The sequence below is a fragment of the Felis catus genome, chromosome C1, assembly GCF_018350175.1.
Source record: "Felis catus isolate Fca126 chromosome C1, F.catus_Fca126_mat1.0, whole genome shotgun sequence".
NCBI classification, from domain to species: Eukaryota; Metazoa; Chordata; class Mammalia; order Carnivora; family Felidae; genus Felis; species Felis catus.
In genome coordinates, this window is record NC_058375.1 from 186,029,956 (window position 1) to 186,269,430 (window position 239,475).

General features: G+C 40.0%; 1 protein-coding gene and 1 non-coding gene across 7 annotated transcripts; both read left to right on the forward strand.

Moving 5' to 3' along the window:
* Positions 1 to 52,297: 52,297 nt before the first annotated feature.
* On the forward strand, positions 52,298 to 52,403 carry LOC111562061. The gene has a single exon (XR_002745120.1). It is a non-coding gene; the product is annotated as a U6 spliceosomal RNA (small nuclear RNA).
* Positions 52,404 to 63,908: 11,505 nt separating this feature from the next.
* On the forward strand, positions 63,909 to 230,700 carry SPATS2L (spermatogenesis associated serine rich 2 like). Of its 6 annotated transcripts, none has more exons than XM_045034254.1 (13): positions 63,909 to 63,927; positions 86,671 to 86,720; positions 146,937 to 146,997; positions 170,250 to 170,358; positions 173,779 to 173,828; positions 176,450 to 176,696; positions 192,986 to 193,192; positions 194,540 to 194,675; positions 214,828 to 214,886; positions 221,355 to 221,464; positions 224,033 to 224,135; positions 226,993 to 227,213; positions 229,799 to 230,700. In XM_045034254.1, exons 3-13 carry the CDS (start codon positions 146,959 to 146,961, stop codon positions 230,192 to 230,194), a joined length of 1,677 nt encoding a protein of 558 aa, XP_044890189.1. In that variant the 5' UTR covers positions 63,909 to 63,927; positions 86,671 to 86,720; positions 146,937 to 146,958; the 3' UTR covers positions 230,195 to 230,700. The 6 variants fall into 6 exon arrangements, with proteins under 6 accessions (XP_044890189.1, XP_023115356.1, XP_023115357.1 ...); XM_023259588.2 differs by lacking the exon at positions 63,909 to 63,927 and adding an exon at positions 64,074 to 64,139; XM_023259589.2 differs by lacking the exon at positions 63,909 to 63,927 and adding an exon at positions 64,340 to 64,466.
* Positions 230,701 to 239,475: the final 8,775 nt, after the last annotated feature.

The following is a 239,475-nucleotide window of genomic DNA, read 5'->3' on the forward strand; positions in this document are numbered from 1 at the left end:
AGCTTCCCTCCCCACCATTCCCCACAAGGATTCTTCTTTACCATTATTGGAAGAGTAGTACTATTTATGTATGGCTCTTCTCATGCATTTACTTTTCCTAGATTACTCTCATTTTCAGTTAGCCAAATGAAACTCATCCACCACTTGTCAGCACACATATCACCTCCTTTGAGGAGTCTTCCCTGAATGCCACATCAGATTTTGGTGACTCCTCTCCATAGCACTTAGCATCATATAATATAGGTGTGAATTTAATTATCTTTCTCCCCGCTATAAAATCCTGAAGGACAGAGACCATAGTGTATTCATCTTAATATTCTCAACATCTAGAACAGCTCCTGGCACAAATGGAGCACTCAGGGTGCAATGGGTGAATAACTGATTGAAAGAAGTGACAAGTTGAATCTGGAGAAAGAATCTGGCTTCTAGACCTCGAAGAACAGAATTTTATTCTAAAGCAGAATGTTGTGGTTGAGAGAAAGCATTCATTTTTTTAAGTAAGCATATTTCATAGTTATGGCTATTTAGTACACTGGAACTGTAATACCATTTGTGGAACTACTGTCTGACTCCTATAAAACAGACTGAAATGGGAGAGTAAAAGCCTTCCATGTAGACTTTCCTTGATTTGCAGGGCTTCTAGAGATTAATGCTGGTTGTATTTCTCTTTATACTCTAGTTTCCTACGGTTTTCCATTTTATAGAGAAAATGAGGTCTGGCATAGGGCATAAAATTTGTTCATTAATCTGACAGCAGCTTCAAAATGATGCTTAAATAATGGCTTTATTCTTCTGAAAAAAATATTGGTCAAATTGTTGAAACAAAATTAAACTCTGGAAGAGTTTCACAAGAGAAACACTTTATTTTTCCCCCTAAGGATTCATCCCAGATACTAGCATTCACAGCATCTTCTCTCAACTAGAAACGAACTGAAGTCTATCTTGCATCTAAAACCAAGAAGATGGGGGCGCCTGGGTGCTCAGTCGGTTAAGCATCAGACTTCGGCTCAGGCCATGATCTCGCGGTCTGTGAGTTCGAGCCCCGTGTCGGGCTCTGTGCTGACAGCTCAGAGCCTGGAGCCTGTTTCAGATTCTGTGTCTCCCTCTCTCTGACCCTCCTCTGTTCATGCTCTGTCTCTCCCTGTCTCAAAAATAAATAAAACGTTAAAAAAAATTAAAAAAAAAAAACAAGAAGATGAAATAGAGATGACACATTAAACAAACCCTTGACAGAGTTTACATCAGGTGACATCTTATGGAATAACAAATTGGGTGTTGCTATTCTTTCTTAATAGTAACAAAAAGAATTACTTTTTTTTTTTTGAGGGCTATACGGAAAGGCACATTCAGAGCTAAAATTGGCCTCAAACCCAGTTTTATTGGGCTGAAGTCAGTATCCTTCTGTACTTTTGCTTCTTCTGTTATCTTAAGGAAAGCATGGCTTCAGCTCAGTGTGGTTTTGTGGGGTTTGGATTTGGATAGGCATTCTGGAGGGACAATAAACTATTAAAGCACATAAAAGTCTCAGCAAACTGGGAGGGAGGAGAATTGCTAAGAATTCAAGGGTTTTTCTCAGAGTCCTTTTCCAAACACCCAAAATATAAATGCACGTGTTGCTCTTGTGCAACACTCTGCACCCAGAGATTCGACATTTAGTGATGGTGATGATTTAGAATACACACAGTCTCTCTTCCTTTTAAAAAATTTTTTTAATGTTTATTTATTTTTGAAAGAGAGAGACAGAGTGTGAGCGAGGGAGGGACAGAGAGAGAGGGAGACACAGAATCCAGAGCAGGCTCTAGGTCTGAGCTGTCGGCACGGAGCCTGACAGGGTGCTCAAACTCACAAGCTGTGAGATCATGACCTGAGACAAAGTCGGACGCCCAACCAACTGAGCCACCCAGGCGCCCCTAATACACACAGTTTCTGACATACAAGACTGGAAGTGTTACAGAGCAATCTTTCTTGTTCCACAAGAGTACGAGAAGGAGAAAAGGTGACAACAGGACGAGTGGGGAAAATTAAGTATTTGAAAACTAGTTTTCAAAGGAGAGTACAAAAGACACAGAAGAACATCTTTATGCTTTTGAAGTAGGCAAAATGTCTTAGGCAAGACACAAATAAAGCACTGAGCATAAAAGAAAGATGGATAAATTAGATTATCTTAAAATATATACCTTCTGTTTATAAAGAGATGCCATTAATGAAAAGAGAATATACCCCCAGAAGTGAAGAAAATATTATTAACATAAAGAATTTGATTCTAGAATATTTAAAAAGAAAAAAAAAACTTCCTGCAAATCACTAAGAAAGGAAAAGAAAACTCAGTAGAAAAGCTGGTTATTGATTTGACAGTACTTCACAAACAAAAATATCCAATTGGCCAATAAACATATGAAATGGTGTTCAACCTCATTAGTTACCAGGGATTAAATTTGTTGATAATCCCCAAAGGTAAATGGCTGTTTCTGTCTTTGCTCATATGTATAGCCAAGTATTTGAAGATGTGGTAGGACATCTTTTTACTCTTTCTGTTTACTTTGTCCTGAATTGCGTAGAGGGAAAAAGAAAAAAGGGGGGGGGGTGTTCCAAGATGCTAAGCCTCTGTCCTGAATAACAACAAGTGAATTTTGAGAACAGATCTCGGATATTCATTAACAGACCTGGCCCTCACTGAGGAAGTAGACCTTCATGTCTGGCCTCCCTTTTACATGTATTAGTTTTAAAAATCACAACTCAATCACATCAAATATCTAGATGACCATAACTGTCTCAAACCATTCTCTTTAAAATGAAAAGCAAAAAAATAAACAAATAAAAGCAAATCTTTAAAGTCTCAAATGGCAAATAATTTACCCAAATTCCAATAACAAATAAGAAATTTTAGATTTTAATTATTCACGTATTATTTGATCCTTCCTTCAAATAAACAGTCATTTCTTAAGTATCTACTAACTGTCAGACACTGAGCCAGGGTTCCAGGGATGGGGGGATATACACACTTGTGACAGGTCTCATATTTCCAAATAACTAGCTTGGAAAAGCACACATGCAATTTATTTTTTGCTAACTGGAATCAGCTTCTGTCTGTTGGCATATCCCTTAATTTAGTCATTTCCAAATAAAACCAGTTGTTTGGGGGCAACTTGGTGGCTCAGTCTGTTAAGCATCCAACTTCAGCTAAGGTCACAATCTCACCACTCAGTTCATGAGTTTGAGCTCTACATCGGGCTCTCTGCTGTCAGCGCAGAGCATGCTTCAGGTCTTCTGTTCACCCCACCCCCCACCCTCTGCCCTTCCCCTGCTCTTTCTCTCTCTCTTAAAAATAAACAAACATTTTAAAAAATCCATTGTTTCAAAGTCTACTCCCAGATTTTTCCTTTCCAACCTTGCCCTCTCCAGGTCATGGGGTTCTGAGTTCCCATAGGCTAATGTAGCAGGAGGAAGAGGAGGAGGGATCAATCCGCTTGTCAGTTCTGTGCTGGCATATGCCAAGGTGACTAATCAATCATTTGGGTTCTCAGGCATAGCCACACCTCTATCTGGCATTAATCAAGTCATGTCTCCAGTCCACTGTTTCTGTGTCTTTCTCATCCAGATATTACAAGTCTACCCTCAGCCATTTGCATAACCCTCTTGGAGCAGAATTGTCAGAGACTCTCTTAGGCTGTTGGGGACGGTGTCAAGCCTCCCAGTGAGCACATGCCATGATGAACATTTGTACTTTATTGAAACCACACTGTTGTAATGGGATTATTGTTGCTCTTTACCACCTTTTGGATGTGGTAGGCCCATGTCTGGTAGCTTAAAGTTTGGTTGGATTAGATTTCAAGAGAAGAAATTCAGCCGAGTCCAAGGTGGGGTGGAAATACTTTTATTAGTAAATCAACATGACATCCCAATGGATGCTTTCCAAGAACTTACAGCCTCCTAGGCGAGATAGACTTTTCACCAGTAAATATAAAGAAAACTCTCAGATCTGTGTTAAATACATGTATGCAAGGAATTTATTGCAATCCAAAGGAGAATAGTAAGTTCCGTCTGGAAAGAGGCATGAAGAAAAAGTTTCCTGGAGAAGACGATTCCAAAATAAAATTTAAAAGGTGAACACAATTCCCACTGGTGACAAATTAGGATAAAGCCATTTTGGCAGAAGAAGAAATATGAGTAGTCTGAAGGCTTTCTTAGGTATAACCAATTTTGAAAGAGACATATTGACATCTCCTATTATCATTTTTATTAAATTCTCCTTGACTTCCCAATGGATTTTGCTTTATTTTCTAGGTTGTTTGGTACATATGGATTTGTAAGTATTATAGTTTCTTCATATATTATGCCTTTTACCATTGTCTAATTTGCTTCTTTGTGCTATTTAACACTTTTAATCTTAAATTCTAACATGTTCAATATTAATATTATTTTCCTGCTTTCTTGATTTCTTTTTTACCTTTTTATGGTTTTCTGTTTTTGTCTGTTTTGTTTTGGTGTCTCTTACTTTACTTTTATCCTTCATTTCAAGTGATTCTTCTTTAATCAGTGTGTAATTGAGTTTTGTTTTGATCCTAATGTAATAGTCTCTGCCTTTTATGGAAGAATTATGTCAGATCCTGTGTACTACCATCACTGATATAATTCATTTTATTTCATTTATTTCATATTTAGGTTTTATATATTTTTTCAATATATATATTTATATTTATATTTCAAATAGTCCATATTTATTTTACATTTTCATTTCTCCCTTTTTCTCTTATTTTTCCTGATATGATCAAATTGCTTTTCATTCCATTTTTCCCTAGACTTTCTTTCTTTTTTAAGTTTATTTATTTATTTTTGAGGCAGGGGAGGGGCAGAGAGAGAGAATGAGTCCCAAGCAGGCTCTGTGCTGACAGCGGCATCCATATGCAGGCTCTGTGCTGACAGGCCCAATGTGGGGCTTGATCTCACAAACTGCAAGATCATGACCTGAGCTGAAATCAAGAGTCAGACACTTAATCAACTGAGTCACCCAGGCACCCCCACAGTATTTTTCTAATCTATTAAGTTGCTACCTCTTTTATACTCTTCTCATCATTATTCACCAACTTCTCTTTTATTATTTGAAAACAAAATACTATTTTCACCAACACGATATACTGTTTTCCCATTGATAGGCCCTTTTCCTTCTGTTTGTCTTCTGCCTCAGTAGAAGATGACCTTTAGAATAATATGTTTACTTCCCTCTTATGCCCTCCCACCCCTAGTTCCTAAGGTTTTATCAGACAACTTAGCACCTTAAATCTCAGACTGCTTTAGAATTCCCCCTGAAGTATGTCACTGAAGAGTTTTAAACATGGGATTGAAATGGTTGAATTTGTATTTTTAAGAAAGCACTGTGCTTCAGTGGAGAAGCTTGATAGGAGACAGATATACTTTATAGCTCACATTTTCAGATCATCCATATGCAGAGTAAACATTCAATAATAAATGATGCAAGCATGAATGAGTTATGTGCAAAAATATGTATATTGTTTCCTGTGACAGACATGTTTTTATATTTTGTACTTTACAAACATTCCTTCAAAAACCTCGTAAAGAACAGGTAGATAAGCAAGAAGCAACTGATGGAAATTCAGATGGTGATGGGATCACAAACTGAGGAACTTAATTTTCTGATCCCCATCCTCAAGTAGAATGCCCGAAGCTTAGCTTTATGGCAAAGAGAAATTAGGGAATAAAAGCACTGGTCTAGAAGTCTCAGAATGCCAGAGACTGAAATGAAATGTCTAATTCTACTTCTTTTTCCAGTGGTTTGTGCTTTGTTTTCATTAGATATATGCTATGTATCCTATTTTACGTTTACAGGAATCATGGAATATACTTTCTTCATCAAAAGGTGGTGTTCCTCTAACATTGTACCTCTTTACAGTAGAACTTTAACAGTAGAACTCCTAAGTCTGATGCCACAACATCTCAGGATAACTCTATCTCAAAAGCATAGCAGTGACAGCAATAATATCTAATGTGTATTGAGTGATTATAATATGCCCAATGTTGTTCTAAGTGCTTTATATGGATATTGAACAATTGTAACAGAATTCTCAAAACACAAGAATTTCAATTCAGGCTAAAAATGCACTGTGCCTAATCTTCTGTGTTGGATTCAAGCCTAATGAAATGATTCAGAATATGGAAAATACCATTTACATGATTATGAATATTGCTCAGAATAGGAAACATTGGGGAAATAGTTAAGTAAAACATGGCCTATCCACCTGATGAAATATTAGCTACAGACGTTAGATGATCACACAACTCATCATACTTTTGTGATTATCTCTTTAATGCCTAACTGCCCTTTGAGAATGCCCTTTAATCTATATGCCTATTTTCTTCCCTACTATATTCTTGGTGGCTGCATAGTCTCAATTAATAATGTTATATTATTATTAATAATAATTTGCATTCCATTAATAATGTTAAATTATTGGATAAGCCATATAGAAATAGGAAAAGTGCTCATAACCAAATAGTTGAGCAACCAAAGGAAAAAAAAGTCATTAATATTGAATTTACGACTACATAAAATATGCCTACAAAAAGGACTGGAGTAGAATCCTGAAGCTGAAAATTTCCCTGCGGGGGTGAGATTATGGAATTTACTTTCTACTATTTTCACAGTACCAAGGTTGTAACAAGAGTCTAAACCGGACTTTTCTAGTTTATGAATTGAGACAGAACAATACCTGTTAGTGCTCACACATTCTTGTAACATTTCCAAACCCTGTGTGCATCACTTCTAGGCTCTTCTGCCTTCAGTGTCTCTCTATAAGAAAAGGTCAGCATGAAGAGAAGGTTAGCAGAGAAGGTATCTGGGGAAGAGATTTGCTGGAGTGCTCTGCTTTTCTCAGCCACTTTCAAAGAAGGGACTGGCTCAAGAATACCCCTCAGAGGGCTTGATGTGGGCCCATGAGGTTTGAAGGACATAGACCTATACCCTCCTTTCGCTTAGATAAGTCCAAAGTGAGGGCTGTAGGCAGAGAGAGCTGCAGTGGAAATAGTCAACACTTCCAGCAGCTGTCGAAGTGAAGATTCCTGGTGCTTCACATGGAAAAGTGGACATCACAACAGGCAGCCGAGTGTGATCTGTTTTGAGATGACCTCATCCCCGATTCTGTGAGAAGGGTACCATTAGAAGTAGTAATGAGCCGCTGCACTGCCCAACTCCATGTGAGATAGGGTGGTACTGAAGGGTAAGCCTATGTGTCTAGAAAGGGTACAGTGAAAGAATCTTAAGAGCAGAAGGCCGCTAAAGAACGGCCAAATGTCCCGCATTAGAGAAAACCATTGCTTGCACCTCTCCTACTCTGAGTCAGGTAACAAGGAACCAGAAGAGAAAAGAGGGCCCTCTGTCTCCTCCTTTCCTCTCTGCAAGTGTCCAAGCATGGGTCAGGGGGGAGCACTGAGAAGGAGCAAAGCTTTAGAATGCATGAGAGATGGGAGATTATGACCTAAATGAAGCTGGATTTTTTTAATACCTGAGGCTAGCATTGTTTGTTAGGATATAGAAGTGACTGGAGAAAATGATGGGGCCTGCCTTAGATGTCTTTGAGTGGCAGACAAAGGAGGGCAGATAGAGCAGTTCTGAAACACTCTGGTGTGAGAAAATAAGGCTGCCTCACAATACCACTCCACAGACTCTAGCTCATTTATTAAACTGGTTCTATGCAGCAAAAGAGAAAAATATGCTTTGTGCCTTTTTATTGTGTACATATATATGTGTATATATGTAGTGAGGAATTGTGTTTCTTGCAGAAAAACACAAAAGTAAGTAATAGGCATCTTGATTATAAAGAACAGAAGGAGGAAAGAAGGCAATGGTAAATCTTGATATAAAAGTGACAGAATAAAGCAAAAACTTCAGTCACCAAGTATTTCTTGATTTCCCTCTTGGTTTGCTTCTCCAGATCTGCTGTCTACTGTCTCTTTCCCACCCTGAGTAGGAGGCTGACTTCCGTGGACTGCTTCACCTAGTCCCTTGTCTTTGGTTGTAGAGACATCAGTAGTAGATCAATCAGTAGGCTGGAGTATTTATTTCCTGTCACCCTACCTCTCCCCATCACAACCCTGTGCCACCCCAAGGATTTGGGCAGCGGCCACATTCCTCTGGATTCTTCCAGGCTTCTTGATGTCCTCAGCTTTTCTCTAAAGCTTCCTCTCTTAAGGACTCAGTTTGTACTGGATTCCAGTAATATCACTCCCCTTCCTCTTCAGGCTTAGGGGTGGTTGTGGCTTCCTGCTAACTCCTGGGTGCCTCACGATCCCCTGCTGGTTCTTCTTATCCTACCCACACCTCTATAAAAAGAACTTTTCTTAAATTCTATCCATTAAACCTCTTGATTTAACCATCTGATTCTTTCTGAGAGTATAAATAAAACAGTACCTCTCCTCAATATCTCTATTATTCAAGGGGAAGAGACAAGATAACTCCCTTTAAAGAATTTACTTGCAATCAATCAATGATGAACAAGATTACTGATGTGCCAGGCATATTAGGCACTGTGAAGGGGACAACAGAGGTACAAGATCAGTGTTAGTATGATAGTGAGCATGGAATCAGAAGAGCTGGAATCAGAAGAGCTGGAGCTCAGCTCCAACACTTACTATTTGCACTTTCTTGTAATGACTAAAGAAGAATAACCTTAACCCTAATTGTTTCACAGGAGTGTTTAAGAAAAAAAGAAAAGGCTGTATATGAGAGTGCTTTGCATATCAGGCATGGACATCTTTTCAGAGTTTTACAAGGATATGACACAGTGCATTAGCTTCTACTGTCCCCTAGCAGAGAGGGACACAGAGCACTCAGGATATGGGTGAAACAGTGGCCATAGGAAAATGTTCCTATCACAAACTTCTGTCTGCGAAGGATCAAGAAGGGGTAAAAAGGACAGGGAGGAGAAATATGATCCATTGAGCCCCCAGCCTTTAATCAGGCACCCTGAGCCTCACTCTGTATGAATCATCACCCTTGTTTTTAAAACCAACAAGACTCCACAGTAACTTTGCCTTTACCATCTTTCTTCTAGCATTCCAACATTTCTCACACTTTTCCAGATTGCCCACTATTTCCAGACCCCATAGAAGCCACATGATACAAAATTATCTGATGGAGACATCACACGTGTATGCATTTTGTGCATTGTAGGGAAGCACTTAGGCAGATGAGCTCAGACAGAGAGAACTTTACAAGGCACACAGCTTCTTGAGGCTGTGCCATCGCCATTCAGATGTTCAGAACACATAATCACATCACTTCCTCTGATGATCAGGAATGGCAGAGACAAGATTAGGTGACTATCTCTGATCATCTGTTTGCTGGCACTACATATTTATTAATGAGACTTTTTAAGCACCTACTTTTAAACCACCCAGAAAATTTTAAATACTTGTGCTTTAGAGGCTAGTTGGGCATATTAATTTTCCACTGGGACAAACTCAATTGGTTCTATTATATGCCTCAATATTTGCAGATCTTGAAGATCAATACATGCCAGTAAAGAGTTTGCTAACTTTTAATTTGCCCTTTAATTTTTAAGCTGTGTGGTTCTTAAGAAAGAAATTTCATATATTGATTTGAAATTTCATTCAATGAAAAATTAGTTCTCTCTGGGCTGCAGCCTTAAATTAATCATCAGTGAATTTATTGAGTCACTACAAAGGACCTAAATTTCTGTTACAAGGGTGGTGGCATGCCATTAAGCAGCCTCCTTCTGCAAAGTGGGAAAAAGATGCTCACGCATGGGGAATGAGTGAAATGCTTCTAGAATGGAATGAACTTTTCTGAACGTTTGCATTCAGCATGCATACTTAAATAATGAGGAAGATAAATAAGAAAGCAATTTTGAAGAAGAAGAATGACTTGAAGACAGGTAAAACTTCTGGCCCTAACCTCATTACCCTTTTCTTTTTACTTGGTACTTCTTTCCCTTCTAAAATCTCTCCAAGACTCCCAATTTTTAAGCCATAAACAAGAACCAATTTAACTTTAGTAAACTTGCCTAAATTATATGCTATATCTTTAAAAGAAATCCATTCATTTGTTCAACAAACATGCATCTATCACCTTCAGTGTCATATTCGATGAGGGAACACATACAAAGTAGACATAGGAATTTAACTGTGTGATTATGTCAGTTACACGATGAGGATAGTCATCACCATGATGATGATTTACCAAGCATTGTGCTAACTGCAAGACGTATTTTTGTGAACAAGAAAAATATGGTCTCTGGCCTTGAGTACCTTCCTTGCTCATTGGGCAAGACATAAGATACATAAAAATAAGCAAGATAGTAACAGTGTGATAACCACTTTGAAGGAAACAATGGAGTGTTTGATAGAAAAACCGGGAAAGTCATTTTTGTAAAGTCTTGTGTAAAGCGTTGAACCAAGGGGTTTAGGGTTACTTCCTTCTGTTAAAATACCCTATTTTTTTTTTAAATTATCATGTGAAACTAAATCTCTTAATTTAAGACATTTTGTTACAACTGTTAAGAATAGCAGATAATCATCCCTCTCTTCTTTCACTCGGGCTGTATATGGTTGGATCCAATGTTTACTAACTTTATCAGGAGCAGAATATAATTCATAGAACTGTCTTCTGAGAGGGAGATACACAAAATGAATCACCCTCCCACCATGAGGAAACTGAGATATCAGAAATAACCAATTCTAAGTCAAATCTGTCATTCTAATTCCTGCCTAAAATTAGTCGTTGGATTCATTCCCCCCCCCCTTTTTTTTTCTTGAGTGTAATCCAATTACTAAATGGTTTAGAAGAAATCCTAACGAAGCAAGAGTACTGGTTAAAGGGGAAAGAAAATTAGACTTTGAAGTACAACCCCAAGGACTGATTTTTTTCCTCTGTTTCTTTGCAAGCATGATGTTTTTGCGTAATTTAATTGGCTCATTTCTCATTTTTTGTCATCTCTTTCTTGTTTCCTAGCCCAGGGCCAGACCACTGTATTTTATACCATTGTTTTAACCTCTATCAAAGGCCTTATTATGCATACCCCATCATAAGTAATATCAAAATCCATAATCCTTACCTTCAACAGAGTTAAATGTAATTGGACTTAAAACAACCAATTATGTCCTCAATTCAGCTGGTGTATAAGGTGAAGAATGCAATTTCCCTGGAGGAAATGGGAACACCCTGATTCTGTAAAATAGTTCTAAAGGAATTTTATAATTGTTACTGTTCCCTGCCAGGCCTATCTCCCCACACCTCCTGAAACACAGATTCCATTTGTGTATGCTACCTACTTTCCCCCCAAACACCCCATCTCCTTCCCGGCAGTGCTTTTGTTCTTTCCTCCTCTGTAGAGAATGCCTCTCTCCCCTCCCTGCAATTCCCCTGCTGAAATCCTACTCATCCCTCCAAGCCCAGCTTAGATGTTCCCTCCTTCTCAAAACCTCCCTCATCCCCAGAATTATTCCTCCCCCTTGTTTGCTCCTGTAACATCTAGCATCTCTCCTCACATTGTGCCTGATTTTATAGATATTTTGTCATCTTTGCTGTTTCACTTTCTAATTTGTAAATCTTTAAGAACAGGCATTTAGAAATGTATGTTTAGATCCCTTTATCTTCTCACACGTTGCCGTTGGCCTACAATGCATTCCATAATTGTGTTTAGTGAATGAATAATCAACCAGTCTACATACTACATCCATCATGGTTCTCTTATGTTCCAAATCCTTGTGGAGTACAATATGTTTTTTCTCCCCAAAAAAGAATTATGCACTAATAGGACTTTTTTTTTTCCTGCTCACGTTTATAGGAAATATAAAGCCTGGTACAGAGGGAAAGGCTAATGTTGGCTTTTTTTTTCCCCCCGCAGCAATTGCATGTCTAGAAAACCGTTTTTCTCTAATCATTGCAATGAACATGTAATGTACTCTGGTAAACACTGCTGTCTGATGTGAACCTTTCCTTATGCAGTCAGCTCCCCAGCCAGGGTTTTCATTAAACAGTGCACCATGCTGGGAGCTGGGAGCTGTATTATGCATATTCTATGACAAGATGTCTGACTCTTTTATCGGCATGTATCTGATGGTTTCAGAGTAGTAGTATTTTCCACCTCTTAATTATTGAATGCGAAGGTAATTAACATATGTTTATTGGATTGGTAATTTCTTTTCATTAATTCCAGATTTGAGAAGGAGTCTCCTAGAGGATGCCCAGTCCATGTGGACTCAGAGTCTCCAAAACGGAGTGGTCAGACATTCGAGTCATTAAATCAAAGAATGCTCCTCTCCCTCGCTAATGTTTAGAAGGAACTTTTAGCACACATGCATACACACACTCACACACAGTAATTGGTTTTTAGAATACTTCATCAGCTTAGCTAATCTAAAAACAGAGCAGAACATTTGGTTTTTACATGTGTTGGGCTGATCACCAAACTAGATTACCTCTGCAACAAAAGGCTTTATGAATGAGTTTAAGAGCGATGTCCCAGTTATGAAAACATTTGCATGAGGCTCCAGGCTTTCGGCCACCCTTTCCAGACCCCTCAGACTTGCCCTGTGGTCATGGACTGCGTTACCTCCAACTCTAGCAATTAAATTTTCAGACAAGCTCCAGACCATGCTCTGGAGAATGGACACAGTGACTATTTTGGTTCATGCCTCACAAGATGTGCATCAAGATGAGGCCAGGCTGTGCCGGCTGCATACCGCCCTCCCACCCCCACCCCAGAAGACCATCTCTATCTAGTTGTGCGATGGTTGCCCTATGACACAGCAGAACACTGCAGACGTTTTCCTGCAAGTTTGAGACTTCACTGTGTCCAAAAATAACTAGACAGGCCGGGTTTGGATCTAGGAAACTTTTTAGCTCATAGACATATTTAATAATGGAAACACTGGTCCAAAATTTCCTACAGAGACCTCTGCTTTGGAAATGGTTTTATTTATACACAGCTAAAAAAATATCATTTCTGAAATAGTTATGTGGGGCCCAGTATTTAATCTTTTCATGACTTCTGGAAAAGTTCTTTCAACTGGCAAAGTCCAAAGCTCTTCTGTTTTTCCTCAACAGCCACCTCTGTAAGTGTAACCAAGACTACAAAAAGCAAGTAAAACAGGGCCCATCCACCTACTTATGATAAGGATTTTTTTCCCAGAAAATCTAGGTGCATTTTGTTCTGTTTCATACCATCCTATATTTAAACTTGCAAAAAATGGTAGTGGATATTTTTTATTTCATTTAATGTTTAAAAATGCTATGCATATTGTCATTATGCAGCTTAAAATAAATGTTATAATTTCAAGGGAGTTTTGAATTCCCTGGAAAACCCTGCAAAATGTTTAAATCTCATTAAGTCCAAAAACTACTCTTTTTAATCGCCAGAGTCTGTGCCACTCTGTTTTTCACTTTTTAACACTATCTTAATTAATTCAGACTTCAGGTCTGTGGTCACTGCTCCATTGCTGGATATAAAAGAAAAAGCATCTTCCCGCAGCAAAGATGACAGACCTTTATAATGTCCCAGGCTGGTGCTGGAAATACAGCAGCAAACAAGACCAAGCCTTTTATCATCTCAGAGAAGAAAAGGACTTGGGCTCTAAAACTGTGGCATTGAAGTGCTGGCTTTGCTACTCTTGGCACAAACGTAACTTCATTTTACAAAGCCTTTATTTTCTCATCTGTAAAATGGGGCAATTCATTCTTGCTTTCCTACCAGCAAGACTGTCGGCAGAATCAAGTGATATATCATATATGTACAAGTACTTTGCAGGCTCCACAGGATCAGAGAAACACACGTGTTACTTTAAAAAAAGAGAGGGGCATTAAGCATCTGCCTCTTGATTTCGGCTCAGGTCACAAAGTCACCATTCGTGAGATCAAGCCCCCAGTTGGGCGCGCTCTCTCTCTCTCTCAAAATAAATAAACATTTGTAAATAAGTAAATAAATAGAAATGAAAGAAGTTATTTTAAAACTAAACCTACTCTGGCTTTCTTTAGATGCTGAAATATGCTGTCTTTTACTTTCTTAATTGCTATGAAGAGGCTATCACAGCACAAGAGAGTTTTTCTTTCTGTTCTCTTGCTTTTTGACAGGCAGAAGAAACTAATATGCATTCAGAAAGTTTTGGTCAAAAAGGTGAGCAAAAGGCAAAACTACTAAACACATGTTCTATGAGTTCTTAAACATGCAGGACAAAAACACAGAACCTAAAACAGTAATTCAGTACCTCCAGCTGCTGGATGTCTCTGGATTAGTGAGGGTAACACTGACTCTCAGGACAAACAGCCCCTCACCATTTTATAATAGTCCAAATACAACAGAAGTGTATTTCTTGCTCATGTGAAGACCAACCAAGATGTCCCTGAAATATAAGGGATGTTCTCCAATCAGCATTTGAAATACAGGCTCCTTGTATTATTTTGAATCTTATATTAACCGCTAAATGTGTATATACACACACACACACACACACATTTAGAGTTGTGTATATATTTATATATTTAAATGAGAAGATGACCACTTATAGAAATATTACCTGTAGTTTATAAATATTTAAGTATTTTGAATCGAGTAAGTTTAAAAATAAGGATTAGATTTTGTTTTCCCTTTTACACATCTGTTTTAATCCTGAACTCAAATTTCTCTCAGAAAATATTTAAATTCTAAAAACGTCTTGCCTCACAACGCTAAATATACTTGTTAAATCTCCACTCTTAAAAAAGAATTCTAAGCACACAGGTATGCAAAATTCTAAAATGATATGTGGGCTTCCCTCTTTTTTCACAACGTGATTTTCAAATTACAGGGTCGCTTGGAGAGTAGAACTAAAAGGTAGCTTTTGGAGGAGGAAGAGCACCATCCTTGGTGGAAACACCGCCATCTTGGTCTTCAAGGAACACCAATTGTTAAGAAGCAAAAACATCTCTGAAACGAACACGCCCTCTTTAAATTCAGTTGCGTTTTTATTTTTCTTACATTCTATGCAAGGCTTATGATGTTCTTATGATCTCTTGCCAACGCTTTTGATTAACAAGATTGTGTGGGGAAAAAAATGCTTTTTTGAGCACACCTCATACATTTTCCTAGAAGAATTGCACTGCAGAGGGTAATTAGTGTTATAAATAGTGAGTGTTTATTTGTATGAGCAAACGCCTAACTAGGTGCAGGTTCCAGCTGGCTAGGTGAGTGTTTCCTCAACTGAGAAATGCACACTGCAAGCACAATAGCATCATTACCAGATACTGGTGCGATGTGGGAGAGGAGCTCAAGGATACTATCCTAGGGAGGAGAGATGTCCACCATTTCCTCCAAGTTAACAGGAATTGGCTTCTGATCCTGGAATTGGACTTCATTTTCTGGCAGCATCAGTGTGGCATCAGGTAGTAGACATGTAGAAGGAAGCTGAGAGCATGAGCTTTGGGCTCAAGCAGACCTGGTTCTAAGTTCTGACTCTTCTTCCTACTACCTAGTTGGCTTTGGGCAATTTTCTCAACTTCTCCAAATCCTCCTCAATTAATTTTGTAACACAGGACTACCTACATTACAGGACTATATGAGGATTGAATGAGATAATGCTTGTAAAGTACTTGGAAAACCTCTGGTATATGGAAAATGAACAATAAATGCTATTATTAAATTAAATTTTAGGACCCAAAAAAGGAACTTCACAAGGACCTATGAGGCTTAATTTAAAAAAAAAAAAAATTTTTTTTTTAACGTTTATTTATTTTTGAGACAGAGAGAGACAGAGCATGAATGGGGGAGGGTCAGAGAGAGAGGGAGACACAGAATCCGAAACAGGCTCCAGGCTCCGAGCGGTCAGCACAGAGCCTGATGCGGGGCTCGAACTCACGGACAGCGAGATCATGACCTGAGCCGAAGTCGGACGCTTAACCGACTGAGCCACCCAGGCGCCCCAAGGCTTAATTTTTTAAATTACTCATGAGCAGATCCCTTTGGGTTAGAGAGGCACTATTATTGTTATAAAACTCCAGATTTATTTTCAAGGGCTTCTATAGACTGAATTTGGTCTTCTCTAAAATTTAATAAAAAGGCCCTTTACTGGCATCATGTGGCAAAATAATACAGCTGATTAATTTATATTTAGGGAGAAAAAGATGTATCATCAGTCTGATGTAGTGACATACATATCACATTCCAGAGTGTAATTCCCTCTTGCACTCCCCTGATCATTTGCCTGCCCAGAATCCTGGATGAGAAACACTCTGGGACTTTCCTGGGTTTCAACACCACACGCCTCAACAGATATACAATCCTGGTTTGCTGATTTGAGCAGTGCAAGGAAAATCTCTTTACATTACTAAAAGATCTGGAGAACTAAACAATACTAAGACTTGTGTTATCTAGCATATCACTCAGGTCATCTTTAAAGGTAGAGAATTGAGACAATTATCTAGATAATCGACAAGTCACGCTATGTCTCAGGGAAGGAAATCGAGGCTTTTCTCAACGTGATTTCCTTGTCGTTGTCTGGCTGATGAAATCCAGGTTCTTTTCCTGGCTCTTACGCCATTTAAATCTTAAAGACTTAGGAATTTATGAACTTCAAAAATTATTTTCTATTTAAATGCATTACTTACTTTGAGAGAAGATTTCATCTATTAAACACCAGTATCAAAGCATGATATTTTCTGCCTTTTGGGGAACTTTCTTTTTCACTCTAGGGACAAAAATAATAGCAATTCTATATTTGTTGGTAACTTTCAATTTCTGCATCATATCACATTAGATTGACCCCATAAAATACTTTATTTCAAAGGCAATTTCACAGGAAATGCTAGCTTACCTCTTTGGCAATTACTACACAACAGCTTTAATGGTTTTGTTAACTGCTGCATCCCAGTACCTAGCACTCTGCTGGGCACATACTTGGCACACGGGAAGTATTAGTTGAATATAATAATAATCCATTAGATCAACCTTAGACATATCATCATATTATAAACCATAGTTTTAAAATAAAGTTTGCTGCAAGATAATTATGGAATCAAAATAGAAATCATGATTATTATTCATTAAAATGAGACTAATAAAACATCGTTATTGATTGTCACGCATTTTTCAAGAGTCAGTAGTAAATAATTGAACAGAATTGTCACCCATATTCCCTTCTACAAATAAATCTTTGATTCTTAAAGTTTAAAGTTAAAACCATCAGGCACTATGAACTCTTTCGATCAACTGCAACTATTCCTTTGCTCCAGGAACTGCTCCAATGAACAGAATTTTCTTGTTTGCAATTTTTAGCTGGCAGATGAGAAACGCATGAAGCTTTATCCAAATGGAAAATTCAGTCATTCTTGGTAAAGGAGAAGGAAAAAAAAACCTGTCAGTTCTAAGAATTTGTCACTGGGAAGAATATTAAGGTGATGCACCTTATTTGCACTTTATTTGAAATGCAGCAGACAGACTGGCAACTCCTAATTTTCACACTAAACTGGACTCTCATCACAATTATCCCTACTCTTCATTCTCTAATTGTACTGTAACATATAGCCACACACTCACTCACTTATTCACTCACTCACTTACGAGTGGTTTCTAGGAATTTCTTGGTGGGACTGAAAGGGTAGCAGACAGGAGAGAGATTCTCTCCCACCTACAGTTGCATCCAGTCCCACTCGGCCTAGGACTCAAGGAGGAGAGGTGAGGCAAAGGTAGCTCTTGTGATACTCCTGGGTCAGCTCTGCCCTCACCCCCGCCTGCAAGTTGCATGGGAAAGTGCATATTGCTGATGATTGCAGAGGCCCTCCTGGGAGGAAAAGCAGTGTTTACACAATTATTACTGAGCTGGATTCCAAACTCTTTATTGTTTTAGCTGTCTGTTTTAAATCAGAGAGAATGGTTAGGAAGTATTTTGGAAACCAACTGAAAAAGAGAAGTGATGTGGACTAATGCAGAGGTTCCCAAACTTTTGAGTTTCATGGACCAGGAACATGTCAAATAAGTTTGAGAACCAAGAGACAGTTGCCTCCTTGTATTTTGCCAAGTAAGACATTAAAACAATACCAAGTCATGATCACCAGATCCTTCATAAAAGGAACAATACTCTAATACCAAAACAGCAGGAAGAACATAATCTCAGAATAAAGGACCATTGTTCCCAAGACAGGATGGTTGGTAACCTTAAACAGTGGGGATGGAGGGAAGCACTTTTAGGGGATCCCATGGTTATCCTAGATCTCCTCTGATCTCTCTTACTGGTTTTTGTGCTCACCCCCTAGCTTCTCTGCTGTGCTTCTGGTTGTTTTCACCAGCAACTTTCTTTAGAGGAGTGCCCTCAGGCTTCTAGAGTTGCCTTGGGTTCATGTCCAAGAAAGCCAGAAGTAGTTGGGTGTGCCTGAGTGTGCAAACCTTGCTCCCTTCCTTAGAGGTGGACAACCACTGGGGAGTAAATTCTTCATGTTCAAGCTGAGACTGGGATTGTCCCTGAAGTCATACCCCTATTTGGCTTCCCTCCCATCCTGTCCTGCTTCCCCCACTCCTTTACTGCTTTCTCCCGGGAGATATTCCCTAATATTTCCCGTACACATAAATCTTTGTCTCAGTGTAGCTTCTGGGGAACCTGACCAAAGACAATTGGGTAAACATTTCTTCCCAGATCAGTGTCAGTGTGCTTATGGCCTTTGAAGGAACATCCAGAGAAGAGACTTGAATGAGAGGGTTTGGGTTCAGGTCCAAGCCTCACCATCAACCAGCTGTCTGATCTTGGTCAAGTCCCAAACCTTTGTCTTTTTCTGTTCCTTATGCATGCAATATGGTGGCTGTGTGGGGGATATGAATGAGGGTGAAGTTGGGAGGCAATTTCACAAACAAAGGTAATGGGAAAAATGTAGTCTCTCTACTTCCTAGAGCTGATCTCATTTTTCTTATAAGACTCTGGAATATGCAGTTCCAGCCTAATCAATGTAGTTCATCCAATAATTTAAATAAACTCTATATATAAGTAAGTCTTTATCAGGCAAATGCTATTCTTTCAGATGTCCTACTCCGCTCTGAGGTGTCTGGGAGAACAGAAGGAAGATGTGTTACCTCCGAATTGCAGGAGAAAGGAAGACCTCGGAGCTGTGGGTCAAGGACTCAGACCTGACTTCCTGATGCCTGGTCTCTTTGACCTTGTCCACCGAGCTCTCGGGCACCCTGCTGGTATTGGGGACTGAATCTATGGCTCGGCAACAGCCAGCAGTTCCCTTGGCTGGATCAGAGCATAACCCACTCCTCTGCTGTCTAGACTTCCCTAAGAATCTCTCTGACATTAGGACCTCCTGAAGTTTAGCTGTGACTTCCATTTGATAGCCACCTGGATGGCACTCTGTACATCTTGTCACAGGTCATTATGTCCCTGCTGTGGTGACCCCTCTGGCAGGTTCCCCAGCCACACTCTCAGTCTGCATATGTTCCTACAGATGATGAAGGACATTTAGGTCTCTGTAATGCCACAGAAAAGCAGAGCAAGCCTAGCCCCATCTTCCTCTCTGCCCAGTCACACTGTGTCATCACTTTATAGTAAATACAAGCTACATGCAGCAAAAGGGTATCTTCCTGGAGTCTCAAATAGAAATAGGAGTAAATGTATTCTTCTTTGAGCTTTCCCCTAATACTTATCCCAGATGCTTTACCCTCTGGGATTTCTCTCTGAAGAAGGAAGATCAGGGCTCATAGTTGATCTTTCTCTTATCGCTGTCTTTCTCCTCCCCACAACCCCCTGAGGCCCCGCAGGATGAGCTGTATTTAGCCAGGTTCAGCCCAATGGTACATCAGGGGCCACCACTTACACTTGTACAGATTTGCCTGCACAAGAATGCCCAAATGAGACAATGAGCAGGATTTGAAATCCTGCTCTCTGCTTACCCAGCCAGGTGTTCTGGCATTGGGCTTTTTCTCCTCAGAGCTAGGAGGTCCTTTTTCTAGTTGGCATGAAAGCATTGTAGGGATGAGTGGCAGCTCTGGATATATCCATTCTCTTCTGAGGGCATTACCCCCCTTCTCTGGAGCTTTAATGCTGTCAGAGGACACAATTTATGAGGGAGAAGAACGACATACACATTGCTGAGTATTTTCTAAATGTAATCCACATTGCAGAAGATGAAGGCCTGAGACCAAAGGGGTTTGAGTGATTGGTTAATGAACAAGTAGCTGTTGTGCTTTTCCATGAAGCAGTGCTTTTCAAAGACTGGGGTGATGCAGGAGACGGAGGGGGGACGTACAGCATGAGCCCTAAAGAAGCAAAACTGAAGTGAGCTTTGGGGAAGAGAGTAAAACACCACGCCATTGGTGCAGCGTGGGCTTCCATTCTGTGGGGCTTCAGCATAGATGCAGGCCCGTGAGGTCAGGATTGTCCAGGCAAGGCTGATGTCCATGACTGGGATACAGGCAGGGGTGGCCTGGCTGACCTCTTAAACATGGCACAGTCAGACTTCTCTTTTCAGAATTTTTCATCAGTCTTGGGCTTTTCTCTATCTATCTATCTCTATTCAATCCCTTAAAAAACAATAAAAGACCAGCTCCTAGAGGTGGCTGATTTTTACACATGTTCCTAGAACAGGGAGGTTCCTGGACCGCCCTCATGAGGAAAACAGATACTTCTACTGATTTCAATTTATTTTTCCTGGTTAGAAAAAAACTCAAATATGATTGTTAAAGAAAAACTTTAAGCGGAAAACACAATGCTGAGCAACTGTGGATTTAATCCCACCTCCTTAACAGGACACAGACCTGCCATTTAGTTTGTGCCCCACCCCTACCTCGTAAGACATGGTCGGGGGGTGGGTGGGGGTTGTGCCGAAACGTTATTTGGCCAGTGTCCATAATATGACATATGGACATCTGAGCTTCGGTGGTCAGGTCTCTTTACTTCAGATATATCCCTCAGGCTGTCAAGGATCATGCCTTTGAGGGCCTCCCTCATACCCTTGTTGGTTGCCCAAAGAGGTAATTTGTGTCCATCAAAGCAATCGGCTCACTCAGAGGTGGTCAGCATAATGGTCCTCCAATACCTCACAGACTAAGTAAGGGTCAGCATCCATCTAAAGAGGGTGCACATTTCAGAGATTCATAGAAACCAATGAATGACTTATTTTTAGTGAACTAGGGTCCATATCTACTTTATTTCTATAAACAAATAGATTTATGAATCCATGTAATATCTATAAATATTACAGATTGTTTCTAACGAAGAGGGGGGAGAAAAAAGAGAGGAAGAAGAGAGAATAAAGTCCTTCCCAGAAAATTTTTTTGAGTGCCTTTTCTTTTCTTGTATTTATCAGAATAGATGCACTATGGAAAAATAATGCACTACGTAAATTCTACTTATATTAGCATAAAAATGAAAAGTAATCACAGGAAATGATTACAGTGTAAGTATGCTTATAAATTCAATATTTTTCTTTGTAAAAGATGCAATGCATGATTTTTAGTAGGAAAAAAATGCTTATTTCATATCTGAAAGTGGACTTTTTTTCAGTTTGAGGAAAGAAAAAATACCAGGATGCTTAATGTGAGTTAATAGAATTACAATTAGTGTGAACAACTCTCCGTACTGTCTGAATCACTCACCAACATTTCACAGAAATGCCAAGTCTGATGGGCTATCACATGAGAATGGTAATATTCGTAGTGGTCCCTGCCCATCCCACAGGGATGTTCTGGAAAATAAAATGAGCCAGTAGTATGCACAACAGGGGTCCAATTCTGTACCAGCACAGGGGTTTTTCTGTCCATTCTGTCACAGCCCTCTGATCATCAAGGCCCAACACTATCTCTATATAAGACGCAGGGTACACATGTCTTGGGTCATTGAAAAGAATGTGCATGTATCAAGGGAGTTTGGGTAGAACCTGGCAAAGTCTCAGAGATGGGCCATTTTCCTCCCAATAGGCAATCCAGGGCCACTGTGCAGGCAACTGTGGATGACAGAAACATACCTCAGGGCCTTCAGGGAACAGCTAACATGGCTCCTACCCCTGGTTGACATGCAGGGCTACCTCTAAGTATGACAATGAAAGAAAGAAAAGAAAAGAAAAAAAAAAAAGAAAAGAAAAGAAAAGAAAAGAATCAGCATTTTAAGATTTCTCCTTTTCTTAAGTGCTTATTTATTGTGTGTGTGTGTGAGAGAGAGAGGGCCTGCACAAGTGGGTGAGGGGCAGAGAGAGAGGGAGAAAGAGTATCCCAAGCAGGTTCCACAAAGCACAGAGCCTGATGGGGAGCTTGACCTCATGAACGGTGAAATCATAACCTTAACTGAAATAAATCAATCAGAGGCTCAACCAACTGAGCCACCGAGGTGCCTCAGATTTTATCTTGAAACAACTTACATTTGTGTCCTCTCAACTTCCCTCTCTCCCCTACCTTAGAAATAGCCTTCTTTCCTTGCCAGCCCTGTTTCCAGGTTCTGTGAGGCAGAATCAGGTAAATGGACATGTGAAAAACAGGACTCTTGTATAAGCCTTGGTAAGAGACCTGACCAGAAGGTAAGGGGTGAGAGTTAAAAGGATGAGAAGCAAGGTGCCTGGCTGGCTCAGTCAGTTGAGCATCTGACTCTTGATTTTGGCTCAGGTTATATTCCAGGGTTATGGGATCCAGCCACGTGTTGGGCTCTGTGCTGATCATAGAGCCTGCTTAAGATTCTCTATCTCTCCTGCTCTCTCTCTCTCAAAAAAAAAAAAAAAAAAATGAGGAACTTCTGTTCACTGTGTCTGAGAAAATGAGAGGAAGAGAGACCCTCAGAAAGGTTTCTAAAGATTGCAGAGTGGCCCATAAAGTAAAACCATACACTAGCCAGAAGATAAAAGTTCCTTCAGAAGCACAAGTAAGGAGGCACCTAGGTGGTTCAGTCAGTAGAGCATCCGACTTTGGCTCAGGTCATGATCTCATGGTTTGTGGGTTCCAGCCCTGTGTCAGGCTCTGTGCTGACAGCTTAAGAACCTAGATCCTGCTTCTGATTCTGTGTCTCCCTTTCTCTCTGCCCCTCCCCTGCTTGTGCTCTCTCTCAAAAAAAAAATAAATAAATAAACATTAAAAAAAATTTTAAAGTAAGACTTGAATGGCTCTTTTTTTATTAATTAATTTACTTTTTGAGAGATATCACAAGCAGGGGAGGGGCAAAGAGAGAGAGGGAGAGAGAGACAGAGGGAGAGAATGCCAAGCAGACCCTGGGCTGTCAGCACAGAGCTGGATGTGGGGCTTAATCCCATGGAGCATGAGATCATGACCTGATCCTAAATCAAGAGTCAGATGCTTAACCAAATGAGCCACCCAGGTGCCCCAGGCTTGAATGGCTCTTTAATTACCTTTGGATGCTAGACTATGGTTTTTTTGGATGATACACTAACATAAGGCTGCATGAAGCTGGGGTGTTAATTTAGGTGTTTATCTAGGCACCCTAGCCACAGTATCTTTTAATGGCATATATATTGTCTGAATGATATCACTGACAAAACTCATCTGATAAATCTAGTGAGAGTTTAGTAATGAGACCTTCCTCATGTGCCTCAAAAATTCTTGAAACAACTAGAAAATCTTTCAGATCTTCACAATGGTGTGGAAAGCAAAAGATTCTGTTTTCCACATGAAAGTGAGTATTTCTAAGGATGCAATATGCTCTAGTAGGAATTAATATGTGAGTCGTGAGTCTTGTCATCTATTTCCAGTTACAACCACAGATATTTTTTCACTTTGGCTAAGTCATCCTTTCTGACTCTTTATAACTCTCCCGAGAATGTAGTAAGAGAATAAATCTGAGTATCATTTGTATCAGTATCATTTGTGCCATATTGAACATTTCAACAAAATGAGCCATGTTATCACAAGGCTCGTGCATTAGTCAGCGTTCTGGGCACCCTGTGGCCCAGTTAAGTTGACACGTAAAGTTACCCATCACAGCTGGATTTAAAAATTTATAAATAAAACCATGTTTTCATCTGACAGAATGTAATATATGATGTAACTTTCTTCCTGAGAACTAGCCAAGAATTCATCTTTTTGGGTAAGGCCATGCCGATGTTGAGGGAGGCCCCTCATAGATGTTTTCCTATTTGGCGTTGCTCCTGAAGAACAAGCCCACTCATGAGTTGAAGTGAAGGGAGGTCAAATGCAGGGTCAGCAGCAGGCTGAGAGCAGGATGGGCAAGGTCTGGTAAGAGCCAGAGAGGGCTCATGGGAGCCCAGAAGCTCATAGCTGGATGTGTCCCTAGAGCACATGCATGGAAACCACTTCCTCCCACACGAAACCCCCAAGACCTCATGCCTCCACACTAGAGATTTAAGAGTTGGACAACCTTTGAGATCTACAGCTAAGGGCATGATGAAGTTGCTCAAAGAGGAAACAAAGGAAGCTCAGACCAGTTGTTGAGCTCATACGTCAGCCCCAGAGAGCCAATTTCTCTTCTTTGCTTTGTCTCTCAGAGTTCATTTTGTTTTGCAACCAGAAATAAATTTCATTTTAAAACTGTATCTAAGTCACACCCCCACTCTTCTATATTAGGGGCACCAACTCTTCCCAAGGTGTGCCTTGCATCCAGATGAGAAATTCTTAGTGAATATCACTCTGGAGTAATAGCTTCTTTATAATAATGACTTACAAGTAACTCATTACCTTCTCACCAGCCAAAAATATGCACTTCTCCAGGGCATATCTACATGACAGTAAGTAAATATAGAAGGAAAGAATTAACTGCTTTACATGGAAATATGCGTTAATTTCTTTTCATGAAAATTGACTTGACAGACTGATAGTTCTGCCCTGATTCTTCAATAGGTAACTGTTCTTAGTTGATTAATTCTCATAATAAACAAGACTCTAGTATACTAACTTGTTGTCCAGTCTTCAAACTAATTTTCCTCTCTCTGTCTCTCTGTCTCTGTTTCTCTGTCTCTGTCTTCTCTCTGTCTCATTTATCTGAACATCTCCTCTGGATCATCAGTCTTATAGTATAATTACTTAGGTATACATTTTACCTTTCTACCACACTGTAAGCTCCTTTACCTTTGTGTGATTCACCTATCACACTTTTGTCTGATAGCACTTAGAACAGTACTTTGCTAACAGAATGTGAATGTGTATTTGCATGCAAAAGCTAGTTAATACTTACTGAATAGCCACTAAGTAACCAACATTATGTTATCCCAATGGAAGGACATGATCTCCAACAAATATTTAAAATCATGTTAGTGAAAGGAGAGTTACTTATCCAAGAAACCACCAGACATTTTATACACAGGCTGTTAGGGATCTACCTTCTCCTTCAGTTAGTATCTACTTCAGCTTAGTGCAAAGACAAATATAAGAAATTGTTCAAATAAGTGATACCGTATTATATATTACATGGTTTTCAAAAATATTACTGCAGTGTATTGAGAAACACCAATGTATGTGTAGGCAAGAAAAATAGTAAATATAACTTAACTGGCAAGATATTTCTGTTTTATGGGTGAGTAATATTCCATTGTGTATATATACATATACATTATATATATATACATGTATATATATCTTCTTTATCCATTTATCATAAAAAGAATGCAATCTTGCCATTTGTAATGAGATGGATGGAGCTAGAGAGTATAAGGCTAAGTGTATTAAGTCAGTCAGAAAAGGAAAAATGTCATATGATTTCACTCACATGTGTAATTTAAGAAACAAAACTAATGAGCAAATGGAAAGAGAGAGAGAGAGAGAGAGAGAAGCAAACCAAAAAACAGACTGTAGAGAACAAACTGATGGTTACCAGAAGGGAGATGGATGGTATAGGTGATGGGGATTAAGGAGTACACTTGTTGTGAGGAGCACTGGGTGTCGTATGGAAGTACTGAATCACTGAATTGTACACCTGAAACTAATATTACACTGTATGTTAACTGGAATTTAAATAAAAGTTTTAAGATTTTTAAAAAGAGAAAAAAGATATTTCTGTTTTAGTAAAAACCATATCTATTAAGAATGAGGACCTTAAGTTCATTTTAAAGTTCATTTGCAAGAAAAATAAGCAAGAGTGGCAGGAAAAACCCTTTTTAAAAATTTGTACAAAAAATAACCACACACAACTAAGCAATAACAGCAAGGAAAACTAAAAAAGGATCAATTGTGAAGAGGTATTTTGAAATATATTATCAAGCCTCTATAATTAAAATTGTGTGGTATTGGCACATAAAGAGAGGGAAAGACCAATGGAAAGGAATAGAAAACACAGAAACAAACTCAGGTGCACGTGAGAATATAATGTGTGATAAACTTGAAATCTCAAATCAGTGGGGGGAAATGTACGTTTTAGTAAATGGTAAGTGATAATTGAAGAATAAAAGGAATAATGTAAAATTGGATCCATTCCTCACACCACACACCAGGATAAATTTCAAATGGATAGGAGACTTAAATGCAAAGAAGTAAAACCATATAATAACTAGAAGAAAATGACATGAGTGGATTTGTAATCTGGGAATGGGAAAGACTTTTGTAAATTTTTTTAATGTTTTTATTTATTTCTGAGACAGAGAGAGAGCATGAGCGGGGGAAGGGCAGAGAGACAGGGAGACACAGAATCCGAAGCAGGCTCCAGGCTCCGAGCTGTTAGCACAGAGCCCAATGCGGGGCTCAAACTCACAAACCATGAGATCATGACCTAAGCCAAAGTCAGATGCTTAACCAACTAAGCCACCCAGGTGCCCCATGGGAAAGACTTTTGTATCTAGAACTCAAGTATCCAGAAGTAATAAGGGGAAAGATGGATGAATTTGACTATATATAATTAGAAAAAAAAATCTTTGAATGGTAAAAATATACTATAAGCAAAGTATAAAGATGAATGACAAATATGGAAAAAATATTTGATAAAGGGTTAATGTTCCTAGTATACTTGATGATATGAAAGAATCATTGCCAAATTCTTAGGTGTGATCCTGCTCTTGTGGTTATGTTTTGGAAAAATAGTCTATTGTTTAGAGATACTTATTCAAATATTTATGGATAAAATTGTATGCTGTCTTGGATTTGCTTGAAAATAATCAAAAGGAGGGAGGAAAGGATAGATGAAATTAGAGTGACCATGAATTGAAAATTGTTGACGTTGGGTGATGGGTACATAGGGGGTCATTCTACTATGCTCTCTCCTTCTGTATATATTTGAAATTCTCTTTTACAAAACGATCAAATCTTTTTTGGGGGAAAAACTATATAAAGCACACAATTAGCTTCAGAAACTGTCATTAGAGTCATGCTCAATACATATGTGTGAACACAAATGAAATGCAAATAGTCTCACTCATTTGGCCTAATAAATCCTTATCCTTCGTATTTTTAAAATAAAGGTCACCACCTTCATCATTATGGATCACCAGATGCTCTGAGGGACTCTCCTTCTGCAAAACAATGAAATCTATTGAAGACAAACTCTGAGACCTGACTGATTTCACAAAAGATGGGGGATGTGTTCAGAGGTCCTTCCCTCCCCTACCTCTCCACACCCCCCAAATCATTGGAAACCAGAAGTACCACAGTCTGGTGCAACTGGAAGGGAGAGGGTTACCTGAGGCTGCTTGGGCAGTAGTGGGCCGGTTGGCCCACTGGGGTAAGTGTAAAAGGAACCTCAGACTCTCTGTGCTAACCAAGACACTTAGGAGGCTGACCTGATCCCTGATACAGAGCTCCCTGGCCACCAACAGAAGCAAATCAAATCTGGGGAAACACAGCCATGCTCATGTGTTTACATATTACCCATAGCTGCTTTTTGCTACAAGAGCAAAGTTGAATAGTTGCAACAGAGACTGTAAAGCCCACAAAACCTAAAATATTTACCATCTGGACCTTTACAGAGAAAGGACCTTTACACCTTACAGCCTTAAGGATGATGTCAATTCCACTATCACCTCCCTCCTCCCAAATGGATTCTGTTCTTGATTTACTATCATGGCTGGGCAGAGGAGCAGTTTCACAGGCCTCAACTTCACTGCCCTCCACCCCCACAGACAAAAGATCTAATATGGGGGTTATTCCAATTGCCATGTATAGGAATTCTAACTGTAGATTCTGAAATCAAAGAACTGACTGTGGACCACTGAGTCAATAAACCCAGGGAATACACTATAAGCTGACTTTGGCCAGGACTTTATTTGTTACCTGGCCCTTGTGTGCTCCATGTTAATGGGCCATGATGTCACCTTCTAGCCAATAGTCCTGGAAATATTCAGGCATTACCTTTTCCCAAGTGTATAGTTACCTAAGTAACTGGTCATAAGTCTTTGTGGGGAAGCTCCGGGGTAATCATTATCATGTGCCCTTGTCATTGTATACCAAATTCTTCCTCCCCAGGACCTGGCCTTCTATTCAGTCTCTGGGTCCTAGGTTTACAAACTGTTGCAGGTTCAGAAATTAAACAAAGGATTGTGACTCTTTATTGGGGCTACTGTCCTTAGTCTCCCGGTTATTTACCTTTTATTTTTTTCTGACTGCACAAGCTAAGTACCCTTGTCAGCTGCCCATCTATTTTGCATCTAAAAATGTCATGTTCAAAAACAATAAATAAGTAAAAATAAAAATGCCATGTCCTATTAACCATCTCTGTAAGTCTCTAGAGGGCAGGCTCCCTTGCCTGACACTCCAATTTAGCCACTTACTACTATAATTGTGTCTATCTGGCCTTTATCATATCAGGTCTTATCATCTCCTGTGTCATCCTGCTTGCAAATGTAGACCTCTTCTAATCCAGCTCTGGACTACAGAGGAGAGCCACCACTGAACCTTCTGGTGACATTGACGCCCCTCTCACCAGCAATTCCTATGGCTGTTACCAGTATATCCTTTGGATACTCCCATGGAACATAATTTTCCAATGAGCCTTCATGCTCACTTCACTAAACTTTTCAGTTGCTTCCTCTGCTGTTTCCCATAGCAATTTGGGCATTTCAACTTCATGTGAACCATCATATTTTCCACATTTCTAGAAGCAGCTCTAATAGCAAGGTTGAAGTATCTCCTGAGGTCCCTGTCATAGTATTAAATCCTAGATCTCAGGACAGTTATCTCAAATCAGTATATTTCTTCCCATCCAACCTTAGGTTCTTATCCCCTCAATCAAGGTCCCTTAGACCTCATCCCACGCACATGCTCCTTGCTTGTACTGGTATGTGCTGATTAGATGCTGTAGCTCCTTTAGCGTATAGTCCCTTTCTTCTCTTATCAATCAGCTTACACCTCTAAGCTGGGGGACTTAGACTTAATTATAGGTCAAGAGGTCCAGAGGAGGGCTAGGGGCAGATCCTGAGAGGGCACATGTTGTCATGGGCAGTAGAAACTGCTCTATTGTCTCAAGGAAGTGGAGTGTGCTCATTCTTAATAGGGACAAGTGGAACACTTCAGAAAGCTCAGAGGTGCAGGAAATATGTGCACTCAAATTGCAAGGGGTGATTAACCAAGATGTCTACATCCCAAAAGTGGGGCTCCACTTTTCCCCAAACTGGGCCTGACCTGGCATAGCAGACCCATTTTGGTTGGATCCTTAACCTTCTCTGGGGCTTGGTCATTTGATTAAGTCCTGGGCCTTGGTCTTATATTCAACTTTCTCCACCCTTCTGTTGCAGGAGATGACAGCTCCTTTGTAAGTTGTCAGAGAAGTCGTCTGTTTTTCATGACTGCTTTTCAATTGCTTGTTCAGCATTTATAGTGTTTCATCATCGGTTTCTAAGGCATCAACGGTGCTTAGCAATAGTCATGCAATCTCATTGCCCTTAGAGTTGCTATTTCCCACATATTTCTCAACTGCCTGATATGTCATACCAGCTAGTGTATTACACTCCCACACACCATGCCAATTCATCTTTGGTGAGAGCGTTAACCAGCAGATTGCCATCTTGGGCCAGGTGCTACATGTACTCATCCTACCACAGTGATGGGGGCCTTACTTTCAATGTGGTCCAGGTCCAAAGTCTCATCTTATCATCCAGTTTCTCTGACTACTCCTAGTACCCCAACTGTCTCAGATCAAGCTACTTCTGCAGGAGAAATGGGAGCTATAGGGCAGAGCAAATAGATTTATGGAAATTATAGCTAATGTTCTTGTTCTTGGGTTGAGTGGTTGAGATTCGCTGTTGTTTATTTTATTATCTGGTAATTTAGATATATTTACATATAATCTTTTGGGTCTTTCGAACAATATTTTTTAAAGATAAGTAGTCAAAAAATAAATTGCTTATTAATTGTTTATAGTGCATAGCATCTTATGCTACCATAATTAGAAAATTATGAAAAAGCATTACTGTAGTAAAAACATGTTAAACCAGTATACATATTCTTTTGTTGTTGTTAAAAGTATATATGGTCTGTTGGAATTAACTAAGAATAGTGGTAGTTCATTATCTTTGTCACTTTTTATTGTAATCTTGGTAATTGATTTTGAATAGAAAAATGGCTTAATTAACTTTTAATAATATATTCTATTTTAGCTTTTAACCAATCAATGTTTTAAGTCTCCATTTTGAGGTGCAGATAGAGATTGATATATCTGCGTAAGAAGTCATGATCTGAACAGGACTCTTGAGGTAGCATTCTCAATGTGATAAAGGATAGTTTCCCAGGTCAAGTTTTAACAAATTGCTTATGCTGATCTTGCTTCATTGAGTTTTGTCTTTCCATAAACTTTGTTGCAATATTAATGTATTGATTCTCAGTTCTTTGCATGATGGAATCCTTAAATATTGATAAGATTTTACATGGGCCAGAGTCATCAACAAAAATCTTGGACGACTATTTTCAGTTTTTTAAACAAGAGAGTAAATGACTATTTATGTTTTCTAAAAAATGTATCCTGCTGTTTCTGTGGATAATGAATGGAAGACAAGGGTGCAGGGAAGAAGAGAAAGAAGGCACTGAGGAACTCTTACCAAAGTCCAAGTGAAAAACAGTAAGTGTTGGAGTCAGATGGTGACAGTGATGATGGAGAGAAGGAACCAAACCAAGAAACCTCCTGGGTAATATCCTGGAGAAGGACTTGGTGCTCAATTTGATAGAGAGATAAAGGTAAACTATTCAAAGGTAACTCAAGTTTCTGGTCAGGTGGACTGGGTGGAAACGGTGTCATCCACAATTTGGTAATCAACGATGAATTGACAAGTTAAGTAAGGAAAAAACTAACTCAAGTTTTAGCCATATTGATTGTGAGAAGCCTGTAGGGCATAGAGGTAGAGCCGTTAGGGATTATCAAGCAAGATATTTGCCAAAGAAATACTTTGTTAAGATTTTTTAAATTAAAAAAAAAAACAAAAAACTTCTTCTCTGCTATTACCTCAGTCATGCCTATCCTATTTCCTGAGAGGAAACCAAACAGATCTCGAGGACGTGTGGGAAGGAAGACAAAATAGCCATAGAGACTGCCCGAACTTGAAACAGCCCTAGGCCAAGGCTAGTGCCATGTGCAGGTCCATGGAAGTCTAATATGGAAATGAATTTTTCTCCATATTATTTTATATTTTATTCTTTTTAAAATCATAGTACAAAATGTTGTCAAAACTATGAAAACTCCAATTCTTTGTAAGTTTGTAACATATGGCTTATACTAAAAATGAATGACTATACACTGATGACCACACAATCCATAATTCCCATTTGGGATAACATAGAAATAATCAATACATAACAACAGGCCCACCAAATATCAATATACAGCAATAAGCCAACCACTCCTTTAATAGATGGGATGTATAAAGCATTAGCAGCAGGCCCACTTTGGGCTTTTATTTTTAGTTGAGCTTAGCTGACCTTTAAATAGATTTGCATTCAGAGAAATGTAAAACTTCCTCAAATATAGTACTACTTAATTCAACACAAGCCATGGCAGGGGAAGGGGTGTCTCTGGAGAAACTTTTTATCTTCCAGTAACTATAGAAGAAAGGTTTAATAGTAAGCTGTTTCCCTGAAACGTTCACATTCTAGTGAAGTTTATAAATGTGTCTTTGGGATTAATAAAAATGCCATGGAATTGTGTGCCCCCTCAAAGCTGTGCTTACCTCTGGGATTAGTTTTTTGGCATCTACTCTCAGGGTGATTGTTTCACTTTGAAAGCTGTCCTTGCAATTTTGTTGTGACGCCACCAGGTGGTGATAAAGAAAAAATATGATCAGGGGCACCTGGGTGGCTCGGTCAGTTAAGGGTATAATTCTTGATATTGGCTCAGGTCATGATCTCACAGTTTGTAAGATGAAGCCCCACATCGCCTCTGCGTTGACAGCATGGAGTCTGATTGGGATTCTCTCTCTGCCCCTCCCCTGCTTGTTCTCTCTCTGTCTCAAAATAAATAAATAAACATAAACACACACACACACACACACACACACACCCCACATTGTGATCAAACTATAGAGGCTGTACTCCAGGGATGCAAGATGGGCAGGCAATTAATTGATTAGTGGACACATCTTTCCCACTAATGATTTTAGCTTTTGTTATCACAACAGCGCAAATACATTGTTGTGGGCAAATCTTAAATAAATGAATTGTCTCTTGGACCCTCAACTTTTCCATCTGACCCCTTATGACTGCAGTTACTTCTTCCATTCTCTTGCCAGGTTTTTCAAGTATTATTTCAGTAATTCCTCATATCAATCTGTGAGGTAGGTGTTGTAATTACTCTTTCACTGAGGAGAATAATACCAAGGGAAACTGAGAAGCCAAGAGGTTGAATAATTTGCCCAAGTTAACCCAAATTATTGGTAATTTCATTAAACATTGGAATTTTTTTATTGAGATATAAATGACATATTGGTTTCATGTGTACAAAGTAATGATTCAATATTTGTATATATTGCAAAATGATCACCACAATATGTCTAGTTAGCACCCATCACCACACAGATACAAAAACTTTTTTCCTGTGATGAGAACTTTTAAGATCTACTCTCCTAGCAACTTTCAAATGTGTAATACAGAATCACTAACTATAGTCACCATATTGTACATTATATTCCCATGACTTATTTATTTTATAACTGGAAATTTGTGCCTTTTTGACCTCTTCACCTTTTTCTTCCATCCCCACTCCTCACCTCTGGCAACCATCAGTCTGTTCTCTATGAGCTTGGGCTTTTGAAGCCTCTGGGTTTTTTTTGTTTTGTTTTGTTTTGGTTTTTGGTTTTTGTTTGTTTTTTTTTTTAGATTCTACATATATGTGAGGTCATACAATATTTGTCTTTCTTTGTCTGATTTATTCATTTAGCATAACGCCCTTGGGGTCCATCCATGTTGTCATAAATGGCAAGATTTCATTCTTTTTATGGCTAAATAATATCCCATTGTGTATATATACCATATTTCCTTTATACATTGATTCATTAGTGGACATTTAGGTTGTTTCCATGTCTCAGCTATTGTAAATAATCCTACAGTGAACATGGGGGTACATATATCCTTTCAAATTTTTTCCGGATAAATACCCACAAATGAAATTTCTGGATCATGTGGTAGTTTTATATTTTATTTTTTTGAGGAACCCCATACTGTTTTCCAGAACATTGGACATTTTTAAACCAAGCCTAACTTTAAAACCTCAGCCATTATTACACTATGCTGATCTCATATGTTACCTGCCTGGGCTCCTCTAAGGTCTTTAGCTAAAGAGAATCCTTTTGAGGGAAAAAAAGGTAAAATTTTCAGTATGGAAGAGTTGAGGGAAGCTAGAAATTCTCAGAGGATGTAGATTCTTTAGCTACCCACCAAACCCCCAAATGACATGTTAGGTTGGCCTACTTGATTAAATTTAGCAAGCAATGATTTAAGGCCTCCAGGTGCTAGGCACTGTGCTCAGTGTTATAGCAGAAATAGAGATAAATGAAACCAAGTTCTACATTCTAAGAAGCGCATATTTCTTCCCATCCTTTTTTTTCAAATGTTTTTTATTTTTGAGAGATAGAGAAAGACAGAGCACAAGTGAGGGAGGGAGTGGGCAGAAAGAGAGGGAGACACAGAATCAGAAGCAGGCTACAGGCTCCAAGCTGTCAGCACAGAGCCCCAAGTGGGGCTCAAACCCATCAGCCGTGAGATCATGACCCAAACCCAAGTCAGATGCTTAATGGACTGAGCCACCCAGGTGCCCCTGTCTCCATTCTTGGATATCAAACATCACTGAATGGCATGCTATCCTAATGGAAGAAATTACCTTAATGAAGGCAGCAATAACCTAAGGTTTATTAGGTGTAGATTAGTACATAATACAGGACTTTCTTGGACCTATGCCAAATCCATACATTCCATATAGTATCAAAGACCACCCTGAATGGCAGAGGAAGAGCATGAGTGGAAAGGAGGAGCAGCTGGTAAACTCTTATTTATTTTTAAGCCTATTAGAGTTGTATGGACCACTCATATGTCGTAGTGGGCTTTCTTTTTATGTGTCACCATCCCTTCCTTGGAGAATCTATTCCTTTCATTCATGGTGAGATCCCCATGGAGCTATTAATCACACAGCCTTGCCTCCACTGGCCATTGGAGTGGGCACATGACTTCTCAGATTATACAGTCATGTCCCTCAAGGCATGGTGATTGGTCCAGAGGTGTACATGTGTCCCAAATAGAGCCAATAAGAATCCACTTTTGAAATTGATATATGGACACCAGTAGAAGAAACTATTTTTCCACTGTGATTTCTAACCATGGACTATGTAAAATTTGCCCACTATGTGGAGCAAAATAAAGTGTGCAGGTGAAATAAAGCCAACCAAAGGCAAAGCAGTGCCAAGACATGGAAGGAGTCACAGGACTCTGATGACATCATTTGAGCTCTTGGTTATATTACTTAGACTCTCAGTTTTATGAAACAAACCCATACACCCATAAGCAAAACATCTTGTATGCATCCATTTTTTCAGAGTCTGTTTGTTGTCAGTTGATCCAGCTGAAGAAGCCAAATGAGAAGTTAGATTGAAAGTATAAGAAGTTAGGTTGAGTACCTGTTGCTTGGAACCAAGAGTCCTGACTTAAAAAAGAAAAAAAGTCTGTAATACCCTTAAACCTAGCAGTTAATGGAGCCACATCCTTAAATCTCTGAGGTTATGAGGCACAAATTAGAGGGCCATGTGCAGATGCCCCATTCTTCATTTGCTGTGCCCATAAAAACAGCTGTCTTGGGTATGAGTTCACTGTGTTTCCCAGGTATCTTCCGGAAGAATTTAGAGCAATTTCTGCTATTGTCTGTCAGTACCAAGGATGTCACTGAAAGCAGCATCTTGGAATCCTAAGTATCAAAGCCAGCCTTCACCTCCCTATTAGAAATTTGAACAGTTTGCCATCAGGTATTGGGACTTGACCCTTCTTCTTTGCTCTGACTCTCTGCAGATGCTGAGTAATGAATTGAGATCGCTGATCTAAGGTTTCTATCTCCACAAAGAGAAATATTTTAGCTCATTCTTCTTAGTGCTGAATAAATAGACTTCTGACTATGAATAATCTGAAAATAAGCATTTTGCGGGCCCTCACTGACCATTGTTAAATTGCTAAGTCATTAATCAATTTCAATGACCTGGCATGATGGGAAGGTGAGGTCTGGAAACTAACCTCATGGCTGATATGTGGTCTATGGTGTACTGGTCTGGAATTCAGCTACTGAAACAGGCAAAAAGTAGCTGAGGTTTCAGCCTCACAAGCTCTGATAATTTACCACTAAAAATAAACATGTGCTCAAGAGACAACTACTATGTAAACACCCTCAGAAAGATTTTTCAACATCTGCATACAGAAACTGCCATCCAATACCCAGCGAAGCTGAGGGCACAGCACACAAAGAACGCTTTATCTTTGGGGGAGCCAGCATCTGCTGAGCATGAAGGAAAGGCAGGACAAAGAGTTGCTTCTCTTGTTCAGGCAGGGAAGTGAAACGTGATTCATTGTTCGGTTTTAAGCAGTCACACGTTTACTATTCCAGAACTATGCTAAATACTGGAGTTTGCCTTTCATTAGAATAGAATGCCTATCCCTAGCATTGGTGTTGGGCTTACAAGATACTTCCAGGAAAGCAGAGGCATCTTCCCTGAGTCCTCTGTGCCATGTCCAGAATATTACCTGGCACTGAGTAGGTGCTCAGTCGTTTGTATTTCTTGCCCATCTTTCCACTAATACCATCTTCTTTAGGCAAATACAATTTGTAAAAAAACAAAACCATAAGGCAGCTAAATTAGGACACAAATATGCAAAATCAAAGGACTCTTTCCTTTGCCTCAGGTTAATTTTAAACTGAAAGTTTTCTTACTTGAGGTGCATTTAAAATGCACAATTTACATACAACTTTTCAGCAACACTTTTAGTATGTAAGAAACAGGGCAAACGTTTGTGCGTGCTGTTTCACCTCCATCAGGATTTGCAAAAGAAGGCTAGAGGAAGAATTGATGGAACGAACAGCTGTTTCATGAGGCAAGAAGTTAAAAACTTAAAAGCTTTTAACTTAAAATTAGGTTTGGGGATTATCTGAGGTCTTCAAATATTCATACAAATTGTATTCTCCGTTATCACAGGTCATAGGAGAGACTGCAATGCATGAGAATGTACTGTCCAGCATTGTGACAGGAAAACCTCCAGAATCATCAATTCATGGATTTATGGGTTTTGAATATGAATTTTTGCCATGGATCACATACTTATCATGATGAGGAGTTGCTTTGGCCGAGCTGTGTGGGACACAGAAGCCCCTGCCAAGATGAGGAAGGGTGGGGAACCATATGAGAGTGGGAAAGAACTACAGGAGCGCCTGGGTGACTCAGTCGGTTAAGAGCCTGACTTTGGCTCGGGTCCTGATCTCGCGGTTCATGAGTTCGAGCCCGCATCAGGCTCTGTGCTCTCAGCACAGATCCTCTGTCTCCCTCTCTCTCTGTCCCTCCCCCGCTGTGCTCTCTCTCTCTCTCAAAAATGAATAAACGTTAAAAAAAAAAAAAAGAAGAAGAAAGAACTGTATGCTACTTGATTTCCTGCTTTCTTGGCTTGTTTGGAAGTCTGAAAGCCTAAGTCTGCCCCTCAGCAGAGATCAAACTTCCCTGAATAGAATAGCCTCCCAGTTGAGCTTAGCTCCTCACCAGCCCCAACCTACCCTAGGCTGTGGTTATTTACATCTGTACTAGACGTAATGAAATTCTCTGCCCAGATCTCCCAGATCTAAACTTGAACATCTCTACAGGTGTCTTTCTAAATTTAGGCAGATGGTTTCATTTCTTTTCTCTTATTTTGAGTTTGTTTATGAATTTGTGATTTTACATAGTTACACATAACATTTAAGAAGGATTTTGGTTTCTCATGTTCCTAACTAGCTGGGGTCTGATTCTTTCTTTAAGCATCTGCTGAATAACTGACATTTCTGACCACCAGCTAGCTCCTTTCCATTCTTACTCCCCACATCAGAATTTATGAAAAACTATCATCTAATTCTAGTGCTCAGTAAGTCTCTCATGAGGCGTAAATGTCAGAGACCAGAATTTTAGAAAACATCTTGTGACTAACTCCATAGGCTTGAGTAATTCCCAGACTCTAGGACCCTGGTGATGGTTAATCTTATGTGTCCGCTTGGCTGAGGCACAGTGCCAAGCTATGTGGGCAAATGCTATTCTGGATGTTTCTGTGAGGGTGTTTTGGATCACTGAACTTAGTATAAAGCAGATTGCCTTCATAGTGTAGGTGGGCCCCATCTAATCAGTTGAAGGCCAGAATAGAACAAAATTACTGACCTCCTCCAAGCAAGAGAGAATTCTGCAGCAGACAGCTGGCTTTCAGATTAACTGCAACATTGACTCATCCCTGGGTCTCCAGTCTGCTAAGACTTGCCAGTCTTCCAGTCTCCATAATTATGTGAGCCAATTCCTTAAAGTTAATCTGTTTCTCAGTGAGTGTGTGTGTGTGTGTGTGTGTGTGTGTGTGTGTCTAATTGGTTCTATTTTTCTGGAGAACACTGCATAATACAACACGTTTTCTTCCATTTTAAATTATGGAGTAAACTGAATCCATTCTACAGACATCATGACTGGTATGATGAGCTAAAGAAATAATATGGGCAAAAGAGATTTGAAATAAAGAGCTGAACAAATATAAGGAACTTAAGATTAATAGTGAAAATCAGCAATTTACTTAAAGATGAGCACAAGAAATTTCTTTTTCTGAAGAGAAGCCCTTGCATGAATTTCTCTTCTTTGGTCAGGCCCCCACCAGTGGGCTCTAACAAGTTTGACCCAAGTATGGCCCCAAGGGCCTCAGATGAAGTGGCACTATTTCTAAATGAAAATCAAGGTTGCTCTCTCTGAGTTGCTTACCCAGCTCTTGGGAAGAGAGGGGTCCTAATCAGTCTCTAATAGGTCTGGGTTTTCCAGATGACCTCTGATATTCATATACATTCATATACATTTTGTTCACCAAGACCGGACTGATGACAGAGATCTCTTTGTTCATTCATATTTTTAAGCATTCAACAAGGCTTTATAGAAAAATCCATTGGTGTGCCAAAGGTCCAAAGATGATAAAGACACCATCCCTGCCCAAAAATATACCCTACAGATTCTTAAAATTGCCAAGGGGATGACCTGAAACACCCTCAAGTCCCTAAAATTGAGAATATGGAAATGCTTTATAGCATCCTGGCTTTTCTCCTGAATCATATTTTTTGCTTGGAGTCACATACAATCTATGAATATTTTCACACCACACGTAAACCACCTTTTCAACTTTACTCAAGCTTAATCTCTTTTACAAGGCAGTCATTTTTTCCTTATGCACAGAAACAATTGTTTGTTATGTGTTTGCTCCTTTTACCAGAGATACAATCAGTGATGAGCAGAGGGTCAATAGAATCAATGGGTCAGGAGGTTTATCCATTTACCTGATAGCCAGCCTTGGACCAGAAAACTATCTGTCTGGGCCTGATGTCCAGTCTCATAATTGAGCTGATGCCCAAGTGTACATATTGACATTTTTCTCTTTGGTAGTTGACAAGGTGTGTATTAAATACTTAAATGCCAAGAGTAGACCACAAAATAATCTTTGTTCTCATGCCCAACTTGGTTCTCTAGGTGCTGATGCCATTCTGTCCTCTGGGACTTCACACCTTGCCTAGTCATTCTTTATGGTAATGTTTGTTCCCCACCCACCACCACTGGCCTCCGTTCATAGGTCCCTCTCCCCACTCTACCTACCCCTCCCCCCACCACCAACTGAAAGGCTTGATCAGATTTGCCAGATTCTACCAGATTCATGCCAGTCTGCATGGACTGCCCTAGTCCACACTGGTCCATTTCAGCCCAATTCTAAGCCCTGACAAGAGACTGGGCCAATTGTTTCATTTTTTATTATATTTGAAGTAATTACTTGATTTTTGCCTCAAACTCTTTGCTATTTTCTACTACATTAAACTCTTCAATATTATTTTTCTTTCATTTCATCTTTTGATGTTAACATTACCTAATAGAGAAAAATACTACCACTATCTTGACTTGTCTGTTGTTAAACTTTATGTAAATAGGAGCAAATAGTATCGTAGCAACCACAGATATGTGCCATTCAGATCTCCCTTGAGGAAAGAATTTGCGATGAGGACTGCAGTGAGCTGACTGCCTCTACCTATTGCACCATCAAGATCCATTGCAGAGTTTATACCAAGACCGTGTTCTCCCTAGGCTGTACCCAGCCAATGATTGAGCATAGTGGGGGTACCATAATCAAGCTATTTCTGCTCAGTGCTGGACCCACTAATAGGCAATCTTTGCTCTAGGTTATCCCCATCAGCCTAGCTGCCCTATTTTCCGAGTGTCTTCTTACCTATCCTCCTTCCTTCCCCTTTTTCTTTCACAGGTCTCAGACTACACTGTGGTATGACAGCTCTCCCTGTCTATTTCCACTCTCTCTCCTTTATTTAGCATATTACATCTCTTGGAACTTCAATTCCATGTGGAATCTGCTCCTAGAGGACCTGAACTGATACACTTTTTTGGGGTCTGGTTTCTTTTGCTTAACATTATATATGTGACTTCAAATGCTCAGTAGTCACATGCAGCTAGAAGCTACTGTACTAGACAACAGATACAGAACATATCTGTTACTATAGAAAACTTTATTGGCAGTACTGTTCTAGTGGTTATATAGTGTTTTACAGAAGAGAATACCCTATAGTAAAATAGACTGAATAATGACACCTAAAGATAATCAGTTCTTAATTTCAAACCTGTAATTGTTACCTTATTTGGAAAAGGGTCTTTGCAGATGTGATTATGTTAAAAATCTTTTTTTATTTTTTATTAAAAAATTTTTTTTGCATTTATTTATTTTTGAGAGACAGAAAGAGACAGAGCACAAGTGGGGGAGGGGCAGAGAGAGAGGGAGACACAGAATCCGAAGCAGGCTCCAGGCTCTGAGCTGTCAGCACTGAGCCTGATGTGGGGGCTAGAACTCACAAACCATGAGATCATGACCTGAGCTGAAGTCAGACACTCAACCAGCTGAGCCACCCAGGCTCCCCTATGTTAAAAATCTGGAGACAGAAAGATTATCTTGGATAATCTCTGTGAGCCCTAAATCTAATCACAAGTGCCTTTATAATAGGGAGGCAGAAGGAGATTCCATGGTCAAAGGAAGAGGCCATGTGAAAAAAAGCAGAAAGAGGTTTGATTTTGGCCTTGAAGATTATGAAGTGGTACAACTTTAGGCTAGGGAAAGCTGGGAGCCACCAGAAGCTGGAAGACTCGAGGAACAGACACAGTCCCACCTTGCCCCTCCCCCGCCAACCAAGAGTGTGCACTTGATTTGACTCTGTGAAACTGATTTCTGATTTCTGGCCTCGAAAATTGTGAGAGAATAAATTTCTGTTGTTTAAAGCCACCAAACAAACAAACAAACAAACATTATACATGTGAGATTGATCCATGAGCAATCCTTTTACTAAAAAGTCTAATTATAGGGCCACCTGGGTGGCTCAGTCGGTTAAGCCTCCGACTTCAGCTCAGGTCATGATCTCGTGGTTCCTGGTTTGAGTCCAGCATCAGGCTCTGTGCCAGCTCAGAACCTGGAGACTGCTTCGGATTCTATGTCTCCTTCTTTTTCTGCCCCCTACCTCCCTGCTCCCTCTCTCTCTCTGTCTCTCAAAAATAAACAAACATTTAAAAAATAAATTTAAAAAGTCTAATTATATATCAATAAGGCTATTAAAAAATCTATGGATACATATGTTAAAATTTTACAACTCACTGTAGTCTCTCATCTTTGTGATTAGATCTATTCTCCCAACTGCCTGCCTCCTTGAGCCTCAAATTCTCACTGAAAGTCTAATATAATTTGAAGTGCATCTCTGATAAGAACATGTCTCAGAAACCACTCACAAACTATCAACAGCTTATTCATTCATATAACACATAGACATTAATACCTACACTGCCAAACACCAGGAGGAACGCCCATTGGCAGGTCAAATAAATTCCAAATTCAGTAAGTATCTTAGCAGTTGAGAGCCCCACAATGTAGCTCCAGCCTGCTTTTCCAGGTGCATCATCATGTAACCCATACTTACCCATGAAGATGTATGTTCCTTCATTCCAAGGATTCCTTAGAACTTCCTATTTGTACCAGTTTGACCCTCAAGACAGATCTGGGCAGGACTGCATTCCCTCCCTATTTGCACCCCCAAAGGCAGAGACCAGTTTTGCCTTCAGCATTCAGGGAATGCCTGTGATGCTGGTAATAATAGAGATAGGCCTTAGGAAATAAGGGGGAAAACACTGGGCTGTGAATTGAGAGAACGGAATTCAAGATTCTGTTCTTCCACTTACTGCCTTTGTGATTTGACCTAGTCACTTAATCTTTCTGAGCCTCATTTGTTCAATAAAAAGATCAAACTGGATTGATCTAAAGTCCCGTATGGCCCTACTGAAGACGCCAACCTCTGATCAAACACAGAAGAGACACTACTGGTGCATTTGGCTGCATGATGAGCCACAGCATGTACTGAATGGTTTGGTTACTTTCATTTTGTCATTTACTTGGATATAATCTTCTGTACTGCCTTGCCCAAATACTGGGTAACCCTGGTCTCCATCTGGTACCTATTCTGTGGGCATTTCAGGGACTTTCATTTCCTGTATTCAAGTCTGGAATCTTTGAGAGCCCTAATTTCAATTTGGAATGGGATAAAATCGGCCCTGCATTTCCAAACTTAGAATAAGTTCAACATTCTATGGTCCATCTGTGTCATTAACATGTTCACACACAAACACACCCAAAAATCCAATGACATTAATATGTAACATCTGTTGTGCATATTAATAACTTTGATTTTTAACTTGATTTTATACAATTGAGTCTTTTGTATGGGTCTAAAAATTTTAATTGTAAGAAGCAAAGTGTTCATAATTCATAATTAGTCATTTCAATAATATTCTTTTGGTTGAGAGTTCCTGCCAATGACCTAAAAATAGTTAAAGAAGTTCTTTTACTTTGATTTTAAATATAAATTCCTTTAGACTTGATCATCTGTCATGTGAGGTTCCTAGCTTCCCTATGAATAGGATTCCATGTGTGAATTTGTAATGCCTGAAAATAGTAGTTAAAAACACAAGCATAAACAACATACACACAACTACACTCAAGTTAAAATGTTTACTATTAATGAGTGTGATTATATAATATTTTAAGCACTTACTCACACTTAGAAATCTTCCTATAGCTCTAATTTTCCCCAGAGTTTTAATTTCATTTTCTAAGTATATTTACTTTCTGTGTTAAAAATGGCCAGAGAAAGCCTAGATAAATGTCTGACCAGAAATTTAGTTAAGTCTCTTTAGGTTTATGCTATGACAGGGAAAGAGAGGACACTAACATTGATTATGTGTATATATGCTAACTCATATGCCAGGTACTTTCATATGTATATACTCTCATTTAATTATAGACAAAAATATTATAGTAAAACCAAAAAAAAGTATAAATGAACTTCTAGGATTTAGCAGAAGTCTGATGACTTTACTGAATTTATGAAGATTTTTTCAATGCCTACTTAAGTTCAAGTTGAATAATGAGTATTTATTTGAGTTCTCTAAAAACATCCTCTCTGATGTATAATTAAAGTAAAATCTTCCAGGATAACCTTGATTATTTAAAAACAGGTTCAGCATTTTGACCCTTCTATTTCTCCTATTCTGTCATGTTCATGTAATATTAAAATTACATTTTTATTTAGTCCCCTTGGCTCAGTTTATTTTCTAGGAAGTCTGAGAACAGATTTTCATTAGGTATGATATGTTCTTCATTGAGTGTTGCAAAAATGGGTATCATTTGTATCTAATAGACTTCATTGACATAAAGTAAGACATTTTTAGGTTACTTCTAATTCAAGTTTTGAATTGTTAATGAGTCTGCAGCAAAAAATAGCAATTAAAAAAAATAATAGCACTTAAATAGACCCATTCGTACCTCTAAAGTGTACTGAAATTGTCCAAGCATGTTATCATAAAATAGAAATTATTGGAAGGGCAAAGCTCTTTTATCCTGATTGGCAATGAATAGTCACCAAGAGAAAAGGTTACAAAAATTCCATCCTTGTAGAGAAAGAACAAAACAAAAGCCTGCCTCTTCTAAGAGCAACTTGTAGAAAGTATAGTGTAAGAACGCATTCTTTAACTATGTATAAATAGAAAAACATGGCTAAGAGACTAATAAATATTTTCAAATATTAAAATCTACAGTAGCAATGACAGTGGCATTTTTACTGATTTAAAGTTAGCATTTGGGGGGAATGGCCACATGCTATTGCAGTTCACTAAAGTGGAAATTTAATAAATTGGACTCCAGTGACTTAAAAGAGTCATGTTATTAGAAACAGTTATTGACATTTGGGAGCAAGGAACCATCACATTTACCTTCTGGTTTGATTTGCACAACAGCTCAGGAAGTTCTCCAACATTATTACCATTCTCTTATTATAGATGATATTGATGTTAAAAGCAGGCCAAGATAAGAATGGTCCCTAACTGATTTTGAACTCCCTGTTTGGCTCCACTTTCCAAGAGGTTTAATTAGGGGCATCAGACATATACACTTATTTACCTTTGTTCTTTCTCACCTATGTTCAACTCCTGTTAGCTTAGCCAGTCAAGAGATTCTATAAATTATAGGCCAGTGCTTCCCAAACTTTAACCCGCATAAGAATTACCTAGAGAACTTGTTAAAACACAGAATCTCAGACCCAAACCCTGTAGATTCTGATTCGGTACATCTGGGTGGGACTTGAGAATTTTAACAAATTCTCAGGTGATACTCCTAATGCCAGTCCTATTGATTATGCTTCTCTGGAGAATCGTGACTAATACCAGTATACCATGGGAACCTCACCCAAATCATCTTGGCATCTTGGCACTGCCTATTGCCATGCATGCTACTCAGTGGCTTCTAACTGAAACACTTGCAACTCTGTCTAATGGATTTTTCAGGGCAATAGAATCTACTTGACCGGTACACAGAGCAGCTGAAAGTGCCAGACAGAGAGTGGATCCTGAAAGCACCCTCAACCACTGACTGACAGGAGTTGGTTGTCCCTTACTTCTCAGGGATAATCCAAGGCACATTCTACACTACCTCTCAGACTTCATCCATAGGACCGCAAGACACTGCAGCTGTCCACAGTGGCAATATGCTTGAAACACGCTCTTTATGAGGCTTTCTTCCCTTCCCTCTCTCATTTCCCCGTAGTCCTACTTGCACTTCTAAGGACTACCTCCTAAGCAAACTGTTTTATTCAAGTCCTTGATTCAGGGTTGGCTCTGGGTGCACCCAAGCTACAACAGTAGTACATACAGTGTGAGAGCATCAATAAATAACAGTCTGTAACAGTCTAAGCATATTATTTAGAAACATTGAGAACAATGCCAGAAGAAACAGATAAAACAGCTGAAAGTATTGCCTCTGGGGAGGAGATCTTGTAGAGGAGCTAGGGAAACAGGTAGGCAAGGAACAGCTGGTGTTTGTTAAAACTTTGCAATATTATTTGATTATTTGATATATGTACATGTATTTCTTTTACGAAAATAAAAGATATTAAATATGCTTTTGACTTACTTCCAGAATAGGAGCAGCAGGGGAGAACAAAAATAAAGAAATACTGGTTGATTAAGCTGGAAGAAGAAAGAGATTTTCTTGGAAGAAATGGGACCTTAGTAATCAGGCCAGAAAGATATAAAGGGAAAAAAATCTACACGGATTTCATCTACACAGTATAGAAGGAAAGATGTGCCTGAGTCTGAGTCTAACCACTTATAAATATGGGAGGATAAAACAGTGTAGTTTGCTTTAGTCATTGCTAGTCCTTGAAAGGCAAATAATGCTCAAAAGAAATGTAAAAGAGAAAAGACCCAAGATTTCAGGGAGCAAAGTAGAATAGCATCCTTTGAGAGAATTCAGATGTAAGAAGTAATGAATAGCATTCTCTTAAAGCCATAAATAGGATGCCCATAACAATACAAACTGGGAAGTACCCCTTGGAGAATGAAAATATCTCTACTCAATGATAACAGAAAACTTGAACAGCTTTTGAGAGAAAACAACTAAGAAGATCAAGATAGAATATGCAAAACATTATTAGGTGGGTGAATTTCACAGTGGCCCATTTATTGTAGCATGAACCCAGAAACTGCCAGTCCTAGGAAAGAACACACTCCAAGCATTCACAGAATTAAGTGGTTCAGCTTCTAGAAATAGCTGAACAAACTCCTCTCAGACTGCAGATGATAACTACGAAGTCCAGGAATAATACAATAAGAGAATAATCTCAAGTCTAAGAGAGTGAAAGAAAGAAGGTAGATTTTGGAAAGAAGTAGAGGTTTGGAAGAAGAGGATGAACTAAGGTGAATTTCCCGTTTTTGTGACTTTTAGCTCAGGGATAAGCTGCAGTTGGCATCATGCAGAGGAGCTAGAACTCTGAAAGGAAACCAGTTATTCCGTCTTGGAGAACCGGAAGACGTCGTGTGAGGAAATACAGCTGTAAGAAACGGAGAGAATTCTCCCAGAAAGTACTTAGAGCTCCAAATAACTCTTCACAAATCTCTGCTGGACCCCTCAAGTCTAGATAATGATAAGAGAACTGAACTGAGATTTGAGTGCCCACCTAAGAAACAGGGTTTGAAGTATGAACCTAAGCAAGTCAATTGCCTGAGAAAGCAACCAAAATTGAGATAAATTGGAGAATCCTGACTAATACCAGTACACCATGGGAACCGCACCCAAATCATCTTGGCATCTTGGCACTGCCTACTGCCATGCATGCTACTCAATGGCTTCTAACTGAAACACTTGCAACTCTTTGTCTAATGGATTTTTCAGGGCAATAGAATCTATCTATATTTATCAACTGAGATAAAACAAAAAATTTCTTCAGAGAAATTTAATACAATCCAGGCTCCACATAATAATAATAATCACATTGCCTGAGATATAGTTTGAAATACCCAACCAATAAAAACCAGGAAATTGTGACCCAGACTCAAGAGAAACAACATTCAATGCATATCAAACCCCAAATTATTCAGATATTAAAATTAGGAGACAAGAGCATTTTTTAGAGAGAAGGAGAGAGTGCACATGAGCAGGGGGAAGAGCAGGGGGAGGGGCAGAGGGAGACGGAGAAAGAGAGAATTTTAAGCAGTCTCCACACCCCGCTCAGAGCCCAATGCCAGACTTGATCTCATGACCCTGAGATCATGAACTGAGCTGAAATCAGGAGTCAGATGCTTAACCCACTGAGCCACCCAGGCGCCCTGAGACAAGAGTATTAAAGCAGCTATTAAAGGATGGTCAATGAGGTAGAAGAAATTGCTCAAAATACATGCAAGATAAAAAAAATCTCAGGAAAAATTAAAAATTAAAATTTTTCTCAGGAGAAAAATAAAAAAGTATAAAAAAAGTCAAACAATAGAAATTCTAAAACTGAAAAGTAAAATACTTGAAATAAAGCATTCACTGGATGGAGCAGAATGGAAATGACAGAGGAAAGAATCAGTGAACTCAATAGAATTACGCACTCTAAAGAATAGACAAGGAAGGAAGGAAGGAAGGAAGGAAGGAAGGAAGGAAGGAAGGAAGGAAGGAGGAAAGGAAAGGAAAGGAAAGGAAAGGAAAGGAAAGGAAAGGAAAAATTAATGGACAGAAACTCAGAGACCTGAAAGACAATATCAAAACATATCAAAACATCTAACAAATTTATAATTACAGTACCAGGAGAATGGTAGAGAATGAAGCAGAAAAGAACACTGAAAGAAATCATGGTCAAATTTTTTCCAAATTTGGTAAAATTCATAAATTGACAGATTGAAGCAGCTCAGGAAACCCCTAGCAAAATCAATATGAAAAAGCCCTTACCTAGCACATGATAATCAAACTGCTAAAAAACAAAAATAAAGAACAAGTCTTGAAAGCAGTCTGAGAAAAATGCATTTCCTCTTGGTTATCGTTAACTTCATATCTGAAACAACAAAGGCTAGAATACAGTGCAGTGACATATTTAAGGTGGTGCTGAAAGAAAAAAAAATTACATCCAGTGAAAATATCCTTGAAGAATGAAGATGAAATAGAAACATTTTCAGATTTAAGAAAAAGAAACTAAAAGGATTCATCATCAGAAGTCCAGTACTACAAGAATTACAAAGAACATTCTTCAGGCTGTACAAAATGATACTAGATGGAAATATGAATCTTCAGGAAGGAATAAAGAACACTGGAAATGGTAAACAGGTGGGTAATTTTATATAAAATAGTAAAGAATAATTCTAAAAGGCCATAGAACATTAAGGATAGATATTATAATTCCTGTAGGAATTAGTTGAAACATATAATGGTAACAGGTATAGCTAAACAGCCAATAGATAGATTAAATAGAAATTCTAAAATATATTCAGTTGATCCAGAAGAAGGCATAAAAGGATAAACAGAGGAACAAATCAACAGCAGTAACAAACAGAAAATGAATAACAAAATGATAGACATAAGTCCAACCCTATGAATGAAAATAATTCAATGGTGATAGGAGTCTTTCAACAAATGGCATTGAAATAAGTGGATTATCCATATGGAAAAAAAATTGAACCCTAGCTCACACTGTGCACAACTATTAATTTGCCATGGATCTGCCAAATCCATAATAAAAATCAAAATCATAGTGCTTTTAGAAGAGAACCTAGGAAAACAGTTTCATGACTTGGAGATAGGCAACATATTTTTTAGGCAGGATACAAAAGCGATCATGGATTATGAAAAATGATAAATTCTACTTCACCAAGAACAAAACTTCTGCTAGCAAAAGTCACTGTTAGGAAAAAAGAATAGACAAGCTACAAAGTAGGTAAAAACTGAGATTTATTTAGAAGGGGACTATTTATAAGGATGTGATCAGGACATAGGGAAACCAAAAGAGATAGTGCCAGACCAGAGCTGGTAACAGCAGAGGGCAAGAAGAGGTTACTGGAACATAGAAGGAGAGAATCACGTGGAAAAAGTCACCTTTTATAAAAGCTGAGCCCACTTATAACTTCAGGTGTAAAGCATTGATATGTTAGCTTTATGAATGCCCCTGGCTCTTGAGATTTGTTCACGGATGGGAATGTGACATGAGTTGACTCAATGAGAGTGAATTGAGGAGTTGTGATCTCCAGAATGCAGATCAGTGACCTTCAGTCAAGAAACATAGCCAGCTTGGGGCAATCCCATAGCATAAGAGCCAGGGAAAAAAACAGCCTACCATGACTCTCTTCCATCTCTCGTATCTTTCACTAGGGCTCCCTTTTAACTGAATCCAGCCAGAAGCCAAGGGCAGGGAAGCTGGTTGATACAGTCGTAGGAGACACTGTAGGGGGCCCACCCTCATCACCTTGGCGTTTACATTCCCATATGATTTTTGTCAAAATCACATTTTAACATTTTTATTATATGATTACACAGGACTTGCCAACAGGACCATTCCAGAAGTCCCCATAGACACATGATCAGATCTCTGCCAACTCTCAGCTTCCCAGCTCCTTCAGCTCTCACACTACCCATCATAAGTTTAGGGATTCCAGAAAGCATAGTCTTGGACAGCACATTCATGGTGCCTAACAGACTCCTTTCTGAGAAAGCTCAGCATAACTTCCATACCCACAGCTTACTGTGGAAGATTCCCTTACCCCCTCGTTGCCATGCTTTTTAACACTCCGTCTTGGGTTGATTAAGCCAGGTATCTATACATTTGCCAGTGATGTTTGACAGAGATTTTGAAATTGTAACTGACTGACTGAACTAAAATTTGAATGTGAGACAGAGTCAGGTAACTGGTAGTATTTGTAGCAGAAAGCAGCTAAATCACTAGTATAATAGAGCACTTGAATAGAGTTAGATTCTAACTTCTGAGAGGATTTTTTAAAAAACCAGATTTGCTAAATCTCAACTGTTTCTTGAACCAATTTTCAATTTTTTGAGAGGCCTGCTAGGGTTTTGTGCTATATCCCAATAAACCTGAAGAAACCCTAACAGATCTCAGTTCCTTGCAAACTTAATATACCCAATTGTATGTTACCTTTCATTCAGTGACAGGCATAAAAGAAAAAGGAAACTTACTGCCTTCACAGTTGAGCAGTCTTGAAGTAGTCAAGTGAAGTTTGATCTAGCCACCCAATTATATCACCAAGGACTTTTCTCATTGTCTATTCCTTCTGCCATCTACAGTGTTGGCTTCATTTCTAGGTTTCAGACAGAACCTATCCTCTCAGCTCTTACCATTCTATTATCAAGTGCTTAGAGGGGTAGAGAAAAAACTTCTGATAGTTTCTGTACAAGTCTTGAGATTCACTCTCATTGAGTCAACTCATGTCACATTCCCATCCATGAACAAATCTCAAGGGCCAGGGGCATTCATAAAGCTAACATATCAATGCTTTACACCTGAAGTTAGAAGTGGGATTGGTTTCTATAAAACGATCTGACTTACTAAAGATATGGGGGCTATGAAGAATGAGGTAAGTGGAGAATGGATGCTGAAAGCAACACACCTATCCACATATGTCCACCACCTAGCCTAAATGGCGACCCAAAGATATACATACCTCTTCCAGTGACTTATTGAGCCCTGGCATTTGGCTTTAGGACTTCAAAGACCATTTCAAATATTTCAGATATATTTTATTAAGCTCTCGTAAGCCACACCAAAGGGGAAAGATGGGTCTACTGAACTGAAGTAACATCTATAATCAGCCATCTTCTTCCTGCCTCCTACTAAAACACACGGACATACACACACTGTTAAAGTATTCAATTCTTGCATGGGTCAAAATCCACACAGAAAAGATGCTTCATGCAATAACTCTGGAGTTTCTCTAATATGGAAGTTAAGGGTTTTTAGCATTTTAATGAGGTACCAATTAGATATATTCATCCCCATTTCATACCGACCCTATTTCCTATTATTTCTCTCCTACCTGCAAGGCCCATGAGCTATCTAAATCAAAGCAGACTTATAGAACTCACACTTGGTAATAAGCCAATGGAACACAAGATACAAACAATGTTGATTTATTCCTTTACTATACAAATAAAAAAGTTAATAAGACACCTTGAAAAGACAATAAAGAATATGTTTTTAAAAATTAGGCATACAGTTAGTTTGAGCTGTTAGCATATTGTCCTTGATTACAGAATTTTAAAGTAAAAATGTCCACTGATTCACAAAAGGCTCTCTTATAATTTGTTTAAATTTATATGTGTTTCAACAAATTAAATACCCTCTTGCATCACAATGAACTTGAATCCATACCTTCCATTATATATGAAAATTAACTCAAAATGGATCATAGACCTAAAAGCTAAAATTATACAATTTCTGGAAGAAAATAGAGGAGAAAATATTTGTGACCTTTGGTTAGGCAAAGATTTCTTGGAAATTATATCAAAAGCACAATCTATAAAAGAATAATTTGAACCTCACTAAAATTAAAAACTTCTGTTCTTCAAAAGACAGTTAAAAGTGTTAACAGACAAGCCATAGACTGGGAAATAATATTTGCAACTCATATATATCTGGTAAAAAAAAATGTATTCAGAATATACAGTTGATCCTTGGACAACATGAATTTGAACTACCGTGGCCTACTTTATATATGGACTTTTTTTTATAAATACAATATCATACTATAATGTATTTCCCTTCCTTAAGATTTTCTTAATAATATTTTCTTTTCTCTAGCTTACATTATACTTATACAAAATATGTGTTAAATTGACTGATTATGTTATTGGTAAGGCTTCCAGTTAACAGTAGGCTATTAGTAGTTAAGTTTTGGGGGAGTCAAAAGTTCTAAGCAGATTTTCAGCTATGTGGGGGAGTTATTGCCCTTAACCCCAATGTTGCTCAAGGGTCAACTATAAAAATAGCTCTCAAAATAACACATTTTAAGAATGGGCAAAGAAAATTAATAGACACTTCACCAAAGAAGATATAGGAATGGTAGGGAAGCACATGAAAAGATGTTCAACAGTATTAGTCAATAGGAAAATGCAAATTAAAACCACAGTGAGACACCACTTTGCATCCGTTAGAATGGCTAAAATTAAAACTATTGACCACATCAAATGTTGTTGAGGATGTAGAGGAATTAGAACAGACCCCTAATGGGAATGCAAAATAGTACAAAACTTTGGGGAAAGTTTGGCAATTTCTTATAAAGTTAAATATATACCTACCATATAATCTAGTCATTCTGTTCTTATTCATTTATTTGAGAGGAAAGCATATGTCCACACAAAGACTTTTCCACAAATGTTCATAGCAACTTTATTTGTAATTGCTAAAAACTGGAAACAACACAAAGAAAGGTCCATCAATAGATGAATGAATAAACAAATTGTGGTATAGGGATATAATAAAATACCATTCAGCAATAAAAATGAATGTACTATTGATACATGAAGTAATATGAGTAATTAAAATAATTATGATGAATAAAAGGAGCCAGTCTCCAAAAGAGAGTGCATAATATATGAGTTCATTTATATAAAATTATAGAAAATGGGAACTAGGCTATAGTGACAGAAATTGGATCAGTGGTTGCCTGGAAGTGGGGGGTGGGAGGCAGGGAGGACATGAGGGATGGATCACAAAGGGGCACAAAGAGGGAATTTCTGGGGTTATGACTATGCTCCCTGTCTTGGTTGCAGTGAACATTCAACAAGTGTACATACAGCAAAACATCAAATTGTACAATTTAAATGTGTGCAATTTTTTGTATGTCAATTACATTTCAGTAAAATGTTAAATAAATAAATATTTACTGCTTGCTTCACAGCATATATACTAAAGTTGGAAAGATACAAAGAAGACCAATATGGCCCCTGCACAAGGATGTGAAGCAAATTCGTGAAGCATTCCATATTTATAAATACATACATACATACATACATACATTAATGACATTTAAATGTGTTTGTTGAAAATATCCAGCCATGTTGTCATTTGACAACATTTACTGAATACTTCCATGTACTGAAGCTATAAGAAAATGCATGAGACTTAGCCCTGTACTCCAAAGGCTTTCAAAGTTGTTGGCGAGTTCTCATTTTGAACTCGTGGGGTTGGAACTATTTGTAGGACATATAATATAGATTTAGGATCTAGAAGTCTACAGCCAAGGAACAAGGTATGAGCTGAAAATATAGATACTGGAGTTGGGATACAGAGAGCTAACAAAAACCTTGCATGAGAGAGGAGTCTAGAAATAGATTATAAACTGAAAAGTGAAAAGACTGAGCCTAGAACACTGGGGACACCAACCATCAGAGGCAGGAGAGGGAAGATGTGCCCAGTGTGAGATGGATAGGAGGTGATCCGAGAGCTTGGATGAGAACTCTGAATGATGGCACAAAGGAGCTGAGCCTTCTCCAAAAGAAGGCGGTATCAGAGGAGGCCATAGATAAGGAATGAACAACATCAACTGAATTTGGTAAATAGGAAGTCTCTTGGTGACAGCATTTTGGATGTCATTGTAGAGAGGAAGCCAGACACCAGTGCACTAATATTCTTGCATTGTGCTTTGGTTGTCGTAAAGGAGGCAGAAAAGAATCAGTTTTAGACATTTGGATCATCCCTTGTCAGATAAGATTCTATAGCACACCAGAGCACTGAAAAGATAACGTGTGAGTCTAAACTTCTGGTTTTTACTGCTCTTCTCTTTCATTTCTCCAGATAAACACAATCATACTCTCCTAATTTTCACCAGAATTAATGGCAGGCACCACTTCATTATTCTCTTTCTCCTGCACTCAAGCCCTTCATTTAAATCCCTTATTTGTCTCTAGCTCCATCTCTGTCCTGCAAACTGAATTTCCACTTTCTCCTCTCCTCCCCATCTTCAGGCATCTTGACATCTGGGTCTGACATGCTGCTGGGTGGGGATTGTAGTGTCAGATCAGGGATAGCCTAGAGAGTTTGATCACCAGACTGTGAGAAGCCAAATGTAGTTGATCTTCTAGATGGGAACTACAGTTTCTCATGAAACCTTTGCATGCCTTGAAATCTTCTATATGTCTCTGAAATCTTCACTACCAATGCAGTTCACTCTTTAGAATAATGACCTACTTGGCCCCCTTCCCTGAGGTGGCCCCTCTCTGTTCACAGCCACCAGGCACTTGACTGCTCTCTCTAGACCATCTGCTACCCTGCTTTTGACTTATTGGCAAAAGGCAATGCTGGGTGGGTGACTTTAGAATTTGGGTTTAAGTAGCTCTTTCAGAGAAGTAGGCTTCAAGTAGTATTGCTAGTTTGGCTCTTATCTTATGTCCTTGTCCTAGTAACTATGCTTCTTCCTTCTTTTCTACCTTGTACTAGAATTCTTGAAATAAAATCCCCATCTCTGCTTCCTTCCTTTTCCTTGGTACCTGGCTTATTGGCTGGCTATATCAGATAAGAATTTAATTTGGTACTAAAGTAGTGAACAACAGTGGCTTAAACAAGATAAAAGTTTATTTTTCTCTAATATAAAAGACACCCAGAAGTAGATAGTCCAGGAATGTTATGATGGTGCTTCAGTGGTCAGGGACCAAGATTCTGTCTTTCCTTCTAGAATAACATTGTTAGTACTGTTTCTATTTTCAAGGTTACTTCATGGCCCAAATTGTCTGGTGAAGCACTAGCCATCATTGCTGTCTTTCAAGGAAAAAGCACAAGAAAGAGGTAATGGGATAGAGGAGGCACATAGCTCTTTGTTCTCTTCTTACAGAACTTTCTAGAAAGTACTACCTAGTACCTTATTGTGCAAACCAAATAAAACAAAGGTTCTAGGTAAGAAGGAAAGAATGGATTTTTGGATAGATAATCAGAAGTCTCTGACATAATTGCTCAGCTTAGAAACTTTTGCCATTCATATTATATCCACCTCTTTCCCTGGACCAGTGTCCTAACCTATCTCTCTGAGCCTAATATCTGCTGATGGACTTCTACAAATCTGACTGTCTGCTGTTTACCCATCTGGGTCTCCAAATTTTGTCTGTTTCTAGAGTTTCTATTGCTGCCAAGTGTCAATATACTTGTTTAAATTACTTGATTAGTCCTAATTGGGCTTCGATGATGTTGACACCAGGTTTGGACTTCTTGTCTATGAATTCCTGGTGAACAATACTTTCCAGTATTGCCAAAGATGCTTGAAGTTCCCTCAGGGACAGGAAGATAGATGAGCATACTACACAAGAGGCAAATGTGGAGAAGGGTGATGACAATCATTATGTCGGACAGAAACACATCTGTTCTGAAGTAAGCAGATCCTTGCCCTGCTTGAACTACAGCATCTTTTTCTCCTCCTTGTCTAATCAGTTGTCATGTCTGGGCTATGCCCCTGCATCCAAGGCCTTCATTTTCTGTTTGCTAACCAGATTGCTACCTTACAAAATTTCTCCCCATTGTGGCCTCCTTGGCTCAGAATCATTTCTGGCTGTAATTCTTCAGTCTTAGACTTTATCTTAGAAATTATGTTTTCTTCACTTTCTCCTTCACCTGAGCTGTCAGATGCCCATTCTCAATAATAGCATCTCCAGGCTCTACCCCTGAGAATGGTGATAAACAAATTTGTGAGAACAGGCTCATACTGGCTTGAGAGAGCCAATTGTTAAATTTAAAATATATTAAAAATACAAATAAATATATAAAGTTGTTGAACTGTTGATAGCTTGAAACTGGCTGTGATAGGAGTATTTAAAACATGGAAATTGGCAAATGCTACCAATTAGGGCCTTTTATTCCCCTAAAAAGTGGTTTAGTAGCACACCATTGCTTGTTTCTCTCCATAATCGTCCTTTGTGCATACGCATGTGTGCATACATGCACACACACACACACACACACACACACACAGAGCAGACAGTCTAACTCCAGATCATCCTCATCTCTTCAGTCTATCTCTTAGCTTTCAATGGCAGATAATCTTTTAATACTTAGCTATATCCAACAATTCAATATTTTGGCTCCTACCTTAAAACAAACACTTGTAACAGTTGATAATTGAATATATATTTTAGAAATACATTCTGGACCCTAAATAGACTTATCCAAAACTCCTGACCACACCGTTTGAAAACTGCTAATGTAGCATATCTGTCCGTCTGCAGAACACATATAACCATACGCAGAAATCATTTGTCGGGGGGAAAACCTAGATACTTAAAATGGTGTTTCAGTAGAGGGAATTCACGTATCAGCATCAGAGATGCCTCATCACAGAATATTAGCTTCTTTAAACTTAATATTTGAAGGAAGAGAGTCAATTTGTTATTATAGGTATTTCGGAAAGCCTTGTGTAAACTGTGCAATGAAAAAGCTTCATAAGCCAACCAAAATTGTCAAGTTGCTTTGCCTTTGACAAGAATTATCAATTCAGATAATTCTGTTGCCTCACAATGATCAGGAGCTTTGTGACATATATCTTTGATGAATAACAATAAAAAATGAATTAGTGCTTATCATTATAGTATTTTAGTAAATAAAACCATCCAAAACATGGAAGGGAAAATAATAGAAGGATGATGGAAAGCTAGGGACCACTAGACTACGAATTTTTTAACAGTGTGTCAATTTCTTACTTTAAAAGTCCAATGTTTATAAACATGTTTATAAACATTAGAGTTTCCACATATAGTGACTAGAAGCACAGGCTCTGGAGACAGACTTCCTGGGTTCGTATTAGAGTTTCGTCACTTACTAGTTCTATGATTTGGGTCAAATTACTTCATCTCTCTGTGCTTCAGTTTTCTCACCTATGAAACAGAAATAAAAGCACCTACCTTACATGATTACCATGAAACCAAAATGAAATGCCTCATAAAGTGCTTAGAATGATGTCTGGTATGTACCAAACAGCTAATAAATATTTGCTATCATTTTTATTATTAATGCTATTTTTGGAATGCTTATAATGTGTCAGCAACCGTGCTACACGCTTTAGATTCAATCTCCTGTAACAGTGTGAGGTACAAATTAGGCCCATTTTATAAGAAAATAGACCCTCAATGAAATGATATAACTTTTCCAAGTTCTCCTGGATGGTAAGTGAAAGAGCCTGGCTCAATGTGGTCTAGGAGTTCCCACTTAAATGATAGAAAGGTGTAAAACCAATCCATTCCATCCTGATATTTAGTATTCTATTGGGAAATTCTTCCTTCGTAGTCAACCGAACCCCTGCATGCTGTAGCATAAACTATTCTTGTTCTGTCTTCAGCAAATACAGAAAAACCCAATAACATCCTGTGTTTCCACTCAAAGACATTAAGTTTCCCTTCTGACTTGTTTTCTCCAGGTTTTGAAAACACACAAATCCCACAGGCCTTCTTCATGAACTGTATTTATTAACCATAGAATAATCTCTGCAGAAGCATTTCCACATTCTCTAACCATAATTTTAAAATTAGACTTTAAATCTGAAGTTCATTATTAATGTAAGTAGGGTGCAGTATCCTTTGGCTGAACTTGCTTTGTTTATGAAGCAGCTGGATATAAGGGTCCTTATCCCGTTTTAGACTTTCTTATCCCACCTTCTTATCTAGAAGCGGCTGTCCACAAAGTGTCCGACATAATAAGAATTCAAAAGCTTTTCAAGTTTGCACATCATTTTATTTCATGGGGGTGAGTACAGATTCATTTACATTTAGTTGTGAAACCAAGAAGACATTTAAATAGTTATGTGGACTGGTGTTCCTTAAAAGATGAATATTATGTCATTGTTAATCATTCATTCATTCATTCTCCTTGTCTGAGTCAGGCACTGTGCTAGATACGGGGAACAAAAGACACAGTCCCTTCTCACAGGGAATGTGCAGGTCTCATCAGGGAGATAAATGCACAGTTACCTAATTACAGTAGAGCAATGCAGAGAAAGCAACAGGAACGTGGGGAAAAGGGGCAGGGAAGGGACCCTGGAATGTGGAGAGGGTCTGATAAAAAGTCCTGGGTGACCAATCAGAGACCCAGGCTCTAAACCCAGGCTTACTATTTACTTTGTTATTTATTATGCCATCTGTTACGGTTGAATCATATTCCCTCCCATAAAAAGAAAAGATATCCTACCTCAGAATGTGATCTTACTTGAAGATAGGGTTATTAAAATGAGGTCATTAGTGTAGACTCTAATCCAAAAGAGAGGAATTTGGACACAAGGACAGAAGCACATGACGGGAAGACAATGTGAAGAGACATAGGGAGAAGTCAGCCATCTATAAGCCAAGGAACGCATCTTCTCTCACAGCCCTCAGAAGGAGTCAATCCTGCTGACACCTTGATCTTGGACTTCTACCCTCTAGAGCTGTGAGGCAATAGATTCCTGTTACTTACACCACCCACCCAGTCTGTGGCATTTTGTTATGGTGGCCCTAGCTGACTAACAGACCATTGCACTGTGACAAGTATACCCCACATCTCAGGCTCCATTCTAGGCAACGCACTTAGAACACAACCAATCAGAAAACTGCCTGAATCTGCCTTTGGCTCATTAGTATGCTGTGACTCAGAGGAATCTTGAGGTTTCTTTAAATAGTGACTTTGAGTCTGCAACAAGTTTCTTTTACCCTCTCTAGTATGGATACCACCCATCGGCCTTTGTTTATAAGGTAAGTAATAATACAAGAATATGGGGAATATTAGAGTACAAGCAATACCCAATGGATAAAACTTTCTGGTAAGTAACAGATCAATATGGCACTACTTACAAAATGGTTAATAAACATACAAAAAGAAGTTCCATCTCACATGTGATCTGATTTTTGACAAAAGTACTCTTGGTAAATGAAAGATGCTAATACACATCAGAGAACCAACAAATGCACGCATCCAGAGTGAACTACAGCCTATTCACCTATAACACACACACAGACTGGTGCCATTTGTCTTCCTGTTAGCACAAGGTTGAATGAACCCGAAATTATCTTCCTAGGATTTACAGTGACATGTAACCTCTAAAACCCAAAACCAAAACTCCCAATATCCACCTTCCACTAGGTGTATATTCATTTCAAGCAACAGATTTTGAGAAGAGGTTTTTAACCTGAACAAATGTGAAGCAGTGAAAAGATAACCTAGTAGTTAGCTCCTGGATAGACGAAGCAAGTTCAGCTAAAGGACATTACTTGTTTTGTTTTGTTTTGTTTTGTTTTGTTTTGTTTTGTTTTGTTTTGTTTTGTTTGTTTCCAGCATGCTTTGCCCTCAGGCCGGCAGGGTTACCCTTTCTTTTCTCACCCCAAGTCTTCCTCTTTTCTGGAAAATTTCCAAGCAGAACCCTGGTTCCAGGTCATAACAGCTCCATCTGCTGCCATTGGAACTTGGAGGGAGTGACTCACGCCTGTGCATTTGCCTCAGCAAGCCTTCCACAAGCCTTTGTTCCTCTGCCCAGCCATCCCTCAGCCCCTTGGCCTTGGCCCGTGTCCACAATGGGCTTTTCTTTCAGTCTTTCTTGACTTACGTCCTTTTACTTAAAAAAAATTATAATTATAAAAATGATATACAAAGGGAAAAAAGAAGTGTATAAAGTTAAAAATGGAATAAGTCCTTCATTCCAAGGGTTATCAGTGTCAACAATGTGCATATCCCTCAAGATACATAGATTTCTACCTCCTTTCCTCCCCGCCCCCTTTTTACAGGACATTCTGTACAGATTGTTCTGACTTGCTCTTATCACTCAAAAATAAGTCAGCAGATATATGTCTCTCTCATTTTTAACAGTTATTATTCTACAATGTACATGTATTAAATTTATTTAACCATTCCTCTACTCATAAATGTTGAGGTGTGGTCCAGTTTTTTTGGCCCTTATGAGTGGTACTATAATAGACATACACATAAATATATTTTTGCACACTTAGTGTTTCTGTAGGATAAATTACTTGTGATGGAAATGTTTGATCAAAGTACATATGTATTTTTAATATTTATACATACTGAAACTTGCTTTCCAGAATTTTTATCAATTCACAGTCAGTTGAGTATGCAAGTTGTTACTTATACAAATTCACAAACACTTGATATTGAAAATTTTTTTTTGCCAAACTGATAAGTAAAACTTACTATCTTGTTTTTACTTACACTCTGATTATTGGTGAGATTGAGTATGTTTTCACATGCTTATTAGCACATATTCCTCCTTTTGAGAATTCCTTCTTCATATCCCATGTCTATTTTCTTACTTTGCTGCTTCTTTTTCTTATTGATTTCAAGAAGCTACTCGTTGTTTTGCATATCAACCTCTTCCTGTTGTGTACATATGTTGCATATATTTTCTCCCATTAGGTAACATTGTTTATAGTATCTTTCACTGCACAGAAATGGGGGTTTTTGTACCCAAATCTGTTTAATCTTTTCTGTTATAGTTTCTAGAGTTTTTATCATGATTTTTCTAACTAGTATTATAAACAATATTGTGAGTCTGCCATGCTTTCTTTAAGTCATTTTTATTTTTCTTTGTTTAGATTATTAATTCACCTGGAATTTTTTTCTGAAATATGGAATAAGATAGTGGAATAAGATAGTAGTTACACTTAACTCAACAGGTTTTTTTACTCAGATAACAATTCCCCATGGGTAGTCAGCAAGTAGATACCATAGAGTGACTCAGAGACTCAAGTTCCTTTCACTCTTACTCTCCTCTAGGTAACTAGTCAGTAAATGACTACTCAGGACACAGTGACCTACTGCCTGGTTTTGTAAACAGAGTTTTATGAGAACACAACCATTTCCATTTGTATACGGAGAGTCTGTGACCGCTTTCCCATAAAACAACAGAGTTGAGTAGTTGCAATAAAGACCTTATGACCCACAAAGCCTAAAAACGTTTACTATATGACCCTTTACAGGAAATGTTTGCTGACTCTTGCTCTAGAGTCCCAGATTCCTTAGTTTTCACTTGGCAGATTAAAAACAGAGATCATGTAGTAGGTCTTCCATGGGTGGGGCCTGGAAGTGGGGTATAAAACGTTGGTCAGAATTCAGTCACATGGCCTCACCTAACCACACAGGAGAATAGGAAATGTGAATTAGCTGTGTGCCCAGGGTGAAAGAGAAACAGATTTGTGGAATTATTAGCCAATCTCTGCCACAGGTACGTTGCAATGATTTGTTTCTTTCTTCCTCTCTATTTTTAATCAGAATAGGCTAGTTTATACTGCAGACATTACAACCCCTAAATCTCAGTAGCTTTAACAAGGTTTATTTTCTTGCTTGAACTACATATCCAGTAAGGATGAGCAGGGGTGGCATTGCTCATTGTGACTGCACGCTCCAATCCAATGGAGAAGCCACCACCAGGCACTTTGCTGGTTGCAGGACTAAAGGGAAAAGGGAGTGTAGTGTGGTGATGGATGAAGGAAGCTCTTAACTTCTGCCCAGAACTGATACTCATCACTTCTAAGCAAGTTGCAGTGCTACACTGCCCTTCGGTAGGGTGGAGAAGTGCAATCCTACCATGAGCTTCAAAGGAAGTAGGGCTGGAATATTTGTGGACAGCCCTAATAAATGTCACACTCACATACAAAGAACACATTCATCTCCTCCCTGCGGGAAATCATCCAGACTCCATCCAGTCACTCCACCTAGTCAAAGTCAAGGATTTCTAAATAATGGCTCTCCAGCAGGTCTGAACAGTGGTCTGGAGCCTGGTGGCCTAGTAGTCTTACGCTAAAGCCTAGCAACTAAAATCACTCTCTGTCCCCACCACTTATTCAGATGCCAAAATTCTAATAGAGACAACAACTGATTATGGCCTAAAACAGTCTTCTGGGATCTGAGCTGCTTGTGTGAGAGTGAACCCTACTCTGAATGCCCAGAGAATCAGGAGCTCAGCACAATCTAAAGGGGTGGAATATGGGATTTTGCCGAAATCCATACTGCAGAGAAAGAGTCAGCCTCATTGAGAGATAGATCAGTGTTGCTCCACAATTACAATTAAGCACATTGGACAAAGGGTGTGGGTGACAATATGGAAGAAAGCATATTGAAAATGCCTTTATAGAAATATTAGAATATATAACATACTTTGTCCATCTCTCAGAGAACATTTACTCTTATGATTCTTGTTTGTTGGCATAAGAAAAGACCTTCACTTTTTATTTAGTTTAGAAAATGGTAAAATGAGATTCATGGATTATAATTATGGAGAATCATTTTGAACAACAGCATCATACTGGCATTAGATAAGCCCCAGATAAAAATTTCAAATAATACAATTTTTCAAATAAATTTTCAGTATCTGGTACAAACACTGATTCATATTTTTCCATATTCTATTTTTCAACTTTTATATCTCTATGCAGTTATAGAAATGTAATTCGTATGTTTTTTTATCATTTATGCTTAACTCATCAAAATATTGCTTTGTGAGTTATTCGATGTGCAAAAAGTTTTTACACACTTCTCAATAAGCATTTTAAACCCTCTCTCCCAGAAACAGAAGTTTTCATTTTTTCCAGAGTCAATAATTATTTTCTCTAGTTACTTTATAATTGTCTTTCCATGGGCTAGGCAATTTCCAGGGGAAGATTAATTTTAGTCTAGTTTGTGGTACAGGGGCCACTACTACACTCCTATTCTCCATTTGGTTTTTTTTCATCAACTCAGTGCTTTAACATTTTGCTCTCAATACACATGCCAGTTATTGTTGTAGCTACTATCTACTTGCTGGGAAATAGCCCTCAAATGCAAAAGGCCAAGTATGGGCTTCTGAAAACTCTTTTTTCTCGCTGGTCATATTCAGTTCTTGAAAGCATTTTTCTTTCAAATTTTACTAAACAAGTCAGATTTGGCATCCTGGGAAGAGTATGAAATAGTAGAGGAAAGGAATGAAGTCTGAGTTCAATGTTATTTCCCAAGCCTTCCCAGGAAAACATTAATTTATTATTCATTTTGGAATTCTAATTATGGAGATAACCCCCTCCATTAAATAAATTATTTTGCCACAGAACCTAAAAGGTACATCAAATTTAAGTCTAATTGCTACAAGTTACCTTTATACCTAAATTTAATAAGCAATGGGATGTTTATCCCTCATATTTATATGTGATATGGCTTTTATTTTTTTACATTTACTTATTTATTTTGAGAGAGAGAGAAAGTGCAAGTTGGGGAGAGGCAGAGAGAGAGAACTCCAAGCAGGCTCTGCACTGTCAGCGCAGAGCCCCATGAGGGGCTCAGTCTCACAAGCATGAGATCATTACCTGAGCCAAAGCTGGATGCTTAACAGCTGGAGCCATGCAGTCCCCCCATATGTAATATGGCTTCTAGAAGCAAGTTTTCCTATTTGCAGCATAGGTGGGGCCAGACCGTACAAGTTCAAATCCTCACTCCACCATTTGCTACCAGATAACTTAGGCAAGTTATTTAACTTCTCCATGCTTGTTTCTTTATCTAAACAAACAAACAAAACAAAACAAAATGGACAAAAATAGTACCTACCTGATAGGATTGTTTGAAGATTAAATGAGTTAATACTTATAAAGCATTTGCAAACATTTCAATAAATTATGTGATCAATACATAAATCCAGTGTAACAAGTATTGCCACCACAAGTCGCATAAGAAAATGAGTTCCTGTACTTTTAACTCCTCTATTTATTATGGCTGTGCTTTGTCAACAGAGGCACATAATGTTAGTAGACTTGAACTTTACCGGAAAGGTGTTAGATTTTATATCAAATTATGAATTCCTAAAGAGCGGATGATGTACCATTCTGCTATACACTCAGGGACCCCTTAGGAGTTGAGAGTGTGAGATACATAACTACCCCTGGTCTGAAATTTGTTAAGGGGCTTTGACATCCAAAGAACCGTTGAGAAAGTTACTAGTATTGAGAATACGGGAGGCTAAGAAGTCACCATTTTTAAAAAATAAACTAAATTGGAGCGCTGCCTGCATTTCACTCTACTGCCTCTGGAAGAGGTGTGTTATCTAAAGTGCTTCCATCATGAATAATGATTGAGAAACTGCCTTTACTCTCCCGACTACTGTACTCCCAGGTACAAATCCGTGGACGGATGCCCAGGTGTCTATCTGGAACCTGGTTATTACACACGTTAGAGTAACCCATCCTCCAGGAGCCCATTGTGAACAAGAAGGAAAGGAAGGGGCGGGAACACTCCGGGTTAGCAGGGTTTCTAAGGACAGACCAGAGCCCCGGTACTTTTTGAGCGCCTAGTTAGTTCTTCAGGTCATTTCGAAATCTGCTATCTTTGTTTACATTTTGAGCTTGGCCCAGCACCAGAAAGCATTACTACCTTCTAAAAGGAGAAGCATCCTGCATTTGTAGATAGTGCTGGGGGGAGCAAAGTTCATTTTCCCTCGTGTAGGAGGACGACTCTCCTGCAACACGTGCGGGTTGTGACAAAATCTTTGAATAGCAGGGGCAGTTTAAGTGAGGTGGAGGATTGGGGAGAGGCGAGGAGGTAGGTGTGGGGCAAGCAAGCAAAGTGCGGAAGCTGTACGGGGATTCTTCTAGAAAGTGGGGTGGGAAAAGGAGCTAGGGAGGGCGTGTGGAGGGAAGGCATCTGTGTCAGAACGTGCGTGTGAGCGGATACAAAACCCGAGAGAGGCGTGAGCAGCGCGCTGTGTGTGCGAGCGGGAGCGAGGGGCGCCGGCTCGGGGTGTGTGCGCCTGGGTGAGTGACACTGAGGGGCGGGCTGGCCGGTCGGCCGGCGGGCGGGAGCAGCCTGCGAGGGGCGGGAGTGTCCCTGCGTGGAGCGGGCCGATCCGGAGTTGTGTCAGTGAAGGAATCCAGTCCGGGGGCCGAGCTGGCTGCGCCCTCCGCCGCGAGCGCCGGCAGCGCGGGGCGAGCTCCGGACGGCGCGCGGCCCAGGCAGCGGCTCCCGCTCGGCCCGCCCTCCGCGCCGCAGGGGCCGCTACTGCCGCTGCGCCTCCCCCGGCGACCGCGCCCCCGGCCGCCGTCTCCCGGCCCGGGACAGAGCGACCAACGCTCGGCACAGAGGTAAGCCCGGGACTCGCGGCCGCCGCCGCCCGGGACTCCCCCTCCCCGCGCGCCGGGCCCGGACCGGGATGCGGGGCTCAGGCGGACGCGGCGGGGCCTGGGCGGCCGGGACGGAGGCTCGGCCCGGGCCGAGCGTTCCGCAGCCTGGGCCGCCCAGCCCCCGCCGCCTCTCGGGGCGCTGGGTGTGGCCCCCGCTCGGCGCCGACGCGAGCTGGCGGCACAGACCGGACGCGGAGGTCGCCGTCCTTCCTTTCTCAGGCCGGCGCGAGCGAACGAGCCGGCGGGCGGGAGGAGGTGCCGGGTCCGGCGCACATTTGCGCGCCCAGGGCGAGCGTGTGGCCGCCGCGCTCCGACGTGGACCCGCCCGCCCCGGATCTGAATCGGCCGCGGTCCCTCGCCGGCCCTCCCCGGCGCGAGCGCCCCCTTCCACTCACGGGGCGGAGTGAGACCCACGGCCACCCGCCGCCCTCCTCCCTCGCTCGGAGCCGCGGAGCTGCCCGCCTCAGCCGGGACCGGCCCACCCTCGACCGCGTCCCGGCGCCCGGCGGGAGCGGGATGCGGTGGCCGCGAAGTCGCCGCGATGGCAGGCGGGGTGACGCGGGCAGACGCCGGGCGACCCGGCCGCGGGACAGAGCGGTCGCGCCGCCGCGTCCGGGCTTGTGGACCCGGAGTCCGCAGGCGGCGGCCGGGGCTCGGATCCCGCGGCGGCGGCGGACTGAAGCCCAAGGCGTCAGTTGTTTCAGAAACGCGGAGAGCGTTCTTCGCGCCCTCAGCACGCTAGACTTTGCGTGTCTCAGAAGATCGGCCCTGCTCGCTCGCACCGTGTTGGGTTGTTTATACTTACTGCAGACGTAGGAGGTGAAGGGCTGAGACTTCACCGGGACCGAGATGCTACCGAGGCTTCACATCTTCGCAAGTGGAGGCTTCCCGTTCTTGGGGGGTTGGGGTGTGTGTGTTTGTGAACTTCGTGAGCTTTCAGTTCCCAGCAGTCCTGGTTTCAGCGGATGTCAAGGTTTTGGAGACCTGACGCTGTAAAGATTCTTTCGGTACAGCATTTTCTTTTCAGTGTATTACAGAATCTGTAGCTTGAGAACTAGTGAAAAACCTTGAACTTCAAACACAGCCTCTTTCTTTACGTGAAATGTTGTATATAATATTTTTCACTTATTTAAAAAAAATTAAATGTTATGTTAACTTTACTAGTACTCTCAAAAGTAAAAAAAAAAAAAAAAAAAAAAAAAAAAAAAAGACTCACATTTTAGAACCTATGCAGAGGAAAAGGCTTATTCCAGTATTTGAAAGAGTATGGTTGTGTGACCTTTATGACATGGTTTTAGTTGGTCTTAGAGGAACAATTCATTGCCATTCTGATTGATTTTATTTTCTGGAGATTAAGCAGATGTGCAATATGGCAGGGAAAAAAGAGGACAGGAAGTCAGAAATTGCTTCATTCTGAAAAAGAAAATATTCAAGCAGCAAATCCAATTACTGTGAAAGATTCTCTGAAAATTAAAGACTAAGGTTGCCTTCTGGATAAAGTATTTCATTGGCTTTATAAAACTGTATCATTAAACCAGAAAGCAGTGTGTTGCATGCATGGGGGCAGTTTTAACAAGTAACTGTACTGTTAAATAATATCTGTGTATGTTAATATTTATTGGATCTTTTACTTGGGCAAAATCAACTTTGGGAATGATTTTCTATTTAAACAAAGTAAACATTGCTGCAATCTCTAATTAGTGTTTTGGATTAAACTCAAGCTTTGTTAAAACCTATTTTATGGAGAATAGAATGTAAAATATATCAAATTCTGTATCTGTGTGGCTTTACACACACACACACACACACACACACACACACACACACACACACACACAACTAGCCCCAAAGATAATTTGCATAAAAATACAAATGACTTGAATGCAAAGAATATTTAAGAGCATAGTAAAAACTCAACATCTGGGAAAGGAGTAATATACTCCTTTTTTCTTTCTTTAATCCCTGCCTCTGAAAATATTAAATTATTTCCTAGGGATCAATTAGTTTAACGTACTAATTTAGACAGTCGAGACTCCTTTTGTATTTACGTTGTTTTAGGGAGATCCCTAGTGAAAGTCTTAAATTGATTTGCTTCTGTGTTCCCACTGGTTTTCAAGTGGCCATTGTGGGGATGGGTATCTATGGGCTTGTGAAGCTGTTCCACCACCTCATGATGATCAGGGAAGGAAAATGCTTAGGCCACACCATTGCAGTCTTTGAAGTGCTGCCAGTCGGAAGCATCTCCTAGATCAATTTTGCTGTGCAGATAGAAATATTCACTGTAAGAAGTTAAGCTTTAGAGATGTCTCATTTTTGGTTCTAAGTTTTATCAGTTTCTCAGTCTGTGATCATAGAATGGTCCTGTCATTAACAATGAATTTTCACTTATGGCATATGTGTGAAAGGCGCCTTGGTGGTCTTTATTCTATTTTCTTTACATAATTTGAATCAGCATCTCATGATGTGAGCTAGGACAAGAACTTTTGGTTACAGTTTTGATAAAATGGAAGAAGTTGAGGTTGCTGGTAGTAAGATCCAGGCTGCCACCACCTGTCTGGCCACATTGATAAAAGTGGAGCGGGTTTTGTATGCAATAGAAAGATATTGCCTGCTCACTGCCCTGTCCTGTTCTGTAGACGCTTTCCTGACTGTGATAATTATATCATATGTCTGTTACAATTTTTGTGCACAGAATAGCCCCTTTTATAAGCGTGGCACAGAACATGAGGGAAGATACATAATATGGAAAGACTTAAGTGATGGAGGCTGTTTATTGATTTTTGAATGATTGTGCATAATTCAGCTAATCAATTCATTCCATCACTGTTATGCCTTAGAATGTAATCACACAATTAAAATATGATTTTCATGACACAAACAGTTAAAGACCAAGTACACATAATTATAGAGGAAAAACAAACCTTTCTTTTTTCTTTCCTTTTTTGAAGTAGTCTGCTATGAAGGTGTTATTTCCTTGACACATCAAAATGGCTAATTTGGAGTTGTGATGCTTGTTATGTAAATAGGCCATATGCCATATTTCTCCAGTTTATTCGTTCAGTGTTGTAATGGATAGGATCCCCTAAGTACCATAGCTAAGAATAATAGTCTGTGAAGATGTGTTTCTCTCTACTATTTATGTCATTTCCATTATTTTTGTTTAACAGCTAGTATTTTTATTTTCTAATAAAAAATTCTTAAACATGGGGTGCCTGGCTGGTTCAGTCAGAGGAGCATGTGACTTTTGATCTCAGGGTTGTGAGTTTGAGCCCCACGTTGGGTTTAGAGATTACTTAAATAAATAAAAACTTCAAAATGTTTTTCTTAAATATGATGGTGTTACCTATTTGTATAGCATGCAAATTTTTGTCTCTAGTATAGACAAACTCTGTTCCCATTTATGCACCTGTTTAATAGACTTTTCATGGCGGATGTCCTGCTGTCAGACTAAAGGTTGCATGCCTGACACAAAGTTTTTGTATTCTTTGCTAAACCTATTCCTTTCACAATGAGAAGATGTTCCTTGATACTCGGCATTCTCTTTGTCACCTGGACTTGAGACCCAGGGACCATCCTCTGGCTCCTCCTTCTTTCATACTGTGCATCAAGTTCTGTTAACTCTTCCTTTTTAATAGTGTTTCTGAACCGGTCCCCATATCTCCTCTGCATTCCTCACTCTCCTGGATAGCCCAGGTCCATGGCCATCTCTGTTCTAGGATGATTAGAGTGAGCTGTACCTTGGTCTCTCACCAATTGAGTTCTCCCCACTCTGTGTGCTCCTACCACATCAGCCTTCCTAAACTCTTCTCCTTAGAACTCCTCTCCAAGGATTGTCTCGCTGGAAGGCTGTGTTGACCTCAGGTTTATATGATTCTAAAGCCAGTACTCTTTCCACTAGTTCATATACTTTCCATGCCCTTGCCTTTAGTTCCACCTCTCAACCTGGTTTGAATGTACTTTACAGTCTTGCCCAAATTTGGTTTACCAAGTTTATTTTCTAGTCCTTTCCAACATGAGCCTTCTATTCCTGGTAATCGGATCTCACTGCCCTTCTAAGATGACTTTGTACCCTTTTGTTCATGCTCTGCTTTTTAGAACATTTTTTTTTCCTTTTTCCTCTAACCTAACAACCATCTCCCAGTTAAAGTCAGCCTGATCATGTTACTCACTGGTTTCTTCTTCTTCTGCCCTTTTGTCCGTACCATCCCTTTAGACCATCAGGTACTCTCCGGTACTCTTGTATGCTTAATTCTTGCTTTTCCAACTAGACTGAAAGTTCCTTGAGGGCACTGTTCTAACTTGCATGCTATCCTTTAACTGTCTATGGGCCTTGGCATAGGAAGCTCTTGATAAGTATACCAGTGGAGTCAATAAGCCATAAGGGTGAATTTTTTCTAAATAATGGGCTTTGATATTGCCTGTGTACTGCTCACCATTGTGTCCCCAGAGCCTAGCTTGCAGCTTGACACCTAGTCATGACCTCAATAAATATTTGTTAACATAGAAATTAATGTTGACATTGGATAAAAGGGAGAGGCATTTGAAGGAGGCATCTGTCAAGGAGTTTTTCCCATTTTTCTTCTGTGGTTCTAATCAGCCTCTCCATTCATCAGCTGTGAGATTCTGAGGCCTCGGCATTTTCCAGTCTTGAGATAATGATGGAGGCTGGCAGTTGTGAGTTGGAATTAAGGAGGCTGTCGTTATTTTAAGGTGGAGTGATGGGTCCCAGTAGTGAGCAAAAAATAAAAGTATTCAGGCTTTATGCCAGTATTTTATACATAAAACAATTAGGCTAGAGTTCTCAGTTAAATAAAAGTTCAGCTAATCGGCCATAAAATCCCAGACTGTATCACAGGACTGCCCAACCTTTTTCATTTTAAAACTTCCTTGTAAATTAAAAAAAATCATCTGGGGATTCAAGCAGGGATGAAAGGTAAGGTAGGGAAGAGTTGGCACCCATCATACTGTGTTCAGGACAAAATTAAATTCTTCAAACTTCCAATAAGACTCACCTTGTACAAGACACTGTTTTTTGCCAGGAAGGAGTTTATAGTCTAACAGGAGAAATGACAAATGTATCCCAGAAACAAAGGTCTAAGAGAGCTCAGAAGGGAAAATTTCCTTTCCTGGGATATGGTGGGGATCTTGAGTTGTTTATTGCAAGAGTTCAGTAGCTATCATTGGGAGTACAGGGGTAAGGGAATGGTGGCTGGGTGTGGGGGTAGGGAAGGGCAGGCCTGTTCTAGAGTTCTGAGTCCAGTATCAGTATTCTTTTACCCTGCCACTGCTCCTAAGCTGAAATCCCACCAGAGCTCTCCTGGGCATTGGTGGGCTGCAGCGTTCAATAATGAAACTTAAAGCATCTACAGATCCCTGCAATAATTACTTTTGGTGCCAAGTGCTGAACTGACCATGACATAAAGCACAAAATAAATCTTGTAAGCAGTATAACCAGTGCATTCCTGGGTAGCATCCAACTTGCTCAGAATGCTCAAAAAGGTCTCCTGCATTATGGAGACACAGCTGAAAGTTGAAACTTTGATAGTGCTCTACATAGGGAGAGGTCTGCCCTGATTGTGATCTCAAGTAGCCAGCCATCTGTGAGACACTGCCCAGTGCATCCAGCAGAGCTCAATGAATGAGTAAACATACTATTATACAGAACCCTAGTTCTGATTCTGTAGAAGTATTCCCATGAGCTGTAAAACTTGGACCAATGGGTTTACGTTTCAGGGAAGACAGATTTGGGGTCAGTGTAAGAAAGGTGGTCCTATTAAAAGATTGTGCTATTTCATGAGGTGGCTAAGCCCCACATGACTAAATGTATTCAAGTCCATGCTATAATACGTAGTGTCTCATTTAAATACATGCCTTATCTCCTTTTTTCCTCAAAACAGTGCTCTGAAGTACATACTTTTATTACCCCTGCCTTACTGAAGAGCAATATTGAAGCCTAGAAAGGTTGAGTAGTGAGTTAGGTGTAGAGCAGATGTCACCCCTGCGTTTGAGGGCTGAGACTGAATATGTATCGTGATGAAGAAAGGACACAAACATCAGATGGCCATTAGGATTTTTTTTTAAGTTTATTTATTTTGAGAGAGAGAGAGAGAAAACATGTGCACAAGCAAGCTGGGGAGGGACAGAGAGAGAGGGAGAGAAAATCTCAAGCAGGCTCCATACTGTCAGCATAGAGCCCGATGCAGGGCTCAATCCCACGAACCGGGAGATCATGACTTGAGCCAAAATCAAGAGTTGGACGCTCAACTGATTGACCCACCCAGGCGTCCCCAGATGGCCATTAGGATTTTTAAGGACCTTTCCTAACAGTACGATTGGTGGTTTAATTCTCCTTAGGGATCAAGATGTTGATTGTTGCAAAGCATAGATTCAGCAGCAGCAGAGCCCAATGCTAGAAATTCAGAGCAAAGTGAATATAATTATCACCATCATGATAGGTATCACTTATTGATTATCTCATTTAAACCTCAGGGTTATCTTGCAAGGTATAGATTATGTACCTTTTAAAAGAGGGAGATACCAAAGTCAGGAAAGTTACAGAATTTGATTGAATCTGCATCGTTGATAAGTTGGAGGAGAGTCTGTTTGGTGTCTCACCCCCACAAGTCCGGGCTTTCTTATACCACACTTTCTTACACTGCTTTTTTTCTTACACCGCTCTGCCAAGTAATGTGTGGTGATACTGAAATGTTTACCTATCAGTTCAGCACAGACACTGACCAACCAGAGAGGCCACAAACTATAAACAACCGCTCTGGCTCTCCTGAGTAACCTGAGGTGATTTAGTTAGAGCCCAAAGGTATGCAAAAGGCTTGGTAGTATACCAAGACCACAAATCTGGGCTCCAGGAAACTAGTGACTTCTATGCTCAGTATTTATCTGATTTTCTACATGATATGTAGGACTATTTTTAAAAAGCCTTCCTGTGTAACTTGGGGTGCATTGGTGGCTCAGTTGGTTAAATGTCAGACTTCGGCTCAGGTCATGATCTCTTGGCTCTTGACTTCAAGTCCCGCATTGGGCTCTATGCTGACAGGTCAGATCCTGGAACCTGCTTCGGATTCTGTGTCTCCCTCTGTCTCTCTGCCCCTCTCCCACTCACACCTGTCTCTCTCAAAAATAAATACATATTTTTAAAATTGTATTTCATTTCTATTTCTAAATAAAGAAAAATAGTTTTGCAACGGTAATGTTATATCTTCCTTATAAATGGCAGGTTCTTCCTCGTCACACCTTTTCTTCCCTTTATTATCTGTAGTCGGAGACTAATCTCTCTGGACAACATCCCTTCCTGCTTCCTCAGGGACCTTGTTCCATTATCTCTCTTTTCTTCAGGGTCTCAACCAACCTTTTCTTTCAGCGCATTAACACACGCAAGTCTTCTCATCTTTTATAAAAACAGAAGACAAGACGAGCAAAATCCCCTTGGCCCCTTCCCTCTTGGTCTGGTTGTGTTCCATCCCATTGCTGTTGTCAGAAGGACCTGTTCTTACACAGTAACTGCACATCCCTTTTTCCCCTTTCTCTCCAAACCCCCACAGTCCTGTCCTCTCACGATGACCACCTCTGACCTTGAAACTGGCAGATCCTTTGTCTAGGATTCTCTTCTGATTTTTGACCTGTGTGCCTTTGTGATTACTCTCTGCTCTTTGAAACTTTGTCCACTTGTTTTCTGAGGCATTCCTCTCTCCTGCTTTCCATTTACAGCATATTCCTAATGTATTTTCTCTCTCAGTCAATGAAACCCACTTCACCAGTTTTTAAATCTGGGAGTCGTTCTAGATTCCTCCCTCTTCCTCAACCCCTACATTTCATTGATCACCAAGGCCTGTAGAAGCCATATCTCTCAATCTCATTGGAATCTGCCCTGACCTGTCAAGACCACCACCACCATTACTGCTTTGGTCTAGGCCCTCATCACTTCCCTTGAAGATTACTTCAGGGGCCTCATAACTGGCCTCTGCCTTCTGCTTGGCCTGCCTCCAATCCATTCCCCACACTGCTCCCTTTCTAAAAGGCAGATTTGGTCACGACTCTCTGCTGCTTAAAATCCTTCAGCAGAGTCAGAGAAGCAGTCTCCAGGATAAAATCTAAGCTTCCTAGCATGGCACAAAAGCTCCTTTGTGATCTGGGCTCTCCCTTCGTGTGTGTATCAAAGTCTTCTCTAACGATCCTGGTCCCTGCCCCTGCCCATGGCATCCTTACTAGAGGAAACGAGTTGTTACAGGAAAGAAATGAGAGGAAAGATGGGAACAGAGAAGAGATTATAGAACTATGCTAGCCAGTACTGTAGCCACTAGCTGCATGTGGCTGTGGAGCACTTGAAATAATGTGAGATGTTTTGTGAGAGTAAAATACACCACAGTTCAAAGACTGTATATGAGAAAAAGATGTAAAGTATCTCATTAAAAGATTTAAATATTGGTTACTTAATGAAACAGTAATATTTTGGATATAGTAGTTTAAATAAAATATATTATTAAAATTAACTTCACATATTTATCTTTACCTTTTTTTTAAAATGGCTACTAGAAACGTTTAAATTGCCTGTGTGGCTCTTATTATAGTTCTGTTGGACAGCATTGTTACAGAACATCTCCTCATTCCCAGGAGATGCATCCTGTATGAGCCAAGCCCGTGAGCTTGTTGAATGATTAAGTCAACCCTACAGATATAGAGAAGCAGCAATTGCTCAGTTTCTTAAATCCAGAGATACAAAGTGCTTTAGATAAGATTCGGAATCAAAGAAACAGATTGTGAAAGCTACAGCCAGGAGTCATGCATACAATGTGCACAGTGCTGAAATCATGATTAAAGCACATCTGTCTCCCTAGCCTACCCAGTCGCTGTCAGGAGTGAGAAGCAGGGATACTTGTGTAGTAGAGGGAAGATTTGAGATAAACTGTAGGAGCTTGGGAAGGGCAGGTCGAGTCACATTCCTGAGAAGCCTTCAACTTGTGTGGCACCAGGTGGAGCACTGGGAGCCTTGCCCAGGTCTCTGAGATGCCCCATCCTGCCATTGATCCCTTCTGGTGGGCCAAGGCCCAGCTTCCCCACTGTCTAGCTCTGGAATTCTGAACAAACTAATGAACCAGTAGGTCTTGAGCCTTAACAATATGTGTGCTATAGAGTCATTGTGCATCAAACAAAGTGATGTGCCCAACAACTGTTGGTAAAGCACTTAAGATACTAAGAGCAGCAGTCTGTGGATCAGTTGGCCCAAAAGGCTAAGGGCATGAGGGTGGTCAGAAAGACCCAGAAGATAATATATGGTGTCCTAGGAGATACACAAAGCTTTATGTTTTCACAGTGGAAAAGCCAACCAGTGATAGAAACCAGAGCTTATCGAGTTGGGGCAAGAGGGAGATACCTGGAGGTGAGGGGAAGAAACCATAACTATCATGATAAAGGTTCAGCAGGATCGGATTCCAGCGAAGTCTGATAGGCAGAGTGACTCAGTGCCTTCTCTCCTGGTCTTTTGCAGATTGTTCTGTTAAGCCCTTCATTTCAGGGCAGAATCCCTTTGAGCAGTTGTTTTTATTTGTGTCTACTTATTAGGCATTAGTCTACAAACGGAGAAAGTTTCATGTGCTAAAAAGAAAAGTTTGAAAGTCATATATGTACAGAAAAGGGCCTGAGAAAAATGGCGACCAAGTCGATGTGGTTATTGTTCCCCCCATCTGCAGGGTGTGGGACCAGTGTAGGTTCTTTGCAGGAGGGCTGCCACTCCCTTGCATATGTACCTTAGGGACTCTCCATGGGATCGGCCCTGCAGTTTGCCTAGGAAGCCAGAGCTCAGCCTCATTCTTGGGTACCACATTTTCACTTTGTGCCCCAGATTTCACTTTGTCTCCTTCATTCCCAAGTCCCTGCTTTTCGTTTTCATGTAAGAATCCCAAGTTGCCTTAGGTAAGGGTCCCATCATGTACTTCCACGCTTTCTTAGGACAGTAGTCTCGCAGCTGAGCTACAAGCCTTAAAGGTAAGTCCCCTGCTGCTCACTTCCAGGCTTCTTCAATACCGACACCTGCCAGCAATGGGCAGGAAACTCAGTTTGATAGATGTTTGAATAGCTTGCCTGGATACTGGCTGTTACCTGGTTCCAGACCCATGACACTGAGCACTGCTTATTAATGAGCTGCCCCACTGGCCTCTGGGTCCCATTTGTACCATATGTGCAACTTGGGAAGAGAAGAGGAAAGCAAAAATAGGGCTGTTTTTCCTAAATTATGATACGTCCACTTCTTTGTCTCCTGTGGGAAGGATGGTCTTGTGTGTAGATGAGAAAGGTAGCCTTCGTGGTGTGATTTCAGACTCTGTACTACTGGAAAGGGCAGTTCAGATATCAACAGCTTCTCTTTTCCTGCTCTCTAATACGTGAAAACCTACATTATACAAACTCTACTCCCTTTCCTAAGATCAATATGGTTTATCGGAAAAAAGAGGGCAAATTTGTCACTTGAAAGACTTGGTTTTGACTTATGTAATTGACTGTCTATATTATTTAAATTATTTAATCTTCCTGAATCTCCATTTTCTTATATATGAAGTGAAATTAATAATACCCGCTTGTTTTGTTATGACTAAATAACACAAGATATAAAGTGCCCAGCAGCAGGGCCTAAAATGCAAACGCTAGGGAAGTGGTAACATAAACTTGTTAGATGTATGTTCTTTAGGTTGAATCATTTTATAGACCCTTACCCAAAACTGATAAGGAAGAGAAAAAGCAATCTGGGTCAAGGGGCCCAGATTTCACCCATGCAAGGGTGACAAAGGACCATAAGGAAGTTGCCTTCATGGTTTGCTTAAGGCCAGTCCTACCTAATGGTTTGCATTTGTGAAAATATTCATCTGGGATTATGAGTACAGCATGAAGGCATGGAAAAAAGGCTTGTTTACATCGTCTGCCAGGATAGCATAAGAATAAACAAAGCAAGTTTTTGAATCTCTGAATAGCCAGGTGCACTACCATCAAAATAAACTTTTATTTCTATTCTTTGCTGATACATTACAAATAAAGGAAGTCACTAAAATACCCTGAAAAGGAAGATTCATATACAAATTAGACACTGGGGACAGATTTCACACTCATTTTGTTGGAGCCATTCTTTCCTTAACTGTGGATGTTTGGAAAGTTCTTTTGTTGTAGTCTTTGTTGCTTACAAGAAGGGAGGAAAAGCTTTAGTATACTAAGGAAAGAGTGGTTTTGATCGGAGGCAATATTGTTCTCAGTGTGGGCTGGTTGTAGTGATTTCTAATACATAGCTGAGAAAACGCATTTATTGAAGAGCCGTAAACAGCAGTGAAATACTCTGATCTGACATACTGCCACTTCTGATCGATGAATGTTATTATAGGAATGTGGGCAGTCCTGTAATTTTTAAGGGAACAGTAGATGTTATGCTGGCTATTGTGGCTGCTAACATCCTGATCTAGAAGGTCTTTGTCCCTTCTATTTACTTCCCCTGTGAGGTCTGAATAGTGGACTGAATTCAGTGCACGCATGGGTCTCCCAGTGACTTCCTCAGCTCTTGATGCAATTGACCCCCCCCCCCCCGCACTGTAATACGATAGCCTCAGTATAGTGTCATGTGAAAACTGTAAACTCTCAAGGAGAAAATGCAAATCAATTGCCCCCAAAATTAAAAATAAAAGCATTAAAAATATCATTTAGTGCTGGTTTGTAGCATTGAATATATAAACTTGCTTATTGTTTTGATAGTCCCAGAGCAAGAACTGTTTCAGCTGCGATGGATGATATCAACTAAGGTTGCCATGACAACATTAATTTATAATTTCCAAACTTTGGTAGAATTTCACCTTCTGGACTCTTCCAGATTGCATTTAAATTTATAGTTATTTCTCATTTATTAAGGCAGGCATTTTTAGATATTGCATCCATAAAGCCCTAGGACTATCTTCATGAAAGTTACTAATGTGAAATTAGAAGTGTAGAATGCGCGTTGGAAGGGGATAGAGGGTGCTATGGTTTAATGTCCCCCCACAAATGCAGGATTCCTTTCTGTGGTATCCCAGTCAGCCAGCTGCCATTTGAACTCTGCCAAGAGCGAGAACTTCACAATTTTGCTATGCTGAGGAATTTTGACAGTCATCACAATGCTTCTAGATCTTAAGCGCCTTTAGATTTGGACCTAGTCTCATGTGTGGTTGGACCAGTACTCATTATGAAGCACAGGCAGACAAAAATGTTGAAATCTGCTTCCCTGCAGCTTCCCCGTTTGTCTTTTGTCACCCTTTGGAGTGCCACAGAATAGACACCTTCTGTGTGGTAGCTCTTCAAATATTTGACCGTAGCTATTGGACCTGCTACTCAGAGTCTTCTCTTTTCAGGCATACGTGGTCCCAGCTCTCTGAACTGAAATCTCCCATCCTGTTAACACTCCTCTGGTCGCCCACTGCTCTGCCCATGCTGTTTTAAAAGTGAGGATCTTCAACTCCACTCCCTCCTCCTGAGTTCTCTGAGCAGTAGGAAACTCCCTTGTTCAGGGCACCCTTCTTTTATTAATCTAGTCAAATATTGCATTGGCCTCCGTTTTAAACCTGGGCCAGCACATTGTTGGTTTGTCACTAAAGTCAAATAAAATTTCCAAGTCTTTTCTTAACTACTACAAAGCCAAGTCTCCCTCACTCTGTGCTTATGCAGTTAATCGTGTGAACCTGTGTAGATGATTTTACATTTATCCTTGTTACATATTGTCTCTTTTGGTCAAATCATTTTTCTTCTCTAGCAAGACATTTTTGACTTCTAATTTTTAAATTCAATTTATTAGTGATACTTCTTTCACTTATTATTAATTACACATTTGAGAATTGTACTTTCTCATTGATAAAATGTTGACCAGGACAGGCCAAAGATAGAGACCTGTGACTCTCTACAGGAGACTTGGCATCAGTATGTGAATTTTGTTAGTCTTGTCTTTTTTTTTTTCTTTTTTCTTTTCTTACTAGTTTGATAATCTTTCACTTGTGTTTCCTTTCTTCTCCCCAGGCTGTCTAAGAGGATAGAGTCAGGAAATATTTAGTCAAATGCCTAAGTAATGCTATCATTGTTGATCTTCTTATTGCCAATCTTAGAACCTCCATTTTGAAGTGAAACAAGATTAGTTTGGGGTTACTTTTAGATGGCATTTTTCTTTTGAAAAATTTACTAAAATCATATCTAAATGACCTTATTTTAAATTTAATTTAAAAAGAACAATTTGGTAGAATAAATTCTTGTCTCATCTGTACATTCAATTCATATGAACTTGTTTGGTTCAAAGGAATTGCTTTTTTGTACATCATTCGGTTCTCTTTATAGAATCATTGCTCTGAAAATGTACCAGTGGTGTGACAGGAAATCACTCCTTAGGTGTCACTTCAACACATCATTATATTCACACCTTCTGGGGTAGACAGTAATCAGGCTGAGGCATGTCCAAACAGTGTGCTGGTGTCTACATAAATGGCTCCGTGACAGTATCACTTAACATGACCATGACAGGGAATGCACTAATGGCATCATGTCACTAATGGATGTGTTTTCACTAAGTGGAAAATTCTGTATTACTTGAAAAGATTTTTCCCCCTCACACAAGCTCTTTCAGTTTTTGTATTAATATCGAATGTCTGTCTAATACACATACGGTGTTTCCCATACTACATTTGGTTGTATTCATATTCAAAAATAGTTTTTCTTTTTAAGAGAGAGGGAGTGTGTGCATGCTCTCATGCATGCAGTGGGGGGAGGGGCAAAGAGAGAGGGAGAGAGAGAACCCTCAGCAGGGTCCACGCCTAATGCAGAGCCGGACCTGGGACTCGATCACGCAACTGTGAGATTATGACCCAAGCCAAAGTCAAGAGTCGGATGCTTGACCAGCTAAGCCACCCAGGCGCCCCTCAAAATAGTTTTTTACATGCTCTTTACCTTGGACTCAGTGGAAAGAAAAAAAATTTGAAGGAATACTAGCACTGAATCTATAAGTCAAATCTAGAAGTCTATGGCTTCATAAAAATACTTGTATTTGTGTAATACTTCACATTTTACAAAGTACACTCACACATTTTCTTCTTTGAAATTTTTTTTCTGATTATAAAAACAATTCATACTCCTTGATTTTGGAAAAGATACTAAAATGGATAAAAATAATTAAAAGTCAGCTAAAATTTCACCACTCAGAGATTGTCATTGCTAGCATCTGGTGTGTTTTCCTTCCAGATATGCATGTGTGTGTGGATCTGAGTATGCATGCATGCATACATTTGTGTGTGTGTGTGTGTGTGTGTGTGTGTGTGTGTGTGTGTGTGTTTAAACTAGTCTCCTGGTGGAGCTAGGAAGTTTGTATTGAAGAATCAGTGTGACATAGTAGTTAAAAATGCTTTGGAATCAGACAGTTTGAGATTCCAGTACTGGCCATGCTACTTTATATAGTGACTATAAGTTGCCCAAACTATCAAAATTGTAGTCTCTCTTTCTATAAAATGGGGATAATAATAGTATGCATCTAGTTGGTTTATTGTAAGAATTAATAAGGTAATACATGTAAAGTACATAGCATGGTACGTGGCTCGTAGTCAATGCTCAGTAAATGTGAGCTGTTATCATTATACAGACCTTCTTGTCTGTTTTCCTCACTTAAATTCTAGGAGAGCAGTTTCCCTTGTCATAAAATATTATTGGAAAAATATTTAGAATAACTGCATACATTTCAATATATGAATATACCTTAATGTGGTCATTTCCCTATGCTTAGACCATTTCAGTTCTTTGCTATCATAGGAGCACCAGCATTAATATCCTTTACATTATTTTTTTGTGCATAGACAACAGATTCAAAATGAATCACTAATCACATTTTACAGGGAGGTAGGAAAAAAATGAACAGTTCCTTCGTATATGCTAAAATACCAGGTTCTATGCTAGGTTTTTTATAGCAAAATTCTTGTTTGCCTCTTCCACAGCCCCTTTGAGGCAAATCTGTTATCCCCATTTTTCAGATGAGAAAGCTGTGAGGGGAGATAAGTAGTTTGCCCAAGGTCACAAAGACAGTGGTAGTAGAGATGGTATTTGAAGCCAGCTGTCTGATTTCAAAGCTTAAGCTTTTCCATTCTGGCATGCAGTTCATGCCTATCCTTTTAAGGCTGGCGGAATGAATAGTTACCATTGTGCTTTTTACAAACTGTCGCTTTGTACCACGTAAAAGATAGGACACTTGGCTGGAACTCTTGGCTTACTCAATATAGTACCTCTTGTGTGCGTATGTTCTTATATGTTTTGGAATCAAACCTCATTAAAATAAGGTGTTAACTAAAGGAAATAAGACATTGATATGATTGATGAAAGCAAACCTCAGGGAAGAAGACATTTATTTGGTCAATAATACAAAAGTCGTCCGTGTTTTAGTTGTATGGACTAGGCCAGAATTACTTCTCTCCCCAGGAAGCAGGGTATTTCACACAAATCCATATAGGAATTAACTGATAATAATGGCCAAAGTAAATTGATGGTGTCAACAGGAATTGTAAGTTTCATTACTTGTATATTAAGGGTTGAAAGGAAAAATCTTTAGCTTTAGCTATAAGATGATACATCAGGAAAGAGCTATAATATTTGCTAAAGGTATAAGTATAGGTACAGGGGAGACATAGAATATACTGGGATAAACCTCCACAGAATTATTTGGTGAACTGACAAGTTGTCTTTAAAAAGTCAACCATTCGGAACATTTATCTTGGCAGCTCTCAAATCTGACTTACAGCATGTAGTGTGGCAGTCAATTTTGTAGGAAAAATGCATAATTAATATGAAGATCAAGGTGTAGATATTGCCAGTCAGTACCTAACACAGTTTCTTAGAACAAAGGAACAATTGAAGTTGTCTTTTAATAGGGTAATCCTGGTTTGTCATTTTGTAGGTTTCAGTTCTTAGTAAAAATGAACAAAAAAAAAAATCCTAGTAGTAAAATTTCACATTGAAGAGGTACTTTGTTGCAGAGTTTATAACCAACTATTGTCTAGTCAAGGAAGCTATCTTTGGTTTTGAGCTCTTGAATTTTTATAGCCTTTGAGCTTACACATTCTTACCTTAGAATTGTCCCAGTTTCCCTTAAGTCATTTTAGTTCTTGCAAGGGATAAACAATGTTGCCCATAGCCCAATAACTAAAAAAAGTTTGAATCTTGACAGAACATGACTACCAATTTGACCTGATGACAGTATATCCCCCATGGTGATATCTTAGCTGGGGAGGCCCAACAAGTTAAATCTGGGCTCTGTGTACAGCTAGTGAGGTTTTAACTGTGAACAGAGAATTGGATATGAATCTGCAGATTGGAGTCAAGAGGTGGCTTCATTGCATAGTAGCTGTCTAATCCTGGGCAAAGTGCTTTACTGTCTCTGATGCTTGACTCCTTGGGCTCTAAAACAGAGATGATGACTGTTGCACAGGCAAAGGGCATATGGAGGATTAGATGTATTGAGCAAACCATTTGGTTAACTCAAAAATGCTTTTATGATGAGTTTCCAAGTTATTAATTAATGGCCACAGGTCATCCCTCTCAAAGAGAAGCTGATTTACCTTTTAAAATGTTTTCCAGGGGCGCCTGGGTGGCTCAGTCGGTTAAGCGTCCAACTTCGGCTCAGGTCATGATCTCACGGTCCGTGAATTTGAACCCCGCGTCGGGCTCTGTGCTGCCAGCTCAGAGCCTGGAGCCCGTTTCAGATTCTGTGTCTCCCTCTCTCTCTGCCCCTCCCCTGTTCATGCTCTGTCTCTGTCTCAAAAATAAATAAACGTTAAAAAAAAAAATTAAAATGTTTTCAAATGGGTGCGCCTGGGTGGCTCAGTCGGTTAAGCATCTGACTTCGGCTCAGGTCATGATCTCACGGTTTGTGGGTTTGAGCCCCACTGTCAGGCTCTGTGCTGACAGCTCAGAGCCTGGAGACTGCTTCATATTCTGTGTCTCCCTCTTTCTCTGCCCCTCCCCTGCTCATCCTCTGTCTCTCTCTCTCAAAAATAAGTAAACATTTAAAAAATAATAAAAAATAAAACAGTAAGACTTTGGGGCACCTGGGTGGCTTAGTCGGTTAAGTGTCCGACTTTGGCTCAGGTCATGATCTATGGTTCATGGGTTCAAGCCCTGCATCAGGCTCTGTGCTGACAGCCAACTGAGCCACCCAGGTGCCCCACAAAACTTTTATATTTGATGCATTATTGTAGCTTTTAATAAAAAAGACTCAAAGGAAAAAACTATCAGGTGGTAAAACATATTCCAAATAGATTGCTTTATAAAAAATTATAGGAAACTCTTTGATTATTAAAGTAATCATTGTTGCTGGAGGCGAAAAGAAAAAAGAACAAGAAATTAAGAATTTAGACACTGGATAGTGTCTATGCAAGCTTTTCAGTAGTCCCTCTTGGTTTTTCCCCCAGCCTTGGTTATGTCCTCGTTAAAGGCACAGAAACTGCTTCTGAGTCTGGCTGTAAGAAAGTAACTCCCAATTCTGGAGCTGTGCTAACTCCCTTTCCCTGGGCTGCTGTGGGCCAACCTCTCTGCCTTTATTGCCTCCCAGTCATGGTGGTCCTTTCTCAGTCCTTTAGAAGGACAGAATTTGATCAGTAGCTGCCCTAGAGCTGAACGTCTGTAGGACTTTTATGAAGGTGTTTCAGGTAATTAATGATTGAAATGTCTCTGTGGCATTCCCAGCGATGGGAGTGTGTGAGCTGGGTGCTGGACATTTTAGACAAGTCTCATGACCATTTAGCAATAGGGAGCCAACCGAAGGTCCACAGATGCCTGGACACCTTGAACACGCTAGCTGGCAATGGCTCAGCCTGCTTGCTGTACTCATTTTGAAGCAATTTCTAAAATCTATTTCTCAGGGCTCCTGGGTGGCCCAGTCAGTTCAGTGTCCGACTTCAGCTCAGGTCATGATCTCACAGTTCGTGTGTTCTAGCCCCACATGGGGGTCTGTGCTGACAGAGCCTGGAGCCTGCTTCGGATTCTCCCTCTCTCTCTGTCCCTCTCTCTCTCTGCCCCTCCCCCAGTCTTGCTCTCTTTCTCTCTCTCTCTCTCTCTCAAAAATAAACATTAAAGAAATTTAAATTTATTTCTCTTACACTGGGGATTATTTCGAATTTTCCTCATTTGCTTTGGTACCACATTTTATTCAGCTCATTTCTTCATCAGCTTTTTTTTGAGTATCTACTCAGTACTAGGCACTGTGAGAGGGAGTAAGAAGTAATCAGATAGTGAAAAGGAGAGAATATTATATAGCTTTGGTGGAAAGCAAGATATGCCTCCAGAGTTGGGAAAAGGGAGAAGTTAAATACATAATGATTTTCTTTTCTTTTCTTTTCTTTTTTTTTTTTTTGCTGTACTTTCTACAATAAATTATACTACATAAAAATCAATACCAATATTCATTTATGTAGCAAACCCCATTGTAATGAAAATTCATGTTATCTGTGACTGGGGCAAGCATCATTAGAACACAGTTCCGATACAGTGGAAGACTTTGGACAGTCCCTTGGAGGGAGGTGAAATGGGACTTGACCTATATATCAAGCTGTTCATGGATTTGATATTTTTCATTTCCACGTGTCAACAAATACCTGACTTGATATTAAAGCCAGTTAAATCAATATTTCTTCCTGTAGTCAAGGTACAGCAACATATATCCAAAGGCAACATATCCCCAACAGCCATATTTTGTTGAGTACATATATTTTGTCATAAACCTAACTGATTGAACTACCTTCAGCTGAATAGGATGAAAATATCAACATAGCTAGCATTAAAAAAAAAGCCATAAAAAATATCTTGTCCCTCACCCCTCATTTAAACAGTCCCATACTTTATTTTGCTCACTTTACTCATAAAGAATGACAAAATGGAAAAGATCTTGATTGTGATAGCTGTGGTTTCTCTGTGCTCCATTGGGTCCGCCTTAACCCTTCTCTCAACTCCCATCCCAACCAGAGGATTTCTGAACATAGCATAGTGGCGTGTGCAAGTGAACCCAAGAGTTTTAGATTGTAAGACCCTAATAATTGTGATAGGAAGGAGGGTAGGATATAAACCCGTTCCTACTTTTCTTCTGAACGTTTAACTATCAGAAGATTTCTGAAAATTACCTGTTAAAAACTCTCAATGTTTCTATAAACAAATGGCTGAAATACAATTTATAAACACCAACAATTTATTTACTGTTATCAGGAAGGCCTTTCTTCCTTGTGTGCTGTGGATGGAAGAGTGATTATCATTCACTGGGCTCCTACTCTGTGCTAAGCAATTACAATATATCTCACCTTTAGTAGGCAACATGGTACTTCAAGGCATGTGTTATTATTTCCATTTTATGTACAAACTTGGTCTGCTGAGTAGCTCATCTGAGGGCACCAAACTAAAAAGGGATTTGAACCCAAGTTTGTGTGATCCCAAAGCCTTTTCACTTTTCATATCAGGCAATTTTCCATAACATATCATGAACTTGAAAAAACTTATTTTTTTCAAAATGTTCAAGTAACACACGCTCATTATAGGAAGTTTGGAAAGTAGAGGGATTATAAAGAAAAAGGAAAAAGAAACACCATAATTCTTCACTCAGGAATAATCACTACTAAATTTCTAATTTTTTTCTTTCCAAGCTTAAGAAAGCTATAATTTATATATCCAAGAGAGTATTGTTCCTCAGAGTTGTCATCTTTGACATTTATGCATGTACTCCAACAATGTCGTCATTGCTTAAAACATTTTTGGAATCTCTTTCAAGGCCAATTTAGGAACCAAATTCTCTGTAGAATGCCATGGACAGGTTACTTTACCTGAAAACCTATCAAAATGATACATTTTTTATATGTTATCTCATTTTTTTGCCACCTAAAATTATATGCTGAAAATATTTAACCATCCTGCAAAGCATACCATCATAGTTTTTTTTTTTTTTTAAGAACCACAAACGTCTTGGGGCTCCTGGGTGGCCCAGTCATTTGAGTGTCCGACTCTTAATTTCAGCTCAGGTCATGATCTCACGGTCATGGGATCAAGCCCTGCATCGGGCTCCACACTGAGCATGGAAACTGTTTAAGATTCTTTTGCTGTCTCCCTCTGCCCCTCTCCCCTGCTCATGCATGTGCATACTCTCTCTCTCTAAATAATAATAATAATAATAATAATAATAATAATAATAATAATAATGGAACCGTAAACATCTTGTGTTGACTTCTGTTGTGGTGGGAGGTAGAATTTACCAAAATGCTACTTAAAGGTTGATGGACATTTTGAAGTATGTTTAAAAGTCTTTGCTAAAATTATATCTGTAAATATTTAATAGCTCATTTGACAACTCATATTATTCATTAAATTGTCTCCACAGCAGTGTTTACCTTTTTTAGTTCATAAATAAAGTCAGAAATTGTTTTTGTCAAAAGTTTGAAAAGCACATTTTAAAATCTGTTTCTTTTCAATGGAAGTTTTATACTCATGGAATTATTCCCCTCCGAGGAGTTTCTGTGAAAGCGAACATAGTTAAGTGTGATGAACTTATCTTTAAATAAAGTCAGTAGCACCTTGTGTCAAAATAAATGCTTCTCGAAGAAGCAGTCACATGTGCAAACATACATGGTATGCACACACATACATAAAAAAAAAGATTGCTATCAAAGTGGCCATTAGTATACATTAATAAAGTCAAGTAAAGTATCAACAGTTTTCATCTCTTTGGTTTATTGCATACAGCACTTACTTTTAGAAAACAAACCTAACCCTCAGTCCCATTTCACTGGTCTAGTTTCTGCCTTATTTTTCATAGAGATTCTTATCTTCCCCATCATACTTAGCATGGCACCCTCTAGCCCAGTGTGGGACCCTGGATTTTGGATTGGTGCAAAATTCATTGGAGCCACTCCCAAGGTTCACATTGGGAAGAATGGGCATGTGCTTCTGTCCTCAGGGCTGCAATCTTCCCTGAGATTTCCATGATAGGACTGGATCATGCTCACAGAGCTAATTACAAAATGTTAAGCCAAGCCTTGTGTTAATATCCTGAGCACTGTTCACAGTGCCTGGCATTGTGTTCAGTCAATGTTTGTTGGATGAATGAAGGGTTATAATGTATTCTCTCAAAAATGGACTGTTGGGAGAAAATAAGTCAAATTGAAGGAGAGAATAGAATTGTAAATTAGAATCTCTGAGCTTAAGAACCTCTGGGCTAAGAACTTTGGGCTAAGAATCTCTGGGCTAAGAGCTCATTTAAAGATGAAACCCAGTGAGGTCAGCTGACTTGGGGAAGGCCACCAAGAAAGCTAGTGCCAGAGCCAGACACGGCATCCAGTGTCCTGACACCACCCTCTCCTGTCCTTTCTGTGCTTCCTTCTTGTTGTCATTCCCCATTTGCTTCGTGAAGGTTGATCTGACTGCAGGGTCAATGACCAGAGCCCTTGAAGTCCCACATGGTACTTAACAGAGCATCAGGTACACAGGGATTTTCAGGGAACACTTGAAGAGATTGTTGACTTAGTGAGTGATTGGTTGGTTGACTTATGACCCTGGCACCTATCTCTGTGCCTAAGTGGTTACTAGCTAAATGGTGAGCTCCCTGGGGTCGGAGAGGAGAATATTATAACAGCAATAATAACAATAGATAACATTTACTTGTAATAAATTAGGCAGGATATCACTATCCAGCTTCAGAGGCCAGATGGTCCTATGTCCCCACCCTACCACTTGCCAGGGATACTTTTACAAAACATGATTTGACCTTTCAGTGCCTCACTTTCTACATCTGCAGAATGCCAGTGATAAATGTTGAAGAGTTAGCTTATTTGAATCCCTAGAGAAGTGGTAGGCACTGTCTAAACAAGCCTTAAATGTTAGCTCTTGTACTTGTTAAAATAGCACTGTTGTGTTTTGAATTCATGGTACGAATTACGGCAACTCTCTGAGGAGGGTACTGTTATTATCTCATCTTACAGTTGAGTAAACTGAGACACAGAGAGGTTGCTCTCCCTAGTAGCTCTTAAGTCACAGGTAAGGACCAGTTCCATGTCTGCTTGACTCCACATCCTGTGCTTGGATGTGGATGTGATGGAAATGGGTGGTGTGGCTGCTAAATGTGAGATCTGACCTCCCAAATTTACTTTTTTCCTAGAGCATTCCGAAACGCAGGCTGCTTTCAGGAATATCTCTGTGGATAGTTGGGTAAGTAGAGATGTTCCTTCCCCTCTCCGTGTGCTCCTCCACTGCCCACCACCAGAGAGGCTTCTGCAGACTCCCAGAAGCCTCCTCACAGCCTTATCAGTCTCTCAGGATCTCAACACCGGTTCTTGTTTATAGATGCGTGGACTAAAGTCACTCATGATGGGGTGCGGGGGAGGGGCAGTGGACCCAAGGCACTCCTACCTCACCTGCATCCCCCTTCACCACCTCCATTGGCATTTCTGTGGATCTCTTCAGAGTAGTTTCATGCATGTAAAATATTTCAATGCACCAAAGGATATTTTATAGATGCCCTTGTGATGTAGAAAGGAACTATGGTTAAGAGTGGCGGGCTCTGGAGCCAGACTGCCTAGCTAGCCCTCCTTGCAGTGATCGCTATTTTTGCTGCTGCTGTTGTTGTTGTTGTTGTTATTGAAGAACTTGCTCCAGTGACTCTAGAAGTCTGACTTGCAATCTTCAGTGCTGACTCAGTGTTGAGTTGGGGTGAAAGGACACAGGCTTCTGAGCCAGACCATGTGGCTTTGCATACTGCTTCGGCTGCCTGGTGATGGTTATGTCTTTGTGTGTTACCTGCTTCTCTGAGTCTCAGTTTCCTCCTTTCTGAGATGGGGATAATTATATACATCTTGCAGAGTTGTTGGGATAGTTCTAGCTCATGTATGTAATGTGAGCTATATAAGATTGACACTTAATTAAATGGTAATTATTATGGTCATCAGTCACTGGTATTTTAATGGGTTCATGAAAAGTGTTTGCTGTACAGGAAGCATGTTGTTATTTTTGATTCATCATACTTTACCTGAATTTTTATTTTCCCCCCAGCAGTCTTGCTCGTTTAAGTTAATTTGCTTAGCAAGCTGTTGTGAAAAGATCATCACTGGTCCAGACAACTGTCAAATGATTGTAGATTCTAAACTGAGGTAGTCCAAATGAATGAGGTCTTATTGCACCTGAATATTTCCATGAATGTTAATCTGAACTTGATTCTTTTTCTATAACCCTGAAATTTCAGTATTAAGGTGACTGTAACTTTTTGAAAAGAGCCATTAACATTGGTGGGAGTTGGTGGCTTTCCATGAGTGGTATAGAGTACTTTTACTTCCTCATATCTGAAATATGAATCACCATGGAAAACACTTTGTTTATAGTTGTTCAAAGAGAATTATTATGGAAACTATTGGTTCTCTCTCTCTCTCACTCTGTTGCGCACACACACGCACGCACACATGCTCACACATACACACACTGCTTAGTTTTTCTTTGGGTTAGGCAACTGAAGAGTTACTATGTAAATTCTGGCAGCCTTCTCCCTATCAGACAAGCAAGGGCACAATCAATTACTGTTTTCTTGGAACATACCAAATAATCAGAAACTCTGATTATTTTGCTGGAAGGCAACAAACAGCTTGATGGAAAGATATACCAATTGAAAACAATTCTGATCATATTTTTGTCAGGAGAATGAGATGCCTCCAGCTGTCTGTCACTAATCATATTAGAGGTAGAAAGCAGGAATGTTTCGGCCTGCAAAAGATTACTCTAATCGCATGTTGGGACACTACTTTTACTGGCTGCTTATCCCAGAACAGTGACATTGGACATCCATTCTGTAACTCGCCTCGCCAGTTGGTCATAGTCTCAAACATATGTCACATGAGCACACTTAAGGAATTTTCTAATTACAGTTCACAGGCTTTTCTTTTATCTTTTTATGCTTGCTCTGCAGACATCAATGATTGAAATGATTTCTCCCTCAGTATAATCCTATTGCCAGCAGTTACAAAAGAGTAGGAAGATGGCAAATGAAGCCCACAATAACTGAAGAGGTGTCCGAATTCAATTAGGAAGAGGCTCTCCCATGTGGACACATAAGCCATATAAATCCATTTTAATTGTGAGCTCGTGGTACTTATCTGGTCGTGTTTATTTTGGATGCAAGTGCCAAAGCTGGATATAGACCAGAACTCCAGATCTTTGAGCTCTGATGACTAATTTGGGTATCCATTGAATCCCTTAATTCATTTCTTAATTACTTCTCCCAGAGTTAGAGTTGCTTGGTTACAGTCATTTTCACAAAATTTTCATAAATCAAAACAAGTGTACATAGATTTCCCCGCCCTCCTATTGGTTCACACATTTTGCTCTTGTCTTAGAGAACTATTCTTGGTGTTATCAAAATAATCACAAGGCCAACAGTGACAACAACAAAATGAATAAATGTGTTGCCAAGCAGCGTAGTAGGGTCTGGACTGAGACACCGGGAGGCTTGGTTTGGATGACTAACTCAACTACTTACAGCCATGGACATTGGTCAGGTTACTTTCCTCTCTGTGTCTCAGCTTCCTTTTGTAATTGGGACCTATTACATAGGGTTATGTACCTATCTCATAGAGTTGTTTTGAGTATTAAAATAGCATTGTATATGAACTAATATGCAGAAAGTACCTGGCGCTACAGCAAATGTTACTGTGTTTATGATCAATAAGACAATGGGAGACTGATGAGCAGGACGATTTTGCTAGTGCCGCAATATTGTCATCTAAGCATGCCCCGTTTATGCACTCAGTTTGGAGATCATTCATGATAGTTATGAAACATTGGAGATTCTAAAGTTGGAATTCATCTCTTACTTGTATTTGTATTCCTCAGTTTGACTATAGAATTAATATTTTTGGCTTTTCATGTTTGATCAATATGAGTGTTAACTTGAACCCTTTTGGTGCAAAATTGCTTTAAAATTTGAATGAACTTTTTGTAGATATAATGTTTGCCCTCATTAAAGTGAAAAATGTGATTATAATATATAAAAATATATATATATGAGGGGGGTGGGTATTGAGGGAATTGGCGTCAATAAATTCATTGGAAAATTTCAAACTATTTTTTAACAGAGTTAAATGTATTTAATATTGTGGTTCAAACCTAACGAATGTGCAGGAGTGAAAATCCAGGGAAAGATAAATCTAGTAACTTAATGAGCTTTCATCATGGCTACGGAAGAATTAGTTGATATTAAAATTGATTGCCAAGAGATGCACTAGAATTACCTTCCCTTAGGTGTATTTTGTTTTTGGGTTTTGTTTATAAGCTGTAGTAATCTCTATTTTCTTTTCTTTTTTTTTTAAGTAGAAGTTTCAAAAAAATAAAATATAAGTTTCAGGTGTACAGTTTATAATTTGACATCTGTGTACACCACAAAGTGACCAACACAACAGGACTAGTTTACAGGTCATCACCATACAGTTGACCCTCATCATCATTTCACCCACCGCAGTTTCCTTCCTCTCTGGTATTATCTTCCTCTCTGTCTATTATCTGTATCTGGGAGTGCGTTTTTGGTCTGTTTTGTTTTTTTCTTCTGTTTTTTGTTTTGTTTTGTTTTGTTTTTTTAGTTTCCACATATGAGTGAAGTCATATGACATTTCTCTTTCTCCATCTGACTTGTTTTGCTTAGCATCATAACCTCAAGGTCCATCCATGTTGTGGATGGCAAGATTTCATTCTTTTTATGGCTGAATAGCATTCCATTGTGTAAATTGACCACATCTTTTTTATCCATTCATTTGCAGACACATAAGTTGTTTTTATAGCTTGACTATTGTAAATAATGCTGCAGTGAATATAAGGGTGCATATTATCTTTTTGAATTAGTATTTATGTATTCTTTGGATAAATACCCAGAAGTGGAATAGCTGGGTCATATGATAGTTCTATTTAATTTTTTTTTCAACGTTTATTTATTTTTTTGGGACAGAGAGAGACAGAGCATGAACGGGGGAGGGGCAGAGAGAGAGGGAGACACAGAATCGGAAACAGGCTCCAGGCTCTGAGCCATCAGCCCAGAGCCTGACGCGGGGCTCGAACTCCCGGACCGCGAGATCGTGACCTGGCTGAAGTCGGACGCTTAACCGACTGCGCCACCCAGGCGCCCCTCTATTTAATTTTTTGAAGAACCTCCATGCTATTTTCTACGGTGGCTCTACCAATTTACAATCCTACCAACAGTATGCAAGCGTTCCCTTTTCTCTACATCCTCTCCAACACTTGTTGTTTTTTGTCTTTTTGATAATTACCATTCTAACAGGTATTAGGTGATATCTCATTGTGGTATTGAAATGCATTTCCCTGATAATTAGTGATATTGAGCATCTTTTCATGTACCTCTTGGCTATATGGATGTCTTTTTTTGGAGAAATCTCTATTCAGATCCCCATTTTATAATAGAGTTTGGTTTTTTCTTGTTGTTGAGTTATATAAGTTCATCGTGTATTTTGGATATTAACCCCTTATTGGATATATGGTTTGCAAATACCTTCTCCCACTCAGTATGTTGCCTTTTCATTTAGACAATGGTTTCCTTTGCTGTGCAGAAGCTTTTTACTCTGATGTAGTCCCATTTATTTTTGCTTTTGTTTCCATTGCCTTTGGAGTCAGGTTCACAAAGGTGTCATGGAACTTACCACCGGTGTTTTCTTTTAGGATTTTATGGTTTCAGGTACTACATTCAAGTCTTTAATCCATTTTGAATTAATTTTTGTGTATGGTTTAAGACAGTAATCTGGTTTCACTCTTTTGAATGTGACTGTCCAGTTTTCCCAAAACCATTTATTGAAGAGACTGTCCTTTATTCATTGTATGTTCTTGGCTCCTTTGTCATAAATGAATTGTCTGTATATGTGCAGGTTTATTTCTGGTCTCTCAATTCTGTCCCATCTTTCTGTCTGTTTTTTGTACCAATGCCATACTGTTTTGATGACTGTAGTTTTTGTAGTATAGTTTGAAATCAGGGACTGTGATTAGGGTTTTTAAGTATGTTAGGACTCAGCAGTTTCACTTGTGCACAGATGCATGTGCATGTATATATGTATTCTAGAGACATGTATACCCATGAGCATCCAGAGGCAGGTGTAATATGTCCCTAGTAGCATTGCTTGTATTCATCTCAAATTAGAAACATCCAAAATACCTCTCAGTAGCAGAATGGCTGAATAAACTGCATATGTGATTGTAAGATAGAAAGCTACACATCACTAAAAAAGAATAAACTAGAGCTATACACATTAACACAGATATATCTTACAGACAGGATGTTGAAAGGAAGAATATACAAAAGAATATATAACAATCTTATTCTATTTATATGAAGTGTGAAAACAGAAGAAACTAAACTCTGTTGCTAAGGGGTACATACATAAGTGGCTAAAACTATAAAGAGAAACAAGGAATTTATTACTGAAAAAATTAGGGTAGTGGTTACCTCTTTGAGGAGGGTGTGCTAGGGAAGAGAAAGGACCTGGAGGGCTTGCAAGGTCCTAACAAGGTCCTGTTTTTTTTACTGGTCTGGTAGTTACAATATACAGCACATTGCATCAAACATTAATGTTTTATGTGCTTTTCTGGTTGTGAGTTATAGTTCATAATCTTAAAAGTTTTTTTTTAAATGCAAAATAACTTCATTTGTGGCCTGAGTTGGTTTGTCCCTTGTCCTGCATAGTTTTAGGCCTAGAGATTCCTGTGATTATAAGGTGCTCTAGAAATAAACTATTGCTTTGTTTCATAGCAAAGTGGCCTCCAAGTGGAATATACACCCTGGGGAGCTCTTGAGAAGAATCATTTGGGTGGAAAAGAAATTGATTAGAACTTTCATTTAGATTCATTTTGCTTTCATGAAACATTATGATAACTGATGGTGACTGTACTGACACTGGCATCGTCCCTGGGCCCACATGTCAGGTGATCAGTTATCACCTGGAGAGAGGGAGGTGAGGCCACCCCCTTCACAGCGACTTCCCTGCTGGTTCCTCTACTTGGTTTATTTTGTGAAATATATCATGCCGCTTTAACTGGAGTTGCAAATTCTATATGTTAGTTTTAACAAACCCTCACAAACTAACACAGTCTATAAAAGATTCTATAAAGAATTTCCATAAATGGAAGACAGTTTTCATATTGCAGGCAATAAGAAAATGACTGAGTTGAGCATGAACTCTGTCAGCCACATTACAAAGTGATGACTGTGACCATCTAATCAGATCTTCTAAGAATCTAGCCACGAAAATTATAAATTACTTGGGACACATGTGGATTTATGTTCACTGTGGTTAATTGATCCTTAACCTTGTCCTCTGTATATTTGCCTTGAGATAATCATGATTAGCAAAATCTGTCCTTTTCTATTTTGTTCATGTTTATAAGGTATATAACATGTTAATATAATAATACATGTGTATGAATTATAAATAAACAACCACACATATTTGAAGATACATGTTGAAAACATCTTGAACACCACTGCCGTGTAGTTCAAAGGACATTTCCTGCTAATAGTTAAAATATGTAGAAGATGGTAAGCTTGATACCCAAAAGGAGGCACCTCTCAGGCCTGATGGTTTTTTGGATGTTTATTTACTTATCTTTGAGAGAGACCGCATGTAAGCAGGGGTGGGGCAGAGAGAGGGAGTCAGAGAATCCAAAGCAAGCTCCATGCTGTTAGCACAAAGCCTGAAGCGGGGCTCAAACCCGCGAACTGTGAGATCATGACCTGAGCCAAAGTCAGATGTTCAACCGACTGAGCCATCCAGGCGCCCAAGCCCTAATGTTTTCTTGTTGGCAAATATCAACACCAAGGCAATACCTTATATATTTTACTTTATTAAAACTTTTCTCAAGCTGGAGTTGGAGTAGAAGAGCTCAGAATAGTTCCATTTTTCTATTTTGCTTGTATTCTTTGTATAAACCTAACCTTTTTTCTTTTTCATTTTAAGTTTATTTATTTTGAGAGACAGAGAGATTGGAGGAGACGGAGAGGGAGAATCCCAGACAGCCTCCATGCTGTCAGCGTGCAGCCTGATGTGGGGCCCAAACTCACAAACGGTGAGATCATGACCTGGGACGAAACCAAGAGTCAGATACTTAACCAACTGAGCCACCCAGGAGCCCCTAAACATATCCTTTTAATTAGGGTCTGGTATGTTAAGAAAAAAGTTGATTACCATCCAGTAGGCATTCCCATAGCATAAGTGATAGAAAGTGCTAGATGGCGTATAAGTCATGGGTTGCAATGGGAAGGGCACTGCCAGCAGTCAGGAGACATGGGTTCTAAGCCTGGTTCTGCCTCTTGCCAGCAGCCAGGCCCCACAGCATGTAGGTGCTACCCTCTCTGAGCTGCATTGCCTTTTCTCTATCATGAGGGTGATAATAGCAGCCCTTCTCCAACCCTTACAGAGATCATGTATGAGAGCATCTGTAAAATGTAGAGTTTCCTACAAATGTGACCAATTATGATCATGTCTCTTATACTTCTCTTTTAATGAAATGTAACTTTTTATTAAAGTGCTGATGTCCTTAACCTACAAGATTCTTTGATTGGAAGCTACAGAAACTGACTGACTAGCTTAAACAAAATTCCCAATTATTTTAATATTGTTTATTGGAAGTATCCTGGGGAGTCTCACAGGCTTGAAGGAAGGGAGGAACCATGAAACTGCATGAAGGGCCGTGACCAGGGAAGCTCTGGTAATCACAACATAGGGTTCTGTGTCCCTCTTCTCTAAGATATTGTTAGTGTGACCAAGCACTGATGTCCTCTGTCCTCTGTTTCATGCTTCCAGGTTTGAAGCCCTTGGAAGAGAGAATCTAATTCATCCAATTTTGGTTGACTGACCACTTTTGACCAGTCATCCTTGGGTGACAGGACAGCATCACCTAGTATAGACAGCATTCCCAGGAGGTCTAGTCCCATATGCCCTGGGCCATCTCAGAAAATCAGGGATCCCTGGAGCCCCTGGGTGGTTCAGTCAGTTAAGCATCCAACTCTTGATTTCAGCTCAGGTCATGAGCTCACAGTCCTGAGAGATGGAACCCCATGTCAGGCTCCATGCTGATAGTGTAGAGAGCCTGGTTGGGTTTCTTATTCTCTGTCCCTACCCTGCTTGTGCGAGTGCATGCTCTCTCTCTCAAAATAAATAAACTTAAAATTTTTTTCAAAAAAAAAGAAAATCAGGGATCCCAGTGACCTTCCACCTACAACGGGTAGTAGTGTTTCAATAATTGCTGATGACTCAATTTTCTTTAAGGAATTTACATAAAAAGAATCAAGTATAAGTATGAAATTATATATGAGCGATTTCTTCAACAAATGTCAACACACCTGATTGAGCCTGCGCTGCTTCTCTTGTTCTTCTTTGGGTGGACACTGACCTTGAACTCACTTTCATTGACGTGGTAATTGCTGTGTAGGTCCCAAGGGCCATCCTTCTGCTTAGGCTGCTTCTCTAGGGTTTGACTCCGTGTCTGCCTTTAGCTACTGCTTGACCTCTTATTAGAAACAAGGTATTAAATCCACCTTATCATTCCTAATGCCTATATTCTCTTCACTGACTGCCTGACTTGCCCTGAAATTTTATGCCAAAGCGGAAAGATGGTAAGAAAGGGGCACAGGACTGTGTGCTGTCAGCAACTCATCACACTATTGAAGGACCTTAACTTTTTTCTCTTGGGGACCTATTAAAATGTATTTGAATACATCACAGCCATTCTTAAACAAGATGTTTATAGCCATTCCTCACACCAAACCAGTATTTCATAAGTACCATTTGTTCTGCCAGAGCTTAAGCAACTATTTGTAATATTTCAAGAATGGAAATGATAAAAATATATGCCCGAAAAACTGATGAATATCTTCCAAAACAAGTTAAACATCACTTTCAAACATTGCCCTGATAGGTCCTAAATTGAGTATTGTCCCATTTGCATCATTTACTATAAACCTATAAAGAGTTCCAAGATTCTTTGTTTTTCAAGCACATATATACATCTGAAATCACCAGGGTTTTTATTGTTAGTACACAGTGACGTGGTCCTTCTGTAAAAAAAAATTTCTTAAGAAGAGAAAGTGTACCACTAAGAAAGAGAGACATTAATAGCAATCACCATTTTACTTAGCCTCCATTTTCCAAAATGCTGAGTTACAGCATAATCTATAGTTCATTTTTTTTTTTTTACCAACTCTCAATACATTACCAACCAAATGCCTCATGCTGGTTACAGGGATGATTTATTATTCATCATATTTTAAGTGCTGAGCCATGAAATGTTAAACTTGTATTGGCAGCTGCTGTCCAAAAGTTTGCAGGTGTCCTGTCTAATGCTTTGAAAGTCCAGCATTAGCAATAAATCACAGCATACATAATTTTTCAATAAAGTAATGGAAAAGATTGTTGTATTCTGGTTCCTCTAAGCTTTGGTATTTGGAAGTTACTTACATGGGAAATTCAAGTCAAGGGGTAAAACATTCTCAGGCTTTAACCCTTGAACTTTGAGTCAGCCATAGTCAATAGCAAAAGCATCTTGGTAGCTTTGTTCTCCTAACCCTGAGATCTCTTGGCTCTGGGAACTGACAAAATGCCAAGTATAGGCCTAATTGCATTCCTTGTTACTGAGGAAAAAAAAATCTCAAAGGAATTTTCCTTTTCTTTCAAAGGAGTACCTTGAACATTAACATTTTCCAGAATAGCAAAATTGTTTCTAGGACTTTTGCAAAGCTTTCTGAAAGGAGATCTTGAAGACGGCTCTGGCAGCCAATTAAGAAGGCATGCGTTGCTTACCTAGAGCAACCAAGAGTGAAGGGAGATTAAATCAAAGAAGTAGGAGAGATATGGCTTTGTCCTCTGTGAGCTTGCACTCTGATTAATGAACCGATGTCTTCTTTCCTTCTTCTTTCTCTGTGGTCTGCTCAAAGATTTAGCAAGATAGCAGCCGATATATTCAGCCAGGCCCATAATAGACCACCGGCTGTCTGAACGTAAGTTCCATTCACCAGTATGCCCAGTACTGTGCCCATTGCCAGTACATAGGGATGTTCAATTAGTATTTGGTGAAAGAAGGAATATATTCTGGCAGTTCTTTCTGGGATCTATATATTGATGAATTATATATTGGGCCAGATAAACTCTGATCAAGGAATCGGTACCCAACTTTAGTAGATTGGGATCTTCCAATACACAGAGCTAATATTCTAGTGGAGGAGCCATACAATGAAGACACAGGTAACCAAGTGAATAAACACAGTAATTACAACTAGCGATAAGGGCTACCAAAGACCTAAACAGGGTGAATGATCAGAACTAAGGGATTGGAGAAACCAAAACCTAGAAAAATGTAAAAACTCAGTGGTACAGAAGGAATTGATACAGAAGGCTTAATTTACTCCAGAAGTTAACATATCCAAAGAAAAGCTTCAGCTGCTTGCAGCATTTCTTAGTGTAAATAGGTTTGCAGAGTTCTTACCATACTGACCATATGTGTTTCTACTTTGTAGAATTTTGCTTTAACACATCAGTTAATGCCGAGGCCAAGGGTTAGCTCTCTGCTTCACTTCCCTTCTCCAGGCTGCAACTTCTGTCCCAAAGCCAGGCAGCTGCCTCCCCAAACGTATGATGCCGGTCACATAGGAAACCAGGTGACCAAAAGAAGGTAGATCAGCACAAATTTATCATCAAAGCTGAAAGAAAGAAAGAAAGAACCTCAAAGTGAATGCTCTGTTGACGGTGGGTCAGAAGTGTTATCTTTGTATCTCAAGGACAGAACATTTAGTAAGATTTGGGTACAAAGTACACATCACCCTCCAGGCATGCTGAACTATGTCAACCAGAAAACTGTTCCTTAGGGTTTACAATTTCCTCTTTTTCCTAAATTAAAAAATGCTAATGTGAACTCTTGACTCTCAACAACACATGTTATTATTGTATATAGGGCAAAGAGTAAATAAGACACTCGCCTAATGACATAACAGTTCATTTTAACTCAGCAAGCTGGAAGTAATTTTAGCTTATTTTCTATTCTCCCTGCTTCTTTATGGAAATAGGCCACAATCATTTTTATTCTACCATTCTTCATAACCTTATAGCATGCTTCCTGTTGATGCTATTAAGAGCTGTTTTTAAAGACCCTTGAGGGATATCTTTTAATATATTCGTTTAAAAATAATTACTCATCTATAGTACCCCCTTAGAATGTCTGAGGGTTTGGAAATATAGAAACTTCTTAATGAGATATGCTTAATGGTCTATGCAGAGTATAGCAATGTTTACACCTAGTTCAGTTAATGTAAATTATATTTAACTAGTCACTCTGGAAGAGTAGTAGATGTTTTAGAGTAGATTCAATACCTAAAACCCACCATTTGGCTTTTATATATAATATCTATAGATAAAATTCTATGAGTAGTATTTATAGACTTAAATGTTTGCAATAACATAAAAGTCAATTGTTAGGGACTTTTATAATGTGAAGAATGTGTCTTTTTGGGGCATAAAAATATACATGTGAGGCAGATCACTTGTATTAAAATTCTTTATAAACTTTAAAGTAGTATACAAATGTAATTCATTATTGTTCTTTTTAACACTTGTGACATGCAGGACTTCTGGGCTGAACAGCAGTCTGTAACTGTGTGTTTTAAGGCTCAGTATGTTCCTGTTTCAAGTGAGATTTCCTTTTTCATATAACTCTTTTTTTTAATGTTTATTTATTGTTTGAGAGAGAAAGAGTGTGAGCAGGGGAGAGAGAGAGAGTCCCAAGCAGGCTCTGAGCTGTCAGCACAGAGCCCGATATAGGGCTTGAACTCATGAAGTGTGAGATCATGACCTGAGCCGAAGTCAGATGCTTAACTGACTGAGCCACCCAGGCACCCCCTTCACATGCAACTCTTATGTTAGAGACACCCTGAGTTCCTTAACTTGGTTCCTTTACACTACACTTGACTTTTGAACCCCCAGTCCATACTTGTGCCACTAGAAGCATGCTTTGCACGTTGCTTTAGAAGGAGGTGCAATTTCTAGGAAGGAACCTCAGCCTACATCACATCTGCAGTCTAGATGGTGGCTCAGAACCCAGTCCTTCCCGTGCACGAGAAAAAGACTGAGCAGTCACTCATTGCTGGTCTTATGTGGCTCCTTTTATGGTCCACTTTTCCAGAACCTCTCTGCCATGACGCTCTCTTTGCTCTTTGCATGATACTTTCTTTGCTGCTTTGGTATGTTCTGCAGGCTGGTTCTTTTTTCATAGTTATTCCAGCTGCCTGCGGTTTTCGTCTGACAGCCCTGAGTATTGGTTGTTCTCTCTGTTCCTTCCTAGCCTCCCAACACCACGTTCTCTGCACTTCAGCCTCTTCCCCCCGCCCCCCACAGCCACAGGAAACTACAAACAAGAATGTGTCCTGGTGGTACCCCTCTGCTGATTCCCCACTGCCCTCTTCGCTGAGGGAAATTGCTGTTTTCCACAGCACTCTAGAGTTGCCAGCTGCATCTTTGTTCTTCTCCCTTCACAGAAAGCTCACGTGGAGTGGGTGCCGAGGGAGGCGGAAGGGCTTGGGGGGAGCCACAGCCCTTTCTCTCGGCACTCACCCAGAGAAATGCTTCATTGTCCACATCAAGGACCAGACCATGGGAAACAGACTCCCCGACAGTCACCATGGGCTACACAAATATTACTTCCATTTAGCCTGACCTTTCATTGTGCTCGAAAATGACTGAAAATACTTAAATCGTGTACAGTATTTTTCTGGAAACAAAAATTAATGGCGTTCTTTCAAGAAACCACACTTGAACTTTTGCCCTTTTCTTCCTTTTTGACTCATTATATCCAATTCAAGGTTTCCTTTTAGCATGCATTTTCCTTTTGTGAGAAATAGCTAATTTCTCTACTGATAAAATTATGAATCGTAGAAGCAATGTAATTGTTAAAAATAAGGATACCTCATTTGGCCTTATAATATTTAGCTCTGGGAATTGAGTCTTCTGAACATTTTTTAAGTGCTTACTGTGTAAGCCAGACTGACTTTCTAATTCTATAACTGCTCTAATGTATTAACTCAGCTAATTCTCAAAATGGTCCTATAGTATTGTCATTTGTCTATATTTGATGACATAGACACTGAGGCACAGTGAAGGTAGGTTGCTCAGGTTCCCATAATTAATGGTGGGCAGGGCCTGGGCTTGAACCTAAGTGGTCTCACTTCAGCGTCCACATTCTCAGTTGCTGAAAAAACTACCTGAGTGACCTGACTGTGTCATGTAACCTTGGGGAGCATTAAGTTTCCTCATCTCTGAAGTGGGAATAATAACACCTACCTTACTCAATTGTGGGGAGGATCAAATAAAATAGCTATTTGAAAGGGCTCTGTACATTGTGAAGATCTACAACATGGCGTTTAAGTTTGGGCCAACTGTTGATATTTTCTATTAGTTGTGTGGGTCTTATTACTGACTTTGGCCCTTGCTCCTTGGATATACTGCTGGTTCAGATGAAAAACTGCGTGTTTTTCTTGAGGTTTCCTGGAAATTTCAGCAAAACCTCAAATTTCACAACGAAAATGATTTTTTTTCTTCCAAAATGGTGGCATTTGGGAATATTTAGAGCATAGGCCAACTCAGCCTAGCACTTTTAATATGCCAGGGAATTTCAGTGACACTTGTTCCCTGTAACTCTCCCTGATTAATGTAGCCCCTAACACCCCTTCCTTTTTTTTCCCCCTAAAATGGGGGGGGGGGAATCAATTTTCTTTCAAGTCTCTGCTCACCATGTACTGGTGGCTTATCATTAAGTGTCCTTGAGTGTGTAATACAGGGTCTGGGACCTTGTCTCTTACTGCTAGCATGGGCCCATGAAACAGAAGAGATGTTGGACAAGGTTTAGGTCGGTGGAAATCAAGTGCAACGGATGAGGATTTAGAAAAGCTATGCTCCCCCCCTCCCCCGCCGTCCCACCTCCCCTCAAAAAAAGCTTCAAAATGTAGGACAGAGAAGCAGAGCTAGACCCCAGAGAGATGTGATGGGTGGTGCTGGAAGAGGAGGACCAGGGAACAAAAAGGAAGAGGAGATTGGGAATGACAAGCCTATTGGAGATGGGGTTTCCTTGCCACTGTTCTAGGGAAGTGGGAAGCTTCCTCTTCCTTCTGATGTTGGGCCTGCCTTCCCTGCTGTCAGGCTCCTGAATTTTCAGGTCTCACAGTTCTCTCACAAATTAGAATGTTGGGATCTGAATTCTTACTGTCCCTTGCAGGGAATGAATAGCCCAAGGGCCTGACTTTTTGTGATTCTTTGAAGCTTTTATGCATCCTAGATATTGAGTTATTCCTGTTTTGGTTTGTTTTTGGTGGGACTGGTATTGCATACCGAGGGTCACTTTGTTTTAAGGGGTCTTCCAGGCAGGATTCATGATCGTAATGAGTTATTTTTTCCTCTTTTCTGGATAAGAACAACATCTCTGTCATTCAGTCTCCAAATATAGCAAGCAGTTATGATAGAAGAATATCCTTCTGTTAGGAAAGAAGTTGGCAGCCTCAGTGATGTGAAAATGTCCAATTTAGAAAACACGTTTAGAAAGAAAAGCTGCTTTAAGTCCTTTTTGGAATCAGGTGGAATAAAAAGGAATAAATAAAAAACTTAAAAGAATATGTGTGGTCTGACAGCACATTCCACTTCCTCTCTTTAGTCTTACAGGTACTTGTTGATTTTGCCTGAATTTAAGATGTTATTTCTATCATTTCATTAAAATGTCAGACTGCAAACTGGTTCTGGCATCTAATTGGGAGCATAACTTGGATGATAGATTTTTTAGCTGATGCATGTAATCAGAGCACTACAAGAATGTTGCCAGGGACTGTCTAGAATCTCTTTACGAATGTTGTTAAGTTTATAAAAAGACTATTCAACCAGGGAAAGAGAAAAAGTCATCAAATCCCAAAGAAAGAGTCAAAATGAAATGTATAAGTTAATCATGGCTGGAGGTGTATATATAGGGAGCTTCTAGTATAAAATCATCTAATTGATTAAAGTGTCTATAGTTAACATTCATCAGAATTATAGATATAAGCACATCTATCCCATTTGACCAACCCAAGTGTACCTACAATTTCTCTTCATGAAGTGGTGAACTGACCAAAAAACTTGATGTGCAGGTAACTCAAGTAAATTAAATTGTGTGAGTCCCTTTGCAGAGGGTAGTTTGGCAATATGTGTTTTTTTAATCTTTTACTTAATTTTTTTTTATTTTAAGTAAACTTTATGCCACACGTGGGCTCAAACTCACCACCCTGAGGTCAAGAGTCGTGGGCTCTCCTGACTGAGCCAGCCAGACTCCCCTTTTAGTCCTTTAAAATGTGTTCACTGTTTCATCACAGAAATTTTATCTCTAGGAATTTATGCTGAGGACGTAACTAAGGATATGTGCAAAGGTTTTAGCCACAAAGATGTTAATCACATCATTGTTTATAATAGGGTAAATAAGAAATTGCTTACGTGTACAAAACAGATTAGTTAAAACTATTATGCTGTATGGTCAGAGTGAAATACTATTCAGCTACTATAGATGATCTTGTAGATAAATGTTGATGATGAGAAGATGTTCATTCTATATTGTTAAGTGATAAAATCATGTTCTAAAAAAATAATATGCCCAGGGTGATGACATTTTTGTTAATGTATGGATGTATTCTTAGAAAATGACCCAGAAATATATTTAAGGGTTAAGTGGTTCTCTGGGTGGTATGATCATGGGCATTTAAAATGTTCTTCTTTTGTGTTTATCTGGGTCTTTAATTTTCCTAAACATACACTGCTTTTATAACAAGAAAGAACCAACAAAGTTTATTTTTAATTGAAGAAAGGAAAGTATGTGAGCCAAACCATATGAAAATGACTGATTGTGGATAACTAGAGACCTCATGTGATGTGTTTCAGCTGAATTTATTTGTAAACACATTTCAGTTGAATATGTATGCCATGATTTGAGAAGAGCAATTGCTGTTTCATACACCTGATTTAGCAGAGATTATGAGCTTTTTTCTGAATCTCTGCAAAATGAAGGAACTCAACTTATTAGACCAACTCTGGGGTTTCTTCCTATCCAAACCCCAGGTCTACACTTTCTAGGTTTACGCAGAGAAACTGCTGTGTTGGGAACTCCCTGCATTTCTCTTATTTATAAGTTGTCAAGTGATGAAAGTATATTAGGAAGGATTCATCTTATTATTTGTAGTACACAAATTAACCCACTCTACAAGTTTCTCCCTGATGTCTATTTTCTGCTCTTTTGAAGGGAGACCTTCAAAAGATCTAGTTTTTCCATCACCTGTTGATTACCCTAGTTTTGAACTTTTGCCGAAAGCTTATGGTGAAGGTCACACAGCCGAGAACCACTCCGTGTTCCAGGGAAACTTTGGCAGTAAATGGGAAGCAGTTGAAGCAGACAGTGGCAAAGAACTCACTTCCATTAGAAAATAAAATTTCCACTAGCTGTTAAACCCTGGTGACCTCTCAGCCTCTTCCTTTGGTATCATGGAGGCCTCTGTCTGTCCACGCTTCCTGGGCCCAGTTTAGTTCAGGGATGGGTGATATCATACATTTTCACTCATTTATCACTCTTGGCAGATGTCATGGTATTACAGTCAATTTTCAGGGGTGCCTGGGTGGCTCAGTCGGTTGAGCATCCAACTCTTGATATCAGCCCAGGTCATGATCTCATTGGTTTGTGGGATCGACCCCTGTGTTGGGCTCTTCACTGACAGCACAGAGCCTGCTTGGGATTCTCTCTCTCTCTTTTTCTCTTTCTCTCTCTTACTCTTTCTCTCTCTCTCTGCCCCTCCCCAGCTCACAAGTGCGCTTCCTCTCTCTCAAAATAAATAAACAAACTTTAAAATGAGAGTATAATTTCAATACAAGTTCACAATAAACATAGAGGTAAATTATGGTACGCATCTGGCGGGCAAGCTTCTTCATTCTGTATCTTCTGAAATGGGCGTTAGTAGAAAGAGTGTTGTGCCATGGGGTAGGGAACCTGTGTTTTGAATCTGGCTCTGGCATGAGCTTGTAAAACATTAGAGAGATGACCCAGTCTCTTTAGGTCCAAGGTTTTCTCTGTACAGTGAGTGGGCTGAATTCAGTGGTTTTCAAGCTTCCTTTCAGCTCTGAGATTGTATGAAAATGATTTGCAAAGGCCATTTATTGTTGTCTACATAACTCAAGACTGAAGGCAAAGCTTCTGTTAACAATCCAGCCCTGTGACTCCCCTGCCTCTTATCTCTCTTGGTGTAATAAACCATTGTTTTCTTGTTTATCTTCCTTTTCTCATGCCACACTACATGATTTCAGGGAGAATCTCATTTTGGCATTCTCCATATCCTCTAATGTATGATATGTCTTTGTGACTAGTGAAAAAAATTTCTTAAAAGCAGCTACTTTCATTATTCTCCAGTTTTAAAAGCTATCCCCTGAGAACTAAATGTCAATTCAAACATTCCTACATTTTTTATCATTTCTAACCTAACCTATAGAAGTCTAAGACATAATTTGAAACAGAGAAATTCCTGCCTTGAGACAGTGGGCTCATAAATATGTAGTATGATTTACCCCTATAATTTAAGAAAAAAATTAGGATATTTGATATTTTTAGCAACATTTTTTCAGTATCTACATTGAATATGAAAAATTGTGCTGCTGCACATGTGCCAATCTTGCATTTTTAATTGTAGATAGCACGTTTTAAAATTGAGCAACAATTTCAAATGAATCTACTGTAAAAGAAAAATCAGGTTACTATAATGAAAGATTTACAAATCAAAGATTTTACTTGTGTGTTTTAGCTTGATGTCTCGTTTGTAGACTCTGAAAAATGTAATAGCTCCTTAACCCTTGTATATAAGAGATCTGCTTTCTGCAGTAAGCACAGAAAACCCAACCTAAACAGGCCACAGAAGAAACTGGGAACTGCTCATTCAATACCAGTTCTTTCTTTCTTCCTTAGTTACACACTGATTTGATTCAAGGAGGCAATGTGCCCAGCCAAAAGACTGCGTTTCCCAGCCTGCTGCCCTTAGAGGTGGCCAATAAAGAAATCTTTAGACGGGACTTCGAGGAAACCTCTTCAGCAACAGTTGCCTGGGCTGTGCATTTCTTGACTCTGCTTCCTCTACGTTCCTCTGTGTTGGCTCTTCTCTGAGCTCCACATGTTCACAAGATGGCTAAGGCAGCTTTAGTCCCATCATCGTCTTCCTACAGACCCAGCAGAGAGAAAGTCCAGTTTCCTAATAGCACAAACAAAGCTCCAGATTTGCTTCTCCTTGGCCTGATTGCCTGTTGGAGGTTGCAGCAAAGCCATGGCTGCGACACACAGAATGATGTGCTTCTGGGTTCATCCTGAGACATCTCTCCCCTGCCTCCAGCTTCCAGCCCCATTCTGAAGGAGGCTTCGCTGAGTCCTCCAAGCAAACTAGAGCTGCTGTGGGAATGGATAGATACTGGATGATCAGGGCACAAGTACCCACCCTACCGAGTTGGCCAGTTTCTTCTCTTGAGTTATTATAGCCTCTAGTAATGGGGCAAACTAATCATTTGGTTTGCAGAGTTACAGCAAACAACGATTTGGCCATTGTATTCATTTATGGTAGATGAGATTGAAGTCGAAAGGTCATACCATTAATCCAGATTAGATATCAAAATATATCTGTCTTTAACTTTCCAGATCAATGTCTTGCAATAAGCCATCTAACTTCTCATTCTCATCACCACCCTATATGTGGCCCTGTACAAGGGTAGAATCAAAGTTTAGCAAAAACTGTTTTTAAACCCCAAACAACTATATTTTCTGGTATAGCTTGTCGACGCAGCAGAGGACATTGTTTCCGAACATAAAGTTGTATAACAAGTTAGAGCCAAATGGAATTTAAAATGACTTGTGATAAACCCTGAAAAAGTGGTACTTTGAAACAGTAATGTCAGCAAGCTGCCTATTATGTAACCATAATACCAGTGCTCTGAGTTTAGATGGAGGAGCTACAGGGCAATGACAAAAAATATTGCGGGCTTCTGTTTTGTATGAGTGAACATGCAGAAGTGATTTTGAAGTGATTTACTGCAGTTGCATGTTGGGACATGGTATGCAGCAAGACAGATGATTATGGCCACAGTTCTGAAAATGTTCAGATGGCTTTCAATTAGCTTTGGGAAAGTCTGCTTCTTGCAGAAGCCAGTATTGATTTTTCAGAATGCCTCATAGCTGTTCAGCAGAAGGGCTGATCATGTCAATCCTTTGAAGTCACAGGAAATGTCATTGGAGAGCAGACTGCAGAAGCTTTCTTGCTGCAGCTGGGAGACTGGCTATCTGGGTTGAAGATAGTAGGAATAAGAGTACGGGTTTGGTTAGAGCGAGACCTGGGTCTGACTCCAGCCTTTTCACATGTACCAGTAGATCACGCCAGCTCTCGGAGCCTCGATTTCCTCGTTTGTAAAATGGAGGTACATCAGAATCTAATGAGAAGAGGCATGTAAAGCTTCTAGCAAGTGCCTCAGACCTATCTAAGTGTTTAGTAAGTGTTAACTATTGTTCTCTTTTCAGAGTTGACCCTTGAAAAGAGGGAGGAGTATTGAATTTTTCACTCTTTTTTCTTGAGTTTCATTAAGTAACAACAACAACAACAAATGTGTGAGAGTACAGAAGTTGAGTTTGGGTTGACTCTACCTAGTGATGCTTTAAAAAATTTTTTTTTTTAATGTTTATTTATTTACGAGAGAGGGAGAGAGAGCACAAGTTGGGGAGGGGCAGAGAGAGAGAGGGAGACAGAGGATCTGAAGTGGGCTCTGTACTGACAGCAGAGAGCTCGATGTGGGTCTCAAACTCACAAACCGTGAGATCATGACCTGAGCCAAAGTCGGATGCTTAACCGACTGAGCCACCCAGGCAGCCCTACCTGATGATGCTTTTGCTTTTTTTTTTTTTTTTGGTTTTGTTTTTGATGATGATGATGATGTGGAAAAATGGAGAGCTGATATTGGGATGCTGTAGGTCCCCTAGAGTCCTGTCCTGTACTTACTTGGGATGCAAGTGTGTTGAAAACAGCCTCTCTGGAAGGATGGTGTCACTGCATTACATGTAAGAATGGCAGCCATCTGCTGTGGGAGCAACAAGGATTCCAAGAAGTCAGTGAAACTTAAGGCTGCAGATGGCGCCCTGTTGAAGACCCCTGACATTCTGTCTGTCTGTCATCTTAGACCTGCTGGTAACAGTGAACATCTGAAAATTCCAGGACCCAAGGATGAGAAACTGAAGCCTAGAAAGGAAAAGTGACTCAGAGGTCACGTGAAGAGTCAGTGACATAGACAGGACCTAAAGCCAAGGTTTCTGATGCCCAGGTCAGGGGAAATAATGACTGTAGCCACTAGAGCCACTAACTCTGTTGGTTATCCTCAAAACCTCTCCTTCTGGTCTCCTGTTATTTGCCAGGCTCATCCAACTGCTGACAGACAGGAATTCATTCCCTTCTGCAAATTCAGTTTGTTAGAAGCTACCTGCCCCCTCCCCAAATGTCAACATCTATAGGTCTTCCTATTGTGGTCACTCTATTTCCCATGAATTGAATCCATATCTCTTGCCTAGAGGTCTAGGAGTAACCCCCTCCTAAGCTGTTGAGTCAGAGAAGGGCCAAAGGTCTCACTTTGAGTGCCCAGACTTCCTCCTAAGCCCCTCGTTTCCGGCCTGGTGCCTCAGACCACCCTCCGTTACACCTGAAGCCTCCTGTTTCTTGGATGCAATTTTTTCAGAGAATAAACCTGTGTCTCAAGGGCTGGGGAGGATGGTTGCTTGGCTGCTCTGAGTGGGGTGGATATGTCACCCTCCTGAGCCCTCTTGGGGTCCTTTGGGAGCCAGTTGGCTGGCTTCTCCTTTGTATGTATGTCTGTGGGCCCTGAGGTCTCAGTCTCCTCTGGGGAGTCAGTTGCCACTCTTCAGTTTGCCTTCCATCTTCCCAAATTGTGTCCCCTCTCGGCCATTTGTGTCTCCTTGCCCATTTGTTGTTCCTTTTGGACTTTTACCGTTTCTATTTATTTCTCACCATCCTAGTAAGTTTTGGAAGGAAGCAGAGATCACCATATCTATTAACCACCTTCTCCCAACCCCCCAGAATGTTTGTAGCCTCCCTTTTTGGTGTATTGTCCAAATTTTCATCTCTCTTAATAGAAGGATGGACTAACAGGAACCATTAGGTCTAACATGGACCTAAAGCCTGGTGAATAAGGATTGACCAGGGATGACTGCACTTAATTCTTTTTTTTTTTTTTTTTTTTTTTTTTTAATGAGTGTTCCAGACCTTGGCCTTCAGCTACAGAGAGCGGGTTAAGGAAATCTCTCAATACTGATGTGTGAGGCGTTGCCCCCAGCAACAAACACACCATATGTTCAGTCACTACCAAGAACCTTCCAAAAAATAAATCTCAGGTTTTGTGTTATCACTAAAAATTAACCTCACAGCATGGTTCACAATCATGTTTATGAAAGTGTTTTGAAAATGAAATGCGCCACTATGAAATCAATGGATGGAAATCAATGAGAACTCTGAGAGAGAGGCGGATTTGTATATTTCTTCTGTAGCTGAGTGCTTGCTGGGAGGAAGTGCCAAACAACTCTCTCAGTGTTTTGTGTTTTTAGAGGCACTAACCAGCAATAGAAAGCCTTCCCACAAGTGTGCACATATCAGGGATGCAGGGGAACAAATATGTGCTAAGTGAATACACTTAACGTATGGTAGTGGATTTTTGTGACTGAAGCAACATGTTTGCAGTAAAAACATTTGAAGGCAAGACACTTTTCAAAATCCTGAGAAGTTAAAATTAAATGAGTGGCACATATTTTATTTTGCCAAGGACTAAAATTTTCCATTAAAAAATAAATATATTAGCCTTTCAGTAACTTTTCTCCAACATCTGATGTATTTTGGTTAATACTACTTTATTCCTGGTGCTCTGACATGCATAATTGTTACCAAAGGGAGTCACTAATACTGTATTCGGAATTGATGACTGATTTACATAGCCTTAAACTGAAAGGTGAGGCATAAAAATTTTTGCATTTATCCCTTCCCCCATTCCTCCAGTGGGAGATTATAAATTGAACTTTTGCTTTAATACCACTCCAGTTCAGCCTTGTAAAAACATAGCTAACAATAATGTAGACTTTAGTGTGAAGTAGCCCTGTGGACTGCATTCAGGATGTACTGGATTCTAGAAATACCTAAAGAGCTTGGTTATAAATCCCTGCCCCTTGACATTGTTCTTTAAGAGGGTAAATCTAGTTCAGTATTGTTCAATTAATGGTTGCTTTCTATTACCTTTTCATGGATTCTGAGAATGTTGTCCTATGTCTTCTCCAGTGTATTTGGCTACCTTTCTGGTTTGGGTAGTTTCCCATTTCAGTGTACATCTCAAGTGTTAAGTGTATGTTCTTTTTTTTTTTTTTTAATTTTTTGAACGTTTATTCATTTTTGAGAGACAGAGAAAGAACACAAGCGGGGTAGAGGCAAAGAGCGAGGGAGACACAGAATTTGAAGCAGGCTCCAGATTCTGAGTTGTTAGCCCAGAGCCTGACGCGGGGCTCAAACCCATGAATCATGAGATAATGACTTGAACTGAAGTCGAATTGCTTAACCAACTGAGCCACCCAGGCGCCCCTATGTGTATGTTCTTGAAGAAAGAACCAGAGACTAATGTGTTTCTGTGTCCCCCCTCTTGGCGTTTTGTTAGTGCCTAGCTGATGAGACAACGCCTCATGGTTTATAACCAAAAGAGAAGCATGCTGCATTTGTATTCAGAGTTTGTTTTCTTGTGTGAGCAAAACTGCCGATTTAAGGACAATAGAAAAGGGCATACACTTAAAGACATAAAATGAGTTTTGCAAGCTCTCTATAAAATACAAAACATTTTGGTTTTGAAGCTGCTGTATAACCAGCAGAAGCTAAAACAATAAGTAAAGGCAAACAAGCAGTGTTTCTCTTAAACATCATTCCAAATAACTGGTTTAACTAGTTTTCCCCCACTCTATTGATCAGTTGCTCTGGCCTCGTACAGATGCAGCTATGGAATGCTCTTGTGAACCTGCTGCCTTTTTTTTTTTTTTTTTTTTTAAACCCTTGGCTTTAGAATAGCTGGATTTAATGGCAGGGGGCCTCAGCCTCTGTTCCTGAAGGCTGTTTTCCTCCCACTCCCTTGGAGAGGGAAGCATGATTAATTTCTCCCCTTCCCTTTTGATTATAGGAAAAATCGGGTACAACGTTACTCAGTGCCAGCACACCTGAATTCAGGGGGCAGCTCCCCAGACAATTGCTCTCTTGTTCCTTAGTCTCATGGGCCTGGGGAGCAGAGAGGGCGAAAGGGTAATGAATTCCTCTAGGTGGTGATAAGAGCTACATTCCAAGAGGATTAACAGCACAAAAAGCCAGCTTCTAGGAGGAAAAAAAAACTGAAAAAGCGGGGGAGGGGGAACACCCACATTGACATACAAACATAGGGGCACAGTGAGCTCTTTCGTGTGTGCTCAAAGCCACATTCCAACTTTAGCTGTCAGAAAACGAAGCTACTTTGACGAGAGCATCTACAGGTTGTACATGGCAGAGATGGTCTTTAAAAAGGCTTGGGATCATACTTGGTTTGCAGAAGGGGACTGTGGTCATATCCTCTGCTTTACCATAAGAATTACATCCAGCTACCATCAAGTACCTTCTTAATCATAAACATTTTCAAAATACCTTGATTTCAGATTTTTCAACCTAGAGGAGCAGAGAAGAGGGGAAGAAAAAGTGTAATTTGTTAACCACATCTGAGAATGGTTCTGCAAATGGAAATTTGGCCCCATTTAAACTTTGCTCAAACAGCATGATCACTGCATTGAAATGTGGGATCTTGCTTGTGCAACTCAAGTGGAGGCCCCTTGTATGTGTTTCAATGGATATATTTGGTGAAACGTAAAGGCAGTATCATTCCTGTGTGCTAATCAAGGGCCAGAACCAACCCACACACATCTGCCTAGCGATTCCTCACTGCTGTTATGAAAATAAACCTCTCATTTTTTTATAGGAAGTCACTACCCCCAAAGGAGAAAATGAGAGCATGTGGATGTAGTCCCTGATTTTCTCACTCACTTCTAACCCTTAACCACCCCACACCCCAGTTGCTGCAATCCCCCAAATGTTCAAAATTTAAATCTAAACACTCCTTGTCTTGTCATATCCCCTCTTGCACACACACAAAATCTTAGTTTAGTTTATCTGCCAAAAAATAATTCTGAAGGTGTTTCCTAATCAGACACATTTCTTGAAAAATAAACATATAATCAATTCTTATTGAAGCAGTGACTTTTACAAGTACTGTGCTGTAACCAGAAATACATCACACCATTGTAGGAAACTACAGCTTTTACATTTTCTTGTCTGAACTCTGCTCCTCTTTTTAGTGAGAAGAGAACATTCCATAAATATCCAAGTGGACCTTGGGTAAAGATGCTCAATCCACATTTTGCATGGCAGAGTCCATTGGAAATCTACCCTCTTGATGTCAGTACAGGCTTAATGAAGTTAAACATTTGCCTAGTGAATTTGTTTTGGAGAGGAGTTACTTCAGGAAGGCATGTTGGAACAGATCTAAGCTTAGCTAACCATGAGTAATTCTTTGCCTATGTCCATAATTTTAACAATGTGAATCATTAGCTCAGACCCTCTCTTTTATCCCAAAGAAGAAAAAATGCATTGGCCAAGACCATGAATTTTAGTGAAGGCTCTTTGTTCTTAGTAGAAAAGAATGTTGATGTTCCTCACCTTTGTACAATGAGATGACTTTAGCGTTAGCCTCATGACCCTAGAAATGGAGCCTCAGGTCTTACACAGTGTAACCAGCCCTAGTAAAGAGCCACATTGGGCAGTTTCCATCTCGCCTATGCACTTGGGTCACATGCCTCTGGAGTCCTCACCAAAGTGATGCCAAGGATTCTTGTTACTATCCCTTCTTCCCATTTTGAGGGGTAGTTTGTAGAAAATATAAGTGGCTTTAACTGTAGATAGGTTTTAAAGTGCTTTCTGGGATACACAAGAAAATGCTTTTCAATTGAGTTTGTTAGTCATTTGCTGTGACCAAACAAACCAGATTTCAGCAACAAAGGCACTACCTTTCACGTCTTGCCAGGGTTGTGTTTTGTAGCTAAACATGACATTTAGGAAATGTCAACTCTGAATGACTTTTTAAAAAATTGTAGTAAAGTATATGGTTGGATATACGTACAATCCCTGACTTACAAGAACTTGACAAACAAGTTTCCAGTAGACATAAAAGGCTGCCCTTCTTCCCTCTCTCCCCTTTCAGGATCCCTTTCATTTCTCCTCTTTGCCCTACTACCCACCTTCCTCCTGTCCCCCCTCAGTGCCAGGCCATTTCAACACTGCTATGGAGACCGCCTGTGGAAAAACTTGACTCTTCTGGAAAAAGCTTGGTTTCTATAGAAAAAAAGTGGAAGAAGAAGCTATATACAGTAGGCACAACTGGGCCTGGCCCCAGAGATAGCTCCTGGGGAGGACCAGGTGGATTCACCAATATTTTCTTTAATGTGGCATGATTCCTTTTAATTTCATTTACTTCTATTCATCTTGACTTAGAAGTATCCTTTTTTTTTTTTTTTTTTTAAGATCTAGATGTTTTTGAGAGAGTTGAGGAAAACCACCTTTGTTCATTGATATGTTCATGTGGATTGGGTCAGGCTATAGTGACCACACATACAGACACACAACCCTTGTGAATGTTTAGTGCTTTCTGTCTCACTGTTTACAAAAGGTTTCCACACACACATTTGTTCTTCAGCTGCTTTACAAATGGTGAGACAGACTCAGAGAACTTGAAATATTTGAGCTGCTAGAAGCAGAACTAAAAACTGCAAATTTAAATTCTGAATTTAGTTCTCCTTCCATTCCATATTCCATTGTGTGTGTCAATATTTTTATGGATGTATGTGTTTTCGTATATGCACACATGTGCACACATCTCTGCCTTTTTAAATAGTGAAGCAAACCCATGGGCAGATGATTAAGAAACAATACAATGCAGAGAATCTCAACCATCTCTCATCTTGATATGCTGCTGTTTTATAAGATCCTTATACCTGGATGGTGAAAATTAGATAACTGGGCTTTATTTCAAGAGCTTTAGAGATTTGAGAGTATTGTGTGTGCCTATAAAACATACTTAAAAACCTGAATGTTAAGGTTTTACAACTTGACTAAGAAATAGCTATGTAACCATTAATTAAAAAATTCATAACATTCATGAAATATATTTTTATTAACAGGCCTAATCCCAACACTCATAGTATTTTTCCATCTGTGGTTTTGAATTCCTTATATACAGTAAGTCATTCCACTCTTGGTTAATGGGTATTACTTGTATCTACAGAGTGTATTTGAATTCCATACCAGGAAGCCAGGTTCATTAGATATTTTCATGTGTTAACCTTCTGATCAGGGTTTAAATAACAGAGTTCTGAAACTGAAAATGATGAAACATGCAGAAAAGCACATTTTACAGGTCTATTTATAGTCATAATAATGAGAGTTCTAAACAGATTGTTTCGCTGGCAATGAACATACAATGGGGACATCATAAGAGATGAACTAGTGCCATTTTCTGAGATAGAAAATTCTCACATTTTACATAAAGCCAGAAGTAAAAATGGTTTCCAAGAAAAAACATGTGTTAAGAATTATAAGTGTTTAGCTTAGAAGGAGGGAAAAAAATTGGGTTATCACAAACATTGCTTTTTTTCCTCCCAAAGTATAGAAACAGTTTCCATTCTCTAACTCCATGATGTCATACTCTGAATAAGAAATGGTGAAGGAAATGGAATTATGCAAATGAATGATAAACTTGTTATCAATCAGATTTAATAGGAAATGAAAATCTGAAGAGTGTGGTAAATAGCTAATAAAGCCTTAAGGATCATGCGATTATTATTTGTTAGAATCTTGTTTATGATTAAAATTATGTAAACTTCTACCTAAATGTTTTTTTCAAACTATAGCAGTTGTCCTCCAGCATTCTTCATAGATGTTGAATTTTTGTGTCACTGATTTTTCTTTTATGGCCAGGTTTTTGAGGACATATATCTACCCCTCTCATCTGCCTCACCAGGATAGGTTACCCCTATTCCTGCTGGTCCTCCCAATGGCAGTATCTATAGAATTACGCCTGGACTCTCCTGCAGTCTTTAGCATTGCTGGCCAAGTGAGACCACTGAGAAATGAAGCCAAACCCAATGTCATGAAAAGACTTCTTCCTGTCTGAACCTGGCAGAAGTTTATAGGCTGTAAATCTCAGCTCACCCTCTCACTTTCTTTGGAGGCAGGTAGGCATCTATAGAGACCAGCAACTTCTGCCTTTTGAAAGCTACTATGTAACTGATGTGATTTTTTTTTTTATTATTAAATACCTCTTTTCTTAGTTTAAACATGATTTTAAAAACCTACCCAGACCAAATTATTTTTTCTGTGCTTTAATACATCTTGGCTAAATTTTAAAGCACAGGTTGTATTTTATATACAGTGACTAGAGTTTCAGTCCATTTACATGCAAGTAGACCATCATAATGTTAACTGTGAACTAACATTGGGTTTAAAGTCTTCGTAGTTAATTTTAGAGCAGTGGTATATATGCAGGAGCAGTACCTGTCTCACAGCGCATGGCAGACATCATGTTTGAGAGATGACAAGGATAATCAGTTTGACTTCATAGCTGAAGGCACCCAGGCACACAGAGCCAGGGAGAGACTTACTTAACCACTGAGACAAGGAAACTGCCCTCATGTCAAGCAGCTAATGTCTTGTCACTTGCCAAACATTCCTGCTACAGACTCATGTTCTGAAATCTTCATGAACCAACTAGACTAACAAACTGTGTGGTCTGGATTAAATAATATCTGCCGAAAAAGAAAGAAGTGAAGTTAGCCAGAAGGCCAGATGGCAGCTGTATTTTCTGCAGAACTCCATTTGGAAAGTAAGCTTTATGTAATTTTTGGTCATTTCTTCCCATCTTAGGAGACTGTTTTCAGAATAAGTCACACAGGTTTCAAAAAATGAACTGCATGGACATAGACACATCATATAACCTGTCCACAGGATTATAGCTATTTGACAACAAAGCTTGGTTTCTTTTCTTTCCAGCATTGTTATCTGTTCTATCCTCTATCCTTTTTTATTACTCAGCTGTCTGAATTACCCCAGAGTAAACTCCATAGCTTAGAATAATGTGGAGTTCACATATAGGAATAAACGTGGCTGAAAAGGTCATGAACTTATTACTAGTCTTCACTTTGTGGTTGACTGGATTGTTCAGTTGTGTGTGGGAAGCCAGTTGTTGTCAACTACATACACACAAACATGATGTTTCGTTTTTCTTCAAGGCCAAGTGCCATTTCTCAATTGCATCTTCCAGCAAACTTAGTAAGTAGTACCTTGGACTCATGAAAATTTAGTCCGTGTTCCATGTTTCAGCATTTTACTTTGAGGTTACAGGGTGAGCCTCAAGCATTTAAATAGGAACAGAGAAACATCAATTCACACTGGGAGGGGCGCCTGGGTGGTTCAGTCGGTTGAGCGTCCGACTTCGGCTCAGGTCATGATCTCATGGTTTGTGAGTTCGAGTCCCGTGTCGGGCTCTGTGCTGACAGGTCAGAGCCTGGAGCCTGCTTCTGCTTCTGTGTCTCCCTCTCTCTCTGCCCCTAACCCACTCGTATTCCGTCTCTGTCAAAAATAAATAAACATTAAAAAAAAAATTTAATTCACACTAGGATTACTTACCATAGCAAATCAAGATAGAGGAAAATTTCCAGAAATCAAGTAAGATTGTTCATTTTCCAAATGGTGGGATCATCTCTAGACATATTTGGTTTCTTCTTTCTTCCTTCACATCTTATTGGTTATGAAGGTTTGATCATATTCTTTCTAATTGACTATTTGTTTCATACTTTCTTTTCCCTTATCTCCTTCATCACTCTAGCCAGACTCTCATGGTCTCATTCTAGACTCTTCAGAGCTGCTCTAACCAAATGCAAATATTGTTCCATCTGATATGCCTCCTAACCCCAGTCTGATCTTCATAAAAGATAAAATGTGATGATGTTTACATCTTTAAAGCATCCAGAAGTTCCATATTTTGTTCTTACAGGGAATCAGATGCTGATATATCTGCCTAGATTTCATGGCCCAGAGCCACCTTCTCACTTCTCTCTCTCTTCCAATAACCAACTTCATTTCCTGCTCCTTCACATTATGTGATTCTGAAGCCAGCGTCTGATGAAAGCCAACCTCTATCCCATTTCTGTGATGCTGGTCTTGGAATAAAGTGTTCCAAGATAAGTCTCACTTGGAATATCCTTCCCTTTTTCCTTCTAGATCAATAAACATCCATTCATCCACTTTCTTCTTCCAAGTCAGTTCAACACATTCTTCCTGAGGATGCACCATTAAATAGAAAATGTTGTCCTTACTACACATGGTGAGGAGTGCAAGGCTGTGTGAAACAGGGTCCCTGCTGTGCTGCCTGAATCTGTCTGGACTGCTCCAGACCTCCAGATTCTTCTTCTCCAGACTTGTGTAGTACTTCAAGTCTAGACTGGTGGGCTACAGAGTGGACTGCTCAAAATAATCCACTGGTGTGCAGGAAGAAAGTACTGGAACTTAACATTTACATTTTTTCACCTCATTTCAAATTTCTATTTTAGAGTATTTTTATAAAGTATATATTAGTACAAAGGTACATGGTTAACGTTTACAAATAAATAGTATACACATATTAGATGTCCATGTGCAAGCATTTTTACTAATGGAGTGAATGATCGAAAAATATAGATTGTTGCCTGGGTGGCTTATTCGGTTAAGCATCCAACCTCTTAATTCCAGCTGAGGTCATGATCTCACTATCATGAGATCAAGCCCCACATTGGGCTACATACTGGGCATGGAGCCTGCTTAAGATTCTCTCTCTCTCTCTCTCTCTCTCTCTCTCTCTCTCTCTCTCTCAAATAAAAAAAAATTGAGCCTCAAATTCAGAACTTTCTTTGGGGTTTTAGGAGGTCGGCAAACTGGCCCACCCAGGTCCATTTATTCTCTCATTCAAAAACTATTTGCTAATCCCCTAGAGTGTGTCAAGCAGTATGGAGAGAGAGAAGTCAGGTAAGAGGAGATCAAAATGTCTGCATTATTTCTGATAGATGCTCACTGGAAAATGTAGCTTTATATCAGGGCCAGGATGGTTTGCTAATACTTTACCCCTGCAGTAAGCAGACCCAGTCACAGGCAAAGTGGGCAATTACAGCACAGTTTCTACCTCCCTCCTTCCTAGCCCGGGGCAGGGCCTTTGACGAAAGCTTTTACTGCATAACCAAGAGCAGCTAAGAAGTCATCCTCTTTGTATGCAGGCAGAAAGATCCTAACAGAGGGGAGAGAGGGAGGGAGTTGAGTGGGATATGCTCAGTTTATTCTTTCAAATGCACTTACGAGATAAGCCACTTCTTCACAAGGGAGGGAAAGTAGGTAACAGGTGGAGAGAGATCACGGTGTTTCTCTAATATAGGGGTCCCTCCTGATAAATACACCACTGTTTTTTTGGCTTTTATCACCTCTTAATAAATAAGATTTTTCTCTTGTTTCAAATGTATCTCCCTAAAAAGGAGCACTCTTTTCACTGAAAGTACAAGCAAAACACATAAAACCTGTTGACAGGATTTTGAATTGAGTGTTTGAAGGCCTAAGATGTATCTGGACTGAGGCCTAGAACCTGATGCCATTTTATGGCCCTTCCCCAGAGTTCTCGATCTGATTTCCCAACCCTGCATTAGAACAGAATGCGTGTGTGTGTGTGTGTGTGTGTGTGTGTGTGTGTGTTTGAAAAGAATGGCGTGGCTGTCAGTCTTATCTGGATATATTGTAAAACTCTTTTCCTAGCTCTCCCTCCCTATTCGCCACCATACACACACACACGCACACTCACATGCACATGCATGTGCATATGGTTCCCTAACATTAAATTTTGCAGTTTGGAGCACATAGTGGGATGAAAGACCCACTATGATGGTGGTGGTAATGAAAGGTGAAGGCATGTGGTCTGGGAAACAAAGCAAAGAGAAACAAAAGCTTATTGCTTCTCATTGTTTGTAAGCAGAAGGTAATTTAATGTTATTCTAGAAAGAGAGAGGAAGGGAGAAGGAGAGAGATGCATTGAAAGCACACCCCATCTTGGAGTGAGGGACTTCGTTAAGGTCCATTCTAGTCCATCCTCGCTCCTCCTGCCTGCACTCACAGGGCAAAACTCTAACATGACATTCTGGAAAATTAAAATCTATCCAGTTTTTAAATACTTACAAAGACTTTACAGCCTCCCCTCAATAACTAATTCAAATGATTAAACATAAGCTCGGATAGCACTTTTCTCCAAACTGTCAACACATTCTTGCTTCAGTTTAAAATGGTTTCCTTTCCATAGTGGAAGAGACAGTTCATCACCATCTTCTGTGTGATATAGCAATATTAAGTTGACCACTAGATTTACAACTGAGCAAGTCAATCCAGTGCCATCATATACTTCTTTTTGTTTGCTTTGAATCTTCTGTGTGGTGCCTCTCTGTATCCTCTTCAGTTTTTCACACCCTGATTTAGTTGTGGAAACTAAACAAAAGTATTATATGGTGGTTTCTGTGTGTTTCTGTGTATGTATACCAAGTAGTCAGCTTGAAACAAATACAGTGCTAATTTACAGCTTCTTACCTGTGCATTTTGATTTCTTTGGGGTATTCGGACATTAATACATAGTTCTTTAGGATACAGAAATCTTCTTAATCCAAAAATGTGAATCCTGGAAATTTTAGGAAGGTCAGTGAAGGAAATTTTTGAGTAAATATTAGTTAGGATTTTCTGCTGTGGTAAAAGCAAAACAACAGTGGCTTCAAAATGTACAAATCAATTTGTCCCTGTTCAAGTGTTCCTCAGCATGCAGACTGACATAGAGGCTCTACGTTGAAGGGACTAGACTTCTTATCTCGTTGCTCTGTCATCCTGTCTTTATGGCTTCCATTTCAAGATATCGTCACCCTTTAGCTGTCAAGAGGGGGCGAGAGGGAGAGGAAACCGCATCTCTCGTGTTAAGGGGACAACCAAGAAGTTGTGCATTTCCCTTCCATTCACATCCAACTGGCCAGAACGAAGCTGCATGAGCATACTGACTGAGCTGCAAGGGAGGCTGGAAAATACTCCGGGTCCTCATGTGCCCAGGTAGGACTTCACAGTTCTAGTACTAAAGAGAGAAGGAGAGAATGGATAATGGGGATAACAGCCCTGCCCCTGGCTTTGTAGATAGAGCCAGCCTGAGAAGCATGCTTTGACCATGAATTCGGTGAGGGGACTCTTAAGTGGTGTAGAAAATACCTAAGGATGTGAAGAAGGAGAGAATCTTGCTCTGCCATAGAATAGCCCAGTCTACTGGGTAAGATCGGCATTGTAACCTAGTGGATCTCAGGCTTGGCATTCAGTAATAAAGGTACACCTCTCCTGCTACTAGGAGTGAAGTTGAAACTTACTTAACTCCGAGAATATTCTTTGGCTTCTGTACAACCTAATTAAAATAGTTTATCTAGGGGCAACTGGGTGGCTCAGTCAGTTGAGCATCCGACTTGGGCTCAGGTCATGATCTCACAGTTCATGAGTTCAAGACCTGCATCGGGCTCACTGCTGTCAGCGCAGAGCCTGCTTTGGATCCTCTGTCTCCCTCTCTGTCTCTACCCCTGCCCTCCATGCGCTCTTTCTCTCTGTCAGAAAAATAAATTTAATAAATAGATTATCTAAGTGAAGTTTCCAAACTAACTAGGTTCGGCATAAAACCAAGATCACAGCTTTGCTCGGTTACTCTCTTTTCAGGACACAGAAACCACACTGCTCTATTGCCCTTGATCTAGGTCATCCTATTAGTTTAAGGTATTACTACATTTCCATGAAAGAGTCAGTAACATATATTTGAGGACTGTAATGAGAAAAAAATAAAACTTTTTAAATGATGGTAAATGAAAATTTTAACTTAAAAAAATTGTCCTACCCCATTGTAAGATCTGCATCACTTTACGAATGTTCTAGGAAAATAACCATAAAAAGACATTTTGCTGATTACAATGCTATACATACTCCATCTGGGACTTGCAAGTCATATTTGTTTACTCGATTAGCCAGGCGCTTTTTCCTGTTAGTGTCCACATTCATCTTTTTCAAATGTAACCCTGGTTTTCATCTCAGCCTGATAAGACCAACCTGGATTTTGACAGTCACACTGATTTTTATCTATTTAAACTGCTAGAAGCAAAATCTGATTTTGTTCCTGGCTTTTGTTATTGAGAAAAGTAATAAAAACCAAGCCAGAATTAGATCAGGGACATCCATTATTTTAACCAGGAACAAAAAATAAATATATAGCTTTACCCAAGTATTGGATTAATTTAAGTATATGGGGATGTTAAAAATTGCATTCAAAATATGTTTCTCAGCTGATTATTTATTTGATGTACACATTTAACATTTCTATCGTCTCTTGTAGAAATAATAATATAATAATAATGAAAACTCTCATGTGTTGAGTTTTCAGTATGCACTTGCCCTGCACAAATTTTTCTGTGCTCTGTGCTTAAGCCTTGAATCCATTCCATTCAAACTACATGGCTGCTGACACAGCAGAGAAAGGAAAGCCAAGGAGCTTTGGGTGGAAGATAAACAGCAGTTCTAGCTCAGTATTAATACTCCCAGGTGAATAGATTGTGCGTTCTCAACAGGTGCTACATTACCCCCAAGAGGGTGAAAACTGGCTCCTGAGGCATGAAAGAATCAGATATTATGGCTGAAGTCAGAGCGTGGGGGGGAATTGTGACAGTGCAAGAACGATCAGAGAGATGCCACAATGCTGGCTTTGAAGATGAAGGGGTACAGGAGCTAAACCATGGAGATGAGCCATAGAATCTGGAAAAGGTAAGGAAGCAGATCCTCCTCTGGAACTTCCAGAGAGGAATGCAGCCTGGTGACACCTTGATTTTAGCCCAGTGAGATCCATGTTGGATTTCTGACCTACAGAACTGTAAAGATAATAAATAAATTTGTGTTCCTTAAAGCCCCTAACTTTGTGCTAGTTTATTATAGCAGCAATAACAAACTAGTACACCAGTTTCCTCCCTGTTCAAGAGAAGGATAGAATGATCTATGTCACAGGTTTCTTGTAAGCATTAAATAAAATAATCCATGAGAAGTACTTTAGCATCAGGAGCATAGGGACATCCTGGCCTTGCTAGTATTCAGATGAGCAAGGTTTGCATTCTGAGTGTACTTTTCCCATGTTGATGTTGCTGATAGATTTCTTTCTTTATGTCAGTGACAACAGTCAAGTTTTATGCTGGCCCTGTCACTTTAAAAGGATTTTGTAGATTTCTCCTCAGATCCATGATAATATTGATTATATATTTCAATTGTGGGAAATTCCATTTGCTAACTTCCGTGTACAACCAGCTCTTAGGTCCTTCCCTCAAAGCTGTTCTCCTCCTGTGTCTTCCCTCTCTTCTGCCCTGTCTGAAGTAATACCTGAAGCTTTGGTGGGGTCTATGAAGAGGTAGAGGAGGAAATTCCCAGCAGTGGTAGAGAGGAGAGAAGGGCCAGCTACCAAGCACCCCAGTAAGGGAGGGGAGTGCCATGTGGGACTTCCATTCCAGGAAGAGGCATTCCAAGTTAGAGCCTGGCTGGGCTGGGAAGGATGAACTCGGGTGTATTGTTTTCTTTTTTTTAACTTTAAGAATGTGTGTGTGTGTGTGTGTGTGTGTGTGTGTGTGTGTGTGTGTGTGTTTGTGTGTGTTTATTCTTACTTTTTTAACAACTAAGAAAATCCCTGCTGAAAATGAGAATCTTCACAATGTAACATTCACTGACTTGCTTCATTAAGTGAGTTGGGTAGAGCCTAGTGTAAATGAAGTGAAGTCCACAGGTTTTTCTCTATCTTTGTCGAGTCAATTATTTTCACAGAGAACAGCTTTTGCGTTATTACAAGAAAAGAAACTAACAGTATTGTATTCTTAATACCCAGTGTAAAAACTCTGTGTGTTTATACATGTTATCTTTTAACTCACAGCATTGCTATGAAATAGATATTACTACTCTCATTTCCTGCTGAGGAAGAGGGAGTGTCCTCACAATATCATTATGGAGTAGATAAGTAGATATAATTAGCCCCATTTATAGCTAGGTGCTCAGGGGCCCAGGGACGGTGGCATCTGTACTGGTTTGGCTGCAATAGCAGTGTGACTCTTGACTGGGACTGCTGCTAGCCTGTTGCCTATGCAGGACCTTTTGGTTGAGGCCATATTTTAAACCTTGGTTTTTAGTCTTCAAGGTCCATAAATTGGACTTTTTATGTGAGCTCAGAGATGCTCAGACTCTACAGTGCACTAACAAAGTTTTAATAAGAATGATGGATCAGGGACACCTGGGTGGCTCAGTCAGTTCAGCATCTGACTCTTGGTTTCAGCTCAGGTCATGATCTCACGGTTCATGAGTTTGAGCCCTGCGTCAGGCTCAGTACTGGTGGTGCAGAGCCTGCTTGGGATCCTCTCTCTCTCCCTGTCTGCCTCTCTGTCTCTCTGCCCCTTCCCTGCTCTCTCTCTCTGTCTCTCTCTGTCTCTCTCAAAATAAATAAACTTAAAAAAAAAAAAAGAATGATATATCAACCTTTATTATTGGGGCATTTATTTCTATCTAAAGATCAGGACATCCCCTTTCCAATATCAGGGGCTCATAGACTTCTCTTGCCCTCCACACCAGTCTGATCCCCACACTACCCTAGCATTCTTTCTGAAATGTACACCTGGCCATTTCACTCCCATGCTTGTGACCCTTCAGGGACTGCTTGCTACCCTCAAGATAAAGTTGAGGCTCCATAACCTGATTCACAGACCTCTTTCTCTCTAGGTTCATCTTTTTTCTCTTCATTTGGTTCTAGGGATACTGAACACCCTGTCAGGCCTGAATGTCTTTTGCATCTGGGTTTTGGTGTATTTTAATCCCTCTGCTGAGATCACGTTTTTCCCTTTTGTTCCCTCCTCACTGCACCCCATTCATTTGGATAATTCAGGGCCCAACTTAGATCTAACATCCATCTTGAAGATTTCCTTGACCCTCCTGATCTTATTTGCCCCCCAAGTCAAAGTGCTCTAATAAAACCTTGTACATCCTCTATGATAGCATGTGTTGACTTGTGTCTTGTTTATTTGTCTGGTAACCTTCATCAGAATCAAAGTTCTCTGAGGCCAGAGTTTGTATTCCGCTCACTGTTTTTCTCCCTAGGTACTTGGTACAAGTCTGTGTATATAGGACATTTTTGATAAAATGTTCTTGAATATATAAAGAACAGAAAACCTATATTCAAGTCCTGGCCTTGCCACTTTCTAGTTGTGTGACTTCTGACAAGTTCCTTATACGCTTAGGGTCTCAGTTTCAAATTTATAAAAAGAGAAATTTCACTGAGATGTTACAAAGTTCTCTTCAAACATGAACATACTGGGATTCTAATGCAACTCATTAGCTATCCAGAAACCATAAATCCACAATCAAAGTTTACAAATGACAAGTTGGGAGCATTTCCATGGACTTAATTTCTTGAACATGGATTGATTATTTCATTCCATTCACTTATATACATTAATAGTCAATAGATTCATACCTGTTCTTATGTTGATATTTTTGTTCTTGACCCAAGGGTTTATTTTCTGAAGGATACTCTCTTCATCTTACACTGATTGATACAAACGAAAAGAGCCTCATAAGCCTGAGAAAATAACAAAGTCTGTGTATGTCTACTCTCTTATTCTTTTTTTTTTTTTGAACGTTTATTTATTTTTGGGACAGAGAGAGACAGAGCATGAACGGGGGAGGGGCAGAGAGAGAGGGAGACACAGAATCGGAAACAGGCTCCAGGCTCTGAGCCATCAGCCCAGAGCCCGACGCGGGGCTCGAACTCACGGACCGCGAGATCGTGACCTGGCTGAAGTCGGACGCTTAACCGACTGCGCCACCCAGGCGCCCCTCTTATTCTTATGTCCATCTGTTTTTGGGAGTTAATGAAACTTTTTGCTGTACTAAGAATTTCAAGTGAAGGTAATTAAAAAAAAACTACTAGGTGAGAACAGTAGTTCCAAATAAGAAAAAAAATCTGCAATTTTTACTGATTATTCACGGACTTGAGTTGGTAATAGATATAATACCATATATAACTGTGTGAAATATTTGATATGAAAATAAAAGGAAAAAAGAGAACCACTAACATCCTATTGTAAAATCGTTAATGGCAAATGTAAACCATTGTAGTAACTCACACATGGTGTCTGTTAGGTTAACTTCCTGGTGAAGGAATCCATGTCAAACTACCAGATTGTATTTGTGCTTATATACTTTGGAGGTTGCTTTCTCCTACATTCCTAGCACTAATTATCATAGGAACCAGAATCTTAGTATATCTCAGATACTTCTTGCTAGTAAATCAAACATGTTTAGATATTTCATTTGTATATGTAATAATCTAAAGTAGTCATTTACTAAGAATTTCTATTGGTGTAATTACTTTTTCCTAAAATTTCCTCTATATTTCCTGTAATTGTGAATAACTCAAACTTGAAAACAGACTTAAAATTTTTCAAAGTTAGTTCCTAAGCCTATTGCAAAGTCTTGATCAATATTATTGAAATGATACACCTACTGCGATAAAACATCAGTACTCTAAGTAAACTCACTACAAATGATTTTTATTTTCTGCTTTTAATTGAAAGTTTTCTTGCCCGATGCTGAATTCCTTTTATCTTTGGACAAAACTGTATTTGGCCTAGCTTATGGGCTAATTAGCATTAGGGTCTTTTCCCCTCTGTCTCCATTATTTTTATGCATTATTGCTTACTTAGCAATCCATGGTGATCTCTGACCTCCTGACTCAGCAGAGCCCATTTCCAGGTCAGGTGGCCATGACCTCATGTAGACAGAGCAGTTTATTAGCAACACACCAAGAAAACACCAAAGACAAATGGATTTGTTGTTCCTTTACTGACAAGTTACTCTGAGCTCAATTCACAGCCAGTGAAAATGACCTGATTCAAATATTTGGTATAGAAACCTTGATGAAAAAATGTATACTTTTCAGGAAGATAAGAATATATCTTTATTTCATATGGAAAATAAATTGGCATTTATTGGGAACACAGTTTTTGCATTTTGATTACAAATTGCTTAAATTACTTTGTAAAAAGTAGATCAAAGAAATTAAGAAAATAATGTTCATATTTACATGCCTGAGTGTTGAAAGTGAATTCTAATTTTTAGGCTGCATGTGGGGTATACGGATATATAAATTAAAGTTCAAACCCTAAAAGTTACTGGTCATGTTAATGACCAACTAAATTATACTAGAGATTTGACTATATTCTGTTAGCATGTTAGTTATTCCCATCATTAAGATCAATGATTCTTAATGGCAGGTGGTTATAGATGCAGTTCATAAACAATGTAGTGCTTTCTCTCGTAGCTCTGATTTTTAAAAATTACTTAATTTGAGGGGTGCCTGGGTGGCTCAGTCGGTTAAGCAGCCGGCTTCAGCTCAGGTCATGATCTCGCGGTCCGTGAGTTCGAGCCCCGCGTCGGGCTCTGGGCTGATGGCTCAGAGCCTGGAGCCTGCTTCCGGTTCTGTGTCTCCCTCTCTCTCTGCCCCTCCCCCGTTCATGCTCTGTCTCTCTCTGTCTCAAAAATAAATAAAACGTTAAAAAAATTTTTTTAAATAAAAATTACTTAATTTGATATTTCAATAGCATCACAAGAAAATAAGAATGTTTTCCTCATCAAAAGATTGAGAAACCTGCTTTAATTAATCTGCACTTAAGAAAAAGTTAGTAAACGCACAGTTTTTGACTAGAGACGAAACAAGGAAAATGAGTTGTTCCTAGGGAGCAGGAATCCAGATGTTTTAGGATAGACAGAAAGGTGGGTATCTAAAAATCCAAGAGAGGACACACTTGGCGAAGTTAAAAGGAGGAAGGAAAAAATAGTGTCCAGAACAGTTTCTTGCACGTAGTATGCACTCAATAAATCGTTTTCACTGAATGAATGAACTGAAACCACTCAGCCCTATAAGCATGGGTGTAATTTACTTCTGATACAGCATACAAAAGTAACACAAAAATAGTAAATAGGAGTGACGAAAAACTTAAACTATTTGGGCATCTGCTAGAAGTCTTAGTCATGTTTAGGGGTACCTGGATGGCTCAGTCAGTTAAACGTCTGACTCTTGGTTTCAGCTCAGGTCATGATCTCACGGTTCGTGAGTTTGAGCCCCACATTGGGCTCCATGCTGACAGTGTGGAACCTGCTTGGGATTCTCTCTCTCTCTGTCTCTCTCTCTCTCTCTCTCTCTCTCTCTTGCCCCTCCCTTGCTTGTGCTTTCCTTCTCTCTCTCTGTCCCCCCACCCCTCTCTCAAAATAAATAAACTTAAAAAAATAGAAGTCTTATTTGTGTTTAAAGGAAAACAGGGTTTCAGATACCAATTTACCTCATTTTCTTCTCTAAGAGGGTAAAGGAAATGAAAAGAACTGCTATTTTGGATCTGATTTTCACCAAGAGATTGGTTGGTAAAATAGAAGTAGAAGGAAACTTTATTCATTTATTCAATAATATTTGAGTGTCTACTGTGTGCTCAACATTTGGAAAATTGTGACCATGTCATTTTAGCTTTTGTGATAACCAAGGACCAGGTGATGGATATAGCCAGATGCGTACCACAGATTTTAGGAGGGAAATTTCACATTTCAGCGAAGAAATGGCCTGAAACTCTAGACTAAAGGGATGAGAAACTCAATTCTTCAAATGAAATTGGTGCTCTTGCTATGTGCTCTCAGTGTCATGCTAGATCAGGATTGCCTTTTCAGTCACTTTTTTTTTTTTTTTTTTGAGACAGAGAGGGACAGAGCATGAACGGGGGAGGGTCAGAGAGAGAGGGAGACACAGAATCTGAAACAGGCTCCGGGCTCTGAGCTGTCAGCACAGGGCCCAACGCGGGGCTCGAACTCACAGACTGTGAGATCATGACCCGAGCTGAAGTTGGACGCTCAACCGACTGAGCCACCCAGGCGCCCCCAGTCACTTCTATTTGTTGCAAAACTTCAGGCTTCAAGAGGGCAGGAGTGTATCTATCATGTTTATCTTTATATCCTAGTAAATAGGACAGAACATGGTACATAGTTGATACCCAATAAATCTCTCTCTCTCTCTCTCTCTCTCTCTCTCTCTCTGACACACACACATGCACATTTTATTGTATATATGAGTTAAGCAATAAACAGTAATGAAATTCTTATAATCATGAGTATTTCCCAAATTATCAAAGCTAATGCACAAACACACACACACACACACACACACACGTGTCAAGTCTAATAGTCTACAATGTTTTGAACAATTGCAACTAGAGGTTTGAATGTTCAAAAACAATGAGGAAGAGAGATGGCTATGGCTGCAAAGGGCATGCTCAGATTAACTCAAAATATAAAAGATTATTTAAAGAAGAATGCAAGGACAGGCAAATAACCAAGAACAAATACCAAAGAGAGAGATAATCCCATTAGATTGGTGTCAAGAAGCCTAAAGTCCAGAGTGAGCTGAATTATGTTAAAAAAAAAAAAAAAAAAAAAACCTAAAACAACAAAAGAGACTTAAAAAAGCTCACAAGGAACAATCCTACAAAAAATTAAAGTCATAAAGTAAAGTAGACATAGAACACTGGAATGCTCATGATGTCAAGTGTGTTATTCTCATTTTTGATAATGACATGGTTACAATTTCTGTCAAGAGTGGAATATTATTTTTAGTTGTACTTTTTACCATAGAATTTTGTTTTACTTTTGGAGAAAAAAGAACAAGAAAAGTACAGGACCTCTGATGGGCAAAACAAAGGACTGTACATCTCTTCTTTTTCTTGGCTTTTAATCAAGGATCATGATTTCCCACCTGATAAGGGTAGAACAAAATGTGGGTGAGGGAATTGAGGCCCACCGTAGCATTATACCAGATCCTAAGCCCTTCCTCACGGATTGGGGTCTCCTGGCCCAGATTGCAGCTATGGGACTGAGAACATCACATCTGTGACTCTCCCACTCCAGCCAGCCATCTTCAGGGAATGTCAGCAAACAGATAAAGCCCCAAATGCCTAGAGATTAGCAAAAAGAGAAAACGTAACATCTCAGCAAAATTTTAGAATTTATTCTGAAATTTTTTAGAATATTCAGAAAAGAAAGTGATAATTATTAGTCACCAGCAAGAAGTCCAGGGGGACTAAATGATACTCCTGGTCAATAAAGTAATTGGAATGCAAGATGAAGAAAATGTGGTAGTTATGGTAATATAGAAATATGATGCAGCCAGTTTTCACAATATCTCAAGATTTCATTGTGGATTTAATAGAGAAATATAAATGGAATAACAGTACTTAAATGAATTCACAAGTAGGCTTGCATAACCAAATCCAAAGAGTGCTAAAGAATAGGTCCATGTTATCACAGAGAGGGATCTATAGACCTTTACGTCTGTTTTATTCTAGATTTTTCTTTAGCAATGACTTCAATGATGATGAATTTGATAAAAATAATAGAAATAAAAGACACCTCTTAAAAACAGAAAACAAACTGAGGGTTGATGGGGGGGTGGGGGAGGGGGAAAGTGGATGATGGGCATTGAGGAGGGCACTTGTTGGGATGAGCACTGGGTGTTGTATGGAAGCCAATTTAACAAATTATATTAAAAAATAAAAAATAAAGTATTTAAAAAAATAACAGACACCTATTAGATTCTTAGGTGTGAAATACTGTTCAGTTACTCTGCATGCATCAGTTTATTTAATCCTTACAATAATCCAATGCAGTCAATACTTTTATCACCACTTTATATATTTTTTAAAGTTTATTTATTTATTTTGAGAGAGAGGGAGCCCAGGTGGGGGAGGAGCAGAGAGAGAGGGAGAGAGAATCCCAAGCAGGCTCTGCACTGTTAGCACCGAGCCCAATGTGGGGCTTGAACTCAATGAACCACGAGATCATGACCTGAGTTGAAATGAAGAGTCAGATGCTTAACTGACTGAGCCACCCAGGTTCCCCCTTATCTCCACTTTATAAATGAGTAATCTGCAGCACAGAGAGTTTAAGTAACTTCCTCAAGGTCACACATTTCTTAGGTGTCAGCACTGAGATTCAAGCCCAGACTGTTTACTTAATGGCATAGTTATATCAATGATATCCTTCAAGCTTGTTAATGACCAAAGTGAAATGTATAGCTGAAGTGGCAAGGTGTAGATTTGGTGTCCAAAAAAATTCTAGTAGACTGTAAAATTGGCTGAATTGATAAGATAAAATTAATTTGAAGTAAATATAACCTCATGCACTTAAGTTCCAAAAAAATCATCTGTAAAAGTAAACACTGAGGAAATGAGACTTACTAATTGATTGAATGAGCATGTCTTAGGGGTTTCATTAATATAGGCTTATTATGACCAATGTACAGTGTGATGTGATTGTCAATAAAATGCAATCTTAGGTTGCATTAAAAAAATAATAGGGGCACCTGGGTGACTCAGTCGGTTGAGCATCCGACTTCAGCTCAGGTCATGATCTTGCAGTTGATGAGTTTGAGCCCCACATCAGGCTCTGTACTGATGGCTCAGAGCCTGGAGCCTGCCTCGGATTCTGTGCCTCCCTCTCTCTCTCTCCCCCTCCCCTGCTCATGCTCTGTCTCTCTATGTCTCAAAAATAAATAAACATTAAAAAACTTAAAAAATAATAATAATAAAACCATAGAATCAATATATATACATACTGGTATATAATATTTTGGTACATGATAGATATAACATAACAATGTATATGGTATAGATATCATATATATCAGAGTGAGAATACTCACCACTATGTCACATGAAGAATGAGTGTACTCTCAAAGTTCTAAAGGTCTAACAATACAAAATGTTTTGTCCATAAAATAGTTTAGAGATTTATGAAGTCCTTTCCAAGTCTAACATCCTGTGATTCTGTGAATGATTGTGTACTAGTATAGAGAAAGCATACTTAGGACACATGTGACACTTGGGGAAGAGTGGTTAGATTTATGGGTTAACTGAAAGCATGACTAGGAAAGCATTGCATGGGAAGTTATAGGAAGGCGATTGACTCAGTTTTACCTAAGGATTTACTCACAACTAGCCTCATGCAGAAGAAGCTATGTTAAGAGTCATTGAATCTCCATCGGAATTTGAGAAGATGTTGGATGGCCACTTATTGAGGATATTGGAAAGGAGGTTCATTTACAGGTTAGGAAGACAGGAGAACTCTGAATCCCTTATAATTGCAGATTCTGGAAACATGGACAATTACTAGACCTTTCTTTGTGAAATAAGTAGTGAGGGATGGATGGTGAGTGTTGAAGCTGTTCCAGCTTGCAGGACTGTGAGTAAGTTGAGACCTGGAGGTGCATTCCATGGGAGTCAGGTTGAGTTATGAACCAAATCAAACAAAAAAACTAAGTTACGCAGAAGGTATTCATGCCTTTCTGGTGACAATTTTCTTTAGATTTTGCCTTAATGGTAAGTCATATATTATTTTCCAACAGAGCCATATATTTGGAAGCATTTCTAGTCTTGTCTGCAAGCAGCCCTTTTCCGTGACCATTTTAGACTCCTGGGCACAAAGAGCCCAAAGGGAAGCTATCACTTCTGGGAGCATGCCTAGCAAGTGTCAGCTAGACCTAACTTGGTTTCAGTGTTCATTTCAAGCTTTCAGACAATACGTGACTAAGAATGAAACCATTCTAGATGCTTCATGGGAAACTTAGAGGAAAAACTGAGGAAAGATTACAAAACTAGTTTGTCTCCCCTTTTGGAATCCTGGAGAGATTCTCCAGGGGGAGAATCAAGGGACTCAGAGGTCCCCTATTTTCCTGAATTATAAGTGAATCCCCTCTCCGACATCCCACTAAGTAGTCAACCAGCCTCTGCTTGAACAAATTCTGTGACAGGAGACACACTACTCTTAAGATTTGTCCTCCCTGAGAAGTGGAGAACAAAAGTTAAAACACAGACAAAACAATGTTCTTCCCATTGATAACTTTTTTGTCCCATTTGACTTTTTTGCCAAGCCAGCTTTACATTTCTGATTCTAATTCTTGTGAATACAAAGATTTCCCAAGTGGAGTGAGCCCATTAAATATAGTTTTTTAATTGTTTTCCTTTATTTGCATTGAACCAAAATAATGACAGTAGTCTAATAGAATAAGCACAAGCTTGGGAATCAGTTTCAGAGGTTTTGAGTTCCTGCCTTGCTATTGACTGGTTCTGGGACCTAGGCCTTAACTTCTGTATGCCTACTTCCCCCATCTATGAAATGAAGATAATGATACTTACTTTGCAGGAGCATTGTGAGGACTTGGTGAAAGAGACATAAAGGGATAAAATCCAGCCTGGTGCTTGAGGAGTCTATTTTGTTTGCTGTTGTATTCCTCAGCACCTAGGACAGTGCCTGGCAAAAGAAGGTGCTCACTAAGCATTTGTTGAATGAATGAATGAGCTCCTCATATGATAGCTCTTGCTAAAGGCATGGCAGCGTTATCAGATATGGGAAGCCTTTGTAAAGCAAGAAGCTGATTGATTATTCAAAGGTTTGAAGAAGGAGAATGCTTTGTCACAGCTAAATTTATTTTCTTCCCATAATGCAGCATAGCTTCAGGATTTTTAAAAACTTAAACTAAAACTCTAAGCATTATTTAGTCTTTGTAGTCTTTCCTCAGTCCTTACCCTATGTTTTCCATGAGATATCTAGAGTGGTCTCATTCTGTCTAGTCATATATTGTTAGAAAGCTTGAAATGAAAAATGAAACCAACTGAAGTCTGGCTGGCAGCCGTTCAGAAATAGATTTTTTCTAAGTAGATTAATTTCCAAAGACATTTTCTCTCTTTAATACTTACTCATATTTTTAAAAGAACCACTTAGTGAAACAAACAAGAGTGTCTTTTCAGCATCTGGTTATCTCTTTTTCAAGACTGAGTTTGGTTAAGTTGGTTATCTCCCAGGATGCAAAACCAGGTAAAAATAAAACCAAATGAAATCTTCAATGTAATTTATGAGTTGCTTTCCTGGAGTGAAATGAAACTCAGCTACATAGCTTTTATTTGTTTTGGAGTGTATATTTAATATTAGTCAGATTAAAGAGTATATTTTTGCAAAACTAAAAGGACAAAGAATTAATTTGCTTCAAGTTGAAATAATTTTTTTTTAAAGTCAAGTTTCAATTCAGCATTTCAAAAATAATAGAGAAAATTGGGTCTAGTTTCAGAACCCATAACCAAAATGACAGAGGAATGGGTCAGAGAATTGGGGTGGGATGGGGATGAGAAGGAACTCTCCCATTTGCTAAAAGGAAAACAAAACAAGGACATTATCTCTTTGCAGCATTATGAACACAACAAGCATACAGCTGAAACCACACCATATAACACCTTTCACATACTGCTTTCTGTTGTCATCTAATCGCTTACTGCCTGCTAATCTTATCTCTCTTCAGAGCCAATCTTAAAATTATACTGCATTACAATAAGCTGAACACATTGCATCTAGCCAAGATACATAGTGGGCCCCCAATAAATATTTATCAATTGACTTCTCTGCACTATGGAGGTAGGCTTTCTTTCTGGCCTTACATGTGACTTACTTGTTTCTGCCGGAGAGGTTTCAGTTTTGCTTTTCTTCTTACCTAAAAGGCTATTCCCATTAATTGCCACTACTTCCTTAAAGTAGTACCAAAGAGCACCTCGCCTCAGGAGCTCTAATATACCCACCTAAATTAAAGCTGTCTTCCCCTCTAGAAGCCCCTTTAATAAACATGATTAGTCATTTCAGAATGATTTAAGATTCCATTACTGGCATTCTTAGTTCTCTTGGTTCTGACCAAGAGAACCGATGCCCCATAACATGCACTCCTCAAGAATAGGCATCGAGTACCATTTCCCATATTACACACACGTGTGGATGCCCCTCTACATGCAGTGTCCAGCCCATGGGGAACTCACTCAAAGGATATGTTCTGAGGCTGGATGATGAAATTTTTAGCATTATTAAAAAATCAAACAACACTAATTGCTTGTCTCTATCAGACTGCCAAGAATGGGTATAAGTGGAATCAAGGCTGTGAGAGAGGGATCTTTTTCATCAAACAAGTGATCAAAACCTAATACATTTATACCTGAAAATTGCTTTAAGGTAGATTGGATGACTAACAGAAAGTCTTCCAAAGGGAAATAATGTATTATATTTATTTGAGAGGCCTGTACAATATTTGAACTACTGTACAAAAAACCAGTTTTGATTCAATCTTTATAAAAATGATTTGGAAGAGATTAAGCTACATATTGCTGAGGCCTATAGACCATTGTAAGCATTTGGTGCTTTCCCAACTTCCCCCAATGTGAGTTGAGCTGCAGGGCAGGCTAGAGCTTAGTGCAGGGAGAGATGGTGCAGTGTCTGTCTGCTCCCCTCTTACAGCTTCATGCTGTAAACTAAAGGAGTAAGCAGGCAGGCCATGGGAAAGGGTTACAAAGAGCCCTTACTGTCCACAGCCAAAAAAAAAGAATCTGTATCTATGGGTAGAGTTAACAGGGATACATAAATGGTAAGGGTAGTGGTTCAGTGTATTTAGCATTGGGTTGAAAAGCAACTATTTTTTGTTTTCTCATATTCCATAGAAAGGGTACAATTTCAGTCTTCTCTTTTGGACAGAGTGTATATAGGTTTTGATAGAGGGGAACTAGCGGGCCAGTCTGGTGCCCTGGTTACCCCAAATACAAGACTCTGCATGAAGAAGAGGTAAAATAAGTAACAGACGTTGGGGAAGTCACCTGGTTAAAGAGTTGGGATATATGGGGTTCGATATGGGAAGATGTGGAGGGCTTAAGTGCTCATGATGGGACCTTGGCTGTGAGAATGACCAACACATTGCAGGTTTGGTAATATGAGGGGAGGAGGATTAGGAGTGAATTGGAGTGTGTGTAAAATGACATGACTAGAACAACATTTGACAAAGCTGGGTTTAATGGTGGCGTTTAAAGTGATAACCCAGTCCTAGGTGTTGAAAACTAGGGAATGAATTAGTAAAGATTCACTGCAACCAAGAAGGGAAAAACAGAATGAGAGGACATTTATTCCTCTTTTTTCCACGTCTTTCCTGAACATTTACTTATCAAAGGCATTCTCCTAGGTATTTTGGAAAAGAGAAAGAAGTGTAATTTATCAGAGATAGGCTTGTTAGAGGGAAGGGTTCTTTTTGTAATTCATTAAATCTATTAATATCTTGTACATTTGAAATGCTTTAAAGGACTTTACTAATTTTCCCATTACAGCATATTTCAGGTGACAGATTTCTATTTTTTATTACAGTTAGAAATTGAAAGAAAATTTACTAAGATAGTAAATATGACCTGTAGAATTTTTAGCATATCATAAAATGGTCAAAATGAGTTTTTATTATCTGTGATTGCATTAGAATAAACCCAAGGACATTAAAATCATATTAATTCTCTCTTTTTTATCCATCTTAATACAATTAACCTGAAATCAGAATGTATAAAAGGAGATTTAGTAATTTTTAAGTTGTTCTCTAATTAGCTCTAAGGCTTTATTTGAACTTTGCTCTTTCTATATTGTAATTGTTTATTGTCCTCTGAAGACAAGTACCTTAGCTATGAATTTGGTCACCAGAGCACTGATCACATCTGGCTATCCCCATGGCCAGAAACTGTGACCTGGCATGAGTTTCCAATCCATCCTAGGGGAAGAGGTATTCGTGAAAAAGAACATGAAAAACAAATGACCCTGTGGACATAGCCCTGAGAGTTTGCGTCCTTCTTAGTAATGCTGCATTCGGGCCTTAGCCTGCCACCCACTCCCCTCCAGAGCTTCCCCCATCCTGTGAGGTGACAGTGTCCGAGATGGAGGTTAGGGAAAGTGTAGACATATAAGGGCAATTTGTCTTTGGAAGGTTGTGTTTCAAGGGCCAGCTCCCTCACTGGCTAGATGCATGACCATGACCTCTTAAGGCTTAGTTTCTCATCTGTAGAATGAGGATTATAGGAAAGCAACCACACAGGCTATGGAGGAATCTAGTGAGATTATTTCTCTATTTCTATTTATTCTGTGTGTGCCAAGCACTGTTTTAATCACTTTTACAAATATGAACTTGTTTCCTCCTCATTGCCACCCAGTGAGGTACTTATTATTATTATCCTCATTTTACCGATGAGGAAACAGAGGCATAGAGACATGGAGCAATCTGCCCAAATCCCAAAACTAGTAAGAGGCAGAATTGAGTTTCAAACTTGGTAAATTGTAATTCTTTGTTTTCTAGCATAAGAAGATAAGGAAGAAGCTGAATAGCAGAAAATAGGCAGTTTCCTCTCTGCAATCAGTTAAGGGCCCAAGATGCTATGCACGTTGTAAAAAGCACCATAATTCATGCACATGCCTCTGCCACTCTGCCACAGGGCCAGCTGGGGGTGGGGGTGGGGCTCCCTGGTGACTTTGCCTGTGGGTGGTTACTGACATGGCGGGGACCAAGACAGGCCTGACCCTAAAGAGAAACAGCACCTTTCTGACAACATGTTGAACTTACAGGCTGGGTTTTTAAAAATCAAACCAGCAAACAGAGGTAACATATATAGGACTAACTTGCCTGCAGGCAAAACAGATGTAACAGTTAAGAAAGCCTTGCCCATTCTGCCCTCCAGCCCCCCACCCATGGTTATCCCCACCCTCATACGCCTCACATTAGCTTTTCACTGGTAAAGACTGAATGTTCACCATGAGAACTTCATTCCTCTGAGCAAGAGCATGACCCCTCGTAAAATGTATATACATGTGGACATGGTAGTACATTAGTTAGTAGTACATGGTAGTACATTAGTTCTAGAACCAAGAACAGGTTTTATTTATTTATTTTTTTAAGTTTGTTTATTTATTGTGACACAGAGAGAGAATCCCAAGCAGGCTCCATGCCGTCAGCCCAGAGCCAGACGTGGGACTCGATCTCAGAAACTGGGAGATCATGACCTGAGCCGAAATCAAGAGTCTGACATTTAACTGACTGAGTCACCTAGGCACCCCTAACACCAGGAGCAGGTTTTAGAAGGAGGAGGGGAGAGAGCAAGCCTCCAGGTATAGTGCCAGGAATGTTTGCTAATTGATTCATATGTTGCGCTAGTGTCACAGGAAGATTAGAAGCCTTTAGCAGATGACCATACCCAGAAACTGACCTTTGGAATGATGACTGGAGTCCCAGCCTGTACTGTCTCTTAGCCCCTGGGGCAGTCAGTGTAAAGGTTGCGAGTTTAGTCTTATAGTTACGCCTTCCCTAAGATAAGAAGAATGAAGAACTGGGCATTCACTAACAGGGACCCGAAGGCAAAAGCACTGGCCGGTTTTACAAAAAGGGAACAAGCCGTTTCTCAGAGGGTGAGTCCTTCTGAGCCTCAGGTGGCTGAGGCCACCAGCCTACTGCCAGTTACTCAGCCACACCCGGGATCCGGCTACCTACCCTGTTTCTGACTCCACCTGCGTCACTACTGCGATGACGTACTGGTCATGGTAAAAACGTGTTGATAAAGGTGGGCCAGTTGGGGAACAGGGCTTATCTGCGTGTTGACAAAGTCAGAAACTTGGGCTTTGCGCTGGGAGCTGATTTAGAACACACCAGGAAGCCTTAAAAAGTGAGTTGAGGTTGATTTTGTTGGAAAGTCTCAGGAGTAATTACGTCCAGGAGTTTGGGGGTGGGGGTGGGGTTGGTGTCATTGTGTTAGAGGGGCTGGCTGCTGGTGGGGTCTCTCCTGCTGGATATTGAGGCACTGCCTCAGTTTCCTAGTATTCCTTTCCCACCAAATGCCAGTACATGTAAGGTAGACATCTTCTACTGTCTTTACTCAGTCAGTGCCAGTGCCATTTCAAGACAGTAGGAAAAACCTTTCTCTGCCCCTCTGAGAAAATCATTAAATGTTTCCTAAAAGAGTTCTGACTTAATGAATTAGGAATATTGTGAGCTCCTTGGAACAGAGGTTTCTGAAACCAGACTCTGCACTGAAAAGATGATGGTTTCTCTACCGGTGTTTATTCTGTGACAAATAAGCCAGCTTCCCGAGTTGGCTTTGAACGTGTAGCCTTTCTTTGCCAAGTTTAGTTAGGACTTCTCTTTGCCATTCTGGAGTTATATTGCAGAACCATAGTGCATGTTTTCTTGGGAGATGAATATCTATGTTTTCCTTATAAAGTTGCTATGAAAAGTTTTAAGAAAGTATACAGCCCCTGCTGACTGCAAGCATGCCTCCAGCCCTCCGCTATGCCTGGTCTCTGCCAGGAGACTTGCAGGCTGAGCAGACCACAGTCCTGATTCTGAGCCCTGCCCAGAACCTTAAGCCAGCTCAATTCCAACTCTGATTTCCTGAGTCCACACTCTGATTTCCTTCACCACCTCCTCATCTGGCTCTTGTCTGTGTTTTTGTGTATACATCTGTCTCCATCCAGTAATAGAAGGAATCAGGAGGTCCAAGCTGAGAGCTCAGCTCAGGCACTTATTAGCAGTGTGACTTGAGTAAGTAGCTTACTCTCTGTCACTCCATTTCTTTTTTTTAATAAAATGAGGATAGTATACTCCAGAGAGTTATTATGAGAATTAAATGGGTTAATATATGAAAAGTGCTTAGTGCTGTGTCGGGTACACAGTAAGAGTTCAGTAAGTGTTACTTTGTAACCACTGACAGCACTCCCCATAGAGCCAGGTACGTCCAAGGTGTTTAGTGAATGTTTGTCAGATAATAAGAAAAAGCATTGCCCTCTCTGTAGGGATTGCCCATGGCTAGTTGAAGAACTGGGAGCAAGGGAAGAGAGGGAAAGCGTGTTCTTTTTCAGCATTTGGGGAGTCTGTGTAAGGCACTTGGTGCTCAGGTGTGCGAAGAACTTGCTTGGTTTTTTGTCCATACCCCTCTGGGATTAGAGATTCGTTCAATGGGCAGTAGGGGTATGGGGGGCAAACTAGCATAATCTGCAGAAAGAGAAACTATTGTGGCATGCTTGGAGAGGATAGAATTTCTTCTTCTGAACCTCATAATGCCAGTCACTTCACCTTTCCTGAGGCTTCTCTGAGAATGGGCATGTTTTAAAGACTTGAGCTGACATCACTGCATCTTGAAACATAATTGAACTGCTGGTACAAGTAGGTACTCGCACCAGGCCCGGGTCACCCATATCTCTATGGAAACACGTGTTTGCTTGAAAGCCCCTCGATCAGAAGCAGAGCCTTCCAGGAGCCAGCGTTGGGTCACTTTTAGAAAAAGGCATTTATTTATATTCTCAAGCTGTCAAAGACCTATGAAATGAAATCATTTCAAATTAAATAGGAAAATCTTGCCACAGCTGAATGCTAATAAAGCCTGCCACACACCCACCCCGTGTGCTTGCAGTGCCTGAGATCTGCCGCATTCAGTTTAGCTGCCCTTTGCTCTTTTGCTTCCATTTACACTCTGCTGGCGTGGAGAGGTGGTTTGGCACTTTATGCAAAAATGGTTAATCTTCATTCATACGTCTTTGCCAGTACTAAAATGGAAAAATTCAAAGCTGGGCCGGCCATAAAGTGTGCTTTGTGCTCTTCTCTGCTGGCTCTGGGTGTGCAGCATATACAAGGGCGCACAATTGGGAATTGGGATGACTCTGCCCTCCTACCCCCCCGCTGTGGGGCTGTTGAGTGAAGACGTTCTCCCATAGAGGTCTGAAACTTGCATCAGCACATCTTGCCCTAGATGCGCTCAAGTGATATTCTAAGTGATTGGAAGCTTTTATCTGCCTCTGGAAGCAGGCCTTTTCAAATAAGTATTGACTGTTAATGACCTGTTTAAATAAAACATTCAATTTTCTTTCTTCCCCCCACAAAGAACTTCGTAGGCAGCGACATTTCTAAACCAAAGGCTAACCCTGCCTTTCAAAAGAGGCAGAGCCTGGGCTTTTAAATGTGAAATTTTTTCTGACATTTGCCCTTAAAATGCTTTTCAGCAAAGTTGTTCTAACAGTGAGTTTAGTACATTGAAGTGTCTTTGAATAAAAATGCAACCTTGAGGGGTTTTTTCCCCCTCCGAATTAGCAAAATTAAACAAAAAAAGTCTAGGTAAGTATCTTTATATGAAATTCATATTTTAATCACCATTCTCTGTTTCATTGTTTATGTGTCCTCATTCCTAATAATTAAAGCAGCTTTCCTCTAAGGAACAAGGCACTGCACAAGAACTTTTATTAAACTGTGGGAATTAAACCACAGAAGAAAGAGCTAAAGCACTTGGAATATAAGAGACCTCAGTAATTACAGCACCAGATAAGGGGCAGCAAAGGACTGAGGGAAAGGGAAGAGGGCACAAAACAGAAGAGAGGGTTCAGGCAACAGGAAAAGTCAAGCAACAGAGAACCTATGTAACGTTAAATTTAAGCAAAGCCCCAGTTTCATAGAAGGAACACTATTTCCCTCTTCAGCTGGCATGCAAGTACCCCTGGTCATGCTTGGGGGGCTGGACAGTTAGTCCGTGACCAGTGTAAAGGTGATCTTTACAGGAAGACAGCCTAGTACATTGGAGACAGCCCCCATGCTTTTTTTTTTTTTTTTCAGGTGGATTTTTAGCTTTCTGCTGCCTTAGCTGCTAAGTGCTCCCTTCACTCCCAGGGCCCTTACAGACTTGCAAGGTCTGAGAGCTGAAAAGGGCCACAGAGGTCCTACTCGGAAGGGTAGAGAATATGCCACCCCAAAATGTGATTGTAGGAGTTCAGGACGTACTACCAAAATATGCCACCTTGACCTATTGATTATTGTGAGCTCTCGGCATTTGAAAAACAACAAAGGCAGGGAGAGGCTATCTCTGAACTTCCCTCTGGCAGTTTTGTCAACCAAGTTAGACTGTTGACTCCTGTCATGCCTAAACACATTGGTTGCAAACTATCAGATCTCTCGTCTTTCCTCAAAATCATTTGCTGTCCTCTGAGAGGCCTATCCCCCGCCCCCTTTCCCTGTTAACATGGTATTTAATTCTGAATTCTAAGCCACGGTGAGGCGCCTCACTTTCCCCTGCGTACCTCCCTGCTATACGTGAGTGCACATGTTAATAAACTTCTGTTTGTTTTTCCCTTGTTAATCTGCCTTTTATTATAGAGGGGTCTCAGGTAAGAACTCAGAAGGGCATAGGTAAAATTATTTCACTTCCCTTATAACTCCAGCCTCTTGTTCTACAGCTGGAGACCTGAGGCCCTCATGCTATATACTGTGATGATCTAGAACCTTTCTTCAGATGTCCATAAGGATGTGGTGCCCCATATAGACAGACCTATTGAAAACTTACCTGACCTGTTTGTCATTCTCTCAGAGCACTGCTCTCTGCTGAGGGCCAGTTGACAGCAGTGCAGTAAAATAAGTTAATCTGTTACAGTGCACCTTCTTCCAGAGGTAATAGCGTGCTGTAATAAACCGAGTAAAAATGCAGATGTCTGTTAAGTTTATACAGGTTAGGAACTGGCACTCTGGGAGACCGTTGGACACTCTGTTTTGACTGAGAAGCTTTTTGCTGCTTCCGCCAATCACATCAAGGGATTGGCTTCCAGCTCACAAGATCAGTCCTGATTCTTCTCTCTGAGGCAGCCATGAGAAAATGTCTCAGGAGCTACCCACATGATCACAACACTGTCTAGGCTGTACCGAAGTCACATACATAGACACTGTAACTACTTTAATTTAGAAAGAAGAAGCAGTTAAAACATTAGGCCCTGGAATGTCATGGAGCCCCTGGGCAGCATTGGAGAGCCAAGGAAACACTTTGTTGGCTCAGGGCCCGCTAAATGCAGCTTTCTACACTCTTGTCTGAGGTAGGAAGCCGCAGGAAAACAGCCATCTCTTTATAACAAGTATATTCCTGTCCATTCCTGTGTGAGTTTAGCAGTTTTGCTCTGCAGTTTGTATGCCCTGCATAGATAACAAGGCATATATCACATGCCTGCCTGGCCTGAGAAGCCAAAGCCTGGGATGGGTTCCATTCTCCTTGCAGAATTCTTGCTGCAATTCATATACACTGAGCCCCATAACTTGTTTATGATGACTTTGAGGTGCTCTAAGTGGACTCCAGAGTCAGTGCCTGGGTTTGAATCCTGGCCCTGCCACTCTGGCTTAATTACTGAATTCCTATGCCTCAGCTTTCACATGTGTGAAATGGGGGATAATCATCGTTTTTACTTTATAGGGGGAGCATTAACTGAAAAAAAATGTGTTGAGTACTTAGTGTGCCCCGCATTGTAACTACCCCGTAAGTGTGTTAATTATTATTAATAGTATGTTGGTGGAAAGATCATTCTTTAATGTAATTTGTGGGAAACTGGGCCCGCATTTATCTCTCTAGGCTTCTATAAGAATCTGTTTGTTGTGTGTAGTGATTGAGATCAAGGAAGAGGCCCTTTCTTAATATTCCCAGGATGGAGACTCTGGAGTAGTGGCTCTCAGAGCTTAGTTTGTGTGCATCTGAATGCCCTGCTGTGAGGATGGGGGGTGGGGGGTGGGGAGTGGGTGGGGGGGTAGGGGTGGGGATGGGGAGGGCTAAATGCTGATTGCTGTGCGCCTGCCCCAGAGCTTCTGATTCATTCTGTCTATAGCAAGAGACAGAGAATTTGCATTTCTACCAAGTTCCTACATGCCGCTGATACTGCTCTTCTGGGAATCAAACTTTCAGCACAGCTGCTCCAGGACTGCACTTTCCAGTAGGGATATAATGTAAGCCGCATAGGCCATTTACAATTCTCCAGTAGTCACCTTTAAAAAGGTATAAAGAGGGGCATCTGGGTGGCTCAGTCGGTTAAGAATCCAACTCTTAGTTTCGGCTCAGGTCATGATCTCACAGTGTGTGAGTTCGAGCCCTACATCGGGCTCGGTGCTGACAGCGCAGAGCCTGCTTGGGATTCTCTCTCTCTCTCCCTCTCTCTCTCTCTGCCCCTCCCCCACTCACTCTCTCTCAAAAATAAATAAATAAAACTTTAAAAATATTTAAAAAAATTTTTAAAAATGGTAAAAAGAAATGGGTAAAATTAATTTTTATGTTGCATTTGATGTAACCCAGTATGTCCAATATTATCGTTTCAACACGTAATAGGTATAAAAAGTATTGAGACAGTTTGCATTACTTTTTTGTAGTAAGTCTTTGAAATCTGGGATATATTTTATAGCCCCAGCACATTCCAGTGCAGTCTAGCCACAGTCAAATCTGGCTTTGCATGAAAATGACCTGGGGGGGTTGCTTTTTTCAGGCCTCAAACCCCCCATACCACTTGGCATTGGGGCCCAGGAGTCTCTGTTTCTAAAAGCTCTCCAGGTGATTCTCATGATCAGCCAGAAAGCCAGTCGATCCCCATCTCCTATCAACTTGCTCATTTACCTACTCTGCACCTTATTGTCAGGATGTCTGACACTTAACCTATCCCCTTCAGCTATATTATGATGATTTATGAAATACTCTGTGAACAGCTCTAATTATGCATTGTGACCTTTATACTTTTATAGATCATGGGAGAACTTTGCATAAATGATCTTGAAAAAAATTGTTAAAATCGTTATTTTAAAATTTTTCTTACGTATCACCTCTGGTTCCCTGAATCCAATTCAAGAAAAGTGATGTCATACCTGGGAAAAAGAAAGTGACTCTAAGAGCAGTAATAGGTTTTAGAGAAACAAAAGTGAAACTTTATTACTGTCTACCCAGTAAAACATGAGGGAAACGGAGTCAGAAAGCAATTTGGCATTTCAATAACTTGTTTTCACTTTTTATGTTGAATATGATTGTGTGAGCATTATAAATACATACATTTCTTAAACTCAGAGTTTGGTAGTTGATTAGATTGTCACATATATTAAATTTCACTGAATTGTATTAATTAGAAATGCTGAAACATATTTGCTATTCAGGTTTATTTTTCATAAAGAATATTTATCTTTGTTATAAGCTAATAGATTTTTCTGACTGTCATTAATGTATATTAAGTAAGATCTTGCATAATGAGTAGTACAGTTTGATATAACTTTGCACATGAAGTGATTGGTAACCATATTTGTGGGTTATTAATTTTACACTGGAGAAGTATATAGATGATATATTGGTGATAAATTGTGAAATTCTTTTCTTTGGGGTTGATATCTTTCCTAATAAGTTTTGACTTTGGAATATACATATATATATATATATATAGATATAGATATGGTACTATTTGTATATGTAATATATAACTAATATAATGTATGATATATAACTATTTGTTACATATTTCTCTGGGATGTATATAAAACTTAGATGGCATCTATGTATGTTTGTAATGTTATTACTAAAAGCTAAAGTACAACTTTAAGGAAAAAAATTTCAAGCAACATCTAAGCTATTGAAATGTTACATCAATATCAAGAATTTCTGGTTATTTTAATTTTATATTGATTGATATGTATGGAACATGTATTTACAGATTTGAATGATTAGGCTTTAGTCACTAGTCAGTTCTGAGAACACTTTTAAGTGATAGTAGGAATTAGAAACCAGGATTTAAAAGCTCTTTTGATCAAAGTTAGTTAGGATATGGTCATCAGCTGTGTCCAGTAGTGATAAGCTACCAAGTGTGTCACCATGTGTGATGTGAGGTGTGTTGGTCCCAAACACCTATCACTCACAGCATTAAAGGATTCTCAGATTAACTCAGGGGTCTGCAACTATAAGGGCTGGGATTTCAAGTTGTCAGTCTCTGGGCTTGTTTTGTTACTTTGGAGGAGATGACAATATGTGTAGTGGAGGAAAAGATCTTAACTATCTAAGTGAAACAATTAAGATTCGGATCAAATTGATCTGACTGTCCAGAAAGAGTTCGTAGCAAAACACAGAATCCCAACAGAATAGGGGCACAGCATAGTATCATTTTCAGAGCGGAGAGGGAGTCGGCTCTGGAAGGGTAATGGGCATATGATGCCATGCCAGTGTGAGGTGTGCTTCACAATAATCCAGAGGTAGTGCCAAACCGAGGGTGTGGACATTTAACAAGGACCTTCAGCACACTGATAATCAACCTTGCCCTAACGTTTGTCCTTATCAATAGAACTGTTTGACTGTCTAGCCATTTAAACTCTTAATTCTTTAAGTTTTATTTAGATTAAAATCCTCCATCTAGTTTCCATAACCGGAACTGTAGCTGATTCCCCAATCTCTCTGTTATACACCAGCCAGCAGAAAGCCTTGATGTAGAGAGAGCATTGCAATCCACCTGGAAGGGAGAGCCTAGAGGCAGTGCTCCACACAGGTGAAAAAAATTAAGGGAGTAAAATGAGCAAAGAACGGTCCTTGTAATTATCTTCTCTTTCCGTCTGAGAAACCTGTAATAGCCCCATTCCACCCTCGGAGCCAGCTTTTCCTTCCACACACACACACACAAAAATGTTGTAATTAATCTTACTGGCACCACTACCAAAGAAGAGTCTTCTTGAGTTAGACTTTGAGGTCAAAGAGAAAGGGAATTGCCAAAGAAATGTGTGTGTGTGTGTGTGTGTGTGTGTATTTCATCTACAAATACAGATCACCATTCAGTTTTGCCACTTCCTCAGATCTCAGAAATTTTCTGTCCTCAATGAAATTCGTCCCTGATTCTCTGTGGATTATAACACTCCAGCTTTAGAAAATGCTTCACACCCAAATCCTAGACATCAAAGCAAAACAAAAACACAACACTTTTTTCTATCAGATTTCACACATCTATAATGGCAAGATTAGATGTGTCCAGAAGATTTAGCTAGTCTAGTCTAATGAAAGGAATTGTGGCTCACAGATCTATCCTAACAAATAGTACCAAATCCAGCTGTCACCTTTGATCCTTCATAGTTCCATAGGTATAATCTATATATTCCCCTCCCTCCCCCATCCTTGTTCCCTCTTACAATGTCTCTCTCTCTTACATACACGTCCAGGCAGGCATACAATGTCCCATGCAGAAAAATCCATATATGTACTGTTCATGTTTACATGCCTAAACTCCCATTTGAATAAGAAAATCAACCATCCAGATGTTTTCAAATATGATTGTAGACCATTTTGCAGGTGTTGTGATGACTGATCAAAGGTTCCACTTTCATCTATGGCTTATCAACAAAAACTCCTGATTATTTGTCCTTGTACCTCATATGCCATCTGTCTTCACTGTTATAGATCATCAGAAAATAATCCCGTTCTCTTTTCCTAGCAACTCTTAGGAGCAAGAATAAATGAGAATGAAATTCAGGTATTGTTTGCCAGCTATTCGCTTTCTCCCATATGCCAAGTCAGAGAATACAGAATTTACCATTTGCAGGGTGGGGGGTGGGGGCAGGACACCTGGGTGTCTCAGTCGGTTGAGCGTCCAACTCATGATTTCGGCTCAGTTCGTGTATGATCTCATGGTTTCTGAGTTTGAGCGCTGCATTGGACTCTGTGCTGACAGCACAGAGCCTGCTTAGGATTCTCTCTCTTTCTCTCTGCCTCTCTCTCTCTCAAAATAAATAAATAAATATTAAAAAAAGAATTTACCATTTGGGACAGTTATTTAACTGGGAGTATTCAATGGGACAGACACTCTTTGCAGAGCATTTGGGAAGGAGCTGTCTTACTGGGGATTGAGTACGCAGGGTCTAGCCTGTTAGTGTGCCCAAATGCATGTGTTAGTGGCATTAGCATTTGGAAACTTACAAGAATGAAATCCTATTGTTTATAATGTCTGATAATGCATAATAATATATGTGGATTCCTATTTGAAGGGTAATAAAGTTTACATATTGCTAAGCTTTCATCCTGAATCAACAAAATGTAATAGATCTGAATTTATGTTTTATTTAAGACCTAGGTTTAAAAGAAAATGATGAGGAGAAATCAGAGAATTTTTGGAAGTTATCCCTGAAATGTATCAACTCTAGATGCACTCATTGTAGCATAAGTCAAAAAGAATATAAGAAAGAGTTTCAGGGGTTTTTGATTGACAAAAAGTGTAAAACATGCAAAGAGGAAGTATATCGATACCTTGGCCTGTCCTGCTGCTAATTTTTGAACCAATCTGTTTGGCCATTTAAATCATTCATGTTCTATTTCAAAAAGAGATTGAAACTATTAAAGACTTAAGATCTGTCTTCCGTAATAATCATGAAAGGTTTAGACCAGATGAGAAGAAAGAAAACACCACTGCTTCTTATTAAGAATATAGATCTTCTGGGGGCGCCTGGGTGGCGCAGTCGGTTAAGCGTCCGACTTCAGCCAGGTCACGATCTCGCGGTCCGTGAGTTCGAGCCCCGCGTCAGGCTCTGGGCTGATGGCTCAGAGCCTGGAGCCTGTTTCCGATTCTGTGTCTCCCTCTCTGTCTGCTCCTCCCCCGTTCATGCTCTGTCTCTCTCTGTCCCAAAAATAAATAAACGTTGAAAAAAAAATTTTTTTAAAAAGAATATAGATCTTCTCTGAGTGGGTCACTTCACAAAAAAGATTAGACACCAGCAGTAGAAAGCCTAAAGAATTTAGGGAAACAAAGATTATGGGCAATTTTAAGACTCCATTTGATAGAGATCCTGAATTTATGGTCATTAAAATTATGGTGAAGGGTTATATATGCATTGATCTGGAAGGCTGTTCATATATTGATAAGTGAAAAAGCCAGTTTAAAAACTGTTATGTCCAGTGTTTATGTTTAAATCTGGAATCATTTCTCCTGTCTCTTCCTCGAGTGCTTTGGTATAGTTATGTATATGCAGGAAAGACTCAATAAATGTTTGTTAAATTAACTAGCGGCTAATAAAAGCTTTGGGACAGCAAGGATTGGGATGACAATGCTTAGTTAAAATAGGTATGCTTTTCCTCCTCTCACTATTTTTGACTACCTTTCTTTTACTTAATAAAAAAACACAGTTTGGGTACACACCCATCTATCTTTGTCATTTTTCGTGTCAATATAGTATGAATAAAAGATTTCACATTGTCTTCTAGAGTTATAATATGCTTTTAGAACATATCTAAGATAAATGCTTAGCTTGAAAGCATTTTTACATTCTAAAATGGTATTTATGATTATGGCTGAACGAGAGCATTTCAGCATGGGAGAGAGCATTAAAATAACACATTGAGAAATCAATTTTAAAACTTTAGACTTAATCTTTTCTTCCTTCTTTACAGGGCTTATTCCACTAGAAGCAAGATGGCTGAACTCAATACTCATGTGAATGTCAAGGAAAAGGTACGATATATTTCTGTATTGGCTTATAGAAACTTCACAAACTGGATAATGTAGTCTCCAGCTAGTAAAAATTTAATTGCAGTGGAAGAAGAGAAAAGTGGTTTTGGGGGATACATAGTAAGTTTGACATGCTAGCAAACCATTCAGCAGGGGCACCTGGATGGCTCAGTCGGTTGAGCATCTGACTTCGGCTCAGGTCATGATCTCACAGTTCGTGAGTTCGAGGCCCACATTGGGCTACGTGCTGACAGCTCAGAGCCTGGAACCTGCTTCAGATTCTGTGTCTCCATCTCCCTGCCCCTCCCCCATTCGCTCTCTCTCAAAAATAAATTTAAAAAATATTTTTAAAAAAACATTCAACAGAAAGAATCATAAGGAACATTTACTAAATGTGTGTTAATGCATATTACATTCATTTTCTCATTTAATTTTGACCATAACCCTGTGAAGTTAATACTGTTGTTATTAACAGAGAGGAGAACTGAGACACAGAAAAGTTAAGCAATTAGCCTCAATTTACATAGCTAGTAAGCTACAAAGCTGGGATTTGAACCCGGGTAGTGCCATTCTACAGCTCATACTCTCAGCCACATTCTGGGTTACATCTGAGGGCTGGGGTATTATGTTACATCTCCAGAAATGGCCTCATACAGAGATGTCCATAGCATTACCTAGTGGTCCTGCTGGATAACCTATAAAGTTTCTTTCAGCTGGAAGTTCATGACTCTGAAAATCCCCCTTCTTGTTATTTGTTGGAGGCTGATTACACTTCAAAGCCCTTCCAAGTCTTGTCCACCTCTGTGAAGTTTCCTCCCCTTAGGGTCAAAACCCCTCACTTCCTATATATGCTACCTTGCACTGTTAGCTCCTCATGATCATGAACCATATGAGACCATGGTATGAGACCACGGAGATAAATTTATCCAAGCCATTTATCTGGCACAGTGGACACTGAGGCCCTAGAAGAGATATGTCCATGGTTGTACAGCAGAGTGAGAAGTCCTCTCCACCTTCCACAGGGCTACCTCCCACCTCCACTAGACCATAAACTACTTGAAGGCCAGAGTTTGTCTTTTATCTCCTTGTATCCTCACAGTACCTAAAACATAGTGTGAAGGATGAGAGAAGTAGCACTAATGGAGTCTCCACGTTTTTTCTTTCATTTGGCAAAGACGTGTTGGACTGTAACTTTGTGCCACTGTTCTGGATGCTGGGATGATGGCGCTGAGCATGTAGAGGAGGTTCCTGCTCCCATGGAGCTTGCTCTTTAGGACAGAGAAACAAAGAGTCAATAGAGAACATATAATTTCAGATAGTGTAACGATGAGGGTGGCTGTGGGAGGGGGTACTTTAGATGGGGTTGGTCAGGGCAGCCCTCTCAGAGGAGGTGATTCTTGAGCTGAGATGAAGACAACAAGAAAGAAGCACCATGCAGAGACCTGAGGGCAGATTCCAGAGAGAAAGGCAAAAGCCCTGAGGTGGGCTCAATGGAATGTGTTTGAAGATCAAGTGCTCCCTGTTGCCAGAAAGTAATGGGCAAAGGGATGGGAAGGGGAGATGAGATAAGTGAGCACTGCAGGAACCAGTGTTGGTGGGATATTGGCTCTTCATCTGTGTTCCTGGACCTCCGTAAGATCCACGGGTGGACTCCAGGGCTCCACAAACTTGCATGAGAAAAAACACATTTTCATCTTCACTCACATCTAAATGAAATTTAGCATCTCCTTTGATTATGAATGCAGGGAAAGGAGAAAACCCACAGTTGCAGCAGGAGTATCTGTGACTTTCACAACTAGAAACCACAGATCTCTTCATATCAAATTACATTTGCTGCAGACAACCCTGAGATGTTTGTTCCTCACTACTTCAAAATTACGATAGCTATTGAAACGGCCGCCACATTGTGCGATTTGTTGTTAATAGAATAGCACATATATTACTGTAGCATACATTTTTTAAATTTTAACTTTATTTCAATATGAATGGTGGTTGCCTTTATACTTATATGTATTTTATTTAAAACATTCTAAGACCCCATAGGTTTCACCAGACCACCAAAGGGAATTTGTGCCCCAAAAGGTTTAGAACCTGAGAGAGAGCCATGTAGGGCTTTATTCAAAGGACAAAAGTAACTGCTGAAAGCTTTTAAGTGGGAGCGTGCCTTATGTGGTATTTTTTAGAGCTCACCCTAGCTCTGTCCACTACTGTGCTACCTATTTTACAGATCTTCATATTAAATAACATTCTGAGGACAAGGGGGCTTAAGGTGACGTGACTTGGTCGAAGTCAGACTCTGAGGAAATGTGGAGGAGCAAGGGTTCAGACTGTGCTGTGTCTGGTTCTAAAGCCTGTCCTCTTTCCACTACATTACTGCTTCCCACAGTTTTCCACCAAAATACTCTCAGGGCAGGAGAACAAACTTGTGACCCCAGGTCTCCGAGGACATGGTCAAAACCATTTTCCACAATACATAATTTGTTTGGAGTCTCATGGGTTACCTTAGATATCAACGCAAATTTTTAGCCATTGTATTCTGTAATATATTGCATATATTATTTTAATACGAAATTGTTTTTACTTATTGAGTATTGAACAAACAATAGCAGAACGACGTGCCCCTTTTATATCATGGCTTCACATTCTTACTGACTCATAGTCTTAATCTTGGGTGAGACTATGTGTTTCCCTGTTTGAGAAGTTGGGTCTGGCACCAGAGTACCGACCAAAGGTTAGCCCTCTTCTGAATGCCTGTTGATGGATGGATTGAACAGCTTCTAAAGTTGGGTTATGGGAAGGAAAAGCACTTTAAAGAATCAGAGTCATGGTAATTGATTCTTTGCAAAACATGGCTAGTTGGATAGAGCGATACTGTAGGCTCAGCCGGAAAAAGTGTCTTATTCAAAACAGAGGTGACATCCAGCCAGTAAGGGAAGGAGGCCGATCTGTCAGCGCCCCAACCACAGAGGTTCTGTGTGAATGCTCCCTGCATTGGCTTAGACGCCACACCAATCCACTTGTCATGATCAATGTCACATATGCACATGAAGATTAAAAGTAGATGGTGTTTTTGCTATTGTAGTTCAGTAACTTATCAAAACGTTGGCATTGTTTTGAAAGAGGGTGATGTTTAAGTTGTAAATGTTATTAATCTGCATGACAATGAGAGTAGGGCCCCTCCAACCCAATTAGTACCTTCCGTCTTCCTATAGCAAAAGGTTAATAGATCTCTCAACTCAGTAAAATAAATCATAATAAACAACTGAAAATTCTGTGATCATTTATAATTTTACGTTGATTTATTTTAGTGCATTGATGGCCTTCTTATGAGTAGTTTGTTTCTCAATCTGTCACACAGGGCAATGACATTTTAGTTCTGAAAATTAAGAATAATAACAACTGTTTTGTCTTAAATTATAAGCTTTTAGAGACCTGAGAACAGGTGTATGCAGTATTTTTATACAATACCTAGTGGAGCACTGTGGGAAATTAATACTTAATAAAATCCTTGTGATGAAATGAGTTCATCAGTTACCTCTAGTGGATCCACTGTTGGATGAATTGAAAAGGAGAAGGTACTTTTGAGGCAATCATTTCTGTCCTCAGGCAGCTTTTAGTCCAAAGGAGAAAATAACAGCTTAAGGTGTAATATCCAAGACAACTGAAATTTATAGTTGACACTCTCTGTGGCTGTTTTATTTTAAAATATCTTTCTATTATTGGATTATAACTGTAACGATTTAAGTTGGAAATGCCATTGGACTTAAAGTTCAGTCTCCTTTTTTTTTTTTAATTTAATGTTATTTTTTAATTTACATCCAAGTTAGCATAAAGTGCAACAATGATTTCAGGAGTAGATTTCCTTAATGCCCCTTACCCATTAGCCCATCCCCCCTCCCACAACCCCTCCAGCAAGCCTCAGTTTGTTCTCCATATTTATGAGTCTCTTCTGTTTTGTCCCTCTCCTTGTTTTTATATTATTTTTGTTTCCCTTCCCTTATGTTCATGTGTTTTGTCTCTTAAAGTCCATATGAGTGAAGTCATATGATTTTTGTCCTTCTCTGGCTAATTTCACTTAGCATAATACCTTCTAGTTCCATCCACGTAGTTGCAAATGGCAAGATTTCATTCTTTTTGATTGCCGAATCATACTCCATTGTATATATATATATACCACATCTTCTTTATCCATTCATCCATTGATGGACATTTGGGCTCTTTCCATACTTTGGCTATTGTTGATAGTGCTGCTATAAACGTTGGGGTACACATGTCCCTTCATGACAGCACACCTGTATCCCTTGGATAAATACCTAGTAGTGCAATTGTTGGGTCATAGGGTAGTTCTCTTTTTAGTTTTTTGAGGAACCTCCATACTGTTTTCCAGAGTGGCTGCACCAGCTTGCGTTCCCATCAAAGTTCAGTCTCCTTAGTGTGACGTACATCCTCTGAGATCTGACCCTGTCTTCTTTTGCACCTTACTTATTGGCACTTCCCCACAGACCCCCTTCACTGCCACCATCCTGACCTCCAATGTTCCTTGCCTGTAGGCCTTAGCAAAAGTCGTTTCCATCTCCTCCTCAGACACCTGGCCCTCATTCACTTCCATTTCAGGAGCCCTTTCAGAGGAATATCTCCTCTCTTTTTCTTCCTGCCCTACCTGAATTCTTTGCCCTTCTCCTTTTAGCTTCAGCAGGGCTCTCTGCATTCTGCTCCAAAACCACTATGCAGATTGCAATGGTTAGCTCTGTCTTCTCCCCATGAGACTATGTGCTCCTTGGGGGCAGGGATTGGGCCCCTCTTATCTTCATATTCTTGGATTTGACACAGAGTTGACCCCCAAATACAGTTAGACAAATGAATGACGAATGAATGAACATGCCTACTTGAATAGTTAAGTTCTTTAGAGACTACATTTCCCATTCATGATATTTTGCAAAATCTCAGGCCTTCTTGAAAACTGAAATATAGGCTAATGGAATTGTCGTCTTATTTTAGTACTCTCTTTGCTATTAAATAAAGCAAGTTTTAAATTGCTTCTAAAAACAGAAAGTAGGGTTGCTTAGGTTGACTGACTACCTGTAGTTCTGCAAAAAAGCAGCATCTTCATAAGATGGTTGTCAAATACAGGTGGCTTCAGGAAGGTCTCCTCATAACAAATGAGGTCCTTTGGTGAGTAAAACTCGTCATATCCTGATGTACCAAAAAAAGAAAAAAAAAGAAATAAAAAAAAAAAAAAAGAAGAACCCAAGAACCCAAAGGAAGAAAAAAACAATCCCCATATCTCACTTTGCTGAGGAAAGATACCCAGAACAAAATCTTTACACTAATCAGGGACCTTATTATTTGGGATATAGTCACTTTTTACAACTCTTTTCTAAATGACATATTTTTTAGGAAGTTCAACACTAGAAACTCACGGATGAGTTAAGGATATAGGGCTCAGTTGTTACTATTATATTATTTCTCATACAAAACACTAGATTATCAAGCTAAATGGACTTATAAAATTTTATATGTAATTGTCAACTAAGAAAAAATTATTAGAACTGACATAGGCAAACTTTTTAGTCAGATATTTTCATGCATTATTATAAATCAGTTTAAATAGAATACAATTCTGCAGTACAATTTGGTGATGGAAAGCAGAGGGGATCCTTGCTTGTAAAATGGGGTTACAAAATATTTGCTGACTGTCCAGTTATGAACTGATATCTAATTCCAACAAAGAGTGATCCCTATGCAACTTTAGGGAACCATGTATGCTTGGGAAGTGATCTCGAGTGAGGTAAAGTTGTGGAGTTTGGAGACAGAGGCAGAGATTATTAGCCCCCCAGTTACTAACTGAGCATTCTGGAGCAAGTCACCTAACTTTTCTGGGCCTCAGTTTCCTAATCTGTAGATTGGACATGGTAATAATACCACTTAACAAAGTCAGCAAATACAAATTGAGCTTTATGAGCTCTGAATCATGTAAACTATAAAAGATCTTGGGGAGCTCATCTGTTTATTTTACAACTTAAAAAATGGAAGAGGAGCTCTAATTAGCATTTTTGTCTGGAACTCAAAATATAAACTCACATAGAATTGAGATTAGAAAAAATTAAATAAATAAAAATCCCAAATGAGAAAAAGAACATAAAACTGGACTTGACTTTTTCAAACTTTTATAGCTATTGCTAAGCTTCACAAAAAATAAGTGAGGCTAGAAAACAGAATGATATGGAAATGGGGAATAGCTTAGTCTAGAATATACTTGTTGGGATATACCACTTATTGTAAATAGCTTTTAGAGCTGGTAAAGTTATAGAGGTAAATTGGGTTGTAAACAGTAATCATAGAGAGTCATTAAAATGAAGAAGGAAGAATAGAAGAGGCTCTAGTCCACTGTGGGGACAGAGAAGGGTCATCTCAACATTTCTACAGATGACTGAGGTAGACTGTGTGTCCTAGAGTCTGTCCTCAACAGATGGGCAGATGTCTCATTTTATCTTTTTTTTCCCTGTAACTATCTTGATCCGTGTTTTCGCAAAGTACTAAAATATAGTTCAAGGCTTTATGTGGAGTGGAGTATGATCAGAAAAACCCAAGCATTTGATTAAAGAAATTTTAGCAGGATCAGAGCATCTGTGAAATATTAACTTCATTTAACAGAGAACTCATTTCATAGGATGTGGAATAGTTTTAATGATACACTGTTGTGTTTGTTTTTTTTTAATTCCAGTGTAGTTAACATACAGTATTATATTAGTTTCAGGTGTATGACACACAGTTGTTTCTAAAGACCAAATCACGCAAGCTTTGAGGCAAATCTTAATTTCATAATTTTGTAGGAGTGTTTAAATCAGTTGAGCCCAGTCCTTGAATTCGAACAGCAAAAACACAAACCACACAAACAGCTTCCAAGTTTCACCACAGACAGGTTCTTGTCATCATTTTCTCATAGGAAAGGGTCATTAAATTTCCCTTTCAAAGGAAGGAGAAACATTGACAATAGTTATTGCCTAATGCTTATGTACAGAACTGCTGTTATTGTTGCTTGGCAACTAGAAGAGATTTGACAGGGAGTCTAAAGGAACTGAATGAATAAATGGAAATGTCAGCATCAGTTTCAGGGGATAAGAAGAAATTTACTATTGCAGGATTAGCATCACATTGCTTTTTCTAGGTTACATGATTGGAATTCACAGTGTTTCTGTTCGGCTTCTCCTGCCCCCCTGCTTCCAGCCTTTTGCTAGAAAAGGAGCCCCTTTTGCACTATGGCTGAGAGGTATATGTAAACAGAGATGGTTAATGCTAAAATATACAAGAACACACCAAAAATTAAGACTTTGGGCAGCAGGGAAGAAGTTACCTCTGTTGGCAATCTCTTGGAATTTATGGGCGCTTCACCAATACTCTAGCTGTTTCTCACAATGATCCTTCATATTAAATTATCCAGTTGGTACAGATTTTTTTTAAAAAATGACAAGGCTACAATGGTTTTCTCTCTTCTGACCTTGAGCACTAAAAATCTATCCAGATACGTTAGATTAGATTAGATGAGATTAGATAGATTCAGCACTTAAAAGTGTGCTGCTTGCGTTATTATTAAAGCTTCTCTTTCTCTGTACATCATTTCTCTACAACTTGATTACATGCTCCTTATAAACACAAATGGACTTTTAATTTAGTTGTGTACCCAATGACTCCTGTAATAGCAGTATCATAGACTTTATGCCCCTAAAATATTTGTTAACCAATATAGAGCTAAATAACTGAGCCAAGATTCTGTAATGGAGGTCCTCAGCCATGAGGAAGAAGGGAGGAAAGAGTGGACGATGTCTCCCTGGTTTGGGGCAAGCATTAGAATGTCAGTGGAGAAAGACAGGAGTAATTAGAAAAAGCCTGTTTGTGTTTGTTTGAGTCCCCCAAGAGGTAGATGCCAGATGATTAGAGGAGCAAGAGATTTCTTAGAGGTAGGAGAAGGGAGGGAGTGCTTATAAAAAGAGAGAGGAAGCATGAGCAAGCAGAGAGAGTCTACACACTGTGTGCAGGTCTGGTGTCTTTGAAAGAAGAGAGAGATGAAGGGAAAGTCAGGTAGGAAGAGTCTGAGCTTGGAGTGTGGTTTGAAGGATGTTTCCGCGGAAGGGGAGTCCTGAGGCCAAAGCTGTCGGCTGGAAGGGTCCTGTATCCTTTGGGAATGATCTTCCACCACTATGTACCATCACAGTCACTGGCTGGGAGCATCCTGTGGGGAGCGTGGCTTGGGTTCAGCTCCGCTTCCCACAGAGAGAGATTTCCATGGTACCACAATATTTGAGCATATAGCAAACATTTATAGTAAAAAATGAAATTGAAATACCTATTTTGAAATTCAGTTGTATAAGAGAAAAGCATGAGATTTATATGTTCATTGAAAAGAATTAATAGAAAGTTTGAGAACCATTGTTAATTAGTAAATTAAAATGCAAACTCCAGAATCCTCCTTCCCTTAGCAAACTGAGCCATACTGCCACTAATATAGGGGTTCTTAACTTCTTGGACCAATGATGATTTGTGGGTCCCATTTTCTATTAAAAATGTAGTCTATTTCTAACATGTTCATTCTACTGAAAAAACTTTGTGTCCTTTGGTAGACTGTGTAACCTCTCTGGACTTCAGTTTCTTTATCTGCCAAATGAGAGAATTCATGTAGAGGATTTCCAAAACCCTCTCCAACTCTAACGTTGGGTGAATTCATGGTCCTTCCCACCTTATAGGTGTCTTATAAGACTGGAAAAGGGGACTGTGTCGTGGATCAGAGACCATGGAGTCAGTCTTAGCTGTGATACAAATTAGCTGCCTCAATTCAAAAGTAGGACATAACCTCTCTGTACCTGCTTTCTTGTAAAATAAAGGAATTTGATTAAACCAGCCCTGTGCTCCATTTGTTGTTCACTAGTAGGGCATTTCTAATGCCACACTGTCTACAGACCCTTCAGAACTCTGCTTCTCAATCCTTGAAGATAATTACCAGTAAAAATGTATTGAAATGATGATGGGGATCAGTTATGTAACTTAAAGTTAACAGTTTTTCTCTTATTGCGGTAAGAACACTGCACATGAGATCTACTCTCTTTAAGCATACAATGTGTTATTGTTGACTGTAGACACAGTGTCACACAGCACATCCCTCGAACTTAATCGTCTTGCATAACTGAAACTTTATACCTGTTGACAGCAACTTCTCATTTTCTTTTCCCCCCGACTCTGGCCACCCTTGTTGTTACTCTCTGCTTCTATAGGAGTTTGACTGTTTAGATACGTCATATGGTGGAGTCATGCCATATTCGTCATGTGTCTGACTTACTTCCCTCAGCATAGTGTCCTCAAAATTCTTCCCTGTTGTCACATATGAGAGGATTTCCTTCTTTTTTAAGGCTACTACTATTCCATTGCAGTACATACCACATTTCTTTATCCACTTATCCATCAGTGAACATTTGTTCCCGTTTGGCTTTTTTATTGGCTGAGATTGTAATTTCAGCTCTTCAACTAAGGCTGAATGTGCAAACAAGTTTTAACTTTCTACTGCTTTTAGAGGAAAAGCAAGTGAAACTCATTAAATTATGGGGAAAACAAAATCTAATCAGTCAGATGATAATTTTTACTGATGTTGAAACCAGTCTGTGTGTTTTGACTTGGTCAAACCCATTGGAATTAAAACATAGTATGTAGGTGAACAAGTACACTTCCCCCAAAGTGAGTGTTCCTGGTTTCTGTGGCATTCAGATAGTCTCCTTACTTCATGCCACAATGAAGAAATATCCGAAGTTGATATAATTTAGAGATTAATTTAACTCCTCTATTCTGGTATTGACTAATGGGTAATTAACTTTTTCATTCTGGTATTGATTAACTGGTAATAGTGACTTATATCTCCGTGGTACTCTTTATCTGAAAAGTTCTGTGAATGAGCAGAGGGAAAAAAATCCATGGGGAAAGTAGACTTCATTAATTACCTTTTTCCCCCAAAGTGGAGAGCTTAAATTCCAAAGAAAGGGAGGAATGATTTTTACTGAATATTCTAAATTAGAAGCAGAAGATCAATTAAAAGCACCTTTTCTATTCTGATTAAAATCTCAAAACCAAAATTCCCTGTAAAAATAACATTGCCCCCCTTTTTTGTGTCCTCACTAATAAGTCCAAATGTGGAATTCATCAGAGAAAATAACTAGACAGAATATTTACCCACGTCCTAACACGGTGTGGGTGTAACAGGCCGGCTGAAAACAGGCTTCCAGTGGGCTCAGGGGCTCACCCTGCCCTAAGTTTTGTGCAAATCTAACTGGCAGTTCTGGGAAAATATGAGGGATCAAGCACAAGTACAGTAAACATGCAGGGAGACACTGAATCCATGCTAGCTAAATGGATAAAATGAAATGTGTATGAAGCTCATTCCTTGTCTCCATGTGGATTACAGGGGCCAGTGCTGCTAATAGCAGGCATTTGATACATATTTTTTAAACCTACAAGTGCCAGATTAAAGGTCAGAATTCTACAATGAAAAATTTATCATGGACTAAATTAAAAGATTTAAGACATTTGGTTATCTGATTTTAATTTGACTATTTCTTTAGATGGGAGAAAAGTCCATGTGAGTATCTCTTGGTCTACATACAAGTCATCAGGTTATTTCTAGAAATTAGAGAAGTTGTATAACTTTAAGATACCAATTTTCATTTAGTATTATAACAACAGTTAAATTAATTTGCTTTTTCTTCCCTCAAATGTACAGTGACTTTGCAAGGTATAGATCTAGAATTGATGGAAAGAAATCTGGGTGGTGGCTGTTGTTTTCAACCCTTTGAGTAGATTGTATTCTCCAATAGCTATAACAATATTTCTCCCATTGAGAAGTGGGGTCTGTGCCCCTCCCCTTAAAATTAGGTAGGTTTTTGGAACTAGCTGACCAGGACAGTAAAAAGGAGGTAACACTATGTGACTTCTGAAGCTAGGTGGTTCAGCTTTTTTTTTTTTTTTTACTAGTTGGTCCCCTGGGCTGCCGTAGAAACAATCTAACTGTTCTAAGCCCACCATGCCGTGGGGAAGCCCAGACTAGCCCACAAGGAGAGGCCACACGGAGAATTGCTGAGATACATAAATACAGAGAGATGCCCAGCCAGACGCCACCTGCACCTGCATTCCTCTGCCTGACTCTACTAGCTCCTCCATCTACATACACGAGACCCCAAGCCGGACCCACTCAGCTGAACTCCTCCCAGATTCGTGACCCACAAAAATGTTGAAAAATTACAGGTTGCTGTTTTTAAACCACAAAGTTTTGGGGTGACTTTTTATGAAGCAGTAGATAACTGGAATGCCCTCTCTAAAAGTAAAACTGTCCTAAACTAGAACTGATATTTTTGAAGTTATAATGTTGCGTAAATAATGGAGGTGTGGGCGGCTAGATAGTGCATTCAGGTAAATGAGTTGATAGGTGAGCAGTTATACCTAAAAAGAGGTCTGTCCCATGCCACTTTCTTTTTCTTCCACACTGCCCCACCCTATCTATGACTTCCCATATCTCTCATTCATGGTTCTCAGAGTCTGGATAGACATTAAAATCACTAAGAAAACAAAAAAATAATCAATGACCAGGCCCAGATTTAATTGTTGGAGATGGGGCCTGGGTATAGGAATATTTTTAAAATTCACCAGGTAATTTCAGTTTGCAATCAGGGCTGAGAACCAATATTTGATGCTGACAGTGCCCAAATCTGTTTTCTTGGCTAAGTTCTTCCTTGGAGCTGCAGATTCAGAGGTTCAGCTGCTCTCTAAGTATCTGGATATGCGGATACCTCAAGAATAGTGCTCCATCTCTACCATGGCTCCTCATCTCTCAGATGACACCGCTATCCACATAAATGTTCAAGTCAGAAACCTGGGTCATCCATATTCCTTTGCCCTCCTCGTTCTTCGCATCTCCTTACACACAAATCAGTCACTTCCTCCCAACTAATTTGTAAGTGAGTCATTCTTTAAACTGCCCCGTCTTTGTCTATTTTCTGTTCCCGGGACACTGCATTAGAATCGTGCCATCCACTTGACCTCCTCCTGCTAATCCACATAGAGACCATAGTGACCTTCTCGAATGTGCAAATATCACTCTCCTCTTCTGAGTAAAACCGTTCGATGGCTTGCCCTCAGAATAAGGCTCAAAATTAGAAGATGGCTTGCAGGGCCCTGCACATCTTTGCCCCATGCCTTGCAATCCAGCTTCATCCAAAATCCCCTTCCTTTGAACCTTTAATGCTCCCACAATCCTGGACCATCATTGCTTTGAACGTGCTCCTAGTCACTCTGTCCTGTCCATTAACAGATGTTGTGTGCTTTTCTTGGAACACTCCCATCTCTTCCCCCCTGACCCCTCTGGGTCTTAATCACCCTTCATCCTCAGTTCTCAGGTGGGGGTTTCCCTGACTCTAGATTAGGATAGGTTCTCCTGTTATCAGCACCCAAAGCATCTTTATTTCCCCTTCTGTAGCATTCATCAACCATCTGCCTTCCTACACTATAAACTCCAAAGCTGGTCAAGGAGTGTATCTGTCACCACCTACAGTCCAGCTTTTAGCATAGTCTGTACATTGTGACTGACTGAATGAATAAACAAATGAACATGGATTAGGAGGTAAATATTAGCTCCGAAGGAAGTTCTTGTAGTAATACTCTGGCTTCTGTACTTGGCTCTGGCCCATCCAAATTCAAATCAATTTGGGTAAGATATACAAGATCTCAACTAATTTAAAAAATGATGCAAGGTCAGAAGGAATGGCTAATGCACTCCCTGATTTTGGTGGCGAAAGTAAGGTTCTAAAGGCTAACAGCTGGCTTGAGGGATAGGTCAGAATTTACAGATTGAAATTTAACAAAGGTGAATGCAAAATCCTACACTTGCATTCTAGTTGGTGCACAAGTACGGAACAGGGGACACTGGTCACACAAACAACCTAGGGTGTGTTAGCAGCAAAGTAAGCTCCATCTCAGCCAGTAATTGGTGTGGCTCCTAAAAGTGTTAGTGCCATCTTAGATTCCTTTAATGGATAAATGGAGCCCAACCAGGACAGGTGCAGGTCCCACAGTCCTCTGCTCAGATCCAACCACTTCAGGAACAATAAGCTTCTTTTATAGAAGCACATTTCAGTCAGATACACTTAGAGGAGCTTGGCCAATGTGGTAAAAGCTTGGGAAGCACAGCTGATTTAAAAAAAAAACACAAAACTGCTGAAGAACATACATTTACTCCATAACAGATGGAATTCTGGGGCATACTTTTGGTTCCTTGAAAAAAGTGAAGGGCTGGTCTTTAGGAAAAGGATTATATTTACACTCTGGAAGATGAGGACCACAGACTGGAAGTATCTAACATCCTCTCTCTGGCCACATCCTTTTTATAATGACCTTTCTCAGCCTCTTGCTCTCTTTGACATCTGCTCTGGGTTCTCAACAGGATCTTTCATCCCTCAGCCTCTCCCTACTTCCAGTCCATCATCCCTCTTCATAGACCACAGATGCCTTGATCGGCTACATTTATGATTCTCATGCCCCATATCCCTGAGCTCTAGGATGTCCTAGTGTGTTCCTTAGAGTTTATAACCTTGAATCATTCCTTTTCTCTGCTCTGGGCTTACTGAACAGTCTAGGGAAAATCATGACAAATCTGCACTATCCAACATTCGTGGTTGCTCTCTCCTGCTCAGCATTCTTCCACGTATAGAGGCCACTCCCATCACCTTCCCATAAGGCAGCTCTAAGCATAAGGCAGCTCTAAGCCTGTTCCCACTTTTTAAGCCCTGAAGCAAGCTCTAACACTCTCACTTAGGAAATAGTCTCCTTACATTTTCCTCTTCACGATCTCAAATTTCCATTATATCTTCACTTTCTTAGAATTTGAGAATGAGGGGCGCCTGGGTGGCGCAGTCGGTTAAGCGTCCGACTTCAGCCAGGTCACGATCTCGCGGTCCGTGAGTTCGAGCCCCGCGTCGGGCTCTGGGCTGATGGCTCGGAGCCTGGAGCCTGTTTCCGATTCTGTGTCTCCCTCTCTCTCTGCCCCTCCCCCGTTCATGCTCTGTCTCTCTCTGTCCCAAAAATAAATAAACGTTGAAAAAAAAATTAAAAAAAAAAAAAAAAAGAATTTGAGAATGAGAGAGAAGAATCTCCACTCCTTTCCAAACCTTGTTTTTCCACATGGATTTTGATACCCTTTTCCTTCATTTCCTCCAGGACTTTGTTTCAGAATTCACCTCCTGTCTTTCCTCTGCTCAAATCCTTTCTCATTGCCGGCTCCTTCCCTTGGTCAGATAAGCACACTCAACCATTTTGGTAAGATTAATTGTACAGTGATTGTTTTAAGATGGATTGGAGAGAGGAGAAACCAAGCCAGAGAATCCAATCAGAAAGCTTTTTCAAGAGTCCAGGTGAAAAGCAAAGGGAACCTGTTGGGGGTAGTGAAAGAGAGCAGAGAGAACACGTGAAATCAGATGATTTCTTTGTCAAAATGATCCTTGAACTAGTTGTTATTTATGATTTTGCCTTATTTTCCCACTGTTTTGTCAGTTCCTGGAGGCAAAGATTGTGTCAGATTCATGTCACTTTACCTCACAAAATCTGGCTTGAATGAATAGTTAGAATTCCCTCAAAATATGTGTGTGTGATGGGGGAACAGGATGGTGTATTTTTTTTAAAAGAGATTAGTTGGTGAGCAAGGGAAAGGCATCTCCATGTTAAGAAGAATGGTGTAGACCTTCACTCCTCAAATTGTGGCCCATTGTACTAGTTTCCCTTTGTTGTAGCAAATCACCACAAATTTAGTAGCTTTAAATAACATGAATTGATTATCTTACATTGATGGAATTGGAAATCCAGATGGTTCTTATTGGGCTAGAATCAAGATGTTGGCAAGGGCTTGTTCCTCTCTGGAGGCTGTAGGTGCAGAATTTGTTTTCTTTCCTTTTCCAGCTTCTGGAAGCTGCCTGCACTCCTTGGTCATGGCCCCCTTTCATCTTCGGACTTAGCAGTGGCTGGTCAGGTCTTTCTCACATTGCATACTCCGACATTGACTTTCTTCCTCCTTCCACTTAGAAAGATGCTGTGGTTATAGTGGGCCCACTGAGATAATCCGGGATAATCTCCCCATTTCAAAGTCAGCTAACAACCTTAATTCTATGCAATCTTAATTTGTGTGTAACCTAACATATTCATAGGTTCCAGGGGACTGGGGGCATGTATGTCTTTGGGGGCCATTATTATGCCAACCACATCTGCAGACAAGCAGCATGTATATCCCCTGGGAGCTTATTAGAAATGCAGAATTTTGGGCTCCACCCCAAGCATCTGAATCAGATTCCGCATTCTGATCAGATTCCTAGATGATGTGAATGTACTTTAAAGTTTGAGAAGGCACATCTCATTTTTTTCCACCTTCAAATCTTCATTATTCCTTCTAATCCTGGTTTCCTGCCAAAAAGAAAAAAAAAAGTTAATTTTGATTTGTACCCCTGGTGTTAATTCCCAAAAAGTCAGCCAAGTAGAACATGACAACACCTCATGCATTTTTTTTTCCCCGCTGACAGAAAGTAGATGTTAGAAAAGGCAATTAAATTATAGCATTATCCATGATGCCGGGATACTGGTCTACAAAGAGTATTTTCTTCCTCAAGAAGATTCTTGAGAGAACTGCCTTCATTAGTGTGTGGATATTAGTGGTCCAGCAAGTGAAGCAAAACATACACAGATGAGCTGTGTTTAAGGCATCTCTGAACGGCTCAGCATTTGAGAAATGTGACCAAAGCTGATTATAAAATTCCTTTCAAAGTTTCAAGAATGGCAAACCCATAAATAACTCTGGTTCTCACTGGTGTGCAAAGGAGGTTGCTGGCTGTTTGACTGCTGTCCTTAGGGTAGGGGGTGGGATGGAGCGACAACACTGCAGGCTCCTCAGGGCTAGGACCAGCCATGTACACCACATACATGGTATACAGCCATATACCATCCTCCTGGTACCTAGGAGGCACTCCGTTCACTTTGGGCTGGAATACTTTTTAATCCTGTAATACTTTACACTGAATTTCAGAAACGCACTGGGGGGGAAATGGACAAATAAAACTGTAATATTTCAGTGGCCGTATTACTAGGCTTCCTACTTCCTTTAGTTCATTCAGTTGTACATTCATCGATCATCTTCTGATGCCACCCATTGTTCTAGACCCAGTAGATATGTAAATGTGATCTCTCTCACTCAGGGGCTCATGTCCCAGTGGGACAAATAGTCACATAAGTAATTATGCCAACACAAGTTGCTAGAAGAGGTATGTGAACAAGGCTCATGGGCCTTCTCCGTTCTGTCCTTCACATTCTAACTGGATTTACCTGTAAAGTCGTCCGTTTCTCCCTTTTGCCAATTGAATTGATTATTTGGATTTATTATTTTTATTTCCAGCCCTGGCTGCTAGTGTTGTGTCTAGCACTTGCTGCTTATTGTAGAAAATGAAACCCTCTCAAACTAGTGCAAGTAAAAGAAGTTATTATAAAGGTCTGGGGTAGGGTCTTATGGGACCTCAAGAAGAGCTAAAGAAGCAGGCAAGGCAGGAAGTGAGGCAGCTCCAGAACAGCCCCTCTTCATCCCTATTTTCTTCTCTCCCTTTGTATGAAAAAGTCCAGACTCCCAAGGCAGAGACTCTGATTAGCCCACTTGGCTTTTCTGCCAGGTTACTTCCTGACCTCAGTGATCTTTGTCACTACATTCTGATTGCTTCCTACACATCACTCACTTAGTGTGAGTTGCAGTAATACACATTTTAAATTTATATATTCACTGCTCTTTTCCTCTATGGGTTTGTAATGACAGTATCTGTTTCGTTAGTGCTATATCCAGCCACTAGTATGGTACTTGATCACAGAAAGCATTTGGTGAGTAAATAAAGAATGAGCAGGCCGGAAGAGGGGAAGTACCTTATGGTACATCAGCTTGCAGGTGAGGGAGGGCTTCAGGAGAGCCTCGGGTCTGCTGACTGCTCAGTGAGGCTGTGCAGGAAGGTTCTTAAGGAGAGAGGTATACAAATAAATTTTCACCAGCACCCTAGCCACATATTCTGTCCATTTCAAAGACGTGCCGATTTTTACACCTAGAGGGACCCTTCTCCTTCATGGCCCAGTGTAAATGTGCCAACCCTTTTCTTTTTAAAATTTATTGAGCAGCTAATATGTGCCAAATTCTATATCCAACACTTAACATGCATCATCTCTTTTCATTTTTACTGAGACTCTAGAAGGTCATATCCTCATTTTACTGCTACAAAACCAAGTTTTGACAGTTTAAACAGTTCATCCAGGGTCCTAGAGCTAGGATGGAGCAGGGCCAAGATTAGAATATAGGTTGGTTTCAATTCAAAGCTCTGTAATCTGCCTTCTCCAGGCAAACTTTACTGGTTCTTTCTCTGGAGTACCACAGTACCTTGTTCATAAAGACAGCACAGGGTTACTATACACTTTCAGGTGCAAACAGTTCTGGCTCCACTGCTCCACTGTCCCCTTCAGGGCAGGAACTGTATCTGTTCCCCTCTGTGTTCTCTGTGCCTGTCACTTAGTGGGGGCTCAACCAACATCTGTCTGCTGGGCTGACCTTTGGAATGATAGGCACTTACTATGCTATTTTATATTTTTAAAATTTCACAAAATACGGTACCTAACATGATCAGATCTCATAAATATTCCTCCCATCTCTGTTATTGAGATTTAGAGGACATATACACATTCTCCTACCCATATAATGTTTAGGTCACATCACAGTCACCTGACCTCCACCCCCATATTATTGTGGATGGCAAACGCAGAGTGATAGGATGGCCCAAACCTGCTCGCAGAATAGGCCTTTGACCCCAAACAGCAGCTAGATACAGCTACAAGTTGGCATTGTCTCACTCAGCAAGTAGTTGTTAAATACCTACACATGCACATGATCAGTCAGGCGGGGTGGGCATGTTGACTACGCAGCGGTGTCTGAGCGGAGGACTCTTGCCCTCATGCCGCTTACCATCTAGTAAGCACGGCACGTACACACTCAGCATGTAGGGTAGAAGGCGCTAAGTGTAAAGAGACACCTGCTGATAAGAGCTGTGGGAATTGTAAGGAGGCAGGGTGACTTCTGGCAGGGCTAGTGGAGAAGGACCCCACGGAATACGTGGCACTTCAGCTGGACTCTAAGATTCGGACAAGCAGACACCTCTCCTGTCAAGGACAAAGCTCACAGGGGTGGGGGTGGGGAGCCAACACTGGGCAGAGTGAGAGGGGCGTTGGGAAGGACAGGCTGGAGCTGCTGATGGCCATGAATGCTCAATTGTAGAGATTTAGCTTTCTTCTCAAGAAAGGGAGTAGAATGGCCATGATTATACTTTAGGAAGTGCAGTCTGGCAGGAACCTCGGAATGAATTTGCAGAGGAGACGCCGGAAGCAGAGAGAGCAGTTATTTTATGTTTATTTGATAATACTGGGTCTCTACTGATCACACAGCTGTGTAGGTGGATTGAAAACTTTGGTCAGAGAACCGTTTTTGAAACTCAGACACAGTCTAAGTGACTCATCAGTAAGCCAAGAAGAATTTCTAAGGAGTCATCACAGACAGGTTCAAAAAATGCACAGTGTGAATGAGGAAATCTGCTAACAGCTCTTAAAGCAGACAGCGCAAGTCCAGGGGAGGGAGGTTAATGTGGGAAACTGAAACTGAGCAGCGTCTGTGAAAGCCACTCTGCCTGGCTGCTCAGCGCAGGCGAAACGCCAGCAGGGCGGGCCTGAGGCAGAACGGGGCAAAGCCTGCCCGGCCAGATAGAAAGCCCCAGAGAGAGGAAGGCAGGAGAGATTAAACCGCTGAAGGTAAAATCAAAACAACTTCTGAGATGCAAAAGGCGGATTTCTCAATTGCAAACTGAATTTGCCAAACCGGATTTAAATTAGTAGAAGCCAAACAAGGGAACGATTTGAGAAAGGTAAAGCTGTTGCTAAATGAACCGCTACCTAGAGGTCCCGACGGTCGCCCAGCAGCCTGCACTGCCGCCTGCTCCACCCCTCCTGGACGGCTCTGTTCGTGGCGTGAGAACCCTGGAGGGATGCAGTCAAGTGCAGCTTCAAACAGTGGGCTTCGACGTGAAGCTGCAGCAGCAGGCACACCAGCTTGGGCTGTGGCAGTGGAGTAAAGGCTGTATGTCTGAAGCAGCCCCAGAAACAGCCTCTGCGAAACAGTCACTGCAGGCGTGAATTTTATGAGTTCCCCGTATGCAAACTACCATTAGTCACGCATTGATTGATCCATTCCTCCAGGAGCTTCATTTCCAAATGCAAAGGCAGCCTTTCAGTACAACCTCACTATAACACTGCCTTTGTCATCCACTCCGTATTTTTAAAGCTACATCATAATGAGATCTTTTTTAGATTTAAATGCTTAGACCCTTTATAACTCTGCTGCGTCATGAATAGGGACCCTGTGAGGTTCCTGTATTTTTATGTGCACGTATAAGCACGCAGAATTTCTCCATCTTTCTCAAAGACATTTTCATTGGAAAGTAGACGTAGTGAATTTATAAATAAGAGGGTGGAAAAACAATACTCCCTTCACATTAGCCAAGCCCTGGGATTAAAGCAAACACAGAGCTTGGCCCAGAAATACAACTAGAATTCAACATTACTATGGAATACCTAAGAATAGGCAGAGATTCTTTTTTCCCATTTCTTTAAAACTTGACATTCCTATCTTAAGTGTCTTCCTCTGAGAATTGTGTGCAATATTCATAGTTAGATTTAGTATCAGAACTCAGTTATTGACAATTTTCTTAGGATATGTTCGGAGCTAGAATATATAAAATGACAAGGATAGATGTTTTCTGTATCTGACCGTGGTTTTATTTTTTTTTTTCCTTTTAAAGAAGAATAGCAAGTGTTGTATAAATGTCTAAAAAGAAACTGTCCCTATATGCTGTGATTTACATATTATGTTTTACTTTAATATAGTAAAATATGTTTTGCAGAGGAGAGACTGGAAGCAGGGAGAACAGTTATTTTATGTTTGTTCCATAATTCTGGGTCTTTACTGATCACATAACTGTGCAGGTGGATCGAAAACTTTGGTCTACATGGGGGGGAAAAAGTTACAGAGAGGGAGGGAGGCAAACCATAAGAGACTCCTAAGGACTGAGAACAAACTACATGGAGAGTGGGGAAGAGAGGAAAGTGGGTGATGGGCAAGGAGGAGGACACTTGTTGGGATGAGCACTGGGTGTTGTATGGAAACCAATTTGACAATAAACTATATTTTTAAAAAAGAAATCTTTGGTCTAATGTAATTATAATGCAGTTAATGTAATTAATAACTAATCATTGCATTATTTAGAAGGGTATGGCTGATTAAATAATAATGTAATTTTTAAGGTTTTGTTAATGTTTATTTTTGAGAGAGAGAGAGAAGAGAGAGAGAGAGAGAAAGAGAGACAGCACAAGAGTGGGGGGAAGAGAGAGAGGGAGACACAGAATCTGAAGCAGGCTCCAGGCTCTGAGTTGTCAGCACAGAGCCTGCTGCGGGGCTCAAACCTACAAACTGTGAGATCATGATCTGAGCCTTTGTCGGATGCTTAACCAACTGAGCCACCCAGGCACCTCAGAAATTTTACTTATTTTTATTTTTTAAAGTTAATTTATTTTCAGAGAGAGAGAGAGGGAGGGGCAGAGAGAGAGCGAGAGAGAGAGAGCATCTCAAGCATGCTCCAAGCTGTAAGTGCAGAGCCTGACTGGGGAGGGGGGACCTCGGTCCCACAAACCGTGAAATCATGACCTGAGGTGAAATCAAGAGTCAGGCTCTTAACCAACTGAGCCACCCAGGCACCTCAAGATTTTTGTATAATACTAACCAACCATAGTAGCTTGAAATGTTAGAATTTTATTTAAAAGAACTACATTAGAAGGGTAACATGTAATGTTTATATGTAACTCCAATGCACTGGTAACTATTAAGCCAATTGTATCTGTTGTTGGACACACATTGTTAGTGATTTTCCTGGCTAAATGCAGGTGTTTTTGTTCTTGTTTTTCTCTCAGCTTCTCTTTAAAAAAAAAGGGGGAAATGGGGATGTATTGGTCAAAGAGTACAAACTTCCAGTTATGAGAATAACAAGTTCTGGGGATCTAACATACAATATGGTGATTATAGCTAATAATGCTATATGCTGTACTTGAAGATTGTTGAGGGTAGATCCCAAACGTCCTCACCACAAAAAAGAAATGGTAATTATGTAATGGAATGGAGGTATTAGCTAATGGTATGGTGGTAATCATTTCTCAGTATATAAATGTACCAAATCAACACCTTGTACATCTTAACTTACACAATAATAGAGATAGAGATAGAGAGAAAGCTATCTTTCTAACATGATGAATGAATAAGAAAGTACAACTTAACAAAAGACAGGATAGTTGAGAGATCCTCACATGGCCTTTGCATGGCCTCGTAGGCCATGCATGATTTAGTCCCTGCCCACCACTGGTCCCTGCTTATATTCTAAAAGCCTCAGTTCTGCCTCCCTCTGTGCCTTACTCCACATTCATACTGTTCCCTCTACCTAAAATGTCTTTCCTCTTACCTCCTACCCATCTCTTCTCACTTGTCCTTCAGATGTTAACATACCTATATAAGGTCAAGTCTCCTTGTCATATGATTGAATGGCATTAATCACAATGTATACATATATATTTATTTATGTGATCATTTGATCAACACGTACATCCCCCTCTAGTCTGTAAGTTCCAGGAAGTTTGGTGCCTTTGTCACACAATAGGCATTCAAAAAATGTTCACTGAGTGGATTTTTAGAGAGGGGAAAGAGAAAAGGTGAGAAGGAACCTATATCTGAAGAAGTAAATTTTTTAATATAGAATCTAAAAAAGTAAGAACTATAAAAGGTGAGAATAGAAAAAAAAAGCAAAGGAATCTTGAGACACATACATACAAATACATATATTACATTAGAGTCCTTGGTTAAACCCACATGTTTATGAACGTCAAGATTCAAAACCAGCTTTCTGATCAATAGTGTCAAACCTCTGTAAGTTATGTACTTCCAGCTTGTGCTGTTTTCTCATTATAATCTAAGTACTCTCATGTACAGATCTATATGAGATAGGCTGCCTATTTTCTGACATAATTAGGAACTAGGCTATATTTAACTATACTTAACTAAATGTTCTGGTTAGGAGAGTCACATTACACATATCGTACCCATATAATCTGTAGTCCATGAATCTGATTACAGTAAACTGCATGTAACTCTAAAACTCAATTAGCCATAATTTAACCATTGATAAAAACACACAAAGATTGTGCTGTGCTTTCATGATCATCATTATGGCTACCACTTACCTTTGCACCATGAGGACTCTAGAATCTATCAGTAGCAGCTACAATAATCCCCTTGATAGAAAGCTGGGTGAGCTAGGTTTTGCTCAGATAAGTAGAGCATAGTGTAGTAATTCCAAGTTCTGTGAGATAGAGGTCAATGAATTCTATTAGTAAAGAATACATGCTAAATTTAACTAAGAAATACATATAGGTCATTAAAAATTTATTATCAGCTTAGCTTAACCTATTAAAATCCTTAGCTTTCATATATGCATTTACTTTTACGATGTTTTAAATGTTTGATTTTTAGAAATGTGTTTGGGAACATTCTGTATTATGGCTAAGATTGCCATTTCAAAAGTACAATGCCCCACACTTTTATGTCTTTGTAAGCATTAATGGAGTTTTACAGCACACTTGTGTGAGCTTTGAGATGACTGCTTGCACTGTGCAGATAAGAGAAGCTGAGGCATGGGGCTATTTCTGTAAGTTTTCCAAAGATGCCCCCTGAGCCAGTGTAGAGGAGAGCTTGAGACAGAAAACGATCTGTGTCTTCACTGAAAACACCTCTTGTATGCATCCTTAGTCTTGGGGATAGGTTGAGGGTGAAAAACCAGAATTGGCTTTTCACACTTACTACCACAGTCCTAACAAGGAGCTCTTGGTGGACATGAATGCATAAATAAAAAGGGTATCAAGGTGATTTGCAGGTTGAACTTTTGCTGGTCTGAAATGCTTGAGTCTGCTTGATGGCAAGATAGATTAGTTGGCTTTTCAAGGCCTTCTAACAGTTATAGTCTATCCAGTATGGACAATATTTAAAGTGTTTACCTTTCTTTTTCTTTTCTTTTTCCTCATAGATCTATGCAGTTCGCTCAGTTGTTCCCAACAAAAGCAATAATGAAATCGTGCTGGTGCTACAACAGTTTGACTTTAATGTAGATAAAGCAGTGCAAGCCTTCGTGGATGGTAAGCATACATGACCCCTGAACCTGTTAGAACTAAATATTCTATATGTTCTGTGTTTTTCCTCAAATGCATTGAATGTCAATTAGCTACCGACAATGTCATTCTCATAAAAATATGCTAAGTTTTAAAAACACATCCATATACTCAATAAGAGCAGAATTTGGGATTTCTTTCTCCCTCGTGTAAAAAAAAAGATTGTACCTAGTTTCTAAAAGATACCTATTATAATGATGCTAATTCCATTGTCCACCAGTCTTTCCAATTTGTTATTAAACATGCCCTTTATTTGATGGTGTCCTTGTGAATGGAGGGTAATGCACTTCTTTCCTGATCTGGAAAGCCTCCTCAACTCTTCAGCATAACTGTACTTAGCTGCAGTCCTTGAACTCGATGCTTACATAGTCTGAGAGGACTGGTTTATTCTTTTTTTTTTTAATGTTTATTTATTTTCGAGACAGCATGCTCACACCCCTGTGCCAGGGAGGGGCAGAAAAAGATGGGGGGGGGGGTGGAGACAGAGGATCAGAAACTAGCTCAGCGCTGACAGCAGAGCCCGATGTAGGGCTCAAACTCATGAACCATGAGATCATGACCTGAGCTGAAGTCAGATGCTTAACCAACTGAGCCATGTAGGTGCCCCAGTACTGGTTTATTCCTTAGTAGCCTTAGTCTATGATTTTGAGATTGCCTAATTAATCAGAATATCAATTCTGCTCATCTACCTCTAGATCCTTTTTGCTGTCTAAAACAGAATTTTCTTTAGACAAGCAATTGCCAGTGATATCATAGAATCCAAAGTCTTAGGAATATGTTTATCTTATAAATTTGTAACCTACGACCTTATATTTCCTGTGTATTATGGGGAAATTCTCCCCTCCTATTTGAACAATTTCCACTTATGGACAGAGGGCTCGTACTTGTCCTCAGTTACCATATGGGTTCTGTCCTGGTATTAGTTTCTATGTTGTAAATATGGACTGGCTAAATATAATCTGATAAATCGGGTCAGGGAACACCTGTCAGCACATTTCTCAGTTATATCCTATTTATACTTTCTTTGTTAAGGATGGTTTGATTTACTTATTTTCCTAGGATTGGAATAATTTTCCTAAAGTTCTACAAGCATGGTTGCATTTCAGGCCAGGTCTTGAAACCAGGCCACACTCTAAATCTAACTTCTCTCAACTAATCTCAAGATTTAGGGTCCTAACTGATTTAAAAAATGATTGTCATTCAAAATAGACCTGCAAGCAGACCCATAATGAGCAACCTTTCTGTTTCTGTCTCATGGACTGGCAGATACAGAGTTTTTAGTCATAAGAAAAAAATAGTAGAAAATCTGATATTGATCTAATTCGCAGCATTTGGTGCAATTTGTCTCAAGAAAAAAATTTTGGAAATCTGCACATACTGGCGTAGATAAACTCTCAAGATTCACTTGCCAACATCATTCACATGCAAAAAAGCTTTAGGACAGGAAAAAGGTTATTATCCCCATTCTTCCCCACCCTCACTTGGATTGAAGCCCCCACATTCCCCATCATGAAAGTTTTCATTACAAAGTGACCCTGATGAAATGCACAGATGCTCAGTAACTGATAGACTGTCATCAAATCCGTTTGTATTTAAATAGAGCACCTTGCTTGTCCTTGAAATTGTCACCTCGTTGTCAGTGTTGAGATCTCATTGAAAAAACCCATTGATTGCTGAGAAATCTCATATCACTTTGGTTGGGGACCAGTTGGAAAACTTGTTTAAAAACCACTGAAGTTCGAAAATATTTGTTAGGAATCACTTATGAGGCATATTAAAAGCACTATTTCTGAGTGGCTTCAAAAGCTTCAAGCAGTTTCAGTATAATTAAAATTTAATAATAACACTTTCAAAATTCTCTGTGAACATGAGTATTTCTTCTTCAGAATTGCTCTCGAAAAGCTCATTGTCCAAATTGCAAATAGAATTTATGTCAAAATGTGAAAATTAGAGGAATAATTGTAAAGCCATAAGCAACTCACCTGCTTTCTCTGATTGGAAAGAACATTATTTAATGGTGCTTTTTAATTTTATTTTATTTAGAAAACTGAAGTTTAGCTGTAAGTAAAAACTACCCTAATGATTATTAGCCACTGGATCGGCTAAGAAAAAAGCTTAATAAAAGTGACTTTCTAAAGTTCTTCAAAAGGAGAATACTGTGAAACATTAATTCTCTGGGCAAATGAGAGAAAGACCAGCTCAGTTAATAAAAAGTCTGAATTATAACTTACTTTTAAGTGCGGTGTTATTATTTCAAGTACATGTAACTCAGAAAGCCTAAGAGGGGCATTGAATTGGAAACTTTGAATAGATAGAAATAATTAGCCTGTCTAAACATTTGTCAAAGCAATATGGCCTTCTGCTTATCTAACAGTGACAGTGGACTCAATAATTGGGACCCTACTAATTTGAAATTTGTTATAAAGACCGGCCTGAAGTTTATCTCTGTTTAGCCAACACACTCATTGTACAGAACTATTAGTATAATGAGATTGTATGAAAAGGCTTAAAATTGTTAAAAGAATACATTTAAGAGCTACTCTTTTAGAATTACCTATTTATAGGAAAACAAATGATGTACTCATTACCAATAACGTATTGTTGAAATTACCCCCAGCCCAGTTGGAATGAGGGAAGAACTTTGTTACACCACGTGGAAAACAGTTATCATAGCTGACTAACAGTATGCATGTCTTTTAAAATATTTTACAGCTTAATCAGGTTAGACTTTTCCTCTGAGTCTGTGCAAGGCCACATATGTATGTGAATAGCATGGAGAAAACCTGAGATTAATATGTCAGTCGATGAATTTCTTTTGTTGCAAAGTAGAAGCCTCGCAAAGAGCACATCCCATCCTTATGCACAGTGACGAGAGCAAAACCAACCTCAGATAATCTGCCCTCCTTATCACGCTGCTCAAGTTCAAGTTGCAAACATAATGAGTGGGGGCAGAAAAAGAGCAGGAGTGGCCAAGCAAAAAGCTTTGATGCACTTGGTTAATAATATTCAAAATCCCATGTTTGGTCTGGAAGATTATAGGTATTTTGATTCATATATCAAACAGAACAATTTTAATTCCACCTATGGCAATGAAGCTAACAGAACATTCTCAAGATATATTTCATTTTCTCTAAGACAACATAATGATAAAAAGGTAAGCTTCATGTAGTGGGGCTTAATACTTTGATAAAACCAAGATCATGCAGTGAATTAAATGAAAGTCTGGAAATAAAAAATGAAACTGGCATTTTTATTAAGGTAGGATGTATCAAAACAAATGAAAAAGCCACAAAAAAAAAATTGCTACCAGGATGGAAAGACAGAGATGAATTTTGTGTGGTGTTTTATTATGTGAATACGTGTTGAAGGTTCTTTGTCTTTGTCTAGGCAGTGCAGTTCAAGTTCTAAAAGAATGGAATATGACAGGAAAAAAGAAGGTAAGATTAATACTGATTGTAAATTAATCACATCTCCAATCAAAACATCCATGGTTGTTACCATTTAAACAAGGTTACCAATTTTATGCTTCTTTCAAATATGTTGGTATGTAGACCGAGAAAACTTGCAAATTCAAGACTCTCTTCAATTACCAGCCACCCTCACTACTAATGCCCTTGTTTTCTGTTGGAGTGTTTTTAACCACCAGGTGTGCTTTAGAAGTCTCAGAGTTTTTCTTTTTAAGTATTAAGGGGAACCCAGCCGGAGAATTCAAAGGATTCAAGACGTTAACTTGCCTGAACATATTCCGTAGCACAAAGAAAAAATTAGGGAGTGTTTTAAAGATACTTGAAAAGCTCTAAATATATTTTCACATGTTTTTCCAACTGAAAGAATCTGTCCAAAGCTGCCCTGAGTTGTTTTTTTTGTTTTGTTTTGTTTTGTTTTGTTTTGTTTTTTTGTTTTTTTTTTTTTGCTGAGTTCTAAACTAGATCTTTAACAAAGGAACAAGAAAATACCTTAAAGCCATAGTAAGAAAGGGACCAATTTTTTTCCTTCTTGATAACCCTGGCAAACCACTCTTTGAGAACAGAGGGAAGGAGATTTTACTCTGCCCTCTTCGAATTATTTTCCTTTCTTGGCTAGTCACAAAGGGTTTGACTTCTGGGCACACGTGAGGTGTGCCTGTGTGCACATGGCACTCTGTCTCCAGAACATGCCTGCCTAATCTTGTGTACATATATGGCGCTCACTATCTCCTACGAAGTGTACCGGTCTTGTTCTTGGCCTGCAACCTGTTTTAGTCTGATTCTGTTTTCAAAGGAACTGCCCCATCCGTACCCATAATTTCCCAGCCAGGCCTTGTGTTTTGGGTATCCCACAATATAATACTCCAGTCTGCCCTTCCCCATGAGGGAAGATCACAGGCCCACAGAACAGGTTTTGAGAAAACAAAAGGCAGCATTACTTCCATAAAATCCTGAGATGACTGAGATTACTGAAATTACCCTTCGCCCTCTGTTCTCCCTTTAGTTTCTTGTGGAATAGGAGGAATTGGGAGATTTTTTTTTTAACCCCTGTGTGTCACCCTTTTTGACAATCTCTGCTTATCTCTACTCATGGTTTCCCTGACTTCTGTGTGAGCTGAAAATGGTTTGCAAGTGATTGAAAGGCAATATTGACATGTCCGTGGAAAAATCTCAGATGTGCAGTTTGGGTATCAGATTTCTCTGATGTGAAAAAAGGAGCAGAGGAACAACTGCAGACCCAGCTCACTGAGCCTCCACCTTAGAGGTTCAGTGGGAAAATGGTCTCCCCAGCCCAGCAGACATGCAGCTTGCATGGGAACCTGTGCCGCCAGCCCTTCCCTTCACCCAGGGAATGGCTTCTCTCAGCCAGAGGAGCACTACTGGGGGAATGATGGTGGTTTCAATGGGAAAGAAAGGGAATGAGGAGGAGAATTAAAAGGAAACAGTTTCTTTTTATTTTTTCTGTTCAAATGTGTTGAAGAACAAAGCCAGGCTGATGTTCCACTGGCACTCACTGCTGCAGCAGGTGGGTGGGACAGGGTCTGCTCTAATGGGTCAGGCATCTGTTCTGCTTGGCCAAGGTCTGCACCGTCCTGAATGTTAAATACATTGAGTACCCCGAAGGTACAAAACCAAAGTCAAGTAAAGCGTGCAACATAATTGGGAACATCTTCTTAATTTCCTGTATATTATTATGTATCATCCATTAGGGCATCTTAGGAGAGGTACCGTAAAACCCTGCCATATTGTGATAATTGGGGTCCAAAAACATTTTAATGGCCTAAAATGCAGGGTGGTGTTATTTCAAAGTAAATAAAGTGAAACCATGTAATGCTGTTCGCCTCATAGCAGAGAGGTCGTCCAGGATTCCAGCTGCACAGTCCAAATCCAGGTGGACCCAGATCGGTTTGGCATGGCTTTATAGCAGTTGTCTGCGCCAGCTTAAATTCTCATGGGGATGATTATGTGTCCTGTGGCTGCCTTGCACTCCGTGGACAGTGGCAGCCATGCCAGGAATCTCCTGGTTGATTGGTATCTATCTCGGCAGACCCAACCTGGACTTTGGGGACCTGCCTTCTACTTCTTCATCTTGCAAGGACTTGCCTGCCCTTTTCCTACTGATTCTCCTCCTCAACCTCCTATCCTCCCCGGAGGATCAGAACCCTTGTCTCCCACCACCACATCACCAATTTAAGAAATGTGAGCTCTTCTCCAGTGGCACAATATCTGAATTCAAGTTGTTTGAAAGCAGTTCTCACAAGATTTTACTATATTACCGTTCATATATATATATGGCTTCAATTTGCTCCAATAATATTTCAACTTTTAGGCCATTCCCTGCTATTTTTTTCCTTTTAAGGGAACTTTTATTTGCTCACTATGTTTATGAGGTAAAAGTTTACACAACTTACTGTGAGAAAGAAGATACTTACATTAATGTGGGCGGTTAATAAAAATGTAGGTGTTTTCGCCCATTCTAAAGGGCCAGAAAGCAAACAAGATAACATACTTCATTTTGATGTCTAGGTTCACTTTGTATCTAAAGGGTCTGAGCTGAATAATATTATCTTCTCATTTGTTTCTCATTCTAGAACAATAAAAGAAAAAGAAGCAAGTCTAAGCAGCATCAAGGCAACAAAGATGCTAAAGACAAGGCAGAGAGGCCAGAAGCAGGGCCCCTGCAGCCACCACCGCCCCAGATACAAAATGGCCACATAAATGGCTGTGAGAAGGACAACTCATCCACCGATTCTGCCAGTGAAAAACCAGTCCTTATCCCTCGTGAGAAAAAGATCTCGATACTCGAGGAACCTTCAAAGTCCCTTCGTGGGGTCACAGGTCAGTAATTCTCGTACAGAGTTGCTTAGGAAGGCACAGAAGAAAAGGATGCAGAGGGAACCCACTGAGTTGATTGTTTCTACTGTTGATATTGTTGAAAGAGAAGGGTTGTTCTGCATCGTGCAGGGATGCAGACATCTTCCCATAGGAAGGGGGTGGGGAGGATGTTGCAGGGCCAAAGAATAAAACTCAGCTTAGCCCCGCACTAAGTCAGAGGATTATTTTTTCCAAGGAACATAGTTCTAATCTGTATTAGCATCATCGGGAAAACAGAAATTCCAGTTAAAAGAAATTTTCTTTCAAGACACCTTTTCCTGGGATAAGGGAGAAATAATTGATGACAAGAGCAAATGTTATTAAAGGGTAGATCAAATTATTTTAACTTTTGGTATTTTATATTATGTGACAGAACCTAAACTTCCAGGGTGTTAGAATCTGGAATATTAATTATTTGTGCTATAGCTATATCTTAATCAGTCCACCAAAGGCTACTTTTTAATCAAGTGTATGACGTTGGGTGTATCATTTCATCTCTAGTGTCCCATTTCCTTTCTGTAAAATAAGGAAACTATACTACAATGTACTAGATCAGTGGCCCTCAATACCGTCTTACTGAATGCTCCATTTGATAACAAATCCTAAAATAAAATTCATAGATAATATAATCTATGTAATCTATCTAGAAACAGGATTTCAATAAAGCAAAAAATGTGAGAAATCAGGAACCACTAAAAAATAGAAAACCTGATAAAATGGTCTGATACACACACCCACTTATAATGAATCGCTTTGCACTTAAAAGACAACAGTGGTCAACAAGATATTGTAGACAGTGGTTTTTTTTGTATTTCACCTGTGATGTAAGAGCTGAATGAGAATGTTTGTATATAGACACAGCATTGCTAGGAAAACAGCTACTACAAATGCAGGCTGATGCAGGGGTGCTAGTTGTTAGATACCGTGACTACAGGTGTCATTGGCCATGTGATTTTCCCAAATGGTGCAAAACTTTTGATTGGTTCCGAACACCATAAAATACAATCTTTTCTTAATTTACCCAGTATTAAATCCCAGAAATCCAAGTAAATCCTGGAAATCTGTAGGAAAATTATATTAAAAAATACTTGTGTTTATATATGTAAAAAAATACTTGTGTTTCTCATGTCCAACAGGACATGAGAAAGTTCAGGACACAGGATGATTCTTTGTTGTGCAGGATGCCTGTGATTGTAAGTCACCTGGCTATAGGTGTAGGCCCCTCTCCCACACACAAATTTTAAAAATGCCCCATCAGTTTTTCAAAATGCCTTCGAAGCGGTGGTAGATTCTCCCAGTGAGGACCAGATAATTCCTGAAGTCCTTCTAGTTACAAAATCCTGCTTTTATTGACTCAGTGACTCTTTAAATTCTTCCTACACGCAAAGCACTGTGCTCTCAGGCCATAGTAAATTCAGAGAAGGGTATGGTATGGTTGAGGCCCTGAGGGAATCACATCCTATTATTTATTCTTGAAGAGAAGGCTGGGTTTACAGTTTAGGGAAGAGAGGTGCTACATCCAACTGAGTGATCCAGGGAAGTTTTGTGGGAGTAGTAGTTATTGAAGGACCCATAAATTTGAATGAGGAGAGGGGATTTGGAAGGTTGAAAAGAAGTGGAGAAAACTTGACTCCATACTCTTGTATGTCTGCAGTCTCTGAGTAAGACAGGCCCTGCCTAGGAACAATTCAGTCCAATAGAAGATGATGCAAATAGAACATCTCCTGGTGACATGTCCCAAATCAGGGCTCCACTGAGGAAGCAACACATTAAATAACTGACATGCTACACAGCACACTAGTGAGTTTGCAACTTGCTCACGAAGCACTAATTTTCTTTCATAAACACATTACCTACCAACTCTCTTAATAGTGAGTGCCATAATTCAGATCATCCTTACTGTGCAATGCTTCCTTAAAACCAACCCAACAGGGGTGCCTGGGTGGCTCAGTTGATAAAGTGTCCAACTCTTGATTTCAGCTCAGGTCATGATCTCACAGTTTCATGAGTTCGAGCCCCATGTCAGGCTCCATGCTGACGGTGTGGAGCCTGCTTGAGATTCTCTGTCTCCCTCTCTCCGTCCCTACCCTACTTGTGCTGACTCTCTCTCTCAAAATAAATAAACTTAAAAATTAAAAAAAAAAGCCTATTTCCCTTTAGAATCTAAATTTTCCAGGAATTTTTTAATTTAGCTTTTACTACGCCTACAGTTTTGAGAATGTTTTGATTTATAGTAAGGGCAGGGGAAAGAAATTAAATAATTGAGTGGCAGATTCCCAACTTTGCTTGTTATTGCTTTCACACGAATTACTTTCAAAATCTAATTACTCAAGTTGCTGTTTTGATATCAATCACAAACTAAAAGCCTAGCACGTATATTTGTTCATTTACTTATAATTTATACCTTCTTTCTAAAACAATTTCGGTAACTCTATCAAGTATATGACATTAGAGCAAATTCAATATTGAAGCGCTTCACTTCACAGTGGATAGCTGCCTTGAAAGTTAAGTACCCACTGGAGGAGTTCTCTGTACAAGGAGGTTTTTGTAAACTCTAACATGAAACTTTGTGTGAAGAATCCTTCATTGCACAAAGAGCCATCCCAATATCCTTTCAGTTTTGTAAGTTTAGCATGAAGGCATTGAAGTATGTCAGTATTATTTGTTAATGTTACTGGTTCACTTCAAATCTATACTTCACGTAAGTTTTCCTGTTAAGGACTGAATGGTGATCATGGAAGATTATTAGATGATTTTGCAAAAGGAAGGGAATCCTCCTGGTTGACCATTAACATCAGCAGCAGCTCACTCATAAATTTAAAAATGAGTTTGTCACTAGTTAGGTTTTCCTTCCCAAAGATAATGAAAGTTCATCAGGAACGTGGTGCCAAAACTGTGAAATGGCCTTGAAATGCTCATCCAATCCATTGGAAACCCCGAGACCCCTAACAGGTATTTCACAGATGAGTGTTAGGTCTTGGACATTCTGTACCCCATTTTGAATGTAGAGCCTTGGCACTGGAAAGGATGGCAGTGATCCTTGAACCCCATCTCCTCACTTTATTGCCGAGGAAGCTAGAGCCCCTCAGGTTGAGAAGATAACCCGCACCCCTGGGGTAACTCTTTTTAGTTTGCAAAAGCCTGTAATTTAATGCATGCATTCAGAGAGTCTCTGCTGAAACCGTGGGCTCCATAACTCCTAAATGATGTATAATTGAAAAATTAGGAAAAGGTAATCCTAAAAAAGCCATATAATGATATTCTGTACTTGAGTGGGTTCAAAGTATGAGTGTAAAAGAAATCTCCAGTCTGCTTGCAGTGGAGCATTTATCAATCTTTCCAATAATGAAACTGGCTCAAGAAAGCTTGCCCTGAATGCCCAGCTGGGCAGCAGGCTGTGAACATGTGGAACACACATTTTATCTTTTTATAACACCTTGACATTCAAGATTTCTCTTTTTCAAAAATTTTAAACAGAATCACTTTCTGGTAGGGGAGAAGTTAGCTTTAAGATATATGCAGGTGGTTCAGGGGTGTTAGTGTGACTTCCTACGTGAAAAATAACCACCAAACGCATCATCATTGCAGGCTGTAAATATAGCACTGTCGAGTGGGACAATGCTGCCTGTCAGCATGTAGCTTAGAAGTTTGGGAGTTTGATTTAAACTTAGTACAAAATTACTTCTTTAAGCCTTGGAGTAGTTTTTTTTTTTTTTTTTCTGTATTTCGGAATTTTTAATAACAGCTCAAATTAGATCTTTTACATAATCCAATCATGATCATTCTGTGTCCAAGTACAAAGTCAGACAAGGAATAGATTAAGATTTATTTTTACCAAAAGTAATGCCAAGGATCATTTTTATTCCTAAAGTCCATCTAAATGTCTAAAGCACATTATGACTTTAGGGTTCAATTTTCCTAAATATTCTTCCTGCTCTACTTTTCTTAAGGCGTGTATTACTGAAATGTTTAGGTGGTTATCACCGGATAGGTCAGAATAAGAATTCAAATTCCTGTGTGGCTTTCTCTCACTGGACACAATTCCCACTGAATAGGAAAGGAGCCGGATTACAGGCCACCAACTGACTCCATTGAGAGAAACTTTGAGGCGGGGCTTTTCTTGGCTTCAGCTCCCCTGACGGCCAGCAGGCTTCCTTTATGTCCCCTGGTCTTGTGAAGCATCCTGGGAAGCCAGCTCTTGTGTTATTCGTTACCTGTCTCAAACAGAAAGCTCCATGCTGTGTTCACTGACCTGCACAAACCGGACTTCACAATCTGCTCTGTATCACAGAACAGGAGCAGCCCAGTCATTTTGCCTTGACAATACACATTGTCTATTTGGGCATGGCACTGGCACAGAACTGCTTTCTCATTCTCAAAGTGAGCGGAACCAAACATGAGAGAAAGGATCCCGTTATTTTAGAATGTTCGCTGCTTGTCCCTCATTTGTGCGTCTTGTTAACACCCCACACCACCACACACACACACACCTCACCAGACTGTTTCACAGTATTTTTATGGTATGCGGTTTCCTATAGGATTTCCAAGCAGATTTTTTTAATGCTACTGTCAGTCCTAGCCTCAAGATTATCTCCCCTGCTTCTCTAAGCCCCTATATTGGACCAGAGGATTAGAAAAGATCAACAAGATGAAAGCAGCTTGCCTGGAACTTTAATAGTAAAGCCAAATGTGTATATTCCAGGATTCGGCAGTGCCAGCCCTCCAATGGAAGCAATATAATATTGTAGCTAAGAACCAGGCTTTAGCGTTAGAGGTGTTTGGATTCAAGTCTTGGCCTCATTGCTTACTAGGTGTGTGACCTGGGACAAGTTAGCCACTCTGTGTCTCCGTGTCCTCACCTGCAAAATAGAAAATATGACTCCACTTAACAAGACTGTGGTATGCAGTAAGTGAGGTGTCTAAAGTGATTAGCACAGCATCCAGCACAGAGTCAGCCCTCAGATCATTTATGTGTCTAGTAAACATTTTTAAGCATCCTGACATGAGCCAGGAATTCTAGACGAAGCAAACAAGACAGCAAAACTTCTGCCCTCATGAAGTTTGCGTACGTTTTGGAAGGTGAGGTGAAGAGATGCATAATAAATCAGAATACAGCTAAATTACCATGAGAATTCTAGATGATAGTAAGTGTTGCGAAGGCAGTGAGTAGGAGAGAGATCAGGGCAGGGGTCAAGATCACGTGTGTAGCAACCTGAAATAAGGCCGTCATGTCCCGTGAGTGATTGAAGAGGAGACATGGGAGCTGAGACCCAGAGGCCTCAGAGCAGGTTCTCTCACACCAGGTTACAGTGGTCCGAGCAGCCAATGTTTTATTTAAACCTTAATTAAGGACTTTAGCTGAAACCCTTGCAGAGCCATAACCATGGGCTTTTTACTCTTTTTTTAAAATTAAAGATACAATACTTTATTAATCTATGTAGCCAATACTAAGTAGTGTCCTATGAACTTGCATTTTGAAAGTTTACATTTGAAGCACAGTAATTGCTATTCTCACTCCTCATTAATGATTATTTTAGCATCTAAATACTCAGTGTTAGCTCCTGTTCATGGTTGTGCGCTATGCAGTCACACCCTCAGTTTCACACCCTCAGCAGCACCATGTCCGAACTGTTTGGGGAACGTTAGGGGAGGCCTTCAACTGCATTTTCCATGACCAAGACCTCTGCTTCCTTTCTCTGGGTGTGACAAAGCAGAAAGAGACAGACACAGATATGGGGTATAGTGACAGGAGGGCATAGGAAACACACAACCCCTCGGGTATTTTTCTGTCACGCGGGTAGAGTGAAATCCACAGCCCTCTCCCTTCTCCTTCTCATTTGAAAACTACTTTTGCTGCAACCCTGCAGCAAAAACACAAAACTACTCTCTCTGAAGAGCTGATATCTTCATAACTTCCCACCCATACCTTGTTATGGCGATTTCAGTAACAAAGAGACTTAATTAAATGGAATGCACTCCTTGCAAAGAACAAAAGGCCTTCCAAAAAAAATTGTTTTTTAAATTTTTGAACAAAGATTTAAATGGTTCTATCAAAATATAATGAGAATTGACTCTGTTTTGCAGTGAAATAAGTCAGTGAAACAAATTAAGGCAAATTGTCCACCTTGTGTCATTGGGCAGCTTAATTCATTGACTTTCTTATCTATTATCTTTTAATATAAATAAACCTGTAAAGGTATTAGTAACAAATGAGACCTTGAAAGGTAATGTAAATAAAACTAAAAGGTCTGCTTCCAATCTGAAAGTTACCAGCTTTATGCCCACCGATCTGATCAAGTTTAATAGGACTTGAAATAATAAAGTCTATCTGTCTTTGATAAAGAACTTACAAAGAGGCAGAACCAACAGACATTATGTCTTTGAAATAAGCCTGTCTGTTTGGGTCTCTGTTTCAAAGTTGTTGGTTTCTCTGACTCTCTGTTAATTATCCTGTCATGCAGTGACAGAAGAATGACGGACCATGCAAATCCAGGTGCGTCGTCACTGTAATGTGAAGAGAGTTTTCTTGGGGCTTTATCACTAGACCGTTATTCCGTAACATCTAAAAGAATTATCTTTACTCACCGTCATCTCTTCACCTCTGTCTCTCACTTATCATCTTATTCAGTATGGCTTACAGCCCCATCACTCCAAAGAAATTGCTCCCACGATGATTATCAATGGCCTCAGTGGATTAAATTTAGCACGCATTTTCCAATCTGTACTTTATCTTTTTCTGTCTGTAACATTCAGTGCTGTTGATCACACGATCCTTAAGGACTCTATTTTTTCTTTTCAGTTCCTCTGACATGACACCCTCCTGATTTCCCCTCCATCTTCATTGCTCCATTTTTTCCTTTGAGGGTCATTCTTCTCTACGTAGGCTGTTAATTGGTACAGCTTGTCAAGACTTGGTTTGTTCCAAGTCCTTTCTCCTATAAGACCCAGTACTGGTCTTAGATCATTTCTTAGATCATTTCAACCATGCCCAGGTTTTAATTATGTAAGCTGGCTCACAAATTCCTCTTCCCAGGCCAGGCTCCTCTCTGTGTTCCAGACTCTTACTTGACACTTGCACTTCAACAGTACAAAGCATTTCGACAATATGCTTAAAGCAAACTCATGATCTCCCTTCCAGTCTTAGCTTTCTTTTAGTGTTCCTGATCTTAGTGAACTATCTATCCAATGTGAAAGCCAGGAATCTAGACATCAGTCCTGACATCGTCTCCTCATCCAATCCATCAAGTCCTGTCGATTTTCTTTTCCAAATGTTCCTAGAACCTATCTATTTCTCACAGTCTGAACCCATCTATTTCTCACAGTCTCTACCTGTGCCTCCCCACCAAAGCCATCATCCTCTCTTGCCTATGTTGCTGTATGAGTCCACCGATTAATGTCCTGGCTTTTAGATTGTTCCCCTCTAAGTCATTCTATATCCTGAAATCTTTTCAAAACACAAATCTGAACTCTTAAGAACCAAAAGTCTTACCATGGCGTACAGGCCCAGCGTGGTCTGGCCCCTGAGTGATGCTCCAACCTCACTGAATGGCCTGCTCCTTCTTGCTGTACCTACTCCAACCCTCCTGGTCCCCTCTCAGTCCCTCATATAGACTGTGTGTGTCCAGTCAGGTTCAAGTCCAGAGACCGAAACCACACAGTTTATTTGAATGGGAGGAATGTAATACAGGGAATTACTAACTAAAACACTAGAAACACGAAGAGGTGATTAACTACTGAAAGGAATAAATGAGGATTCTAAGGGTTCTAGACATGGCAGGAGAGTAGTTACTGTCTCTAGAAAGGCTGGACAATAAAGAGAACCCTCCAATCCAAGATTGAGATTGTGACCTCATTGAAAGCATGTGGAACATGCAACCTTGTGGCAGCAAAACAACTACACTAAAAACCAAACAAACAGACAAACAAAAACTGTCACAGGGCATGGACTGAGCTGTTCTGTAGAAGGACTTTACCATTGCCAGAGGGTGTAGATAGACTGGAACTGCTTGAAGCCACTGCCAGTGCGGGGGATGCAGGGACCATGGCATGACTGCAGCTGGAGCCCTTCTGCTTGGCCCCCACCTCCTGTGATGAATAAGCATAACAACAAAGAACCAGAACTAGAAGAGAAGTGTATTCCTGTCCTCTTAGCCCTGCGTGGTCACTTTATTGCCCTCCACTGATAAAGCTAACATTCTGTGAGCTGGCAAAAGAGAATCGTTTGCAGGGGCCAGCTCCTGTATCACAAAGTAAGGCAAAGAAGGGTGGATTTGAGCCAAGAGAAAATAACTTGATAACTGGCACACAGGGCTTTCTCCTGCCTTAAATGCTGTCTCTGCCTGGAGTGCACTTTCCTGCCTTCTTACCTGATGAGCTCACAGGATCTATCTCTTGGGGAGTTACTCCTTGCTGTCCCTACATCAAATATACCAATTACAGATTGCAGAATGCTATGTACTTTTCTTTCATAACACTTACCATCGTTGTAATTCTACATTTGTCTGTGTGCTGGTGTGATTTATATGTCTTCCTAATACCCTGCAAGTTCTGGAAAGATGGGGGCCACATCTGTCTTTGATCACCATTCTTGTTCTGGTGCCTGAAACAGACACCAGACACAATAGGCACTCAGACAAACAAGCCTTTCTCATGGTCTTCACTGAATTATTAGTGATAGAATATGTAAAGTACAGGTTAAATTTAGTAAAGTGGCTATGCTGCTTTCTAAAGATAATTAGAGATTTTGTATTTCTGATTTTATTTTTTTTCAATATATGAAGTTTATTGTCAAATTGGTTTCCATACAACACCCAGTGCTCATCCCAAAAGGTGCCCTCCTCAATACCCATCACCCACCCTCCCCTCCCTCCCACCCCCCACCAACCCTCAGTTTGTTCTCAGTTTTTAAGAGTCTCTTATGCTTTGGCTCTCTTCCACTCTAACCTCTTTTTTTTTTTTCCTTCCCCTCCCCCATGGGTTTCTGTTAGGTTTCTCAGGATCCACATAAGAGTGAAAACATATGGTATCTGTCTTTCTCTGTATGGCTTATTTCACTTAGCATAACACTCTTCAGTTCCATCCATGTTGCTACAGAGGGCCATATTTCATTCTTTCTCATTGCCACATAGTACTCCATTGTATATATAAACCACAATTTCTTTATCCATTCATCAGTTGATGGACATTTAGGCTCTTTCCATCATTTGGCTATTGTTGAAAGTGCTGCTCTAAACATTGGGGTACAAGTGCCCCTATGCATCAGCACTCCTGTATCCCTTGGGTAAATTCCTAGCAGTGCTATTGCTGGGTCATAGGGTATGTCTATTTTTAATTTTTTGAGGAACCTCCACACTGTTTTCCAGAGTGGCTGCACCAATTTGCATTCCCACCAACAGTGCAAGAGGGTTCCCGTTTCTCCACATCCTCACCAGAATCTATAGTCTCCTGATTTGTTCATTTTGGCCACTCTGACTGGCGTGAAGTGATATCTGAGTGTGGTTTTGATTTGTATTTCCCTGATGAGGAGCGACGTTGAGCATCTTTTCATGTGCCTGTTGGCCATCTGGATGTCTTCTTTAGAGAAGTGTCTATTCATGTTTTCCGCCCATTTCTTCACTGGATTATTTGTTTTCTGGGTGTGGAGTTTGGTGAGCTCTTTATAGATTTTGGATACTAGCCCTTAGTCCGATATGTCATTTACAAATATCTTTTCCCATTCCGTGGGTTGCCTTTTAGTTTTGTTGGTTGTTTCCTTTGCTGTGCAAAAGCTTTCTATCTTCATAAGGTCCCAGTAGTTCATTTTTGCTTTTAATTCCCTTGCCTTTGAGGATGTGTATTTCTGATTTTAAAAGAAATTTATACTAATGAAGAAATTTTAAAAATGCAGTAAGGTTTAAGAAAAAAAAAAACAGAAACAACCACTGATAATTTCATTTCAGAATTTCTTAACTGCACAGATATATAGGATTTTTTAAGCCAAAGATCATATTATGTAGTATGTGAACTTTTGTATTCTTTTTCCTTAGCATGACATTACAGACATTACCTCATACCATTATATATTCTTTAAAGACATTATTTTAATGGCTACATTGTGTTCTTATGAATTTGACATATTTCTTTTTAATTCCCAAACTATTGTCCCTATGGATTGTTTCCATTTGTTTATTACTATTATAAATAATGCTATAGTGAATACTTCTTCTATATAAATCTTTGTAAACAACTATGATTATTTAATTGGCATATTTTCTTTTTTTTTTTTAATTTTTTTTTCAACGTTTATTTATTTTTGGGACAGAGAGAGACAGAGCATGAACGGGGGAGGGGCAGAGAGAGAGGTAGACACAGAATCGGAAGCAGGCTCCAGGCTCTGAGCCGTCAGCCCAGAGCCTGACGCGGGGCTTGAACTCACGGACTGCGAGATCGTGACCTGGCTGAAGTCGGACGCTTAACCGACTGTGCCACCCAGGCGCCCCAAATTGGCATATTTTCTTAGAAGTGGAATTATTGGGGTCAAAGAGTATGAATATTTTTGTAATTCTTAATATATTGCTGTCCACAAAGATTGGACTAATCTCATTGTTTTCATTTGTAAAACTGACAATTGGGCAATGGAACATTTTAAAATGTTTAATTTCCATTTGCATTGTTCTTTGTGAATATTTAAAAACACTAAGATTATGATCAAAGAACTAATTTATTATTATTATTATTATTATTATTATTATCAGTTATCATAAAACACTAACATATTCACTTAACTACTTTTAAGTGAATGTAATATGCTTTAAGCAACACAGACATTAGAAATTTTAGGCATAATTTTATAACAACTAAATTGTACTGTGTCTTTTTATCAATTTTTTCTAAGTAGAACTACTTCACAATACTTTACAATGTTAATCATCATCAGACAATGTGTTTTACTGTGTATTAGGAAGATCTTAACTCAGTGGCTTAAAATAATTTCTTTAGACCTACTCTTATGGTTATACATTTCTTAAACTTAGATCTGAATTCTATGTATACTTCTTTCAGCCTACTTATAAGTACATAAAACTTTCACTGAAAAGTAAAGTCTAACAAGAAAAAAGAGTTTTCAGAAACTTCCAAGTCTGAACACATACATGTCTATACATATATTATGAAAAATCTTTGAATCCAAGTCCTGTATTTCTCCCAAGAGGAAGATTTGTTTTCTTTGGTACTGTTAGCAAAAAAACAACCACCACAGTTTATGTTTTGTTGTGTAAAATAAATCCACACAAGAAGCAATCAAATGTGACCTATAACGAAGAAAAAGATTAGAAGCAGAACAATATTGCTCATGAATAAAGAAGCAAAATCTTCAACAAAGTATTAGCGAATTAAAGTAAGCAATATATAAAAAAGATAGTACACTATGACCAAGTGTGCTTTTTCCCAGGAATGCAACGTTGGCTTAACATTTAAAAACCAATTAATGTAATTTTCTGTGTTAACAAAACAAAAGAGAAAAGCAATATGGTCATCTCAATTAGTGAAACAAAATCACTTGGCAAAATAATAAAAACTCCCAGAAAACTAGGAATATAAGAGAATTTCCCAATAAGCATATGAAAAATCTGCCCTACAGTTAATATCATATTTAATAATAAAATGTTGAATGCAGTTTCCCTAAGATCAGAGCAATGCAAGGACTGCAATTCTACATTGCACTAACCTAGGATTCCTAACCTTTGGAAAGAAAGAAGTTAAACTGCATTTAAGGATGTCATTATTATTGCCTATAAAGAAAATTTTAAGAAATCTACAAAAAAAACTAATAAGGAAATTAACAAAGTATCTAGGTATAAAGTTCAATATATAAAAACTCAGTTGTATTTTTGCATTCTAGCAGCCAACAATTGGGAAATGAAATTTTTAAAAATACTATACAATAACCTAAGATACATAAAATACCTATGAATAAATTTAACTAAAGTTGCTCAAGACACTAAAAACTGAAAAACAATGCTGAGACCAGTTAAAGAAAAGCTAAATAAATGGTATGATGTACCATGTTAAAAGATCAAAAGATGCAATATTGTTAAGATACTGATTATCTACAAATTGATTTGTAGATTCAACTCAAGCCCAATCAAAATCCCATCCGATTTCTTGTAGAAAGATACTGATTGTTTTTGTAGAAGTAAGCTGATTCTTTTTAAGTTTATTTATTTTGAGAGAGAGAGAGAGAGCTCAAGCAGGGGAGGGGCAGAGAGAGAAAGAGAGAGAGAATCCCAAGCAGGTTCCACGCTGTCAGCATGGAGACCAATGCAGGACTTGAGCCCCCAAACTATGAGTTCATGACCTGAAATCAAGAGCCAGAAGCTTAACTGAGCCACCCACGTGCCCTGAAATAAGCTGATTCTTAACTCTGCATTGAAAAGCAAAGGTCCTAAGATAGCCAAAACAATCTTGAAAAAGAAGAGCAAAGTTGGAGGGCATATATGACCTGATAGACTCGTTATATAGCTACAGTAAACAGGAAATGTGGTGTTAGGGGTAAGTATAGACAACTACATCCATGGAATAGAATGTGGTCCAAAAATAGACTACACATATATAGTCAATTGATTTTCAGCGAAGGTACCAACACAATTCAGTGGGGAAAGGTGAACTCAGGTTTACTATGCTATGGTCTTAGGCTACATTTTCACATTTTACATATTAGTTGTTAAAGGCAGAGAGACTGTGTCTCATTTATCTCCTATGAATAAGCCAGTGCTAGCACGTAGTGGGCCTTCCATATATGTCTGTTGAGTTAGATTGAATCAGAAACCAGAATGATACTCAGAAAGATATACACCATGTGTGTTAGGATTTGATAAATATCTTTAACAAAGGGAAGGCTCAGGTGATAGTTAAATTCAAAAACATTAAAGCTTCTAAGAGCCATTCTTAAGATTAAACTAAAATATATAAAAATTAAATTGTATATATTTATTGAAATCTGGGCAGATTGGGTGTTTCCAGAGATAACGTTTCTTTCTAAGATGTAACTACTTGGGTTCAAGTATTTGATGAATATTGGATAAAGTCACAGCCAGGGACACATATCAAACTAGGCTCCCTCTAACTAGAAGGGTCCCAGGCATGGAAAGTACCAAAGTAATGCTGATTCATTCATTCATTTTTTCAGTATTCATCATGGTACCTACTATGCACCAAGCATGTAGTGATGAACTAGACATATATCACTCTATCACCACTTATCTCATGTAGAAATTGCAGAGGATATTTTAAGGTTTCACTAAAATCAATACTCTCTTAGCGTAGAATTAATAGTGATTGCAGATTTTAGACCAATAATCTCACGCTCCTTCTGATTTAGATTAATGCTCCTCAGTAGAAATATAATGTGAGCTACAGATGTAATTTTTAAATTTCTAGCAGCCACATTAAAAAAGTAAAAAGAAACTGGTAAATTAGATTGGGTAATATATTTTATGTAATTTAATATACACAAAATGTTATTTTGACATGGTCAATATTTTTTAAATTATCCAAGAAATATTTTTAATTCAGCACATCTCAATTTAGGCAAGCCACATTTCAAGTGTTCAGTAACCACATATAGCTAGTGACTACCTTGTTGGACAGGGATAGGAATCAACTCTTGGTAAGCTACAGGCTGGTGAAGTTTACAAGTAGATTCCAGAAAGATAAAGAACCGATGGTACTTCTGGCCATAATGTTAGAGGGAAATCACTGTATCCAGGAAAGAACCCCCATTATTCTGTTGCTAGAAATGTCAGGATTCGTGGTTAAGATGAACCTAATTCTGTTATAGCTGAGTAACTCACCACCAGCTTTTATGTGAAAGAGCCCCAGAGCTTTACTATATTTGGAGACAGATCTGTACAGCCAACGTGCAAATATATCCAAGTCATCTTTGAGAATTTCAGATCTTCCCAGTGTTCAGTGATTTCCACCAATAATGAGACAGCTTTGCAGGACCCTAAAAAAAACCTGCTACTCAGATTTCTCAATGGGTATTTGTTGCATGAATGATGAAACGAAGCAGTAGCCCACATACCAGTTCTCTGAGACACAAACAAAATATTTTCAGCTCTAGGTCACTGAACTCATGCTCATTTGCATGCTTGCCTTCCATTTAAAATTCTAAAGCATCCAAAAGAATAATTTTTTTCCCTTCATTCTAAGGTCATTATTTCCATTAAGCTATAATACAAATCCCCTTATTTTCAAGAATAAGACTAATTTACTACACTATGCACAATAAGCTATATTTTAGATTCTCAATTTATACTATTTCACCAAGGCTGAATCTTCTCTATGATTTACAGAGGGAATGAATTGGAGCCAGCCTGTCCTTTATCACAATTTTAACAAAACATTTACAGACTCATCAAAAAATTAGTTTTCCATCTTTTCCAGTAGAGTTTCTCCAGGTGGGTGGTGCCATCCACCTTCACCCCAACAGAATCACCTGGCAAGTAGAATCATGGGCCCACTGCTGAATCAGAATCCCTGGATGTGTTGTCCAGGAATTTGCATTTGTAACAAGCACTGAGGGAGAACTCACACACACTAAATCTTGACAACCACTGCCCTATACAGAAGTTCTCCTTTAGTATGCATAAAGATAAAATTGTATACTACCATTTAAATCTGTTTAAATCTGTTTACTACCATTAAGTACCATTTAAATCTGTTTACCATTTAAATCATTGCTGGAGGAAATGGTGTTTTCAGTATTTAACTTGTTCACTGCCTTTGCTGAACATTTCATTGTGTAATGTAATTTACCTTTAAAGAGTATTCATCATTCAGACCATAAAATATATGCTGTGCTTTCTTGATATATAGATTATGAATGATGGATTCAAGTAAAGTCAAATTTACACTTGTCTTAAATAGGCTAATGTCTAAAATCAAATTGACTAAGACCCAGATCATATTCTTTTGCACTTTCTGAGTACAGTCTCTATAATGTTTGTGACAAGTGTTAGGAAAAATGTTCTTTGTTCTTTGTTTTTGTTTTCCTATGAAATCATTTTAAGAGTACTTTAATTCAGTCACAATTTTACAGATAGCTATTGAGCCAGACACAGTACTAGGCTTCAGAAATGAATCCGATTTCAGTATTTGACTTCAAGGGAGTCCTAGCCTCCTCAAGGCAAGGATGAAGGGCAGACACATAAGCCTTGTGTTAAAATACAAGGCAGTAAGTTTTTAAGAGGCAACATGAGAGCAGAGAGAAGTGAGGCAGGGTGAAAGGGGCTGGGATTCATAGAGATGACGTTGTGCGCTGTTTGAAAGTGAGCCACAGTCAGCCAGAAAAGTGAAGTCATTCTTACAGGCTCATGCAGGACATAGGGAAGCTCAGAACATTGGTCTCCTGGGTCTAAACCTGCACTCTTTCTACTACACTCAGCTTTCTCTAAGAACCTAGCCTTCAAAACATGCTGGCTTCCCTTTTTTTACACCCATAGCTTTCTCTGGTTGTGAGTAAGATGTTAAGGGTGATACATTTCCTTCTCAGGCCACTAAGGTGCCATTTAATTCACTCCAGCAATAACTAATAGAAACCTACCTTTAAAAGATGCTGAAAGCAATGTGCTGCTAATTTATTGCTACATCTATTAAAGCTCCAGAGAGAATTTGACTCCCTAGATTTTAAATATAGTTGAGATATTATGATGTTTCCCAATTTAATCCCTCCATAAATTAAGTGAAATGATTATAGTACCTGTTGTCACTTCATTCTTGCCCTATCTCCAATCACTCTTCTGCCTTCATTAATTCAGAATAAAATACTACAAGACATTAATGTAGCGCTTGGAGATAGGAGGGCTGCATTTTTATAGCCTCCATATGAAATCATACTTAAAGATGCCTATACCTTTACTGAATGGGGAAAAAAAAATCTTCTCATCTCCTAATAAATAACCTTTGTTATGAGTGAAGAAATCAAGGCTCAGAGATGTTAAGTGGCTTGGCCCAGGGTCACCGTGCAAGTAATTACCAGAGCCAAAACACCCACCCCAGGTCTACCAACTCCCAAGTGCAAGGCTGTATTTTCTAGTACATCCTCAAATCTTCTAGAGATTCTATTAAAACAGTTTCCTCACTGCTTGCAATGAAGGACATTGTTGCCAACATGTAAACAAAATGAAAATCTTGGCACCCCCCCCCCCCCATCACTTTCTCATCAGTGTTTTTAGCTTATCACTTCACAGTCATTATTTGGTGTTTTCTTACAGAAGGCAACAGACCACTGCAACAGAAACTGTCCTTAGATGGGAACCCCAAACCTATACATGGAACACCAGAGGGGTCAGATGGCCTACAGTGGTCAGCTGAGCAGCCTTGTAACCCAAGCAAGCCTAAGGCAAAAACATCTCCTGTTAAGTCCAATACCCCTGCAGCTCATCTTGAAATAAAGCCAGATGAGTTGGCAAAGAAAAGAGGTAAAGTGATTTCTTTTGCACAAATGATTCAACCTATTTTACACACACAGAGAAGTGCCAGAATGATAGAACTTTCCAAAAGATGCTGCTTAGTGAAGAGAGATGCACATGAAATTGCCTTTCTTTCTGTGACCAACATAGATTGAAAAGTAGATGTGATTCCTCCCATATAAATCAAAGGTCTCGAGTGTTTAAGAGGAATTACATCCCCTTTCTCTGCCTCTCTGTGGTCATTCTTCTCTTTGTAGGCATGGATAAATTTGCACCACAAATACTTTCTACCCCAATGTCTTAGGAAGCAAATGTTAATGCAGGAGCTCTTTTAGTAACTTGAATGCTGAATGTTTCCCAGACACACATGTTCTTAACTTGCATTGAATGAAGATGAATCCAGAAGCTGATGATGTCTTCTTTATATGATCTTCTTCATGTAAATTCAGTTCTGTGTTAGAACCTTCAGACAATGTAACACCGAAAGAGGGTTTTATATCTGACACGCTATATTTTATTATTTTTTGAGCTTTGCTATACTTTATACATAACTGGCATTAAAAATGAAAGGGGATAAATCACTTCCTTTCTGATTCCCAGCAGATTAAATAATATTCTTCTCATTCAGCCTTAGTTGTATCTGATTTCCTTGGCTTTGGTTTGATATACTTCCTTACTTTTCTGGAGGGAGATTTCTTTCTTCTAAGAAACATGGCCTTGTTGGGATAAGTACAATCCGCCTATTCGCACTGTACTATCTGTGTACCTTGGTGACGGTTTCAGGAAGTCAGGCAAGATTGGCGCCTCCAGAGCAGCTTTCAGTGCTGTTGCTCTAATTACAGTGCTGGCTCAGGACTGATGGGCCAGAGCCAGCGTACCTGGCACCAATGCTCCATCCTCTCTCTAGCTCATTTGTACCTCTCCCAATCTCCATGTCATTTTCCTCTTCCAAAAGCCCTGCTGGCTTCTAACCACACAGAGTGGTGAGAGCCAGCAGCACAAATGGTCTTTAGACATATCAGATTCTAAGAAACTGCAGTTCGTGATAGAACATGATGATCAGAGCCTCTTTCCAAAGCACAGAGGAGACACGTATGCCCAGAATGGCCCACCCACAGAACCCACTGGTAAAATCACAGCAGTCTCAGGGGCCATACATATCCCCACTGTGGATTTTTAAAACTCTGGGTTATAAACATATAAACATCTTCTTGACAGAACTTTTTTTTTTCATTGAGAAACAAAAGATAAATCTCTTATTAGGGGGTGGGGTGAGTTAGCTGCTTTTGTCACTGTTGCTATTTAGCTCACAAGTAAAAAGACAATTTAACATTTTTTTCATGACATTACTTGTAGGCCCAAACATTGAGAAATCGGTGAAGGATTTGCAACGCTGCACTGTGTCTCTAACTAGATATCGTGTCATGATCAAGGAAGAAGTGGATAGTTCAGTGAAGAAGATCAAAGCTGCCTTTGCTGAATTACACAACTGGTAAGTAATTCGACTTAGAAACTATAAACTTGTGGCACTTGAGCTGTTCCTACAGGTAAAAGCATCTGATGGAAAACATTGTTTATTTAATGCATAAACATCACAGAACAACTCCTCAGTGAATTTTTTTTAAGTCCTATAGGCAGAGGCATATATCTTGGGAATAAAAATGAAGGGAAAGTGTTTGAATAAAAAGAAACCTGATACACATAATTCATTGGAGTCTGAAGTTGGCCCCAAAGTATATGAATGATGTAGAACACAACCTCAACAAATGATATTTTTGACAAATCCCTGGGAGGCCAATATCATGAGTGATACTGAGAACAAATATTTTCCAGCTTTATCATTATAAAATAAGAAAGACTCCCTTAACAAAACTCAGAAACATCTTAGGCAAGCTGAGTGATAGAATCCCATTCTGGGGTGTCTTGAAGGCTGGAATTAAGAAATGGTACTCTGGTGTGGCTTTGGTCCTGCCCTGCCCTGCTCTGCAACTGACGCTGAAAGAAGGCATCTCTTTGAGCCATCTATGTTTGCTCATGTCCACAGCTGCAATGAAATATCTCCTGGTAAAGGTTAAGTTATTATAAGTGGAAAAACTTCTTAGTGTATCAGTCAAGACTTTTTCAGTTTCAAGTGATGGAAACCCAAGTCACACTAGTTAATGACAAAGGAGAATTGTTTGGCTGATGTACATGAGAAATCCACAAGATTCTTTTAGGCGAATTTGGTTCTAAGCCCAAATTATGTTATGAGAATTCAGCTTCTCTCTACCTTTCTCCCTTTCCGCTTCTCACCCTCCTTTCCTCTCTCAGTGTCTCCTACAGTCTCCTGGTTCTGCTTATCCTTGGCTTGATTCTTAGGTAATATCTCTCCATGTGGTAGCAAAGATGACCCCCAAGCAGCTCCAACCTTACATAATCCTTAGTTCCTGTGATCTGAGAGAGAGCTTTGTCTCTACTGTTCCAACAGAAATCCAAGGGCTAATTTGCACTGGGTGGGTTGGGTCAATCTTCTGTCCCTAAACTAGTCACTGTGGCAAGAGGGACAGGGTCTTCCCACTAGCTAGGCTGGGTCCTGTTCCTACCACAGAGTTAGTGGTGGGGTGAGCCCCACCTGAACCCCATGAACTGAGAGTTGAAAATCACTGGAGAGTTCCCCAGAGGAAAATCAGGGTGCTAAAAACAGAAAAACATGTCCGCAGTGCCCAGGCTCACATGTGTTCTCTGTATCTCATTGGCCTCCCATGATTCTAGAATTTGGTCACATCTTCTGCATGGTTTTCCTTTCCAAGTCCTTTCTTTGACATAGATGTGCTTTTTAGCAGATTATAGTTGTGTAAAACCAAGGATTACGCTTAACACAATCTAAAATTCTTGAATTTTAAACCATCTGCTATGTATAAGATCCCCATGTGCATAAGATACCAGAAACTTGAAAGAAAACCATCTCCTTTGGTTATCATTCAGTGAGGAATCACTTACCCTCCACCCAGTCACGTCATCTCGACCTTAGTGGAACTCTTCTCTGTTTGATCAGACAATAAACCAAGTAATTGTTCAAAGTAAACTCCAAGATTATGTTTGAAAGTACTTAGAGAACATAAAGATGCTATACAAATGAAAGGTGTTATTATGATGGTTGGTTTTTAAATTTTACAGTTCTATGACTTTTTAAAATCTATCCTTAAATTACCCTAATATACATAAGTGCACTCAACTTCCAGGCCTGTTTTCTAGAGCCAGAGTCAGCAAACTTTATCTATAAAGGGCCAGCTAGTAAATATCTAAAGCTTTACAGTCTGCAAAGTCTCTGTGCAACTACTCAGCTCTACTGTTACGGCACGAAAGGCAGTGGGCCAGATTTGGCTTGTGGGGGTCGTAGTTTGCTAGTCTCTGGAGGCATTAGTTAACTGTTCAGAGAAGACCACTCTGTCTTACTCTTTTGTGTGGCATTTTAGAGTAAACTCTTCCTCTGAGGCCTCTGTATGATACCTTCCATCTGAGTGACTCACACTAATTGACAAAGTGTAGCAGTGACCTCAAATTACCTCTCTCCTCCAGCTGCTCTGAGTACTTTTTTTTATTTCCTTAGTAAAATGAATACCACATGGGTCACGAGACATCTCGAGATTTATAACAGACTCTTTGACTGTTTCACTCCTCGAGATCTGAAAGTGTGGGGCCAGGGAAGTCAGCACCCAGAGAAGTTGTGTATCTTTTCTCTGCTTGTAATTCACATTTTGTTTTAAACTGATGGGTAAAGATCACTCCTGAATGAGCTCTACCAAGCAGTACAGCTGCTTAAAAGTCACCTCTTAACAAATGGCACATTTCCTCCAAACTGAAGACGAACAAATATAGATTAACCATTTTTTTACATGCTGTTGCTACAAAATTAGTAAACAGCAGCACTTGTTTTGTTATCTAACCTTTAATAAAATGATCCCCAAATAATTACCTATATATTAACTTAAAAATAAAACAAAAGTAATTCTTTTTAATAGGCCATTAACATACATTTCTACCAAATGGAAAAACTTTACCTCTGTTCCAAGTTAGCCTGCAGCCCAGCCAACATGGTGATTTACTTGAATAACTCCCTTTTGTTTTCTGAGGGGGAAAAAGGGATGAATTTTAGGGATTTTGGCACTCTTAAAAAAAATAGCGGATCACAGAATTGAAGAAGGCAGCTTACATGTTTTAAAAAATGCAGCTTTCCTATTGGTGGTGAAATCATGGACCCCAGGCATTAGAGAGACTTGCGAATGCAGTGCTGTTCACATGTAAACCTCAGGATCACATTACATTGTAAGGCACATCCAGATTTGGAAAATGTGGGACAAGTCTTCCAGAGAGTTCCAAAATGAATGCTGGTTCAGGGACAGATGTTAACTCACCTGGTACACAGCGACATCGCACTTGTGGTCCTTCTGTCCTTACTCCGGGCCATCCGGTGCTCTCACCGAAGCATTCAGCAGGCATTGTGTGTAGTTTAGAAATAAAAAGAAACTCTCAGGTAAGAAGTTCTGAACATTCGCTTTGCTGCCCAGCTTCAGGAGATGAATCCTGCCTGATCAGATTCCCCAAAGCCTGCCGGGATTCATGGGAATGGTGATTTTGGGGGGGGCTGGGAAAAAGTACCTGCTTGCACGTGCTCAGTACCCAGCAGGCACACATCAGAACGAGATGAACCAAATGCTTGTCCTTCCCAGTCTGGCTGTGAAGAATACTTTTTTCAGTGCAGTTATTGAAGAAAACCATTAAGTAGCTAAATTATAATATCAAAGTGGGCATTTGGCCAGGAGACAGTTACATAGGGCTAAATGACCATTATGTGGATCATTCTCTTTTCCCAGAAAGAATCGGGGATTTGAGAGGGCAGCAAAGATGACACGGTGATCCCACACTGTCTTAACAGAAAATAAATTTTGCAACATGAGTGTCTATGAAAAGTCACATCAGGAACTAACATGAAACAGCTGGTTTCCTTTCTATATGATTGGCCCCCCACCACAACTGGAAAATATTCGTCCTTTGGAATCATAGCTGCCAGATTTAATTGGTTTGTGTGCAAACTAGTCTAGTTTCTCATCACAAATTTGTGTGTGTGCGTGTCCAAGTTGATGGTGAAGGCTTAAAAGGAACAATAAACATTAACTTCAAAAAACATCAAGGCAGGAGAATAATACTTGATAGCTGTGCCATATGCCGGGGGAGAAAGTATTCCAGAATAGAGCTGTAAAAATTGCTAGGTGCTATTGTCAATTTAACATCTAATTAAAAGCACTCCTAAAAGGAAATGGAAGATGGTGATGAGCCAGAGGGTAGAACGTGTGCTGGGGATGGGGTAACAGGGCCATAGGGAATGGAGGCTGGAAGGGACAATATTTTTAGGCTGCTTTGCTTCCATACAGGAAAGGGAAATCAAAGCATGATTCCTGTACAGTGTTCTTACACCTCGTGTTTATTTTTTCCTGAAGTGGCGCCAAGTCGTACTTAAGCAGAATTTGGAGTAGGCCAGTTCCAGCCCTGGCCCCCCATCCCTTGCCTTCCTCTTTCTTCGCCTGCTTTCTCTCCACTGTGAGTGTCCTCCCTCCCAGCAAAGACAGGTGAACCTCCTGCAGCTCCTCACAGGCCAGGGGCTCCTCCCCACACCACTGGCTACCAGATGAACTTGTAATGGGGTCCCCGTATCGCGTTCTTTTTCCATATTAACGGTTGAAACTCACTGTTGTGTCACTGATACGCTCATCCTTTTGATGACCATGGGTCCTCCTTCCCACAGTGACATATTTTTATGCTCGCAAGTGTTAACCAGAGTCTCTTGAGACTCTTCTCCATCAGCCGAAAGAATAACCCTATAAAAGTGAGAATTTCAGGCGGAAGAAAAAGCCATTCTAGATTAAGTGTGTCTGCTTCCGTCATCCCTCAAATTCCACTCCACAAAGGGGGCTTCTCATCTGCTGTGGAAGCTTCGCTGGTAGCCATGCAAGACCACACATAGACCACAGGGTGGTCAGCTGGGCGGCCCCGCATATGGACCAGATAGCATCACTGTGACATTTGAAACATCATGTCCTTTTTCCAAGGGCTCCCGAAGGGGAAATTGCAGTGGAGACTTTAAGAACAAGCAATGCAACAATGTGCCATACTCTCCCAGTTTGCTGCTCCTTGGGTGCCCGAATAATATAAAAATATTGGCACATACCACCTTGGAACTGCTTCAGTTTGAGTCCAAATAAGACCAATTTTCTTCCCTTGAAGGTTTACACATAGCAGGATTCTTTCCTCCTGCTGTTTCTCCAGCAGTCCTGGGCTGGTTCTCCCCACCATCCCCCCCCCCACCACATTCCCCAAACTTTTAGCTGATTTTTGGTCAATACCTGGCTTCCCATTTAATGCTAAGAGCCTGGTTTCCCCAGGACGTTCTCTTTGTGAATAACCGAGCATTGACTGAAAGATCATGCTTGTAAATTAATATTTACTTCTCTCCATACCAAAGTATATGTGTGTACACTATAATTAAAAGCTCTGAGAGCACTGTGGTCACCCTTCGCCTAGGTGCCACCACCAGAGATGTGGATGCCACTGGTCTGACGGGGACTCCGGAATAGGCTGTTGCTGTTTTTTTTAAAGAACTGCGGGTGATTCTTCTGTGCCTCTATGGTTAAAAACCACTGGTTGAGAGTCATACAGAGGGAGTGGTACATCTGGGGCTAGCGCACTATTCTCAGCTGGATGCGTTTGCCCCCCAGGAGACCGTTGGCACGTCTGGAAATCATTTTGACCGTCACAACTGCAGGAAGGGAGTGCTACTGGCATCTGGATACCCCTAAATATCCTACAATGCACAGAACAGCCCTCCCCTCCCAGCACCCATAACAAAGAATTATCTGTCCCAAGACATCAATAACACTGGGAAAGCCCAGGCAAGAGGAGAGTGAGAGGAAGAGTCCATCAGTCCTTCTACAGGCCCTGCTGTGGCTCCTTGAAGGAGGGACCGGGGTTCCTCCCCTTTGCTGCACCTCTGAGTATCTATCTGCCCCTCTCTCAGTTGCCCTCCTAACCCACTGCTGGAAACCTGAGAGAGGAAATTTCCTTTCCAGTCATTTCCATACCCAAAAAAACATAACCACAGTGTCCTCTTCTTTTCAAGGAAATTTTAAATGTAAGCTTTCTAACTATACATTTTACAGGTTAAATTACATTTTTGTTTCCTTAAGACCAGAAAAAACAATTATGTTGAAATGTAGAAAAGTGAGGGCTTTGCTTTTTGTCTATTTTGCGTTAGAGAATTCAACTCAGTCCTTAGGAGAGAATGGAAAAATTAAGAACCAAAGGTTGCAGCTAACAACAGGCAGTCCCTTTCATTAGCCATTCTGTCTCTACCTGAGTCTTTTTCTCATTTTGCAATAAAACCAATACCGCAGGGTGGGGGGTGGGGGAGCCGAGGATTAGGATGAAGATCTGAGGTACGTGAAGATAAATACAGTAGGGAATTGTTTCATTAAGTGTCTGTTTAAAGGATTATTATTTTTCTCTGGCTTCAGCCAGCCAGCAGTATTACTTGGTGCTCCTGGGCATACGTGGCCTGTGTCCAGCTACTGTAATGCCAGTGACATCCTCAAGTGTGCCAGCCCTTGAGCTATTTAAGCTGAATGAAAACAGGTCTCTTTGTGCCTTATGGTGCAGTTGTGGTTGAGCAAACACTTGGTGACTGTTTAATTAGGAGAATCATGGAAGTTGCAGCCGGCGCTACATATATCTCGATGGGTGAGGGTAGGAAAAATATGTATTAGGTGAGGCACTTTCTAGAATCAGAACTGTACCACAGAACAGATGCTGTGACAACAAGCAGACTTGGTTTTTGAGTTCAGTCACATGGAAGATATTGACGTAAGTGTGAATAAGGGATAGAGACTCCATTTTAAAACCATGGCTGAAGTGGTACGCATTCCTCTTGCACCGCGGAGCTCAAGAGTTCTGGAAGAGCGTGTTGTCCTTTTCTCCAGGCCATTCAACAGGGGATGTTTGTAATAGGATTCCCTGTAGGAGAGCTGACGTTGGGAACCTTTTCAGCCATTGTGATGTAATGATTTACAGACTTTGCTTCCCTGTTAAAATACCAGCAATGTGTTAAATGATTGCTAGATTTTGCCAACTCCTTAGACGTGTAATGAAGACAAAGTCAGGAGTCTGCGTTGTATTTTTATGGTTTTTTAAAGAAATTTAATAAAAAAAAAGTCTCTATGTCCTTTCTGCTTTGGAAATAAATATAATCTTCCCATTGATCAAAACCCATACCAACAAAGATTTTCTGACTAATCTCTTTCCTTCTCATCAGATGATTTTTCTAAGTGCCCACCTGCTTGCGACTTGTACAAAGAACTATACAACGGAAATTAAACAAGGCTGTTCCTCCTCCCCACACCCAATATTCGAGGTTATGCCAGCATATTAAAAGAACTCACAGTATGGAGATAAACATACACCTGCAAAGGATATCAAGAGGCAATGATGGAAGAGGCTAATAAATATATTTATGCCTCAGGAGAGCCATATGTATGGTTTTTGTTGCTGTCCTAGCTGACAAATTGCCCAGAATGACTCCTTTTCCTTACTCTGCACCAGTCCAATAAACAGAAATAAGCTCCGGCATCCATTCTGAAATTGTGAAAAGGGTAAATACCATAAACCACGGAGAAACTCAAGGTTCTTGTGACTTTGTGACTAAGGCAAGTCCCTGTGGTACACTGTATTTCAAATCTTGCCTCGTTTGTGAATATGTGTCATTCTAAATAGGTGTAGCTCACTCTTTGGAGGTGAAAGCTTCTTTTTTCCTATTTTCTCTCCTCCCCGAGGTTTTCCTCTACATTAGATGTTTCCCCAGGGCCACTGCAAGGACTGAGTGAATCAGTCGACATGAAGGAAGAGCAGGTTGATAAATTAAAAAAAAGTACCGGACTGGCCTTTTCAGTTGGGGATGGTCCCCAGGAAACCAGCATAAATAGCACCCTGTATTGATAGCCTTTCTGAGCTGCGTGTGTGATTACCTCCATTCGTTATGTTCGTCACACACTCGGCAGTGGAGGTCAGCTTCCCTTTCACCGCAGCCTTCTCTGTGAAATAACAGACCCACAATAAGAGCTGGAGGACAAGAAGTTGATTGAGATTTCAGCTTGAAATCTGAAAAGATTTCTGAATCTTTTCGGCAAAGGAAGGCTACGAATCATACCCACCTGGAAACGTGCTCCCGAATACGGGGTTAGTTTTCACCACAGAATAGAAATTGAAAAAGGAATTAAGCAAATTGTTCTCTCTGTACGATCCCATATGGGAAGTATGTGTTGTGTGTGTGTTTCACTCTATAGTGTCATCTATTTTCACTAGGAAAATAAGACAAATTTGTTCATATATATTAGTATAAATATAAAATACAGTATAGTTTTCAAAGTGGGATATCCTACATCACAACTTCAGAATGGATCTTAGAACTTATTTCTGTTTATTACACGGATATAGAGTAAGACTGTAATCTCTGAGGGTGAGACTAAGGAATCATTCTGGGCAATTTGTCACCTAGGACAGCAAGAAATCACAGAACAGGCTGTGCCTGAAGTCATGTAACAGAATTGATTATATGTCAGTTACACTGTTCTTTCAGTGACTGTAAACTTTTGGTTCTTAGTAAGCCATATTATAACAAAAGTCACATTTTCCAAGGCTTATTAACCACGTAATTAGGAGGCATGGAGTATAGACTTAAAATAGCGTTTTAATCTCATCTCCACATATTGTAACCCTAAAGATGGTTGAGTTTCTTAACTTCTACTCAGCTACAAAATGGGGTACTACTGTCACTATCTAGAGGTTTTATGAAGATTTGTGTACAAGATTCATGTACAATGTATGCATTTCTCAGATTATTCTGGTAAATCTGTAGCCTGACCCATATAGGTTGGTTCTCTTCCCTCCCAGATAAGCATTTAGTAAATTTATTTCTCTCTGTACCAAGACAATGGGAAGAAGTTGTCCTTCTCCACTTTTCTGTTTAGCATGCAGTGGATCCCAGCTATGAGATATGGATATCTCAACACAAGTTTTTACTGTTCATTGCTTGATGAAGAGAGAAGTAAGGCAAAAGCCTTTTGACCCCTGATTCTGAATGGCCACCAGATCAACCCTTGTTTCCCCTTTCACACCTTGCCCTGCCTTCTCTCTGCTTTCTCTTCCCCTTTCTTCATTCACCCATCCAGTAGGGAGATGAATGTGTCGCGAGCTGGTGTTTCTCAAACTTTGGAACGCACAGGGGGCACCTGGGCCCCATTCCTAGCGGCTCTGCTTCTGTGGGTACAGGTGGAGCCCAGGCATCTGCATCTAATGAGTGCAGTGGGTGCCAGTGTACCTGGTCTCAGGACCACACTTGAAGAAACACTGCTAGTAATAGTGAGGGATAGAAGATGATGTCTTTACAAAAAAGGTCCAAAGTCTAATGAGAGTGTACAGAAGCAAGCTGTGTGATGCAGTGTGGCGAAAACTGTTGGGAAGCACGCATGGGGTAGGGTTTCTGGCTGGCAAGGAAAGGGTCCACCACAGAGGTAATGCTGGAGCTGGCACTTGAAGTAAGGCTAGGAATTTGCCAGACTGAGAAGGGAGAGAGGATTCCATGCAGAAGAAACAACACAAGGAACCACAAGCATGAGAGACCCCGGTGCACTCTCTGGGAGGAGCACATTCCCTGGGTCTCATTCCATTAATAAATGAACTATAAGCATATCCCTCTCGAACCAGAAAACTTATTTGTAAGTCACATATGTATGCCACTGTTTAATCTGTATACTAGAAATGAGGAAAGTCTACTTTCTAAAATGAAGAGTAAAGTATATGAAGTTTAACATTTCATTTGTTACCCCCACTTGGGAAGCCAGAAAACCAGGGCAGGTGCTGGCATGTGAGGCTGGAGGTGCTGGGCAGTGAAGAGCATCAGGTGCCCAGGTCCCCTTCTCACGCAAGAGCCCATCGGGAGGCCAGGAGCCATCTCCGCCAGGCTGGGGCCTTGGGCTGGATGTGGGCCAGCATTGCTGTGACTCCTTGTGCCACATCAGTCTCTTCCAGTTTCTGTTCCTCTTAGTTGTGTTCAACAACACTGATGGCTTCTGCATAGAGGCCTCCCCTCCCAACCCCCCAGATTGGAAAGAAATGCAACAGTGTTCTGAGTGGTTGACTCTATTTCGGGTATGAAACGAAGAGATATTTTGCCTCATTGTGTTTTATTTTGAAATGTGTTTTATTTTATCCTGCTTTCTATATTTTCCAGCTTTTTAAATGAGCATGTAAAATGAAATTAAAATGTGAAAAATGTTAACTCTGTTCCTTAAATGGCACCCTTGTGCTATAAGACAGTTAACATCCACAGATAAAAGTTTGCTTTTTGTTCCAGAGTTAGTATCATTTTTTTTAATAAGGGGGTGGGATTAAATGATAATTTTTACAGCTATAGAAACTGAAATACAGTTAAGTTACTTTCCCTGAATAGTGATCCCCAGGGAAAGAAACAAAACTAAGAAATAATTAGCAAAGGTGCGCCTGGTAGCGCGCCTGGGGGGCTCAGTCGGTTAAGCGTCTGACTTCAGCTCAGGTCATGATCTCACGGTTCGTGAGTTCGAGCCACACTTTGGGCTCTGTGCTGACAGGTCAGAGCCTGGGGTCTGCTTCGGATTCTGTGTCTCCCTCTCTCTGTGCCCCTCCTCCACCTGCACTCTATGTCTCTCTCAAAAATAAATAAACATTAAAAAATTATATTAAAGGGGTGCCTGGGTGGCTCAGTCAGTTAAGCATCCGACTTCGGCTCAGGTTGTGATCTCACGGTTTGTGAGTTTGAGCCCCGCATCAGGTTCTGTGCTGACAGCTCAGAGCCTGGAGCCTGTTTCGGATTCTGTGTCTCCTTCTTTCTCTGCCCCTCTCCCACTTGTGCTCTGTCTCTCTCTGTGTCTCAAAAATAAACAAATGTAAAAATAAAAAGGGGGCGCCTGGGTGGCTCAGTCGGTTAAGCGTCCAGCTGCAGCTTAAGTCATGATTTCGCGGTTTGTAAGTTCAAGCCCCACGTCAGGCTCTGTGCTGACAGCTCTGTCTCCCTCTCTCTTCCCCTCCACCACTCACCTCTGTCTCTCTCTCTCTCTCTCTCATAAATAAACATTAAAAATTTTTAAGAAATAATTAGTAAAGATAAATTGTATTATTAAATGAAATCATATGTCAAATTCTAAATGGAGGTATATAAGGAGTGTAGATTTTTCAGCTGAACGTGGGGTATTGCAGAATTTGTACAATTTATAGGATTTTGCAACTCTGATATCATTTTTAAAATTCCGAGAAGAAAAAGAATCCCTGGTTTGTTTTTCAATTAGCTATTTGCTTTTTGAGGAACCCTGGATTTTATAAGTATTAGAAGTCATTCCTTATGCTAAAATCTGCACGTGTCTCATTCCACAAGTGCACCTCACACAGTGTGATGAAATATTCATCGACTGTGATTTAAATCATTGTAGGATCCCAATATAAAATACAAAACTAAGAGATATTAACATTAACAGGTAATATTACCTCTGATAAAAGAAACAGAACTAAAACGAGTTCAGCCTGATTGGCAAACTGAGTGCAGTTACTGCATTCATTGACAGCCAGAGGGATTTTAACTGCTTTATATTTTAAGTGTGATTCATGCTCAGAGGCACCATGCGCTGCTTTATTTCCCTGATAGTCCCAATGACTAAGCAGCTTTCCAGAGGGCTGTCTCAGCTTACTCTTCATGCTGTAGACATGTATGTTGGGTTTTGTTATGTTTGCCAAACAAAAGTGTGGGGTTCAGGAAGTCTTTAGAAAGATCAGTTTGTCACCATGGCTGCATTCAGAAAAGAAGAATCCCAGTTTTCAAAAAGAATGCCACTTGTTGTAAAATCTAAACGTACAAAGGTACCGAGTAGAATGTGACAGACCCCAGGATCCCTGTACAACTAAAGAATGCAACATAACCAGCTACTTAGTACTGAGCCTGGAGTGTAAGCGGCCACAGTGGGCAAGGAGTAGGGTGGGGGAGACATTTCTGGGGTAGACTTTAGAGGACGTGATCACGTGGGAAGAGAAGGAAAAGGAGTTACAGAAACTGGGTGCGTGATGATACCAGTGACCAGCCTCCAGGGCACAGGAGAGGGGACAAGATGGGGATATAGGGCAGGAAACATAATCTTCCCTCTACCCTTTTTGTTCTCGGCCAAGACCCCTGTAATAAAAGATTAATAAGAGAAAAACAAACAAGTTTGTTAACATGTGCACCTCATGTATACAGAGGAGATACCCAGGAGGAAGCAAGGAGCTCCCACGGTGGCTTAGAATTCAGAACTAAATACCATGCTAACAGGGAAAGGGGAGAGGGGGATATAGGCCTTTCAGGGGAGAGTAAGTGATTCTTAGAAAAGATGAGTGGGCCCTTAGAAGAACAGATGGAAGGTATGGTCATTTGTGACAAAGTGTGTCTGAGTGTGGTGTTGACTTCTAGGCTCCTCTCCCGAGACAGGAGTCAGCAATCTTACCTGGTTGGCAAAACTCCCCAGGAGGGGATTTATGACAACTGAGTTCCTTTGGAGGCTCCGCCTTCAGGCAGATGAGGGGAGTTCAGAGACAACATCTCCCTGCACCGGCTGTTTTTCAAGTGCCTGCAGCTCACAATCATCAGTACATCAAAGTGCCATATTTGGGGGTGGGGGGCATACTCTGCTACCCTTCAGGAAGCAGAACAGAGGAGGAACAGGGAGTTGGCAGCATACAAGGTCACGGTGCTGTTTGCAGGCACCTGTTGTAAGTGGTAGAGGTGCCAGTCCTCCGACCCTAGGAAGCCACACATAGTCTCACGGCATTTGTGGCTACCAAGCCAGGACAGGAGCTCTGTTGACAACAGCAATAGTTGAGAAATGGGTGAGCTGAAACCCTGGGTCCAAGAATTCCTGCTAGTACTTGGGGAGTTGGACTGGAAATGGTACCCATGGTAACAGTGTAGCGCACCTTAAATGTTTAATAAAGGTGGCACCTGGTGGGCACAGTCCTCTGACCCAGGAGAGGGGAAGTCACGGGCAGGACAGGCAGCCTCTTCCATCAGCGCTAGCTCCGAAGCTGAAGGCCCACGTGGCAGCCACCAGGCACTATGAGGCTGCCGGGAGCTCAGCTGGCATTCCTCTGGGCATTCACAGTTCCTACTCCTGATGCAGTAGGAAGGGGCACAGCCCACAGTGGGGGGGGGGGGGGTGATTTTACATTACTCTTTCTCTTCAGTGAAAGAGAGAAATTCTTTATATACAAAGTCTGGCTTTCTGACTTTATCACTCATTTGCCCACTTTATGCTCTTTGGTACAGGCCAGAAAGGCTGAAACATCACCTTCTTTCCCCCCAGCAGTTCCCACATTCCCGTTCTCTGTACTGGGCGGGGGGGAGGGGGGGACAGGAGGCTCTTCTGCAGGATTCTCATCCTGCCCCTCCACTGCGCCCGCTTTATTCTGCTTGGCAGCTTAGGAGGTAAGCACTTCATCCACAAGAAGGTCCTGAAGCCATATAGTCAGGGATCAGATGGTCTGGGCAGTTTCTCTCACCACAGCCTCCCTGAGGCAAACTCATGGCGATGAGCTGTGGTCTAGTTTTAACTCTTTAACATGGAGTCTGGCTGCTGTTGCAGATTGATGTCTTGAAATTCCCTTTGAGATCCTGCTTTCGTTCCCCCGTACCCACCAGCAGGTTCTGCTCTCCAGCTTATCAGCCACTGACAGTCCTGTGGCTGCCTCCCCATCACAGCATCTTTATTGACGAAGAGCACTGGGCTCAACATGGTGCACCCAGCTTCCAAAGGAAGCCGTTTCGTCACTCGGTGTCTTAGCCTCTGGATTTAGAGAAGAGCCTTTCACAGAGCAGAAAATAATAAATCTCTTCTTGCTGAAGTGCCTCTCTGATTCTTTTTATTATTGTTATTATAAGTCCTCTACAGAAAAGAATCAAGACAGTGGAAACATTTTTATAAAATGACACTTTATCTCTGTGATTAACTATATAATAAACCATAAAGGCTTTGCCATGGTAATCTCCTCCTTACACCTTATTGCTTTAATAATAAAAGCTTTTTTATGGCAACAGAATAAAATTTTACTATCCAGACAGTTTAGATAAAATGAGAAGATGTGTTTTTGGAAGGATAAAGGGCACATCTGAAACATGTGAGGTCAGCATAGGTTTTATGTGAGCTCAGTTTATGTAAAACATGTTCAATGTGTCTTAAGTCTGGTGCCCTCCAGAGGACTTTATCCAACCGTTTAAAGAACTTTTAGTGGTCAGTGAAAGGCTGAAGAGTTCTGTATTTCTGTCAAGTACAGAGGATTACAGTTCCAAAGCAAAAATGTTCAGAACCAGATGATTAGTGGGGGAAAGCACAAATTTCAATAATTTATTACCACCCTAATTTGCATACAGAATCATCAACTACCTGTTTTGATTCTGAGCCAAACCCTGTGTGGTTTGGTGATTATCATTGCACTTTTATTCATAAGCTTATGTCTCAAATGATTAGATTCCATCAGTGACAAAAATTATATAAATTTTTGCTTAAACATGATTTATATGCAAGCACTACAGTATACCAATTAAAAAGTTTCATTATTGCTATCCCACAGGAAAAAAATGAATATGTTGTCTTCCTTCCCATTTATCACTATTGAGCAGTTTCTCTTTTTTTAATGTTTCAAGTTTTTATTTAAATTCTATTTAGTTAGCATATACTGTAATACGACTTTCAGGAGTAGAATTTAGTGATTCATCGCTTACATACAATACCCAGTGCTCAGCACAACAAATGCCCTTCTTAATGCCCATCCCCCCACCCACCTTTCCTCCAGTAACTCTCGGTTTGTTCTCTATAGTTAAAAGTCTCTTATGGTTTGCTTCCCTCTTTTTTTTTTCTTTCCCCCCGTGTTCATCTGTTTTGTTTCTTAAATTCCACATATGAGTGAAAGCATATGGTATTTAGCTTTCTCTTATTTTGCTTAGCATAATCCTCTGTCTCCCTCCACATCACTGCAAATGGTAAGATTCTTTTAATGGCTGAGTAATATGCCAGTGTGTGTGTGTGTGTGTGTGTGTGTGTGTGTGCACGCACGCACCACATCCTCTTAATCCATTCATCAGTCGATGGACATCTGGGCTATTTCCATAATTTGGCTATTATTACTATTGAGCAGTTTCTTGTCAAGCAACCCACAGTTGTCTAAGACCATAAAGTAGAAGTTTTTTAAACTCAGAGCTTCCCTGAAAAAGTGATAATTTTAGTGGAGACCTGAAGGAAGACTCACAGTTAATGAGGTGAAGAAAGGCAGGGTCGGGGAGGAGGGTTGTCTTCCAAAAGAGGGAAGGGCATGTGCCAAGGCCCTGTGGTGAGAAGAGAACAGAGCTCATACGTTCTGGGATTTCATGAAGCTTAAACAAGGTCATTCCAGTAAAGTGTTAGTGCTCTACTTGTTGTGCTGCCACACAGTAAGCACTAAGGATGTGTCAGTTATGATCAGCTCTCCTTTTAAGGCAACTCAGGGCTGACGTCTTGTCTGCACAGGTATACCTAAAAAGCAAACATGTGCCCTTTCTGTTCCTCAGTAGGAATGTGGTCTGTGACACTGCCTTTGATTTCTCTGTGACTCTTCAACTCTCTGATGTCATTTCTCTCAAGACCCTCCCTCCTGCCCTCCATGTCTGGTACTCCAGATTACCTGCATATCTGGTACTACCCTCTGTCCTTACCGGCCTGCAGTGTTTCTCATCAGGTGCACCCAGTGTATGTATCTGTCCTAGGACCTCTAAGAAGATCCAGTAGGACTCATGCAGGGCACTGATGAAAGTGCTCATGAAGCTGGATGTGACCTCAGGTCCTGAGGGCATTTGGAATTTTTTAGACACAGTCTTTCATACCCTTCCTTCGATCTGGTTCTCAGCTTGATGTAATGCTGGCTCCTCACTGTCTGACAGCCTGCTAGGGAACAGACTGGCCTTTGCTATGAAATCCTCTTCACCCTCTGTATCTACTTCCCTTCCGCAATCCTGCTGCCTTGGAAGTGAAAGCCAAAGAAACCCTCAGGTGTATCTTACTGAGATTCTTGAGGGAGGTTTGGAGGGAGCTGCTTCCGTCTGGCACCTAATCCTGGTTTGCATTCAGTTCATGGGTTCTGAGCAGGGTCCTGACTCAGCAGAGATTCCTGGCTTGCCTTTCTGCACATGAGGTTTGAAAGCAGTCATACGTAGCAATGCTTGAATTACTAAGACGCTTGAGGACAATCTTTTGTTGAAATACCCAGAGGAATGGAAGCATGGTTTGATGCCAACCTCACAGCTTTATCACACCCTCAAGTGGGCATTAAGCAGATTAACAATTTATTGTGAAAACCTTCATTCCTCCTGTTGGGCCCCAGAAGGCCCAAACTAACCACTGTATGAATATCCAGCTTTGTTATGCGTTAGACCTGGGGATATGTGTTATACCCAAAATGTCCATCTCGTAAACCCTCTGGGCACATAATTATGTTAACAAATTTAATCAACAAGAATTTACCATGATCTTGTAGCTAGTAAAGAAATTAGCAAAGGCCCGTTCCTCCACCATTCTCTCCTCCCAACACGCACACACAGGCTGCAGGGTTCCCGGGTCTCGGCCTTGTTCCGGGACTGAATGCGTGGGAGGACTGTGGGACCCTGCCAGGGCACTCCCCGTGCTGTGCTCCTCCCCCACCCATGGGAAGGCTAAGGACACCCACTCTTGTATTGGGTGCATGTACGTCCTTTAGTTATGTGTACCTTGTGTGCCCTCAGATCCCACAGACTCTAATTAGGACATTGGTTTCGGGTGGAGGAATTTCTTCTTGCCGTCATTTTCTTCCCTGACCGTCTGCTTTTTGCTTTTCCCCAGTAAATTTGGCAGGTCCTCTCCCCTTCCTCTCAGCTTTCCCCAAAAGACTGTAGGCTCCACAGGGATGGCAGGGGGCTTCATCCACAGCAGCATTCCCTGCCTCAACACCCTCGCTGGCACATGGCAGGCACTCAGCAAATACTTGTGCAGTGTGTGTGGTTTCTAGTGCTCTTTGTGGCACATTCCTGCACTGCCGTCCCAAACCTGTGCAATCCTGCTACACTCCATTACTTAAGAGAATGGAGCACAAGCTACCTGCAGGGCTCACATGACCTGTAGCCCATCCTTCAGCTGGAGTGTCCCTGCTCCTAAGTTCCTAAGAAGTGGTCCTGGACTCCTATTCATGTCCAGTGGAAGTCAAAAGCCCTCTCTAAGATTTGTACCAGTTCCGGGCTTGAGAGTGGGCTCCACATTCTCACCCTCAGTCTGCCTTCCCGTCTGTTCAGCATCAAATTGACCCAAATGTGGAACCCAGCCACCTCCTCAGCTGACCATGTGTGTGTTCACTTGTGCACATTCAGACCGGCTGCACCAAGCACAGTGAAGATCGGGCAGTCCCCAGGGAGGCTCATATCACAGTCCTCACAGTGCACACCTTAGACTTCTGGCTCCCGGAAGTTCTCTTGCCCATCCCACTACTGGTGATTTCTCCCAGGGCCTTCACTCTGTACAATTCCCAGCCTTCTTGATGACTCTTCTCCCTCTCTCTTCTGCCTCTCTTTCTGTAGGGGCTGGAAATTCAAAACATTTTCTTAGGCAGAGTAGCTTAATCGCATTGTAATTGGGGCTCCTGAGTCCAGATTTCTAGGTTCTCCTCTTATCTCCCTAATAGCTCATCCATTAGCCTTCTTTTCCCTAAACTAATACAGAACAGCCCTCTCTGAGAGGGTTGTTAAAAACAAAAACAACAAATTGCTTGGCCTGTATTGGCTACATGTGAACTTGACAGAGAAGCTAAATATACCTTATAATCACAGGAGCATAAGCCTGTTGGCCTAACTCAGCATTTCATATGATTAATAAACGCTGGTTTATGAATAGATAGATGGCCTTTGGAAAGAAATTCAAGAAGCTAGTGATGGTAATGGTGGAGACCTCCAAGGAAGGGAACTGAATAAGCTGGGACAGAGACAGGATAAAGACTTCCTTCTTTTGTATTCCCTGTATTTAAAGCACATTGACATCATACCTATTTAATGTCAATAAATAAGGTACAAGTATCCTGATGTGCTGGCTACACCAAAGTGATCATATCCAGTGACCTTAAGCCATATGCTTCATGGGGATAGTTGATATCCATACTTGATGGATTAGGCTTAGAGCCCAGCTCTGGAGAATGTGCCATTCACTCTACACGTCAGTTCTTTCCATGAGGATTTCCTGGTTGGAAAGAGCTGAGCTTCTCGGCATACTGTCCTTGCTCTCCAGGTGTTCAGGTTACATCATCTGGATGAAGAGCCCCAGAACTCCTATAGATATATCCCTTCTTACCTTGACAGAGATTACAAAATATTACTCTTAAGAGGAAATAAATTTTCAAATCACTTTAAATTTTAAAAGTACACCCGATGGGGAAAAAAGTACATCTGTTGAAACAGATAATAATTATGGAGATAACTGCAGTGTATTAAAGCATGTTAATTATGAGTTCATAATCAAACTATACAAACAAGCAAAAAAAAAAAAACCTCATTGGTTACTTTGGGGGGATGCTAAGGAGCCAACTATCGTTTTGAAAACTGATACACCAGCATTTACCCTGCCTTACCTACTTAAACGGCATGATAACCCAAATAGCTGATAAGAGAAAGTTTCTCTTTGTGAAAGCCTTCCAGTAAATAAATGAAGGAGTGATAGAATTTGAATATCCCCTTTTTAAAACCCTATTGATCTAGGCAACGATCATCAATGGCTAATATAAAAATGGAGATGTCCTTTGTATTTCCTATCAACTTGTTGTGAGATGGAGGAATCCAAATACATTCAGGTTTGGTTTTTTTTCAAGAGGAATATTTATAACTGTGTTGTGTCATTCTGTGTCTGCCGATAGAAACAGATAACAAGGTATTCTTCTCAGAAGAAAAAACAAATCTGAATCTAATCAAATTTCTGTATCTCATCACAAATTCATAGGAAAATTAAAAGAATGGGTTAAATACCCATGGAGATGTAGTCAGCAAAATTCAGACTGTGGATAGTGTAGCAGGACAAACAACCTGGTGTATTCAACAAATGAGTTGCAAAGAAGAAAAAAAAGAGATGGGAGGGAATCTATAGATTAAAACAGATTTAATAGACAATCAGCCAATTGCAGTGCTCGGAACTTATTTAGATCCTGGTCAAACTGATAAAAAATCTGTATAGGACAATTAGGGAGATTTGAACACTGAGTAGATATCTGATAACATTAAATTATTGTTAATATTTTTAGATATTATGGTAATACTATGGTTATAGTCCCAAAAAGTCCTTATCTTTTTGAGATATGTATTGAAATATTTATGATGGAAATGAAAATTTAAGAACATCTCACATCTATGCTTATATATACATAAGGATATATCCTTATGGAAGGATATGCTGTTGACTCTTGAACAATGCAGGGGGGGGGGTTGGGGTGCTCCCCCCATGCATAATCAAAAGACTGCATATAACTTTTGACTCCCTGAAAATTTAACTTTCAGCCAACCATTGACCAGAGGCCTTACCAATAACATAAAGGGCCAATTAACACACATTTTGTATGTTGTATGTATCGTATACTGTGTTCTTACAATAAAGTAAGCTAGAGAAGAGAAAATGTTATTAAGAAAATCATAAGGAAAATACATTTATGGTAATGTACTGTATTCCCCCCCTCAAAAAAATCCACATATAAGTGCACCTACATAGTTCAAACCCATGTTGTTCAAGAATCAACTGTATAAAGGAAGTCTCATATGTGTTGCTGTTGTGAAGGGAACTGGGAGTCAGGATGGAAGAGAAACAAACTTCTAGACAGATAATTATTTACTTTATGCAGGTAATACTTTTTTCAAAGAACTAACCAAAAAATAATACAGTGGGGTGGGGAGGGGGAAGTAATTTGAAGTTGAAATGCTTCTTTGGGGGAATGATAAGGCATAGACTCTTTGAACATGTGGATGGGTAGACCCAGATGATATTTCCCAAAGTAGGTCCCAAGACCATCTGAATCAGAGATGGGCACACGTCCCTGCCTCCCAGCCAGAATCTGGAGGAGCCACGCACAGAGACATTTGAGAACTACCGCCCTTGATAACCTGAATGGCAGCTTTTCAAATACTCATTACATTGTTGTGGAACTTTGGAATTCATAGGGCAAAAATACTCCCAAATTTAAATTCAAAGCAGCACAATTCTGAAAGTCTGAAAAGGCTTTTTTTTTTTTTTTTTTAGATTTGCTGACAATGATTTAATCAGCAGATGTCACTATGAAATACTTGAGAGCATCCCTTCCGTGTTGCCTCATTTTTGGAAAAGGCAGAGTGTGCTGCTGGCATTGTAACATAGAAACATTTATGATAATTTTGTCTTTTGTTTAATGAAAATAATTTTTCTTTTGCTTCCAGCGCTTATTAAAAGTTTATCTTTGATTAAGCATTCTTTGCTTTTGTTTTTGTTTCCCTCCCCCTTCCCCCCCAGCATCATTGACAAAGAAGTTTCATTAATGGCAGAAATGGATAAAGTTAAAGAAGAAGCCAGTAAGTAGACACATGGTTGTTTGGTCAGGAGCCTCCCAGTCAGAAGCAATCCATAGGTCGACTGACACTGATATGGATTCTGAGTGGGGTCCTAAAACTCACACTGATTAATGAGCTCTGTAACCTTAGGCAAGTCACTTAGCCCCTGGAAACCTCAGGAACCTCACGTGGAACAAAGTCAGAGGAGTAGCACCACTGAGCGCACAGCAGAATAAGGCACTTGGCAAATAATAGCTGTTAGCTATTTAAAATTTTGTGCGTATAAGGGACTACTGATAGTTTTAATCAGGTTTAACATGACATTGAATTTAAAATTAAATTTTTTTTTAATTTTTTTTTTCAACGTTTATTTATTTTTGGGACAGAGAGAGACAGAGCATGAACGGGGGAGGGGCAGAGAGAGAGGGAGACACAGAATCGGAAACAGGCTCCAGGCTCTGAGCCATCAGCCCAGAGCCCGACGCGGGGCTCGAACTCCCGGACCGCGAGATCGTGACCTGGCTGAAGTCGGACGCTTAACCGACTGCGCCACCCAGGCGCCCCTAAAATTAAATTTTAAAACATAAGTTTTTAAGCTTTCACAACTCACACATCTTTTTTTTTTTTTTTAGTGTTTATTTTTGAGAGAGAGACAGAGGGCAAGTGGGGGAGGGGCAGAGAGAGAGACGGAGACACAGAATCCAAAGCGGGGTCCAGGCTCTGAGCTGTCACAGGGTTCTGACTCAGGGCTGGAACCCACCAACCATGAGATCATGACCTGAGCCAGTCAGATGCTCACCCAAGTGGGCCACCCAGACACCCCAGCAATTCACACATGTTGCTATGTTACTTATACAGTCCTTTTCACTTGTCCTTTCTTAGGTTCAACTAACACAAGTTTAACAAACTAAATTCCCCTAAAAAAATTTAGTCCATTTGAAGTTTACTTAAATTCCCTCAAACATTTTGAAGTACATTTATAAATTTAATCCATCTGATTTTTTTCAAGCACTTCAGATGCCTGACAAGGCAAACTCACAAACCTAAGAGCAACATATTCCAAGCTTTTAAGCAGCTCTTATAAGATTAATAACTCAAACTTAGAATTATACTAAATGAAGTTTTCTTAAAACCCTCCCGCTTCTGTTTACAAACTTAGTCAAATCGGCTGACACCTGCCAGATTAACACCTCAAAAGAAAATCAGTTATGTGTTTTAAATCAAAATCACAAATGGGGATGGTTTAATGTAATAATGTAACTGTTTAAACAATAAACAGATGATCTTGATCATTGCAAAACTCCTAAATAAATTTAACACAAAATATCAGTATACCTTCAGTTTGATTTGTTTTATCTTTATACTTGTTTCTAATTCTGAATTTTCCACTGTTGTAAGGTAACTCAACAGCCAGTAGGACAGGACTATCTCAAATAGGCTGAGGTTCATGGGCTGGAAATTTTAACTGAGACAAGATGGCTCAGTCAGATTCAACACCAAGCCGCAAGTGGAGTTGCCGAGCCCTTTTTAATTATCGAATTCAGCCTGAAGTTGTTAATGGGAGTGCTAAAACCGTATTTTTCAGCTGGGATTTAGTTTTATAGTTCTTATCTCCTGGGCATTTCAAGTTTTTCATCCTTACCCAAATTTTATCTTGTTAATTGAATGAATGGCAGTCTGTACCCCAACCTGGTTTCAGCTAAATTCCTTCCCCTTTGACTGCAATGCCTTTCTTTTTATCAGAATGAAGGATCAGAACAGATTCTTCATTCTTTTTGTATTTTTCTTGCCTGGCCCTTGGTCATAATTCAGTAGTCACTTTTTATGGAAAATAGCTATCAGTGTGTTTGTTACACAGTCTTTTAAAAATAATCTTAAGTAATATGTTAGAATCTAAAATGCAGCAAGTCTTATTAAATAAAACTAAATGTGATCCAGGGTTCAGCTGTGGAATATTTAGGTAGTTATGCAATCCCTTTGATTGTGAAATTATTTTACTCTTATGAAATCTGTTGATTTCTTCAGTAAAAGTTGATTACTACATGATTTGGGATTTTCCCTGTTTCTCAGGTATAGCTTATTTTTTCTTTTAAGTTTCATGTGCTATTGATAAAAATATTCACAGCCAGCACAGACACAAATGTTTCTCTAGTACCAAAATGCAAAGTTACTAGCACGTCACTTTCTAACAGGTTAACGAAAGACCACAGATTTCACATGTTCATTCTATCTCCTTGAGACAATAATATTAGGTGCCAAGACCTATGGGATTTGGAGTATCTCAGGAGAGCATCCTTGTTTTTCAAGTTCATTCAATCAATAAACATGTACTATGTGCTTTGTATGTGTTATCTACTGTCAGAAACTGTGTTAAGCAGCAAACAGTAAACTTTGGGACCTGCACATAAAGAGTTTCAGCCTAGCTGAAATGGCAAGACGGTTGGCAGGGTTTGCCTAACTTCAGTAATTGATGCCATAGCTCTGGTTTTAGAACTGCCCAGAACGTGGGGAAGCCATTTTGCATGCATTGGAGGCAAGCAGAACTGAGTTCAAATCCAGGTTCCACCTGTTTATTGGCTGTGTGACCTTGTACCATTTTGTTAACTTCTCAGAGTCCAAGGTTACTTATCAGAAAAGGGGGAATAAGAATAGTATGTATCTCAAATAGTTATTGTAAAGATAAAATGAGAAATATATGCCAGGCACTTAGCACAGTGCCTGACACAGTACAAAAAGGGAAAAGCACTTACTGGTAAAGAAGTTTGTCCAGCCTTCTCATGTGACAGCCAGAAAATGGAAGCCAAAGGGGTTATGCAGCATCTCTCAGGTGACATGCCTGTGTCAACTATATGTCTTCTCCACAGGCACAAGGAACCACTGAATTTCCCTCCACTAAGAACTGAACTGTCTTTACAACCACCATCTTGAGCTTGCTCATCTATGATCTCAAGTACTTTCCATATTTTCTATTTGCTGCACATGTTATAAATCTTATTTCCTCAATTATGACATAAGCCCCTCTATCTGTCATGGCATCTAACACAGTGCTGAAAAGACTGTAGGTACTTCATAATATTTGTTAAATGAATTACTGTAATTAGTTAGTGTAGGCTGTCGGATCCAATATTAGTAATTGCAAAAAGAGGACGTATATTCTAGATGACTATATCTCACTTTATTAATCACATTTGAGGTTAGCATCTTTTAGTGTATGATACTGAACATGTCACGTCAGTGATGTCATTTAGCTCCACAACAGCCTTACAAGGTATATATGATCATGACATTTACAGATGAAGAAACAAAGCATGTTGCAGTGCTGTGGTCTCAGACTTTGAGTGAAATCTTTTTGAAATTTGTTTGAGGGTAGTTTTGTTGAAGGCCAAAATAGGTGTGTTCTTGGGATATCAAATTGATTGCCGATCTGGGAAGAAAACATTACTTTATATTAACAGAAACACAGATATATTATGAGGTAAAAATGCAAGATTCCCAATAATAAAAAGGGTTCCAAAGAGTCTTTGTGCTTGAAAGCTCTGTGCCTATTTCAAGTCCACCCTCTGCTAAGGAATATTATTTGAGAAGCCCTAAAATTTTCCATGGTTCAAGCAACAAGAGCAAGCTTCCAATGTGTTGCAAAAACTTGAAGGAATTTATAAATCCTATTGAGAAAATGGATTTCAGCATACCAGATGCTGTTTATAAAAGCACCTAAATAATATTAATGAAGTCATGAATGCAGTGAAAATTAAAGCTTTATGAAACTGTCTCCCTCTACAGATTTCCAAAAGGATGGTGCTTGCAAAATATAACTTATTATTCTATTTTAAATTTGGGAATCAATGAATCTTAGGATCTGATCTGGCTTTGTTTTTGCTTTTTGTTTCTGTGGTTGATGTTTTTGAGGTGAAAATGTTGGTGTCCCCACAGAATTCTGGCTTTAGATCTCAAGTTTTAAGCCTTTTTCATAATGAAATGCTTTGAAATGTTAATGAGACTATATGTAAAACTCATCCCAACACTTGCTGATGCAAAATATTCATTTCCATGCACATTTGCATGAGGGTAAACTCAGAGTTTATTGGTGATCTTGCACCTGCATTCCTATTTTAGGGCCCATTTATATCTATTTCTACAAAATCTTTTGTGTGAAGGCCCAAGTTTTTCTCAAAAAGTACAATTATCCCTAATTGTCACCGGTCCCACAAATGATCCATTAAGAAAAGTCAGATCTGTTTAATTGTGTAGTCATGGTCTGCTGACCCCTTCACTATCTGCTCATCAAGTCTAGGCCTTCAGAATTTTTTATCTTTGCAAGAGCAAAATACTTTGTTTCATCTTTCCACTCGAGAATCGTCTTTTCATACTCCAGACTTTAGTCCCATTCCTGTGGTGAATTATAATGGCAGACAAATAAATAATCAGCCAAAGGTATAAGTGCTGAATATAAGTGGCCCTTCTAGAAAAGGAACTTCTCTCCTTCTTTGCATATTCCTTTTGAATAATGGATTGATTCATTCATTCAGTCCTCCATTCAGCAAACATACATAGTGGGCACCCACTTTGTACCAGGTCTGAGTCGGCATGGACACAACCGTAAAGTGCAGCCTCTGCCATGATTGGAGACGCCTACAGGGGCCAGGCTGGTAACCTTAATGAGCAGGGCAGAGGGTGACCATGGCATGCTGTGCGCCATGCTCCATCTATAATGGGCAACAACAGCTCAGGGGTAGCCAACGGTTGCCACATGGCAATGCTGGCCAACTTTGGCCAGAAATGCCAATATTTTAAGGGAAGCCAGAAATCCAGGTTCCAAATGGAATCTCCTAATTTTCAAATGTGGACAATTAATTTGTAAAAGTAATGTGTGGACCAAATAAAACACAGGTACACTATGGCCCAAAGTGTTAGTAGACCACCTTTTTGTGACCTCTGGTCTGACTGGGTAACTGGGACATCATTCAGTAATACATCATCTGTGTTCAGATGGAAATTCTTTTCACAGCCTTCGTAGGGACACATTTTACACTAGCTCCTCTGTATTTTGAAAGACTACAGGCACAGATCAGCCTCTGCTCAGCTACATGGTATTGTAAATGGGAAGCAGGGGGAGTCCTGGTAAAAAATCAAAGCATGATTAGAGTAGTTTGGCAAACAATTAGGCTTTATGAGTTACAGATTACTTATTTTATTGACTTCTCAACATTGGTATCAGCATAGAAAGACAATGTTTCTCTGTTTGTGGAATAGTTTATAGTTTGCAGGAGATCTTAACTCTTGATTGCTTCTGAACTTTTTTGGGAGTTTTTAAAGTGACTTTTTGACATTTATAAATTAAGAACTCTTACAATCAGAAATCGTATTGTTTGGCTCCACAGGTGTGCTATAAATCTGGTCTAATAAAGCAGTTGGCCTTTGTTCAACCAAGAAGTAATGTGAATCCAACATGGATATCATCTTAGTTGAATGGACTTCTTTTTTCTTGTAACTCAAAATGCTTGTCCAAAAGAAATGAAGGCAATTCATATGTGACTTAAATTCAAGAACTTCAAGTTATCTATTGGAAGATGAAATTTCGTATTTAAATCTCACCCTATGTGTTTGTATGCATTGCTTTTGAGCTCTGTGATCTTTTGAGAAACACATACACGCACACACACATACACACACACACACACACACACACACAAACACACGTTCACCTGTGGACTACTACGTTTACTTGAACCTTTAGGTCATCTGACAGATGTGTGAAATATGGCACCAGAAAACTCCCTGGTGTCTTCTCTGCATGTGCAGATGCTAAAGAGTATACACAAATCCAGTTCAAGCAGGCTTTTACTTAACCTTGAAATTTTTCCATGGGGGACACTTAAAACAAAGACAAGACACTCTCTGGTCTGGAACTTCTCTCTGACTGCAAAAATGAAAACAGATCTGCAGAGTATCAAAAGCAGACGCATTTTTTAGCTCACATAAAGTCAGTAAAGTAAAACTTCTATGTCGTATTCCAATAATAAACCTAGTTGCTCTAAAGGAGTGTTAAAGGTCTGATAATGTTAGAATTTAATAGTGGACACAAAGAATGGTTTTTGTTTAGTGGACTCCTTTTCTTTGCAATACCATTCAGATAGGATTTTACTAAGTGTCTTTTTCTTGGTGATAGTTGTTCTGAGTAATGCACAAATTTGAAAGTCCAAATTAAGTAAGTGAGATCAGACGCCAGTGAAGAAAACAAAGAAGACTGTGGGTATACAGTGAATCAGAAGGGACTGTGTTTGATTTGGGGATTGGCAGATAAGGACGTACAGAAATGGGTGATTGGTCATGAGCACCAGGAGCAAACCCACCTCGGTGACCAACTCAGAAAACATAGTCATGGTCCAACAGAGTGATCAGTGTGTTGAGAGAGAACTGATATCAAGAAATTAGGTCACTTAATATGTTTAGGTCTCTGGCCCTAACGTAGTATTCTTTCTTATTTGGCAGTGGAAATCCTGACTGCTCGTCAGAAGAAAGCAGAGGAACTAAAGAGACTGACAGATCTAGCCAGTCAGATGGCAGAGATGCAGCTGGCTGAACTCAGGGCAGAAATTAAGGTCAGTTCTAAAATATCCCAGCCTGAACTCTGAGCCAGAGATCTGATCCCCATTATGTTTGTTTTGCATCCATAGAGTGCTGCTCTCTGAGGACCTAACATCATATACCCAGCTCTCTTTCACAGTGTTGAACTAGAGCATTCAGAAGGGCGAAGAACCAACTTAATCACTGTATTTAAGTATGCTATGGTTTGAAGGGATATATTATTACAGAGAAGTACGAGCTATTTTCTTAGGCAGTGGAGACTGACCCAAATAAAATCTATTCAACCATGAATTATAGCTGGAATGGGGGGTATTATTTTCACTATATGTAATTTAGGTGTATGTATATAAACACACGTGTGAGTACACAGTGAGTATGAACTGAGTGTAACAGTAAGGATTCTAAATCACACACAATGTACAGAGACTTCTTTTCTGTATCCTTTTCTAGCTCACTTGCCCTTTTATTGAGAATACCACCACAAATATGTATTTATTGGATTTCTACCGTTGCAAGCAATAGAAGCTGACCCTGGCTAACCTCAAGAACAAGTGGAATTTGAAAGAATATGAGTGCAGCTCACCAAAGTGTGATCTGAAGACTCCAGGCTACACTTAGGCAGAAACCCAGGCAGCCACCTGGGTAATACAGGCAGCAGTAATTACCAGACACTCTTCAGGGCACCATTAGAGTGTGTGACCTTCAGATGTCATCACCCTTTGTGCCACCCCACCCGATTCGCATCCCAAAGAAAGAGATTCTGATTGGCCTCCACTTGGATCACATACACCATTTGGCCAAGGGATGCCTTGATTGACAGACCTGCCAACACTGCGGATCTCTGAAACTGCACTGGGGTACAGTAACCAGAAAAAAATGGTTACCAGAAAGGCGAAAACAAGTATCTATAACAAACCAGGAAATTACAATTTATACATTTTCCCTTCTCCTCTTCTCTTTCCCCAGTATACTAAACATACACACATGTATACATGCACTTGGCTTCTAACCACCTTCGAGAGTCTCGAGTACCTTGAGGACTCAGCTGCTACTAGGTTTTACATGGGATTGTCTGCTTATCCAGGCAAAACCTGGTCGGGCATGGTGGAAAGTGGCAAGTGACTTTTGAGTCCCTTCTGCCCTGGTGAAGCATGAAGGGGAGCCCTGTGAGGAAAAGGACTTCCTCCGAGGGTCCTGTGAAGTCCTAGTGGCCTTTCCTTCCTCATCTGCTCTTCTGGTCATTGTTGCTTGCAACCAGTCAATTGCAACTTCTTCCTAACTAGTCTCTCTCCCTCTGCTGTCTCCCTCCAGCCTGGTCATCCACCCTAAGACCAGAGTTACACCCCAGAGCAGATCTGTTCTCCCCCAGTTTGGTCCACCCTTCCCATCAGAATAAAATCCACAACTGGACTCCAGTATATATATTCCAACTTCGAGCTCTCATCCCTTGTTAGAACATCAGGTGAAGAATATGAAGTTGCCAGTTTCCTAGTCTATTGAAATTTACTTATTTTCCAAGTTTCATTTCTGCCTACCAAAATCCCACTCATCATAAAATGGATAATGGCACAGGCTTTGGAGTCAAACAGTCCAGCTCGTGTGACCTTGGGTAAACTACTTTTCTCTTAGATTCCTAGAACCTTGATTCCCCTTATATAAAATAGAGATAATAATAGTACTGACTTTGTAATAATGTGATCAGATGAAAATGAGATTATCTGTTAAGAATTTGGCCCATGTTGGTAAGTGATTGGTAATTTTTTTTAATGTTCCAGCACAAATGCTCCCCCTTACATAACTCTTTCTCTGTTCCCCTCTGTAGGAAATAATTCTTCCTCTTTTATATTCTTAAAGCACCTTCCACGTTCTACCTTATATTATGTTTAGTGGTATCTGTTTCCCTTGCCATGTGGTAAACTCCCTGGCAAATTCAGGAGGGACTGAGTCATAGTTATTTCTGTATTTCTCACTCTGACATCTACACACAGATCTAAATTTTAAATGAATTGAAAAATAATCTCTTTCCCACTTCCTTTAACAGGAAGTGGGAAATTCTACCATTGAAGACATTGAAATCTTGAAATTCTACCATTCAAGATAATGTTTTCTAGTTACTAAAGGCTTTTTGCGCTTCCTGGTTCCTGGCTCCCTATCACAACAGGGAAGGATGACGTGTCTTCTCTCCAGGGATAATACCTGAGCAAGCCATTGGCCAACTTAGGAAGACTGACAGAATGCAGCCCCAAAATTTGTAACAGGACAAAACATGCCAGAAGGAGCGCAAGGGGTGCTAAAGGTTAAATACATGAGTCCAGACACACATTTTGCCTGATCACGGTTTTCTCCAAGTCTAGGCAGGGGAAAGACAGGATCCTCACCTATTCCCAGAACAAGAAGGTGATCATGCTCCAGACCGGTCAAACCAAGCCTGATTAATGGAGCCACACGGTGACAGAACCGGCATGACTGCCTTCCTGGTTAATACCATCAGTGGTAGCCGAAGAGCAGAGTGAATGAATCTGCAGTGTGCCTCAGTCATTTCTGTAACTGTGGGGCTCCTGTTTTACTTCTCTTTCCTCCAGCACTTTGTCAGCGAGCGTAAATATGATGAAGAGCTCGGGAAAGCTGCCCGATTCTCCTGTGACATTGAACAGCTAAAGGCCCAAATCATGCTCTGCGGAGAAAGTGAGTTTTGCATACTTGCTAAATAATTCTGTGTGAGTAAGCTTGGTGCTATTTGGAGTTGATATTGGAAATGTCAGGTGTGCGGTCCCCCAGCAGGGTTAAAGCAAGGTCTAAAGAGATTTAATGATCTAAGGTCATGACACAAGTCACTAGAAATGTCAAGATTTGAACGTAGAGTCTTCAAATGCCACTGCCCATCAGTAAATCCCCAGGATTTATTAAGCAGAACAGAACAGGTCAACTAGTCTATATCTTTTGCAAACTTTTCTTAAGCACTGCCAGATAAACTGCCTCTCTGATTTCAAATAGTCTGGTTCCACGGAGACCTGTTACATTGAGAGCCAGTCTCCCTAACAAGTCTGGGAACAATCGGCTCTTGTCGTAAAGGGCCCAGCTGTCATATGTGCTCTGCTCAGCAGTGCTGGGAGCCTCTCCCCTGGTCGGCTCTCTGTGCTGAGTGAAGTCTGAAGATAATGAAAGACTTCGCTTCAGCCATTAGCTTTAGTCTTGTTCGCTATTAAGCCTTAATTAGAGCAGTTAATGTGCAACAAAATTGGCTGATCTTTTTTTTTCTCCTACTCCAGCCCACCCACCAGGGGAGGTGGGAATGAACAGTGAAATGGCTTTAAGGACAGGCACAAGGGGGAAAGAAGGACTAGTGAGGGACATGGAATACCCACAACCTCAGAGTCAGCTGAAAATTTGAGATTTGGCTGCATTTTTTTTTTCAGAGTCGAAAGTGCTTTTTTTCTTGATCTAAAGCTTGATCTAAAATTAGAGAACTATGTTAAAGAGAACTTGACATTACTTCTATGTAGCTTTTGCACTTTTTATGCGCATGTTTAATTTGTGTAAGTTATATATTACATCTATAATTATACTACATGTTACAATTTATACTATACTACATAATATATAGTAATATGAAATGCTTTTACCATTTTATAACATATGGCTGAGACTTTTCCATGTCAATATATTTAACTCATAATTTATATAAATATAATTGATGTGAACAGTCCCCTGATTGTGGACATTTAGGTTGCTCCCAAATTTTCACCATTAAAGTAACACTGCTGTAAGCATCCTTGTTCACATGTCTTTGGCAGTTATTTGATTTTCTGACTGCATTTCTTTTTTTTTTTTAAAGATTTTATTTTTAAGTAATCTCTACACCCAACATGGGGCTCAAACTCACAACCCCAAGATCAAGAGTCATATGCTGTACCAACTGAGCCAGCCAAGTGCCCCCTTATTGCATTTCCTTTAAATTATTTTCCTTTTTTTAATACATGTTCTCTCCCATATATAAAAATCTACCCATTTATCATTCTCTACCCCCAGCTTTTGCCCCATCTCTAAAAACGCAGACAGTCTGCTCCACAGTTGGCAATTTAACTGCCCAAGCTACTTTCCATTTCAGCCTGGTGATGAGCAAGACCCTGATGCCAAGTGACTGAAGAGGGGTGGGCAGCTCAGCTTGCCTGCTTTCCTCCAGAACACGTCCAGTGCCATCTAGTGGGAGGAGCCATCCGTTACCAAATTCCAAGGGTCCACATGAAAGTCAGCCTCCCCTGTGGCAGACAATAGTCTTCTAAAGGCTCTTTCCAGATCAGCTTTGTTGACAGCATATTGGAAACCCACAGCTAATGAACCAGATATAGTTGTCCCTGAGCTGTAGGAAAGAATGACCCCCATGAAACTGATCTAGTGAGCACAAGAGCCACTGAAACCCCCTGGTCATGTTCGGACAGCCCCCAACATGCTGTCACACCTTACCTATAAATAAGGGGACTATTTATCCCTTATTTGGGGGATAAATGATGCATCCCTGTCCTTTCCATTTCTAATGTTCTATGATCCCTACTAGTCACTGCTAATCCTCTGGAAGAACCCTAGGATTAAATCTGATCCAACAAGGGTAGCAGAGAAAATTACTTTTAAAAATTGGTGACAATTTTAAGATTCAAAGGTCTTACTGTCCAGCATGGCAGTCAAATTCTGGTGAACTGTGAGAGGGAGGTCATAACTTTATCCTTGAGTGATTCCCTCCAGCACTGATTCAGCATAATCACATAGAAATCATCCCATCAAAAACCACCTCTTTCAAAACCAGCGGGAATGGTGATAATAAACATTGAGCAGACCTGCCTGAGCCTGCTGGGAATCTGTCTGATTAGTCTGCATTGACTTTAGCATTGGAACTGGTGCAGATTTGCAGTGGAGCTGTAGCAAATGGGGTTGAGAAAAGGCCAGATAATGTGGCTCTCATGGAATATGCAAGATGCTTTAGGGCATGTTTGGGGCTGGTAGGTCTGGCCCTGTTGTCGCAAAATATGCATGACCCAGGCTGACAAAATTCCTGACACCCAACAGGACATCATGGCTCTGATGAGCCAGGTGTCCACGTGCCTCCTGATTTTTCTGCGTCTCTGCAGCACCCACTGGTCTAGGGGTCTGACAAGGAGGGCAAAGAATGGGTTTGGTAATGGGGCAGTCAAGAGGCAAAATACACTTGTGGACAGGCATGAGAGGATACTTCCAAGATTTCATTGTCTCTCTTCCTTTTGTGGTGCTTAACCTAAGGAATAATATTAACGTTGCTCAGATATGTCTTATTTCCTACAAATGTTTCCCAACTTGGATGATTATGCTGTAATGACAGTTCAGTGATTCTCACTGAAGAGCTTCACTGGCCTCACAAACACAAAAGTGCCCTTTCAAATAACAGCTTTAAAAAAAAAAAAAAAGGAATGTTTTTACGAAGCTTCTGCCACTTTCTCCCATCTTTTAACCGGTTACTAAGGCAGGAATGTTCATGGCATAGCATATAACACCACGCGCTTTCTTGTTGCAGTTACACACCCAAAGAACAACTATTCCTCAAGAACTCCCTGCAGCTCCCTGCTGCCGCTGCTGAATGCCCATGCAGCAACCTCTGGAAAACAGAGCAACTTTACCCGAAAATCATCCAATCACAACAAGGCCTCAGAGGGTAAAGCAGCAAACCCAAAAATGGCGAGCAATCTTCCCAGTGCTGCCGACAGCTCTCACCAGGCCGTGCCAACTAATAAGCAGGTAAGCCGCTCTGGGGAGGCAGACCCTGGTGCAAGGTGCCGGGCAGAAACCACCTGCCTGACCTCGGAGGCCTCCATCAGCCACTGGCCTCGCAGAACTCCCCTGGTCCATCCAGCCACATTTCACAGGCACTTTCCCAGGTGGAGGAAGTGTCCTTCGTACACTGTGGCATTAGGAGAGTCCACCTGAATGAGCCAGCTCTTCCTGTGCCTTTGGGGCCACCACCCCCAAGCCCTGGTCACTGGCCCGTGTGCAGAGGGGACTCACACAGACGTGGGAACAAGACTCTGTACCTGGCCACTGACGCTACTGGAGGGAGGGAATCTGACATTTGGTTTTGAAGATTCTTTAATTCCCATTGATGTGTAGTTTATCAGTAAGAGGCCAAAGTTAGCTCAAATTTCTCTCTCTTGGGCTTTTGGTAAAGAGAATACATTTCAAAATGACATTATTAATTCTCATCTGCCGTAACACCTAAAAATGTAAGTGTCCAAAGGTCAGTCTTCCTTCATTCCTTTGCTCCTCCACTATATGCTTGAGAAGTGATTTCCCTCTTATCATAGGAGAATGAACAGGAAATGGAATTTGATGATAACAGACGTTGGGCATGCTATAAAGACACCTTTCATGAATTCTAAGAAAGAGAGCTCAAATAAAGAGACTTTTTTAAAGCATTCCCAAATGCTGGTTTTCTAACAAGTGCCCTGTTGGATTTTGTGGTCTAGGTCTTTTAGAATTCTCATTAATTACACTGACAGACATTTCTCTGGCCCCAGGTATCTTCACCAACTCTAAAACAGCACTTTGACAAGGAGCATTTCATATTTCACATCTTCATAGCTTTTGTTCACAGCTTTTGTTCTTTGGTCATTATTAAACCCCATACTAAAATTAAGTCTAAAATTTAGTCTGGGCTTCCCTTTCACTTCTTTAAAAACAAAAGCAGCCAGATTAAATGCTAGCCGCATAGATACTTTTTCACCTCACTGTTATCATTTTCAGCAAAGCATTTCAGGCAAAGGCTCATTTAAATGGAAACATATACACAAGCCAGAGCCCTGTAGACCCAGGGAAGAAAGGCCCTTGTACCAGGCCCTGTGCTTTCTCCCAGCCACGGCCATCCCTATGGAGCAAGACCAAAGAGATGTCACTACTCAGAATCTGTATTCTCCCAAGTACTCAAGATCCTGGAATTCTATTCCCAAATGGCACCAAGCCTGCTCTCAGGATTTTTTTGGACCACTTCCCTGGATATATCACCTTGAGGGCAGACCATACTACCAGTATGCACACTCCTAGGTCCAAAGGATGATTGTTCATGGGTGTGAGGACAAATCTTAAGTGTGCAGGCTGAAGTGTCCACATTTGTGTGTGCAAGGCCCACTCACAATGTTGGAAGGAGTCAGAGGGAGGAAGAGACAATATTCACTCATGTGGTACATGGGCTTGCCTTTGTGCTCTTGGCCTGGGCCTTGAATTATTAGGGGTGGATCTGCCATAAACCTATACCATCCCATCACAAAGCACAAATGTAGAACTTTATAAATTTGTAAGTCATAAAATTACACATTTTAATAGTAGAGATTTGATTTTCAACCAAGGCCCGTATTCATGAAACAACCTATTTATGAATCTTGTCAGGAGACAGTATGTGAAATGGGAATAGCTCCACCACTTTCTAACTGTAGACCTTGGGCAAGTCCTTCAAATTCATTATCCTCATCCATAAAATGAAGCAAATAATAGCAACTGTCTTAAAGGGTCAGTGTGATGATAAATGAGATGGTACCTTGCTTGATGCCTGGAACACTTTAAGCCCTCAATAAATGTTGGCTGTAACTGACCTCATAGAGTTCAGAAATCTTTCCCTTGTACAGAGACAGACAAGCTAACCATTGCTTCCTTTCTACTCTTCCATTTATATTCTTCGTTGCTGATTTGTTGAAGGCTGCCAATTTTCCAGTATGATGTTTCGAAACTCGTTGGCTAAGAACTATATAAGGTTTAGAAGAACTAATTACCTCCATGAAAATACATGTTACTTCTATACCCTGCCAGGATCTACCAGACACACCTCATCCTTATACTTACCCAAGATAATATTTCTAAACTATGATATTTGTTTCAAGATGATAAAATAGAAAAACTGCTTTAGACAAGAAAAATTACAAACCGAATTTTAAACAGAATTTTACATTTTTCCTCATACATTGTAATGAGAATTCATAGTTCTAGTCTATTGAGAAGGTCCAAGAAATTTTCACGGTAGAGAATCATCATTATCCTGCCTCTGTGTTACATTCATCACATTATATTTTAAGCATATTTTATGGGATTTCTTTATCCTGGTTCTTGATTTGTCTGTCTTATACTCTGAAACCTCTCTTCCAACATCAGTAATTGGAGTTCCACTTGCAAGACTGTTCACTGTTCTTTTAAGCTTTTATCAGCTTGACCTCATTTTCATCTTGTCATTGTCTTCTAGGATGTAAAAAAAGCTTACCTGTGGCTTAGAAATTTGGTTTCCCTGATGGTATCTGCGGTTTGTTGGCACCTAATACCTATCTCTTTTCTTCTTTTGGTAGAATGGATCTTCTAGCCAAAGACGAAGATTTAATCCACAGTACCATAACAACCGGCTAAATGGGTCTGCCAAGCCCCAGGGCAGTGGTAATGAAGCTGATTTGATGATGAAGGGCAACAACCGCCATGAACACAGAAGACAGCCGCACAATGGCTTCCGTCCCAAAAACAAAGGTGGCGCCAAAAACCAAGAAGCCCCCTTGGGAACAAAGACCCCTGAGGCCCCGGCCCATTCAGAAAAGCCCCGACGAAGGCAGCACGCTGTAGACAACTCGGAGGCCAGGCCTTTCCGGGGTAATGTCACTAGGGTTTCACAGTGCAATCTCTGCCCTACAAGAATAGAAGTTTCCACAGATGCCGCGGTCCTCTCAGTCCCAGCTGTAACGTTGGTGGCCTGAGCTAGGAGAGAAAAAAGCAGTTTTCACTCAGTTTTGGTTCCCTGCCCGAGGTGCTGACCCAATTCGCTGCCAAAAGAGAGTCAATCAGAATATACAAACCCTATATGGTTGTGTCATCCTCTCTTAATCATTTTTACTAATTCTAATAATCAGCTCTAGCTTGCTTTCATAACATTTCATGGCTTTGCTTGATCTGTTGATGCTTTTTCTCACCAAGACATTGCAGCATTTTAGCCAGGCAGTATTTACTCATTTGTTAGGAAAATCAAGATGTGGCTAAAGATCAGAGGCTCAGTAGCAACCTGTGTTGTAGCAGTGATGTCAGTCCATTGATTGTCTTTAGAGAGTTAATGTTGGAAAAAAAAAAATCCTTACTGATCAGACAAACATGATCTGCTGAAGACACATGCGCTTTTGTAGAATTTAACATCTGGTGTTTTTCTGAAAAAAATATATATATACATATATTGCTTTATTTGAAACAAATTAAAATATGCTGCATTTGACACCTGGCTTGCTTTTTTTTTATTGATGCCTACTTTATGTAGTACTTTCAGGAAAACTTTAGAGGTTGTGGCACAGACCTCTCCACAATACTCTTTCTCTTCGGACAAGTCTTTTTTCAGAAAAAAAAATAATGCCTCACAATGGCCCCTGCCAGTACATTGCCCGCATATAAGTGGATATGCACCCCAGTCATCTTACACACAATGTGGTAGTTTGGAAACCTTGGTTGCAAGTGACATAAACCTCAGCTCAGCCTAGCTTAAACAATAAAGACAATTTATTGGTTCAGTGACTGAAAAGTCCAGCAACAAAGTATGCCTTGGGTCCAATTTGATCAGGGCTCCAGCTCATTTCTCTTGATTACCTCCGCTCTCCTTCCTCCATAGGCTGACAGTGTGTTCAGAGTGGTGGCAAATAGCTGCCTTACTTCTAAGATTCAAGTCCATGCCCTACACTGTCTAGAAGAAAAGAGATGCTCTGCAGATAGCATGCATGGGGAGCAAGTATCCTTATCAGAAGTCCCTGCAAGGGTCTTGAAAATCATTGGCCCAGATTGCAGGTAGGCTTGTCACTACACCAATCAATCACCAGACTGGGGGAGAGGGCAGCAAATAAGATATACTTATTAGCATAGACTAATGGGAGTCCAGCCCCGCAGAAACACAGGGGCTGTGTGGGAAGGGCTACTGTTTCCTCAGGAAGAGAGAATGGACACTGGAGGGCCCAAGCCCCACAGAACCCCACGTCCCCTATCTTTGCAGGGCACTTCAATAAGGGCACTTCTTCCGTCCAACTTCTTTGTGTCCTACAGATTGGTTGGCTTCTTTCAAGTGCAAATGCTTATTTTGAGCTCAGCGTTAACATTTTTTCTGGCGGCCCAGGTTCAGTGGCTCCCCTCCACAGAGCGGCCCTGAGCAGCGGCCCTGAGCCACGCAACCAAGTACAGGAGGATGTTTGCCTTCTCCGCAGAGAGCTTTCTGAAGTCTCTGGATGTACCTAGAGATTTAATAGGAATTTTAAATGTTAAGTCACATTCCAGGAAGGAAGGAAGGAAGAGGTGTTCGTTCAAATAAGAAAGATAAATGTTCAGGACTGCAATCCCTGTTTACTCCATCTGAGGCCCTGAATTTATATTTTACAAGACAGAAGGACTTTGCACAAATTTTGTGTAGCAAGATTTGGCCTGCCACTGAAAAAAATGTCAGTTTAATATGTGACCGCTTTAAAGATGAGTCAAATAATTCTTGCAGCAGGAAAACACTACATTTTCCAGGTCAGGAGTGTACTTGCCTTTGTGAGCCTTGGCCCCTACCACTCTCAGCCTTGACTGCTCTCAGGGTTAAGACAGCTCAGACACATTCGTAAGCACATTGCAAATGCTCCCAGCTCACAGAAAAGAAATAAAACAGAATGCTGAAAAGTGTTCAGACCTAATTATGGTTTTTTTCCTAGATTTTGCCTTTCTTATGATGAGACCCTGGGCATGTGAGCATTTACTAATTTGTATGTTTGAAATGGTAATTTCAATATTGTAGTGTCACTGTCAGGCCATTTAAATACTATATTATGTCTGCTCAGGTGGAACCATTGTGATTCTGTCGCATTCTGCCATTCTTTTAAAATGTTTTAAACTCCTTTAAAAAAAAATCCACAGGCAGAAGCACTCTCCTGTCTCTGCTTAATGCACAATAGCCAGAAAAATAGATTCTTCACTCTTAAACATTTCTTTAGTAGAGGTTAAAACATTTTAATACCCATGAAGATTGAATAACTTCAAAACTCACCTACATTGTACCAAGACCCCATCTGTGAAATTCAAACCTCCCTGTTGGGTTCCCATTACATTCCAAATTTCCATTCCATTTGAGAATCTCTGCAGACTCCAGCTCTGTCCTGTTGAGCCTATCCTAGGGGTGCTGAATGCAGCAACACTTAGAAAGTTCAACAGAAGTCATACAAAATTCATCCTCAATAAAAGACATTATGACAGTTTGAGGGAAGAAACTAGAAACACAACATATCCAAATTAAAGCTCAGTTCACAAGTAGTTCAATTCTGCTGGCATCAGAAAAAGAGATTCTAATTAAATATTCCTAGGGAAGCAACATCAAATGAGGTTAATGGGAAAAGTTGCCAGACCAAAAGCGACCTGCAGATTTTTGCCAAAGTAAGAGATTTGGAACTTGTGATTCTGAAAGCCTAGATTTGAGCCTCAATTTCAATTTAATCATGAGAAGAGGGAATCTAGGACCTGATCAGTTCTTTTCCTAGGGCAACTGGGGTAGGGGAAGGGTCAGTGGAGTTGGGAGAACTGATTAAAGACTAGAGGTAGGGGTGCCTAAATTCAAAACCTAAATTCAATTGCCTGAGAGTTTTCCCTCTCTCCCTTTCTACCTTGTATCCTACCCTGCCTGTTTAGAGTGCCCTCTTGTGTCTAGAGATGGTAAGATTTTCACTTCTCTACAGACACGCTAACGAGAGCATCCAGAGGCCATACCTAAATGCAGGCACAGGTGGGCTAAGACTCCAGAGTTACCCCAGGCACCAAAAAAGTGAAACAAAAGAGAAATAACCAGTTACCTGCTCCCACATTTCTTCAGCAAACTCATCATCACCATCCAAATCATTCATCTGGCTAATATGCTGCTCCCTGAAAGTACTGAGCCATCCTAACTGCTCTAATTTGGTGAGAAAAAATATGAAGAGTTGCTAAGTGCCAGGGATTCTTGTTACCTCAGAATTTGAAGCACGATTTTAATACTATTCATTGCAAGCTATTAGAAGGAACTTTTTTTCATCCTTTTGCTTTTTCTAACAAGGCTTTATAAATCCTAAGGAAGTTTTCTGTCTATTCTTAGTTTCAAAGAACTCCCTGGTCCTTGGAGGAAATCAGCCCAAACCAGTGTTTAATCCCATTACAGCAGCCCCCGAGGCAAAGGGCACTCTGGTCTGGACCCAGTCGTGCTGTCCAAGAAGCACACAAGGTTGCTTTCATCATGCAGTTTCTTATAAATTATTTTTGGTGATTGATTTTCACAGGACCCTTTGCTTGTGAACTCTGCTTCTTCTCACAGCCTTTGGTGCTACCAGTAAGTTCAAATCTCACAGGTGACATTGCCGTACACAGTTTTTAGGGAATAAATAGGTTCTAAGCAAATTTGTTTCTTTGCTTGAGAAAATATGTAGATTTCTCACACATAAAAATAATTATTTCAGAGCTGTAAGTGCAACAATGACCAAAGAATTTCTACAGAAAATGTGTAAAAGGTGCCTCCCATCAAAAACAGAAAATACCTATTTTTAACTTCAGGTGCTTAAGTTTGAATTAGATTTACCAGTTCCTAGTCTCTTGTGAGAACATACACTTTCTATAAATTAGTATCACTGTGTAACAACCTGGCCAATAATGTTATTACCCCTCTGCCAATGCCTAACACACAGTGGGAACTCAATAAATACAAGAGAACAGATAGGAAAGAGTGGTCAACTCCAATATGCCTAGAACATTGTGGAGTCTAAATGCAAAATAATCCAATAAGTCAATTCTAAAGAAGATGGGAAGAGAACAGAGCTACTAAAGTTTTGACCCTTGTGGCAGACTAGCTTGACTCACATCCAGGCCTCACCACTTCCCAGTTGTGTAAACTTGGGTGTGTTTCTGAACGTCTCATTGCCTCAGTTTCTCCATGGGCTGATAACCATACATACCTTGGAGGTTTTTTGTAAAGACTGAACGAGTTAATCTTTGCAAGCCACCTGGAATAATTCCTGGCATTTTGTATGGGTCAGGTAACCACCAAGTAATTACAATGGGAAAGCTTTATAAATTTATGTGGGGAAACTTTATATATATGTTCTTTTTTATGTGTGTTTATGTGTGTGTAGGTGTTTATGAGTGAGAGAAGAAATAATTAGTAACGAGGGATTAGCTACCAAAGAGTACAGGAATAGCAGACACAGGGACAGTTACCACTGGAGTTGAGGCAGACTGTCCAAGGAAAAAACAAGTTTGGGAGAGCCACCCACCCCTACTCACCCTGGCCCCATAGGCTGAGATTCTGATCCTCTAGAGGAGGGTGTACCTGTGGTCCACTGAGGGTCAAGAAGTTCACTGGGATGCTGGCAGCAAGAAGCCACCTATGGGGCACTGGAGAGCCAGAGAGGAGCCCCAGAGGAGGTGCTGGCCACTCTGCCAGGGGTCCCCCTGCAGGGGTGCCACTGAACTCACTAAGAATCTGGCTGGGGTACCAGCAGGGATCCTGTTGAATTATCTGGGGAGCCAGCGGGGGTAGGCTGGACTGGAAGCTACTGCCAAAACTGAGGGTGAGGGCTGCTGGGGGTCCCACACCCCAACTAAGCACCACAGGAGCAAGAACACAGGGATGCTCAATGAGCGAAGAAAAAGCCCCTTCCTCACTCCTGTGGTGTCCCTCCAGTGACAAAGCGAGATGGCTAAAGAGAACTGCTTACAGGGTCCAGCTCCTGGATCACAAGCAAGGCAATAAGGAGTGGATTTAGAACTGTAGGGCCCAAGGGCAGGCCACCCCTACATAGAACCAAGAGGCAAAAGAGTTGATAACTGGCAAAATCTTAGAAAGCACTAGCCGAGGATTTGATAAATAATAGCTATGCAGCATACAGAAGACTAAACAGCATGCAGAAGTCCTGTCCCACTCATCTTCAGAAATGGAGCAGCAAGCTTCCATAGGAGGCCCACCATAGTGCTTAAGAGCCTGTACTCCAGGAAGATAGCATTCATGGGAATCCTGCCTTAGCCTCCTACTAGGCGCTAGGTGGCTTACCAAACCTCTTGGTGCTTCAGTTTCCTCCTCTATAAACTGGGGATGATAATAATAATATACCTACATTCTAGAGTGGTGTACTAAATATGTCAGTATATAGGGCTTAGGGGAGTACGTCTTCGTTTTTCTTAGGTAGTTGCTTGCTCAGAACAGCAAACAAGTGTTTTTAGTATTATACATCAGGGAAAAAGAATTTCCCTGCCCTTCAAAGTCCTTCTAGCTAGACTAAGAATCAAACTGACATGAGGCAGATTAACAGGAGAAAATAAATCTTATTTTCATACATATGGGGAATCCACACAGACATGAAATTCCCCAGTCAGGCAAAATGAGGTATACATGTATCCTGAACTAAGGAGAAGTGGGCAGGGGTCTGGAACTTCAAAGGGAAGGAATGCAATTCACAGAAAGATGAAAAAAAGTAAATGTTTGGTAAATAAATGTTTGCTGGGCCACTCAGAAATAATGGGACATAGGGGACTTTGATCAGAGGCCTTGCTAGGTTCCTCTCTGTCTAGGATATCTAGTTCATATTATTCTATAGTTATCTCTGGTGAGTGCTCTCTTCTTGGAACAAGTCCTCTATCTAAATTCTGTTTAGGTCCTTGATGGGGAAAAAAGGAGCTTTTCCTGAATCTGCTGGGTTTTGATTGCTTTCAGCTCAAAATAATCTTCACGCCAAGTGGTCCATCTTGGGGCAGGCTGCCCTTGACTCCTACAATACCAAAATCAAAAATGTAACTGGGGGCTAATGGGATACATTTTTAATTGGCGGGCCTGAGACATCCTTTAATTCTCACGGCTCCATTCCTGCTTGGGATGGACAGCTGTGATGTTTCCTCAATATACCATGGGCCCCGGTTAGGAGAAGTGATTATTTTGCTCAGGTTAAGCCACCAAACTGAAGCAATGGTTCTCAACTAGGGGTAGTCAATCTTGTGCCCATCCCCAACCCCTAGGAGACACTTGGAAAAGTCTGGAGACATTTTGGTTATAACAACTAGGGCAGGGATCCCTGGCCAGGGATGCTGCTTGACATCTTACAGTGCACAGTACAGTCACCCACAAGAAATAATTATCCAAAATGTCAAATAGTGTCAATGTAGAAAAACCCTCATCTGAAAAAAAAAAAAAGAAAGAAAGAAAAAGAAAAACCCTCATCTGGAGGGTACAAGGGGTTTGGAGGAAGGAAAGAGAAACAGAGCTGATGAGCAGGCACATGTTGCCTTGTTCCCCTAGCTATGCTGGGTTCTTGATTGGTTCAGCCTAGCTTACCAAATCCAGACTGTATAACCTACAGCTGAAGTCTAAATATATAGCTTCTGAAGCCCTTGGCCTATTCCCGTCATCTACATAGAAGTTGAGTTCCCACATCTTCCAAACCAAGAAGTTAAGGGCTGAGTTCTTGAAAGAGCTGCTATTGAAGCAGAATGTCCAAAGTTTTAAGAAATCTTGGCAGACAGAAGCAATAGTTGCCTTTTCCCACCTAGCAAATATACTCCCTTTTTCTTTCCATAACATGCTCTCTGTCTAAAACAAGTTTCTCTTCAAGGCTTCAGGCCCCCAGTTCATTTCCGTAGCTGGGAAAAATTTTTACTAAGGTAATGAGGGCTTCGGGGTAAAGGAAGGAAACGAAAAGTATGAGAAGCAACAATACAGCATGAAAAGTTGTTAAATAAACAAGTAGGGAAGAATACTGACTGACAGTTACTATAAAGTTCTATTTGTCTTAGCCAGAGCCTACATCAGGAACCGTCTAGCTATCAAATATGAAATGTATACAGGCTGTCCAAGACAACACATGTGAACAAAGAAAAATTAGCTTTTCTGTAACAATGTGTAAGAATGTGTAAGCCATGTGTATCTCATGAGGCTGACAGAACTGTAAGTGAAAATGGCCCCTTTGAGGCTGCACCACCAACCAAATTCCATGAATAGGAAATTCTGAAAACAGCTGGAAACCAATTTTTTTTCTGTTAGCTATTCATGATATTTCCTTTTTTGGCTTGAAATCATGCATACTAACTGCAGCCCTCAACAAAGAATCACTCAGCCACTCTTCACTGAGGAATCAGCAACTTGTTGACAGTTTTCAAGGCTGTTTCCGCATATGGGAAAATGACAGTATTTTCCATCATTAGAAAGTTCCTAGTTAACTTAGGAATACACATATGTAAATAATTTGAATACTTTCCATTTGCTATAGAAGTTCTTTCCCTTCATTTTATCCAATTCATACTTTCCACTTAGTATCTAACCAACATCCTACCAAATATAAATTAAAGCTATCCAAAGGGATTGCAGGTATAAGGCAATTCTTTTTTTTTTTTTTTTCTTAAGTAGGCTTCACACACAGAATGAGGTCAAACAGGGGGCTGAACATGGTTCCCAGCGTGGGGCCTCGAACTCACCACCCTGAGATCAAGACCTGAGCTGAGATCAATTGTCAAAAGCCTAACCAACTGGGCCACCTGTGTGCCCTTAAGGGGCAATCTCTTTTAAGGTACGCTTATATTCATACAAATGTTAGCATTCTCCCCTTTACAGTACAATTTATTACCACAAGTCTTTGTGCACGTTCAAAATGCTATTTAAATAAAAAAAACCTTCTATGCACAATTTCTCAGATAAAGTCAAATATACTTGCATGTTAATTCCTTCTTTAAAAATCAAGGAATAGCTGGATAATAATTATACTGTATTTAACCACAGACTGGGAAGTGAGTCAACAATTTTTTCAGCGTTAGCACTGGAAAAGGACTCAGTCTGTGAATGAAAAAGAAATTGCATCAGCAATTCTAGCAGAAGCAATAAAGCAGGAGGGGAGAGGCCAGACTGCTTTTTTCCTTTCTCAGAAGTCAGGCAGTGTTGGCACCAACCTCTCTGAGATCTCGTGATCCATTGCTCTGGATTACTTTAAACAACTTGACAAGTTATCTAACTGTTATGGTCATTACTAATGGTAATTTTGGTCATTAGCAGTAATCACCCTACTAAGGAACCTCCACTACCACCTCTTTTGTTCTGACTGTATCAACTCTGCAAGGTTGGAAATCAGTTTCCACACCCCCTGAAGATTGCCACCAGGCACATTTTAAAAAAAATAATTGGGGCGAGGGGGAGGAAGTTGGGAATTGCCTTAACTGTTTAGAAATTTACTGAAGGACTACCACATACCAGGCATTACACATATAGAGGCAATGGAGTCCCCTCTCTAGTAGGAAACAGATATGTTATCCAATAGTTTAATACCTAACTGCTCAACAACTTTAAATATTAAACAAATTCACAATTTTAGTCTACTTCCTCCCTCTAGCTTTTCCTTTGTTCAGTGATGTTGTGTCATTCAGGGGCCAATATGGGGGGATGTTATGGGGGGTGTCATTATTGTACAGCTCTTATTTTGTTCAACCTCATTCTCTTGATCTTTAAAGAATTGGGAAAGACTACCTTCATTATGTTGTTGTGCTGAAACTAAAAAGCAAAATGAACACAATAAAACAAAGTATATGAAAATACTTTATAAAATATTACAATGTATTGCCTTATAAGGCAACATTGAAGCAAAAAATTATTATTTAAAAATATAAAATATAAAATGCCAGACTTAGGGCTTTCCATGATATAACTAACCAGTTTTAATCAGGACAAACCAGTTTTCAACACAGATTGCCTAGAAGGGCATAATCATATATCTTTTTGATACGAGCAGTACTAAAGGTCCTACTCATCATAAGAATTTCTTGTCTCCTCTGACCCAACAACTGCACAAACCTACATTTCCAAAGTAATGACACTGAACTATTATTTATAAAGCATACTTTCTCTTTTCTTATTTTTTATTTTCCTGGAAGACCAGAGGGTTATGATGAGTTACTCCTTTGTGTCTACAGAATCTGGAGAAATGTGATTTCATGCAAAAGTACCTAGTCCCCAGGGAACCACCCCAACTAAAGTAATTTTCAAATTACT

Bases quoted from the DNA above. Each gene is read 5' to 3' on its own strand.
- SPATS2L (XM_045034254.1), top strand. From the start codon at position 146,959: ATGGCTGAACTCAATACTCATGTGAATGTCAAGGAAAAG. The intron at 173,829-176,449 runs GTAAGATTAATA...TTCTCATTCTAG, and splicing joins ATATGACAGGAAAAAAGAAG to AACAATAAAAGAAAAAGAAG. The intron at 176,697-192,985 runs GTCAGTAATTCT...GTTTTCTTACAG, and splicing joins GTCCCTTCGTGGGGTCACAG to AAGGCAACAGACCACTGCAA.